The following is a 288,358-nucleotide window of genomic DNA, read 5'->3' as shown; positions in this document are numbered from 1 at the left end:
AAAAAACGTCTTTAAAAACTTGCACTTTGAGCCACTTTATTGTGAGTGCAACCATTTTCAATTACAGTTGCAGCTCGCGAGACTTGAGCTTCTCTGAGATCCGGCTTTATCACTTAAATATATCAAGGGAAATTAATGTAACACAATAAAAAAAAAACTAAAAACTTGCGAAATCAATATACCGTACTAATAATATTATAATCAGATTATTAGTCACCATAGAATTAGTGAAGGGCATTCATGTCTATCCTTGCTGGTCACTAACTTATAAAGCTTCAGATCCGAAGGCTATAGTATCGAGTCGAGCCAATAAAGATATATCGGGTTTTTCTTCGAAACATTTCTGAGCAGCGTTAGAAAGCTAGCTGTGCTTATCCTCTCGTGCCTCAGAGAGCACTTCCTGCCGCTGGTCCAGCGCCATAATCTTCCAAGCACGTCATTGGATTATGAATGTGTCAGCGCATGCACTTACTTCATTAATACATACATACTTCATTAATTGCACAATTTATCATCATCACTATCTAGTGATACTGATGATCACTATACAGTTATAGAGGGAATATATATATATATACATATATATGTTGTATAAATAAACCGACATCAAAGCTACCAAATATGGTCTGAAAAGTGCAAAATAACTCAATTAGATTTTTATCAAAAGGATTTAAATGTAATACTAAACTGAAGTGCCAACTTTAATTTGTTTTAAAAAAGTTTTTCATTTGAAGTCAGCTAATAACCACTTTTTGAACACAATTTGTTTTTTGTATTTATTTTGTTAAATATAAATAAAATAAAAACCGTCTGTTGCTCAAAACATTTGCTAATACTTGGAAGAAGCTTATTTACCAAAAACAAATATTATTCGCTGACGTACTCTTACGTAGTTTTGCTGTTATAGAATAAATAAACTATATCTCTTAAGAGAGATGACATGGTCCAGTAGCTAGACTGCACGTTCAAACCCGAGCAAGCATTAATTTGTGTAATTAAGAAAACATCGAAATGAAACCTGCATGTGTCGCATGTCACTGCAATTCTGCCACGTGTGTTTCGCAAATCATTGGAGCAGCGTGGTGAAATAAGCTCAAAACTTTTTCCTCGAGAGAATTGAAGGACTTTGTTCAGCAGATACTTGAGACAGTTACTATTGTTATATATTTTTGTCGCACGCGGCATCACTCGCATTTTAGGGTTTGGTCGTCAGGTTTTAGGCTTAAAAAAATATGCGTTCCTTCCTTGCGGTGTTAGCTTGGTTGAAACCAAATTTCATCGAATTTGGTTCTGCGGTTAGGCCGTGAAAGAGTGACAGACATACAGACAGAGTTACCTTCTTGTCTATATTATTAGTCTAGATTAACTACCCATCCAAATTTCGCAATGGTATCATGTTTCCGCAATGGTATGGTATGGTATTTTCATACCTTATCATTTTCAAATAAATGGCGCTAAATGTAATAAAATTGTTTAGAATGTATGTGTTGAAAAATTAGAAAATTTTCAAAAAAATATGATACTGATAAGATACATATAAAAATATGGACATACATCATAAAAATATTACCTGTATATTTAAACTATAGATTTTATTTAACATAACATTCAATTAATTTGATAAGATCCTTCCTTGCTAAAATTAAAAAGATAAAATGATCGATACATTTCTTCTTCAGCCAAACCCACAGTGCGTTTGTTGAATCCATAGAATGCTAAGAAGTTCGTCTCAATATATAAAATAATTGTTATTAAAATACTAACAATGACTTCTGGATTTCCTAGTCCTTACTGGTCCTAACGGGTTTTTTTATCACAAATCTTTTGTTCTAATCAAACACTCGTATATTAAAATTTTTAGTAATTATGTATGTGCAGACAAATGTTTTGCATTTGCGCTTTACCCGACTGCCCGTGGCACATTAGAATTGTTAACATTGATAAAAATTATAAAAAATCTAAATCATCTTTCATTACAATATGATAGCTGCACTAACTACTGCAATACTGAATAAACTGCAATAACTACGCTGTTATATGTTTTTTTATAAGTATAAAGCTAACACTTATTTTAAATTCAGTACATTGTTTTATCTTAAAAATGTTACCCTCTTTATATTGGCTTGATATCTTTTTTTAGTTTGCCTCCTATTCTGGTATATCGATTTTAATTTCACCATTGTTTGCTAGAAAATCATACTGGGTGACGATTGTTTTTCCGTCTGTATTGCTATAAAAATACATTAAAAAAGTATACTTCTAAAACGCTTATATTGGCCTAAAAACTAAACTGACCTAATTAAAGTAATGGAATACAAATAACCGAATTTTAGCCCCGATGGCAATTCTTAACGAAGACTAGAAAGACAATTTGAATTCGGAATAATACTACGAAATTTGAGACTTACCTCTATTGACTATAGTCTTTTTTTTAATATTAGAATAAATATAAATAATTACTTCATAGTAAAAAAATATTGATTTCAATCACCTTTTTGTCATTCATGAAATATTTAAGTCTATATACCTCAGGCGTTCGAAGTTATGTCATATGTACCAACTTTGATTGAATTTATAAAACTATTCGACGATTTATTTTAATACAAGTAACATTAACAACATTAAATTCTTGGAGCTTCACATCAAACTTACACATAATATATCTTAACACAAAACTATTGATCGTTTAAATAATAAAACAATGATCACAATATTACATTACTACAGAAACATTTCTCAATCCTGTAATGTTGTATTTGGGAAACCGAATTTAGAGGACCGATTTAAATGAGATGGGATTTCCCGAGGCTTCAGTAAATATAGGGAAAATGGACCAAGCAATAATCGATTGATATATGTGTGATATTTTGTGTGCCGCAAATATTATTATATGCGGGTGGTATCTTATTAAGTAATAATATACGATAGAATCTCTTATAGAATAATTTAATACTAATCCATATAATAGCAACTTTTATTTTCCTAGATTACGTAAATTTTATTATCATCGTCATCATCTCAGCTACGGCTGAGACGTACAAACATACTTTAACCAAGCCTACAGAAGTAGTTCAGCCTGTAATATGTTTATTGAGAAACAATATAATAAATATGCTCATATAATAAAAATTGGTTAAATATTTGTTTTACGGACTCCGACGATCTATTCTGAGAAGTATCCTTTGTATCCTACTTCTTTTCATTGTATATTTTATATTAAGAGAATAAATAAATACAATACAACATAAGAACCCCATGGCAAACTAAATATTTTCTGCGGGCATGAGGTAGTCGTAAACATTTCGGTATCGATACAATCGTAACGGCTGGAAGGCTGACAAACCATACTGAAACTTTGCTGCTTTGCTGAATTTACATTAGGGGCTGTGCAGCAATCTTTGTTGCATATTTTGATATCTGATGTATAAAAATCGAACTTCTATATTTAATGTTTCCATCAGTAGATTCTTTGATAAATGAATTACTATAGAAGTCTAATTATAAATATGAATACTTTTAATCAAAGTAATTTAAAAAAGAAGTATTAATAAGTAAATGTAAAGTCAATTAAATTGAAGAAAAATTTGAAGTCCTCAGGCTCCTGAGACCTGAGTGTATGTGTTTTGGTGACAATTCAAATAATAATCATATACTTATTGATATAAATATCATTGAGACAGCAGTGCTGTACTTTTATCCATAGATCAGATCAGATCAGCCTATATAGGTTCCAGTGGTTTACCACCGTGTCCTGTAGCTCGTTATCTGATCATGATATTAGTGGTAGTTCCATGCTGCATATAGGCGCAAAATAGTGCAGAATTTGGTTTTATTATCCCAGGATAACACCATCGGCAATTGCGGTTAGAATCCCTCTCTGGCCATCCATGCTCAGGTCTTACACCACCTAAAAGGGTTAAAAAAAGGGTTTTTGTCCAGGCTGCTCGCCGAAATTGAGAGGGGGGCAGCTTTCGCCGGCAGTTTTCCCCAAACCGATACGACTTGGGAACCTTTAAAAAAGGAGCGTATAAATTTGTTAAAGGTTGGCGACGCACCTGCAAGCCCTCGGTGCTGCAAATGTCCATGGGCGGTGATAGTAATAAAAAAAGCGAATTTTCGAATTGTGTTCTTAATTTTCTTTCAGAAATTTTCTTGCACATCCATTAGAAGCTTTTCTACGGGCCTACTTACGTTAGTTACTTGTTAGTTACGCGATATGTAACGGTTATCTTGCCACCTCTATGGATTATACCATTATAAAATACCGAGGATCGCTTTTTCCAAAGATATTTAAGCGACCTTGAGCTTGCGAATGAGATTGACAGCAAGAGGCCTTGTCTTGGTTAAAAATATAGTGACTTATCGCTTTTGTATCGTGATTTAGTTCTAGAGTACGGGGCTTCGATCGCGTGAGATCGTAAGATCTTTATTTTGATTAAAATTGTTCGTTTGCGTGAGGCTTACGCCTCCAACACCGTTTATCAAACGATTTTAACTAATGTTATATATATTACGATCTTTAAATATTGCTACAGAAATATTTATTGTTGAATTTGTACCAAATATCTGATAACACTTAAAGTTCAAATAGCAACTGAATAGTGAATTTTTAATGTTAAAAAATGCTCTATTCACTCAGACTCATATTATTTTCTGTTAATGCCAAACTCTATTTCTGCCAGTAAATTGTTTACTAATATTAATTTACAGAATTGTTTTTGATGAGTAAAATGTGATAAGTTTTAATCAAATGAAATTATAAATCAGAGCGCTTAAGCTCTTGCTCTTTTTCAACTAGAGTACAACACTGTTATCCTCCTTGACATCATCAAATATGACAGCATTCAACAGAGTGTTAACTGTTTCGTTTAATTTAATTAAAGTTTCATAATGTTTCATCACTTCACAATTATTATTTTACACTTACTAATTATATGAAACATCAGTCAAACAGTTACAATCGAGTAGCGGACATGACACCGGTCTACCTCGATTGAACATTATTATTTAATATTAACTCTCCCAATAAATTGGTGGAACGCTGAATAGAAGAGGATACCGCGTTCCAGCATTCCGCCATTCGTACCACCAAAGTTTCCGCCACAGAGTACGTTACCACCACGTTACAACTACGTTTTTCCCGCCTAAGCAAGATAAGGTCTCTACCCAGCTCCAAGCATAACCTCTACTTAGATTAATCGTGACATTTGAATACACAACTAAATGAAAAATATTTAATTAAAAAGAAACCATTTAAAACATTAACTCTATTCCGTCACTATCCGACATATATGCATAATATAATAATATATTGCTTTATTTAATTCGTTATGATTTAGTTTTTATTCCTACTTTGCATATGTGTTTTATGTCAAAAAAATGCATTAAATTTATAAAACGTTCACTAATTAATTTAAAGTTTATTCATTAATTGAAATTAAAATTATAATCTGCTATTGAACATGCATGCTATTGAGCATGCATATAGCCTTTGAGAGATTCAGATTTTCGAAAAAAATCATAGTGCCTTATTGTATACTAGCGAGCCGCCCCAGCTTCGCATGGGTGCAATTAAATTATAAAGAAGTGCGTTTAACGAGAAAATATTAAGTTGGTTTTGTGTTGGTTTGGTTTTGTTTAACAGTTATTTACTAATCCCACGAATATTATAATGCGAAAGTTTATGAATATGTAAAATTATGAAACTCTACAATGATATAATTTATACATACATCAGAATAATACATAGGCTATAATTTATAAAGATTTTATGTAAATTGGGCAAAAAGTGTAGTAAGTGTTAAGTAAATCGGAAAAGTGTTTGCCAACTGCGAGCTATTTTGGCGTGCACCGCAAAAACTTTATGAGTAACAAGAATACTAATATTATTATAATGTGGTAAATTTTGTTTTTTTTTACCCAATTATAACTTTTTTTTACTGGTCTAACTAACTTTTTTAAATACTTATATGTTGTGAAATATATTTATAGTATACAAATGTATACTTCGTACGAAGCTGGGGCGTATCACTAGTAAGTTTATATAAGTATGTCATAAATCAGAATAATGAATGATATAAAATTTTATTTTAATCATAATTTTTTTGTAAACAGAACCATTTTTTCCACGGCCTATTGATTAAAATTTGGGTGATTTTAAATGATGAAAATGTTATTGTTACACCCGGTTATCCGACCAGCCGTTTCGCACCGAACGAGTTGCAAGTAATTTGGATGATGATACTTTATAAATTATTCATTCAAATGATATATTTAAAAGACAATTGTAATATATATTAAATTCCCAAGGTAACTAAGATATTTATCTCAATAAGGATTTTTAATAACTCTGAGATAATGGCTTCGCAAACAGCCTATTATTAATACTATTGTACTAATCTGTAATAGCCAAAAAAAAGTTATTATCAGTGAACCTATGAAAAAGACACATTCTAGAAGTTTTCTATAAGCATTTAATGACTTTTGAGAATTTTCTAGAACATTTTTTTGCTAAGCCAACGATAGCCATGTATAATAATCCTCAAAAACGTGTCAATGTTTTATAAATATATGGAGCTAAATCACGAAATAAAAGAAATTTTACATAAAACAGTTTATACACTTCGCGGTAGCCTTTGTGCGAGCTCAACATACCACCAATACCACCCACTCATCAAATCAAACCAAATCAAAATATACTTTATTCAAGTAGGCTTTTACAAGCACTTTTGAATCGTTATTTAACAAACTATATTAAGTAAAGCTACCACCAGACATTCTACCGCCAAACAGCAGTACTCAGTATTATTGTGTTCCGGTTCGAAGGATAAGTGAGCCAGTATAATTACAGGCATAGAGGTCATAATATAACATAACATCGTAAGGAACGGCTACTATATGGCTAAATAATTAAACTATGTTTAACAGTTAAATATCAGAAGAACGATCTTGCAATATTTCGTGACATAAAAATATACAACTTCAAAGCCTCAGGCAATTTTAATGTAGCAAGTCATGTCCTACTCGCTTCAACAGCTTGAATCTCTCAACTGTGACGAAAATTTATTTTCTTTTTTTTTCGTTTATCAGATTTTAAATTATTTAAGGTAAGGTAAGCGATGGTCCCGCGTTAAAAACATGTGAATCTTAGCCGAATATTTTAAATTACTCAATCAAGCACCACTGAATTTTCATGTGCTCAACTTATGTACATAATTCATCTCGAACTTGGCGACGATGAGAAATATCGTGAGAAAACTTGCATGGCTTAGATTAATCTGCTTCACTTATAACCATTAATCCGTATTAGAGATACATGGTAGAACCAACTCTAAACCTATTTTAACGGAAAGATTACACTAGCAATGAGACATTTATATGATGTTGCTTAAGGAAAACCATTGCTTCTTATACCACTACCTCAGACAAAAACAATGAGCCCAACCCTAGAATGTATGTTGTGCCTGCAATTATACTATCTCACCCATTCTTAAAACAAGAAACCTGAAAACTACACCATATGACTGCCTGCACAACGCCCTACGGAAATATCTTTACGGATTACTAAAGAGTTCGAAGTGTCGTGTGATTTCTGCTGTCGTCAAGTCGAATTTTATTAAAACGAGCGCTAAACAGTGTGCCCAATCGATTATTTCTTAACGATTCTTGGTTAGCGACAGAGATCCAAAATGCCTTAAGAAAATATTCATATTTCTTAAAAAACTGTTGTTGTTGTTGGAGCAATTGTATTGACATATTGTTTCTGATGTTTTTATAATAATATTATAGTATATTATTTATTTCCTAATTACGTCTTTGTACCATTTGCAGTTTAAATACTTGGACTCTGGAGTGATAGTGCAAAAAGCTTCTCTAACAGTGTTATACCTCGCCTTATTGCCACTGGTGACAAGAGGGCTGGTTCGTTGTTTGTCCAGAGCTGCAACTTGATATGGACAGTCAGATAATTTGTATACCCACAATTTCTATCGGGTTTTGCAAGTATACATAAAATAAAACTTTTTAAAGTTAAAAATATATTACAAATATATATTATAATTTAAGGTTTTTTTAGCGTATAGTTAATAAGATAAATTTCTTTATTTATATATTTAAAACTAAAACGCCAATCAAAGCACTAATTCAATAAAATTAGGTATTATTTAAAAATATATATGATATAAGTAGGCGCAAGGGCACATAGGCCACCTGATGGTCACCAACGGCCATAGATATTCGCATTGAAATATTAACATGACTCACATTGCCAATGTGACACCAATCTTAAAAAGATTAAAATTTTAAAAAGCCAAGCCTAGCCGCTTGGATCACATCCTATTTATACCAAGTTTTTTGTCAGCGATGCGCAAATTGTTAAGCCGTCTCATGAAATTATATTCTTTTACTTAAATAAATCAAATCACATCGGTTCACCCATAACGTTATATTTTAAAATTGTTCGATATAATTTTTAAAAAGCTGAACTTAAATAAATACTTTCTTTATCGATGTAATGATTACGGTGAAACAGAGCAGAACACACAGCCGGCCTTTTTAAAAACCGTTACACGTATAATGTTATGATACACACACGTGTCTTACAGTATGACAGTACACGCTCCAGTTACGGTAAATCACTTATTATAAGTATAGGTAATGGGATGTTCGAGCCACTCAGTTTCTAATGATAATATAATGTCGTCGAGTACCTAATCTGCTAACTAATCAAACTTTCCAGGAACGTAACTTAAGAGAAACTGAGGATAATAGACAACCCTTATTAAGCATTAAACTTGACGAAAATGCCGTCCTAAGGTCTCGTCGCTTAAGAGACAAAATTATATAAACTGTCTTATGTCATCTGCTATATGCTGATAGTTAATCATAAATAGAAATTAAAAGATATTTTCGTTGTACGGATTTGTTTGTTTTCATGGGAAATATATATTGGTGCTTATGGGGTGCGACCGTCTCATATGCCATAATGGCAAAGGGCTCTCTCTTATGCCGTCATTGCCACTCTCCGCCTCCGCTATCCTCTGCCTTATGTGTGTGGAGCTCGTGTTCCTTACTTCCTTGTGTTGTACACACAAATTAAAAATAATTATTTATTTATTTTACTAATGAGTTGCCTATTTTTATTTATTGGTTCCCTTTGATCATAAGTCCTGTAACTTAATATGTACGACGGAGGAAGACGATGAACAGTCTTGCCGATCGTGCAAGTGGCGGGTCGAACCTCAGACCGCTTTCATTCACGTCATTCGCCGCCACCGCAGTCGGCTAATTTACGTCTTGTCAAGTAAATATATATAATAGTTTTTCGTGGTTTGCCGTTTGTATTGATATAAAAGTAAAAAACCAGGTTCGAACAACGTCTTACATTTATTAATTTTGCGGAGACAGATAAGCATATGGCATCCTCATGACCAACTCATCTACGGTTTATAACATCAATAACTCCATGGAATCTAAAATTCTCTTACACCTGTAATTACACTGGCTCACCCACTCAAAACCTAAAACAGCATGAAAAGAATTGATTTTTTGTGTTACAAAAATGATTAAAAGGAGCAACTCTCCCAAGCAGGCCGGCACAAAGCTCGAAGCTACTTGAAAATAACTAATAAATTAGCAACAATATGTGTTCACATCATCCGTATTTTTATATGGAACATTATCATGTCAAAAGTGTGAAGCGTTTACAGTCAGACATATGATATTTACAAACAAAATACAATAAAATTATATATCTAATAATAAAGAAGTTAATTTATCACATAAGCAGACCCTGCGTTAATAAACCTAACCTACTGTCATTGTGACCACTGGGATGAATAGACTATGGAGGTAGCCCTGACGACATTAGTGCTCCTAAGAAATGCTGACGAAATAATGGCGCAATTAATTTTCTTTTATTCCTTGTTATCTATCTTTGTGACATCTATAGTCTCGACTTTTGTAACGTAGACACACACTTAAATACACTTTAAAGACACTTTATTCCCATTTTGTTTTGTTTCTTTCTTCTCCGTCAGAGAATTTTGGTGCACCGAGTAAATAATATCTTCCACCGACGAGCGCGGTCATGATTTGTAAATAATTATATTAAGTTATTTGGTATACATTCATGACCTCATTAGCTCATTAATCTCGCTTTGTCACTCACCTGTAAACACGTCCGCTTTGCTTCATAAGCAGCCATACATACAAACCCGTACAACCCTCCCACCCAAGTAATTAACGAAATGTTCAAATATTAATTAATATACTCGTAAATTTAGTTAAAATCGTTAAAGGTTAATATTTCAAAAGGAAAATATTTGTATCACCGTCAAGTTAATTTTATATAATATATTTATTTGAATTAGATATATAATGATTTTATTTAAGAATGTTATATGAGATAAATATATATTATATTAGTTATCAAATAACAAGGTATTGTTGAACTTTGCAATTACGTATGAAACATTTTAATCGTCGTAATTTATAACTTTTAATTTACAGCTGTCATTTAAGAAACAAAATTGAAAGTGTGATTTGTTTTTTCATCGAAGAAAAGAAAAGGATGGGGTTCGCAAGTCAACGCCTTTATATATACTATGTATACTAGCCGCCCGTTCCGACTTCGTACGAGTTTAATAAAAAAAAATACTTATAATTCTAAACCATCGGTTCAGCCGCTTAGAGGGAGTTCAGTAATATATGATTCATACACACATATAAAATAATATATATATAGTATATAGATATCGTGTATGACTACGCGTTGGTAAGCTTTTTAAAGGGAATTAGTTTTAATTGTTCATATTATTACCATTACTAAAGTTCATGTTTCATGGTTTTGTTTATCGAATAACGCTCGACAAATCAGGAAGACTACGGTTCCTTCCATAGAGCATCGGACGAGTCGAAATCACGTCGCCGGTTCATGTCCTGCATAAATAACAGACGTGAAAACAGAAACAATTTATAATAATAGCGTTACATGATCGCTACATCTATTCTTTTAAAAATATAAAGTACGTAAATTTATTGGTAGAATATTTTCTTAGATTTTTTTATTATTAGTTAGGCAGTCTGGCAAGTGGGTTACCTAATAGTAAGTATCCACGTCAGACATTTACATTGTTATACATTTAAAACATCCCTAACATTGCCAATGCACCACCTACCTAGGAAATTAACATATTATGTTCTTTGTGCCTGTAGTTACACTGACTCGCTCATCCTTCAAATCAGAACAAAACGATACTAAGTATACGATGCTGCTTGGCGGTAGACTATGGAATGAGTGAGTGTTACCTACCCAGACTGGCTTACATAAAACCCTACCACTAAGTAAAACAGAGTTTAATTAATACATAAAACGTTTTATAAAACTTTAGAATACGTCACAGTTGAATTTTTAACACCCACCCGTAGAGTATAATTAATTTAATGAAACAAACGTGAGTTTTTACTTCTAGTGGTCATAACAATTATTTAAATTAAATAATTATGCTCCTATTTCCGGTATATATGTAATAATGGCTAATAAAACGAAATATGAATAATTCAAAGACATTAAATAATATAGTCATTTCAAGCATTGAAAATTATATTTAAAATGTTATGTACGCAGAGATCGCGTGAGGGGGAAAACTAATTATCTTATTTAAATAATATTATTTAAATAAATTGTGATTGAATAAAAAAAATACTGTCTGTGATTTAAATATATATTAAACTTTTAACTTTAATTTTAACTAAATTAAGTTTACTTTCACTCTTTTTTTCGTATATTGTCATCGTGACGAATTCTGCCAGATTCTGCCCAACCGCGTTCATTCGCATATAAAAAATATATATGTATGTATTAAATAGAAAAAAAAGGTATAAGCTCCTTTAATAATTCTACGTAATTAATAATTAATGATTCAACAAAACCCTCGAATAAAAAGTTCTATAAAAAGGAGTTAATTTGACCTCTGTCTTATTTCCCATTTTTTGAGTGAGCTCTGATGAACTTCTTGGTATGCGTACAAGCTAAACAGAAAACATTTTATTCTTAAAAAAATATTAGGTATATATTTAAATATTTATATTTATAAAATAATTATTCATTTGTTGTCGTCAAAAATCAATATATCCTTGAAATTATACGTTATTAAAGGAGACGTAATTTTTTTAATGATATACTTAGACAGACGGATGCATGGGCTACTTGTTGGTCACCACTCGTAGAAAATTATTTGCGATTTCATTAATGAAACTAAAAAGGTGCACAAATTGTCGCCTGTGCTAAGACTGGAAACAGAACGCTGTGACAAACATGTTGTGTCTTCATTACAATCTACATTTCAAACTCTTCTCGCAAAATGTTAACCGTTTTTACAAGTTTATATTCATAGCGGAATCCCTCTAGGATATTAGTGAAACAGTATTTAAAATCATTAAATACATCTAACCCAAAACTGCTTAAGACAACGTAGCCTAAATGTCATTGTTGTTATCAGTTCTTATATTTAGATTTCATTAATAAGGCTACAATAAAATATTATTAATTACGTACTTGTTTTTCAACATTTCGGATAAGGCAACATTCTATATATTTTTGGGAATTATCCTCTATACATAAACAGTATGCGGTATTCCAATTAGTACCGATTTTTCGTGAATTCCTAAAAACACCTATGGACCTATATAATAGATTGAAAAAAATGAGAGAGAAGAAATCAAGTAAGGCAGTGCTAATATGTGTTAAGGCCGAGCTAACCGCAAGCCTGTCTGATAAGAGTATCCCTGTATTATCCCAAAGGTATTTACTTGCTCGCCCAACACTAACCGCGAACAGACTGAGCGGGTTTTGTAGAATTAGCAGCAAAATACTAAATATAAAGATTCGAATCTTTCGGAAAGACGGGTAATCTTATAGTAAGACCCCGAATGTAAGCCCAAAGATACAAGTTAGTTGGATATTCATGAAAATAAACTGGATTATAGATAAATGAAAAAATATATTATAATTACAAATTAATTATTTCCTTTATAAGACTCAATTAAATGAGTAATAATTTTAAAGTCATAAAATTATTTTTCTCATAAGATATTTTTGTAAGTTTGTAATATTTTATATAAAATACGTTATATATATATATATATATATATATATATATTTAAGTGCAAATGTTTGAAATGTAATTAATTTCATTATTTCTTATTAAATATGAAAGAAAATAACGAAACTGGAAAGTGTCAGATGGATTTCTGCCACGTGTATGTCCAATAACACGCAAAGAAGCTGCGTGTTTAAAATAAGCTCTGAAAGTTCTCCTTATGCGGTGAAAAGGTCTTACCAAGCGGTATACTTGCGGTTACTTTACTTTATTTTCTCAACAAACCTAAGCCCTATTTAATATAGCATGTTTGTTATTTCGATTACGGAGGTTTAAAAAATAATATAAAACTGAGGTTAATTTTCTGGGATTATTGACAGCTCGACGTTTTCGCGGCAAGGCGAGGTAGGAAGACTAACATACAATAAAGTTAAGCCTCTATGCCAAAAATAAAGAGTTTGAGATATTGATATAACAATGGCGAGATGAATATCGCTGAAGTTTTTTATTTTTTATTTATAGCGGTATTAATAAATAAATAAATAAATAAATATTGGACAACATCACATTCATCACTCTGATCCCAATGTAAGTAGCTAAAGCACTTGTGTTATGGAAATCAGAAGTAACGACGGTGCCACAAACACCCAGACCCAAGACAACATAGAAAACTAATGAATTTTTTCTACATCGACTCGGCCGGGAATCGAACCCGGGACCTCGGAGAGGCGTACCCATGAAAACCGGTGTACACACTACTCCTGACCACGGAGGTCGTCAAAAGGTAGAGTAGTCAAGAGGTATTATATATATATGCGGCAATATGTTCAAAACTACTTATAATATGAATATTAAAAGGAATATAATATTTGTATTTATTGATAATAACATTTAGGTCACTTGCTATAAGTAGGCTCGTGCAAGGCGTGATATGGGCGCTCCTCTTCTAAACCACTTGTTGAGTAATTCTCGTCAAGCCACTGCCTGACACTAATGCAGTAATGAGCCGGTCGTCCGTCTTGTTGGATCATAATGTTACGTGTGGTTTTCTTAGGTACATCATGATTTTTGGGTGACAAAGTATGAGTATACGTGACTTACATATCGTTAATAGAAAGGAAGAAACGTTCAAGTGTAAAAATAGTGTATTTCGAAAAAGAGACTTAAAGTAAAAAATTTAAACTTCATTTTGCAAAAGTACCATTTTGGTGCTTAAGCTTTTCTTCCTTTCCACTGACGATAGACTATTAAAAGACAAAGTGTGTATTATTGGACTTCGAGTTCTCAGAATTTTCACCCATTCTTCTTTGATCAGAAATGTAGAACATGTTCATTTAGAAGACTATCTCGATCTATCTATTGAAGATAGTTTATTAATATATTTTTACAAATTTCATATTCACCAGCTCACAAGAACTGTTATGCATACACCGATGCCCAATGGATGGTGCATACTGTCTAAGTGAAGTCTACCGAGGCGAGTATTCATCTACGTCTAAGTCTCTGTACTACTCATATACATGAGCAGAAAATAATCCAATCTGTAGGGATTATTTTCTGCTCAAGGGTATGGCAATGGAAAAGGACCCAACACCCTCACAATCAAATCAAATGAAATCAAATGCCTTTATTCAATATGGAAGCACTACACTTACTTATACACACTACACGACCATCGTTTCGGGAAAGAACCCTGACCTGAGAAGAACCGGCGAAAGGAACTCAGTGGGGTTTTTTTATCAATTTTATTATTTACAAATATTCAATATGGCAGCCATTCAGGAGGCGATCGTTTCATTCCCAAGGTGTGCTATCAACTATAAACTCATTAATTGTATAATAACCTTTCACACACAAGCGTTCTTCAACATTTTTTTTTAATTTGGCAACAAAGACATTTTGGAAACTTGCTGGGATCCTGTTGTAGAACCGTATATATTGACCCACAAAAGAGTTACTGACTCTATGCAGTCGAATAACAGGAGTAACAAGTTTGTGTTTGTTGCTTTTACCAATGCTATGAGTATCACATTTTCTCATAAAATCATTCCTATTTTTCCGTACATATATAACATTACAGAATATGTATTGAGAAACAACGGTTAATATGTTTATTTCTTTAAATGTATATCTCAATGATTCTCTAGCTACTAGGTTATAGATTGCGCCGATAGCCTTTTTGCTGCAGCACAAATACGGTACGGATAACGGCTGCGTTACCCCAAAGCATAATACCGAAAGTCATTATACTGTGAAAGTAACTGAAATATACTAAGTACCGTATCAACATCGGTAAATAATCTATCTTTTTTTACTGCAAATGCCGCAGAGCTCAGTCTACTCGCCAATCCGTTAATATGGTGGACCCATTGCAACTTGGCATCATCAGTAAGGCCAAGAAATTCAGCTGAATCAACTGAATCCATGGATTCTCCATTAATGTACAAATGTGTAATGTGTAATCTGGTTTAAATTGTGCACATCTGGTGTAAAACGTTACAATTTTTGTTTTTTTTATTACTTAGTCTAAGATTATTTAGCTGTACCAGTATGCTATAGTAGAGATAGCATCGTGTACATCGTCATACTATACCTGTTTTTTTTTAATTTTAAAAACTAAGGAAGTATCATCTGCAAACAATAATATATCATGTTTGTTCTCAACAAAAAAAAGCAAGTCATTTATGTATATGAGGAATAGGAAAGGTCCAAAAATTGATCCTTGGGGGACCTCCATACCAACTGAGACCCAAAGAGCCCCTTTTTCCTTTAACGTCAACCCTCTGAATTCTATTGTTAGGATAAGGAGTCAGAAAGTCAAGCGTACATTCTCTAATTCCGTAGTGATAAAGTTATCGGACCAGAGTTTCATGTTGAACACAATCAAAGGCTTCGGATAAGTCACAGAAAATCCCTAAGGCATTCTGTGACTCATCCCAGGCTTCATATATATTCTCCCTTGTAAATCCAAATTGTTTTTTATGACGCAGATTATGTCTGTTAAAGTATGTTAATTGAAATGTGATTTGAAATATTTTTTCAAATGAAAATGTAATTTATCAATACACTGACATATCAACAACGCTTTTATGAACCTATATGAATAAAGTATATTTTTGATTTAAATTTTTATTTTGATATTAAGCCTATACGAATATAATAATCTTTGACTTTCTAAAATCCTAATAATAGTTTTTCAAAGGATCACAGCTGCTTAACCTAAACCTTCAATGAATGAAGTCGAATATGTATTTAAACATTCAATTTACCGGTCACTTGCTCCATACACAATGCTCTTTGATCCGGCCCATTAGATGTTGAAGAAATCGGTAAATAAAATGTCAATCTTTCAATATCGTATTAAAATGAAGTTAATATAAGTAACACATATTTATTATTATATCAATGAAGTAATATACAACAGAGTAATAATAAAGTTACAAGGATACAATGAGTACACGTCGTAGGTGTACTGCTCTCGTAATTGAAAACACACTAGTTTTTAACATCGCGTGAACAAGAAACGTGTTTAAAAGTTAAATTATTACATGAATATAAATTACATTTTAAATTATAGTTTTCAATGATAAAAAATAATAAAAACTTGATCAAGTATAATTTTGTTTTTATAATTAATAAAATAAAATAAACTGTTATAATATAAGAATAATAATTAATTCTTAAGTTTATATCCTGTAACCAAACGATCGGTAGGTTCGTTTTACTTATAAGATGCTGTGCAATGTTTTATTTACAAGTAAACAGCACTGTGTATGAACTATGTAATGAAAATGTAGTTTACAATCTACCAGGATTGAAATTTAATAATAGTAGGCATCAAATACCTAAATTAATAACGTTATAAAGTAGATTATATCCGCAGCTAATTTATAACAAGGCTTAGATGTAGGTATATTATCTAAGCATACTTTATTCTAGATCTGTTCTGTCTCATTGGTATATTTTATTGTTAAATATACAATATAATATATAATATATAATAGTTCATATATATCACAAAATATTCAAATAACACGTCGAATATATATTTTTCAAATCATTTTTAGTGAATACGTGTTTATTTTAATATTAAAATTCAAGGCCAGTTTTGTTACTTAATGAGATAAATGAATACTTTACTTCGTGACGAATAGGATGCATAAACACGTAGGTCAAATAACAATAAATATGTATATACTCATTTTACTCATCTAACTATGATACTTAGATGACAAAAATGATATCTGATATCTGCTCCTCAGGGAAGCATTTATTATATTATATATTGAAAAACGTAGAACGTGAATAAGACGGGCTGAAGATCAGGCTCAGCGGCGCGCCTTGGGGGCGGCAGTTGTCCAACGGTGGACTAATACAGGCTGATCATGATGATGATTATTATTATGATAAATATAAATTTTATACCTATTCATAATCTTTTCAATAAGTATTCATTAAACGTTTCACAAAAACTGAGTAATATACATCTAGTCTTCATAGAATTCGGTGTTTTTAAATTATAATTACCTTTTGAATTAAAGATAATCATCAAAATCAGTTCATGAACGACGAAGCAATGGAATAACAATCATACAATAAAAAATAAACCCAAATTGATAAAGTGTAATTAAAAACCACAATGAAACCAGGTTTTCAATACATAGCGTATAATTTATTTATATTCTTTATGGTTGCTTACGTCGTCGAAATAATAAAACAAACAATCATAATTTAATTTCCAATTTATTGCAATCAGCAGCGTTGAGCAAACAGACCCGAGTCTCGCACGACATATGTCTGACATACAGCGTGGCCGAAAATAATAAATTGGTCGTTTCAATTCTCATGTACTTTGGAACAAATTAGCATAATATTTTAATTGATTAAAATTACTGGTGTCAAATTAATTTGGTAATCTTCGTAACGGAAAACAATAAAGCCTTTAAAGCTCGATTAAGGCAAAGTGAGATAGTTAACATCCTCGCCATGAGTCGTCAATAATTAGTCTCAGCGGCTATTAAACGATTTTATGAGCTCGACCACTTTGGAATAGAGAAAGAAAAGGATTGTTAGAAATTCCAGGCTTCGACACGTTATCAGATTAAGACTAGACGGCACTCGGCTGGCTTAGATTAGTAAAATGTCTCCAAAGTAATATATTTTTTATTTTCTTTTAAAAAAAAAATTTTAGCTAATAAGAGCACAATTACTAGAAGACAACCATGAAAAACTTGAAAAACATCATCTCCCAAACGGTCCTGTGCATCTTGCATCTGTGCAAGGAAGGCAAATGGTAAAAAAACATATAAATAAAAAAAACATCTAAAGAATATACTTATTTAGAGTTCATTTTACATCACTTACATATTGATTTATGTAAATTAATTATAATATAATTTAATCATACTTGCACCCCCTGTATGTATGAATGTTAAATTACATCAAAAGGCTCTCTGTAAAACAAAAGTAAATCAATATGGAATACAATTCGTAACGCTTGGTGAAAAAGTATGCGGTGTTGTTTTAAATTATAATCCATTACGAACGATAACCATATTTTAATTGTTCAATTATTAAATGTAATATTCTTAAACCTAACGGCAGATTTAAGTAACGCTTCTCAAAAAATATCAATTAAAACTTTAACCATATTTAGTTTTTTACAAGAGATTAAAGAACTACTATATGAACACGTGCAAAAATTTTAAATTAAATTCACGACACAATATTAATTGGCTAAAAAATAACAACACGCTGCCGCACTACATTTATAACAAGCATTAGTATTACAATTTATTACGCTTTTGGAAAATTTATAAATTAAGCAAATGCAAATGTTAAATGAGCAAATAGCCAGATATCACAGCAAAACTAATGGCAATTGTGTATAATGAAAACTAAACCCAATATGCTTTTGTCTCCCTCTACTCGTACACATTACCGCGTCAATATTTCGTCTAGACCAATTTATAATAGCATTTAATAAGCAAATAACAGCAGGTAGATTTATAGATAAACTCCTTCCAACAATAACTCTTTCGAGCTATCAAAATTTAAATTTAAAAATTATTACCAAAGATATGCTTTTATAGATAGAATAGGGGTTAATGGTTCGCTTACAAATCGATTTAGAAATATTATTTATAATCAAGATTAATAAATGTAGTATATTATCTAAATACGTCCAAGGTTATATGGAAATATGTAAATACTGATTAATATCCTTCTTTCTAATTAACGTGGAGTATATACTACAGTAATAATATATAGAAATTGAAATATATATCTCATTATTTTGTATTTTCATGATATTATAATTAAGAAAAGATTACCTGTGAGTCTAATTGTACTTTAGATTTAGTAGCATAAAGTACTTTCACGAAATTAATGCTTCTTTTGTGATATAATGAAAGGTTGATTAATATCTGTTAATAAAGAACATCATTGACCTTAATCATAATATGTATCTAACAATCGTTATTTTTTATGACAGTAAATATTACCAAATATTTCTATGTAAGTAATTAAACAAATAATAACGTGTACCATATGTAATTGAATCTAACCGTGAGATTTTTTGCGAGTTACATTTTGATTGTTTTGGCGCGCCTTGGGTACATCCGCCTCGAATGAAATGACGGCAAACAGCATATCGCTTTCTGATGCCCTCGCCTTCAACTCCCTTGTGCTGCATGGATATTATTAAACAAAAAACTATGTGTCGTAGCACACCCGTTTGGCATGAAGTTGCTTTCGCTATGAATTAAATAACAGACACATTCAAATGAATTAACAACGTTTGGTAATAATTAAATCAGAATACCAAAATTGTTATTAAAAATCCCGTGTGGATTAAAACAGCAACAAAAAATAAGATCAAATAATTAAATAAAAAAACCGTATACATCCGCTAGTTCATTTTACTGTAAGCCCCGTAAAAAACTTCGTTCGAATAAGAAAATGTATTAATTTTACTAAAAATTACTTTAAATTTATTTATTGGATAATTTTTTTTTAATATCCATCAATTTCGACGTTTCCGGCGTCATGACTACCGACCTTTTGGAAAGATGTTCTTTTATTGGAACGAATTTCTTTTAGCGACTTACAGTAGAGTGAACTGGCAGAAATCGTCACATAAGAAAATAGCGTTGTGTCTCCTCCCTCTCTTTCTCTTTCACTCTGTCTCTTTCTATTTCATACGGTTTTACATAACATTATTTAAACTAATTTTTTATATTGTTTAAATTCACACGGGATTTTTAATAACAATTTTATTTCTCATCATTTAATTATTCTCCAGCGTTGTTAATTTATTTCATTGTGTCTGTTTTTAAATATAAAGCGAAAGCAACGTTCTAGCCAAGTTTCCTACAGCACATCTCTTTTATTTATTTTTTAAATAGGAATGGTTTTATTAATAGTAGTATTAATTTTAAGTTATAAAACTTAACAACTACATACTAACTACTAGGTACTTCAAACATATGTTCTTTCAAACTGAATTTATTTTTAAATAGGAAATCACTAGACAGTATAGCGTCACATACATATTTCCTCAGTATCGCTATTGATGTTAAACAGCATTTTGAGGACGAATTAATAAATTGGCGAGTGGACACGGCCTTGCAGCACTTGCAGTTAAAAAATTGCACGGATGTTAAAAAGTTACTTCATGTTTAAAAAGTCATTTACTTAATGTCAACCGTCTTTTCTAGCGATAAATTCGCGCTGTAAAAGTTAAAAGCTTATATAAACATGAGCAATTTTTGAATTAATCTTATATTTTAAATACTAGAGTAACGTTGAGATTTAAGTCATCTCTCTTGGTGTTGAGACTTTGCATGCTATAGCTGAAGTTTTATAAATTTCGCGCGGGTAAATCCGAAGAGACAGAAATGACTCATTATCGTTGACGTAAAAATGACGATACGTTTAAATTTAATCATAGATGAAACTACTTAATATATTGTGCCTGTGTATACACCAATTGGTAGCTTAAACGGTATAGAATTTGATGTATTGCAGAGCCCGATGCTAACATGTGCCAAATATCATGGTAATCGGACAATCGGCGTCGAAGTAGTATTAATCACAAACATTTATACCAATATTCTTTTTATATATAGATATCATATTACTGCCGGATATTGTATTTCGTGTATACTCAACAATATCAATTTTATGAAAAAAGCCTTTAACTTAATCCAGTTATAAAATAAAATATAACTTATAATACGTGGTTTCATTGAAACCAGAACAAAAACAAGGTCTTAAATTTCAACTCAATCGGTTAGGAAAACGACTTAAAATTCAGTTGCGATGTTTGACCCTCACATCGTGATATCAGAATTTAAATATAATTGTAAAAATATTGTTACACGGTTGAGCAATAGTTCATTCTGATCCAATTCATGGTACAAAGTTTTGGTAAATTAAAGATGAAGATGGAAGAATATCAGTATATATGTAAATATATGTTTCCATTCCTGTTTTTTTACATATGTAAGTTAATATTTATTTTCTAGCTAATTTAAAAACGAATATTATTTTTAAATAAATCATTAGACTCAACGCGTGATTACAAAATATCATACATGAGTTTTAACAGAATTAAAACAGTACCAAAATCTTTTTGCGTCATATCGAAACTTGATCTAAAATTAAAACAGCGTTATTTTAATAGTTACCCTACTAACCCGAATTATTTTGCACGATTATAATTTGATTGATATGAAATAGGTTAGTTCGGATACACAAATATCGAAAATAATAAATGTTTCGGCGCAAAACAACACGAAATATCTAAGTGGATTAATCCAAAAGGACGCACTTTACACTTGAAGCACACTTTGATCGATCTACCGCACTACATTCGGGCACATGACTGTCAAGCTTACCCGGGTTTGATGACACCTATCATAATAATCCATAAAATATATGTAATTATGTAAAGGTTCTTGAACCCGGGGTAATGGACAAATGTTTTGACGAGCAATGTATGTTGTTGTAATTGATTATCAAATAGTTTAAACACAAACACTCTCGTAGTTTAAAATAATAAATTTGTTTCAGTTAAAGAGCTCCTAAAGCACATTTTTACTACTTGCAATCAATATAAGGAAAACACCATTCTTCCAATTAAATAACACGTAAGATTTTTATCAATTCCGCCGTCTATTAAAAATAAAACTTCCATGTAACCACGGTCGTTAGTACACCCATTTTAATTTATTAGGTCAATCCACTTTTAATTCTAGAAAATAATGTTAGAGGCAATAATAATTACATGAAGGAACAAGGATAGCCGGCTCAGTATTGAGGCTTACCATGGACAGTATTAAATCACTCTCTGTCCAAAGATCATTGACCACCCACCGCCCTTGTATCTAGAACGACGCATATTGTTTTTCGCTTTGAATTTTAACAAAAGTAAATAAAACCAAACCGCACGTCCCATTCATTTAATATATTGGCTGCATTATTTACTTGGCATGCCAACTAAACCAAAGCAAAGCTGTAATTAGAATCCCACATTTTATAGATTATTATAAATTACCTTTAAATTCGAGTTAAATAATTTTACACTGACAAATAATTTATTTATTTAATAACTTATTATATCTACTAGAAAAAAGTACACCAAATGAAAATCACACCAATAAAAAAAGGAATACTAATAATATGCATTAAAAATATTTCGTCCGGTACAGCCAAGAAGGAAATAAATAGATCGATAAATAAGAGACAGACGAACATACAAATCTAAATTACTATTTATAATATTAAACATAAACCTTTAAAAATCAATAATAGATCGGTAGATAAACAATTAAGCTATTAATGGACATATTTCGTTACTGTTCGCGATAACAGACATTAATAGAGACATAAAAATTAATATCAATGCGGATACGTTGTGACAGGATGGATTTAATATTTCAGAGGAAATAGCAGGCTAGTAAAAAATACTCGAAGCAAACCTATTAAAATACGGCACTCTTTATTTCTGCTGTAGTAGTTCTAGCTATTTGCATTTTAAAAAAGAAACGTCTATATGAAATCGACAATCCTATTTTAAGTAGGCGTAAAGTATTATACTTGATCTGTTAGCGTCTGCTGGCTGTAATTCTATCTACGTGTTATATTTCTAATGTAAGTTATTCCTACAAGAATACATTTCACATGACTTCATATAAATAAATAATGTTGTATTTATTTATTGTCTGTAATCTGTAGCAAGCGTGCTTCTTTTTTTTTTCCTTAATTTTAATGTCCTGGAGTCCTGTGAGGACTCTTTCTTCATTTTAATACTCTCATTGATCTTGATGAATATACTATACAGCATTATAAATATGCATCAAATTATATAATTACAATATTTTAGTGTTTTACTTAAAGTAAAAGTATAAGCCTGTACATGATCCACTGCTGGGATAATAAATCATCTCCTTTGGAGGAGAAGGTTCAAAGCTTATGCCACGCTTCTCCAATGCGGGGTGATGGACACATAGAAACGTGACAGAATCTTAAAATGTTTTTCTTGGAGCACGAGATGAATTTTAAACATATATTAAATGGTCAAGGCCACTAATTGTTTTGAAGCTGGAATATCGCTTTCGTGTTCCGGCAACTGAACCATCTAGTCTATGTTAATATCTTACATAAACGCTTCTAAAGAATCAATTTTCAGCATGTTTAAGCCTGTCGAAACTTGTATATATCCTCGAAACTTATTGTTTAAATAAACTTTGTCATAAACCGTTTCAATTTTAAAATCATAATTTAATAATGTTTACATTTTATTAAACTTTAAAAGTTTGCATATTTTATGAAGACTCACTTTCTGTATTAATGAACAAAGGAAAATATAATCGTTTCAATAAAGTGGCGGACTGGCAATAGACCAAGGAAATCAGACGCGGAGTATTGGACGAATACATTTTATACTAAAGACCCGATAGTGCCAAGTTGTAAGTACCGACGTAAAGAACGGAGGAGCTTTGTTCAATTAGTATTATTAATTACTTTAAAGTATTAGTCCGGTTCTTCTAATTTTAATTGAAGTAAAGTATTGTACAAACAGCAATTTTATTGCATTCGATAGTTATGAAAAACTATACACATAACACCTAATCTTATATATTAGCAGTGTAAGCCGATTTTTTCCCCTATTATTATGGGACAGTAGCTGGACATAAGAAATCAGTTATGGTCTCATTTTGAAGAGCTCCGGCCGTAGATGTGCATGAAGCTTGCCGAAGATGATTCTCGATTACAATTTAATATTTTTTTACAATTTAACAAAGAATTAATTTTAGAGAGCTGAAAAAGGTCCTATAAAAAAGAAACGAAAAACGTGAACAAATTAAATTGTTATCGACAAACTCCAATTCTAACTGAACTAATGTATACTGTTGGACATTAAACATTTCATTTAAATAAAATTTCAACTATTTGGCGCCAAATGTAGATGACTGTTTTGTATGAGTTTACAATGAAATGAAATTAATACAAAAGCCTTTATACATTCCGAAATATCTAAAAAATCTTTTAAATAAACGCAAAATGTCGCATGAGACCAGCTAGTGGACAAATAACGAGCAGCCAATATTTTTTGTTCTTTGTATAACGGTAAGGATCCGCTAAATAAGAATTTTTGACAATTTTAACTTTAAGGAGGAAATATGGGAGGGATGTCTGTAAATGAATTTTACCCGTACAACGACGTAACGGCACCTAGTCATTTATTAATTAACTTAATGAGAATGAACAATAATAATTATAGACAACAAATACACGCATTAACCGCTGCAGTTACTATAGCGTTCTAAAGACTAGAATTTGTATTATTGGATATTCTACCATCTGTTGTGATAAAGACAGCCTTTAAATGTCCCACTTCTGGGCTGAACCCTTTCCTCCCTTTGAGAAGGAGGTTTGGAGCTTATTCCAACTGCCTGCTCCAATGTGGGTTGGTGGATACACATGGAAGAATTTCATTAAAATCAAACACCTGCAAGTTACTACACGATATTTTATTTCACTTGGATTATAAGCGCAAATTAAGCACACGAAGATTTAGTGGTTACCTGGGTATGAACCCGCAATAATCGATTAAGATGCACGCTCTAAGCGCTGGGCCGTGTCAGCTCTTTAGAGGTACAAACACTATATTGTTAAAGAAAGTAAACATTTACGCTAAGAGAAAGAGCTAAAAAAAGATAAGGTACAGGATTTTCGTAGCCGAGTTGACCCAGTGGATATAACGCGTGGATTTTTACTTTAGAGCGTTGATTAAAAATCGTGCACCACTGAACCGCCAGTGAAAGTAAATATTTTGAAGATTACATGTGTGTAAGATTAACATATCCAAACCACCAACCAACCAACGCGGACTAAATCAGTGTGGTTTTTAATAACCTCCAAAACCTTCGTAACGCGGGACAAATGTCCCACTGATGGACACAAGCATTCATATTATTTAAAATAAAAAAATATATTGTGTTTTTAATCCAGTTTGGACTATTATTTGGTATTATCGATAACAGTACGTATACACACACGATGCCATCTGACAACATTCAGAACTCAAAATAAACGATTACAAATGAAGAATTTAAAAAGATAATAAATATATTTTAAAAGCTACTAAAGACAAAACCTATTTAGATTGTCGAGACAATTCCAACTTAGCGATGAAACTCGAGCGTAACCGACGAAACCTCCGTTAGTCGTAATTTTTTGTCACAGGCAAGCGAGTTTTGATGAAAGTTTTGTTTTATTAATTCCCATTCAAAATATATCTAAGTAGTTTCCACCCATGGCTTTGTCCGCGTGAGAGGGGTTGGAGGGGGGGGGGGATGTTATTTGTATCCAAGTCCTTTTATGTACTATATACTGAGTAGTCAAGACGTTAATGCGGATGAAAACAAACAAAAAAAATCATTTCTTATTTAAAATATTAGTAAGGATACTAAATAATAATTATACTTTTTGTTTTAAGCAACATTAAATTCCGGTAAATGTTCCGCTCATTTTTTTTTAATTAGCCACTGGCACCGGATACTAAATTTATGTGATTGTAATAGATCCATATATTAATTTATTGAATGTTTTGAAGATATGATTTTAAACAAACATTTCTATAAATTCTACACAGTGAAATCGTAATGACGAACTTTCATTATATTACATGTCATTACAAATATTGAATATATATTTCTAATTATGTGAGTTAACTAATTGTAATCACTAATAATTCTGCGGATCAGTGTTTATTCGACATTCAATTTCTTTACTAAAATGTAATTTTTTCTAATTACTTGAAATTCTTCGTCTAAAAGCAGTCTCTCGCCGGGAGTATTCGCCTGTATAGTAAAAATTCAGATTCAAGAATTACACAAGGAAATGAGAAGAACTGAACATAACAGGAATAATATGTGTTATTGGGCGAATTCTCAAAATCGAATTATATATAGTTACATTACTCCCGGCCAGTAACCGCCTTGAATGGAGTGGAACTTTAACGTTAATAGTAAGAATAATAACGTTAGTGAGAACTTTAACGTTAATTTCCGGTGTTATATCAATATCACTAGCACCTTATACTCCGGGACAATCTCAGAATAACGTATATAGGAAACTTTAAAATCTGTTGAAAACCCTAGACTAAGCTGTTTCGCCTTACCTGAGACAGTAAAATGAGGGATAATATGTATAAATATTTAAATTCTAGTTTTCTTCGGGTAAGTGATCCAGTGTAGTTTTAAACAGACATAACATCTTAGTTATTATTGTTGGCGGCTCATTGGCGGGATATGAAATTAATAAGGTTTCTTACACTGCCGATGTGGTTGTTACCACTTACCATCGAGTAGTCCACAAATCCATCTTCCTTTAATATCAATACTAATATTATAAAAGCGAAAGTAAATCTGTCTGTTACTGCTTCAATCGCTGAACCGATTTAGACCAAATTGACTGTGGAGATAGTTTGAGCCCCGGAGAAGGACATAGGCTATTAGTTCAGATAGTAATATATGAAATTAAATCTTCACTAAATACTATCTGAGTTTAACTATTTTATTTATAAATTATGTTATATACATCGTTTATTATCAAGTTGTTGTCAAATAAGCATTAGAGCTAGACAATAGACGCTGGTAAAAATACGAAAGCTAATAATGGAATCGACCCCTTTGAGCGAGAGTGAATTTCTGTTTGATTACTCTTTCTAAACTAAAAATGAAAATTAATATAATTGATTTGTTATAAAATTGTGCTCTCGTCTTTTCTGTCTCGGACTTAACATTAATTGGTTTCTATCGTTATGTCTAATTGGTAACTCTTTAATTGATCAAACAGAATTGTTTTACAAAAATAACTTTGGAATTATTTTATTATTATTCCAACTTTTTTCCATCTGTGGTTTAACCCGCGTGTGTGAAGAAAGTGTTAGGTACATTTTCCCGGGATAAAAAGTAACCTGTGTTCTATTCCAGACTATAATCCATCTGCGTGTCAAATTACATTAAGATTCGTGCAGCCGTTCTGCCGTGATCGAGTAACTAACATCCATCCATCCAAATTTTCGCATAATAGTAGTAAATTATTTAACTAATTATTTGTATTCTTATTCTTATTATATTATAATATTTAATAAACGCTTATTAATCTTATAATAATTTATTTTACTTAAGCACTTTTTGTAAATATTGACTACTAGATGTGCCCGCAATTTCGTGCGCGTTTGAATTTAACAAAAAAGTTATTGTTATAGCCTGTTCCTTGTTATTCCACCAGCTTTCGGCCAGTGAAAGTCCCGTCAAAATCGGTCCAGCCTTTCCAGAGATTATCCGGAACAAACAGAAAGACAAAAAAAAATAATCTTTAAAAGTATAAATCGGTATATGTACCATGTATAACAGACACTCCAATTTTATTATATGTATATATTGATTTATTAAGCCAATAATTTTGTTCGATCTCGCAGTTTCTTTATCGGCTTCACTTGGGAGATTGATTTGTTTATTTAAGATTAGCAATTGCATGTATCGATATTTAATCCTTGTATTGTAAAAACCAAAGCGAAATTAATAAAACTCATTCGTAAATCTCCAAGTAGCTCTGTTTAGTTAAATTTTATCTCACAATATTTGATCACTTCACGCTTGAAGCACGGTTCTATTGAACCCGTTTAGGGTCCGCCTCTAATAAAAAACAAAATTGAGCGGAAATGAAATAAGACTAACCGGTTTTACTCCGGTACCCTGAAAGGCGATCTCAACATTTTAGAGGTCCATTTATTCAATTTAAAAACTCTGATGGTTTTGGTTTCCTGTATATGCCTCTCAATGTGTCAAAAACAAATACGTTATTCATTTTCAAATCAATTAAAAACCTAATGATTTTATTTCATGTAAAGAAATATTTTTAAAAATTAATAATTACTTAAAATATTTTAATTAAAACATTAAACATGTCGATTTAAAGCTTATAAATTATATTGAATTGTCTCATTCATCGACCATCATTGTCAGACGAATGAATAAATTTATATTGAAATAAAATTGAGCTGTTATCACTTAAACAAAACAACATTTCATAATGATTGAAATCAACTTTTCATTCTGAACTTTAAAATATAATATAGGTATGTTTTGATTGCCTTTTGAATACCATCAAAGAATTTAAAATATAGAAATTATTTTATTTAAATGACCTAATTTGTATATAAAAATCACTGCTAGTTGCGTTTAAAAAAAAACAACTAGCTCGTCTATCTCAAAATAACGGAATACTTAAGACCAACGTGAGGTCCAAGAACATGTGAATGGAGATCAAAGAAAGCGATAAAACTCAGGAACTCTCGAATCATTATCATCATTACACAACTTACTCATTCAGGAAAAGATAAATCTATTTGACGTTGTGGATATTAGAAAAAAAAATTAACGTTTTCCTACTCAGAACGGACGTCTTATCTACCGTTGTTTCCGGTGTCAACGTCTCCATAGATATAAGCGCGAAGCATACCTGACTGCTCAGTGTATTTTATTTACTTTTTCATAAAGATTATAATTTAATGAAACCTTCTAGCTAGCTACTGCCGCTTTACTTGATTAAGAAAGCCTTTTCTAGTTTAATCACTTTCTGGTCATATTAGAAATAAATCTACGTAAAAGTAATAATATATAATATAACAATACTGAACATTAATTCCTCTTATTCTATAAATGTTTGATAGTACGTATATACAGTGTATGTATATTAGTAATGTATATTTTACATACAATAAATAACAGTGAAAAAAATACTAAAACAATATACATAAAAGTTATATAAAGAAATGTAGCGTGTTTTAGAGAAGGCTTTAGTATTCAATATTATTATATAAGAAGCTGATCTTCGCAATATTTTTTTTTAACTTAATCCATTTTGATATAATGAAGGCATTTAATATAATGCCTAGTTTAGGAGATAGAATGAATTTTAAATATTATATGTATATACTATATATTTAAAAAAAGGTCATTGTTAAGAGATACTGCATATAGTTTTTTAAATCGCCTTGTTTATTACACTTCCATTGTTACTTCTAATTTTTTCAACATAAAATATTCACATACATTATCTTACATCAAATAACATTTTCTGTGCATTACAATAACACATAGTAAAATACATTATTGTATTACTATTAGGGAATTTTTCTTTGGATATTTAGGGCTTTTTTATAATACTTACGACGTATTTATTAATAAAGTAACATCTATTTTGGATTTCAACATTCAGGATATATTACATTCAGTTTAATATTAATCATTTGGCGATCTTATGTAATACCGTTCCATATCACGTAATAACTTACTATTACTTCTTCCAACTAATCAGTCGTGGATCCTTCACACGTGGATCCTATGTAACTTTCCACTAATTAAATCTAAATAAATTATATAATACAAAATCTATTACATGACCTGTTACATGTACGGTATATAAGTAATAATATATTTACAATATAAACATTTGGACTTAGTAACGTTCATTATTTTAAACATCAGTAGCACAGCCATCCTGGAAACCTTCCTCAGAGGGCCTTGTGATGGTTAGAACTCGTTTTAGTGCTGACACAGGTGGAAGGACTGGCGGAGCACGCTGCCACACTCTCAAAGTACGTGCTCCGCCCACTGGCAATCCGTAATCGGCCGGATACTGGCCGTCCACTGAACCGGCATTAGCTGCAGCCATTGCGTGTGATCGAGGAAATGTGCGACTCATATATCCCAGTTCTTCGTGAGATCCATTTACACTACTATTTTCTATAATAGGCGTGCGATCATTGTAATAGGCTGGAATTGCTGAACTTATTGCTCGAGCTAAATTATTAGCTTGATTCATTTTAATTTGATCCCAAAGGCCTGATGGATATAAAGAATCGGATGCTTCACGAGCGTATTCTCCACTGCCTGGACGGTTAGCACTCTCTGGCCTTGTATCGTTAATAAGATCAGGGTCTATTCCTCCCGATACAGTAGGAGACACTACAACGGGCCCACCGGCTGTAATTAAGCTTCCACGGCCTTCGTAATGATTTGTAGTATAAGGTATATCATTAGACCTCGGTGGTTTCAAAACTGGATTACATTTGGGATCGTCATAGTTATGCGATTCTTGTCTATTAGTTAAAACGGCCACATGGGGTCTATCTGTTACTGTAGGATGAACTTCGTTGCCGGATACAACTCTATCTAAAGTATTTGGTGTTTTACTTTCACAAGCAGGCGTAGGACGAAATCGTACAAATGTTAACAATAAGCCTAAAGAAATTACAATTATAACCAAGAACAATGCTGCTCCAAGACTTGCTATTTGTGCGCTTCCTAATGAAGCCATTCCAGCTGCCATTTGATTGACATGTAAAGTAAAGTTAGCCTCCGCGCTTCCTCCTTTATTTTCAGCGACACAATAAAATTCAGTTGAACCAGGTTCTTGGGTATTTGTTAATACAAGCGTTGATTTTTTCTTAATATCACCCACTTCAAATGTATAAATTCTTTGATGAGAATTAAAATTTGTCCCATTTTGTAATAATCTACCATTCCAATACCAATTAATGTTCGCACTGGGCATGGCTTCCGCCCTGCAAACAACAGTCGCATTTTGACCCATTGCTGCCTCAACGTGCCGGTTAATTGGTACAATTTCTGGTTTACATGCAAATTCATCGATACTTAACTCAGAAAAAGGCTTATTAGCTAGCCGAGCAGGTAATGCGCAACTGGGAGAGGAAAACAATTTATGATTCGATAACCACATCTTAAGATCGCGAAGACGACAGTCGCAAATCCATGGATTATCCGACAAATCAATAACTCTTAATTTTTCTAATTTTTCCAAGGAACTTAATGGCAGGTCTCGAAGATTATTACCATTTAACTTCAATGATTCTAATGATTTCAAATTTTTAAAGACGTCAGCAGCTATATCTCTTACATCACATCTCGACAAATCAAATTTAACAATGCTAGCGAGATTATTGAGTGCATCCGAGTGTATTTTCAATATAGGATTGTTCGCTAGCGTGAGATCTCTAAGAAATGGCGCGTCTTTGAAGCTATTTGAAGGTATCTGAGTAAGTAAGTTATGCGAGAGATCTAACTCGACTAAATTAGTCAGACCTTTAAATGCCCTGTCATTTATTTGGCCAATATTGCAACTACGAAGATAAACACGCTGCAAGTTAACAAGGCCCGTTCTAGCAAATGCTTCCTGGGGAAGAATTTGTAAATTATTCCCAGAAAGATCAAGCACTTGCGTAGCAGGATCCACGGGTTCTGGTACGGTAATAAGAGCTCGGTCCACACACTCTACAGTCTGTTTTCCGCCTTTCCATTTGCACGCACACACTGCAGGACACGATCCAGGGGGAGCAATTCCAGCCAAAATTGTTTTTGACACCGTCACTAACACTACCACTATGAACCATTTCATTTTGGAAATATTTATTTTTCAAATCAGAATAGTTCATTTCATTTCAACAAAAGTTTATTTTTATTTATTCACTCACTACAACTGTCAAACGAGAAGTGCATTTATACATTATTTTTATATATAACAGTACCGTATCACATCACTACTCGAGAAAGTTGGCGAGGGACACATGACGGCACGGTGTCCGCTCGTACGGCTGTAAGTCAACTGAGAGGGAGGGAATGTCTGAGCGAGAAGTGCTTAACGCATGCGCGTCGACTGTACCCCGCGCCCCGCTCTGCGGCTTATCCGCGGCCGCCGAGTTGAGTAGCCCCACTCGGCGTGTTGAAAGAATTCCAAAAGTATAATTTTCTACCTGGCTGTGACCGCCACCGACAATCCCACTCGCCAGCCCGTCACGTTCATTCATAAATACCTTAGCCCGTATGGCACTAGGAGCGATATTTTTAATACAAGCCGAGAATGTAACAATGCCACGCTCGTCCGCCTCCGGCACGCAAACCGCTTCAATTGTTATACCATACAATTTTTTGTTAAGACTACGTTGGGACAATCTCAGGTATAGGGTACATTAACAATGAAATATCGTAGATAGCGGCAGGTAAAAGCAAGAACGGCACAGGATGTGTGACAAAGCCTTCTTGGAATGAAGTTTCATTCATAGCTGCTTAAACGTTTTTTACCGCATTACTTTACTTTATCTGTATATTGTATATTGCAAAAACTTATTCATTCACAAGTTACTATTTAAATTTTTACAATTGGGAAAAAGCCGTTAACAGGATATTATATTTTCAACTCTATCCTTTCGTAATAAGCTAGCAGTTGTTTTAAACTGTTATGTGAAAGAGAAATTGAAAGAGCCACATATTATATTTAAGAAAAACATATTTGGTTCTATATTAACTATATTTGAGTAGTATATATGTAATACGTTATAATCTAAATATATCCGTCTATATTACATTATTGTATCTTTTAATTTTATTGAAAATATTATTTATATTTATGATACTTATTAAATATCGAACTTTTAGTTCAATACAATAAGAAAATTGACATTGTTGAAAAATATTGGATTCCTTGTGTTTTACTGACATTTTCATATCGATCGACTTTAATGTACGTTAGTTTAATTATCACGAAGATTTAGCGAAGTATGTAAAAAATGCGACATGTGGGCACGCGGCTGGCACGCTCCGGCTCTTCACCAGCTGCCTTCGCACCTGGAACTTGCTCGTGTCTACCGACTGACACCCACATGGCACGATATTATGGCTTCCAAACATTAAAATGCTTTTAAGTTTTCACTAAATAGCAAAAACTAAGTACTTAATAATCATGTTCGCTAATTAGTTGTTCAATCGATACTAGAAAATATATCAAAATAGTACACCTAATATCGTTTCATCTTGTTTTATCGCGAATTCGTTAAAGCAAAGCGTAATTCGCTTACAAACAACACAACGCACTCTATTGAACAAATTTACAAGCGCTTTGACGAACATTTGAACTGATTGTTTTTTATTTTATATTAAAAATAAATACGTAATAGACACATTGAATATATTTTAAAAATAAATATATTTTTTGTGATGTTAAAGATATATTTTTTTTGTAATATTTGACTAATAATAATAATAAGTGAAATCAACAAACAAACGGATAAACAAACTCATTTCCCCATATTAATTTTTATACATATACCTTTTAATACAACACATATTACAAACGAAAAACATAATAAGTATTCAAGGTCGAAAGTACGCTAAGCAAGGCTGAAGCAATGAAACAATAATTAATATCACATACACTGATAAACATTATCAGATTTTTTTCATATATCATTTTGCATTAACAGCCTGTAAATATCACACAGCCGGGCTGAGGCCTCCACTCCCTTTGAGGAGGTTTTTGGAGCTTATTCCACCTCGCTGCTCAAATACGGGTTGGTGGATACACACGTGGCAGAATTTCATAGAAATAAGGTTACCTCACATACAGGTTTCCTTACGATGTTTTCCATCACCACCGAACACGAGATGAAGAAATACATATTAAAACGCTATCATAGGTTAACGGTTCTAAACACTACGGCTCTCCTTTATCCTCTATTAATATTATTTGAAATATGAAAATCCAAACCAAAACCGCACTCGTATAAATAATACATAGAAAAATAAACAAACGTTGAGTTATTGTTATGAATATCTTTCTCCTTTTTTCCGTTCAATTAGTTGCCTTTTCAAAATAAACTAACCTAAATCTAAGTTTAGAGTATTTTTACATCACGAAACAGTTGGATGATCTCACAGTGGATTCAGATTATGCTGCGAAGCGTATGCTACGTTTGTCTTTATTTATTTACGTTGTGATTGCTTGCTTTAAAGACCTTTGTGTTACTGGCTAACCACCCACTCATCACAGATATCTAATAATTGTAGCAATACTAAGAATTGTTGATATCCGGTTTGAAGAGTAAGTAACCCAGTGATAGATACGTGATAGCGCCATTACTTTGTTTAATATTTCTTACAATATCAGGTTTTTTTTTCTATGTTCAATGGTAACCACTTAACAGTAAATGACCCATATAGCAGTCTGCCTATATATGATAAATAGAAGTAATATTGCTGAAGGGAGAGTGAGACACTGCAAAAACAGACATGTTAGTTTACATGTTCTGTGGTGAATTATGTATTTAATGACATGACGTGGCATGTATGTATGGGATATTCTTTCATTAAGCTTACATTCCAGTCCAGTCCAATTCAAAAAATGCTATTGCATTAGTTAGTCAATGTGAAGAAAGTTATACCCTATACAACATAGCGTTACAAACCACAGGAGCGAAAAAGTATAGTTTAACGCGTGTATAACCGCGCTGAAAAGCTAGTGTTAAATAGATAACATTTGTTAAAAGAAATTTATAGAGATATTTTTTCGCCATTTTCATTTGAACACTAACAGCATATTTTTACCAATACTACACACAAATTACTGGAAGTGTGAACGTATTTTGCATTCCTAATTGCATTTAAAAAAGCACCAAATGGCGCTGTCAAGTAAATTTATACCACGCTTTTATTTTTCTCGGGCATTTAAACGAGTGTAACATCAGCAATAATAATTAATACATGGGTCCAGGCGTCCCAATTTAATGTTTATGAACTAGTTCCAGCAAACCAATGTTTGCAACTTCGCGCTACGCTTAATGACGAGTTTAAACAACTTTCCGCTCAATCTATATTATATTCTTCTATAAAATTTATATAGAACGTGCTTAGACTACTTAAACTGACCGAGCTTTCATTTGTTCTATTTTAAATTAGCTAATAATGAAGTAACTCGTGCCGACAGTAAAATTACGATTTAAATTTGTGACTAAACTCTTCATCTACTAATAAAACTTTTATTTAAAAACAATCTAAATAGTTTTATTTTAAGTAATTTGTAACAGGATTATTTAACTGATCGAATGAGAGTTTGGTAATCCATAGAGAAAAGAAATACTTCAATACACCCATGAACTCAATACATCCCTGAACTAAGTCTGGTTTGTTTTGACGAGACTCTGACGCACAATGATAAATTTATGTAATTATTCTAAGTAGGATGAAAAATATATTAAATAACGTCTAGTATAGCAATATCCGTATAACCAAGTAATAATGGTTATTATAATAATGAATATAAATGTAATATATCAACTTAAATACATTATTTAATTGATAGAACCAATTATGACCTTGTGACCTTAACGATTTAATGGAGTACTATTATTTAAATTAGGCTATAATCTATCAATAAAACAATGTGTAGGTTATAGATATATGTAGGTATATGTAATTATACTTTTTTTTTTACATTTATACAATTTCATTTGTCTTTCTTATAAGGTTTTAAGTTAAAGACATTTTTTTAATAATACATCTAAAAAAGAACTAAAGACTGTGTCTTTCTATATATATATTGTATGCTTCAAATAACTCAGCGACTATTTATTAATTACCTATTATTAATAAACGTGTCTAATTGGCGTGGATTCCGCGCGAGCGATTATAACGCTAATGAAGGTACAATAAAAAGTCGCTACCTGGTTTAGATCCTCGGAAACGACAATCTGAATATATTGCCTAAGAACTAAATTAAATACCTTTCCATATAATCATCATGGCAAATACAAATATTTGCCGTACTAGATTGAAATCTGATAAGGATTTCGCACAAACGCAAATTACACGTTTGCTGTTGCACTAGTCGATAGTCGTTTTAAAACAATTACATGTTTTATCAAAATACATATTACTATAAAATGCACTTGGTACATGAACATTACATATAAATTAATTATTAGATATCTACCCATCACTCAATCTATCGATAATTCGTTAGATAAATAAAAATAAACAATTGAAGTTCATGAGAGTTAATGAAAAGTTAATAAACTAATTAATTAATTAATGCTGTCAATAAATATATCATTTCGTGACTTCTTTATCATTAAAAAGAACCTTTAATAAATACTATCAAATAAAAGTGTCTATTTTCGTCCATATAAATATATCACGTAACATCCTCACCTTTAAGTCACATATAATAAAAAAACTAAACTTATCGACCCTAATAAATAACCTGCACTCGAAGCCGCCCAAATTAATTTCTTTGTTTTTAACGACGGGCGACCGCGATAGGGATCTCGACGGCCCGAGACCCGAACCCATTAAAGCTTAATAATGACTGTTCCGAATGTTGGCGCATGCTATGGTAATCGGAAAAGGATCTTTGGAGAACTTACCTATTTTAGATGAGAAGCCGTGCAGATAAGACTCGAAATTATATAATTCCTTGATATCGTTTTTTTTTTTTTTATTTCCAATCTGTAAACCTTATAAATGATAAGCCCCAATGCCGTCTCTCTGTATATACGAGTTTATGAGAATTTTAAAAACGACTGTGATTATTTTAATTTAGTATTCTCCTATGAATTTATGTAATTTTTTTGCAAATATTATGATTTTTCGATGAACACGGAAAAAGGTGAGCCGTCTGAGACTCAAAATTCTGTGGAGATTAAATCGATAACCTTATATGAAAATAATGAATGACGATGAAGTTACATCTAAAAAACTAAATGTGTCTATTTACTCAGCTATTACATCACTTTTTATTCAAAATGCAATACTGGAAATCTAAACTATTCATCATCGCCCAACTAAAGTATTCATCATCGCCCAAATACAAATAAAGACATATCGCCTAGTATTGCAATACGTCTGAATCAGTTCTAACACTTATAATGCTACACTGGTTCAGCGTTAAAACGCAAGCACAGCAATACTTTGTATTTTCTTAACAATTCAACGTATTGCTATATTTTAGCGGAAGAATAAAAATGGTGTGCGAGCGGTACCCAGACGGGTCTTTAAAAAGCTTTACCGTTAGTACGAGTCGTGTACCGCCACTTCGTAAATTAAAATCGATAGATTAGATATGAACATATCGTCTCTAAAATGAGATCGGTCAATAACATTCAATCACTTGAGAATATTATTATGTAATTACAAAGTCAAATCAGTACTTCCAGTAATTATGCATAATTATTTATTACTATGAAATATATTAAAACAAAATTACTTCGGATAAATGTATGCGTCAATGCGCCATGTATTAAAAATATTATGACATTTTCATTCAACGGTTACACCATTAAATGAATGAGTAATCCGAATATACATCCAATGCCGAAGCTGGCTGAGTAACATACGTCCGAATACTAGGGTGGTGACACGTCGATTTATAACCTAAGTGAATTAATATATACAACACTATTTCACTCCATACAAATTTAAAGTCGTAAAAGTATGAAAACTTGCCTTTAAAAATTTAATTTCCTGTTAAATAAAATGTGACCTCAATTCAGTAAAAATTTTAAATACTTTTGTTAATATAGCCTTTCATTAAATGTTAACTTCATATAAAAGTAAAGTAGGTATAATAGATTATTTTTTGTAATAATAACCATAGTAAGCGTTGAATACTTTGAAACTAATAATTACTTACGAGATAATATTTTATCGTTCTCTACTTTGTACTAAAAAAGAAAAGGATTTCCATGCCATTTTATTATGAAAACGAAATAATCGTTTTAAATAGCAAACCCTCAAAACGGGTTATCTTGTTTTATGCTTAATAAAATACACCACGAAGGATTAAACCCTTCCGTCCGTATTGTTTTATTATAATATAAAAGCCTTGAAAACTCTTATCAAAAGAATATAATCATGTGGAAAATTAGTTTCATTCAGAATTTTGAATACAATTTTATCTTTCCTAGTAAATTTTATTTTAATTTACTTGCGTCTACATTGTTAAAATATCTTTTGAGATATTAAATTTTAGATAAATGGCAGTTCTTGTAGTTATATTATTAATAAATAATAAATAAACGATAAATATTAACTTTAAAGGTTTTCTTTAAATCAAAACCGACCATTATACTTCGCTCATTGACCAGTAATTTTATGAATCACTATATCTATTCAAATAAATAAAATGAATGTGTCTTTCTGCTATTTTCAAATAAAAAAAATTTTCAGTATACTGTTTGTTTTTAACTTAAAAGTATACTATATGCATGTCCGTTTGTCCGCTGTACCTTGAAACCGATATAAATTACAAATATTCCAAGGTTAAAACTACATTTCGTCAAAATCGATCATTTTATAATAGTTATTAATAGATCTTAAAATATATATTTAAGTAACCATTAATAATCCTTTACGCATAAGCTACTTTACATTAATTAATGTAAAGTAGCTTATGCGTACAAAAAAACAAATACAGTATAAATTTAACACTGGACTAAGTCCTCCTCTGCCTTCGATGAGGATCTTCCAATGCAAGTCGGTGGATCCGTGAATGCGTAATAAGTAGAAATATAGTTTTTAATTGATATAATATAAAATACAATGTTGATTATTGGGCGGTGTACAATAATAAATATTTCTATTAAATCAAATCCGTATTCAAATAGAAACCCTTACTCATAAATAAAGACAATTAATAATAATAATTGATATTTTTGTATGATAAAAATGTATGTTTTCCGATAATGAAATTTACACCAATGCCGATATAATAATAATATTCTAATATATTTAACATTTACGAATTCATCTTAGTTTAATAAAAAAAACACTAAGATAATCTTATCGCGCTGTCACAATAACATCGTACTTCGTCAATGAAATAAATAATATTAAAGTAGAAAGTTAGGTAACAGCCGAATATCTCACATAAATGCCTCACAGCTGGGGTAATGCTCTTCGTTTGATGAAGATTTGCAGGTTATTCCACGACGCTGTCTAACAAATGTTGGTATTCTGACGATGTTAGCCTTCAAAGCCGAGAAAAAGATAAATAAACACAAATTAAACACGTGCCAATTTAGTAGTTGTTGGAACCCGCAATCGTCAACAACATTCATTTAAAATTTTAAGTAAAAGTTATTAAGTAGATTTTAAATGAACAAGGTTATTTTTATTACAAGTATTTAAAACGAGATATTGACCATGTTTTTTTTTATTTTTATTTAGTGGAACTCGATTTTATCTACGAATGTCTCGTTCACGAGACTCCATCAAATAAAAAAAAAAATGGTAAATATACCGTTTTAAATACTTTTACTTACATAAGCAGCCCGTAAATGTCCCACTGCTGGGATAAAGGCCTCCTCTCCCTTTGAGGAGAAGGTTTGGAGCATATTCCACCACGCTGCTCCAATGCGGGTTGGCGGAATACACATGTGGCTGAATTTCGTTGAAATTAGACACATGCAGGTTTCCTCACGATGTTTTCCTTCACCGCCGAGCACGAGATGAATTATAAACACAAATTAAGCACATGAAATTTCAGTGGTGCCTGCCTGGGTTTGAACCCGAAATCATCGGTTAAGATGCACGCGTTCTAACCACTGGGCCATCTCGGCTCTCTTAATACTTTTACTTATTAAGTAGAATATTGTTTTATAAACTATTATTGTGTAAACAGATGTTTTAGTGCGAAATATATTAGAGCTATTAGCACATCGCATACAATATGTAAATTTATGGTTTGTCTCTTTTTCTTTCTGCCATCGGAATATGCTGTAGATGTTTGCATTCCTTTGCGCGAACAAAAGCGTCACTTTGAGATTCGAACCATTGCAGGGGAACAAAGTCAACATCCTCCACCTCACGTTTTTATAATTCCGATTCGGGCTTCCTGCTTTTTGTTGTTATTCGCTCGGGAATCATAAAAGGGATTAAGCAATTTAAATTACCACCATCGTATTTAAAGTAGACGTTGGATACATTTTTGTAATATTATATATTATTCCTGGAATCGCCTCGAATCTCGAGACTTGAGGTCATGTATCATGCGTACGTAAGTATAATATTGGATTAAAATCTTGCTTCGCATTTTATTGGATTCAATTTATTTTTGTTTTTTTTTTATTTTTTTTTTATACAATTCAATTATCGAATAACATGTAATTCGCTCAGTAAAATAAAATAAAATAAAATACAAAAAAATATATACTAAAAATTTATAATAAATATTTTAAACAACAATGACTATTACGTTATAACTTGTATATATTTATTAAAATATTTTGTTATGCGCTCTAATTTATTTGTAGATAATATTAAAACATTTTCTCCATGACTCCGTCGATGCAAAAACAGCATTATGCAGCACATTTTATGTAAACAAGCATGGTTAGTTTTCACCGCGCTTGAGAATATCCAAATTACTCCCAAACCACATTTATTCTTCTGTATATGGCAACACTACGAAAATGTAAACAACGCGTTTTCCCGCAAAGAAAAAAAACCTTTATTGCGCACTTGTTTTCATATTTACTACATTCAGAAAAAAGGTTTTTTTTTAGTTCAAGCTTTTAGAATATTATAGTAAAAGCTTACCTCGTAGAGATAGACATCTTTATTAGTATCTTGGATACCAGAACCGATCGATATGAATTCATAATTCACTTGGTTCCGCTAGTTTATATCAAACATCAACTAGCTTTCCCGTAAATTAGTTTGTAGAATTAGTTACAGTTACAGCGTAAACAATTTTACGGATCTATATATTAATAACATTTAATTAATTTGATTACCCATATAGTACGTAAATATAAATTGTTAATCATAAAAAAATATCAAGTTCAAATGGGAACACAATATGTTGCTTAAGTGGTTTTAACAGCAAATATATATTGGCACCGTAAGAAATTTCAATTATTCCTCACATCTCCAATGGGCGACCAACCTTTGGGATGCCTTTTTATGTCCGTTGTGTCTATAGTTACACTGACTCACTCAACCTTCAAACCGGAACATAACAAAACAGAGTATTGTTTCTTGGCGGTAGATCAGTGAGTGGTACCTACCCAGACATGCTTGCACAATGCCTTACCACCAAGTAAAAAAAACTTTTGACGTATATCGAAATGAAGCTTCGATCGCAATACCGGGAATTTGCATTCGTGTTCGTTGCGATGTTAATCTTCCGCGCGCTCCGTCCGCCTTTATTTATAAATCTGAGGTAGGTATAGATGTAAAAAAAAACAAACAATTATTTCACAATGTTACTTAATAACTGACATCATTTTACTTCCATAACAGGATTTGCAATTCTATTTTTCACATTCAATTTTTCGTCTTGGATTTGGATAAGAATATATTTAAATATTGAATATCTAATAAACCAGTCCTTCGAATTTGTATAATAAACTCGTAAGAATGACTAATATCGCCAACAAAGCTAGTTTGAGCGATAAACGACACGACAAAGGAACACATTCGAATCGACAGGTTAAAACACGTTTGAACAAGACCTAAATACATAGGGCTGTCACCTTACGAGCTTCGTTTCATTTAATTCCTATTTCTTACTTCGAATGGTAAAAAATAAGAATAAACTATTATTTATTTTCTTGTATCTGTTAAATAATTGCCTTTATTATTAAATTGTTTAATGGTTTAAAATGTAATATTTCGATGAATTTACTATACTAATTAAAATGATTTATGATGTCCCCTCTTTAAAATTTATTGAAATAAGTACAATTCTTTAATGCACATAAATCTCAATTACGTATTATGTAGCAAATGCTTGTGACGTGTAATTGACGTCGATATAATATCTCCCTTAATAAGTACAATGATTTTGACACATCTCTGCGTTTACGGAACCCTACTTATCTATACGTACCATTGACTCACACAGACTTATTGTCCGATATTTATGACAGGATGTCTCGAATACTCGTCTGAATTAAACTATACCTACACTCACTTAAACCAGAGTGGGTCGTAAAACTTTGTACTTGATTTTATGCTGAATCTTACTTACAACCTTATCTCAAATCTCATAAGGTGGAGCACCATTTTAATTGCAACGACTTAATAATAACGTACATCTTTGCCGTAACAATATATAATTCTTTGTAATCTAAATATAGTTAGAGTAAAGAAAGTATGTGTCTTACATTTCGGGGCCAAACCGGTAACATCAATCATTGATTGATCATGCTTCTCCAACGCTGTTTGGTGAATATATACCTATGTGGTAGATTTTAATCCAACATATTTTCAGCAGGTTTCATCATGATGTTTTTCGTCGCCGTAGAACTGATGATCGATTTTAAATACAAATTGAGCACATGAAAATTGCTTGCCCGGGTTTGACCCCGTCATCTTCGTTACGATTGATGATATATACCACCAGCCCACTCAGCTTTGAAACTAAATATAATATTATCGTAACTAGATATAACTATTTAATAAATAGATACATCAAAAATGTTTAATCGACGCTTAATTTTAATTAAAAGTTAATAATTAAATTTAAACTATGTAATTTGTATAGATTTCTATGCATGCCGTACTTATGAGTGGAAAAAACTTGCCATTGACAAAATTAAGCGATGCAATTTGCAAGAAAATAGAGATGCTTTTGGAATGTCACTTGTGACGCGGAGGCTCAATTCAAAAAGTCGTCATTCGCCGGAAATCGGAGCGTGTATTGAGTGGTGAACTAGTGATACTTGTACATGCAGTACCAGCGATGACTCGCATACAAATTATTGCAGTAATGGAACACTACTCGTATTTTTTTGTTATTCGTAACTCTACTACCGAGTTTATTTTTTATTAAATCTACAAAGAACATTGAAAAATGGCAACATTATGAACGTTCTAAAATATTTAAATATTATTTTTATATACACTAATGCTTTTTGTAATCAATACATATAATAAAATTGAAGTGTCTGTTTGTAATATTAAAATAACCCATTTTTACTAAATGCATATGTATGTATACACGGTACATATACCAAAATAACATTTTTTACAATTTTTGTCTGTCTGTCCGTCTGCTTATTCCAGCTAATCTCTGGAATGGCTGAACCGATTTTGACTTTCACTGGCAAATAGCTGATGTAATAAGGAGTAACTAAGGCTACTTTTATTTCAGAATTATATATAGAATAAAAATAAAATCACGCTACAATATACAAATAACTTAAATTCATACAACGCGCACGAAGTCGCGGGCACAGCTTTATAAATAAAATTACAAGTTGTACCGACTGCAATGTTTTATAAGCAACCACCTACCCGGCTTCGCACGGGTACAATGAGGCTCTACTTAGAACGTTTATATTGAAGTACAAACATACAAAGAAAAACCTTTTTTTTAGGTCAGAGTCTTTGTGGCCTTTCGCCGAACATCTCTTCCAAAATTCACCACAATCGTATGAATGGTATGCGTTCTAAGGTTAGCAAAGGATATCATATTTATTTACAAAGAAAAATATAATCAACGAACTGACTTGTCTTCTCGCGTTGAATTATATGAAAATAGCTCAGCCTTCTTTACCTGAATAATTAATTTTGATGCGAAACAACGTCTAGGTACTAAAGCTAAACTGGTATAATCATATATTATGTATTAAGTCTAATTTGACAAATGTCAAGTGTAACAATTTCCCCGTCGAAATACCGGAAATAACTTATTAAACACAGCGCGTATCAATTTACGTCATGCGTTACTAAATTATATTATTCGATGTATTCGGTCAGCGCTTCGTTTGGTCAATAAAAATACTTACAGCTGACTCGACCGGTATCGTTACGAACTATGAGACATTTTCGTATACGACGAACACAAAGACGGACCCGGATTATTCTTTGTTCCTGGATCAGGTAATATTGCCAGTGAAGGCATTCAACGTATTTATGTTATCGATGTATTTATGAAAAAAACTTTTCTATTACACTCAAATTATATTGAAACGTCATGTTAGTTATTTTGTACATTTAAGTCTTTTACTATACAGGTTATTATTATAGGACTACCAGTGATCGAAATTCATTATTGAAAGTTTATAAAACATTATTGTAATATAGATGACATGTTACGAATATTTTTTTTCTACTCTTAATTCCAAAATTGTTAATTCTTCAAACTACACTACCGATAACAAAAACATAAGTTGCAATCAGTCAACGAACAGAGGTGAAAAAGGTACTAGACTAATTCGTGTTTGCCTTTTCATATATAGATATACTATTATGCAATATATGTAGTAAATTGTTAATTCAAATAGAGTAATTAAATTTCAATATTTTACAAAATTATGATAATATTCAATTCACGTATCCAATAACAACATACCGTTTTATCAGGATATGAATTCAAAATAGTTAATTATATGAAATTCGATGTAACGGTAAATTAAATTTTAATAACAAACATAAACTCGTAATATCGATATCGGCATTCATTATTAGAGTCCCTAGTGAGTGAGCAATATCGCGGTGGTATGTGATTGGCTCGTGGAGTGAACGGCTGCATAATGAACCGAGGGAAGGTGGGCGACAGCCGACGGTACGAGGTGGTGAGGGAGGAACTTCTCGGCGTCCGAACACTATGTTAGATTGGAATCCAAGAACATCCTGCCGTTAAGTCTCCATAATTATCAATAGTTGTGTTGGTGTTTCCATAAGTGAAAACGTTGTATTATAGAAAAGATTCTGTTTTTTTGTTGTTATGTAACTAAAATGCAAAGGGAGTCGAATCAAGGTTTTTTTTTTCAATAAGTTTACGATCACTTGGATTAATATTTTGTATGAATTCAACGATGACTAAGTATTTTATATTTCTCAAACAACCATAATACGAGTCTTGGACAACTTTACTACCTACCTTTTGTTTCAAAAACATAGAATTTTTTCACTAGAATATAATAAATTACTGACGAGAAAGTTGTATAAGAGACCGATCGCTAAGACATCTTGATATATATTCTTAATTGGATTTGAAATGTTATCTAATTATGAAACTTATGCTCTAGATTTATTAACTGCTGATGAATACAGGTAATACTCGTGTATCAGTGAATCGTTATAGTTTAATTGCACAATTGTAAAATAAGATCAACTTACATTATTTGAATACAATTGAATCTCAAGAAAACAATTCTTAACCTTAATTGAAATACTTCTTCAATGCCTTCAAAGAGAAATGCTTCAGAAGTTACAGTTGCACGATCGATCAGTCAAAGCTCTTTGAGTTCGAGTCAATTTTCCTCAATTGTGACAATGGCTTGGGCGATTATTTGCAATATTTCAAAATAAATATAAATGTAAAATTATATCAATTAAAATAATAATTTAATTAAAAAAAATGTCATATGTTAACAGACAACCAAATGCCCAAATAATTTGTCCCATTATTATTGGTAAGTTCTCTCCCACCTTTGCCTTTGACATTGGTTAGTTAAGAAGTATAAATCATATCTAACAGCACCAAACCTGTACCTGTAACAACGCTGACACACTCACTATTAACATTGCAACACAGGGATACAATTTTTGTTTGACGCTAGAGTGATTGCTGAGTAAATGAAATCCACTCAGAGGCGCCTGCATATGTAAAGCAATACCAGTCTGAAAATCGATGTAATGTTACCGATCTTATATAATAGTTTTTTATTCGTGACTCTAAATATCAGAAATCAACTTTACTTATCGTATAATTCACGCAAACCGATTCAGAGAAATCGAATCACGGATAATATTTTTTTAAAAGGTACATTTCCGTTTATATTTACTACGAAAATCGACTAAAAATAATAAAACTTGTAGTCTGAATTTCATTTTATATATAGGATAACTTTTTGACTTTCGTTAACGGTGCAATATACTCGTACATCAATTGTATTGTATTTATTAAGATTTTTTTATAGTAACAATTAAAGGAATAAAAATTCAATCAATATAATGTCACATGTCGGTTACAGCAGCTAGAGCAGAATAGCCAGTGTGCGCATGAGATTTTATAGTGTTTGCACATACATGTTTGCACATATATGTGCAAACACAGGTGCTCTCTCTAAACCCTCACTTTTATAATCCGATGGGACTGCAATCGAGCACGATCCACGCGCAGGAGCAGGACAGAAGAAATTACGTGCTTTTCGAAACACGAGATTGTACACATTGCCAATTTTGGTCTACTTTTGAGATTTTTTTAAACAAAAACGCTGTTGCTTTTATTCACCCGACCTCGGGTTCACACTCAGACGTTTCAGTGTCTGCAACTTATAAATGAGCCACTAGATCAATGAGATCAATCAATATATGATTGTATATTTTTAAAATATATTGTGTAGATATTCTTTTTTCAGAAAGCCTTACCGCCGAGTAAAATATTAGTAACGGACACAAAATACAAAAAATCACAGGGAAAAACCAAGGGCGCAAGCGAGTGCAAAATCCATTAATTATTTACAACAATAATACTTAACTTGTGTTTCTACATAGGTGTGGTATTTTTAAACTTCTCAACAACAACAACTTCAAGCCATTACTACAACCTCAATTCACAACAATATATTAAACGCAAAGCCATTAGCATCCAATGTAGGTCTTAAACCTAAGTAAAGTGAGTAACATTTAATTCATATCAACATTTCAACATATACAGGAGAGTAAAAGTATTTTTGTGGAATATTTATTATTAAAATAATACCAAAACTTTGTGGCATTTACACCATGAACTGTTTTTTCAACTTCGTGCTTATAGTCTGTTACAGTTGCTTTCTTTAATCTTATTTTTATATTCCTTTCGGAATGTAAACTGTAAATTTCTACTAAGAGTATTAACTATTATACTAATTATTACACAATATTTGAATAAAACTTAGACAGTTATATACATTTATATAAATATAAAAAATCAAAACACGCATAAAACATAATTCGCAAATAACAAATATTGCAGGAAATTTAATAATATTTCCATAGTTTTTACTCACTCTGTATAACATAATACTTGCGCTTAAACTATTTAACATTTTCAAACAACAACAAACTACTACACAAAACTAGAAAACTTATAATCACGCGTATATAATAAGCGTTACATTTTCAACCAAAAAAAAGTTTACACATATATATTTTCCATCGAATTGATCTACAATTTTCTGACAGCGACAATAGACTGTGAAAGACCTCCATGAGCGACGGTCGAACGGATACGGTACGCCGGTAAGTATAATTGTAAAAATCTAATATTAAACAGTATGATATTTGAAAAAGAACTGCAATGTCGCAATTTTAGGCAAAGTTTGAGAAATAAATGAGACCAACAAAGCAGAAGTGAAACATCGACAGTGATAGTTATTGAAACAAATTATAATTGAGAAAACTTATACTCATTTTGTTTTTATTGTAATTATATCAACAAAGTATATAAACGCGCCACGCAAACATGGGAGTCGAGCGCGTAGACGGACGAAGAAAGCGTCATGCCGAACACTAGCAACGGCATACAATTTGTTCTTACCCCCAAGACGCCAATAATCGGTTTCACATCATAAATTTGATTACTGTTTCCCGCAAACCATTGCAACGGCTACTTTTAATGTTATACTAATATAGAAACATTTTACTTTATAGAACCAAATTAAACAAGCACTCAATAAACCACATAGATTTGGTTGATGGCTTTGATATAAAACACGTACCGAGACGCAGAGATAAATAAAAGATTTAATGTTATTGACAAGGAGACATCAAAGGAAACGACAATATCAAGGTGTCATCAGTAATGATGTTGGTAAAAAACCTGAATTACAAATTCCAAATTGCCTGTTGTACGTTGAACTAATAACGTTATTTTCTCTTCAGATTCAGTATAGGTAGTAATTACAATTTTATCTTAATGCTTATTTCACGCACTTGACGCACAATGGTTTACCTAACTTCTCACAGCATTACCTGTTTTCATAATAAATTGTACCGTTTCTTTTTAATTGTTTCTTAATATAACAAACAAAAAAGGGACATAACTATCAAGGTTGGCGGCGCATTGGCAATCAAAGGAATGTTTAATATTTCTTACAGCACTAATGAAGGTGGTTCACAGTGGTGACCACTTACCACCAGGTGCCCCATTTTCCCACTTTAAAACAATCTCAATCTATTCATCCGTTTAGGAGCTACGATACATAACAAAGATACGTTACTCTTGTAACGCACATAATTTAGCCCAATTTTGCATCGCGGGTAAAAAATATAAAAATGTGTGATATCTATAATGAATTAAATTTTACCCAAAAAATACAGAAATGTTTTAACTAGGCGTATTGTATTCTTCAACTACGAGCAGAAAATTACTTAAAATGCAGTCAAAATATATTTTTATTTGTTCATTGTTCTCCATAGCTGTTAAGAATTAAACTTAACAAAAGCACCACATTTAAACGTCTCTTTAAAAGAACAACTCCGTAATCTTCGGTCTGCAATTGGGTCGTTGGTGGCATTTAGGGTTGTACTTTTAATCCGTTACTTTCTCGACTAAATCCAAAATTGCAGGAATCTGCGCTTTGCGTAATAACATTAAGCCTTCCAAAGCAGCCTCGCGACATTTAAAGAAAGTTTCAGTATATTCTAGCATATTATTCTCAATCTAAAATCAGTCCTGAAAAGAAGTAATCACATTTGGGTTTACGATGCGAACTACATACGTCCGGATTTAGGACAAATTAAAAACGTCGATGTACTGGTAACATTAATTTATTTATTTATAAATATTAGATTTTATCAAATGTTTATTAAATTAATTGTTATAAAATTCGTTTGTCAATCAGTATACTACTAAACTTATCTTAGATCATTTTTCGTCTATGTTTCCAGACGGTAAAACGATCTCGACTATTAAATACACATTTATATATTATGTAAAGGTTTTGTTTTGATACGTATATTTTGTCAATACGGTGAGTCGAGTTTGCCCAGCTAGTATATGACTCTTACCCGAAGAATGCAGATTCAAGCCAGACAAAGCGCTGAGTTTTCATGTACTTCATTTTTTGTTATACATATTTCATCTCTTGCTCGTAGGGGAACCAAAACATCACGAGGAAACCTCCATATGACGTATTGTAATTCTTTCATATGTGTATCCAAATCACTTTGAAGCAGCTTAAAAGAATAACCTCCTCAGGAGTAAGCATCAGCCCACCAGTGGCACATTTACAGGCGGATACTTTACTTTTTACTATTGCACAAACATTTAAGATTCAGAATTAGAAGCTTTAAGTTCGGATAAAACATGTAATTATATAAGTTTTGTGATCTAGGTCACGTTGGGTAACTTTTCATTTAACAAGCTTTTATTTAACTTCACCTTTTAGATCGTCTGGGTCAGACCTTCCAACTGAATTTTAAACTGATTCCAACCAAACGATTGAGCTGAAATTTTACAAATACTTGATGATTTTCTTTCTTTTTAGTATATTTTAATATACTTCACGATAAATATTTTCTTAAAAATTGGATTAATTTATAATCCCATTAACTTTTTGATTAATTAATATAAAAGAGGTAGGACAAAATTATTTTTTTTTCCAAACAGCACAATTATTTATGGAACAAAATCAAACACGACGACCATAGACATTGGGATCAAATAACATTATGCTAAAATATCTAGTAGACAGTATATCTTCGTATGAACTTATGAATGAAAAGAGGACTTTTTAAGTTGTTAAAGGGTCAAATCAAATGGGGGTGTTCAATTTCCCTTTTTATCTTATGAGGAAAAACATCAAATATATGTTAAACATATCTGCAATATCAAACTATTTTTATAATTTTGTGTTTGACAGTGGATATTTAACACTTGGATATTTACTACAAATTATGGGACTTATATGCAAAAAAAACTAATCTCAATACTATCAACATACGAAAACCTGTGAACCTCGCCATTTTAATTTTCCGTAGCTCAGAGTAAATAAACTATATAATGTTTTTAAGGCCAGAATTTCTTGGTTAAATACGCACTGTAATTTTTTTAAGACCAGTATTTCTTGTTTCAATAGAAATTTACCAAAATTTCTATATAAAATACAATCCTAAGCAAAAAACATATCTTAATACATAACTATACTAAACTGTGTGGGACCTAAAAACGACTGTATGAACTAAGATTTTTTTTCGATTTTTCCATGTTCCATTTTGACATCGAGCTGTCATTTCGTATTATCTGTGGAAAACCAGTGAAGTGATGTTCATATACACGTGTATCGATATTACATATCTATAAAAATAATAATTTTATATCCAAAGTTTAAGCTTTTAATCGCTTAGATTCTATCGTACTTATTTACTTTTTTTATCGTACTTATTTAATTATATTTTATTATGGGCATCAATATTGCAAATCCAATCTGGCTCATGTAAAATGATCATTGTCAATATACATATTTTGTAAAATACTGTTAATTTTGTTTAATAAGTCAATAGAGAACAATAGAAATTCCTGGTGAAATAAAAAATTATTTTAAATGAATTTAACAAATATTACTATCAAACTAAAATATAATTATATTACCTAACCTAAACCCCGTCGTTCTACGAGCGTTCAAGGATTAATCATGCCTGATTCATAGTCAAAGTCAAAGTCAAAGTCAAAAATCTTTATTCAATACAGAATTGTTTACAAGTGTAGCTTATTGATTGTCAAAAATCTACCACCGGTTCGGAATTTAGTTCACCGTATTGGTTACCGTTTCTGGTTACTGTTTTGCTCCTTTGAGTAGTGGTAGGAAGTCATAGCTTATAGCATTACTCAATATGTGAATATTATAAAATACTATATCAAGCTGAAATTATAAGCGAAAACGAAACAGTAGTTTCTAAGATCAGCGCTTTCAAACATACATATAAATAAAACAAATTATTAACGGCTTTAACTTATAAATTTTGCTTGGAGTATGATTAGTAAGACTTTTATTTCAAATGACAATTTTATGCAGGCAGAAAAAGAAAAATCTGTGGTGAACTATGTGACTGACCCGCTAGTGATGAGCGACCCCTTCGTATGCATTTTATTAATAAAGAAATTATATTTTACAAATGTAATCCCTATCCTATAGCATTCAGTAATAAATGTAGCTTTCCGCCAGTATTTTTTTTTTATTGGATCATTAATTTCGAAGATTATCCCCTACATCAAACAGACAAATTTTAGCTCTTTATAATATTTGTATAAATTAACAACTAATATAAATAGGTTAAACTTTGAGGGTTAATTTATAATATAATTATAAAATTACCCACAACTATTTAAATAACACAAATTAATTTCAATCATAACTTTGTAATATTTTGACAAACTTTTGCTCGGCAACTATATTCTCAATTGTTAGTATAATTGATCACTTTATTGGGTTTGATAGTCACATTTATAATGTCTTATTATTAAATTGAATATACCTACTATTTATTATTGTGTTATTATCATTTCAAGGTAAAGAACTTTGAGATAATTATTCGGTAACTTTTTCTTGTCTCGGTAGATGAATAGGGTACCTAGTAGCACGGGTCTAAATCTAGTATGTGTTATTGTATATATATACAGAGTTTACAATAAAACAGTTAGTATATAACTGTATAAATTGCAATCTTAATGAGAACGTAGCTATTTGTGTTTTTTTAATTTTAAATACGCAACAAATTGCATGGAAAATAAACGAAAAAGGTACGAACACAGTAGGTAAAGTGGCCCTTGAAACCACATGACAAATGAAACCTACAACTAATAATAATAATAATAATAATAAATTTAAAATATTCTTAAGAAAGCACGTGAATTACTTCTATATAATACTAACTTTATCTCAATATTTTGCCAGAAAAACATATGGAATTTACTGCATTTGTTGCTTATATTCAGCGGCACAATAAGCCCAGGAGACTTATTTGTACCACAATCTCTTCACAAGTGCGATTACCGTAGCTGCCTCTCGTGAAGTTGGATATTTCTTGCTTTGATTATATTCTTCAGCAAGTTTTATGCAAACAAAATAAAGTCTCACACAAAACTAAAATATATAATAGATAATAATATATAATGATAATAGTTTTAGATACTTGTATTATATCATAGTCGGTTGATTATATGTACATTTCTATTATTGAATTAGTGTTTCGTTTAATCTACTAAAATATTTTAAACATTTTCATGATAACTGTATTTTTTTTTTAATTAGAATACTAAAGAATGACTTATGAAGTTTCTCAGTTTATTGAACTGTTAACGGTTAAAATATAAATGCTATTAGAAAATCGAATATATTTAAAAATATATTGAGCGAATGAAAGATCTTATGTATAATATTTAAATTCTTAACAATAAAGATTACTATTGCATACACTGATATAAACGTTTATTGAATGTCATTTTAAAATTATTTAATTGATGACAACAACTTTGTTATGATTAATATTTTTATAAATTTATATTATTTTATTGATAACAATTATAAATGTTTTTATGAGTATAATATTATTTACACGTTTTTTTTTTTCATTTCATTAAATGTTATTAAATTTTGATAATGTATGATCGTAATTTGAAACATCGTGATTTATATATGAAGCACACTCTCGATGACAGTCGATGTGTAAGGCAAGCAAACAGACAATATCGTAATCTTATTAGTTGTCACAATTTGGCGATTAAATACATTATTATATTATTGTATTTAATACAAATATGTACATTTACTTAATACAATTATTATATACACTATTCTATATTTATATAAATAATAATGTACGCAAGATTACGTTAAAAAAAATGGTGTGTATTTGTAGAGTGTATTAAATTCTTATTTTACTTGGACGAAATCGGGACGGGCAACTAGTATATTTATAATATTTATTTTAACGAGGAATATCATTATCTATCTACCGAATTATTAACAAAACTATCATAATACACGTTGAAACGTAGGTAATGTGATATAAGTATAAAATCTCGATGAAAAGTTTACATTTCCATTATAATTTCGGGCACAGTTTGTATATTTCTTTATACAAGATTAACTTAAATTTCATAGAACTATTATTAGTAAAATTTATTTCGTATTTTTTATGTAAGAGAAAAACATGATTCTGTATTTTAATTTGTAATTATTAATTTGAACAGAATTATCTCAGATTACATGTATTATGTAATATTTGTTACCTTAAATTCGTATTCGTTTACGTAGGCTCTGCGTACTTCACTGCTGTACTTAGCTTGGCAATGGCCGTCGTAGCGGGGGTATGGGCGGATGTGACGTAATAGCTTGACATAAAATTTCTTTAAATGAAAGGACACGCGTCATTTAATGACGATAAATAATAAAAACATGAGCATAACCCTCGAAGGTTACTTCGGTTATGTAATACGATATTACTAGATATTTTATCTTCATATGTATAAAATTAAGTACGACTAGAAATTAGTCAAATAATATTATATTTTCATTATTGTTATAGTGAAATGAAAAGTCTAATCAAACAATTTAAATTGAAACAGATTTCTTGTGGAGTAGCATGAAGTACTTTCGAAACTTGTAATAAAAGTTGTTTTGTAGAAAACAGAAGATTTAAGACGTAACCAGCCTTAAAGAATTTCCTTGAGAGTTGCGTTTAATCTCGAATAAACCAAGCTCAGTAGTATCACTTTCATTTTCACTTAGGGCCCCGACTACTCTATAATGATTAAATCCTCTAACTTAATGCTTCGTTGCATTGAGATTCAATTTCTTCTGGCTTTATTTTCGAATAAGCTATGATTTATTATTGACATCAGATTTCTAAGACAAACCAGAAATACAATTCCATGCATTTGAAACTCTTGTCAAATAAAGTTAAAACAAAAAACACAAAACATTATGAAGTAAAAAAGTAAAAAAAATATATTTGAAAATAGAATGTCAAAAGAAAAAAGTCAAAATGTTCACCTGAGAGCTACCTCTCTATATAAGGAAGTTAGACCTGGCAATATCAAGAAGCCGCAAATCAAGCGCTTGCCCGGACTTAAACCCATAATCTTCGGTTCTAACCACTGGGCCATCTCAGCTTTCTATTAAATACAATTACCCTTATTGCAAGACTATTTATGATACCATTATAATGATGACCCACTCAAATATATATTCCTATTACTATGATGATTAATAAAATATTTAGAAAATGATGTTAGAGTATTTGTATTGATCTAAGAACTACATACTCGTCAATTGGTTCTAAAACGAAATGCCAAGTGGCTCTTTTCTTGATCATTAAATGTGAATTTACAAGTAATTAAGTACAATTATACGCCATAAGTATAAAAAGTTAAGCGCAATTTACATTAATTGCCCGTACGGTTTATGCTAGAAGAAAAACTGAAATATGTCTTAAAAAAAAATTCGAGCCTTTCTTACTCTATAATATATTTAGTAATTGTGCCTTTTGTGACAGGAATAAACATAAAATGTTATCCTTATCTCATTCCAAACATCGGGCACGCACCAAAGTCATAATTTCACGATGAAGTACCGCATGGGCAGAAGCGCGCCCTTTGCACTGGTGATTCACTGTAACGGTTATTCGCATGTTTCCTAAAACCTGACACATATTTCACATTGAAACACAGAAGCAGAAAGAGCCCATTCATTAAAAATGTATGAACATCTATAAGAAAAACAAATAAACTATCTACTTTAATCGAGAAAGAATAAACAGCTATGGGAGAAATAATATTATCAGATGAAATATCGACTTTAATGTACAAAGTATGACTGAAATAGAATACAGTTATCGAACAAATATACATTCAATTGTTACCAATGGTTTACTGAATGGGCTATTGTCGTGTCCACTTCTAATACATGTATTAGTAAATTCTTGAAAATAGGCAAGGCTAATTTTTATTTTATGATTATTTTGTGTAATAACATTTTGTTGATATCACGCGGTAGAATATAATTATATTTATATATGAATATATGAAAACCGCAATTGTTTCATAAATGAAAGATAGACAGACCGGTTTTTGAATAATGAGACTCGGAATTTTCACGTAAATTACATAATTTCATTATAACTCTCGACGTTTTATAAAACAAAGTCTGAATGGGTCTGCGGTTAAAATGGAAAAATGTACCAGTGGCGTACTTTTCGCCCTCTTGATTAGAGCCAGCTTTATCAAATTTAATGTTCGGCGTTTTTGCTCTTGTAGAAATCCATTTTGACAAAGTAGGCAAAGAGCAATTCCCAGAAGGAAAGTGTCCATAAATTAAAGCGTCTCTAGAGGCGAGTCTCAGTTTCCCGTCACAGTGTAAATAATTGGCCTGTCGTTAAATTTATTGCAAAGACAATTTTTTAAAAATTACAGCCCTTACGAGAAATAGTACGCCTTTTGCTTACAAAACACATATCGTAATTCGTTTATGATGACCAAGCTAAAAAACGTTAAGTTTTCTTAAAAATTACACTTAAAACAAGGGATTTTAGCTATAGCTATTAAAATTTTGTTTTTTTTTACATAAGCCTGTATATTTCCCACTGCTGGGCTAAGGCCACCACGCTGCTCCAATGCGGGTTGGTAGAATACAAATGTGGCAGAATTTCGTTGAAATTAGACATATGCAGGTTTCCTCACGATGTTTTCCTTCACCGCCGAGCACGAGATGAATTATAAACACAAATAAGGCACATGAAAATTCAATGGTGCCTGCCTGGGTCTGAACCCGAAATCATCGGCTAATATGCACGCGTTCTAACTACTGGGCCACCTCTGGTCGCTTTTAAATAGCAGTGGTCATTATAACCAATAAAAAGTTTATGCATCTATCTGAGTAATAATTTATATAAAAATACTCGTGGTTATAACTTATACAGTCAAATAGAGGAAAACAAAATGAAAGTAAGTAACTTTCATTTTGTTTTGTTTTCATGGGTTTGTTGCTACTTGTTTACAGAGCGATTTAATCAAATATTAAAAACAATCAGTATAGGGTCGAATCTCTCCGCATAAACCTAGCCATAACCGACACTAACACATGAATAGCGCTCGCTTTGATATCCCCAAAGATACTGATCCGAATATCAAAACTTAATGAAGCAACTCGAAATAACTATGTCAGTCATTTCGATTGATGTTTCAAATTAAACGAGCTAAGACCGACATTTTTGATCTTAAACCTTTATCAAACAAATACAGAATCATATTTATAATTTTAATTATTTTAAAATATGTATAACGTAAGATACCTTTAAGTTAATTTAGACATTGATAGTCTATTTTGAGAACTAATATCGAAAACTGATGTACACAATAAAGGGAATATTTGTGATAGTTCACGTTGAACTGGTTTAATTATTCATCTTGCAGTTTCACCACGCAACACGATCGCATATACGAAAATTCCTTTTAAACATCGTTGGAAATATTCTAAAGTACAAATATGTTAAAGAGTTTAAATTTTTATGCTAAGCCGCTTAATAAAATACCTGAAAAATGCTTCTGTTTAATTCTCACAGTAATAAGCTTAAGGCTTGTGTTTAGAGTGGGTATCAAATAACCTAAAAGATCAGCGTCGAAATTGTAACTTTAAAGGTGCGCCTAGTGCCCTAAAGCAAAATTTCATATTTCACCCGAGCGCCCTTTACCTTTCCCTCTCGTAGATCGGGAAACGCAATATAATGCTGTTTCTACCTATTACAATCAATAGTAGTAACAAGTTTTTAGTAATAACAAGTTACCCAACCTAAATAATAAATAAGTATAAAGTAAGTAAAAATAACAGCCTTTAGATGTACCCCTTCTGGGCTAAGGCCTCCAGTCCGACGATGAAGAATGTTAAGAGGTCATTCCAACACGCTATACGAGTGTGCATAAAAAAAATAATTAGAAAACATTTCATGATTTTTCAAAATCGAAACACAGTCCTCGAAAATATAATGTAGTTACATACAATATTTTATTTTTACTTTAAACTGAATTTATCCTTGAAAAATCAATAAAAGATAAACTTTTGCTTTGGAAGTCGCCTCCCCCTGCTTAACTTCGCTAGGTGTTCCTAATACCTATACAAAGAGCTATTGAGGATTAATCGGTTACTCGAGATGATTTCCGGCTTTCGAATAAAGTTTTAGTAAAGGCTATAAACATATTTTTATAAATATAGGTAATGTTCGACAATCTGATTTATAATTTCGTTCAGACAGAAAATATTTAATTAAATTTCAGACATTAAATTCTTAGATGTCAGCGAAGCAAATATCAACGGCAAATAATTTAAAAGTTATATAATCTGAAATCTATTTCCAGTCTAGATTAAATTATTATCAACCCATAGTATATTATGTAAAATATCATAAAACTCGACGTCAGTGCAATACGGCGTTGTAGTTCACACCACAAACAAAAATTAAAATAGACTTATTCAAGCGCGCAAGCACTTTTGAAAGGTTAACAAAAACAATTTAAATGTAAAGCTGATAGCGAATGGTGATTCTATTAAACCTAGTAACAAAAAGTCGTACTTTTCTAAATCAATTAAATCACATATTATACAACTACAAACAATTAAATGCATAATAATGCAACAAAATTAACATATGCTCGCTCAATCTTGTGCGGAATAATATGCCTCTCTAATTTGAATTAAAACTTCCATTACCTACGTATATTGCCAATTTACTTGACACCATTACGGGTTATAAGCTAATACAAGTAAGGAAGACTGTATGAATTCATCCTTGGTCACAATTTTTGATGTGAAACATCTATTGGCGGGCCTTTTGGGAATGACCGACTCATATGCCGTCATGTCTCTTCTTTGCCGTCGCTCTCTTCCCTAGTGATACGAGAGAAAACAACGTTTTCGAGAGAAAATTTTGTCAGCTGTTTATTATATACCTACTAGATAGAAAACCAGCTTCGCTCGGTAAAATAAATGAAACTAAACAAATACGGTTTATCCTTTACTTTTCATATAACACATAACTTTTTCGTTGATCTATAATTTTGTTTATTGTTGTGGATAAGTTTCCATCGCGTCTACCACACACCTGCACGAAATTATTATTTGGAACACACTTTCTGACAGCACTCGTGAACGTCAAACATTGCCCGAAAAATGGCCGCCCGTTGAACTGTCATTGAATTTTATGGATTTAATATCGAAATATCTCAATTATACGAATTTTGCGACTATGTTGACGACTTAAAACCATTGTTTTTTAACGATGTACAATTGTGTATAGCTCGATCGTGTCTTTCGTAGACCTGCACAGAATTATTATTAAATTATTAATACTTCTCTTATTATTGAAGCTTACACGAACACTAGTAGGTCGCCCGCGAAACTTCGCGTTAATTCAACAGATTTGTAGGAATTTTGAAACCTATGACAAGTTTTGTTTTGATTTAATTTGATTGTAAACTGACAACGTCTGTCCGCACGTTTCGTTAGTCACATTTGTTTTTTTTTTATATAGCCATAGCGCCATGCTCTTACCTGGCCAGTAACATTTTTTCGTTCTCTAAATTTTTTTTTAAATCGTAACAATTTTGTTCTGAATACTGTGATCTTATTTTGAACAACGTCGGTCTAATTTTCTTAGATTATATCATAAAATGTGCAACATATTGTTTTCTTTAAGACCTATGAATGTAAAAGTTTAAGCATGAGGTGTAAGATATTAAAATTTTCAGCTTGTAACGTTAAACTAAATGGGTCTTCTTAATACGTATATTAATAATATTCCGGTACAGAAATAATAGCTGACATTTATAAAACATCGTGAGTAAACCTGCCACGTTACAGACGTGTTACTCATCCAACAATGTTATATTCCATTTTACAATTCTAAAAATACTTAATATATAAATTGCTAAATGCTATAATATAATTTAAATTATGTCTGTGTAAAAGAGAGAAAATTTATGACATGCTTTTCCGTATAAGTTAAGTCGGACAAAATTATGTATATTTTATGCAAACTAAATTATGCTAATTATAAAGATGTAAGCTTTATTTGTTTTATCCGGATTCTCGCTAAAATTACCATTTTGTTTGTTATGAAAGTTTCATGTTATAATAGATCGGAAATGTTAACACTCCCGTGCCTCAGAAAGCAAATCAAGCCCTTGGTACTGCTTTTGAATTTTTTCTTGTCGTGTTAGATTTGTCTCTCTATACGATTATGAAAGTAAGGTAATAGTTAGTGCACCTACGTTGTTTAAATCAGTTGGAAGATATCATCATCATTTTTATGATAGCTTACAGTTTTACGACAGATGAAAACAACTGGTCTGATCGACTTTGAATAAAGAGGCCAAAGGCGCAGCAAATGTGTAAATAGCGCAAACACAGGTGGATTTTTAGAATCTGGACTGAAAGATTAGAAACAGCAGCTTTTCCTTTCAGCAGCATGAGAATATAGTCACTGCTAACTTCGTCACTCCGAGTTGCTACTGAGAATTTGGTAAAAAATTGGTAAAACTAAATAAAAGTTAAATTAAATTAAAAGGAGTTAAGGATAGGTATTTATAGTAACAGTAGCATGGCAATAAAACATTATTTAAAAATTTGAAAAATTAAGATTTAAGATCAAGATCATATTCCTTAGCTAACAATTTTATTATTTTTCCTTCCTTAGGTCCTTAACCGGCAATACTGTTTTAATTTATGATCCGGTTTTGAACATTCGCCTGTGGTCGAGACGGACGGAAGAAACGAAATTGGTGGCCCAAGCTACTTCCGAAATCGGCGAAATTTGGGAGACTACGCACTGTAATGCTCGGTTCTTCTCTCTATGTTATTTTCGAATAATAGCTATTACGAATGCTCCAGTGAGCTCACTCTTATAAAAAGTTATGCCCTCACGGACGATCGGCAATTAAAAACTAAGATGACGATAGTTATTGAAAAAAATATAATTACAGAAAACCAATAAATAAATACGAAATAAAGAACAAAAAATATTTTTAACAAAATAGACATAATTCTGCTGCATGTGCAGTACATACACTCACACGGAGCAGATAAGAAGTAATTGCATAAGCGCCAAAGAAGATGAGAACGGCAGCGGTAAAGAGCATGGATGCAGAGCATGTTGGTGACGGCAAAGATATAGGTGTTACCCCTGAGACGCACATAAAAATTAAAAATCATTTAAAAGTTAGATTTTTGTTAAAAATCGTCTCATCTAAGGTTGTCTGGAGGAGATTGCTGGCAACAATAAGACCCCCTTTGCATACTAATCATTAAACTTTGCCATCATTTGAATTGAACTTTCAAATATAATTAACTTCTCTCAAACAACTTGCTTATTATGTTTAGCCATTCTATTCAATTTATTTTGTACATGCATTTGAATCAGTAGTTTAAATAAACGCTTAAGAAAAAACGTAAGGCAAACGTGTAGTAGCAATATTTACGGATAAATCGTACAGAATGCGGACAGACCGCTTGGCTCCATGCTATTTGTATGATAAAGATTATATTATATTATTTATGTAATGTACTCATGGCGCTTATCATTTAAACTACAAATAAATAATGGAATTTGTCCACTCTCGTCTAGAGCTCTCGTGTATTTAACGAGTCCACATCTCCAGTCGTGATAATTCAGACACTGTTATTGTTAAACTTATCAGTTTGTAGGTACGTATTATATAAATATTTGTCAGGTATTACGTTAATTACAATATATTAATAATAAAAAAAGAACAAAGGATAAAACTTTATTTTTTACTCATAATGGTTAACTAGTAAATTATATTTTGAATTATACAATACTCTTATATTGGAGTGCCGCTGCTGGCGCGACGCCCGCTTGGTTGCGGTCGGCGACAGACTCAACACATTTACACCGATTTATTTAACGGCGAAACTACTTTATTTCGACATTCGACCAATGTACGACTACTATCTTCTATAATTTACCTCGAGCGTCTTTATGTATTAAGTACATTTAAAAAATATACGATAAAAATAGTTTACATTGAATAGCAAATACCATAACACAAAATTTTATCTTACTATATATTCATCATTCATCTTCAATCAACAATTTAACGAATATTGCTTCAAATAGAAAACTCATGCTCTTCCCGAACCATTGACGGAAGTTTTCATGCTTTAATATCTTTCTACCTGCCAGCTGTCCCTGCATGTTAAGTTCCAGTTCAAATTTCTTGGAGTTACGCATTGTACGCCCAAAATTTCCTAATGTACTCTTCTTAATATATATAAGTGTCTCTATACCTGTGCCCATTTTCTGTAACACAATGCTGTTCTATATGTGATCAATCCTAAAAATATATTACGAAGGCTTCAAATTTTCGACTTTAAAGCTTTTATGCCATGAAGAAAATACTAGATTCTTCTAAGAGTTAGAGCTCGTTAGGCTAAAGACCTGATCATTTCCATCTCCTCTGATCTAGTATGATCGCGTCTGTTCAACTGCAAACATTGCCATTATCTTTATTACCAAAAAATAATCTCCTAAATAAATTCGTTTATTCAGGCTGTACGTCCGTGATTCATGCCCCGTATCTGAGGTACCTTTATTGACGGCTTATATTCGTTAGCGCTATGGACTGGATAACTTTTCAGTGTGTTTCAGAGTAACGCAATACACGATAGACCTCGTTTAAACATAGGCAAACTAAGCTGAATAGTCGGTTCGATAATTTCATTTGACGTTTCATGATGCAAACTTCATCAACTTTAGTAAAAACTAAATATTAAAATTATATGAAGGACAAAATAAATAGCAGCAATATAATATAAATGTATAGTAAGCCTAAGACTTAAGCTATAGCAAGCAATAGAAGAAGCTATAGCAGAAGCATTGAAACGTTTACGGCTTAAGAATTTGAACTGTGACATAACTTTGATAAGAATATTGTAATATCAATTTGACTCTTTTTTTAAATTTATTGATAACAAGATAATATAAATATTCATACATTGGCTGAAAAACAATTCATAATATATTTATAACCACTATAACACCCTGGGAATCCTTTGCAGTCCGTTAACATTTTTACTTTGACTTTACTCTGGCTTTATCAAGAACTCAAAAAAAGTAGTAACCCAGATGTATTACATGATATCAAATTTGTAATAAAGTATACTTAACAGTGTATTTTTTAAACATAGTTTAAGTATTAGTGCTTGGTGGTAGAATAGATAAAGAATGGGTGCTACCTACTCAACTGCGCTTGCACTCAACCCTGCCACCGAGTTACACCAAGCAACACAACTTGGACAATTTCATGAAAATAAAATATTATCAATTATATGTCTTAAAATATAAGTATCATTTATTGGTTGAAGCTATTTTCTTTTTTCTAGCTATTTATTCTTGTCATCAGCCTCTCAGATCCATTTACATTCCAAAAAATAATAACATGAACATATGTTTATAACCATATAGGTACATAATATATAAGCAAATTGTTTCATTGATCAGGTCAGGATATGTCATTTACTACAATGCTTATTTCATAATTTAAACCGCATATCATTTGCCGTAACAAAGTTTACTCGCATTGACTGATTTTGCTCATTGCATACGTGATCCATTTATGATACGTATTCGTATATCGTAAATAAACAAAATTTGATGAATTAATTCTGTGGCTTGATAAAAGGGCTAATATCATAAACCTTTTTTTAAATAAGAGGTAGATGAACCGGCAAAAGGATCACTCAACGGTAAGAAGTCACTGTCGCCCATAGGGGTAAGAAATATTAACCATTCCTTAAAACACCAATGCTCCATCAATTTTTTTTTTTTATTTCTAGTATTTTTAAGGGGCCTTTATAGGCAGCCTATATGTCGGCCCCATTCCACCAACGTTGGGAACTAAGATGTCATGTCTCTTATACCTGTAGTTACACTGACTCACTCACCCTTATTTTTGGTAATTTAAAGAAAAACAATGAAAAAAAGGTCAATTGTTTTAAATAATATATATCTGTGTTTGCTCCAAATGCTTAAATCACTTTTTTATTTGTTTAGGCTATAAGCTCGACCACGATTATACATAATGATAAGTACTAATACGATCTAAGATGGATAGTGCCTACTTATAACAAGACTAGAGCCCACATCAATTCAATTAAAGTAGTCTTAGCAATACTTTGACTTGATATCTTTGACTTTGGGAGCCGAATATTCAGTGGTTTATGTTCTTGAATATATTCTTAAGTATTTTTAACCTGGTATGGTAACTAAATATAAATAACTAGATTAAAACTATTATAAGTTTGTTTATTTAATAATACGCTATAAATTATTGTCGTATAATATTTGTTTCTATACAACAAGTGAAATAATTAATTTCATAATGAGTATTTCTATTTTTCTAATCTATTATGAATTTTATAATTACAACAATACATAGTCTTTATAAATAAAAATGTACCTGCTTTAATCACATCTTTCATTTTTGATTTAACAGTAATTACTACTTTTTGACACACTTAAACAACGTTTGAAAAACCTTATTAAAATTTTATAATGAATAATATTCAATAATTAAAACTTAATACAGAATAAAATACTTATAAATTATTTTTTCATTAGCAACCCAGATTTTTTGTATAACCATACTGTTCGTATTGCAAGATGTGTGAATAATATTAAATTTACATATACATTTTGTTTAGGGAAAGATTAATTTAAAAATATTTACTTTTTTTCGAATGTTTAATCAACAATGACTGAAAGGGACACATAAGTGCTTAACTAAATATTCACAATGTTTATTAGTATGTCTGTTGGTTATTCTAGTATTACTCACTAAAAAAACGAACAAAACTAAAAAACAAGTTGTTAATTTTACTGCGACAAATTTACTAGAAATAATAATAGGTAAAAAAATTAAAAAAAAATAAACAATCATATTATTTTCTTTCACGTTAATTCCGCCATACATAGCAGTAGTTTCATCTCGAGTTTACACTAAAAAAATAAACAAGATAATATGAAAAGACGTTCTCCAACCAGAAGTTTTCTACATTATTTCCCTTCCGCAAAGATTTTTGCATATCACGATCAAAGTAAATGCGGACGATTTCAGTGAGTTGTCGTTATGTGTCGCTATATTATAAGCGGGCTGGGTAAATATCAACAACTGGCCCTTTGCCAGAGTAAGAAAACTTATTTGTTACAATGGGGACCGCTAACGAAACGAGCACAATGAACGTTCTTACGTAACAAATACCGCGTAATTATGTACATTAAACAATGAGGTACCTAATAATTTTACATTATATACATTTTTAAGAACTTAAATATGTATGTGAATATAGTAATAGTCTGTAATTGTTCCACTGCTGGGCAAAGGTGACTTCTCTAAAAAGAGAGAGAGAAAGGTTGGAGTTCATTCCACTACGCTGCTCCAATAACTGGTTGGTGGATGGAAGAAATATGTATTTTTTAATTAAATATTTTGCGACTTAGTATGATATAACTAATGAGCTCATTGGGTTACTAGGATTTGATTACGTATTTCCTTAATTAACCTGCACATTCAATAGGTGTATTAGTATCTTAAAATAGCTTCACTGCTAACTAATTTACTTTAAGATTAAATACGAAACAAGATTAAAGCAAGGCGAAGTCAGCTTTACAATTTCGCATACACAAAATGTTTTTAACATGAACGATACTTTATTACGAATATCTTGACTTTGAATGCTGCCAAATCCAGCGCAATTATTTCGAATTAAATGTGTCTCTTAATTCCTAACAGTCCCTTTGTTTTCGATTGTTTGTTCTGCTAATTGTGACGAAAGTGGTATTTACGGGACGAATAAACTTCCAGATCGTAACTTTATCAATCGTGGAAGACTTCTTATTACGTTTTATTATTATTGAAGGCTTTAATACTCAACTAAAAGATAAGTCTCATTCTAATTTATGAGAAATATAGGCGTAATAAAATGCTACTTTAAATTATTTTCTATTAAAAATCATATATAATTAGAAAATACGTTTTTCTTTTACCTTGTTCTTATAAAATCATTTAATTATCTGAAATTAAGATAAAAAGTTTCCAAAGACCTTTTTTATTTTTTATATTTTACCATTTTAATGCAGGCAGTAAAACTAATGATATTTAGTATTCTAGATTATAATGTGACCAGTACCAAAAACATCTCAAAAATTTTGACACAAATGGCTGGATAGACATTTTCAATTATTTATTTCTTAGATCTTATTTCGTAATATAATATGCAATAATTATAATTTAACTAGTTAATAACTTAAGGTTGATGAAAATCAGTGACCATGAAATAGAACAGCGTTGTAACTTGTAAGTACCTACTGGTGATATAGCGAGCGCGCAGGCGTAACCGGATGGGCTCTCGTCCGTAACTCATACACAGATCCGGCGCAAAAACGTCGCCGGACAGCGCGATTCACGAGCGATATGATAGCCGTAGCACCATAACTGGTTTCTATGCATTTATAAATGAAGTTTCCGAGTCGCACTTCCCTCTTGAGTGTTGATAACTATAAATTATATCATAAAAATGTTTTCATGCGTTTAATATTTTCTTATATTATTATATTTTATTTCTGTTATTCATTTTTAAATGTAAAGTATTCATTTAATGTTATATACCTCTCGTTGTATGTTTTAACGTAATGTACTTAATACTTATGATATTCATTTAAAATTGTATTAACATCGACCGAGTTGAGAAGTCAGAAGGTTAAGTACCTTCTGAAAGCAATTGCAATAATGTGTAATGTTTTATAGTGACTTCGATATTTCCGAAGCCGATGTAAGTACATGTAGTATATGAGAGCAACGAAATGTATCGTAATTTTCATAAAATTATTATTTATTAAGGAATACAATTAAACAATTCTATTGCTGTAAGAAACGCAATTGTCGTAACTATTTTTTTGGTTTATTTTTAATAGTTCATAAGATGGTAAATGATTATCGCCTAAAGGTTGGCACTATAAAAAATATCAACTATTACTTACACTGTCAATGTGCCGCACACCATGGGACGTAAAGAGGTAAAATCCCAATGTGACACTAAATTGCAATATTTGTACATTAAAGACAACGTAAATAGCTGACAAATTTATTAAACGTATATTTTATTTTGATAATAAGTCTACTAGCACTATTAACACTAGAATTTGTCGTAAAATTGCCAAGATATATATACCTTTCCTCTTTGACTAAGTTGACATGGCGACAATCAAGACAAAATCTTTATTTAACATTGAAGCGTTAAACTTGACCGTCAGCAATGTGACCTGTTGACCTCTGCGTTCTGGAATAATAAAGGAATTATTGATTATACGCCAAGATGGACCGATTACTGCAATCTATTATGCAGATTTAATCCCAAAAGTACGTGAAGCGATTAAAGAAAACCTTGTAGAATATCATTCATGGGCATGTTGTTTAATCAGGAGTAACACCTTATCGATAAGACGTTGTGTTTACTCCAACCACGCTCACCTACCCCATGTGATTTTGATGTATTCCCAAAACGAATGTGGAATATATGTGGTTTAAAATTTAATAACTTAAAGAAAATAAGATTGATTGATATTCAAAACTACCTCCAGTATGAAAAAAGACGTAGGGTATATAATAATAACGGAAAATTTAGCAGGATAATTATTTGTACAGCTTTAATATCATTGCAATAAAATACCGGAATACTTACCTAATCAATGTATCAGTTAATACATTTTTTTTAAATTAAAACAGCGTCAATAAATATTATTACTAATCAAGATAATCCCTTTTTAGGATTTAGGATTGGGTTCCAACACAGGACTGTTTAAGAACGATAACTATGAATACTAATATTTTATTGTAAATCTGCTTTATTAAAAAAAACTCATACGCCAGTATCTTCTCACTAGAGGCTACTTTCCGAAACGGTATTAGAGTTGACGTATTAACGATTCAAGAATGCTTTATTGTAAGTGTACTTGAATAAAAATACATTTGATTGTGATTATTAAAGGAGTACCTATTTAAACATAAACCAATTTTTTAAATTAACTGTTGTTTTTAACATTAATAAAATCGCTTTGTAAATTAGGTGTTGTTCTATAAATGAGCTATTACTTAATGTATGTTATTAATCTTTATGTTAAAATATCGTGACTGCATACCATGCAATTGTACAGAAGAAAACAATTCGAACAAAGTGTTCAAATCCTACCGTGTTCTTAAATAATTATGAAGGTCTCCGTAAGTTTTCATTACCAACAATAAATGGGATTAAACACTTCTGTGTCCTTCTTTGTAAATATGCCTTACTACTAATTACTATAATTTTATAAAACTATATAATTTGTATCATAGTAAAAATCTAAATTAGTATCATAAGGTCCGTTTTATGTAACGACGTTTACTGTTAAACCTCTAAGATTTCATTTCTAGCAACAAACCATTTAATATACTATACTGACACTATTTATAGCTACGCCTTTAAATGCTTATATAAAATGAATCACCGACGTTAATTTAAATATGCAATGTCGATCGCCATCTTCATTCTATTGATTCATTCCTTCTATCTATTATGCCATATCTCTGGGTTCGTCAGTAATTGTTTCTACATTCAAACGATTTCAACTTCAGACTCAACTCCGGGAAGATCTTATGTAAACTTTCTTCGACGAGCCCTCAAATATTATCGAGTAAATATTTTCCGAGAGCGTTTGATTAGTAATATTATTGCTTAATTATTTTAATGAATTTAGCATTAGCAGCCTGTAAATTTCCCACTGCTGGGCTAAAGGCCTCCTCTCCCTTTGGAGCATATTCCACCACGCTGCTCCAATGCGGGTTGGCGGAATACACATGTGGCAGAATTTCGTTGAAATTAGACACATGCAGGTTTCACCGTCGAGCACGAGATGAATTATAAACACAAATTAAACACATGAAAATTCAGTGGTGCCTGCCTGGGTTCGAACCCGAAATCATCGGTTAAGATGTACGCGTTCTAACCACTGGTCCATCTCGGCTCTAACGAATTTACTTTATTCAAATTATTTTTTAACATCGTTTAAAATTATAATATACAGAATTATAATTACGATATTAATTCATAAATAGCTATATAAAAGTATAAAGAGGTATGTTTTGTGTATTTCAATCGACCTCTTTATTTATTTATAGTAACATATTATATATTTTCATTTCAATATTTTGATACAAATATTCGATATAAGATATTAAATGTTTATCATATTTCTTCACGACTTATAAATAGAATGTAACAAAGTAGCTTTCTGCTTCTGTCTATATCACTTCTGTCAGTCTATAACTTCTAAACCAGTCAACAGATTTTGATGCGGCTTCCACTAATAGAAAAGGCGATAAATTTTATACAAAAATTCTGAACTTTTACGGTTTTTAAAATTTGTTATTTCATAACATTAAGACGACGAAAATACAACAATCCAATTTCTCAATCTCCATAAGTAAATTTGCTCATAAAAAGAAGCTTAAGCACCGATATTCAAGTCCTAACCTTCAAAAATTACGAACTCCCATACTAACTTTCATCCTAAGTTTCACCCTCTTAGGTGATGAATTTTCAAACAAAACTTTAACATCAGTCTTAACTCGTGAACATAAGCTTTAAGTACCAATTTCCATGTTTCTAACATAAGGAAAAACAAATTTCCGTACAAATTTTCATCATCCACTTAACCACCATAGGAGACTAATTTTTAAAAATTTCATCCTATTAGACGCACTGGTTTAAGCTGTAGGGACTTTGGTATCAGTCAGTAATTTAAAAAAAATATTAATTACCTATATTGCACTGTCCAAAGGTTAGCGGATCGTTAGTATGTACAACATAAATAACAATAAATATATTTAAACAACAAAATACATGTAATTGTATCCCTGGTATATTTTATTAAGAACAATATTATGAAAAGAGGTTACGATAATTTGCATTCGAACATTTTTTTTAATCTACTAGTCGCTTGTCACCCCAGTTAGCTGTTACAGCTCCGGTCCCGTTGACCGTAGATATTATAAAGCTAATCTAGATAATAAATATAGCCTATAGCCTTATTACTTTCCTCGTAAATTGGATTACATATGCAAAAATATCAGTTAATTTATATATACTCCTTAATGATAATAATAATTAGATCACCAAAGACAAAGTAACACAAATTCCTCAGAACCTGTAATTCACCCGAGTATATCCATCAATCGTTCGACGAGTACGTCCATGACTATTATTTTAATTCAATTTTTACATAATTGGGCTTTTGGGCTTTTTTTAAAATCCCGGTTTGAGTGTTTTAATATCAATGTTTTAATTTTTTCGGTAACATTGCAACAAAATTTAAAAACAGAATTATCAGTTATTTCTTTTATATTTTTATATAACATTGATAGACGGTGTGGCAACTGGGCCAAGTGATGGTAAGTTGTCACCGTCGCCCATAGCTAATAGTTCTTCCAAATCGCACAATGTCATATAAATAGTTCTTGATTAACATACATGTATGTATGTATTAAATTCATATAAATGTTATAATTCAACACTATTTTTAGCTACTTATCCACTTCAATTTTACTTCCAAAGGTCAGATTTCAGCTTCGTCAGCACTTAAATTTTATTGTCAAATCCATGATGAATATCGTAGTTACTAATTGAGCTCTGATATCGCCAATGAAATTGCGTCAATTCGATTGCAAATGTGGTTTGTTTATTATGTTTGTCCTCTTTGCGTTAATGGTTCCTGGTCCTAAGAAATCAATTTTTTTTTTTTTCGTTTGATTTTTTCAATATGCATTATTAACGTTTTATGTAGACCCTCGTAGAATAGCTATCTATTGATATGTAAAACAAATAATTGATTTAAGCGAAAAAGCGAAAATTTGCACAGCTTAATCTAATTATTATTTACAACTCAAACAATACATAAATGCTTTGTAATTATTCATGGTCGTGTTTAAATTTATCTCTTCAAACTTTTGAAACAGAGAATTCCGAATCAGTAAATTTTAATCAAATTCTCAGTAATAATTAAATTAACAAATAAAATATTTACTCTTTCCAAAGTAATATGACGAGCGCTTACAAATATATGTTTAATCGTATTTTTAGTGTTAATAGTCGTATGTTGCTAAAGTTTGTATGTCTGGATATTTGTTTCTGAATCACGCAAAACCAGCTTAGATAGATTTGGATGAAATTTGGAGTAGAGAAAGCTTAAATCTTATCTTAAATCATAAGCCTTTGTGGGCTATGTATGTAGTATAAATATATCTATCATCATATCTATATCCATAACGTCCTTGCATTGATATTTTTTATGGGAATAATTTTTTTGTCGCATGTTGCGTTCCAGACACTTTAGAATGAGAGCTAGACCGAAATAAATGTAATACTTCAACCACCTTTTTTTAGAGAACATTGTGTGTTTATGTATTTACAAGTGTCAATAGGTATATTACTGCATAAAAGACGTGCGGCGTGCGCGTTTGTTTGTCTGTAGTCGTATTTTATAATAATTGATAATATAAAATGTATGTAATATTTGCAAGTTTAATTTTAATTTAAATACTCTCAAACTTTTTTAATTAATTTTGTTATTAATCCGTTCCAAAATCCAACCTGTTGTTCCAAAACATATGTATTGACGCGATTTTCTAACTTTTTGTCGCGAACATAACACAATCAATGTAAGTCAATATTGAATTTAAAATGTTTTTTTATATTTTGAATAATATTTATATAGGATTTAAAAATATATATTTCAATTGAATCAATTTTGGAGGTTGTAGAAATAAAAAGCTTCATTGACTCGATTATAAAGCTTAGACCTTTATCCGATCTTATTAAAGACTCCACAGAACCTCATTCTGATCACGTAGACAATTATTCGAGTAAAGTGTGCGGGCTTGAATCACTAACCTCAGTGAACGACCAACTTTTACAATAAATCCATCCTGCCTTCGACAGTTAATCAGTCCTCCGATAAAAGCTTTAATCAGGAGTTAGGTTAAGGTACCTGGAAGTTGCTACTCATTTTATTCATTTACGTTCTTTTGATAATGACCTCCTGTAGGGCTTCAGTATAACAAATACTACCAGCCCAGTTCACATACCACAAACAAAATCAAAATCATATATTATTCAATCATAAAAAAATGACCTGTGGTTGGGTACAAAGCGCAATTGATGTTAATAATACCTTTCTAAGCAAGTATAATTTACGGGATTATTTGGTCTAATCTGGCTTATAAAACTACAGATCTCGAAACGGGGTGAAATCCCGAGTTAGTCCAATAAACAGTATTAGTTTCATCTTTTGAGAGATTTCAGTATATATGTTGGCAGTGTTAGCAATCCCACGCACGTAAACACGGACAGTCGGCCCCTGAACTTTCTCCGGCAGTTTCTGATTGCTGTCCCATCAGATTATGAGATCGAGGAAGGAGACAACACCTATGTTTGTGCACATATTTGGTTGTTCCGACTATTTGTTACCGAAAACGGCAAGCACAAATGACATAGAATGAGATCCCAGCATCGACCAACGAAAGCCTAAATGAATGAAGGACAGTGACCATTCACCATTAAGTGGACCTTTTGTTTGACTGCGTCTTTGATACGATATCATTTATATAAACGTCAATGAATAAAGTTCATTTTTTGAAATCATGTTAAACCTGCGAGCAAATGATAATTATTTGGAATATTATCATTTAGAATATTAATTATTTATTATTACTTTTTTTACACACCGATGAAGAAAATCATTATGAGGGACGATCGACTCCGATGACACCTTAGGTGAATGTACGTCGTTGTTTATTGATTAGGCGTTAGCGACCAATATAAGACGTCACGATGTCAACCATCACAACGTCACGTCCCACACTAATTTATAAGGCCGCAGAGGGGTTGTTTATCGATTTACGATTACGTAAAAAAACATTTAAAAATATTAATAAAATATTCTATAAAAATAAATCAATGGTTCCCTTATACTCATTTACTCACTCATTCTTATCTTAATATATATATAATAATAATCATATTCAGAGGGTACTTAACATATTAATATATATCACTTAAATAAATTGATTTTAATTGTTTGGAGAAAAGGATTGCTATGTTATATAGGTTAACATATATTTTCTTTAAGTCTTTCATGTAACCATTAACGAGAAAACCTAAATAAATGTTACTCAAATGAAACCATTTCACGTATTTATATCAACGCCATAACAAGACACGTCACAAATCAAAATTAAATTCATTTACCGGAACTAACTGAATTCGGAGTAAAAGTGTCATACTATTATTCAAAGGGCTTGAATTCTGGGGAACATTAATTTGAAAATAATATCTATCAAGTTGAACGAGTTTATATAGAGCAGACGAAATTGTGTTTGAACCATTTTTTTGATAAAAGTTTTATACAGTCTTGTCCATCGCGGATTGTTTGTGAACAATGCAAAATATCTTTTGCTCCCGTTTCGAGTTCGAACGCAGATCGAGTCCGCTATTCGCCTCCAACTTATACGTCTTTGTTCAACAACTATTGACGCTTGATGAAACTTTCTGCGTCTACGTGTTCTTACAATATAGTGTTTTAAACGGGACAAGATTTTATAATACGGTGAGAAACCTTTTTAAGTTTTATCCATTTTTACGAGATTAACTTCATGTAATGTGATAAATCTATACAATAGACCAGCCAAGGTAAACTAAAATTGTAGTACAAATCCCTTTTGTAGGATTACGTCTTATATAAATAATAATACACATTAATACAACTTTTAGACGATTTCAATTAAGGTATTGTGTACGCGCGAGAGAAAAGTGGACTGTATTTTTGGTATAAAAGGGTGTTACCTCAAAACTCTGGGCTCGGTGAAGACACGTTCTTCTTGGGAGCGCTCCCTTGGTCTTCATACACTCGAAGAACACAGCCAAAGGGATGGGTGATATTATAGGAGAAGGATAAGTCCGTTACACAAGCTAATTTCAAAAGCGCGGCGCACTCACATAACACACGTTACCGCAGCTCACACCAGAAGGGAAGAGAGAAAAGGAAGTACGTCATACGTCAAAATCATTCCATAGACAAAACATAGACGTTTCAACGTACGCATACACCTAAATACGCTACATACCGCCCGCCTTAGAGTCACTCACTCTAATATAAACACTCGGACGGCTTCTACACTACACTATAACTAAACTATACTATTATTGACTAAAATACAAAAATATATTATTCACTGTCCGGGAGCGGACACACTTTAACAACTGCACGCTTGCAAACACCTTGTGCAGTGCGCACAGAAACCACTCGAACCACACCATCCTTGCCGGGATGCGTATTCTCAATAACACCGAGACGCCATTGCAAGGGTGGTAAATTGTCCTCTTTGAGGACCACTAATGAGCCTGTAATGTAACATTGGTTCAGTGACTCTATCCACTTGGACCTTTGTTGTAACGTATGGATCTCCATACTCTTGACTCCATCGTTGCCACTAACACTGCACGATATTACAAAAAATATGACAAGACACAAAATTCACACAACATTTTACTCGCTTTCACAAAGTTTTGACCACAATCACAGTACACATCCGTACACACACCTCTACGGTTACAAAATCGTTTTAAAGCAGCAATAAAGGCTTCAGCTGTTAATTCTGACACTAACTATAAGTGGATTGCACGAGTCACCATACACACAAACAAACACACATAGGCCTTATAAAGTTTGGCATTTCTATGAGTTCCTAGTTTTATCATAAAAGGCCCACAATAATCAACACCAACACGTAAAAAAGCACGACACCTATCCACTCGAAAAGAAGGCAAATCGCCCATAAGCGGTTGCACAGCTTTCGGCTTATTCCTAAAACAAGTAATACACTGAAATACTCTTTGTCGAACAATACTACGAGCTGACAGTATCCAATACTTCTGTTGCAATAAATATTGTAATGTTTGTACACCAACATGTAAATAGATTTTATGATAATAATCAATAATTAATTTTGTAAGATGATTTCTTTTAGGTAAGATAATTTGATTTTTTATATCATTATTCAACGAAGAATTAGACAACCGCCCGCCAACACGCAGTATGCCAGACCTATCTATAAAGGGTTTTAGCCTTTGTATACCAGTTGCACACGGTCTATTTTTTGATAAACAATTAAACACATCGCTAAACTCATTTCTTTGAACTAACTTAATCAAATTCAATAACGCTAAATTGTACTCCGACCCAGTAATATAATTACACTTAGTTTTTTCAACATTTAAACAATTAACTTTAAACCGATAACACCACGCCGTAACACACACTAGCTTCGAAAGATCTGAGTACTTATGTAGCAAATCAAAATCAATGTCATTCACACAAACAAAAGCTTTAATAACACGCCTTTCACTATTTATAATATTAACTTCACTATCCCCTATGTCATTAGCCATAGACACAGGCCACTGATCCCGTGACAAACGTAACCAAGGAGGCCCTTGCCACCAAAGGTTGTATGAAAGTAACTCTGAGGGTAACATTCCTCGTGAAGCACCGTCCGCGGGGTTATGAACCGAAGCAATATGAAACCAATTTTCAGGACTAACATTACACTGACACTCACTGGCTCGATTAGCCACAAAAGTTTCATATTGATGAGATGAACTCTTTATCCAGGACAAAGCAATAGCAGAATCAGTCCACGCAAAAACTCTATCGATTTTTATTCTATCTTCGAACACGTTCATAACATATTTTATCAAACGAGATAGAATTACTGCAGCACACAACTCCAACCGTGGTATACTAATCCTTTTAAGAGGTGCAACACGAGATTTCGACATAAGTAAATACGTCTCACTGCGTCCATTAGCAGCAGTAACCCGAAAGTAGACAACAGCAGCGTAACCACGCTCAGAACTATCTGAGAACCCATGAAGCTCAATCGAAGCTGCATTCGTCGATACAAATCGATTTATTCTCACACTCGACAAGACTGAAAACTCATTAGTATATTGTAACCACACTTTTTTAAGATCAACTGGTAAAGGTTCATCCCACGATAAACCACGCACCCACAATTGTTGCATCACACACTTAGCAAACAATGTGACTGGGCTTAACCACCCTAAGGGATCGTAACACTTAGCAATTTGAGATAACACTGCTCGCTTGGTACACTCACACGAATCGAGTCTAACATTAAAGTGGAACACATCACTTTGTGGATTCCATTGCACACCCAACACCTTGATGACACTTTCATCTTCTGCTGCAATAAAATTCACACTAAGTTCCTTATCACATTCAGGAATATTAATCAACACAGAAGGAATAAATGAATGTGGAATGTAGTTAGGCCTAAAACGAACACTCAAATTAATTTTAACCAATTCCATGTGACCCGAATCCAAATAATCCTTCATAAAGTCACTATATGCCCTTTTCAATAATTCATTTTTATTTAACCTTCCTTCCAAAGCTAATAAACGCCGCAAAGCGATATCCCGCGAATTACCTAAGTCCGGTCGATCAGTTTTAAAAGGCAGTCTAATTCTATATCTCCCATTCTTTTCACGAGTGTGAGTTGAAACAAAATGATCTTCACAGCGCCTCTCCTCCAGGCTTAAAAAAGAACCAACAACTGGTTCGGATTCAATCTCCCAGAACCTTTTCAAAATTGAATCGAGGTTTTCATCAGATATAAAATTAGACATAGATATCTTCTGCAGGTCGTTTAGATTTTTATTTCTCACCTCTCCCATAACCAACCAACCAAACACACTGTTGATAGCATAGGGACCTCCACACGCACCTACGACACGACCGTCTCTTATGATAGAGGGAAACACCCCAGCGCCCAACAAAATATCAACCTTAGATGGAATATTAAATTTTGAATCGGCAAGCTTTAATGGTTTTAAATGATCCCACTGTTCAATAGGAACATAAACATTAGGTATAAAGTTCGTAATTTTATTTAACACTAAACATGACACAATCTGAGAATTATCATCACTATTCTCAGGTAGTATCTCACACGACACGACACCATTCGCCTTACACACATTAGACATACTGAGACCACACACTGGCACACACACCTGCCGAATCGGTAAGCCTAATCGACGAATGAAACTAGAGGTTACGAACGACGACTGTGAACCGGGATCCAACAACACGCGAGCCATCTCGCAGGAGCCGTCACGTCGCCTCACTCGAACCACGGCAGTGGACAACAAAACTGTTCCCGAGTTCGCACACACAGAGCCTTTAAGGGACACCACAGCCTGTTCTCCGCTGGCATTCACACACTCGCCAGACACTCGCCGTACACCACTTTCGTTTTCACGAACACGAGAACACTCTTTCTCATTCACACTATCTTGCTTAAAGTGCAAGAGTTTATTATGTGACATTACACACTTGTCACATTTAAAGTTTGATTTACACTCAGAGGCAACATGATTACCTGATAAACACAAAAAACACAATTTATTTCGCTTTACCACTTTCGATCTATTATACGGAGACAGATGCAAAAACTTAGGACATTTATACAACTCATGATTAGAATAACACATTACACACTCATTATTATTTTTAAATCCGGTTGTAAAAGAAGAAACATACTTATTCCCGCTAGCACTCTTAACACTCAACACCCTACGCATCGAACCTTGACTCGACGCTTCACAAGCACGTATTTGCTTATCTAAAAAATCTAGAAGTTGAACATATGTCGGATATTCGCGATCATTTTCTAAGGACAATTCAAAGCGACGTCTCGACTCACTATCTAATTTTTTTAACACTAAATGAAGCAACAAAAAACTCCATTCACCGGTAGGAAAACCTAAAGCCTTCAATGCACTTAAATTTTCTACCAAATTATTTCTTAAACGTTTCATACCTTCGACGTCTATGTCACTACGCAACGAAGTTAAATTCAACAATTCATCCATATATTTATTTGCTATGCGACGTTTATCGGAGTATCTTTCTACAAGGGAATTCCAGGCTACAGAAAAATTATCGGATGTTAATGATAAACATTTAATTAAATTATATGCTTCACCTTTTAAACTTCCACGTAAATATTGAAACTTTTGTATGTCCGATAAACTATTATTACCGATTATGGTTGAATTAAAGAAATCAAAATAACTACACCATTCTGAATACTCACCGGAAAACGTTAACAACGGCAGCTTAGGTAACCTAACACTTGTATTCGGCGCACTACACTTTCCACAATCAGATTTACGCTCAGAATTATTATCACTATCACTACGCTCAATAATTGACTTACGCTTTAAGAATTTATTATATTTCGCACGAATATCGATCACTTTGTCCATAAAATTATCACGGATTTCCTCCTGTTCGGATTCTACAAATAATTTTTGAGATATTAAAGTTGATTCTATTTTAGTCTGTGTTTCTTCAAACTGAGAACGAAGTAAGTCTAAATCACCATAACTCGCGTCGAACTCATCAACTAAATCCGAACTTTCGTAATGCAACATACGGTCTAATTGCTTAACGAGAAATTTTCTATGAAATAATAATTGATTTAAATCCATATTTAACACAATACAATTATTATTTTACAAAACACGAGACTAGCTAAGGAATAAGATTTATATTCAATTCAAACTAAAAAACAAGTTGTCCTAAGTAAAGAAACACAATTATTATGACACTAAATATAATACTAAACTTTTGAACTCGACTGCGTTATAACACGACGCGTCCGGTCTATATTGTGCGGTTGCGCATCGACCGACAATATCACAAAATATGAAGGTACTTCGAAAAATAATCGACTAAATTATTTTTATGTAAAAATACACTTTTCTACAATGCAAATAATACGCAATTAATATAAATTACGTAATGTTGTAAAGCGAAATAAAAAATTAACACTATTTTAAATTACACATTAGCTCCTAACGAAAGTATTATCCGTTTCTCCATGGAATGATTTTGAAGTATTAACACGCGATTTAAAACACACAAAATCGCCGATTTACACTAAATTTTAAATCTCAAATTTGGCTACGAAGGACCAAAATGTACGCGCGAGAGAAAAGTGGACTGTATTTTTGGTATAAAAGGGTGTTACCTCAAAACTCTGGGCTCGGTGAAGACACGTTCTTCTTGGGAGCGCTCCCTTGGTCTTCATACACTCGAAGAACACAGCCAAAGGGATGGGTGATATTATAGGAGAAGGATAAGTCCGTTACACAAGCTAATTTCAAAAGCGCGGCGCACTCACATAACACACGTTACCGCGGCTCACACCAGAAGGGAAGAGAGAAAAGGAAGTACGTCATACGTCAAAATCATTCCATAGACAAAACATAGACGTTTCAACGTACGCATACACCTAAATACGCTACATATTGATTATCCTAAATTGAATAAAAACAAACCTATTTATATAAACTATTATCATTAAGATATTATGTCTCGTAAGCAAATCAAAACATATCTACTTACGTACTTAATGGTCAATAACTAGTCTATATATAAATATGTATATACAATGCCAGCGTAATTAAGAAATCACCTATTTTCTAGTAATCGAATAAAATAAATAAATATTCACTAAATATAATTATGAATATTGATAATTGACATTTTAATTGTTCGAAAAACTCGTAAATCTAGCCGTTCGCGATATATTTCAATGTTAGGCGAGCTAGGAGAGGAAGAACACTCATGTGAACAGATGAGGGACGTGCTTTCATTTGCATGTCGTGATGGACGGATTACCGAACGTGTCCTCGCTCCTTCGCTTTAGCAAATAAAGTTCATTTTGACGTATTTGACTTTATATGGATGTATTTCAAAAATTAAACCGTCCTGATTAAATTTATTCTCTTTCCGGTTAAAATTTAATAAGTAAAAATGAATGTTTTCCTTTATACGTTTCTAGACTATTCATCCGATTATTGTGAAACTCAAGTGTAGTTGTTCTGCGTAGGAAAACACTCCTCGCCCCAACAAAACAAAAAACATAGATTTTTATGTTTGTTCTTCAATACAAACGTTATATGTATAGTCTATTCTATCTATGGTGGGTAGTTTTAAATAAAACTTAAAAGTGGTTGAAAACCCATGATTGGTTTTATTTTAACCACCTTTTTTTTTAATCAATTTAATATTTTATCTTCTAGCCTTTTTAGTGCGATTTCCATTCAACGAATCCTCGCTCATCTTCGTATTCATTCCCTTTTTTCGAACTTTTTGTTCTTCACTGAGTACTGTTTCTGTTTTTGAATATCTATCTTCCATCGTCTGCGAATAATTGACTTCCATTTCTTCTATATTAGTATCGTTTTCGCCGATTGCGTTTCCAGTATTCTTTAGTTTTTGGTAGCATCAACGTATGATCTTGTAAGGTTTTACTCTAAGGTAGATTCTTTAAAACTATTAACTGTAGATGAATCACTAGCATTATAAATTTTTGGAAATAAATGCTGTGAAATAACAGGTGTTGGAGGGGGCTGGGTGGAACACAAATAGTTAGGGCCTTTTTCTACGTACAATTAAATTCCGCCATTAACTCTCGAACTCGTTTTTCTTTTATATAAATAGGCCATATTCTGATCATAGCCATGTTATTACCGCCACAATTATTACAAAAAAAATATGGACCGCTCACAATTTTGATGGTTGTCACATTTCGGGCAAACAATTTTGTTATATGGGCAAGTTTTGTCCATGTCCAGCAATGAGAACATTGGGTAACAGGAAACACACAGCAGCGAGAACATTGGGTAATAGGAAACACACAGCAGCGAGAACATTGGGCAACAAGAAACACGTAACGTTACTGTGGTATCGAACAATTTTTTTTATTTTTGATGGTAACGATGACCCATTTAAACAAATTCTCATAGCCTCGCTATTCTCCTATTTTCTATCGGAGCTATTTCTACGTTTTAACCTCTTTACTCCCAAAATTAGTATGCTATATAAACTTTCTAGAATTTCTTCATCAGTACGGTCCATTCCATTAAAGAAATTGCTATTTATCAATTCCTCAACACTCTCTTCTTTGTCATACTGAATCAGCACTTTAAATGCATTTATATATTTAAAACGAACAACATTTTGTATAATCACTAATTTCAAAATCTTAGCCAGCTTAAATTGTTTTGGAATATCTTCCCCTGAATGCACAAAGTTATCACTTATATCCATTTGCATTTATGTTCTGTCTCACTCTCAGAACCATTAGCAGTCATTATTATCTATTATTTTCGAAAAAGTAGTGAACATTGTAAACAACGTTATGACGCGGTGTCGAGCGCAGTGGTGATCAACCGGTTTTGCAATCCGCCAATAACGCGTCTACAATCAACAAGCGTCTTCGCGCGAATCTCAATCAGCTTAGATGCTGCAAATATTAATTAAGATTATTAATTAAACAACAATTTCCAACTACAAGTAATCAAGGATACTTCTGCTTCTATCCATTTTCACAGCATCTATTAAATACTACAGTTAAAATGAAAATCGCAATCGTCGCGATATAAAAATATTTTTACGGAAACTAAAAGTAGTGAAGGAAATATAATAAAATGAAACTTTTTCTGTAAATTTTACAAAGTTTTTGTACATCAGTTGGAGCTTTGCAAGTTCGGCATAAAAGCGCTCCGATTTTAGATTTTATTTCCTACTACGTTACGATATATAAGTATCGAAGCTAGTCCAGCTAAGATGGCAGCATCTTAAACTAAATGCTATCACGATGTTAAAGATCTTTGATACTCAGATCATTCGCTTATCCGATATGTAATCCGGATAAAATAAACCAACGAAACTTTATTATTTAAGAGCGAGTATTTATTTTTTAAGAATCAAGAATAGGCAAGTATTTTTATGATTATATTGTCTCATGTTTTTAGGATAATGAGGATAATAAGGTCAGTCACGTAGCTCATGAAAATAATGTAATTAAATTCGCTTTCATCGTCATCAATTCGGCCCTTATCCCGAGTAGGTACTTGTCGGTACTTTGTCGGCGCAGTCTGTTGTATAACACTGCAACGAAAATATTTTTCAATTCCTCTATAAATAACGCAAATACTTACTAGTTAGTTACTTTTGTAAATATATACATTTAAAATCAATTTATACTTTTCAGGTCAGTATTTAAATATATAAGTATTTATATGATATAATTATTATTGGAAGTATTTATTATTTTACATTACAATACTACTAAGAATTGAAGAATACTTGTTCGTAGAGTTTTGTGCAAGCCCGTCTAGAAAGTCGTCTACCACCCACTCGTCAGATATTCTACCACCGAATAACAGTATTCAGTGTTTTGTGTTCCGGTTAGAAGGATGAGTGTAACTACAGGCACAATGTACATAACATCTTAGTTCCAAAGATTGGTGGCGCATTGGCGATGTAACGAATGAATAAAAAATATGTCCCGCTGAGTTTCTTTCGCCGGTTCTTCTCAGGTCCGAGGTGCTAAATTCCGAACTGGTGGTAGATTTTTGACTATCAATAAGTAAGTGTAAACACTTCTATATTGAATAAAGATTTTTGACTTTGACTTGACTTTGCTTAATATTTCTTACAGCGCCATTGTCTATTCGCTGTAGTGACCACTTACAATCAGGTGGCCCATTTGCTCGCCCACCCACACGTATACGTAATACTTCGCATCTTCTATATCTCTTAATCTTATTATATTTTAAGTTCGTAGCCTACCCGGCTTAAAGTGAAAAACTCAAATGCAACCGCGTTTGTTCCATTTATACCGACTTGGCTCGCAACTTAAATCTTGTGACAGAAACAGAAAATCGAACAAATCTTAACTCGATCTTTAATCGCGTTAGAAACAGTTACGAGTAATACTCCTAGCGTTTTTGAAGTGCATCAGGCAATATCGGGCTCGTATTCAGACTTCAGACTTATGTTATTAATTAGTGTCTTAAAATTCTAAAAGTTTCATGCTGAAATACAAAAAAGTAAAAGAATAATTTGCTCTTTGATTAAATATAATAAATTGGATCTACTTTAGAATAAGAATTGTGAATTATTGTACTCAAGCTGATCTGAGATTATTGAATGATATTAATTATGATATTTTTTTATGTTTTTGAATAGATACAAATTATATTATTTATCTATCTTAATATATATAAATCTCCTATACGTGTTATGTAACTGAACTTCTCCTAAACGGTTGGGCAGATTTCTATCATTTCTTTTTGTATTTTTAAGTACATACATGGATTGTTTAAATTGGACCCGATAGATGGCGCTGCGATTGGGAAGTAAAAAAAATCTTATTTAAGCGGGAGAAAGACTGGATGAATAGCTAGTTTCATTTACATATTTGTAACAGCTTCCTACATCTACCAGTAACTACCAATACTTAATACAAACAAGGTACTTTATATACTTTGTGATTAGAATTTATGATAATTATTTTAAGCAATCAACTGAATCCATTATCTCTTAATATGATGATATATTCTGTTTGTTTCTTTATTATGTTGTGAACTAAACTTCGTTTCCCCCTGATTACTGTTTTATCTTTTCTCTACTGTCGCTAAATATAAGAATAAACAATACATAACTTATCTCGTCTATCTGACTCGTTTTAAAATCAATAAAATTAAATTTATGTATACATAGTTTTAAATTTATTTCTTAACTAGCGACCCGCACCGACTTCGCACGGGTGCAACGCTGATAAAAATTAAAAGTAAAGGATAAAAAATGGTTATTGTGGGTTATCCCTAAGTGATAGACATATACCATAGCGAACCTTTTTTAAGAACTTTTTAAGGTAAGTATACTGTAGTACATTATTTTGATCTATCTCGTAGGGTTCAGCCAGCGTTTGCAATGTAAGCGCAAAAAAATAGTTTATTTACGACATCACTTCCGAAACCTCTAAAATTATCAATATTTCTCTACTATATTGAGCATGTATTATACATATAAACCTTTCTCTTGAATCAATCTAACTATTAAAAAAACCGCATCTAAATCCGTTGTGTAATTTTCATTTTAAAGATCTAAGCCTACATAGGGACAGACAGCGGTAAGCGACTTCGCTTTATACTATGTATTGATATCGGAACTTCCATTGAAATTGTTCCTTCTCGTGTAAATTAGATACGAGTACGTCTAAAATCAGAACACTTAAAATACCTAAGGACATACAAATAGATTTATAAGTTTAACTTAATCTTAAAAATCAACAAGTTTCTTTGTTGAAAATATTAAAATAAAGAAAGAATTCTTTCTTAAAAATACAATTGCTCCCAAATCTTAGCATTACATAATGTATATAACATTTCCTTTATTTAAAGCAAGAAAAATTGTTCCATAGTTAAAACTCTACCGTCCCCGTTGGTACTAATGAAGGGGCTACTCTACTATACGGCTAGTGTTACATGGAAGAAGATTTATTACAGCAACTAATAATATTATATAATATTTTGTTTCCAAATATTTAAATTATAATTATCCAACCAATAATAATAATTAATAAACACATACTATAATAAATACTTTTTGTATAAATACTTTTATTACTTTTTTATGAAATATTTATATATTATTTTTTATTTAATATTTATATAAAAATAAAATATTCACTATAAACAAATCAACATACGCAAGTCTTAGATATTATTCTTTTATAAATAATTCAAATTCACTTTATTTTCTAACTTTGATGATGATGAGGTCCTACTGACTGATTTCGGCTGCGGCCATTATTGACGGATACTACAAACTTCAAACGAAATTTTGGAGTGCATAAATGCGTGGGTAAAAACAGGCACATTTTTCATTAATCTGAAAAAACTGAACTGCGCACTTCTAAATTCCGAGCTGCTATCAAAATAATATTAACAGAAAAATCCAAAAACATTTTATTTGTGCCGAGGGTTTATTTCTTATTAACAGGCTAAAAATATTACCATTAATGTGATTTCAGATTCAGATCAGATTTTATTATTTATTTATTTTTTTATATTTTTAAAAAAAAATGCTAATGCTAATGTGATTTCAGTTTCAAGTTTTAGTAAAATAGGTTATGAATGGTAAATAATCGTTTATTTATATTTATAGATACCTATTCTTTAAAAAGCATTTTCTGTTATTTTTTTATTTTTCTATGTTCACTTATATGTTGTGCAATAAAGTATTTAAATTAAATAAATAAATTATTTTCACACAGTTAAACGGCCTATTCGCGTATATTGTTAAGGCTTCATTTCATACATATAATATATTCTTAAAATTATTAAATTTTAAACAGTTTGTCAATAATATGTATATCAAACATTATAATTTGAAAATGTTAATTTTTTTTTATTATATAATGAACACCATGTAACCCTTGCATATCTTTCAGGCGCTAATGAACCGCGCGATGAACATTGTAGTAAAGACTTCGGAGTGATCTTGGGGTGGATTTTTTTGAGCGCACCTTCTTCGCTTGTTCATTAGTGTAATTAACTTACGCCGTACTCTTCCACAATTCGTTTCGGTAACCCTCGTTATTAAATTGCTCTTCTCTTGTAAAACGTTAAGCAAAATATATTTTATGATTCTTTTTACACTGTGGATTACGTATACGCGTGCACATTTATTTTTTTTAGTATATTTTATCCCACGCACAAACACGACCTAAATATTTATCGACATACATACATATTGGTTCTATGTATATATTTTCTTAAGTTTATACGTCCTCAAATTAAAACAATTTTTCTAAAATAATTTGAGACCAATTCATAACATTTTAACAGATTAACAAGTGTTTGATTGTATAGAAGGAAAAAAAGGGTGATTAAAAAATATATTTATAAAAAACAAATCAAGTTTAATTGCTGATTATAAAACAGGCACGGTCATTATTACTAGAATTATGTTCAGTTTACTTAATAACGACACATCAAAACAAAGCAATAAGCCAGCGAAACAAGAACTTTTTCATATTGATAACAAATCAAGGTAAAGTAACAACCGACAAAGGTTTTACTACTGAATAAAGGCCTCTAAAATTCTCTCTTTGAGTCAACTTCACTAATCTACACCAACGCGGGATTGACACACACGTGTCAGAATCACTGGCATTCGACATATTATGCAGGTTACTTAATGATGTCCACGGCCGAACTCGAATGAATCGTAAACACAAATTAAGCACATGAAAGCTCAATGGCTTTTCGAATTCGACCGCACGATCTTTCCTTTGATCTACGTGTTCTATCGATTGGGTCTCTCATGAAATTTTCGATTAAAATACTTTTATTTACTTAATATTTAATGAATATACAAGTACGGCCAGACATATATTATCATATAGATATGTGAATGATTCATTATGAATTATTTAAAATAATAATAATAAAATGAAATAAAATATAATTTTTTCATGTAAAATCGTTTCAATAAAAACATGACTCTACTTCACGTCGACGTCACATTCAGTACATTTGTACCCAATCATCAAGCATTAGTCAATAATACGATACAATAAAAAATACTTCGACTTGCATAATTTATGTCTGAATAATTTTATATTGATAATATATGAAGCCCTGGATCACGGAATAGATTGCTAAAAATCCCGTTATCCCTGGATCACAAAATACAGCTGCTTTTGTATTCACTAGGCAAAATGTATTCCCATGGGTAATGTAAGCTGGTTCGGTTTGTACTGCCTGGGCAAGCGTTTAGTGTTGAACTGTTATGATTGATTATAATATTTGTGAGTTGCCAGCATATAAATAAATAGATAATATTTAAAAGATAATTTTAAATTTAAAAATGTACTATTTAGGAGATCGCTTATCTTCTTATATATTATATAATATAATATTATATATATATATATATATATATATATTATATCCGACATACAACTTATGCACATTAAATTAAATAAATTTGGATTTTTCGAAAACGAAACGAAAACGAAATATTAAACGAATAAGCAACAAAAACATATATTACTTCGGATTTAAGAAATAATTGGAACAAGAAAGATTTATTATTTTCCGTCGCGTTTATCCCATCTTGGAGGTCTTTGATTACAAAATTATATTACATTTTAATGTTTTGGAAATTTTTTTTCTAAAATGTAATTATATATTTGCTATATCTGTGTTTTAATGCCGCGTTAGCTAGATTATATGGCTCCAAATCCAAAGACCGTGGTTTCGAATTCCGTGTCGGGCCAATAATAATAATTGTTTTTTTTTTTTTATCGAAATAGTAATAGCAGCCATGAACCAGGAATTAAGGATTTGAACCACCGAGATTGAAATTCAATTTAGTGCAGACGTCAATTCTATTGTATTTAGACATGTTTTGAAATAACTAACTTTATTAGATATAGCTATTAGTCTTAGAGAGTCCAAGAGAGAGTCATCGGCCATAAGTATTTATTTGGAATCTTTAGAAAAACCTATAAAGTAAAAAATATCTTCTAATAGATACAGTAAACATTTAAATAAATTATAAAATAGATATCCCTACTTTAACTTCAGTAATTATAGTAAATAAAAATATGTTCATTGTGCAATTTTCATAAAGTGCTTTCGGTACTCAAATAGCGATCGTATTTTTATTAAGTAACTCCACAACAAAAGTATCTGTAATTGTTGGAATGTCACTAAACCTTTTGTACTTAGTAAACACAACGTAATATAATTGAATTAGTTTAAGTGCGTTGATGTGCCAAAAGGCTCTGAGGAAAACAAAAAACGATACCTCTTGAATATAATTTACAAAAAAACGCCATACCTTGTTTATCGTAGATATAGTAGTTCATTGATTACCCTGTTTTTTATATGATTTTTATAAATAAATATAAAAATATTATTTATTATTATTATTTCTTTCTTCGTATGACTTTTTTTCTATTTACCTGTAAAATATTTGATAAGTGTATGGATATCTGTTCAGGTTGGCTTCCAATTTTAAATATAATTAATAATACAATACCCATAATATATTTTATTTTAAGGTACCAATATCATATAAATTACACAAAACAAATATACTTTTATTAATGGAAACTTCATAAGCCATCTCTCTAATCCTTACGAACTATGAGGGTGTGACGAAACGTAAAATGTACTTTTATAATTCTCCTATTTAGATTATTGTTTATCGTACTATTAATGTACATTTTATCTTAAAATCTATGCAATTGAATTAGTAGTCAGATCGTAATTTTTATAGTCTATCGAGTCCATCATTGCCTAGAAGGAGACAATAAACGGGAACGAAGGTGCACTGATCCTATTCGGCTCGACGAAATCACTCTCTCGGCAGCAGACGCATTATTCGACAAAGAACTATTGTGAACGGCCATCACAGGGGTTTTAAAGGGTACAAAACTCTCATAACTCGAATCCCCTACCACAAAAAAGTCTTTAAGGGCGGGTATCATTTGAGGATTTAGCCTACATCACGTATAAATGAGTTACCATAATATATCTGGCCTTTTTGCTTCTTTTCTTTTAACATTAAAAAAAAACCGAGTTCATCATTACGCGAAAAATTTAAAGAAATAGGCTGCTTCATAATATATTTATGATAATATAATCTTTATACAGAAGAATATACAAAAATATTCCATAAAAGCTGATATACATACTAATAATAAACAACTCCCCAACTATTAACCACTACTTTCCGTTTGCATTCGGTACAAAGAACGTTTTTGAGCAATGGTATACGCATATATAATAAGATACCGAGAAATATAATCAATTTAACATTTACTAAATTTAAAAAGTTTATTATGACTAAATTAATAAATAAATCTTATTATTCATTAAAAAAATACTTTTTAGAAAAAAACTCCTGGATTTAGGCGCGGGTTCCATCACAGGACACTAATTATTGTAAAAAAACAGCATTGTAAATCTGTTTATTTGAAAACTATGCGAGTTTGTTGCCGTTTCTTCTCGCTGGAGGCTGTTTTCCAAAACGATGGTGGCAGTATTTAAATATCGACGATTCAATAATGCTTCATTGTGAAGTTTACTTTAATAAAATTGATTTAATGTGATTAAAGTTTAAAAAATGAATGAAAAGCGTTATAAAATCCTAAAATAAATACGACCATACTACCTATGACGTTAAAATTTAATACGTTGTGACACACGTAAATAAAGTGTATTCATTAAAAAGGTAGATTGATGTGCAATTATATTAAAACATCCCTCTATGTTACTTCTATGAAATAGAGAAATTCTTTACAAATATTTATCGTCAACAATTTGCTTTGCTATTCACATGAATAAGCTATATTTTTAAAATTATAGATGGTTAACATATTATTGGTTTTACTATTGAAAATGTGAAGCATTTCATTTTTTTGCATTTGCTTATTTAATAAAAAAACTTTAAAGTGTTTATTTTGTCAGAAGGACGTCTGCAGTAGGTTTATTAAAATAAGAAAATTTTAATAATTCTTATCTGAAGTATTTAATTTCGAATTTTCTAAACATGTAACACATGAAATTTAAATCGTCAAGCGTTACCACAGATTCAGAGGTGGATTTTACTGAGATGGATATTCAAGAAATTCATTAGTCTTAGGACACCTGGTACGAACGAAGTTGCTTTCTATATATTATGTTTTAAAAAGTTATTTTAAATTTAACAAAGTTTGAGAATAATTAAACTACAACAATAAAATTGTTATTATATACAACTAACTTTATTAAAATTAATAATAATAGACTTTATGAAGATGAAACCTTGGATGTTTAGTTTATTATTATTTCCATTATTGAATTGGTAATCATTCATATTGTTACGTATGTGTTGAATATTAATATAAATATCCTTGATATGATTAGTTATAGATGAACGGATACGGAGGGCTGAATATAGATCAAGGAGAGATGACAGCATCAATTTTATTGAAACTTGTGGAAGATACATCATATTCTAGTTGATAATAAACATAGGACATTCCTAGCAATAAAATAATACAAAATACAAGAAATAAATAAACACGAAAATGGGCCACCTCGTGCCAAGTATCATTTTCGCACGTAGACGTTAGCACTCCACAAGTATAAACTCCTTACACTGTCAATGTGTTGCCAACCATTAGGACTTATATCCCATGGTCGGCATAGCATTATAACTTTCGCCTGACTCATTCGACCACAAAAAAAATTGAATAGGAGGGTGGACGGTGGTATGCACCCAGACGGGCCAGCATAACGACACTCGCATAAATACTTATTATACATGAAAGAGAAAATTATACAAAAATAAATATAAAGGCATATAAAAATACATATTGTAATTTAACATTTGAATTTGTATTGATGAAACGCTATCAGATTTCTAACGTAGAATCATCCTGGCACATATTTCATTTGGCAACACGTCTAGTGTAGGTCATTCCACGCTCCAGAGAGCCGCTCTCTGAGCGCAAAGTGTGCTCCGAGATCGCACCTTCCGCCTGCATGCGTGACCTCGCATTACTTTGTGCAGGTACTTATGAAAAATATACGAGAAAAATCCGCTAAAGATTTTGTGTTAAAAACCTAAAAGGAGTAAAGATACATTTTTGACGTGTGACAGATTATTATATCAACAATATAAAAAAAATAGTTTTTATTCAATTTTTGTACAATAACAAATAAAACTAAATATACTAGACTTTATAGAATCGGGTATACGAGTACTGTATTGTCACCAGAAACAAAAGAGTTTACAGAATTTTAGCTCAATCGACTGTATAGACCCGAATTAAAATCCAGTTGCATTTTTACCCAAACATACAACAGTTTAAGTAAAATAAAAGTATTAACAGCCTAACTGAGATTCATTTATTTTCGTAACATGTACGAGTATTACGTTGAAACAGATTTCTGATAATGACGTCAATGTGACGCACGATTTAAGGAGCATAGACGATTATTTTATTTGACTACTACGAAAATAGTATAATATCTACATTATTATTTTACGAATGCAAATTAATACGTTACGTATTTTTAAGCTTTGTTACCTGTCAGTAATAAATTGATTTTCACGTTCAAGCATTTCTCTTCTTCCTAAAAGAAATATAGGTGTATCAATAGTTCTTAAATAAATAATCACAAACAAGGGTGGAAGGGCCTAAGTGCGGGACATTAACAAGGGTCCAGTCCAATTTTCGTCCTGTCTACGTTGATATATTGAGGGCCGAAGTGAAGCCGCTGCGGACCTCGCCACTGACCGACGACACAACTCATTTAGCTTTTTCTGTAAATGTCATTCTAATACAATTATTATACAAGTAAAATTCGTGCCTTATTTTTATAAGTATTATTCAAAACTATTATTACTGTTCAGACAATTTTGAGGGGTTCATGAACTCCAACTCATAATTACCTCTAGCGACGCTTGGTGGATACACATGCGGAAGAATTTCGTTGAAATTAGACACATGCAGTTACGATGTTTTCCTTCACCACCGAGCACGAGATGAATTTATAAACACAAATTTTCTACTTCGTTCTTGAGTGATCATATTTTTTTATCAATTACTTATTCTATTTTTTTAGAAACGATCCAGTGTGTATTATTCTTTTTGAAAGTAGTAATACTTAAATCTAAAACCGTTGTTAGAATCATTCAAAAAATCTTTATAATCGATTTATCATCGGAACGATCATTTTAATTTGTGAACTTATTTAATTAATAATAATACAAATCTCGTTGCCATAATGAAATAAAATTTGGTATGTTTAATAACTTTTTTTCCGTATCAACGAATATTAAAGAAAACTAATAGAATCATAAAAGTAATTAAGTTTTACATAAACAAGTAATATTCAGGATTCCTTATAAGTAATCAACTAAACTCACCAATTTCATCTATTAAATTAGCTACATTACGTAAGCTCGTATTCATCTCAAATATTTCATTACACTCACATTTATACATAAAGCTTTAGCAATTTTTGCTTTAATTTAAAATCAACTTATCTTAAAATATACCTTCTCGTATTTAATCAAAAATATTTTAGTTTCAACTAATAATTAAAACTGTATTTTTCCTATTACAAGTCCAAATTCCATTTTCTATTTTCACGACATTTCGTTGCTGTTCCCAAGAATAACAAATATAACTGTAATAAGGCTAGGTATCTTTTGCTCTTATAATGATATTCATTTTTAATTAGTTACCTTAATGGCACCTAGCTAAGTTAAAATTTAATACTTGACATATAATATGTACAAATTTGAATTAATTAAAATCATAATTCGATTTTATTAAATAATTAATTGAATATATCTCGTAACTATTACAATTTATAAACGTAATAGCATTATAATTATCTTAAATCATTAATAATTTAAAAAAGCTATTATTTATTTCATTCACCTCACATTTAATTAACAATTATTAAAATTTCACGTAATTATGTATAATTACAAGGATTTGTATTATAAATAAACAAAAGTACTTTTTTCAGATGTATCATTAACCTAAACCAAAACATCACGTCGAAAATATATTATGTTATTTAAATACTTCATATAAATTGTTGGTTAAAAAACGCCCAGTACGTGTTCGTTATAAAACATCTTAAAATTAGTGGAACCTGTTGCCGCAATATATAAATTTTCTAGATATACTGTTCTAAAAATTTTTTTTTTAAGTCGTGTATTTGCTTATATATATTTTGCAATTTCGAGCCTCGGAATGCACATACTGCAAAAGTCCAGTGTTTGATCTTTTATTGTCATAAAAAATAGAATAAATTCAAAGTAAAAATACTTTTTAAAAAAAGCTTTTATTTTAATGCTCTAAAAAGAAGAAAATTTAATTTTCCTTTAAAATTTTAACTATCAATTTTTAACCTCATTATACACAATTTCTTTAATCATAAAAGCTTGTCGCGAAATAACCTTGCTTTTTATAATTAATTTAATTTTAATTTAGTAATTTAATCTGCTATGTTTAATTTTTTTTTAATTTCAGTTTAATTAAATACTTCTATGTATGTGCTTCGCGAAAACATCGCGACAAGCTTTTATGATTAAAGAAATTGTGTATAATGAGGTTATAAATTGATAGTTAAAATTTTAAAGGAAATTTTTATTTTCTTCTTTTTAGATCATTAAAATAAAAGCTTTTTTTAAAAAGTATTTTTACTTTGAATTTATTTTTTACTTTTTAGTTATGACTGTCTAGGTTTCTGAGTTTATTCATACATCGAGCCCTATCATTTCATACCTATATTGCAGATGTGCATAGAAAATAACTATTCTGCCATCTCGAATGTTTCATCATATTGGACTTATAATGACGTCACATTATTTTTCGATCTACTCTCAACAAGCCCTATCATTTGATACCTATATTGTAGAAGTGCATAAAAAATAACTATTCTGCCATCTCGTATGTTCCACCATATTGGACTTATAATGACATCTAGCAGCTTATCATGTATTGTCTTCCAAACTTAACGTGTATACAAAATTTCAGCCAAATCGGTTAAAGATATCTGCTTCAAAATTGAGTAGCAAGATTCCACCCGCACATACATATATTGCAAGTTAAATAAAAGCTTTTAAAAATCTTATTCAAAAAATCTCACATATAGAGGGGGCCGGACATAGATTATAGACAAATGAAAATAAAGCTACTATATACTTTAATTATTAATTGACAATTACTTAATATAAATTAGACTGAATGTACATTCTACGTCCAGTACGTACCTAAACAGAACACATGTTATTAGCGTGTATACAGAATTCATCGTTAATTGACAAATGTATCATTCAAATCGACAAATGTATCGAGTTTAGCATTTAATGAATGATTTTAAGTGACATATTTTGAAAAATACATTTGTTATATTTTATAATGTCCACATTTATAATACAAAATATTTTAACGAAAATCATCCCATTCACAAATTATAACTAAGTAAGTGCTACTTATAAATAAGTCAATATACGTTAATAAAACAACAAGGTATGTAAATGTGGCAAGTAAAAACGTATCGTGTAGCTATTAAGTCGAAGCGAAACGCAATAGCCGGAAACCCCTCCAGAAGCTGACAAGCCACGAAACCAACGCTTTAAAAATTCAATGTGTACCCGACCGACCACTACGCTTGCATTTTTCGAGAGTACTAAAGTCTGCTTCGTTTATATTAAAGACCTCTATCTATTCGTTTTATCCGACGAGAAATATGCTTTCACTCTCATCATGTCTTTATTCTATGTAGAGAGGCGTCTCACAATATTTTGTTGAGAAACTGTGAAAAGAAGTAAAACTCGAAAATATTAGATAGAGCAATTATTTTTGTACCTACATACTGGAACAGATTGTGCCCAGAACATTTTTTGCGTGAAATTTCAACAATAGGATAACTGTTGTCTGTAGAAAATATTTTATGATTTTTCAGTTCGTTTTTCTGTGTTTTATTTTTATTTTTTGTTTTGTTTGTAGACAATAGAAACTTGAATGGAACTCGTGGATCTTAGGTTAAGGTAGTGGTATCAAATCGGGAAAAGCGCCTCGTCCATCTACAATTTCATGTTCCGAGTTAAATTTAAAAGTGAAATCTAATACTCAACCTTCGCCAGTTGATGATGTAATGGTTAGAAGGACTAAAAACAATAATAACCAGGAACATATGATTTAACAGGGATTATTTTTCTAGATTTGTTAGAGATTTAATAATTGTTGTTATGTTTTACTTGGTTTCTTTTTTAAGTAGCTTTTTATATACATACATGCTCTGAAATTGAAATTTTTTTCTTAATTTTTTTGTGTTATACGAAATCTGCTTTTAATAATAGTTCATAGTCCTAGTATCAAATTATTTTTATAACAATAACGTTATACCATTAACACTTCGTCAAATATTTAATGAGTGTTAACAAAGATCAATTTATAATGAAATTATACTAAAAATGTTTCCGAAAGGAAAAAACCACCACAAATAAAAACAGTCATATCGCTGACTGAAAGTCCTTCATAGGACTCAAAAATCTAAAGAAAAACGTTATATTTATAATTTGTATCCATAACTTTGTAGTTATGGTTTAACTTTTAAATAAAATATGCGTAGATACTTAATTCTAGTTATTTAATTATTGGTGAAAACCGTCACTATATTATGCTACAAGTAACCAGAAAGTTGTACTATGCGAAAATAATTCCTTTGAAATTTACTCCGGTAACGTCAACTGCCTCTTGAATGTTATCGCATGGACAATAAGGCCCAGATTTTCAATGTTATTGTTTGTTCTGGTTTTATATAAGCTCTTTCTGAAACAATTTCAGCTTTCAGCGCAAATAAATTGTTGGTATTACATAAAGAACACGATTATTCGATAAATATTTAAATCAGTTTGAATGGATCAATAGTTGTTAGTTATACGATTTAATCGCTTTTCCGATTCCCTTACGTTGGAATTATCTGTTTAGTTATTAAATCTATATAATATATATACATATGTATAGTATTAAACAAAATCGCTTTCCGTTTCTTCGCATATCTTCAAAATAACTCTGCTAAACGCGGTTTTGATACGGGTATGACAGGAAAACAATGTTTCAAAAATTATAGGTCTTAAAAAGATCTACAAAAAAGGCTGAGATAGCAAGTGTCTGTTTTCTAAGATACAATCATAATAACATTTTTTTTCTGTTACATAAAAAACGGAAGGTTTATTGATCCTTATTTTTTTTTAAAATATATCAAAATTGTCATTTACACTATAAAATTCGAGAACATACTTGAGACTCCATTTCTAAATTAATTACGGATCTAAATCGGGTTAATCTGGCTTTAACAATAAAATTTTACTTTGGAGGTTCATATTATAAAAATTTGAATATATAACAATAATAATTTATATCTATAACACATTCATTTACTTGCATTGGTAGAGCTTTGTGAAAACCGTTCTGGGTAGGTACGCCCTACTCATCAGATATTCTTCCGCCAATAAGCAATACTTGGTATTGTTGTGTTTCGTTTTGAAGGGTGAGTGAAACAGTGTAACTACAAGCACAAGAAACATAACATCTTAGTTCATAAGGTTGGTGGCGCATTGACGAAGTAAGGGATGGTTAATATTTTAATGCTAAGCGCAATTCTATTTTTTTCTATTAATCAATTGCACCCGTGCGAAACCGGGGTGGGTCGCTACTTTGGGGTAAAACATTAGTGTAATCACTTTGTAATCATCTGTAGCAATGAGTAGCATCATAACTAATAATGACAATTCATTGAAAAGTCGGCCAAATTATATGTTATCGAGGAAAGAAAGGAAGAGGATATAAATCTTGTTGTATTTTTCTTACATACATATTATGTATAAAAGTATATTGTAAGAAAATCCCACGGACGTTTTTACATTTGCCATTTAATAAGTTTAAAGATTTCATTATAAAAACTTTGTTCGCGTGGGACACTTCTTTAACAGAATTTAGATGACACAAAAGAACCAAGAATGGAGATGGAAAAATCCACCCTAGGGGAAAATTCCATTACTTACTAAAGACGTCATAAAGTAGGCATTTTCGAGTTCAGAGATTCATATCGACGCGGCGAACGACATGCACTGCTTTTTGCAGTTTTTACATCTATAAACGGCTTTTCGCTTACGAAAAACGACATCTCTTAAATCTGGTAACGTCTGCCTTTCTAGATGATTGGTAATTGTAACGGGATACATCATTTGCAACACTGTTTATAATTCCAAGTGGTAAGATAATTATCAGTAAGTATAAAAAATAACACTGTGAACACTTACTGTCACACTTAATGTCATATTGATGTACTCTAGATATGTCTAGTTATATGTAGAACTGTGGTTCTATTCGACGTATAGGCGTCCTTAAAATGTCCTTAACGACCAAACGATGTAATTTAAACCGCGAACGCTAACTCGTAAGGTTAGGCTGAGTTAGGCTGGCTCGAGGTCCCTCTTGCACTACTACCCGTCCGTACTTAGGCATATTACAATGTACATAGCATAGAAGACATAGTCCTCCCCTCCAAGTGTCGATAGCATGCTAAGTTGAGATTCAGCCTTAGGAGACGTGCATACTCTTACTTACATTTTGAACAGAAGAAGAAAATTGTTTTGATAAATCTGTATTCATTAATAAATTATACTTGGAACTATCTCGATGTAATAATTGGAACATCATTCATTTACTATATTCAACGTCAATCCTATCACAGGATCACAAACAGCTATTCCGGTCAAAGAACAAAGATTTTTTTAAAACAAGTTATTTCCTCTATTTTTAAACCAAAATTAAATGAGTTGAAAGGTTAAACTAATATTACGTTACGCTACATTAATTTTAATCAATTTCTTTAAGTTGCAAGCATGATGTAACAAAGGCTACCAAATACATTAGGTACACACTCATGGCATTAATTAAACCAATTTAAAAACATTTACTATCAACATTAATAAGCTTTATTAATTATTTTTTAATGTTTTTACAACACAGAAATTAATTACCTTCTATTTACCTTCTATAATTATCTATATTTTATGATGAATGTAGCCATTATCAAAAAATAATAGTTGTCATTCGACGTTTTCTTAGGATAGTACATTTTTTTTAAATATTAACTAAATAGCTTTTTATAAATAAACAATTAATTTACGTCATCTGCCATTGTTTACCATTCGTGAAAACACGAGTCACTGAGTCTTAGAAGAAAAAAATAAATAGTAAAACAAAATGCAGTAGTGATGGTAGTTAAAATAAAGTATCTTTTTTGTGTATGTCAACATTTTTTAATGTCGTATACTAATAATAAAAAACTTGACTAGTTGATATATCGAAAAACAATTTTAATTACTTTATTAAAATAATTCAGTGACTTTATTTCAAAATTTTCATAAAGTTGGCTAAAGTAGTGAAAAAAGAAAACAAATCGATTGGATCTAAATTGAAATAAGTATTTAAAAATCAGTCAAATGTGAACATTATCGTAAAAGTTTATTATAATCAGATATTCTGGATATTATTTGAATTCATCGAGAGATATAATTAGGTAACTATTAATTAGTAAAACAACTTTAATATACATTTTGATATTCTATGGGACTCTTTTTAGAAAAAACTGAAACATGTCAACCTTATAATATTATAGTCGTCAGTTATACTATGAGTACTTCAAAAGATTGATAAAACTTACATATAAATAAATTACATTTATAAATTTTACATTGCGATTTTAAATCAACATAATTAATAAATACAGGTTCAATTAATAAAATTTTCCCAATTTAGTTTGTGATTACATTTTCTGAAAAATAAGTTTCTTGTTTTCCATTTATATTTTTAAATTCTATCATTATTTTAAAGTGAATTTTAAATAATATCTTATGTTTACAAGTATCATTTTTTATTATATTTATGTATTTTTAGCCTTGGTAACTGCTGTGCGATATCCCTGGGAACAAAAACTAAAATTGTGTTATATTTATAATATTCACAATGCAAGATACTTACCCAACTTTGGTATCCTGTAAACCTTTAAAAGCAGAATTTAACAATGTACAAGAAATTCCAGTAACATCAGAAAATGTGAGTAAACTGCTGGAGAGTTAAAAATTTTAGCTTATTAATATGATTTAATGTTTATAAAATTTATTAGGTATCCGCTATTAAGAAATTAGCATAAAAATATTGTTTGAAACATAATCATCAATTATTTTCTTTTTAGTTTACCATTGGACGTGGCCTGAACAACAATGTAGTCATACCATTTGTAGCCATATCTCGAAACCATTGTAAATTGAAAAAAAATAATGTTGACTGGATAATTGAAGACCACAGTTCATTTGGAATTATAATCAATGGTAATAAAATAGGCAAAGGCAATCAAAAGATAATAAAACACAATGACATCTTAACATTTGAAGCTACACAAGAGTTTATATATAAATTTGTTTGTAATGACAACGAACTAATGCCTTCCTCAAAAAAACGAATCAAATTAGATCCAAATGCAACCAGTACCAGTTTGATAAATGACATGAAAAACAAATTTGAGGAATCACAGAATTATGCAATAAGACATATCGAAGATAAAATACACAATACAAAACAAATAAAAAGCACAAATATTTTACTAAAAGAACAGCTACAACTAGATATGAAACGAAAAATAAACCATCTCGAAAGTAATTTTGCATGTCAAATTGAGAATTTAAAAGGAAAAAAGGATGAAGTCGAAAAACAAAAAGCACTCCTTATAGAAGAGAGAGATGCACAACTGGCAGCTTTAAAAGAGGATATGGAAGGAAAAATATCAGAACTAATGGTACGAACTTAGAGTATATTCTAAACATACATACATAATTCAATTTGAAATGTCTATTGTAATTTAACAACCCATATATATCATATAACTCATTACTCCTCACAGCTTCACTAGGTATGCAAATGTGACAATTTTATATAGTACACCCTGGTCTTAAATCACTTCCAAAAATGTGTGTATTTAAAGAATTTTGACTGTTTTTATATACAACTTATATAGCTATATTAGCTTATAATTTGTATGAGAATATGAAATTCACACTTGTCATCTCAATAATCTCAATTTAAAGTAAACAACTAATTTCAGTTACTTATCTAATTGTTTTATATACTAGTGCTTTCTCTGAAATCTGTATCTACTGGGTTTTTTTACAGTTAGGTATTACAAAAATAATTGTCTCGTTTATGAGTATGAAAATAAAATCACACTAAAAAGTGACTTCTCCTTAATTGTCTCCATTAAGAAATAAGAAAAGAGTTGATGGACGCATTCCTATATTCATAATTCTATTTAGCAATTGAAGTTATAAAAAAATTACTCATTACTAGATTCTCTTATAATGAAGTTCTTATTATTTAAGGACATCAAACAAAAAAAAAATATATTAGTAATATTATTCTTTGATATCATTTTTAATTAAATTTGTAGGAACAGATAAAAAAACACAATGAAATTGAAACTGAACTCATTAAGGAAAATAATTTGTTAAAAGAAAAAATGTTAAAAGAAAGAGAAGACTTTCTTTTAGAATTGAATAGAGAGAGTTCATTAAAACAGGATATGTTAGATAAACTGGAAGCAAAAATGGTTGAACAAGAGGAAGTGAGATTAAAAGAAAAACAAGAATTTGAGGAACTTCTGAAGAATAAAACAGAGTTACTTAAATTAGAAAAAGAAAAGGTAAATTTATAACCTTGTATTTATCTAGGCAAAGCAACTAAGTATGCTCTCAAGTCCCCTTCTGTGTTATGTAGTTTTGAGTTGATTCACTACTTATTTAATAAATACTTTGATTATCATAAGATAATAACTCTTTGGTCTCAATAATACCTTTGTGGAGGTACATATCAAATTGCATTTTCTACTTTTAGAAAATGATTTCAGCATTTTTCATTATTGTACTTACCCTACTTTTAAATTAATGAATAAGTTCACTATAATATAACACATAATCATTAAAAATTTCATTGTAAACTGTGATATTATAGCTTAGTAGAGTGAGATTTACATTCTTTTAGGTTTAGGTTGTATATACTGACAGTATTATTTTCATGAGATATGCATACTGGCATAATATAATATTTTTATACATATTGTGTGTGTGTTGATTGGTAACATGCACCAAACCATGCTATAACTGAACATGTATGGTAAATTTTTAATTATTATAGGAACTACACAAATTATCTGAACAGAAAAAGAAAAGGGAATGTGAATTGATGGAAGAGCTTAACAACATAAAGAAAAACCTTGAGGAACAAGTTGAGCGAACTGAAAAACAGAGATGCGATGCTCAAAAACAACTTAACAATCAAATGGAGGAAATGAAAAAGGCTAAGAATGAGGACAAATTTAAAATGGAAAAGCTGGTATAGTGTTTGGAATAAAATACATTTATGTTTTAATTACAAGGTTTTATTTAACTCGGTCAGTAAAGCGATTTGCATGGATGAAATCTAGAAACATAATTTAAACCCATCGATTTAGTTGAAACTCTGAGCATACTTTTGCAGCTGAAGATGATAAAATCTACTATATTCAATTTTATTAGCTTGACTGCTGCTTATGATTAATCCATGATTAAATAAAAGAAATGTTTTAGTAGTGTTATTTATCACATTTATTTATATTAAGTTGTTTTTAATGAACTTCAATTTTAGATGCACGAACGAGAAGAAATTCAGAAAAGGCTAAATGAGGCACAACAAAATTCTGAAAAATTTATCGAAGAACTGAAGGTTTGTTCTAAATGCATTATTTTTAAAAACAATGACCTTAATGTAAAATTTATTGACTTATCAAGTGACATTGTATTTTTAAGGCAAGAGTCACAGAGAGAGAGGTAGAGCTTGCGGCTCTGGCAGCTGAAAGAATACAAAAACAAGCTGAACAATCAAGTGAAGTTATAAGCTCATTACAGGAACAATTGGAAAAGGTGAGTACTTAAAATAAATAAGTAGCTAACTCCAATGACAGAAAAAGTAAAGATAAATAAACAATGTCTTGAAAGCCAAAACAAAAAAAAAAGAACAATGTGTCCTTGAGCTGTCAAGACTTGTCAATGTTTTGACAGCTCAAGGTCAAGGTACTCGTCAAAAATCTATGTTATTAATTATGAAGAAATGAAGTAGTACGAAATAGTTAAACGGAATAATGTTGCATTATAAATATATATATATATATATATATATTATAAAAAAAAAATATGTGAATGTTTTTGTAAATCTTTACTTCTCCTGCCATTGAAATAGATTAGTATAGCTAAACTTGTGTAGTGGTTAATTTGTCAGAAATATGAACAGTTTTGAACCTAGAACGGATTTGATTGAAATATTATTATTTTTATTATCCTTGTTACAACCCAGAAAATATTGATATAATTTACTTGGTGGTTAGGCTTTGTGCTAGCCTAATTGTATAGTTACCACTCGCTTACTCCATCATATATTCTACCGCTTAACAACAGTACTTACTATAGTTGTGTTCTGATTGAAGGGTGAGTGAGCCAGTGTAACTAAAGGAACAGGGGACACAACATCTAAAATCCTAAGATTGATAATCATGACCCATGTGGCCTTTTTTTTGAAAGTGGGGGGCGTATGTTGGTCACTAAAATTTCTATATTTCGAAATTAATATGCTTTAATTCATGATAAACAGAGGGAAGAGCGACCTCTACTCATCATTTAAAACATTATATATCACTCAATCCAAAATATATATTTTGTGTCAATACAATAAAACTAATTTCATTGCAGGTCCGAAGTCAACTTCAAAATGTCGAAAGTGAAAATAAAAAACTTCTAAAGAACTCTGAACCAGTCGCCAAAGAGGAGAGCTCAAACAGTACACTCGCTGAATTCGGTGAAATAATGGAAAGTGAACTGCAGTGCAGTATATGTGCGGAACTCTTCGTGGCCGCGATCACACTCAACTGCTCTCACACGTTCTGCAAATACTGCATCACTACTTGGAAGAAGAAAAAGATGGATTGTCCGATATGCCGGTAAACATATCAATATCATTTATCGCTAATATACTTAAACTCAATTTTATATATAACTTCATTATCAAATATATATATTTTTTTATTTAAAACTAACCATTTTCCCAGATGAATATCCCGGAAACATTATTCAGAAACCAATCGAAATGTGAATAAAAAACGAAACAAGTACTTATAGTGTTATCTCTATTTCCAGTTCACCCATAACATCGGAGTGCAGAAGCTTAGTACTCGACTCGTTTATAGAAAAAATGGTACAAAATCTAACAGAAGAAATGAAGAAAAAGAGACGAGATATGTTGAAAAGTCGAGAAGGTAATAAATTCATATAAATTTTGAATTATTTTGTGCACAAGGCAGCTTCATAATGTGATATTAAAATGCTTATTATATATGATTGTAATATTAAATTTAACTGTTATTTTAATGTGTGTTACTACGATATGATTATATAATAAAATTAGCTGACTATATTTAGATCTATTTCGAGTTAACTAATATTTATTTTAACATGACTATTATTGTTCTGTAAATTGAACTTTTTAAATTTTAATTACATTTCTTCAAAATGTTTTAATATAATGATGGTGCATATGAATGTCGATAAATAATTAATTTTATAATTTAAATGATTTTAATCAAAATGGCTAACATTATGAAGCTGTGTTGTTCACAGAACTTGAATCCGAACTGACTGAATCCGAACTGACGAGTCAACTGAACACGAGTACGAGTCGGTATGCTTGCTTTTACATATTCTATCCGTAGCCGACCTCAGTGGCAGGAGGTAAAGATAAATAATCTAATTTGTCTATAAATCTCAAATAATCTGTGGCAATTTATGGATTCTCCAAAAAATGGAGTATTGAATGTCACCTAAGTTGCTATCGGAACTTTGAAAGTAAAATTAAAGTGGATAAGAGAAAATAAGTGAAATATTATAAGAAATATTTATATTAATCAAGAACTGTTTGACTAACATAAAAATATATCAAAACAAGCACAATAAGCAAATCACATAGAATATATAAATTAAAGTTTTGTATATTTTTACTCCTGCCATTGGAATATACTGTTATAAAGTTCTCTTAACTCATGTAACGAGTACTCACTCCTCGTAGAATATGAATTATCTAGTTTTAGAGTTCCCATCTATTTTTAAGTATTATATTTTTTAAATATTGCCTAGTTTATGAATAAAATGAAGATACATATTTTTCAAAGTGAAAGGTTGAGGTATGTACATACTTTATGAATATTTCGCCTAAATTACCTGATATTATTATAATTTGACAATTAAGTCGTAGAGCCATCTTTGTGTTCATCGTTAATTATTTTGGCAGTTAGGCAGACTGGCAAATGGGCCACCTCATGTGGCTACCACTAGTAGTAAACTACAAACATATGTATATGCTACTATAGAGTATAAATAATATTTATATCATAACATTTTCTTTATTAATCTAATATTATCGGGTCGGGTCATATACACACTTACACATATAAATTTAAATATCATATCTTGCAAAATGTACGCTACCTATTTATTTATTTTTTACAGACGAAGAGACTCTTTTGAATTCGACGAAGACGAAAGCGCCGAACTATCATTCGAGGAGGAGGAGGAGGGGGAGGGGGAGAACCCGGATTTGTAAGTTTATATATTAACTGTCAATGTGCAAATATCGGACATTTATATTATTCTATTAGTGATTAGATTTGGTTTGATTTTTCGAGTCTAGAACATCCAATCCAACGTCATCCACATAAAAAATATTTTGTCACCAATATAATCCGACATAGTTTCGAATACGATATTGTATGTGTTATTAGATATCACGTCGATAATGATACTTTCGTAGATCAAGAATAAAAGAAAGTCTCAATAATGATTTTTTTTAAACAATAATAGTATTAATATAGTAAAAAATAATTTTAGCGAATACTTCGATTTCTTCGATTACGGGAGTGATGGCGACATCGACGAATCCTACGAATCAGATTCCGACAGTTGATCTGACTGCACTAAGGATAGGATCAACAGCTCCGATATTCCGGCAGGTAATTATTTATATATTGTTTGCAAACTCTTTATTCCTACAGCAAACATGAACACGTCGTTTTTAATGCAAAACTTAGTAAGTAAAAATTGTGTACTAAGTTCTTTATTTATTAATAATTCGTAATGCGTTAATAACGTATAATTTCGTTATAGAATGAATGAATAAAATCATTCATCAAAAACAATACATACAAATTTTGGCAGGTATCGCCAAACAGTAATACTTAATATTGTGTGTGGTCCGGTTTGAAGGCTGAATGAGTGATTAAAATATTTTTATGTCCGAATTATGATCCCGAACGCCTGACGGCGCTATTTTAATGCACGTAGCGAATAATGGAATTCCATTCATTTATTATTGTCAAAGTAGTTTTTTAAACTTTAATTGCAGCGGATTGTTTCGAATGAAGTGATCGTTTTGGGAGACGAAAACCCAGCCGCGCCCTCTACGCGCGCCCGATCCACCTCTCAACGCGACTTGTCTCTTTAGATCTTATTTTATTTTATAAATGTAAAATAAACATTATATTATTTATAACGTGATGTTTTATTTCATAGTAATGACTGTTATTGCTGCGTTTTAACGGACTCGTACATATGTTGACTACCTCGTTGGTCTAGTGGTTGGATATTAGGCCACAAATCCTGAGAACCAGAACGATTCAAACCCCAGGTCGGGTCGATGAAAAGTTAAAACTCAAACACTCGATGTGTTTGAGTTTTATGACCGTAACGTGAAGATATATAAGATTAACTTCCTCAATAAACGGACTGTCTATATCCAAAAAATTAGAAGTTGAACCAGTAGTTCCTAAGCTCAGCATAAGTATTGAAAAAATATTGATTAGTTAGTCGCTATAATTACAATATATTCAAAAAATACTCTGCTGGAAATGTGTTAAATGTCATTGGTTGAAATAATAATAGACACATATTCGAACAACAATTTAATATACATCGCAAACAAGAAATTTAAAAATTAAATTAATTACGAACTATTCAGATATCATTTATAAATACTGTTAAATAATAGGAATAAGAATTGCAAAATGTGTATCCTGAAAATAAAATAATTTATATTAAACTTTAAGTAAAATTGTAATTTAGAATAACATGTTAAATGGTTAACATTTCCATTAGCGGATACTTCACTTCATACAAAAACTGCAAGTCTGCACATCCATTTTCAGTTCTTCAGATTAGTCAAATAGCAAATGTTTCAAGTTTTGAAACGATTCTTATGATATGGAAATTTGCAGTTATTTTTGATTACTTATAATACACATTTGGTTAAAATTTACGTTAATTTCTCAGATTTCTAAAGATATATAATATCAATATGTACATGAAAATTATGTCACAAACAATATACAATTATGAAAACTTTTCAGTAGTATTATAACCAGAAATAGCCTCATTTAAGAGTAGGAATTTCAGACTAGCAGTTTGTTCATAAAAAAAGACTTAACAATAAATTTTGAAAAAATGTTTCAATAAATTTGTGATATAATATTTAGTTAAGTATAATATAAATATACCTACCTGGTGTTTAAGTTGAATTGTTTTTTTTTTTTTTTAAATTTAAAAATCATGATAGAAATCTATGTCAATAGTAATAATCTTAATTAAGAAATGAAATAGATATGTTCTAAATATATTTTAAAAAAAATAAAAAAATATTATTGATTGATAAACTATCTGCTTAAATTGAGAAACTTACAATTTTTCTAAATTAAGACATGAAACTATGAAATTTAATGTAATAAAATTTATATTATCCTAATATTGCTTTATACTATTTGCAAAATATAAAATACTATCAATGGTCTGCTGGCTGCTTTGTACTAAATAATTGTTTTAGTATTTATTCAAGACGATAACTTCTTTTTTTAAATGTAGGACAGAATTTAATATTTTTATTGTGGAAGAAGCCTGAAAAAACTATGAAAAAATTCTCTCTTTATTTGATTTCTACATGCTGCGAAAATTATTTACATAATTTACTGTGTTTAAATGATACCTATTTTCACTTCAGTAAATTATTAATTTCTCATGGAATAAAATAATGCATAAATTACAAAATGATACTAAAATAAATAAATGTCTGAAGTAATACAACAAACAATTTTTATAATAAGTATTCATTCAATTATCACACATCATTAGAAGTAAACCACTATCATTAAACACACAAGATTTGAGCTTATAATTTCTTAACAAATCTCCAGGAGGATATTTCTACATTTTGACAGCATTGTAATAAATAAATTGTAACATTAAGATATAAATAAATAGAAGCTGCATAGTAAAATTTTAAATATAAGTTTTTAAATTCATCCTTCAAATTTTTATTAAAACATTTTATTTAGGATACCTAATGTGGCATGTCTTTTTATATGAATTATACACAGATATATCAATGGTTATGACATGAGAATAAGGAAGAAACTCAATGAAATTATTATATTAAATGCTCGTGTTTTGTACATTTATATTTAACAGACTTATGAAAATCTTGCAAGATCACAAGCCAGCTACAATCCATGAATACTATTTTCACTTTTTATGCAATATATCAATTATACTAGCTAAAAATCACTACTATTTAATCATTTTTCTTATCAGTAGGTTGTTCTCCTTCGGTGATTGCAAGATTTCCATTTTCAGATTGTTTTTGCTGTTCCATCTCCCCAGAGAACCCAAATTCGTTAACTCTCTTGTGATCAACTTTATATATCCAACGCTGGTATAAGAATATAAAGAAGACAATATCTGCAAATAAAAAAATAATTATTATTGATTATTTGAGCAGTTAAAGAAATTCTATCAAAATATTTTTATACATACCATCTCTGAAACATCCAATGCGATACATGGTGGGCATTTTAATAACAAATGCAAAGATGTCATCAATAAATGTATTTAAGAATTTGTATGTCATCATGCGCCACGGTAAGTGAGCAACTGACTTTAATTTGTAATTAATAAATAATTGCGGTGTCATCATTATGAATCCAAAAGTCAATAGATATCCATACATCATATTAAGAACAAATGAGTACCATCCTTTGTGTTCCTGGTAAAGCAATGAGTAAATTCCATAACCTATCAGAAGTGGGAAACAAGCCCAGCTGAGGTACCGGAATGCTAAGGTGTCATACTCTCTAGTACTGGAATGCACGTAGGATCCCTTATCAGTAAATGTCAGCTTTGGTATTCCAAGTATTCTGTCTTCTCTATTTATTTTAACATCCATTACTTTGTTAATTTTCCAAATTTCAATCAATAAGCCTATGAAACATGATATTCTCACCATAACATTTGTTTCATTATCTAATACATAAAGAAGCACAACAGTGGACTGAAAAACATTGAAGAATACAGATCTCACAGAGAGTCCTTCAAGTGACTGCCTATTGTTCCAGAACTGAATATCATTTTTAAAAGCTAACAGCTCAAAAATTGAATGCAAAATTGAAACTGTTATTGTCAAACCCAGCAGGTAGGGTGATGTGTCCAACAGCAATTCTTTTATAGTATCCTGTTCCTCGTCTTGTTCTTCTGCTCCTAATGCTGAGAACATACTTAACTTATCCCGCATGGCCTGAGTCGTATAGAGTTGCCATTTGAAAAGGCTTAATGGTTGAAATGTCAATTGTAATTGAAGATTAGTGACTGTGTTATTTAATGGCATATAATCTCTCATCATATTCCAATAATCATTAACAAATACAGCTGGCTTGTACTGCTTACCATCAGGTAAGAAATAGATGAACTCATCTAGAGGTGGAGGTACACTACCCTGCATCCAACTAGTCTGATCAGTGACTATGTTGATTGTTAAATTTGGATGCCAATGCGATACAATTTCTTCTTTTAATGTTTCTGCTTTTATTATTTCTTCCTCTGATTTTTCAGTTTGACCGGTTAACAAGTTGTGAGTTTTCATATATTTCAACTTTTTGTATTTATTAACCATTTTCTTGCCATATGTAATGTAAGGTCCAGCATAGTTATTACTATCTTTTGGATCTGGGGACTTTCCTGATTGGACTATGTATACATGTAGATATATTGAACCATTATTTTTTAATTCCTCTGAAGGCACAAATTCTGTTGAAAATGTATAAGTGCCATCCTTATTTGGTCCTCCATACCAATCTCCATAAACCAGTCCAGAAAGTTTCCAGATTAATTTACTATCTTCGAGGTTATCCAAGAACTCTTTTTCTGATAAATAAGAATACACATCTAATACTGTACCATTTGCAAACATATTTACGGCTGAAGTACGAGCAACTCCGGCTGGACTATTAGCATCAGTTTTGGGCGCCGATGGTTGACGAAACATTGACGTTATAAAATAAACAACTAAAGCCCTTATTATCAATGATTTAGTTATTGCAAAAAATGATTCCAATTTAGTTGGCTGCATCTGACGACGTTGCTCGTCGATTTGTGCATTGATCTAAAAAATTAAATGACCTAATTTATAGAAATAACTATATCGAGCGGTACATCTATGGAAAATGTTATCATTACTAAATTAAAATACATGGGACATTAATTATTAACTAAACATATTATACATAGTCTTAGTTATTTTCTAGCTTTTACATTGGGAATTTATTAAAATAAAATCGTACTTACATCAACATTATCATCCGCTGTTGCTTCTATTTGCCCCGTATTATTACTAGGCACTAACTTATCAGAACTTTCTTTGGATGTACTTTCTTCACTAACACTGGCCATTTTTTATATTAATTTGTCTTACTACCATGTAAATATAGAATATGTCCCAATTGATTTTACTGCAATGTGATATAGATTTTCAGCAACATCATGGAGCATACGTAGGGTTGCCAAATCGAACAGATTAAAATATATTACCCTTTTTTCCCAAAAAGCTTCAAAGTGCCCTAAATTTGGTATTTAAAAAACATTACTAAAATATGAACTAAGAAATAAAAAATAATCATTTGATAACATTTTAAAGTTATCTAAAGTTTATTTTTTACTTTAATAAATAAGAATTGATTTTGAAATAGTATCATAATTATTAAAAATAAAAAACAGTTAAAATTCACTAATTATTTTAATTTAATTTTGTGATAAAATACCCAATTCTTATCGAATATATAATTTTATACTTTTTGTCGGCTAATACCCTAAATTGGCAACTCAGTACAATAAATGTTAAAACAGAACTAATTTATTACGAAGTAGCTAATACTAATTTATAGTATACGTACTATTTGTACCTACCATATTTCGTATATAATGTAGATTATAAGCAATACAATAAGCTTGAAAAAATTTCACATATTTTTCAGCAAAGCCCATGACCTTGCGAGCCTGTACGTCACCTATGACCCTCCTCTACAGGTTGGCTAGTTATCTAGGACCTTATACCATTATGATTATAACTTTTCTTAGCTTTTTCAAAAATATTAGGTTTTATAAAATTAAAAAGCTCATGTACACAAAAATTCAAGAAAGCAATTTCATATAGAAAAAAAACACCTTAGTATCTAAGCAATAATTTGATCCAATGGCCAATTAACTTAGTAGATGTTTTTACTAATTTAAAATCCTATATATATATAAAACTACAGATTATTCGTGCTAGGCATTCGTAGTCCAAATCAACGAAAATTCGTGACTAAAATATTTTGGTCACGATCATGATCATAATAATAGTGGTAGGTGAATAGGAACGAGGAAGAAGAAAAATGTGGCAAATGCATGTTTTACTAACACAAGCTATGAAAGGAAATATAAACCTAACACTTACTAGCAACTTACTAAACAAGATATGTAATAAATAGAGATGAATAATTTAATTCTCTTTCTCGTTGTAAATTTAGGTTTGTAACTGGGTATAGTATCAGGTATAGCCGCCGTCTTATCCAGCTTAGCGTTAATCAGCTACTATAATTGCTTTTGCCAGTGGATATCCAGTTTCTCGAGGAGTTTCAATCTGTAATCCTTTTATTCTATATTACATTTATATTGTACAAAAATAAACAAGCGACTTCAGGCCCTAGTAATTGCACGAATAGCCCTTTTACGGGAAAAATGAGTATAGTTGGTAGAAATATCGGCTGCATTACTCAGAAATACAATGCGGAAGGACATTTTACTGTTGATATAACACTAATCAATGATTATGATTGTACGTGGTAAAATTTGTATTTCTTTATGTTTAGTGCTATACCAATATTTAAAAAAATAGTTTGGTATCATCAGCATATATCGAAATATTATTTGTTTAAATTAATGACCATTTGGAATTTATGTGGACCAGATATGGGGTTCTGAGATATTATGAAAATTCTGACATGGGTAGTACTGGTACTCAATCTATAAAAACTTTCACATTGATTGCCTGGTTTAGTGGCCACCTGAGGTCGCAAATCCCGGTTTCCATTTTAATCCTGAGGTTTGATCCCATTTTGCGATCAAACCCCAGGTCGGTCAGATAAAAAGTTATAGGGGTTTTGGGTCGAAAAAATCTCAAAAGCTGCCCGAAATCCGGAAGTTGGAAGTGTGTACACTCCCGTGACACAAAAAGTACGTAAAGCAATTCCAGCGCCCCAACTCTTCTCGGTCGTGTTGGATTTACTAAACAATTAGATTACGAAAGTAAGGCGAACAGAGAGTGCACCTGTATTTGCGCGCATACTTGTGTAATACATATGTATGTCCTGGGTGGTTAGCTAGACTCCTTTGATATTGGCGGCCCTGACCTAAATCGGTCAGGAGGACATTATGCGAGCAATATGAAACAATCATCAGAAACTTATATATTATTATTATTATTTGATAGTGCTCGCAAAATATCATCTGAAGAATTCTGTAACCTAAAGTTTTATGAATATTCGTTCATCAGCTTAGGAACTCGGATTGTCGAGCGACCCTTTCCGTTTTATTATAAAGCAAGGGGTCAAAATGGACCTTTAATTTAATTATTTCTTGATTTTACTGAGAGTGGGTACTACTGAGATAGATCGACAATTGGAATTCGAAATACTGATATTATGATTAAAATAACCATAATGTTTCATTTGACGGAGGAAAAAAACGACATGTGTAAATATAGATATAATATCTATATTTTTATATAACTTATATAAATTATAGGAACAGGAAAGGAAGATTTTTTTACTTTTATACCAGCTATGATACATCGTTTATCATTATCAATCTACTTTAAATCATAAGTACTATACTAATATTATAATTTTATTAATGGCACAAAATTTTTCGCTTAATTAAAAATCTAAACCCAAATTAAAGTGATTATTTTCACAGCTCTCGAGATAAAATATCAGAAAGAGCATTAACTACCGTGGCTATACTCTGTTCAATAGGTTAGTCTAATTTGTTTAACAGGTTTCTATTGATCTCGCCTTTAGGATAGTATAAAATTTAGTAACTGTTCACTCATTCCCATTTCTGTTTTATATCAATTTGATAGTTTGCAATCTTATAAAACTGTTAACAATACACCAATATGATACAATGATGGAGGTGATAGGTGGAGGGACTCCCTAAGAGTTTGCAGTCTCTTTGAATATTTAATGTCACGCTGTAGTTAATAAGATTATAACGGAGAACACATATCTTCGTCGTATCGTTTTCACACTTCTTCTGGTATAAACGACTTCCATTACAATTCAAATAGTGATCGAAATGATTTAAGTCAAACACTTGTGATACAATTATCTGTTTATTTCAAACACAAATTGAAAGATTTCGAAACGGACCCAAAACGCTTTCGGAAATCTCGAATGTTTGATTCCCAAATCATTATTAAGTTAGTTTTGACAACATTAAACAAAAAATAAAAAACGTTACTAACAGCAATTCACTTAGTTTTTCCTAGAATCTACTCATAATACTCAGATTCCATTACGCACATGTTGTACATCCGACACTGGAGCCATCACAGAGATTTCATTACCTACATTCTGATGTAATATTGAAAACAGAAATACTTATTTCTGGAATTATTCTTTAGCAATGTAGATTGTTGCATGATTTTACCTATAAATAGAAAAAGGCCTTATACTGCGTCTTATGCTCGTAAAACATACCTTATTTGAGGTTTTTGATGTAACCTTGCAACTTACATTCATCATCTTCCATTGTTTCAGGCGATTCTTTGTACATACTGACATAGCAAGGTATTATTTTAACAAGCACAAGATTTCTGCCTTAATGATAACAGTCCACTCGAATGTGGCAACATTATGGTTATAAATGCAAAGAGTGGTCAACAAAAATAAAAGCAGAAAATTTATAACTAACATAATTACATCTAATGAAATTATTAGAGTTAAATATAATATCTCTTACTTTATCTTAAAAATTTTCAATTTTCAATTATTCTTAAACATTTTTTGGTACACAATTAATTGTATCAATGAATCATGCTTGACAAAGGATAAAAATAGCTTGCCTTCAGACATTAATTAATTATTTCATATTAAGTGAACTGTTACCATTGTTAACCTTCCTTACTTAAATAATATTTAATCTTGCATCTCTTCAGGCAATTCATGAGGGTTAATGATGCCCGGCACTGATAATTGTACCCTCCGCTTCTCTTCCTGCGCTTGACGAAGTGCAAACAATCGCTCTTCTAAATACAAGTCGCTGTCATCTTCACCTGTGTATTCCTGTGAGACAGAAAATAAAACATTTCATTCTAATATCTTTTCGATTCCAATTATAAAGAAAGTATTTATATCAGTTCTTATGTATATAGGCATAATAAAAATACCGAATTTACAATCGAAGTCGATGGAGCGATATTGATCGGCATTTTCTCAATATTTTAATAGCAAGTAAATGAACTTTTGATAAATTTGTATTATTACATATGTAACTGACTAGCTTATTTTTTTACAGATAATTCAGTCATATTTGTATTGTATATATTGTAAATAAAAATATTTTTAGTCAAAGCTTCTTCTGAAAATCCTACAAAAACCAACTATAGATAATTTGCATTTTTTTTTCTAAGATGAACTCGTAATTTTAAATTATTACAATATTTACAAATTATTATATAACTATGATCAACACTTACTCTTATTTGGACTAAGAAATCTCGGAGATGATCTTTGAAAGCAGGTATGTCTTGGTCCAAATTGAATAACCCTTGAACAGTAATCTTCACTTGATTATCTGTCAAATGTGGGAATGCTGTTTTTAGAAGATTTGCCACATATTCCTGTAAAAATAATTACAAAATTTTATATTATTATTTATTCTATAGCAGCACATAATATGAAATAATTAAATATTAGACTATTAATAATTCTGATGAATTTACATAGACATTAAAAATATATCATGTGTAAGGTACATTTTAATGTTATGCTATATATATATACTTTAATGCATTATTAAACTTACCAAGGTTTAAATCTATTCAAACATAATAATAGAAAAATTAGCAAAAAGGTTAACAATAAAATACTTACTTGGATGTAAAGGACATTGTCTGCAGTTCGTCCCAGTGGAACAGAAACCCGGCCAGTTTCCACCAACGAGAAAATATATGCTAAAATTGTAGCATGCATCGTAAGACCTGCACCATGAGAGGTGTCTGTCACAACACTAAATACATGCTCCAATATGTCACATAGGTATGTCTGATAGAAACTTTGTGCTGCTTGTGGATGCTGCTCCACATTCTGTAGCAATCTATATAGTATCTGTAGTCCTGTATCCGCAACATTTCGCATTGTGTGTTTAAATGCCCAAATTATGGAATCCAGCACCAATTTAAATTGAGCTGGAGGTATACTTAGGAATGCTTTAAAACAATGTGTATTGACTGCCTGCAGTAAAAGGAAGAACTCAGTCCTATGCTCTGGATATTCCTCAAAATCTTTGTTAATCATTTCCAAAGTACACTCAAAGACAGCATCAAATATCTTGGGTACTTCAGAAGTAATATGTCCACCAAGTTTATAGACTATGGCTGCCATACATGATAGGACTTCTGGTTCTCTTGCATCTGGAACTGATGTCCTTTGATAATCTAAGAGAACAGCATCCAGTAATGGAGGAATAAAATTTTCCAACACCATACTGTTGTCTGTTGAGCGAGAAACCCAACTAGCTATTAATTTTAGTGTCTCTTTTTTGATGATCCTCATGTTTTTGATTAGCGGTTGTTTAGTCACCACCACACCATTTAATGCTATAGCCTGACTGATATTTTCTGACATAACTTTGTAAACATTTAACATGTCCAAGTAAATTCTGCCCAGTTGCACAACATATGGATGACCTAATGCTCGACAGGCTCGGCCATTGGTTTTAAGTATACTTACAAGCTGTTTAACTGCTTCTGGGTCTTTAAGTATATCAACATTGTGAGAAGCTTGGGAAATTATATCATCCCAGACCTGATTAGGAAGTAACATATACTTTTCAATCAATTGTTCCTGTGCAACTTGATCAACTTGTGCACTAATCATATATCCAACAGCCTCATAAAATGTATGAACTTGTAAGGTTTGCAAGTCACAGATGATAGAACTTATTGTACTTAAAATTTCTTCAATGAATGGACAAGCTTCACAAACTTGTGTAGTGACGAAATGGCGTCGACATTTTAAAGCAATTTTAATAAAAGTATCGCAGGCCATGTCTTGAACACCATCGTGAGTTTCATGCATGAATTCAAAAAGTTTATTTACAACTGTTTTCAAAAACTTCCAGTGCGCTCTTAGAAAACGGGGATATTGCCCAACAACATACATTATGTTACTGGCTATAATAGCCTTGTTATCTTTTCCTTTTTTTTGCTCACACAGACCTAAAAGTTCTTTGATAACAATTACCAAGAATCGCTTTTCATCCTCTTCCAGCATAGCTCCTGATATAGAGCCAATTGCCCAACAAAGTGTGTTGAGGTTTTTCCAAGACCATTCGGTGCCATTGACTTGATTTTGAAGCTTCTCTGTCATTATCCTCTCTGTGTCTGTATAATCTAAATGTGTCAAGTACACTAAGGTTTCCCTCATGTTTTTGTACAAATTAATGGAATCAGTATCTTTCATAAATTCTCTTACCACTTCACCATTTTCATTTTCAACTACTAAAACTTCCTCAGGTTTTGCCATCCGAGATATCATGATGTAACGAACTCCACTTAGTACATCGGCATACAAGGCTTTTCGACCACCAGTTTTTCCCAAACCATATAACCCTGCAGAATGTGCACAGGGAGCAATCTTATACAAATCAGCAGTTAATGCATTCCAAAACTCTAAGCATATTTTAAAAATTTCTACTTCCTCCACTTCTGATATTAATACTAGGTATCGAAGTGCATTCATCAATGTGTTTGTAAGTCCTCTTCTCTCAATTAACTGTCCATGTTCTTTCAGGTATGTACATAGAAATAGTGCAAGGTTTTGAATGAAGACTTGTTCTTGATCTCTACCTGCAGCATAAGCTTCACGTATGTTTGTCGTGAGAGGAAGCATGGCTTCTAATTGCTCCATGGTTTGTACAAGAAGTGCTACAAATTGTTCTTCATAGTTACTTACTGTCACACCAGCAATTTCTGTCAAGCAACTTAATGTTACATTACGGAACATAGGTACATTCAGAAACTTAAATATAAGGGTGCTTATCAATTTCATTTCAAATATGTACCCCAAGGGAATCCAATTTAAGAATCTTAATAATGTGTGCAGGGTAGCATCCACAAGAGGTGCATTTTGTGAATTTTCAAGGACAAATTGACAAAGAGTGAAAATTTGACTGAATTCAGAACACATAGTATCCTTAAGATGTTTGGCTTTTGTCTGTGTAAGTTGCCCTGTACTGAAGACAAACACTTCCTCGCTGAGAAGTTTCAAAATGACCATGTTGTTTTGGCAAAGGCTTTCATTTGTTTTAGATGCCCCAACAATGTCACTTATAAAAGTCTCCCAATTATGAGGCCATTCTCTCTTCAAAACTTGTATTAAAATCATATTAAGTTTTTTTAAGTAAACCTTATTACTCTCCATGGTGACGGGATCTGATGAATTTTTTATAATAAGGCCAACAATGTACTTCTTTATACCTTCACATTGATTTCTTGGTAATACTTTCCACCTTGTCTGTATGACTTGTTCCAATATTTGTAAAGCATAATATTTAGTTTCCTGATTCTGGGAATACTCTAGAATTGTGTCTACACGAGTCCATGCATCTGGGTGTTCTTTTAAGGCTGTTAAAATGTCTTGTGCAACACGCTGTTGGTCGCCTACGGTAGAATAAAGGCATCCAACGATATTATCCAGTAGAGTTATATCCAATTTTTGGTTGAAATCGAGAAGTTTAGAAGCTTGCTGTTCTAAAGTTGCCATTCTGATAGAAGTCGTATCTTATTGGTTATGTTTTCCTTAATTAAAATCCAATCAGTTGTGTATTATTTTCAATCATTCCTCATCACACGCTACTCTGAAAGAAATTAAGTCATAATTAGAAAGGTTTAGGCTCTAACCTCTTCCGTGCGCAAACATAGCTATAGCGCCACTAGTGTCAAATTATGAAATATCTACATATAAAGTACGTTTTAAACAGAAAAATACATTAATTTATCATACAAACCTCATGTTTAGAGTGAGAGAATAAGAGTGCACACACCCGTAAGATTAACAATGACATTTTCGCTAAGTATAGTTCTTTTTAAAATACAAGTACGACTTAATTTTGAATTTCATATTATTCAAATAACACATTTTCTTATTACTTACCCGGTTGTATTAATTGCGGCGCAATCGGTCAAATGCACTTCCATACACACTAGCCCGTTGTTTTCGTCGTTTTCGTGATGCTTGAAAAAGCTAGTGTACATGTCGTTATGTCTATGCCAAAGAGTATACAATAACTATGTAGTCTATGCTTAGAACAAGAAGCTGAATAAAATAACAGACAACTGTAGCAAAAATCAACAGAAATTATTAAAATTCTAAAAACTATTTTTACATCAGAAATATAATAAAAATTGGAGATTAAAAAAAAATCTAAATTATAATTTTAATTTAGTAATTGAAGCTGTCCACCACAGCTGTACACTGTACAGTATAATATCACAGACTACAGTAATATAGCTTACCCTCCCGCTAAACAGTATATTTATTTTAAAATGTTGTCAGTTGTCAGTCTGTATTAAACTGATATTAGATTTTTTATTATTTGTTAACATTGCAGTTAACCAAATATATAAATAAAAAATCATCAGATTTTTATAATTTTGTTTTAGGGTATTGATTATTATTTATACTAATAATCTGATTAAGTGATTACAATATGTATTTTGATAACAGAACTTTTAACGGTAATGGCCTAGTAGCTTAAATTAATAATCTAAACTGAAGATTTCAATTGAAAGCCTGGTCAAGCACAACTGAGAATTAACACGCTTAATCTGTACTTCTATTTCATGATTAAAGAATTTGGAAATCTGCATGTGTCAGATTAAAAAAACTGGTTAATTTTAAATAGAAATGTAAAAGATATATTATTTTATTTCAAAATGAATAAATTGAACCTTAAACAATTCTTATGAAAACAATGATTAAGATAGGATCAGTATTTTCATTACAAATTATCCCATCAACGAAACTCAGTAGATTTTTGATGCGTTTGACCTCTTGTGGAAAGCAATGACGAGAGAGATCGACCACTTAAAACAGGATTAACTCAGATTTAATGAAATGGCATATAATAAATTATCCTTTTTCGTAGATATGACTGCATTGTACCGGTGCCGGTGCAAACGAAAATCGGAGTTAGTGACATCCTCTAATAATAATTATGGACATCAATCGGAGCTAGACATGACTCCATTTCCATGGTAGACTGTTATACTCGTCCCTCGCCGTCACCAGTGACGCTGTAAACTTTTATGTCAAGTATAGCACCCATAAAAAAAACTGGTTGACAGATGACATGCATAAACAATAAAAATATATTAGCTGTCAATATTTTGGCATTTAGTATTGAGTTAATAGTTATAAGTACTTAAAATATAATTTGGTGTTTTTCTATTTCTAAACTAAAGTACTTGTATGAAGTTCCGTCAAATAGTGAACAACACAAACATCGATTGAATACAATTAAACACTAATGTAAGTCATGGTATACAGGACGAAAAATTAATAATTGATCTATTGCATACGAAATAGCGAAAAATATGAATAGAAAGAGAAATATTGCTTATATTAAACCAGAAGATCCACCTTTTTTAAAAGTTCTAAAAAAAGAAGCTGGTTACGATAATGTTAATCATAAATTTGATAAACTTGAAAATTCTGAAGAAGATTTTGTCGATGATGAGGAGAGTGACTTACCACAAGTCGTTGTACTTAAGAAAGGAGATTTAACTGCCGAAGAAGCAGAGGCTGAGAAAGACAAAATCAAGCAAATAGAAGCACAAACGAAAGCAGACCTAAGCCAAAAGGTAATTTTTAAAGGGAAATCGAGTAAGAAATTAAAAGACGATAAAGTGTTATCAAAAAAGTCATCAAGATCAAAAAACAATCAACAACAACTATTGTCTTTTGGAGACAATGATTCTGATAATGATTAATTGTATATAGTTTAGCTTTTTTTTATAAGGAATATTATAATATTATCATGTTTTAAAGTTAACTTCAGCATCAACTTCACATTTGTTGTTTCTTTGTAATAATAAAATATGTATGAAAATAATGAATTTTACTATTACGTCTGTTACTAATATATTAAACAGGTTACATAATGCAAATTTAAATATGTATGAATAAGTGGAAGATTTTTTTAATATCCTTACATTATGAAAAATATAAGTCAAAATTTTTAATAAACAAATTAAATAAAACAGAGAAGGAAGAAATACAAAAGAAATAAAAGTTATCATGTAAATTATACTAAGTGTCAAACTTTTTTTTAATGGCTAATAGCCTTTTTAAAATAAAAAAAACAATCAACAATATTTAACAAGTAAATATTAATTCCTCTTCAGTGTTTTATTTGCAAATATGATTATATCAATAAGATTCAATTTGTTTTCCCTTACCTTAATTAGTTTGTTTAAATCTTACTGTTTTAAACCTAATCATGACCAATGCATGGTAAATATACAACCTTGTATGCTTAACAATATGTGATGCAAAGTTATTGGTATAAAAAAATGTTTTGTGAATAAGATTACTACATAATTCAATTAATCTAACAAACAATAGCCAAATAATTGTTATGTGTAATGCAAACATAATAACAGGAATGTATATAAATTAAATGTAGATGAAAACATTGGGTATAACCATTTTGTTTATTACTACCAATAATTAAGGTTTTGTCTTCATTTTGTTAATTCTATAGTCATATTTAGCTTATTATTAGCATTTATCTAAATAGGTCACTAATATAATAAATAAATACACATAAAACTCATTATTGTCTTAACATCATCCAGTTGGTTCATATATTTTTAGTGGTATCTTCAAGGTTGCCTGTATTTCTTTTTTTTGCTTTGGTTTTTGAGCCATTCGACATGGGTAGCGATTCATGTGTGTAAAAAGTGTGTCCTATGTCTACATCATTTTCATATTCAAGAAGTTTTCGAAGTAGAAATTTTCTTTCGTCTTTTACGATTTGTATGTTTTCTTGAATTTTGGCCACTTCATCACATAACGCAGCGTTTTCCTATGATACAATAAAAATAAACAAGTTAAAAAGATATAATTCAAAATTGCCAAAACATTTTCGAATCAATTATGGGACCTACTATTATTAAACTTTTCACTTGTAATTTCATAAAGTGATACTTTTTGCGATAGCGTTTATTTTGTTTTTCATTTTGATAATTGTTCATTACTACTTATTGAACTCTTTAAGGATTTGCTTATTAAAATAAAATTTAATTCTTAAGTGAAACAATAGTTTTTTTGTAAATATATTAAATTAAAAATATTTTTGTTTTCAGTTTTGCTAATTTGCTTTGCTTTTGCCCTGACATTGACATTTGACATTGACAACAGCATATAAATGACAAAATTGTTTCTTCTTCTCCCGTTTCTATTATTCAAAGGCAAAAGTATTTCTAAATGTGCATATCTGGCAAGTTTGTTAAAAAAAATGTTACTCTAATTACTCTTACTAAAATTTATTGGTGGCAAATAACATAAATAAAAAAAAAAAACTTTTATTTCACGTCATTTAATGATTAGCACTTAATTACCCTAACTAAAACTATAAAAAATCATCCCCATTCTGTAATATATATTTACGAGCTCTGCTCATTAGTACAGTTTAAACATTATTGAATTTTACAAGTAAATGGAACGATTTATTAATAAAGCACATTTTAGAGGATAGTATTTTTCAAATAGCAATATTTATAATAAAAATGTCAACTTCTAACCGGCGTCTGCTGATGTTGTTGTTTATTTCTGAAATTGAAACAATGTGAAGTGAAAAATCATGTCTAGTTTATCAGAATATAAACATATATTTCCTATAGACAGTATTCAAAAAGTTTGTGATCTATTTGAAGAACAATTGCGTAGTAGTAAAGAACCGGATTTGGCATTGTTTTCTATCATTGTAGGCGCAGTTGAAAACAATCTAACAAATGTTAAAAACAGTGATAAAGATGTAAATTTGGCATCAAATAAATTTGTAAAGATGAAATTTCCATCTGTGGAATGGGACGAAGTAAAAACTCTTTATGAGCGATTTGTATCTTTAATGCGTAGCGGCGTTGATGCGAAGTTACTAAGCGGTGACTTAGCCACTCGTGATTTGGTCAAAAGAGTAGCTGATGTCGTTTGGAATTCGTTAACACGAAGCTACTACAAAGACAGAGCCCACCTCCAGTCAATTTACAGCTTTTTGACAGGAAATAAATTGGACTGCTTTGGAGTTGCTTTTGCTGTAACTGCAGGCTGCCAAGTCTTAGGCAAAAATGATGTTCATCTTGCATTATCAGAAGATCATGCTTGGGTAGTCTTTGGAAAGGATGGATTAAATACAGCTGAAGTAAGATACTAATATGTATAAAAACTAATATATGTTTTAAAGAAAAGTGTTTAAAATTTTCTTATGAGAAAGGCCATGTTGATCAACAAAACCTTAATCAATTTGAATGTTGCTTTTCATTTGTTGTATTTTGTAATTTTTTAGGTTACTTGGCATGGCAAAGGTAATGAGGACAAAAGAGGTAGATCAGTAGGAGAAGGGGTGCTTGCACGATCATGGCTATATGTAGCAGGCAAACCAGTTGTGTGCACCAGGATAATGGAGCTGGCTGCATTGGTTTCTTCCATAAACCCTACATTAACCCCCACAATTGATGTTCATGAAGTGGCACTCATGCAGCATAAACTGCTATGGTTACTTTATGATAAAGGTAATATTTCATTAGTACTAATTCAAACAATACTATTTTCTTTGCATTCCATAAGTAAAAATAATAAACGACTGTGACTGGGTGACTATTGGTATTTAAATAGCTTTTTTGATAAGATACCTATAATACTAAAATAACATTATAATTAAAATCATCACCATCAGATGCGGACACGTTAGAAAAGAAAAATGATTCAAATTCAATATTAAATTTTGTTTTGAGCCAATAACTGGCCAAAAACACTACATTATTTGGTATTATGATGACTAATGACAAACATTGTACATACACAAGAATTAACGAAAAACTTATCATGCTGTGTTTTCTTCGCCACAAAGTGAATTCAATCTTTTTTGGACATAGTTTTAACTTCTATAATAAAATTTTTCAAATATTTCTTAAAATATTATAAAGATGATAAAAAAAGTGTAGGGTTAGTGTTCATTGATTTTCACGCGGGATAAGTAATTCAGGTGTTGTATTTAATAATCAATCTAATTCTCTATTCCAATAATCATTGGAAAAGAGTAACTTCTGATTTTTTACCAGCACACTAAAACAATATTCCCAATCATCGGTTTCTTGAAATGTAATTAAATCTTGCACAATGACAATTCAAGCTTAAAGGAATCTATCTGAATAAAGTAATTTGATTTGACTTGATTAAATTATTCATGGAAGATTCATGGGTTAAAGTAGGCATACATTCTTTGTAAATACTCATACCTTTCAGGTCATTTGGAAGCATATCCTATGGCTTTGGGTAATCTTGGAGACTTAGACGAGTATATGAAAATTGCCAATAATACAGAGGCTCCAGAAAGTTCAACAATTAATGATGAAATTGGAGTTATTAAATCAAGTAATTTAAGGCCAGATTCAGCTTCATTGTATATTCAATCAATTCGTTCTTCAAGAACGCATTATGAAGATCGTCATGTGTACCCATATACATTTCAAGGTGGCTATTATCATAGACACAAAATGTACAAGGAAGCCTTTCAAGCCTGGGCATGTGCTGGTGATGTCATAAGGCAGTAAGTGACATAATTTTTTTATATTGATAATATATAAAAAGTCACACATAACAATTTATATATTTCTCCTTCAGTTACAACTACTCTAGAGATGATGAAGAGATTTATAAAGAATTTTCTGAGATTGCAAATGAGCTAATACCTCAACTGATGAAAGCTGAGAGTTCAGGACATTCAGCTAGATCTATTTTAAAAGACCCAGAATGTTTTGCATCTCTTTTAAGGTAAGCCTTTTTTTTCTAAATGATAAATCTTATTACATAAATTATCCTAAATTTTATATAATCTTTCATAAAACTGCTAAAGAATAAGAATCCATTATGACGTCAATTTTTACATTTTTTTAAGGTTTTATGATGGTATTTGCCAATGGGAAGAGGGTAGTCAGACACCAATACTGCATATTGGTTGGGCAAAACCACTGGTGAGCACAATTTCTAAATTTGATGCAGAGGTAAGGGCACAAGTTAACATTATATGTAGTCCAGATAATGGTGAACCCACTGAGACAACCCAAAAGACAGATAAAACAAATGCCAATGATGAGAAGGATGACAGTTGGAATAATAATTCTGAAAATACTGAAATGACAGTAAGAGAACAGCTAACCGCCGCAGTTAATAGTAGACCGCGTGTTACGTTGTACAGCCACAAAATGGCAGCTCTTAAGCCATTATTATTAGCTGAAAGACTAAACACACATGCACTACAACTTCAATTGACAGCTCAAAGTCAATTACAAAGGCCTCATCTACCAGCAAAGCGACGAGATGATGAAGACCATAATCCATCAGCGCCCACAGCACGGGCAAAACGCGCTCGCCGAGAACGCTAAGTTATTTTAATACATATTTTATGTATATATTTGTCTTTACTATAGAATTAGCTATTCTAAATAATGTCATAATCTATTTTCGAATCTTTACTAGAAGCTTTAAAATATTTTATTTTATAGAAACTTTATCATTTCTATAATTGCTATAATGATGAAATTACCTTACTGTAGTTCTACATTGTTAATTTTTTATTTAAAAATGTAGAATATATAATTATATATTACGTATTGAAAATATTTAACCTTTTAACAGTTATTATTGATGTTTGTTTGATGCCTTTTTTATTATTAGGTGTGCAAGCCATAGTGGTGGCTGTTGTATAGAAGCTCATAGAAACTATTTTAAGGTATTCCTTATAACGATAATATGACCTCAAGTTTTTAAAAGTATCTTATGAGACAAATTCAACATTTCTTAAGATAGATTACACTTGTGCTGTTTATAATAATAACTAGTTAATAAAAAATATTATTATTTAATGCTTATAACTAATGCATACATGACACCCTTACAAAGTATTATTTACAAACTTCTACTAAAAGTACCTGTCCTGGATGATATTATAAATTTTTGAATTGCTGTGAGCATGTAAAAAAATTGCAAAAATTAACAAAGGTACATTAGCTTGTAATACAATATTTATCCTGATGGTACAAATCTTTTGTATTAAATATGTACACAAAAATTGGGATTAGGGATATGAGAATGTCTCTAAGAAAAAACGCATTTAAGAGACTCGAGGTATTGTTATGTTATTTAACAATAAAATAATTATAATTTGTTTAGTTATATTCATATATTTGTGCACAATCAACCTATTTAACATTGACATAAAAATGTTACTGAAAGACAATGTGTAGATTATAATTGTACTACTATATTAAACAATAATAATAATAGACTTATATTATATACCTCATTGAATTTGTTTTATAATTTTTTGTAGAGTATTATAGATTTATTGTTTTAAAATGTAATTCCACCAATCATGTAGAGTAAAACTCTTTAGTTGTTAACTTTTGATTGTTTTGTAATTATATTTTGCAATAAGTGATAAGGAAAAACTATAATAAAATTTTATTTTAAATGAAAACCTATTTGGGAAAAATTTCAAAATTTTAATGTGATGACATTTAATTTGGTTGAGAATTATAAAATGACTTTACGACTTGTTGTGATGTACAAAATTTTTTAAGCCCTATGAGGGTCTTAATAATATAGTTATTAAAAGATTGTGTTAGTTATCGCAGCTGTATAATGTTAAAATTATAATTTGAACATATTAAATATAATATATTTTACTTTCGTTTGTTACTTACATTTTGCTAAAAATGCTTTAATAACATGCAATATATTTACAAATTTAAAGCGTTGACTTTTTACAATAAGGTTTATAGTAGTTTCCTTTTAGAAACTTGATTCGGTAGCTAAGTTTCCTCACTTGATATGTTGTGTAAATTAGGTATTTCTGTTTAAAAATAGATTTCGTATTACACGACGTCTATCTCTTGAAATGTAAAAATGGATTAAACTAAACTCAGAATAATAAAGACTAAAAATAGTCTTGCCTAAAATCTAATGGCTTTACAAACAAAAACAAAGGTAAAAACCTATAAACCTATAAACCTATAAACTAAGGGGTGTTTGGTAAATACTGATTTCTTTGTTTCTGTCGTAGTTGATTTGACAATTGAAGAAAGCATTGTGTAATCAAGCCCTGAACAATATTTATGGATGATGCCTTTTATTGCAAAAATCAAACAACTTAATATTGATTTTTTTAAGTCCAAATGATTTTATTTGAGTAAAGTGTAACCAATAAAAGGTTATGTATTTACTTTCTGTTTGTAGTGTGGATTAAATGTATATAAAGTTATTGTTATAAACAAAAATGGATAAGCATGTAAATAAAGTAACATATCTTCGAAAATACGAAGTACAATTCTGTAACGTTTTTTTATTTAATTTTTTTACCACGAAGTAACTGATTTTTTTGAGTGTATTTTATTTAATGCGATAGGCTTTTTATTTCGTATACATATATGATTTCTAATACCATATTTTCCTTAGTATTAAGTATTATAACATAATTTTTGGTCTTCGTAAATTAAAATTACCTTTATAGAAAACATAAATAATATTTTGAATATTAAGTAGTTATTATATTTTTGTATATAATTTAAATATGTCGTAGAATTCTGATTTTCTATATTTACAATGTACATTTATGCTAAAGCTATATATTCCATATTTTATCTGTTTGCTAGGGTTGTGCTGAATTTAACATTACCTATTAAAGTCGATAGTAATGTCTTACCCAAGTCATAGTTTACTTCGAAATATGAAAATATAACATATTATAACTGTTTTAACAATAGTACAAATATTTGGAAATAAATAAGTATACGAAAGTTGAGGGTTTTTAATTACAGTTAAAATAGGCTTTGTTAAATTAATTTAAGAAGTACTATTATTTTTAATTTTGACTGTCTTTTTAGTATAGGGGTTAGATGTAAGGCCACAGAACCCCCAGGATCTGGGTTGAAACTTAAAGTCGGGCCGATATAGGGTATTTGAGTTTTTCTGTTGAATAATGCCCAGAAATTGTCTGGATTCTGAAAGTTAGAAGTGCGTACATTCCCGTGCCTGGGAAAGCTTTGGTCCTGCGTCTCAACTCTCCAATCGTGTCGGATTAGCCGTCCCAACGGATTAAGAGAGTTGGGGAATATAGAGTTTACCTTTCTTTACGCAAACACTTGTGCACTATCATATGTCCTGCGTGGTTGACTGCTCTCCCTTGATATTAGCCGCCGTGACTGAAATCGGTCAAGACGACGTCATCATTTTTAGTTTACAGTAACATGAATTGAAAGTTATATATTGTATTTGTAATTTAATTTCTGCGAAACTGAAATATTCAAAACATTTAGTTTTGAATATTTCTAGTGGCTATGGTAGGCGCTATTAATATACACGGTAGGGCGCGATATTGTTGTGGACATCTACGATATCTACAATAGTATAACAAATAGTATATATTTACATATCGTAGACATCGTACAGTCGTTTTGTGATAGAGTATAGATTTTTTAAAAATATATTGAAATTGCAAATGGTACGGACCTGAGCGTGTCTTCATTCCTTCTTCATCGCAACATGTCTTTAAGATGAAAAAATAGCTTTTTATAAAAAATTCGAAACCAAAATAGATTCCATTTAGATAATTTCTCGGTAAGCCCATAGGAAGAATCCTTCGAAAGAAACGCTTAGTACCTGCTATACGCGATCAAAGCCTTCGCTATGTCCAAACTGGCTGATAATACTTGGCGACTCAACTGTTTCCGCCCATTTATGTGTCAGGTAAACTAGAAGATCATCGATTAAGTGAAACCGACGGAAACTGTACTACTCAGCTGGTGGTCTTCTAGGTACCGCAGGACCCAGCAGATAATAATGGACTTCGTTATCTTGGAGAATAAGGAGGTGATAGCTATAGGCCTATAATTGGACGAGTGGTTGACTTTTTAGGGGTCAGGTGCAACAAATAAGTCTTCCGGAAATTTGGGACGCCTGATGCGTAGTTTTGCCAGGAAAGACGAGTTAAAACTGGTGCCATATCCAGCAGGATTGAAGGGATGTTATCGCAACCAGTTGACTTATGAATATACCAGGAAAAAAGTGCTTTACGAACGGCACATTTCCGGAATTTATCATCCGGCATCATGGTATCACACTTCGGAATTGTTGGTGGTGACTTTCCTTGACCATCCAGAGTCACGCTGGACGCAAAGAGAGAGACTAAAATATCCGTTATTTTCGCAGTATGGGCCAATGACTCGCCGTTCCTGAACAGAGACGGAAAAGACAGACTTAGCGAGATACCACAACGCATGTTCCTGAAAGAAAAACTAGCACATCAAACTATTTAAAAAATAATATTGTATCGTATTTTTATTCTGCAAGCCTGTCAGGGTGGTGACCACCATTTATCATAAAATAGCTAAAGAGCAATACTTTGTATTATGTTCTGGTTCGAAGGGTCGAATGAGTGATCATTCACTAATAAATAATTTAAAAAAACACGACTCACTGAACTTACACTGAAACATAGAATTGATCAAAAGAAAAAGGTAGAATTTTGAATTATATATGTTACGTGCGTGTAGTCATAAAGTTATGTTTAATTATATGTATAATTTTTTTCGGAATGTGTGTTGCTGTTAGAACTTATTGCATCTACTGCGTCACCGGATCGGTAAGTGAGTTAAAATACTCAAGAGCCACCAATTAAGGACTCTGAGTACAAAGGGCGCCTTATTAAGGCCTCGGATTAGGACGTTGTCGACGTCGGAAAGAAATTGAAAATTGAAAAGAATTGTACTTTGTCATTCTATGTCACAGCCTAGCCGTTGACGACTCGTAACTAATAGGGTACTTCGAACCAACTGACTCGGTCGGTGTGATGTGTGTTTCCTCACATGTTACTGCTGTCGGCAGTCATTCTGTTGACGAGACCGATCTGTTTAAGGCTCCTGCGAATCGGGTAAGATAATTCTAATTTGCTCGCTTATATAACCAAAGCTCGGGATTGAGGATTCGATTATATCGAAATTTTAGTTCATAATACACATAAATATAACAAACAATACGTAGTATCGATAGATGTTACTCGACACTTTTACGTATTAAAATAGATAGATATCAATTATTAAAAATACATATTCTAATTACTCGTATAAGATGATAAATGTTTCTTTTCTGTTTCTGATACAAATTTATATTTATTATAAACGTTAACCTGTTAAAAAATTAGTATTTGTGTGTATAAAAAGACTTTTATCCAGGTCTGTAAAAAACATTTTTTATCTGTATGTTTTCTGTTGAGACAGTTATGCAGTGTTGCCACCTTGGTGGTTTTCCCACCAGAACTGGTGTTTTTTCAAGGCTTCTGGTGGTATTTTTTCATTATATAGCGCTTTTATTTTTTTTGGTGGTTTGTAGCGGTTTTTAGATATGTAATCTGGCAACACATTTTTGAGAGGGAAATACCCTACCATTTCGGAATTTCATAATGTTCTATGCTTACTTTATGACCGGGGAATCCCTAGGCGTAGTCGTTGGTTAATGTTTTCTTTTTATCTGTCATTCTATGTTCGGAATTTGGTTCGTGTTGTTGAAAAGTCTAATAAAAAGTTTGATAGAGTCGTGCTTGCAACAGTGCGTGAACTCTTGAAGCTGTAAATAATATCCAATAATGGAAGTTCCACTCAAGAAAAAAAATTACGCACAAAAGTATAGAAAAGAGTGGGAATCGCTAGATGAATTCCAAACCTGGCTTAAACCTTTACCTGGGGATGATACGAAGGCGTTTTGCTCATTTTGTAAAGCAGAATTATTAGCAAAATTAGTAGACTTGAAAAGACATGTTGAAACAAAAAAGCACAAACAAAAAATGCAAATTATATCTGGCAATCAAACGATAAAATTCACGGCCGGTGAAAAGTTTACAAATCCAAAATCTCGCAAAGCTGAAGGAATGCTCGCTCTTTACATTACAGAACACAGTTCAGTTTCCTGTATTGATCATCTAACCGATTTAGTAAAATTGGCTTTCCCTGATTCCAAAGCAACGGATGACTTGAAAATGCATCGTACTAAGTGTACTGAAGTTATCAAAAATGTCTTGGCGCCACATTTCGTTGAAGAACTAATAGAGGACATAGGACAGCAGAAATACAGACAATACAGTCTAATCATTGACGAATCAACTGTACATCATCATCAGTACGAGCAAGCAACTGGGCATTGTAATCAGGTATTTCAGTAGAAAACTAAAAAAAGTCGTTTCTTCGTTTCTGTCTCTAGAACCACTTAAAACCAGCGATGCAGTCGGAATTGTTAAAGCCCTTTTTTCTTGCTTACAAAAATATGGCCTAGATAAAAATAAAATGGTTGGATTGGGAACAGACAATGCGTCAGTCATGACTGGAATTAATAATGGAGTGTTCAGAATACTGAAAAATGATATCCTAAATTTGATTCTTATCAGATGCACTTGCCACTCTTTGCAACTTGCAGTGTCACATGCGTCAGAACAGACGCTACCAAGAAATATTGAATTCTTGATTAGAGAAACCTACAATTGGTTTTCCCACTCTGCAAAACGTAAAAATGAATATCAAGTAATTTACGAAACTATCAATTGCGGAGAATCACCTTTGAAGATTTTGCAGGTATGTGACACGCGCTGGTTGCCCATTGAACCAGCAGTCCAAAGAATTTTGGCACAGTGGGAAGAACTGACTTTACATTTTGGGCTTGTGAGAGATCAATGTTACACTGCAGATCTATTATATTCTATGTACAAGGACAAATCTAATTACTTGTATTTGCTATTTTTGAGAAGTATACTAAACGATGTGCAGATCGCTGTGAAAACGTTTGAAAGCGAAAGTGCAAATCCTCTTCGATTATTAAATGTGCTGATTACACTTTTACGTTCAGTTTGCAACAGGATACTGTTGCCAAATGTAGCCACCACAGATAAGGATTTTTTAAACATTGACATCGACCGAAACCTTAATCCGGTCCCATATATGGGATACCTCTTTGAATCGGAAAGTGAAAGAACATCATTAACATCTGATGCTGTATCAGCCATAAAACGTCGATGTATTGAATTTAATGTGAAGCTAGCAAAGGAAATTCAACAGAGGCTGCCGACCAATTATACTGTGCTGGAGTTGATGTCAAGATTAGCCCCACAAACGATTCTATGCCAAGGTAAGGACAATTCCATTTCGGAACTAGCTAAAGAACTTGGCTATAATGCTTGTGAAATTGACAAGATATTGAACCAGTGGCACAACATCTGTTTTGTTCAGTGGAAAAACACAAATGATGTTATAAAATTTTGGCTTGAGGTAGATGAGCACAGAAACGCAGCTGGAATAAATGTCTTTGGAGAACTAGTTGATCTTGCCATATCTGCGTTAACTTTACCCCATTCTAATGCGGGTATCGAAAGAATTTTCAGTGTAATGAATATTGTGAAAAACAAACTTCGGAACAGGATGGCTGGTCCACTTCTAAATGCCATAATATTTATCAGAAATAGACTAAAAGTTACTGATGCAAAATGTTACAATTATGAATTACCACAACATGTCATTGCAGCTATTGGCAAAAACACAAAGTACTCTTACAAAATTCAACCACATCCAACAACATCTTCAGCATCGGCGTCAGCGTCGTAAGAAGTAGCGTCTGCATCTGTGAATGATGACGAAGTTATAGAAGATATAACATTTGATAATCTTGAATTATAACTTGTAAATTTTTTTTACTTGTTTCTTTTGATTTTTTCTACTGATTAGGTACAAATGAATAACAAATTAACATTATTTATGTGGTTTTATTTTATTGCATATACAATACTACTCATTATGTCAAGTTATGTATACCGAATATAATGTTTATGTTTAGTAAATTGTAAGTTAGTAAAACTCTTTAATGCACTCTGGTAAAAAACACAAAATTTTAAAAATACGTAAAATTATATAATTAATAAGAACGACATACATATTCGTTTGTTTTTAATTTAAATAAGGGTTTCTTTGTCTGAGATTTAAATGCAATTTTAGCGGAATTTGGTGTTTTTTTTTAAATCCAAATTTCTGAAATCTGGCGACTTTTTACTCTTGACCTAGCGCCTTAAAAAATTCAAAGGTGGCAACACTGCAGTTATGTTGACTGTTGTCAGAATCTTGGTAATCGGACTGTCGAACTCATAGATCCTTAATAATAATACGTATAAATACATAATATGTGTTTTAACATAAAACAATAATATAGATTTATTTTGAACATTTGTATTTTGCAAAAAGTTTTATAATGGCACTATTATTATGAGTAATTTTAATAAAGAAGTTGCGGTTAATTGCGTAAAAACTTTAGTTGATAATAATCGATGTGTTACTTGGTGAGATGACGATTTTTGTTTATATACGTTTCACTGTGATAACATAATAAAATAACTATTTAATTTATGTTTTCTTAGCGACCTATTGAATGGACCTATCATAAGATATCCGTGTGGGCATTTCGTCTGTAATAACTGTGCCATAACCGCCGAATATTGTATACGTTGCCTTTCTCCACCTACCACTTCGACTAATTGTATCGATGTGCCTTTCGGGCAACGCATCGAACATGTTTCACATCTTTTAACTACATTTCAAGATTTATTCAACCTCGATGGTATTTTTATTTTTTTTATTTGATATAATTATGTAAATCTTTCGTATTATTGTCACATTGGATTCATATTAATCGTTTAAAATGATATAAAGCTTAGCAGATCCTTAATCTCTATTTTTTGTTTTAGTTTACAAAAGTCTTAGACTTTCGGAACAATTAAAGTTGGAAAAAGAAATATTTCCAAAATGTATACAAGCACCTTCAAAATATTGTAACAAGAGGAAAAGTACAAAATATATAATAAATGATAAAGAAAATTCAAAATTGCCATTTCTAGCTGGTGAATGTATATCTAATGTATTAAATATGGAAAATACTGTAGATTATGTTAAGCAGTGGCTGCAAAACAATGAATCAACCTCAAAGAAGTCCAGTAATCTACCTCGTAAACCATTTGCTGACTTAAATGTGAATGGTCAAAGTGTTGCTAAAGATTCTAGCTTAGTTAAAAACAAAGATGAAAGAGTTACAAATAGAAAAAGAACTCATATAAAAATTATGGATAAGAATAGTAAAAAAAAATTGAGGCTTATACCTAAAAATAAAAATAAAGAGTTAATCACAACACCTCAATCCTTTAGAAATAATGAAAAAAATTATTTGCAAAGAAGTAAATGTGACAATGATGAAAGTGGAATTGTTGTTGATGAGGAATCTATTGTTATAGATAGTACTCAAGAAGAATGTATTGATAAAGATAGACTAGCTATAATTGCTGTACAAGAGGCTGAAAAATTAAACTCCTGCGATCTAACCAGTTCTGGTCAATCACTCAATAAAATCACTTTAACAAAGCCTGCTATACTTACAAAACAAACATTATTCGAAACAGGCTTTTCCAAAATACCATTTTACAAAAAAAGCTTACTACATAAGATCTGTAATGAATGCACAAATGATAAAAATACAACAAATAATCTTAATACTCCAAAAAGTGTGACAGTTATAATTGATAATGACAACTTCATAACCACCATAAAATGTTCACAATGCCCTGTAAGAAATTTAGAATCAAAAAAACAATCGGTCCAAATACAGACTGATATGAATATAGATAGAACAGACTCCAATACCCCCACAATGAGACCCCCCTCTAAAGTCAACATTGAAACTCAAAGTTATAATGAAAAAATATCACCTCTGGAGAATATAAAAAATGCTGATTTTGTTGATAATGATAAAGAAACAGATGAAAAGGATGAAAATATTTCAAAAATTATAAGGGACACTGTTAATATATTACCTCCAAAAAGAAAATGTTTGATAATAGATGATTCAGACACAGACAGTGATATTTATGAAAATGTTTGCACTCTTGAAGCCACTGCAGAAGTTCATAAAGAAATGTATGAGTATTTTAATAAGTAACTTTTTGATTCTGCTAAATAAATGATTTTAATTTATTTCTATTAATTATAAGTAACAAGAACTTCATGTCTTCTAAATTAAAAGCGAGTGAAACTGGGAAGCACAGCTACTTATATAATAATATATATAATATTATCATACTAAACATGCTGCATGCACACTAAAATAAACCTTTCCAATTTGTTCTTTAGCTAAACCCACAAATTAAATGATGGTTTATTTGCAGCAATTTTGGTATACTGTCTTCAATGGAGGCTCACGAGTATGTCAACAGAATGAAGCCTGTAGCCCGTGGACATACCCCACTTAGTACTGATTCATCTGACAAAGAAAATTATGATCCAAACAGAATTAAAAGGCAAAAATTTGGGAAAAAGAAAAACAACAAGAAATATTAGAAGTAAATGTTATTATTTTTGTACATTTTTTGAACTGTGAATAAAGATGTTTTGTATATTTATTTTATATAATTAAATGTAGATTTTTTTTTCACATTTTTACTATATGTTACCTGTGGTCCATATAAAATATAAAAAACTGAAAAAAAAATAAGACACTGCTCAAGCTCAAGATTTGGTATCTATCGTAACTCATCTGATGAGAGATTTCTCATTTTGCGGCAATTTTTTCAATGATGGCGCAGTTGTTCTTTTAAATCATCCAACATTATTCAAATCAGAATTAGACTGTTATCTTCAACGACATTATAAGTGACATCCGGAGCGATATCTATAAAAAAACGAATGCAGGACGGTTATAAAAAACCAACGGTTGATGTGAGACCACACCCTAACAAGCGCTATCTTTGAAAAGTTTTATATTTCACATAATAACATTTTTTGTTTCAAACAATTAAAAATATTAAAATCGACAAAACTCATGTCAGACATGGCGGACTTTTAAACCAAGTAAGTTATTTAATTAATGGGAAATGAAAAAATCTTTTACGAAATATAAGGGTAAATCTAAATTATTTAATCAAATAAAAATCTTCAAAATCAAAGACTAAGTAAATTAATAATAAGTATCTACAGCAAAAATCGGACCAAATCATATGTAGTTAATTTTGAGAACCGAATATTAGTGAGAATTTTACCGCCAAAAAAACACTTTACACACTAGACTTATTCGTCGTATCTCCACGATTCGAGAATATTCCGATAGCCGCCACAGCTAGTATCGGAATACTTGGCGTTGATATTTCGACCCTCGTTCAGTTCTGCGATCAATTGGAAGGCAAAGCCAAATTGGCATCAAAAAAGCTCGGTGTGCTCAGCTAGATAGCATCGATTAAGACTATACAAGGCGCAAATTCGGCCTCACATGGAGTACTGCTCTCGCCTATGGGCGGGTGCTCCCCAGTACCAGCTCCTTCCATTTGACCTTATCCAACGTAGAGCAGCTCGAATTATCGACGATCAAGCTCTTTCTAATCTGCTCGATCCTTTGGCTCTGCGTAGAGATGTTGGATCACTCTGCATCTTCTACCAAATTTTCCACAGGGAATGTTCCGAGGAATTGTTTGGATTAATCCCGGCAGCTGATTTCACCTTTGGACATCTCGTCAATATTCGAAATTTCACCCGCACCATTAAGATGTCCGAAAATCCACAACAGGGCGATTTTTAAGGCATTTTCTGCCTCGCACAACCACTCTGTGGAACCAGCTTTCGCCGGCGGTTTTTTTCGAACCGATACGACTCGGGAACCTTCAAGAAAAGAGCGTACTTATTCCTTAAAGGCCGGCAACGAACCTGCAACGCCCCTGGTGTTGCGGGAATAACCGGCAAGAAACTCAGTAGTTACTCTTTTTCAATATCTAAAAATACAGTCATGTTAGTTAAATACAATTATATATGTACTTTAACTCCATGCTTTTTTATCATCAATACAATATACTAAAAAAAAACGTAGTATCGGCTACATCAAGACGGCCACCATTTAAAGATATATTATAATTTTGCTTTCTAACATTCGGTAGGGTAAAAACTAAACATTTTATTTTTTGAGTATTCAAAACTAAATTATTTACTGTAAGCCAATCGTGTATCTGTGATAATGCACCGTTCACATCGTCAAAGACAGTTTAAAAAATAGAAAGAGTCCCAAAAGTGTTCCTTGTGGAACAACCATTTTTTAACCAATTCGGTTTTACAAGGGGTCTCTCTTGTAAAACCGAATTGGTCACTATGAAAAATAGTATTTGCAACGAAATGGACGAGAAGTTGATTTAAAATATTTTTTTCGAATATGTTAAAGATGGGAGTATTGAAATTATGGGATCGCTTTTGTTTCCAGTCTTAAAAAGTGGTAAAACTTTACTACATTTTATCATACAACTAGCCGTCCGACCCGACTTCGTACGGTTAAAATAAGGAATTTATTTCGAGATGTCTTTAACCAATTAGATTTAAACATACGCCAACCGACCGAAATCCGAATCTATTCGACTATACTGTGCATCTCATTAACATGCCACGCGTATTTTTTCATGCATTATTTATCTCTTACTATTTCTTAAGCTAGGTACTGGTTTAAAATTCCCCACTTCGCATGCAAGGTGAATTTTATGTTTCATAAGGATTAATAATTTTTACAAACTAAATTACAGTTAACGATAAAACTGCTTTCTGTAAATTATCTATACTATAAAAATAAATAAGTATATGCTGTCGCAGATTATTCAATGATCTTTCATATAAAGCTTTTTTGTATTTATTAGATATATAGTTATAGGAAAAAGATAAACAAACCTTAGGTTTAGGCATTTCATGCGATTTGCTAATAATTCAGGTATATTGTGCGCTACTAAGAGTTTGTGATTAATATATCTTTATTTATAATACAACAATATTACACATAACTCTATAATGAATATCATAGTTTAATCCAGCTCTCGACGAATGATATCGTCTCCATTTGCTGTCGAATGTTGTTTATTTGGCTTTTCACCTCTTATGGTCGGAATAGAGTATAAATAGTATTTTTACCGACGTTACCGTATATAAAAATTGTACCGATATTCAACCGGAATGAAATTATAAACTAAAATAATTTGTAGGTACGATTTCTTATGGAAACCTCGTTATAATATTATGATATGTGTTAAGGATGATAATAAAATATCTGACTATTGAAATACAAGACGTTGCACCACTTTGATATTAAGATGTAGACTTTTTTTTATTAAACATGATATATATATCTAACAGACAAGATTGCGTCGTACGTGAGGTTCTACACAACTCACACAAGACGTTCAAAAGTATAATATCTTCTTTTATACACTTCTTCATACTATGTACTGGTTACCTAGCTTATCAAAGTCAAAACAAGCAAAAATTTATTAAATTATATTACATAATTAATTAATAACTGTAATTATTTATATACCATTTATTATTAACTATCTTAACTTATTAATAATTTTAATACTTTGTGTCTTAAATAAGAAAAAAATAAAATATTTCAGACACGTATTCATATATAGTTCTATTTTGATATTTTTTTTTCTTCCGGAGTCTAATATTTTGACAAATATTTCCTCCAGTCAGTCCAATAAAATAATTTGCTTAATTCGAAATCAAGATAAAATATTATTCAGATTTTCAATTGAAGATACAAAAAAGAATTGCTTAATTTTTATGACATAAATATTGTAGTTGAATTAAATTAAGTGATTATTAAAAAAACAACTTTTAGCTACCCGAAGGGCTTAAAGAACATAAATCTTCTCGTATAAATGGTATCTACAGTTTCTTGACTAAATATATACTTATATTGATATAATTATCTCAATATCCTTCTTTTTCTAGCTACACATTCGAAATGCGGTAATTTTAAGTGGACTAAATTAATGTTCTCGAAAACTAAAAACTAAACTCTTTTTAGTGTATAGGTTGAGGTATGTATATTGAAGAAAATAAAAGTTTTTTTTTTTAATTTTAGGTATTGGTATATTGACATTCGTTATTCGGGAGATCACCACCAGCCGGAGGAACCACCGCCGCCGCCAGATTTCCAGCCACCGCCTCCACCACCGCTGGACCAACCGCTGCTTCCACCGCCGGATTTCCAGCCACCACCGCTACCGCCTCCAAAACCGCTACCGCCTCCGAAGCCGCCGGATTTCCAGCCACCACCGCTACCGCCTCCGTAGCCGCCACCGCCGCCGGATTTCCAGCCACCACCGCTGCCGCCTCCGAAGCCGCCACCGCCGCCAGATTTCCAGCCACCACCGCTACCGCCTCCGAAGCCGCCGCCGCCGCCTGAAATATATAGAAAAATCTATCAATACATTTTGTATTATACTGACTACACTAGATTAATCAAGAGACTACTACTCAATATAAGTTACGATTATTATATCAAGATGATTTTGAACGAATTGCATAAATTGCGTAATGCTTTTGACATTTCAGTTATTACCCAACTCTGCTTCACACGGATACAATAAGGATAAGAAAAAAATATTCTTTTGGGCTAGGCACCTCTTCGGGCGAACGCAGAACAATCTAACTTAAGCTTCATGACAATCAGGATCGCATAGCTGACAAACATTCATTTTTATTTATAGTAGTATAGGAGATTAATGACTCTGTACCGATTTTTTCTTAACACTAATTTAGATGCACATGAAATCTGTTAGGACATTAATTGCCACAAAATTACGTCCAAAGCGTTCATCTGTTCATTGTAGCTCTATGATGATTGCGAAAGTAATTTCGTTGAGGCATCGAGTGAATGGATGACCCTCGTGTCTGGTCTTTTGACCTCTTGTAATGTAAGGTAAGGCATTGCACGGAAATAGGTTCCTCTTTCGTTGTTTGTTAAATTATTTATGATGAAGTATTTACCGAGCATTTTTAACAGTTTATATTTTTAATTAAGTATGTACATTGACCTCTTTATATCTTTTTATAATAAAAATTATAGGAGAGTTCGTTATTTTGAAGTAAATAGATATTTTAAGAATTAGTAAGTGTGTTGCATAAACATATATCAAATTTAGTGAAGAATAGTGGAAAATGCTAGAAATTTTCAATTGGGCTAAGGTCGTATCTCCTTTTTTAGAAGATGACTCGGAACCGACTCGGATGCATATGTGATCAATCGACACATGTATTATTTACCGCCGAGCACGAGAGAAAATATAAATAGAAATTAAGCATACATAAATTCAGTGGCGCTCCTGGTTTCGAACCGCAGGACCAACTGGACTGTTACGAATCTATTTCGCATGAAGTGTGCATTATATAACTAGATTATGATATATTTTCTGAAATGTTAAAGCCACTGATGAAACTCACCGTAACCGCCGCCGCCACCGCTGGGAACTATCACTTTGATAACCTTCACTATTTCTGTAAAAAGAAAAAAAAACCCTATAGTCGATATCCTTTGCAGCTGTATACACTATGATCTCAATTCTATTTTATAAATAGTTATAAATATATTTAAAGTTTGTAATTAGAAAATTAATACTTACGGCCGCCGCCTCCGCCACCACCTCCGTGGCCACCTCCAAAGCCACCACCGCCGCCGCCGCCGTAACCACCTCCACCACCACTGGACCAGCCGCCACTGCTACCACCGCCATATCCGCCTCCACCGCCATATCCGCCTCCGCCACCGCCGGACCAGCCACCGCCACCGCCTCCGAGGTAGCCGGCTTGGACGGCAACGGCTAACGCCATCAAACAAACGAATACCTGTTGGGAAAATTATGAGTAAATCAATTTGTTATATATTTAAAAAAAAACAACAAATCTGGAAATTTCAAAATAAAATATGCATAAACTAACATGACGTTACCCTATTATAAATTAGTAGGTACTTAGTTACTTCGCCCTTACTATACTTTTTATTTTAGGTCACAATAAGACAGAGATGTACCGTTATTTTTAATGTTCTAAATAAAATACTTTCTATAGAAATTATTAATTTAACGTTAAAATCTAATATTTTTTTATGATTTGACATTTCTCAAAGTATACAAATATAAAGTAATTTAATTTTGAAATACATAAACAAGTAGTAAGAAAAAGTAATATTAAATTTAAATAAGTATTATCTTATTCAATGGAATTGATATATTTTCAAACAATAAAATTGAATGTATACCATGAAAATATGCTGATATTATTAGTACATGATGTTAAAATGAATATTATAAATAAAGGGGTGATAATGTATTGACGTTTACCTTCATGTTGATGCTATGCGATATCTGTCTGCTGAGGGGTCGACATTGTATTATATATGCAGAGCTGACGCCCCACTCGGGGCTGCGGGAGGGCCGTGAGACGAGCTAGAGAACGGAAGCTCTTCCGCGGCCAACAATGTGACGCAATCCATTGTCCCTGTGGCTCTGGTGAACTCATATTAGACCATCACCGTAATTATGGTAGGGAGATAACAACTCAGAACAGACGTATCTGACTAATGAAATACATTTCTTGTGCGACTGACGTTTGCTTAAAGCAGTATATCTTTTTGGCATTAATAGAATCATAACTCTGATTTATTGAATACGATCTATGTGATTACTAAATTTAATAATAAATCAGTAATATATTCATTCTAAAATAATTGATCCAATGCTGATAAATCATCAGCTTCTGAATTAGAATCTGTGTTTTGAGAAGGCTTTTTGTGCATCTCTCGTCATGTTCGTAAAAATTTCTTTGTCTCGAATGTCGAGAGATCTAACGATAATAATGTCATAAATGAATATTATTTAAACAACGCCATTTTTTTATTACATTTCAAAATTAGAATAGGGTTTTAAATCGTGCGAATATAATCTGTGCATATGTATACTTTTATATATTATGTGTATTATATCATGTCTCATTATTTGTAAGCTCCGACAAAAGCGCCGTGAGTATTTTACGTAATATTGCATTATATTATGTTTGCGCATGATTGTTTGATTTATCGAATAAGGAAAATTTCAAATTTTATCGCTGATAACCCTTTCACTGTTTTGAAAAGATTCAAACTATTATTTATAAGCGTTTACCGTTATTTGTAACTACATATTATTATTTATAAAGTAATGTAAACAATGAAAATTTTACAACTTTTTACTAATTGTTATATTCCTAACAAGCTCCATCCGTCTCTCACTTGGCCCCAGGGTTGAAATCATCCACATAATCATGTAGGAAGGTCGGTCCCGAATAGTGATGCTTCTTCCTAGGCAAGTTGTGAAATGTCCTTCGTACTGTAGCGCTATTCTATTAGAATTCACTTCGTATCTCACTCGTAAAATGTTAACAACCGACGTACGCCATTTTGGTACATGTATCCTATACATTTTTCAATGTCGCATTCGTCTGTCGTTTCATACCTTTGCTGTGCACTGACATTCTCCTTACACAATACGATTTTGCTACAGAATTCCTCTATCTATGAGGGATTTCAAATCCTCATACAAACTTCACTGTATATAACATTATTATTTTTATTTTAATGTGTCCGGTCTAAGCTTGTTAGCTCATTAAAATATTTAACAATAGTTTTACTTATTTAATGTAATTACTCTATGTATATTCAGTTAGTTATTATATTCGTATGGCCAGGTCCTCTCTCTAGAGAAAAGATTACATCAACTGACAATATAATCGTGTAGTACATTATACTGATTTCGCAATTTATACTAAACAATAACTTATAAAAACTGTAGCAATGGTTACGGGATTTATTAAAAAATATAGATCATTTCAAATATAATCCGTTTATTAATAAAAATGTATTACACATTAAATTAATTATGAAAACACATACTTATTTTATATTGAAAATATAAATTAAATAAATCTAAACCAATTTCAGCGAGACTTTTTTTTACTATAAACTTGTATCACAGATTCAGCGAAATAACTAAATATAATGCTATGTCTAATGCTAGTAGTTTATGTATTTTCACAATAATTTGCATTTCTTAGGCAACACAATCTTTAAAATGAGTAGGTACCTACACAAAACATATACCATGATTATTTAGTTAAATTTTAATGCTTATTTTAATATTACGGTAGTTATTGATTAACGAGATACCGAGTAAATCCACTTCTGACAGTTACTAACAAAAACAATGCATAGCTAATATTTATATTACTTTAATAATGTTATATAAGTAGTATTCGTTAGTAATAGTGCTTAAGAAAACCGCAAAACTACTTTTTTAGATATTCTAACATCCTTAGTAGTTTGTAATAAATTACATACTTTTTGATATGATGCACACAAATATTATGTATATTTTGTACATAACATTCATTCGCGAAAACGTCGTGAGCAATTTTCCATTTTGCGGATGAAAATCTGCCTTTTCACCAATCCGCATTGTAGCAGTAGGGCGGAGAAAGCTCCAAACCTTCTTCTCAAAAAGGAGAGGCGGCCTTAACCCAGCTATGGTATATTTACAGGCTGTTATTTTATATTATGTATTATCTAAAATGGCTGGCCAAGGTCGTCTGGTGGGTAACCCACCCATTCATCATTCTTCCGCCAAAAACCATTACTTTGTATTGCTGTATTTGGTTTGAAGGATATTTCACGCTAGAGCTAGAGTAATTACACGCACAAGTGAGATATCATCTTAGTTCCCATGGTTGGCCGAGCATTGACGGTGCGCAGTGTATGGAATAGTTATTATTTCTTAAAGTGATAATGTATATAGGCATTCGCACATTATAATTTTAACAAAAAGCTAGAGAAGTATATGCATTTTAGTATAGATCTAATGTGAACCATCTACGTATAAAATCTTATCGTAGTTACTAAAATAATCCCATAAACAATTATTACATTTATTAACTTATTCGGCATATTCCTAAGAATAAATTCACATTTTGTTTGTATTCAATGAGTTCATCATACATTCACGCATCGTTTATCGGATTAAGCTGAAATTATATTAATATTGTTATTGTTGGCACTCATTGGACATTGTTGAAGGATTTTGTCAATTTATCGAACTATCTTATTTTGCAGGAAAATTATATTATTTTAATAAAGTTCATTCATTGCAACGCAAGCTGGACATTATCTAGGTAATTCACTCCATATTCACAAGTATTTTTTTAAACTTGATACCTACCACTACCACTTATAAAATAAGTGAAACATACGATACGACGATTATCAACATAGCCGGGTAGAAAAGACACGAATCAGATTGATTGTGTCGGTCGAGTTTTCAAAAGTATGAATGATATTGCACTACCTATTAGCATCTTATTTGAAAAAAAATTATTTCGCTTGATATTGTTGAATTATTAAAAGTAGACTTATTTTACGGTATTTGGTTAACATATTGCGCAATTTGGTGCATGAAATAATGACACAAAATTTTGGTCTAAGACGTATAATTAAGAATTTCATCCCAGTGTGAACATTGCGTTCAAATGCGAACATTGCAATATAGCGCGTGATGAAGTAATTGCCGCTATTGCTTGCCACCAACAGCACCAACTAACCGGATCACGTTTTCATACTACGCATACGCCACTCACCAAATGAGACTCTTTTCCTAATGGATGTCGCGAATTGAGAAATTTGTATCGTTCAGTTATATTTGAATAATGTATCTTATGCAATAAATAGAGAAGATTAGTTTATTTTTAAACTATTCTTTGAAGTAACATACTTGTAGGTATCGTTCAAATTCATTTTATGGTGTGACTTTGAATTCTGTAACATTTAGAGAATTAGATAGATTAGGTGCGGATATATTATGATATTTTCATATAATTTTCACCAATGACAGATTGATTAATGAGGAATGTTTATGTTGACAAGTAATTAAGTATTGTTATGATGATTTTCTTCGATGAAGTAAATAAATCGCCTCCATTACGCGCTCAGAATGAATCTATAAAGTTATATCAACTAAGAATTCTAAAAAAAGTCTAGGACACTTTTATAGCTATACATATAGTTATGTAATTACTTATATATAACTCAATACAGTACCTAGTCTTTAATGTCTTTGCATTATAACGATATCCGTGCGAAGTTTAGGCCTGACGTTACTTTTACTTATTTTAAATGTACATTAGGCTAATATTTTTTTATTAAGTTTAATATATAGGACTTATACACTTATTTGGTTCGTAGAACGGAATTATCGTTGAAAAAAAATCAATTAAGTGCGTATCTACTTATTTCATTGATAATAATAAAAAATAAAAAAAGTATTTTCAATTCAAGATTGAACATTTTAATTATTGTAACGTGTATCTATTTAACGCTAACAGATAAGATCAACTAAAATACATAATTTATATAATAAATAATGTATGATCTAATATTTAGGTGTTTATTTTTTTTAATCTGAACCACTTGGAACGTAATTGCAAGCGAATGGCGATGATTATTTAATACGCAGGGAAGGTCACAAAGTCAAGAAAACACTAATTATTATTATGACTTACAAATCAAAAACCACTGACTTCTTCTCATTCAAGGCTGCGTTGGCATTTCGTTTTTTTTTAATTATATACCGAATATCGTGTGTGAAAATGTTATAATAAAAATATTGCATAAGTTCTATTTGTTGAGTTGTTAAAGTCACGATCAAAAACATCACGAATTGATTAGTTTTACAAATTTTGTGGTAGATACATTTTAAGATAGATAAAATGAATATAGGATCTACATAATGCATAGATGCTTTATTGTGTAAGTTCTTACACTACGTGCATTATAACGCGATTAACCTTGTTTCGAGATTTTTATGCAATTTTATTCATAAAGAGTCAGTCAGTTACAGTGTCATACATACATGATGATTAGCAAAATAGCTACAGTTGTACTAATTTATTATCTTCGGTCGAGTGACGAGTTCTGTCTTTCATATTTATTTTAAACACCAAGTAGGTACCCAAGTAGGCTTCTCTTAATTTGAAATATTTACACTGATTTGTACGAAAAATAAAATAGTTACGTTATTTATCTTTCTAAGAATACTGTATAATTGTTTATGACTAAATTTTATTTTAAAAACACGCAAATATCTATTCTATTTTTATTAATGATTACGTACTTAAGTTATTTTAAAATTATTGTTTTATTAATAACTAATTCATCGAAACGGCGCATCATTTCGCTTTCTTTTCAATCCTATGCACTTCGACAGTGACTGCAGAGCTCAGCTGATGGGTCTGTTGATTCGATCCGCAAAACTTTATATCGTTTTTAAACAAAATCAAAATATTAACTCAGTTAGTCCCAGTTATTCTTAACCCCATATCACTTTATCACTTCAATCAGTGCATTTCCTGGAAGCTTTAAGAAGGTACAATTTTAGTTAATTTATTAACAAATGTTATAATGACATTATCAAATTTGCAAAAAAAAAATCAATAATTATATACTACTTCCTCGTGTATTAGTCATAGTGTAAACCCTCCTTGCTCGAAGTAAACATACATACTAACTTTAATTTTTAATAAAGGTATCTAATAGCGAGTAGCGACCTATACAAACCTTCTTGTCAGATATCCATCTGGTTCGCTTTTCTGTACTATGGAACAGCAGATATAGATTAAAAATATTGTTATATCTCATTTTAAACGATGACTATCAAAACTGGGAATCACATGTATAATAAATGAGAAAGTTTATGTATTAGTTACTCAATCATGATATTATAAAAGAATCGAATAAAATATATATTTTTTTAATTTATTAAAGAATGACTAACTACATTTTAATTTACGCTTGGTGCAATAGCTAAGGGTAAACAATGATTTTATCTATCAAGATTATGTACATTTTGCATTACTTCAATTATTGTATTCAATCTTATATTGTCGGTACGTTGATATCCTTCCTCTGCGTTATTACGACATATTTGTTTAATGAAACATTAATAACATAGTTTTGGACTATTTATTTACATAAATAAAATAGTTAGCTACAATATAAAACACAATTGCGTGGAATATTGTTAAAGTATATAAAATAATCTATTAGAATCTAATGAAATTTTATGAAGAATTTAAATAGTTTGTGTTTGGGTTAGAAGGTTTTATGACGAATTTTGCTAGAATTTGAGGATTGAAAATAGAGTATAAATTTATTTTATTTTCGAATTAATTTTTTTCCAATTTTAAATAATAATGTTCAAAATAACAGTCATTTTTTCCTTCCATACATTGTGTTTTGTTAACATTCTTCCGAAATGTAGCAATACAAAGTATTTATTTAAAGTTATGCTTAAATATTTAGTTTTAGTTATTAAACTTCCATTTATATTAAACAACCAAAGTAGGTATTAAATTATTATTATTTAATTATTTTCTATTATAAATTATATCTAAGAAGATAATAGCACTTTTCATTGTTATTTTTGCTTCTCACGAAATAAAATAGTTTTCCAAAAAAATCCATATATATCTTACGCAAGACGTTAAATAAGATGTATAATTTTAGAATCTTTGATTCATGTGATGATTTAACGAATACATTAATTTAGATATTATACAAAATTATGTACTGTAATTTTACACGTAGTTAATTGAAATTTAGATAAAGTTTCTTGAACATAATCTTCGTTAATAATTGTATAAAGTAGTAAATCATGATTGTGTTTTTGTAGGTATTGACAAGAAATAATATACCAATATAGGATTTTTTATCGGCGAATACATACATAATAATATTAGGGTTTATTTTACAGTCTAGTATATATGTTTATATATTTAGTATATAGGTAGTATTTATATATAATATTCAACATTGTATATGTATATAATAAACATTCTCCCGATGAAACTCTATCGCCAAACAACAAAACATTATTTTGTACTGCTGTGTCTGCAATAAATTTATTCAGATTAATTATAATGCAATGTTTGGGGCGCAATAATGGTCTTCCTAGCGGTTTGCACCTCTTACAATGCGTCACTTTGTGACAGAGACATCTTAAAGCAAGGGCGACGTTGATCAGAGCTTACTACCTTGAAGTGAAAGAATGAAAGCTATTCGTTTTGGATTACTTAATCTAAGTTTAGAAAACATTTGCAAATTTTAATAAAACTCGAGAAAAATCACAGATATTTTAAAGTTTTGAAACAAATGTCAATTACACGTAGTATGTAATTATCATAGTGTCAGATGTTAGTTTATATTTTTCATACATAATATTAGAATTAAAACCCATATAAAATACAGTTTTTATAGACCCTACACAACATTTCGTGTCTATGCTGTTCACTGTTGAAAATTTCAATCGTCATGAGCCAATCTGTAGAACCAAAAACCAACGTCATCCGAATTATGACAAAATCAACTAACATGTAAGATTTAAATTCTGTAGGATATGAGAAAGTTGTTTTAATTCAGATTGCAATATTTGATCTAAACAAACAAATATAGAAAATTAAATAAAAGTTTGAAAAACTGGCAGTGTGACGGTAACGATAGTGTCGATTTTTTACATTTTTCTAAGCTCAATTAAAACAAAAAATTTCATAAATATTTATTTGTCACATGACAATGAAACAAAAATTCATGCAAGAAACACCACTAGGCTTTGCAAAATTTATCTTGTCTACGTAAAATGTTTGTCCAACCCATACACTTACGTAAATTATTAAACATTTTTAATTAAGCCGCATCTTACATTTTGAGACAAAGTTCACATGAAGAAAAAAAAAACCAAATTAACTTGTAAATTGTTTCATTGACCATAACGCATATAGATGATTTAATAATACTCCTCTCAAACATTACTCAACCAAGGTAAGAGGTGCACGGTTACGCAAACTGCGAAATCATAGATTCTGATTCGGATTCGGATATGTGTATCAAGATGTTTCGTTGACTTTTAAATGTCGGTAAAAAGGAGTTGTTTGTAATTAGCACTATGAAACATTACGTTTTGTTGATCGTTAAGTCTAAAAGCGAACGTTAAAAAGATAATCATCTGGCTAAATAAATTTCTGGTAGATAATTGAGACAATTGCATTTCGAAAGTTTTCTTAAACATTTAGTAATGTTAGTTGTTATAAATGTAAACATTATGTAGGTATTCATTTATCGCGAGGTTATTGTAATATTATTATTAAGAAAGATATTATTTTTTCACTAGATATATAAACATCGTCTTGTATGGTAAAGCAAGCTCGTAATTAAATTTCCCATTGCACGTCAAAGGCTACCTCTCTTCATAAGGAAACAGATTAGAGTTCCTGTCACCACACTGCCCCAGTCCGAGTTAATGAAATTGAATGTGGCATTATGTCATCCGGGACATGCATGTCCTCACCAAGATTCCTTGACCATTGAACACGAGATGAATTAAAAAAAAAAAAACAAATTAAGCATAGTTCTTTAAAACGCAATTTAAAATCGGCAAATTTTCGACTAAGGTTAACATTTTATATCGGGTGAGTTATGTCGATTCTTTGTTATAATTGGCAACCATTAGATTGAAGGAATCTTTTTATTATAAATTAAAAAAAAAACGATTGAAAATAAACCATTTAAAAACATATTTTTATTTATATTGTTTGTTTGTTCAGTGTAAATTACTTTAAAATATAAGAGTTGTTAAATGACGATGGGAGTGCCGATAATGGTCAAATCGCGCGCGTCCTGAATATTTATTGCAAATGCGACTTAGTGAATACGAGACTTAGTAATGTAGTGCCGGACCCGGGTCATGGATAGATTTTAGATAAATAATTAAGCGGCGGCACCTGTTGCAATACATGGACGTAGTCATTGAGTGTAGTGTGAACTCTTCCCACACTAAAGCAAATATATGTAAGTACTACGAAACAGTTTGCATCAAATGTTTTATGCTTTGATCGATCAAACAAAATAAAAAATAAAACCTTTAATCTATGTTATTTATTTTAAATAATTTCTAAGGATTTGACCATATGATTTGAAAAAGTCTAATCACTAGACTTTTTTTTATTTAGATGAATAGGATACTGCCTGTTGAGAAAAATTACGTGCCTGGTAATTATTACCACAATAATAAAATATATAATCATCTTAGTTCAAATCGTAGGTCCACGTTACAGATAAAATAATATTTAGTAATAAATTATGATAATCTATGTAGCCTTATATTTAATAAACAAATTATATTTTGTATATTAATTTAAGAGTTTTTTTATCCTATTTGTTGTCAATATACAAACCGCAAACAAAATTTAATTTATAAATTCAGGAACTGAATATTAGTATTTCGATGCGGAAAGTAAGTTAGGCTAGTTCAACGATTATGTCATTTTTATATTCAATTATCTTCGTAAGTGTGTAACTTTTGTTTGTGTTGTGATTTGAAACGTGATTTTTTATTAAACATTAACATTTATTTATATGATACATAAAATAAATGAATTACAGATGTGAAGTATAATGACCATGAACGTGTTTTTCAAAAGTAAATTCATATTTTTAACTCTCGTTGTTGGTTGGGAAATACTTATAGGCAGAATAAAGTATTCCATTAGAACAAAGGATCGAGTATACAGAATAGAAAAAAACTTGATTAGGTAGCAACATTTTACATGTTTAATGGCTGAATTAAAGCTTTACTCCATTTTGAAAACAAAAAAGCCCTTCCTTTTTAAGTATTGGAATTATATTAAGTCGGGTTGGTGGATACATATGTGGATTTTTTTTATCCGACGCATGGAGGTTTCAATCACATTTATTTTCTTCACCTCATCGGCATGTGACTCGGATGAATTATAAAATAAATAAGCACATGTAAATTCTGTGGTGCCTTAGATCGCGTTTGAACCCGCAATCTTCGGTTAAGAACCATGTTTCACTGGACCATCTCGGTTTTCGCTGACATGGCTTATATTTATTTACAAACATGAAATTTATCTAGAATCAACTGCGGGCTTAGGTTCAATAATTATAGCAAAACATAATAAGACAGTGAGTGCGTAATATTTAGTGATAGAGTACTTAACGTTATCATTTTCAGGCTATTTGAAAGCATTCGATCCAGATCGATGTTGCAAGTTAGAAGGCGGTTATTTCGATGTAGGGAAAGGATTGTCGACCCACTTGTTACAGCAATGGATATCGTATTAGGTTGCGTTAATTCAATACGAACCGTTCTCGTTTTGTTTTATAATTTTGTTGACATTTAGATGAACTTTAGATTGATGGAGAATATACATAACTACAGGTGAGTACACGAACGTATTTAGAACAAAATATTAAAACTTTTTTACATATCAATATAATAGCAACGCCTAAAGCCATATATACCAAAATTATCTATTTCAATAATTCTTAAAATAAAAAAACTCGTTTTGCTTAGTTTTCCAAAAAAAATATTGAAAAATATTTTTCAAACAGCTAGTTTTATGATTTATGGTTTCGGATACCGCTTTTTCTGCGAACAATAGGCTCTATAGTATACTATAGACTTTTTCAATGGAAGTGGAAATAAAGATAAACCAATACGTAAATCTAACGTTTGTTTATCTTTATTTCTACTTCGATTGGAATAGGCTATACGTAAACTATCTCGTGGTACAGAATTACAGATATAGCGAGGCTAAGATACTTCGATCTGTAGTATTTATTTTAACTTATATATTTAATATATAATGAACTTCAGAAGAAGGAGGATTCAATTATATATTTTAGTTATTTTAACCAACCTTATTTAAATTAAAAAGAAACCTTAGTGTCTTTAATTGTATTTATTTATTAAAACATAATTAAGTTACCATTTATAATTACACTACCAGTGAAGATGAAAGTTTAGGGTAGATAATCTTTTTTTTTTTGTAGAATTTGCGTGTCTTACATTAGTTGGACTTTAAATTTGAAGGCTAAATGTGATGGGTAAATTCAAGAAATTTTAAACACCGTAAAATTTACGGTAACTATGAATATGAGATAATCGATTTTAATATTTTTCTTAAAGTTATTATTTTTTTATATACTTATTAACTGTGTGTATATCCAATATATTATAATTATGTTACTAATTATTATTATTATTATACGTATGTCACTTTATGTTCTATATAATTGAAAATAGAACCTATAGAAATAATATATTAGCACCACGATGCTTTATATCGATTGGCTTGGCTATAGTAGTTTAGTGTAGGCTGATTATACACGCAGACGCAGTTACACGCACTTAAACACAGAAATTGACAAGCGGCGATTCGAATAAGAGCTGATAACCTAAGAGAGAGAGACTAGTGTTGTATAATGAAAAAAACAAATGCAGTAAAATCTTTAATATTTTTATTTAGATTCTAAATGACTACTTACAAAACAATAATAAATAACTTTTAAGTAACTATTTTTTCTTTTTCTTTTCAGGGCGGCTACCTCCCATAACATCTAATTGTTGTTTAAGTTCAATCAATTCATTGTCGGGGACGTATCGTACTTCCTCGTGTTCCGGTGCGTGCTCGTGTACACTTAGCGTACATCCTTCAGGGAGTAAGGCACGTGATACTCGAAGCAGTGTACCGAGCGCCCACGCAGGAACATCTACTACCTGAAAAGTGTATCTATGATTTAATAAAATGATAGAGTATGTTTGATTTGTTAATCAGTAAATAAGTGTAATGCTTGTATATTGAATAAAGGATTTTCATTTGGTTTTATTTGTGCAATTGACTAAATAAATCATTAAGAAAAACTCAGTAGATTTTCTATTTGCGGCGTTTGGTACAGTTGTTTTAGAAATTTTCGAATAATAATGAAAGTAAACAAAACAAACGCCTTTATGAGATATAGATTTACTAGCTTCTTAAGATTATTAAATTTTGATGGTCGGTTTTTACATAACTAGCTACCCGTTCCGACTGTACTGTACTGTCACGTCGTACAGGTATTATAAAACAATAAGTATCAAGTCAAGTGATCTCTCCGCCTGCAATATCCTATACACATATTTTAAAACTACTGGTACATAGGTGCCACAATTACAACATTAACAGCCTGTAAATTTCCCACTGCTGGGCTAAGGCCTACTCTCCCTTTGAGGAAAAGGTTTGGAGCATATTCCACCACGCTGCTCCAATGCGGGTTGGTGGAATACACATGTGGCAGAATTTCGTTGAAATTAGACACATGCAGGTTTCCTCACGATGTTTTCCTTCACCGCCGAGCACGAGATGAATTATAAACACAAATTAAGCACATAAAAATTCAGTGGTGCCTGCCTGGGTTTGAACCCGAAATCATCGGTTAAGATGCACGCGTTCTAACCACTGGGCCATCTCGGCTAAACACCCCCCGCCCCCCCAAAATAACCCCAAATGTCGTAATACAATAGCAATACATTTAAATAACCACAAATGAACTTGGTGTAATTAGACCAATATATGCAAAAATTACCAAAAGTCATATAAAATCTTAGGTTAGTATTCCATCGGGTGGAATGTTATACGAACGTCAAAGTAATAACTACTCTGCGAAATGCTCTGGTTAGAACTCAACTTATGAGTAAAATGCCGTAATAAGGAAGCTGAATATTGTTTATGGTGGAATGTAAACAATATTAATTCGTCCATTACTTAAGTGTCCTGAAAATCGTAGGGATTCTCCAAATAATAAAATAATGATCGTAATCCCTTTCTAGCTAAACCTATCTATATATTAAAACTAGGGGAACATATCATTAGTATATTTGTATGGCTATATTTGTAGTAATGAGACCGAAACTAGAAGCAGAGCCGTCTCAAGCTATGCTGGGGCCCTTGGGCACCCATGAATTATAGGCCCTTTTTGGTAGATATTTGCCAATAATTTGTAAGTATAGTTTCTAATAAACAATCTTATGGCTATTTTATAGCCTTTTTTGATAAATATTTTAGCTATTTCTTACAAATATATCACGTTTGAATACATACATCAACATGATCATAAACATGTGAAAGAAATTGTTGGTTCTTCGGGCCCTCTCAGCATGGGGGCCCTGGGCACGTGCCCTATGGTAGAGACGGTAATGACTAGAAGTTTGACTAAGCTTACTCTTCAATTGTGAAGGTAAAAAATTAGAATGAAATGATGTATAAAATTACTGTAAGAGTTTTTGATAAAAAGATTACTGGCACAGCAGTATGAATAAATGTTTGTTAGAATTAAATGGAATGGAAAATTGCTTATGACATCTTAATGACATGTATGAGTAAATAAGAAAGAAATAAATAAAAAACCTGAAGGTAGGAAAAGATAGAATCTTAGGACTGTTGATGATTATTACAATGAGTGGCAGGAAGTAATTATGCCAACACAAATAGCTGAGCATATTTGAGTGAAAGGATCCCATAGCAATGACCATTTAAAGATTAAGATATATAAATAAAATAGATCGTCACATGAAGGTATTCAAGTGAAGGATAACCAGTTGAAATGTGAAATAGCAATAATTAATTAGTAGTGAAAGAAAAGTTTGTTCTAGCCTGTCCACTGAACAGAGGTCCAAATTCCCAATCGCATCAAATTGTAATTATATAAAAATTACTAAATCTCCGTTCTACGATAGTCAAACAAACTATAAAAAATATTTTCATAATTAAAGAGCAAAAAATGCATTGAATAAATATTAAAATAAATCAGCTTAAACAAAGAAGAAACCACATAATCATGAATGGTTAAATTGATTTTCCCAGTTTTGCTATCTGTTTTTGCTCCCAATGCTTCTTCTAGTCTAAAGTTGTAAATATATTTAAGTTTATATAATTGTTCTCTTTTCATTCTATTCCTCTGTTAAGTAAAATTTTTATAATATATGATTATAGCAATCCTGCGACGCCTTACAAGTTAAATCAAATTTTACAATAAACTTCTGTTATACAGTTGAGTACAAATAAACCATTAAATTTTATATACCTGTACATTTCTTTCATATATCTTGAGGTGATAATCGGATTCAACAGCTGTGCTTCCTGGCTTAAATCTTTGTACATTTAACTGTTGTGCTGGTGTCGCCCAACTATAAAAAAAACCACAGTATTAAGAATCTAGAATCTAAATCTAGTATATGAAACTTCCTTTGCCAATATGCATTATTCATTTGATGACAATTTGTTTTATGTACATTCTATGATATTCTTAACAATAATAAACTTTTAATTTAAAAGACAGTATGGGTTTAGCATAAATTAAGTGCAGGCAGGAATTTACGAAACAAGTATTTACCTCTCTATTAAAAAATTTTTAATTAAATTAATTTGTAGATATTAAGTTTTCTTATGAAAAGTGTATTATATATTATAAAAATATACATAATTTTATAATTTTTACTATGCACCTCCTTCAATTCTTTCCAACAGTCGTTAATAAGTTTCGTTCAATACAATGTGTAATGTGTAGCATTATTTTTAAAGTTAGTTTTACTATACTAAATTAACTTAATTACAAGTCTTTTAATAAAAAAGTACTTTACAGATTCTAGAATAAAATATTTTTAAAATAATAAAAATAACCTTTCCTCAACTTGGATTCCCATCACTTCGGCATATCTGTGTATTTCCTTCTGGCAAGATTCAAGCAATACAAAATCATAGCCTTTTATTTGTAAGTTTAGGCAATCGTAAATAGGTTCATCTGGCTGCATACTCTGAAATTTGTATGAAAATATGTTATGTGTTATATGTTATATTTTAAGTAATTTTTATCCCTTACCAGAACAAATGTACTTACAATTAGATAGTCTGGCTCATATAAATCACCTTTGTATCGTCGCTCTTGTCTTTGTAAGGGAGTAATGGGAAAACTGAGAATTTTCTTTGAGCCTAAGTTACGATTTAATTTGACCTGAAAATTACTGACTTAAATAACTGTTTTTTATTATGAACCTGCATGAATTATTTTAAAAAACATACCAAATTAATAAATTTCCTTGAAAACATTGTGTATTTTTTAAAGTAAGTAATTATATTATTATCTATTTAATAAAATCTAAATATACGTTTTATTTTTGAATATTATATTTATTTAAATAATATGCAACATTTTGGTTATGTTTATGACAGATACTCATATCCTTATTCTCTTAAAACTAAAGACAGTAATAGAGATGTACCATATACGCTCAGAATTATAAGTTTGTAAAATAATTGATAAATTATCGATCAATGAAATCCACAGATGCAATTAATGAAAACTTAATTAACAAGTATCTTGTATTTCTGTAATACACACGTTAACACAATTTATGTTTTTACTTATACATATTACATTACTGGTCAATTGTTTTTTTTATTAAGCTTTATAAACTTTTTCGTTCATTTACTAATGCCTAGTTAATTTTTAAGGAAAGCTCGATTTTTTTTCTATTTTAATTTATACACTAAAAATAATTAAAGTACATATATTGATAGTGTGTAATCTCATATGTCTTATCGGAATTTCGATTGTTTTTTATCTACTGTTAAATGTTAATGTCAGAGCTTCAATAAAAAGGTTATAAAATAGAAACTAGGAAGGAGCTTAGTAAAATCATAGTGTTCAATAGTCATTTAATTTTTCGGAAAAGTAATAAATGGTGAATCCTTAATAAAAGGATTCGATTAAGAGGATGGCGTCGACGGGTAGTACTCCTTTCCCTAAGTGGCAACTGGCCATCCTACTCGGGGCTCCTTTAGCTATCGGTTTAGGTTACCTTTATCTAAGAAATAGATTAGAAGATCCCGAGAAGAAGAAAATTGCCGAGTTAAAAGCAAAGACAACTATTTCGTTAGATAATGAAGACAATGCAAAAGCTACCGAAAGTGCTATTGACCGTGCAATGAAGTTGAAGGGAGCCGGAAATCGAGCTTTTCATGCAGGTGAATACGATAAAGCTATTGCTCTTTATAACGAAGCTATCGAGGCTTGTCCTCCCGACCGCCCCGTTGATTTAGCTACTTTCTATCAAAATCGTTCTGCTTGCTATGAAAAACGAGAAATGTGGGAACAGGTCAAAGAAGATTGTACCTTTGCACTTAAACTGAACGAAAAATATGTCAAAGCCTTTCTTAGACGATCACGAGCGGCTGAGAAGAGTGGCGATCTTGTGCTTGCATTAGAAGACGTAACATCTGCTTGTATATTGGAAAAATTCCAAGTACAGAGTTCTCTGGTTAATGCTGACCGTATACTTAAAGCTCTTGGCAGACAACATGCTCGGGAAGCTCTTGCTAAAAGACGCCCAGTCATGCCATCCAAACATTTCATTAAAACATACTTTTCTGCTTTCTCTGAAGACCCTATCTGCAAAATTAATTTAGATGACAGTGCATTGAATGGCTTTGCAAAGGCAAGGCATGCTCTTGATGGTCAGGATTACGAATCAGTGGTAGCAGCTTGTACTGAGGAACTGGAATCAGATGGGAAGTACACATATGAGGCATTGCTTTTACGAGCAACATTTTACCTTCTGCTTGGTAGACATGATGAAGCTCAGGCTGATCTTGCCAAAGTTATTGATAGTGATGCATCACTAAAAGTTAAAGTTAATGCCCTCATTAAGCGTGCATCTCTATTTACACAATTGGAAAATACAGAGCGTTGCTTGGAAGACTTTGCAAATGCAGCAAAATTAGATCCCAATAACTCGGATATATATCACCATCGTGGTCAAGTATATCTTCTCTTAGAAAGAATGGATGAGGCAACTGCAGAGTTTGCTAAGGCAGTGGAACTGAACCCTGATTTCTCGATTGCTTATATTCAGAAGTGTTATGCCGATTACAGACATGCGCAGTTGCACAAAAACATTGGAGCCTTGACTCAAGTGAGAGCTGATTTTGAAAAAGCACTCGAAAGATTCCCAAGGTGTGCTGAGGTGTACATTTTATATGCTCAAGTGTTGTCAGATCAACAAGAATGGGGACGCGCAGAAGCTCTATTTGAATCTGCACTGGCGGTTGACCCTAATAATGCCACACTTTATGTTCACAAAGGTCTTGTACAATTACAAAAAAGCACAGATTTTGACAAAGCTGTCAAGTTAATTAATAAAGCAATTGAAATAGATGACAAATGTGACTTTGCGTATGAGACACTGGGCACAATTGAAGTTCAAAGGTAAGATATCTTGAAATATACATATCTATATATTTATTATTGATATTTTTATACATTGTTTTAAAAAAAATGTGAGATTCTTTTAACCTTGAGATTTTGGTTGAGGTAATAAGATAAAGGTTATCACATTATGATATTTCTTTCGGCTATCAATTACATGATGACTTTATCTTGTATGGCCTCAATCAATACAAAAATAGTTATCTCTCTACAAATCATGAATGATGTCACTGGTTCTCTAACAATAACTTAGAACCAAAATACAATTACAATTGAAAACAATTACATAACACTAACAGTACAGAAATAAAGTCACTTTTCTCACCTAAAAATATATTAAAAAGAGGTATTTTTAGATCCTAAAATCTATATTTAAAGAAATATAATAAATTTTACTATATATCTGTAAATGAAAGATTTTAGGTTATTTAAATTAATATATTTAATAAATAAGATTGTAAAATTAGGTTATAATTATGTTTGAATTACTGTAATCACTGCTTACTTGCAAGATAAGCAATAAGCATGTCTTTATCTGTTGTATATTTGTGTCATTGTTGTCATCGAGTCAATAAATATGTATCAATGCAACATGAATTTGTATAAAGTACTAAAATTATGTAATTTGAAAAGATTCCTTGCAAGAAAGACAATGATTACAATGAGTGAATGATTAGGAAATTAGGAATATTGAAATTATTCACATTTAGTTACTGTATTTGACATCAACGCCATCTATTGATTAGTATAAAAAAAAAGTTTTAAAAGTATTAAATTAACTTAGATGATATAAAAATGTTCTTAAAAAATTCTATAAATATTATATTATATTTTTTTCTTCTTAATTTATAAAATTTTCTTATAATATATTTCTAAACTTTACTAAGAAACAGTACTTAATACTTCAGTACAATAGAATATACAATACATATGATCTAATAATCACGAATAAAGTATTTAAATTGTGACTTTAAAAACAAGTATTTATTTTTCCAGAGGAAACTTGAGGAGATCTTTGGAGCTTTTCGAAAAGGCAATCGCATTAGCCAAAACTGAACAAGAGATGACTCACTTGTTCTCATTAAAAGATGCTGCAGCTGCACAACTGAAAGTCTCGGAGCGTTGGGGACTTGATTGGACTGTCAGTTAGACCTTACTTTGGTTTCACTTCAATTACACAACGAGAATAAAATCCTGTATAAATATGATACATTAATATGTTTCGAAAATACTTCTTATTTTAAATTTGCATTAAATTTCATATTATATTTAAAGAAATATATTTTTTTGTTTGCAACACAATTAGACTCCACCATATGAAAAATATAAAATGTTTATAAATAAATGTTAACCATTAGCCATGTCTAAATGTACAAACTGCAGTTGAATTTAGTTAATAGTTCAGTATAAGTCATTTACTTATAAATGTTTCGTCGGTATCACTTAATTATATTGGAATCTAAAGTCTCGTTGTGAAATAATTGTGTGCAGTCTTGTTGTAAAGCATTAAGCCGTTGCCAACTCGTCGCTCTGAAATTCCATGCTAAAACACATGCCTCCCCGTACAGATAAACATTATAATTAGTATTTAAGTACATCTGATATTGTGACTTTGCTTATAGCATAGAAATTTTTAGGTGTTTTGTGTACATATTATGAATGTTTGTATCTAATTGTGGTTTTAAAATCTGTTATGAGAGTTCTGATCGTCCTCATACAGACTGAAAATATTTATTTAATAATTGGTCGTTACCTAAATCCTTTTACTATTTTCATTGAATATTTGTAATATTCTATGTGATTTAAATGTATAGTTAGTATACTTGTGTCATTTTATTTTATAAATTAAAAGTACTTATATAATATTGAAAAGGATAAAATGATAAGATACATAAAATAAATATACATAAGTGTTAAATTTCTTTGCAGACTTTGTATTGAAGTCCTGGATCATTTTATCTTCATTATTACCTGAGTAATTGAGGTACTGCTTTTAATAGTCTCTATGCATGTATAGTTTTTTAGCAAGGCAAACAAATATTTATTAACAATTTCCAAGTCTTTGCATTCAAGTATTTTATAGCAAGATAGTCTTGAATTGTTTATATTTGTATATTCTATTGCACAATGCAATAAGCATTTTAATTACAATTTTATAATAAACAGTACACATTTGGCCTAATTCCATTACTTGAGTCTTGCATTTAACACTGCCAATTCATTGTATGCTTGTGAATATCACTTATGATGTCTAATTACCCAAATTTATATTGATTTTTCCATATTCAATGATTGATATTTATCATAAATGAACAAATATAATATTACTTTTAGTATGGATATACTTATTTTATTTTATTTATTGATAAATGCTGCACAGTCCTTAAAGAGTTTCAGTTAGTCTATTTATATATTTCTGGTTTTTATACATTTTCTATAATACACATATAATCATTACAAACTGAAACTTAACTATAATTTAATGATATAAAAAGAAGGTAAATTATATTAAAAAAATACACATTCTAGTTTATTTGTGCGTTGCTAATTATTTCGTAAAAAATTGCAATACTATGTATAGTTTAACACGATGCATTTTGATCTATTCTTACGAATTGTCTGCAACATCACATAAAGTGGCGGTATACGGTATGATATTCATGTCTGCGCATATAGTTTTTACTAATCCGTCGGTAGATAAGACTTGTAAGGTCGACAAAAATTTGTACTAATGTGTGGAGCTGGCTTTATTATTATTTTTAACAAAAGTTATTTAGCATAGTATTCTATTGCCATTGTATTGTGTTAGAAAAAATAAATAAAAAGACGTTTGGATATACGTTCTTTAACATGTATACATAAGAATTATTGCTTTTATCCATTGTGTATATTGTTGAACAATGTTTATGTCAAAATTGTATTTATATTTAGTTATTGGGGCCAAGTCTGAGTAAATCAAACTTAGAGATCTCGAAAATTGCAGTTATTTGTGAGATGTGTTAAAGCGATGAGTTGAGACGAACGGTAGTGCGATTACATGAGCCGGGTGCATCCAGTATTAGCGGTTACTATTGTAAAACAAAATATATCCTAGAGAGTTGGCAAGGAAGCTGTTAGATCACATAGGGACTTGATTTGGATGCATCTTGAATTTATCAGTTAGATTGTGAATTTAGAATGTATAGATTTCAAAAAATGGTTCTACTAAAATTGTTACCTCACCGATAGTGAATAGTTATCAATTTATGAAAACTTCAAAATAAAAAATTAAACAAAACTTGTTTCTTATTATTTAAAAAAGGGGCACTATTCTGACACATGTATGCTCATATTCTGCGTACAAGAATTGTTCATTTGATTGAAACATTGTACAGTGTTGTTCGTGACACTTGGATGTTTTCTCCTTTATTATCAATAATTAACAATAGGTGGCGGGTAAGTCGTATTAGAAATTGCTTACAGAGACATTGAAAAGAGGCAATACAAGAAATGCCAGAATACAGCTGTTATGATAATATAAGTGTATTTGGACATAGACACTTATATTATCTACTTTTTGTGATTCAGTGCGCTAGAAAACTATCTATGTAAGAGTCTCTACATAGTAGTTTACAAGACAATAACCTAATAGTGTTACAAAACAATAGCTATCCCAAATAAAAAATATAGCTTTTTAATGTTTGCCTGACTACCGAATGTCCTTGCATTTAGTATTTCCATCAATGCACTTGCATTTAGCCTTATGTATGAATACTTGCGCTTGCGTACCCGCTTGTACATATTATATTCCCTGAGATAAATATGCCATGGTGGCTGAAATTCCGTCTGATGATTTAGGATTTATTGTTGTTTGGGAAAGTGAACGTGTTTTGTTATATTTAACACAATAAACTACACATATAATACCTATTCGGTCACTGAAGAATATTTATGATAATTTCAATTATTCGTTTAAAAAAAGTATCTAGTAGGTCATGAAATCATGTATTATTTCATTATGTCTTAATTTATTGCTTATTGAAAATAGTTTTGGTTTGTTGTGTTACAATGGTACGTTCAACAATACGATTTACGGCGAGGATCCTCTTCATAGAACTTTATTTAATACGGACATAAAAAGATTAGCGCGATTGCGTTGTTCTTTAACAATTATGTGTAGTGGTAATTAATTTTATTTATAAAACCTATGAGTTTTAAACATTTCTTACTTATTACGAAAGTAGGCCAAAGGAGAAATGTATACTGAGTTGAATAGGAAGTATTCATAGTAATTAGTATTTAGTTGATAATTTTCATTATATTTAGACACTTGTCAAGTTTTGACAAATTCAAATATAAAAAAGTTATTTTATATACACTATATGAATTATACAATTTTTACATTATTGGGCTTATATTCTTCCAACAAAACAAAACACACTTCCAAATGAGTATAAATGTTCTTTACAACGTGCCAAGTTTCCTGATTTTGCTTTATTTCGTGGACATTTCATCTTGTTTTCTTTGTTACAACTGTTCATCCACTCATCGCAGCTGGAATCAATGCGGCGGAGCTTTTGCCAAGCCACCCGTTATATTCAATAACAGCCGTCATTCTCTGATCAACTGCACCGGAGGTTTTGTTTTTTTTTTTAAACATTAGATCACAAAATTTAATTTATATAGCTAAAAATTAATAAGTAAGTACAATAATTAAATTAATAAGTAACTAAATAAAGTATGTCAAAGTTGTTGCACTTATTTTAAATGTTTTTTTTTATTTATATACAAGGCTTCCATTATTGATCGTGTAATAAATTCAGTTTATATCTAGAATCTGATATATTTTGAAACAATAAATATACTTTATAATTCATATAGATCTATGATATATCCCGTAAGCGAATGTAATAATTAAACTTTATTATTTATGTACAAACTTTAGACTGAGAGCCAGTGATCGGTAGACTTACGGTATAGTAGCAAGCTCCATATTTCTGCCAGGTATACTGCTTCACCTGCTGTTGGTGAAATGGAGGTTCACTATTCCCATCGAGGGTTCCTTTGAGCGTGCCATGGAGTCGAAAAGCATAAAAATTGACTTTCAAAACATGATCGCAGCAAGTCTGCCCTTTTGATATCTTAAAATATATAGAAAACTTCAATGGCAGACATTTACTCCGGTTCCTTCTATATTTTTTATAATTTCAAAGCTACTTAAATTTGACAAAAATTTACGTTATTTCAGCAAGGCTATATATTCCGTTTTTGTTTTTTTTTCCATTTTGCATGTACCTACAATAATAATTATATTTTAGTTATTTGAAACAGCCTGGAGGCGATCATTTAATTCCCAAAATAGTTATCAGTAATAGAAAATATCTTATTAAGTATCTGAAATTCTTTGTTCAGAAAATTCGATGTGTTTTGTGCGATCATGGGCAACCCGCGCCAAGCATTACTGGATAGTACAGAGAGGTTGTTATGAAATCGGCTCGGACGATCCTTTTCCAAGAGCAATGACAACACCGACGAGAGCTATGACTTGTAGATACGAACGGTAAGCAAAGTTGTTACATGAACAATACACAATATACAATAAAGTTTGCGTTGTTATAAACTATAGATACATATTTTCGAAATCTTTAGTAATTTTTTTTTTTTGTACGATTGTCATTCATGTATGCGTGATAAATGTTCTTGGCCAATAAAATATTTAATTTTTTCTTTCAATATGTCGGTCTTTAATAAATTACTAGACTAGTAAACTTAGTTTTCATTTTAACTTTACATTTAAAAGTTCATGTAATCGTCCCGATGGGGACAAAAGAAAATAATTTTACTTTTAGGCAAATTATAAAAGTAGATTACCCAAGTAAAGATTTCCAATAGAAAGTTTGGCTAAACTAAATCGTATTAAATGATTAATATAAGAATATTATATAAATATTACGTAGACAAATATTCAGCCACATATTTATTCGAATTTGATGATAATTTTAACAACCCTGTTGGTTTAGTGGCTAACTTATAAGACTTCATACCTAAAGGACATGGATTCAACCAGATTTGATTTGCATTGCAATAAAAAATTACAACTTTTTCTATGGATAAAAAATCTGAATAGCAGTCCGATAATTGGAAGATTGTAATGTATTTCAACTCATGTCGAACTTTTTCCGATGCTGTCAGATTTGATGCCCCATCGGATATGAGAGTGCGGGAAAATAGGTATATTGCACAATGCACAGATTTTTGCGACCACAAATATAAAAAAAAACACAATATAATTATAGTTTTTAAATAATTTATTTATTTTACCATAAAATTATTAAAGTACGAGTACATTTTTTAAATTAATTTCAGACTTCCCGAAGCAGAATATAAAGTGTGTTTTTGTAATGCCAATTGGTGTAATGCAGCATCTTTATACAAAAACCCTTGTAAATACAATACATTTTCGTTATTGTCATTCTTATATGTCTTGTCTCTTGTTTTATGATTGTTTAAAATAGTTTACAATATCATGTTATTTTTTATATAAATATATGCACGCCAGGGCCGGACTTAAGGCTGGATATAGAATAAAGATTTAAAGATAAAGATTTTTTTTTAATTTCGCAATTCAGAGCAGTAAACCATTTTAACATAGCATTATAGTAGAGCTTATCTTGTAGTTTATAAACGAAACAGTTTATTTAAATTGTTTCAATAAATTAATTAAATTAAAAAATAACGCTGATCAATGTAAATTAAATGTTTTTGGCAAACTTATAATCACGTATTCATAAATGAGTTTATTTAAAAAAATAATTAGGGTCTGGGGTCTTCGGAGCTCTAAATCTGGCCCTGGGTGCAAGCGCATAGTATGCATTTACAATCTCGTAAAGGGACTACGGAAGTAATGAACTGTTTGTTATTCTTGATTTTCTATGAGCAGTGTGGATTGCAATAAACGTTGACTTTATAGGTTTATAAACAGCTTTCACTTTATCTTAGTTGCCTGTGTCTTTCTACGAAAAGGATGGTAAGAAATGTGTGTGTTAGTGGGCCGCGTCCGCTGCGCCGCATACATCTTTTTTGTAGACACATGTCAATCTAAACCTACATACTTTTATCGTATTCCAAAACATTATATAATTTTATAATCATATTTTTGAGACTGAAAACTTAGTATATAATGTCGACATTGTTTAATTCGATATAAATTCCAATATTTTCCTAAATATAACTCTTTAAATAAATAGTTATTGTTTTTATTTTTAATCTTCTTATAACGATAAGTGGCGTCGTCTATCGCACCAGAAGTTTCTTTGTTCTACTTTAACATAAAGAAACAAAAAAATGTTTTCTTTTTCTATATTATTAATTAAATAAATATTTAATTAGCAGCCACCTAATTATGTTATCTTCATAGCGGTGGGAGAAAGTGATAAAAAAATTATAACAAAATATTCCCGACAATTGCGTAATTCAAAGAAGAAATTCATAAGTGATAGAAAATGTTTCGTATGTCAATATGGCTATGGAGTCAATGTTTTTCATACTAAATCAATGATCGTCTGAATATAGGTTTTACTAAATTCCAATATTCGGTTTATTATTCGGCGTAAATTTTACTAAAAAATAATTCGATAGGACTTTTTGGTAGCGCAAGCTTGCATAAAAAGTGAACTTGCCGATTACTGAACATAAAACGTATACTCAGCATAATCCTGATTTATTCCAAAATATCTATGGATTGTTTGAGCTAATTATAATTAAACGGACATAATATAATTATAACATAAATAATTACATCTATTAAAGGAAGATTTCCTATTTTTTTAAATCAAGATTAAATTTTGCTTCCTTTTATAGGTTTCAGTTACACAATTTCAGAAGTGCAAGCGTATCGTAATGTATTTGAGGTAACTACATTATTTATTAATAATCAGAAGTAATATTTGGCATGACGCTACACAATGACACTAAAAACTTAGAATTTAGTAATTTTGACCAATAATTGTTTATTAATTCTTCCTTCCTTCCTTCCTTCCTCCTGTTCCTTGTTATGGATGTCATATCAAGATGAGCCCAATTTACTATAATTCGTTATATTTTGTGATATTAATTTAGCATTTCATTTCTACTGTTAAATAATTTATAAGCGACATTTACTAAGTCTTCACCCAAGAAATGCTTCAGACCGATTTCCCTTTTATTTCTCTTTTCTTCTTCTCTTTTACTTGAGTAATTATTTTCATCATTATCTACGATTCCCTTTCTGTATATTTCTATTGGTACGTCACTGCCATCACTTACATCGTATTTTATACCTAAATCCGCTTCCTGAATTTCTATTGAGCCAAATCCAGTATCCACGAGTGACTTTAAATTTTGTGCTCTACTTTCTCTAAGTGTTCGTTTTTCTGTAATCTTTGTGTGTTTTTCTTTAAGGGGATGTAAATGTTTAACTTCATTCGTTTCATTAGGATTCGGTATTTCATTTTTAGCCGCACCATTGTCTGGTTTTGGTTTGGATCCATAAGTTTTAACTTTAGAATGTCCTTGTATAATAAGATACGTAGGTATAGATGGTGTTTCAGTTGTAGATTTTATATCTTGAGATGTCTTCGAGGTAGTCGTAATTGGTGTAGTAAAACGCATATGCAAGTAAGGGTCGTGTGTATGTGTTATCGGTTTTTCATGTAAGAGACTGTTTAAAATATGAGAATTTATTTGAAATTGTTGTCTTGAAGGTGCTGTAGAACTTTCAGGGGTTTTTATTGGTGGAGGAGGTTGCATGGTCTGCATTATTTCTAAACTAACAGAATCTTCAGTTGGTGGCTTTTTAAAAATATGTATAGCATCTGATGCATGAGCGTACAAATTATCTTCAGGTCTATTAGGATCTGTAATCATAGGCATTGATATCATCGAACCTAACATATCAATTATATTGGGTTTTGGTGCTGATAATGGTGCCGGTGTGGACTGAGAAAAACGGGTTATAACATTTTCAGTAGTAGTTTCAAATTCAAGATTTTGAATTTCAGTAGATGTTTCTGTTGTGGTTTCTATAGACGACCATGTATCTTGCGTGTTTTCAACTGTTGATACCGTTACAGGTAAAGCTGTTGGTAAAAAAGTAGGCATATCTGAAGAGTGAAATGATGTTTGTGGTGGCGGAGGTGCCTCGGACAACATTGGCTTATAATAAGAAAGAGGTTGCTTGGTAAATTCATAGTTATGATTATCTGTGTAAGATATAATATTATGAGCTTCATTAAAGTCTTCAAAAGGTGTTGTAGGGCCCCATCCTGCGTAGTCGCTACTAACAGTATTGTTTGGTAAATTTGTAGTCTTATTATAGTTATTGTACCAGTTTTGTTTTGTTGTAGATGATTGGTAAATAAGATTAGATTCCTGAAGGGCAAACGACGTTAAAATCTCAGGTTTTGGAGTAGATTCTCTGGTCGCTGTAAGTCCATCAAGTAGGATCGGTGGACTTGTAGGTATTGATAATTTTTCTTCAACGTAAAGTGGAGGTTGATGGCTAGGAGGTGGAGGAGGTGGTACAAGTATAGTCATCGGGTAATGGTCACTAAATTTGTAAGAGAAGTCTTCGTATTTAGATGGAAATAAAGGTGGCCGTGGAACCCTTCTGATGGGTGAAAGTGGTCTAGACGCAACACTCGGTTTTCGAGAGGAGACACCTAGTACTAAAACTTCAGATTTCCTTTCCGGGTAATTTTCTGGTTGAGCGTGAACTTCGTCAGCCCAATAATGAACTCTTTCGAGTACTGGAGGCTCATAATCATAAGTAGGATCATTACGTAAAGGATCACCACGTCCTGTCAGTGGTTTCCATTGATCAAAGTCCATACGAGGAGAAAATATCGAAGCGATACCGTTTAAATTGTCTATCGGATCTGTAAACAAATTAGATATTTAACAAATTCGTCAAAATAAGTCTAAATATAAAAATATGTAATCGCTTACTTACTAGATGTGTTTGTTGGATGTTTTGATAGTTTCCCAACACGGCCAGATTCAGCATTAGCAGCAATGAAGAACCAAATCAAGATCTTCAACAACATTCTATGAGTTTTCTGAAAATAACAAATTATATGAATATAATATATTATGTATGATTAGATGAGAAGACGTTTTTTTTGGGTTATGCCAAACTGTGAAAATATACACAAAATTTGAAAGATATAGCACGTTTTGGTGAATTTTTAAGTTTATAAAAAGACTAAATAAATCATCTAGGCAAATTTTAAAATAAAACAGTAGCTACTTAATATATACATATATACTCGTCTCGACTTCATTCGAGTTAAACAAGAAATCAGTCGGACAGTACACACGAACAGATAATTTACTTATATACTAAGATAACTAAATTTTATTTATTTTTAAACGTATCTAAATAAAAGAAATATATTGAGATTAAATTAAAAAGGTATATATTCTTTGAATATTATAACATATATACCAAAAACTTTCATTCATTGCTATCCGAAACGTTAAAAACATAATCTTATATTATTGTTAAGCTAAAAAAAATCATGTTGAGCCTATTAGAAAAAAATATCACGTACAAATTTGTTCTATAGCGCATTCGACGGATAGTTTTATACATGATTTGTTGTTGGAATAATAATATCTATAATGCTTCTTTTGTTCAAAAAGGGCTGACATTTTTTACAAAAAATAATTAAATAAAATTACATACAATATACCAAAATTCTTTGATGAAAAGATAAATCTGGAGCTTTACCATGTGTCCACACATTATCTTTTAATTAACTTATTTTATTTACTTCCAAACCATAATTATTCATACTTCTAAATTAATTAGAATATTAGCATTAATTATGAATATCTTAGCATTAATATATAATGTTAGCATTTTGCTTACCATACTGATTACGGACGCAAGTTAAGGCCTTTTAATATTATATATATTTAGAATTTAATTTTTGGTTTCGTTAGATAGATTGGTAAAGAGCATCATGTGTAAATCAAAATCAAAATATTCTTTATTCAAGTAGGCTTTTACAAGCACTTTTGTATCGTCATTTAACAAACTATTTAAAGTAAAACTACCTTACTATGTAATAAACAATACTTTGTATTAATGTGTTACGAATTAAATATTGAACGAGGAGCATTCTTCATGGTTTGTGATTTGATGGTTGGTGAGTCGCAGACAAATGTTTTGTTTTTTTTTATATAAACAATTTCTAAAATAAATAATCTTAACATTTTGCTTTATTTATATGGTTGTAGAAAAAATATAGCTACATATATTAATTAAACGCAGGTTTTTTTTTAATTAAAAACAAAATACTGGCAGGTACAAAATTGTGTCTGTTTCATGCAATCAGAGCGATGGTGGATTGACAACAATTTTTTTGGCACGCAACGCGCTCGTTAAAATACCAGGCGGCATGGCAGGAAGAAAGACGGGCTAATTTAATATTATAACCATCCTCCTTGATTATGTATGCGAAATACGTGACCTCGATCACTTATTATGGAAAAATGTATTTACCGTGTATAATGATTAAAAAATTGTGTTAACTACCAGCGGGTCCAACACAAAGGGTGATTTTTTGCATCATTAACCGCCAATTTAGTTGCTTACTAAATATAGCTATTGTTATTTTTTAAATTAACGTAACTTATACAATTAATTATTTTATATCATGAAACACAACTTTAATTATTATATCTTAATCATTATAAGACAAATAAACAATAATTATAGATGTATATGTCCGAATGCTGGATAAAGGCCACCTCTTGAGCAGAAGATTTGAAACTTATTCCACGATGCCACTACAATGTAGACCGGTGGAAACAAACGTTGCAAATTTCCAACCGATACGAGGTTACCTCACAATGCTTAGCTTTGTATAATTATCACTATTGAATTCTTAGTCTTGTTTAGTTACTATTAACATTTTGTACTAACTATTATTATTGCAGAGTCCCCCCGTCATAGACCCTACTCTAACATAGCCTTATGGCGTACTGACAATTATTATATAGACTATAAATCTTATCAACCTCTAGCCAATACGAAATAAACTTTAAGCATATTAAACACATGGAATGTGGCGCTTGTGCGAAATCGAATCCCGCAATGGTCTGTGAAGATCCACGTCCTTCTAGGCGACAAATTTGATGAAGTAAATACAAATGATTAGTAGGATAAAAAAATATTTAAACGATTGGTACCCGTATTCAATTAAATGTACGTTACGTTACCCTATTATGAAATAGAAGTATGCAACCAAGACTTTGTACGGATAAACTTTAAAAACTATGACACCTCTATAAAATACCAGCAATTAATAGAATCATCGCCTTGCAAAGGCTTACAGAAGTTGGTAGAGACTCTCGGCCTTAGGAAAGCCTCGATATTCTGATCAGTAGCGCTTGTGTCGGATTGCCACCAAATTGAGTTATTAGAAATCAAAAGTGCGTTATACAAACACTTATGCGTTATAACATCTCCCCTTACCTGACTGAGTTAACTCTGTGGCCTGTGGACGAAATCAATCAGGATAGACTTACTAATATAGACTATCAAAAACGAGTGAATCGTGATTTCTACCTTCGACCGATGCCGCTTCGTGTTTGAGGTGTACAGTTAGTGAGTATTTTTTCAAATAATATTCGATGCATCTCTTAAGTTAATATTTTTTCATTAAAATTAACGTTCAATATAAATCTTATATTTATAAACTTATTACGTGTATGAGTATACGCCTATGTTTTGTGTTATTAATTAAATAAGTTTGCTAGTGGAAATTATGCGAAATGCGACTGGAACGCAGATTACCAGGATACATTTGACGCGACCGCAGTGAAAGCCGCGCGTGCACCGCATCACTAACGTTAGGTTACATGACAGGAATAGGGGTATTCGTTTAGCATCTAATTTGTCTTCTACAAATCGTCCTTTCACTCTTTTGTAATGAAGTCTAGCTATTTTAAATATTTTAATGTTCTAACGCACCCAATGAAAATACTATCGATGTGTCTTCATCATTATGTAATAGCAATTATACCTATTGCATAATGTTCATTGAATTCATTTTTAACTAAGAAGAAAAGAAAATCTCTTTTTTTCTGTTATTGCAACACTAGATCCAATTGTAGATAGTTTGTGTCTACAATTACTAGAAAACTATTTATTATCTATAAACATTTTCCTTCATAATCTATAAATAAACATAGGCTTAAAAGTGCTTAATATACCTAAATTTTTATATTAACAAATACAAAAAAAAATTGGAATCAAAAACATATTAAAATAAAGTAGATTCAATAAACGTTTGCAATATAAATTTTCAGCAAGATATAAATGTAAATATGATAATATACTTGTTTGTTAATCATTCAGTTTACAGTTCCGAATGTGTATGTACATTCTAAAGTACCTAGGTACTTAAGGCTTGTAAGTATAACTAACTGGTCTCGCTAAGTGTTTGCGATTTATTCAACACGTTCATTAAACATTTACACGACCCTGACAGTAACTTTCAATTTCTAATTTCATAAGGAATTGTGGTTAACCCGATCCCCTAGTTTTATTAGCGGACGATTGAGCTGATCATGTGTACTGCTCACGTACTCAGGTGAAAACATTAAGAATGGATGTATCAATTTACCATACAAATGTTAGTATTTCTTGCTAGACGTATCAGTTTCATTCAAGCAATCGAGTTTATTCTGACCTGAATTTAATATAATATACTGTACAATAGCTGATATAATTAAAATAAATTAAGAACACTTTGTTGTTAATTATATTATCTCGATCGAATTTTTAAAATGTACACAATCTATATATATAAAAGCGAAATCCCACTCTGTGATTAATCACGAAATCTCAGAAACTATAACACCTACAAACTTGAAATTTGGCGGGTAGGTTTCATATAGAGTGAAGACATACGCTAAGAACGGACTTTACGAAACTCCACCCCAAACGGAGTAAAACGGGGTTTGGAAGTTTGTGTTTTATAAATTTCGTAAAGGTATTAGGTAAAGCTGCGGGTTCAGCTAGTTGTTTTATGTGATCGGTCGATCTGTATTGACGGTTACTATAAACTATTTATAACTTAGGTAAACCAAGATCATTCACTTAATTGAAAAGTACCAAAATATAATTAAAGACATATAAAAATACATACCATGTAATTAAAAAAATATATGGAAACTAAGAAACAAAGAAGTAATTACATTCTTGGTGGTAGCACTTTGTGCAAGCTCGTCTGAGTAGACACACACACACATCAGATATTATAGTTAGTATTAATTTATGGGTATTATTCATTTATTTTCATGCAGGACAAATAATAATTTAATTGTAATTAATTCAAATGTGTAGGTAACGGTGAAAAAGACTGAGTTTGTTGCGGGTTCTCCTCCGATCCGGTTTTTGTTTTGTTTTTTGTAGTTTTAAATTTCAATAGTGCTGATAAGAACTTTGTTACTTGAATAAAGAATATTTTACACACTCACGTACACTTGAATCTTTAAACTAAAAAGGAGGCAGACAGGGCCAGGTTTACAGATATAGCTGCTCTGGGGCAACAAAAGAGTGTAGGTCCCTTATTATTATTTTACAAATTAAGCTATTCCTATTATAAATATATTAACGTTTAATATATCGCACACCTTACTTATGTAGATGTTGGGAATAGGAATAAGTAAATTGTGGTTTCGATATTATTTTAAATCCCATGAAATACGAAACCCCAATTCAACCAACGAACCTCTTTTTTGTCTACCAGTCTGTCGTTCATTTCCTCCGAATCTACTGTTATTTGACAATTAAACAGAGTAAATCAAACGTACAACAAATAAGTAACGTAAATAAAAGTTTTTTTTGTTTAGGTGCCCTAATTGAAAGAGCTTGTTATGAAAAATACAATTACTTTCTTAAATAATATATAAGAAACGAAACTATAAAAAATGCTTTATTCATTGTTTGCAGGAAAACCTATTTTAAAATCGTGAGTGTATAGATTGCTACGGAAAACGGAATAAAGGTGCGCAAATCGCAACACGATTTCGATTCGCAGTTCGTACGTTAGCTAAAACGTGCATAACCGGTACATGTTTATCAATAACAATTTGGTAATGTTTATCTTCCTCAGATCCACCCAATCTTAAAAAGTTATCGTCACAATAATATAATTTTAAATTGCTTATGAGCCGAAGAAAAATGACAATTATTTATTACATGTAGGTACATATTTGTTCGTACCTACCGATAATTATGTCAACGAAATACTTCGTCAGATCCACCAATAATATAAACTTACTTTTGTCTATCACTAAAGATTTTTTTATAAATAATTGAATGCTCGAAAATTCCAATTAAGGTTAAAATCTCGATTCTTTGAAGACTATCTGTCTGACGGAGTATAACTGGTTTCGTACGTAATAAATTAATTATCCACTCAATTCCACAAAAGCTTACACCGATATATTTTTTGTGAAAGTTTTGAGTCATCTATTTATTGATTTTTAAATTGATACGTACGTATACGCTATAGTGAGGGTTACCTCTGAGAGGAGCGTGGGAACCATTCTTTCAGACGGACTGGCGCCACAGGCGATTTGACACCCACGCTCGTTCTCGCTGACGACGTAAGGTAGCGAGGATGATTAAATTGAACAAACTTATTTAAATAAAATTGACACTGTAAATTTGCTTATATGACTTAAGTTTTGTAAACTGTAGTAAGTCAATGTAGTTTTAATACCTATGTAGAAAATAGACTACCTGAAATGCCTTACTAAGATAAAAGTATCTAAATTAGACACCCGAAAGAGCATCCTAATTTATTTTTATTAGTTCTTTGTTTGCACTAGAACTGTTCGTGTGGGTGAAGGAAAAAATATTAACACTTTCACATGTTTTATGTGTCGATGACCAGTCGCACTCCCAAGGTAAAGATGTGCCCACGCGACAATGTCTGTTGCGCCGACACCATTATTTATACGATTTCCCTAGATCTTATAATCATGTCGTCACAACAATATATTGTTTAGAATTAGATGCATGCTATTACTAAGTTAGTATAGTAATATATTTACCAATTACGAGCTTATTTGAAATAGAGATAAAAGTTAAAGTTTATGCTATTTATTTTTCTAATTGGAAAGTTAGTACTAACATGTATTACGTTACACTGCCTACTCTTATTTCGAATGTAATCTACATACGACGCGGTAATTATGATATATGCAAGCGTGAACATAATAGTTATTTCATTTTACTAACGTACCTATTATTTTTAGTAAACGATGACGATTGAATAGATCTCGTAGAAAGCGCCAAAAGTGAAGATTTTAATTGAATTGAGACATGTCGTGCACGAGCGTTTGCAATTGATATTACAAAATGCCTAATGAATTTGGGAACCTTTTTCTCCATTTATTATATGGAAAAGTATTCACTAAAATACAATGTGTGCTTAGGTACTGGACCTTTAAGGATATGATTATGTTATAATTGTTATGAGGGCAACCCATTACCGGAGAGTAAGGTATTAACAATCAAACACGATGTACAAAATTAGGATTATCAAATTTAAAATAATTAATCACATTATACAAAAATAATGTACCAAGATATAAAATAATATATACGTATACACAGCCAGTGTTGTAATTACTATATTTTAACATCAGTATAGTCAATTATAAGATTGTATGTATCAAATATTTATTTAGTTAGGTCACCATTTATCATTGTGATACGAGTACCTACTAAATAAGTAGTAAATAGAATAAGGTAGCACACGCAAGTTATTTAAATTAGCGCAAAAAAAAATTAAACAATAGGTAGCTCAAAATATTTACCATTTAACATTGTAACAGATAAAACTTCATTTAAAGAAATATAAACAAACCGGAAATGACAATTCACAGAACTTTTGCTCAACTAAAACATTCACCAAAAGTCGAGTTTAAATTATAACAAAACCGATGAACTAATAGTGGAGCTTGCGCCACGAGGAATGGTTACTATATAGGTACAGAAGTATTAATAAATTATTATGAACACACAAATGCACTATACCTCAAAAAGACAAGAAAAAACTGTTATACCGCTCATCCAGATTTCATATCGATATCGTTTTTAGCTCGAAATTCGAAACGAATCGAACACAAAATTCACACCATCAGAATCCTTTTTTTACTTGTAGGCACGCATCCTTGAGCATTAAGGCTAAACTTGAACAGGGTTTATATTCTACATTTTTCGAAATAGCTCACGTTAAATATTATTTAAAATAACATAATAATTTGCTCTTTATATTAATATAATATTTGATATAAAATTGAGAGAGATAGCATTAAATATACATTCCTACTTTCCAATGATCGACACACTATAAAAACTGACATGACTACTACCAATTTTTACTGTAATTAAGCGACTAATCTGTCGTATTTAAGTAATGAATAAAAAATATTTAAAGATTGTATATTATATTACGTTCAATTTATAACTATTCATAACTAATAAAAGTACACAATTATTTAATATAATTATTAACATCTGTGTTACCCTAAATACAAGTTCTAATATTAAAAATTATATTTTAATAATATTTTTAATAAATATTGCATAATTTGTTAACCTGAGTTGTAGAGTTTGATAAGTTATAATTGATTGCTTTTATTAAATATTTCGTAGTTTTGTCAAATTTAAATAAAAAAATTGTGTAAATATTTCTTATGAAAAAAAGAATGACTGCTTATATTTTTTTTATAAAATAAAATATAAATATGTGTCTATTACATATCTGTAAATATCACAATTTTATCAATACTTATTAACTATTGTGTAAAATAATAATATAGCCTTTACAACTAAATACATCTTCGAAATAAAATAATATATCTTACCACAAACATTTTGAAGGTAAATCATGTGCACCACTTGTTTTATGAAACACTGATCAAGGTCTAAAGGATGTCACAACACATAGAGCTCGAGTCGCGTTTTCCGTACGGCGTCTGCTACGCGTCTGCCGGCGATCATAAAGCACGGCAAGGGACGAAAGGCGCAAGGTCTCGCCATAGCCCACAATACTATTGTCAAGACCCCGAGCCTGTAGTGTATAAAAACAGCTTTCTCAGTAGTACATTATGTTAGTATTATATGTGTAGAATTGAATTTTGTAGTTAGTTTAATTATGAAAAGGTACATTTATTAGAGTCTTTGTTTGGTTTTTAATCGATTAAATATTAAAACTACTATAAGTTAGAACTTTCTTTTATATATCTGTTAAAGAGATTTTTAAGTTTCACTTCTACCGTGTGTGCACACACTTTATATTTTTATATAGAAATACATTAAGTACACTCTCAAAACCTTATACGCACGCAAGACCATAACCAGGAACTTTCTTATAATAAAGATGATGTAAGAGAAATGATATTGGTATACCATACCACCATAACAGTGCTAATGGTGTAATGATCCATACCGATATTCATCATTGCATAAAATATCGATGAGCGCATTTATTATGTGCTATGTTATGTAACAATCTATTGTTTATTATTAAATTATTATTTAAAAGAAATAACCGAGGCAGTATGTAAAATGTATAACTCACCAATCAACAAAGGTGGGCATTAAATCGTTAATCCGTTAACGAATTAACGAAGTTAACAATCTGCTGAACGGATTAACTTTTAAGTTAACTTCAAAAAATGTTAACGCTCTTGTTAACTTCCGTTAAATTGAACTTCCTTTTAACTTTAATCCGTTACATTAGTCGTTTGTTGACATACTGCCGTTATTTTTTTTGTTTGAATTACGCGCCATGCCACGCTCGTATGTTCGGCGATTGTTGGCAACAGCGGACGCAGCAATAATGAAGAAGAAGGGGATGATTTTTACAGCACTGTAACTCAGTCTGAAGAAAATAGGTCTAGAAGCCAGAAATCTCTGAAAAACAAAGCCCAGAATTTGATAAGAACATGGCTGGACACGAAGTCAAAAGAATCTTTACGGACGCTGCCTTTTTAGGTGAACCAGTGATAATAAATATTTTATATGCTATTTTTTATGAAGGGGAACAAGCATCTAAATTACCTAATGCAAAATAACAATGAATAATATCCTTATTCCTACCTACTGTATTATCGACATAAATAAATTTGTGATTAACTTTTAACGGTTAACTTTAACTTGCGTTACATTTTCGAAGATTTAACGCTCTACCTATTATCGAAGTTAACTTTTTATTTAACGAATTAACGATTAACGAAGTTAACTTTTGTATTAACTGTGCCCACATATGCCAATCATAAACTAATAGTAATCATGCACTATAATTTTGTTTTCATTGGTTTTTATTGGTTGTGAGGCCAAATCATTTTCACAATATATTGTACCTACAATCAATGCATCAGAATGTTAGGTTTATATAAAATTAGTAAAATTATCTATGTCTTAATATCATTTTCAATTGTCTGTGTATTTGGTTAGATAGACGAAACTATTTTTCTGATGGAACGGCAAATCTGACACGACTGGAAAGAGTTCAGGCGCAGGCCTTACGTGCTTTCCAAAGCACGGGAGTGTACCCACTTTCCGGGCTAGAATTATTTTTGGTTGTACCTATAATCTCGTGATCTTTGGCCTTATATGTATCCACTAAAGCAACCAATCAGTGTTAATTAATACAATGAATATAAAAAACTTTATAAAAAATATTTATAAATATTTATAATAAAACCAGCTGTTGCCTTTGGTTTTGCTCGCGTGAAAATTTATTATATTATCTACAGAATAATTTAAAATATTAATAAATTATTGTTAATTTAAGACCTCTTTGTATACCACATTTGAGGCTCGACTTTCGTGGGCTAGATCTACCAGACTGCTCGTAGAACTCATGCTTGAACAGGCTATTTAAACTGTCCATGCGAAAAAAGTCTTCTATTAGGTCTACTCCAACTATTTTAAAGATTTGTACTTTTGCTTTATTAATTGGCATGACAAAGCAGAGTTTATGGGCGAACTGTACGTCTAGACTTAAATGGATATTCTGATGGTATCAAAGATATTCTTCTAAGTATTAAATTCCTCAGTAACATTTTTCTAACTTAAAAAATTACGGAATTCCGTACAAATTTTTAATCCTTACTTCACACCCTTATAGGAAGAATATCCTGAAACGCTTAAATATGTCTCTCCCCAATTTTAATGAGTATCCCAAAAATAAAGTTTCATCTTTCTAACTTAAAAAAACACGGACTGCCATACAAACTATCAACCCCTATTTCTTATATAAATTTTTGTTATAGACTATCATTGTACCAATTTTTATAACGATCGGTTCAACTGTTCTTGAGTTATAGCGGGATATACAGAGAGACGGAATAGACATAAAACGAATACTTATGATGAAATTCGACAAATAAATTGAGTATACAGTGAGTCTGTACTGTACAGATTTATATAGGTGTATAGATATAGATAAAAAAATATTTCTCCATAATAAAATTTGATAACTAATAAGCCAACAATTTGTATATTTCGTTTTCAGGCATGTTTTCACGCAGCTTTTCGAAGCATTCGAAATGTGCAAAAAACACAAGCGGACGCTGCGAATGTCTTAGAAATATCATCTTCGTAAGCTCCCAAGTGGCAGAGCATGGGAAATTGAGAGAAAAGTGGAATATTTCACCCTCATATCGTGTGACCTATTTTTTTCATAAGTATTCGCTGACCGCTGTATACTTCACACTGTGATTCACTCGTGGGTTGTCGGATCTCAACTAAAAAAGTCCTACGTTTTATGTGCTAGCTTCGTATATACTATACGGACAGTAACACGCTTTCTATTTCTTGCACTACAATATGATTCGGGCGGAACATTATACTACTGCACCTTCCTCTAGGTTCTCCTACCGTTTTGCTCTAGCTAAGAGTTTGCTACAGTCGTAGCAGGCATATGGAACGATAATTTTACAAGCCTGTCACCCTTTTTAAAAGTATCAAATATCTTATAATATAGGTAAGTTAGCTACCAGATCATAAATGAGGCAATAATGACAATTAGAGATTTCAGCTTCTAAGGGTTTTATGATAATGTACAATCATCAAATTCTTTTTTACTATATGGAACTCAAATAATTGCAAATTAACAACCCAACTTTAGGGATCGCTGGTTGAGAATAACAAAATACTAAGTTCAAATCTCCGTAATGGTTAACTCTGATAGATGATATTCAAAGAATATGTAGACGTACCTACTTAATCAAAGTCAATAATAAATAATTATAGTGAAGAACAGCAATATCGGTCGTTACATAGTTGTCAATCAGGAAAAACATCACTAGTAGTAAATTAATTATAAATCGCGTATCCATTAATAGTAATATAAATCGAGTATAAAAGTCAATAAAAATTATTTTTCGACTTATCTAAAACAGAAACGAACAATATGTAAAAAATTCTTGCATGAAAGGCTTAAAAAACCGGAAAATTACACTGTAATGATGTACACAAACTAAAAAATGTCAATTTCAAATACTTCCACGAATTTTTTTAAAATATCGTTTGCAATTAGAGATGGTAAAATTATTTTTTTAAACATCAATATTCTTTAATTAAAACGCGCTTAGTATTCAGCAGTATCCTTAAATATATATATATATATATATATTTAAATATACTACAAAAACCGACCTACCCGACAATATCGGTACCAGCGAAACCATTCTGAATCGACAAATCAGAAGCCGGTAGAAATAAACTTTCTCATTCTCATAAATTAAAATTAGTTAAGTTAATAACATGTTTGCTTAAAGTGGAGTAAAGTTTAGTTATAACAATAACTGAATTAAAACAAAAAATAAATCATAGTAAATAACTTGTGTCGATAATATAACGTCTCGGTATAGATTTTATCTTTTGTTGTAATCTTTAAACACGAAAATAAAAGATATTTAAGGGCGACCAATAGTTTTTATTGAGTCTAAAATAACTGATTCATGAATATTGTATCCTCACACTTTTTTTATACCACACCATAAACCTCGTTATTAATATAAGTATTGTATACGCTGGACAGGAATATATAAGTAGATGGAATTTATAAAGATTTTTTTAAAAACCTGTGATATAGTCAATCACAGTGTCATTATTACTAAACTAAAACATCAGGGTTGTATTGGTTGTACATCAGGGTATTCTTGGCCAGAGTTTTGTCATTTCAATATACAAATTACATTTTGCAAATGACTTGAAAATGGTAAGGGTTATTACCAATGTTAGACTCTATTTTATTCCAATAAAATTTTAGTAGAATTTATAATCCCAACTTGTAAAGATTATTATTTTCTTTTAATTGAATTCAAAGGTATCTTTTATATTTAACTCTGGCAATTCTGATCAGAAGAGTTTGAAAATAAATACGTATGCAAGTAACATTAAGGTTTTCAAATAAAAAAAAAACATTAATATAGTACCTACAACTGGTATATATATTTTTTTAGGTCATTGCATTTTGAATACAAAATATATTATAGAAGTAAACAAATCAATTAATATACATTGTACCTATTACTTTTAATATAGTATATTTTGACTTGTTCACTATTTGACACTATTTCTTAAAAAAATTAAATAAAACCAAAAGAATATCTGTATTCCAAAGTACCTATAAAGATAATTCAAACAAACTTGATCTTGTTAAAGTTTATATGAAATATGTTGCATGTACAAATCCAAGGGATCTGTATTACTGTCACTAGATTCAACAGATTTCTTTCTTCCATATTCTTCAATAAGTGTCATATGTTCTTCTAATGTTCTTGCATCATTTTCCTCAGAATCAAAATATTTATCTTCTGCATCTTGCGAAATTTGCTGTAAATCATCATATTCCTCGTCATTATCAACAGAGTTATAATCGAAATTGATGTCTCTGCCTTCAATAAAACTAGTATACATTTCATGTATAAATTCTTCCCTCAAAAGGTTTCTTTCATTTGCATTTATCATTGCTGGTTTTCGTTTATCAGGTACATGGGGAACTTCAGTATCTGGGACATCAAAACTACCCCACTGTTTTTCCTTGCATGCCCCAATCCTCTTACTATTACTTTGAGTGGAAATTCCTCCAGATGAATCCTCTGCTGTCTCTTCAGATAAGTCTCCATCCTCATTTAGCATCTGTTCATACTTAGTCTGCCTCATTTCATTTCTTTCAACTGTATCTAGAATCATACTTAACAAAGTAAGATTTTCTGGGCCAACAGCATCTCTCTCTCTTATTTCATCGTCAGTTAAGTACTGTCCTATTAATTGGTCATATAAAAAAGGGTTACGATACATCATTTGTTTTTCAGTAAAATAATCTGTATCCTCTTGTAATTTTTGCATGGCCTTGTATCGTCTATTTCTGACTCTCTTGTTTCTAGATTCATTTGAGTGATACAATTTTAATTCAGCTAAACATTTTTGATAACTTTTATTATCCAGGTGCTGTTTTTCAAAATATTGTAAATGATTTGCACTGAGATATTTGCCGAATTGCAACAGAAATTTAGTCGGCGATTGCTTATAAAATTCACATGCGTATTGAATTTTTTCATTGTTTCGTACTTCGGGATTATCAACGCTAGCGTTTTTAAAAGAAACATTTGCGCATCTTACCAAATAATCAATAATATCTATGATAGGATCAACTTCATTGTTACTTTCCTCCTTCAGGCTAGAAGAAACAGACGATTCTTCCATATTTATTCTTATTTATAAGAGTAAATAAAATTTCCGTTAGATTAGATGAATAGACAGAAACATTTATTATTTAATAAATTGTTAGTTTCAAGTACTAATTTATAATATTATTGCTCATAGCATTAACAATCAAAACAAATTTGACAGGTGACAGTTGATGTCAAAATAAATTAATATATTTTTATTTTTTGTAGCTTAAGGGGTAATAAAAATTAAAATATAAATGTGTCTTTCTATTGATATCAAATAGAGAATAATAATAAACTTTTTTAAACCCACTAAAGTAAACAAATTTAAAACAGTTAGTTAATTTATTAGCAGCTTAAAAACATATTTTTCCTGATTTTTAAGAAATGTGTACACTCTTTTCTTTAAGGTTCCTAAAATCTTATCAATATCAGTCTTATTGGTTCGGAAAAACCATTGGACTAGGTTTAACCGGCACTAGTCCGAGACTTTGTTTATTAAAGATTCGATTTCAGACATAAGTTTGTTTCGACTTTTGTTGACATGTTACCGAGAAATATTATCCCGACTGATGTATAAGGTGCCTATTGTTTGTATAGCAGTGAATGTTGTTGATTTGAAGCAAGTTATTGATATGCAGAAGAAACAAAGTAAGTAATAATACGCAGCCTTGTTGAACGCAGTTTTTGGGGAAGATGATTAATGGGTAGAATTGCCGGAAAAGAGGCGTTAAAACTGGTGCTAACTCAGGAGCTCCAACCCGTAGCACAATCAGAGGTATGCCATCGAGTCTATTCGACTGATGAATATCCAGGAATCCAGGAAAGAAATGATTTACGAACAGCACCTTGATTTAACCTCTGGCATTGTCATATCACATCGCGGGATTTTTGGTGGTGACTTTCCTTGGCCATCCAGAGTGAGTTGGACGCGAAAAGAGAACCTAAAAGATCAGCTGTTTTCTTCGTGGTATAGGCCAATGACTCACCATCCCTGTGTAGAGATGGAAAAGAAGGCTGACTGGAATTGCCAAAGATACTCTTAGCGAGAGACCAGAATGCACATGTTCCTGAAGGGAGGCGGCTTCCGCCAATTCTGCCAAAGTGCTCCGACTTCGCTTTAGCAATGACGGTTTTGAAGGACCTAGCCTGCCTGAGTTATATTCCTTTCTGATTATGCTGCTATTTACAGCACGAGACTATATTTCAGCCTGGACTTTGTAGCGTTCCCGCTTTCGGCCTCGTTGTAGAAACGACCAAACCAAGGCTGGGACTTATAGAATATGAAATAAATAGTTCTGTACCCTGAAGCACCACATTGGCGACAGAATCAGCAACAACGTTCGGATCACCCAGCCAAAAACAAATTGCTAACCATCTGATGACTTAAAAGTATCAAAAGAAGAAAAAGGTACAAATATACATTTATTTGAACTTACAGTATTTTTATTTTTAATGGCAAAAAAACATTTATTTTTGGCAACACATGTTACTGTTGTCAAATGTCATTTGACATTTATTATGATTTCAGATTTACCTTTTATAGGTATTTATAATATTTGGATTATAATTGTGTTTAAAAAACATACAATTTAAGCTAGTGGTAACTGCTGATAGTTTCGTTCGACAAAATTGAAGATTATCTTTATGAAAATAATGTGTAGTAATAGAATCAGTGTACGATTTATAAAATAAAAATAAAATGTTTGTGAAGAAAGACTAGTAAACTTGTAGTGTTTTTTTTAACAATGACTTCGTTTATTAATTTAACATGGAAATGGGAGTATATATGTGGCCCTTCAGGTCTTCAACCATGGAACGACTCAACAAAAGATATCGGAATGTGTTTTCAAGAATTGTTTTTACAGATACCAATTTACTTTATCCTTGCCATCACGTCAGGATACTACGTTGGATTCCGAAAAGACTGGGTAGTCAGGGAGAAAATTCAAGAACGAGCTATAGCATTACGTAGTTTTGCAATTTTATTACTGGCTTTTATTCCAATAATAGAACTATACATTTTCTTGACTGACGAAGACTTTACTTTACTTCCAATTGATTATTTTACGGCCGGAGCTTCTTGTTTATCGTGGCTAGTTCACTTTGGCTATGTTTTGGCTTTAAAGCATCGCCTCGGACATAGTTCTCGGGGTCCTCTATGTCAACTTATATTGTGGGTTCTACTAGTAATTTTCAATATAATAGCACTACGCAGTTCTATTCTAACTGGAGCTCAAAATAAATTTTACATTGCTTCAATATGTTGTCATGGGTTATATTTCCTTACTTTATTACCTTCGAGTGACTCAAGGCCGACATTTTACTCGCCATGCCTTGTTGGTTCACAACATTCACATGTAAGATCTGTCATTATATAATTTCTAGAATATTTTTTGCAAAGCTTTGTAAATATTAATAAATGAAATGTTTTAGAGTGAATACACACCACTCCTGCCACGAGGTGATGAGGGTATACTTGGCACTGCTATGCAAGGTGCTAGTTACTGGTCCAAACTTACTTTCACATGGGTCAATCCACTTCTCCAAAAAGGTTAGACTTTTGTACTTTTTATATCATAGATTTTGTTTGATTGTGTCAGAATTAGGAAACATTAGTAAAGTAATGCTGTACATTTTAACCTACAAATAGTATAAATAGCCTTCATTTTATATCTTTGATCCATCTGAACATAAACTATCCAGGTTTCTGTTAAGTAATTAAAATATTATTGTAATCAAATAAAAGAAAACAATAATCAAATAACTGTTTGTTTTTTTTTTTTGTTTTATTACAATGACTTATTTACAAACTACTGATGATCTGTTTTAAGGATTTGATAACAAGCTGCAAGATCCAGAAGAACTGTATGATATCCCTGCAAAATATAGATGTTCTTATGTTGGGGCGAGAATGGACAAAGCACTGATCGGAAATGTTGATAATTATCAACAATTTACTGAAGTGCCACATGAACCTTTTATAGGCTCTGGTAAAATATTTTATAATTTTCGATCATTCTTCTTGTCTTTAAACTGAATTAAAAGTTAAACTATATATATAGTTGTTGTAATTTTTTATATTTATTTTCTATTTATTTTGCTCTTAATATATTTGAAAGGTATAGTTTTAAAATCAGTTATTAATAATATAATTAATAGCTTAATATATTTGCATGCGCCATGCAACCTCTTAGTTGCCAATGTTGGTGCTGCATTGGGGATGAGAGAATGGTGACCCGTTTGCCTGTCCGCTTATGTGAAATAATATATAAGAAATTTTAGGCTATGGAGCTACAGGTGAGACACAGCCACAGATATCAACTCCAGTTACACCAACATCCAGAGTACTGTTGCGTCCAGCACGTCGTCAAAACGTGTCCCTGCTACGTGCCTTACATCATTGCTTTGCTGTTCAGTTCTATAGCATTGGAATGTTGAAGCTGGTTGCAGATATGGCTGGCTTTGCCGGACCGATATTACTCAATAAATTAATTACTTTTGTTGAAGATACTAGTATTGACCAACATTATGGGTGAGTACTCTTCAATTTAATCTCTGACCTTAGGCTGTATATAAATAAATTACATTTACTGCGGACACAACAACTTATTCGATCGTCGTAATTTAAGTAAATCTATACAATTTTGAATAAGACGGGTTGCGTCGATTTATTATGTGATTATGGCATATTATGGCATTTCAAAACTTTGGCTATGTTTCTTTCAATCATCTTGTTTGTAAATAATTTAAAATATAAACCATAATTTAAAATACTTTCAGATATATATATGCGGCAACACTTCTCGCAGCGACAGTTATAGGTGCTCTGTTTAATGTTCAATTTAACTGGCTAATGTCGATCATAGGGCTCAAAATGCGCGGAGCGATCGTATCGACGATTCTCAGAAAGACTCTTAGTGTGACGACGACTGAACTCAACAAGGCTTTTAGTGTTGGAGAAATAACGAATTTCATGTCGACTGATACAGACCGCATTGTGAACTCGTGCCCAAGTTTCCATGCATTATGGAGCATACCACTGCAGGTAATTCATTTTTACTTCAAATTGCCTCTTTTAGTAAACGAACAGCCTGTTGGATCCCTTTGCTGATTGAAGGCCTATCCGTTTGAACGGAGTACACACAGAACAGATTTTCATCCAAAACAAAACGCAAATTTCCTCACAATATTTTCCTTCACTGCCGAGCGTAAAGTTAATTATAAAGACAAATGAATACATAAAAGTTCAGTGATGCTTCGGATTTTAAATCACAAACTTCGCTTAAGATTTGGACATTCTAACCACTGGCTATAAATATGAGTGAGTTAATTCATTATATATTATATAATAACGTGACCTTCGATTTCAGTTATTCATCACCCTGTTTCTTCTTTATCAACAAGTCGGCGTCTCATTTTTGGCTGGCGTAGGATTTTCTATAATGTTGATACCAGTTAACAAGTTGATAGCTAATAAAATAGGCGAGCTGAGTACCGAGATGATGAAACATAAAGATTCTCGCGTCAGCTTGATCGGCGACATGCTCCGCGGCATTAGGACTGTGAAAGTACACGTTTGGGAAGACTACTTCATCGACAGAGTATCAGGTAATGACCGTTGCGTCTAAGCACTGTGGACACAATCCATCAAATGTACATGTATTCGTCGTAATTTCCACATGCACTGACTATAGCTCTTTGTCCACGTAAACAGAGCCTTATGTATGTTTCACCATTTAATTCTTGAAACTTTTAACCGTCGTCGCTTCTTTCGTCTTACTACAAAACTAAAACGAATATCTATTATTCGCTGCCCACTTACATAAAAACTAATTACAAAACAACAAGCACATTTGACAAATGATGTCTTTTTTTAAATATTAGTAGACGAACGGGCAAAAAGGCCTCCTGATGGTGAGTGCTCATCACCGCCCATAGACATTAACTATAAGAAATAATAACCATCCCTCACATCGCCCATGCGCCTTCCAAATTGGGCCCTGAGGCTTTGTCTGTTATTGAACTAGCTCACTTAAGCTTCAAATTGGAACAAAACAATACTAAGTATTGGTGCTCGGTGGTCGAAAATATGACTAGTGGTTAGGCGGGTCCGAGTGCCCTAGAGAGCTTGTGTTAAACCCTTCCACAAGTTAGTGTTATCCCTCCTGCGCAGAGGCGCGGCAGGGCGAGCTGCGGCGGCTGCGCGGGCGCAAGTACCTGGACGCCGTGTGCGTGGTGCTGTGGGCCTGCACGCCCGTGCTGCTGGCCGCGCTCACGCTGGGCACGCACGCGCTGCGCGGGCTGCCGCTCGACGCGCCCACCGTGCGTACACTACTCTTATTTATTTTATTTGATTTTAGAAGACAGATCTTATGGGAAATTGTGATTTTCCTCTATACTGTCAGAGTAGGAAGTAAAAAACAACCTTTTTATATCGCTCTGCCTGAAAGTCTTCAATTCAGAATACATCCTCGCAGATTTAGTAAAAGTAGTTATATTTGATGGTAACTAATGGTTAGAAGTGTCATGACCGACGTACAAAACTTATTTTTTTATTTCAGGTTTTTACAACGGTGGCATTAATAAATATGTTAATAGCACCGTTAAACGCATTCCCCTGGGTCTTGAACGGGATCACCGAAGCCTGGGTGTCTATAAAACGGATACAAAAACTACTGGATGTGAGTGTTTGTGATGGAAATTTAGATACTGAAAATAATAACAATATATTGACTAACGAGATCTACTAATGTACAATTGATTTTAGCTGAGAGACATGAACGGTGAACATTACTACGACCGCCTGAATATAAACAGAGACGAAGACAAAATGATTATCCTAAAGAATGCTTCATTCACGTGGGCGCAGCCTTCGGTGCGGAGGAAGCCGATTAATCCAAAGAAAAACAAAGGAAAGTCTAAAAAGAAGTTGACCAAACGCACTGTCAGAAGTGATTCAGTGTCTTCCGGCGAGGCGACAGTGCAAGAGCCCTTTACTTTAAAGAATATTTCATTAGAAATCGGCAAAGATGAGCTAATCGGTATCGCCGGCCCCGTGGGAAGCGGCAAGACGTCCTTGTTGCTGGCTATCGTCGGCGATATGATCAAACAGAGCGGGGACATACAAATACCTGAGTATCTGAACAGTGAGTATTTTAATTTAGTTATATAGGTAGGCAAACTGGCCATTGGGCCATCTGATGGTAAGTGGTCACCACTGCCTGCCCATAGATATTGGTACTGTGCCTTAATTTAGGACCTCACTCATCAATTACACTTGAACACAACTACATTAAGCATTGCTGTTTGGGAGTGGATATACGATGAGGGTGGTAGGCTTACACAAAGCTCTACCAAGTAATATATTTATATTGAACGAAATTATAAAACGTACAAAATCATCACATATACTTATTAAAGAAGACTAGAATCTCTTAAATATCATTTTGAAGATGAAATTATTTTTTTTGTCTAAACCTAACGGCCCGACTCGACGAAGACTATGAAATCATAATACAATATGTATATTTGTGTACAAATATATAAAGCATGATTATGTAATGCTTTTCCTTTTTGAGCATTATGGTCTTTTTTACAGGTTTTGGTTACGTATCTCAGCAGCCTTGGCTCGTGCGTGGAACTATACGCGATAATATACTGTTTGGAAAACCGTACGACGAGGCGAAGTTTAGATCTGTGATCGACGCATGCGCTTTGACGGGTACTTGACTATCAAATATTCATTACAAATTACATAATATCGGTATTGGTGAATTAGTAGTAATAACAAATAATGTTACAAGTCTTACGTTGTTAGGTTATTTTGATGTAAATTTAAATGCTCCTACTGCGTTCCTATAAATGTTTGAATCTCTAGAGGACCTCAACGTGCTGGGCTGGAACGCGTACGTAGGCGAGGGCGGCTGCACGCTGAGCGGCGGCCAGCGCGCACGCGTGGCGCTCGCGCGAGCCGTCTACCAGGACAAGCAAGGTAACGACAGGTCGCATCGCATCAACGAGAACCTTTCACGGATGGTCACCTCCATTCGGAGACGTCGGCGATGTAAACGCGCGTGCCTGTGGCAGTGTACCTGCTGGACGACGTGCTGGCGGGCGTGGACGCGGCGGTGGCGGCGCACATCATGCAGCGCTGCGTGCTGGGCCTGCTGCGCCACACGGCGCGCGTGCTGGTGACGCACTCGCCGCGCCAGCTCGCGCGCACGGCCCGCGCGCTGCTGCTGCGCGACGGCCGGGTCGCCGCGCAGGGCTCCCCCGACACCGTGTTGCACGAAATTGAGGAATTCTTACCGAGCGAGACCGAATCTATCGGCGAAGAAAAACCCTCCGCTCACGAAGCGGAGCCTCGGTCCGACGACCAGGACAACGTCAGTCAAAACAGCTTGAACAACGACGTGAGTTTTGAAACAAACATAGAAGTTGCTATTTTACTCTGTATTGTATGCTAAAATTGTAGCTATTAATAAAATATAGTATTATTATCAGTAGCGATATATATACATGAATACATACAATTTTACAGGAAGCGATGTCAGAAGGTACTGTGGGTTGGTGGGTGATCGGTCTGTACTTGCGCTCCGTGGGGGCATTCCTGACGATGACCATCATCATCTCCCTCGTCCTAATGCAACTCTCGCAGAACTTCACGTTCCTGTGGCTCACGTTTTGGGTTAGAAGCGGGAGCAAGAACACGACAACTTTGCAATCATCGGTTGATTATACACACGAAAATACGACGATTCTCGACCACGGCTTCAACATGGCCGACAGTATCGTTCACATCATCGCCAATAAAACGATGGAACTAATAAACGGATTGAATGCATACAATGTAGCAAGTGACAATACCAGCGGGACCGACACTTATATGGTTCAGGAGCCGCAGCTGAGGAAGACATCGATCACCGACACTTATTACATGGAGGTTTATTTTGGTCTCGCTGGATTGAACTTAGTATTTACTATCATGCGAGCATTTTTGTTTGCATATGGCGGCGTCAAGGCAGCCGAAAAAATACACAAAGTTCTCCTTAGACATGTCGTGAAGGTATGGGTGGTATGTGGTTATAGGCTTAGCTCGTTGCCGGTGATGATTTTTATCTGGATTTCTCTTTAATTTTCAGGCGAATATTAAATTTTTCGATACGACTCCGACCGGTCGCATCATTAACAGGTTTTCGTCGGACACGTACACCGTCGACGACTCCCTGCCGTTCATTTTAAATATCCTCCTTGCACAAGTGTTTTCCTTGATGGGTGAGCATTAAATTATTTATGATATTGTTTATTTCGAATACTACTTAGTACGGGAGGTAGCTTTGTTAATTGATTTATGCAGACTTACTTTTTCTATTTATATTTATAGCGTATTTTGTTTGTGTCTATATATTTTAATAATTAGTTTCGCTTATAACGTATGCCTAATAAGAGAAAGAAGCGACTGTCGCCAGACTAGCGGTGGATTTGGATATGAACAAATCTATAAAAATTTAGTAATATTTCGTTCTAAATATTAATAAATTAATGTTTGAATATTAATAATAATTATGTAATGAAGAATGTAATGTATGTCAATAATTTCCATAAAAACGTCAAAAATATGCTATTTTATATTCCAAATAAATTGCTTCCTCATAAAATAAAAATGATAAAAATTATCATTTATGCCTATAAGTCTTAGACATCTAAGAGATTATAATTCTTATATATAGTTCGGAATGAGAACTAAGTCTGAGCGCTTAACAATTAAATTGATGGTTCTTTTTTGCTGACGACCAGAACCGTCAGACCAGATCAGATTTTTTACTATCCGAGATAAATTACTAGAAATAGCAATAAAACGGCTAATAATTAATCTGTAATTTAATTTCAACTGCCTCCCGGCCTATACACATTTTCTATACTAACATTTATTTTTATTCTTATTATTTACTTCTTCTATGACTCAGGCGCGGTGGCGGTTACTGTCTACGGTCTACCGTGGTTGCTAGTGGGAGTGTTACCTATGACTTTTATTTATTACAGGTGTGACTTTTCTATATAATTTATTTATGGTATATATATTTCTATATAGAATTAGTACTATGTGTCGATGCACTTCTAAAATCGATAAATCAATGTCATTAACCTCCGATTGTTGTACCAAAAATTCGATTCGAACCTCCTAACCTCAATATCTAAAGAATATAAGTCGAAAAGTCGCTCCTAACGCAGATTACAGCGCCGATACCGAGTCACCTCGCGGCAGCTCAAGCGCCTGCAGAGCGTCGCCCTCTCGCCGGTCTACGTACACTTCAACGACACCCTCGAAGGTAGCTACCGGTCACACCCGACGGCCCGACGCTCGTGACGCGGACTCGACTCACCCTCGGCGCTCCCGCAGGGCTCAGCACGGTGCGCGCGCTGGGCGCGGCGGCGCGCTGGGCGGAGCGCGGCGAGGAGGGCGTGGAGCGCTGGCAGCGCGCCGCGCTGTGCGGCGCCGCGGCCGCGCAGTGGCTGGCGCTGCGCCTGCAGGCCGTGGCCGCCGTCGCCGTGGTGGCCGCCGCGCTGCTGGCCGTGCTGCAGCGCGCTACGCACGCCGCCGATCCGGGTGCGTACTGCCCACGTAGGCCGATACGCTGTGTCCGCTGTGGTCCGCGCAATGACGTCCGCTCTCGCCGCAGGTCTCGTGGGCCTCGCGATATCGTATGCGCTGTCGATGACGTCGATGCTGAGCAATGTCCTGAACGCCTTCACCGAGACGGAACGGGAGATGATCGCCGTCGAGCGTGTCGGCGAGTACATCACGCAGGTTTGCGTCTGAATGTTTCCGCTCAGCGAGCTTTTGCGCTAGAGCGATCGACGTGACTTAGTAAAATCATGAAACCCTTCGGCAGATCGAAAGCGAGAAAGTGGAGGGAGTATCGCCACCGTACGGGTGGCCCTCGCACGGTGTTATAAGTTTTGAGGATGTCTATCTTAAATATGGGTAAGTTTTAATCGGTTCAATGGACATTCAATACTAGAGTGATCCGAGGTAATAGACAATTGTCGTAAAGAAGCGGCGAGCAGAGCGAGGCGGCGCTGCGGGGGCTCACGTTCGCCAGCCGGCCGAGCGAGCGGCTGGCCGTAGTGGGCCGGACGGGCGCCGGCAAGAGCTCGCTGCTGCGCGCCGTGCTGCGCCTGGCGCCCTGCAGCGCCGGTCGGGTGCTGGTGGACGGCGTCGACGTGTCCACGCTGCATCTCCACGCGCTCAGGTCCTCACCACGCCGCACGCTCGACGTCCCGTCGACGAGTACTCGCTCACCCCTCGATATTGTAATCCGTCCCTCAGATCGCGGATCGGCATCATACCGCAGGAGCCGTTCATCTTCACGGGCAGCATTCGCGAGAACGTGGACCCGCTGCGGCAGTACCTGGACGCGGAGGTGTGGCGCGCGCTGGAGGCGTGCGGTGCGCGGGACGCGGTGGTGTCGCGCGGCGGGCTGGCGGCGCCCGCGCTCGGCGTGTCGCGCGGACACGCGCAGATGCTGTGCCTCGTCAGGGCATTGCTGCAGAGGGCCAAGGTTCGAACGCGCGGGTCAATGCAGATATTGCTTTTTCGTCAATATAAAGGTCGATCACTATAAAAAAAATCGTTTCGTAGGTATTGCTAGTGGACGAAGCGACGGCCAACCTCGACGCGGAGAGCGAGCGCGTGATCCTGGACACGATCCGCTGCTCGTTCGGCGGCAGCACGGTGGTGTTCGTGGCGCACCGGCTGACGGGCGTGCTGGAGTGCGCGCGCGTGCTGGTGCTGGGGTCGGGCCGCCTGCTGGAGCTGCGGGCGCCGGAGGACGCTCTGGCCGACCCCACGTCGCACCTGTACCGCCTGCTGCATCCCGACCGCTAGGGACGCTAGCGGACGCGGACATTTAGCTTGTGATAATAATTAAGACTATAAGTCAATTATTCTTGAAATAAGAACTATTCATTTTATTTAGAATAGTATTTTAATGATGATTTGATTAGGTAAACTTATCGAGAGCCAAAGTTGAAAGTCAGGCTAACTGTTAATTAGTTTGTTATATTTTGAAATAACTGACGCATATGAGACTAAATTACTGAAAAAACATTATCGTAAACTAAACTGTTGTTCTGATTAAAAAATTAAAGGCTTAGAATAATTTGTTACTATTTTGTTTGAAGGCACTGATATGAATATATAAATATAAAGATAGATGCCACGAGTCCGGCGTAAAATTATGAAAATTAAACGTTCCACTTTATTTTAGTACCTCTATGACGTCACAAGAGCAATTGTGTAACGGAAAACACACGTAAGTCACATATTACTATTTGATTTTTGCTTTTTATATATTTTTTAATAAATACATAATTTATTTCGCTCCATTCGTACTTGTATAAACTTTCGTGTACTACGCAAATAAGATATTATTGTATATTTTCGCTTAACGTTTTACTTCGTATTACACATCAAAAGCTATCTAAATATATATAAAGATATGTGATTGAAGGTAATGTGTTACCGTTACAGTACAGGGTAGTCCAATATAATTCCATTTATTTTTTAACTAAACGTATAGTCATTGCTCACATTATAATTTATTTAGGTTAGTTGAGCACATGCTCTAACTACTTTTTTATATACATCTATATTTCTTTAAAAAATAGATATAATATGTAAATGTTTATATAAGCAATATGTTTACTTTTAACATGTTTTGTATAATTAATTTATATATATTTTTGAAGTTTGCTTTATAATTGTAATGCACTTGTGATAAACAATTGTTAACGTAATAAGTAATTAAATTTAAGATAAATGTTTATTGAAATTACTATTGTAAACCAAAAAATACCAAACTTATTATCTCAAAACCCTTTTTTATAGAGTATAAAATTGTTTAAAATAATAAACTAATCTGTAAGTAAAAATTTTATCAAATACAAAATGTGAAGTTTGCCATTGTTATATGTATATATGGTCATGTTAAATAAGCGAAAAATATTTGAGCTCAGTATTACATCATATATTTATAACAACAATAATTTAGAACATATATTTTACATATTTCTATCTTCTGGCTTCTGGTAAGGGTAGTCAATGTAGTCAAAAATTTCTTCTTCTGATTCTATTTGCACTGGTTCACCTGGAATTCCTTTAAAGAAATATTTTGATATTATTAAGAGTGTACTGATTTAAGATCTCCTTAAAATGAAGTGCTAGATAATTATAATTTTGACTTTTATAATTTATAAAAAAAATTGCATTATTTTTTCGATTGTCTCAATGTAATCTATGTAATTTATTCAACAAGACAATAACAAAATTAGAAAAGTGAATATGAAAAGTTAAAGCCATTACCAGCCATTATATTAGGTTGATAGTTTGCTCAATATTGTCTGATTTAAAATACAAATATTTCCAGTTATGTTTAAATTACATAATTACTATAACCATTTGAATTATGTTATTAAAACAAGAAGATGAAATAGCTAATAATATGATTATGATTTACTTATGATTTGTTTTGTAGAAATATTGTAGTAGAATTCAATGTATTTAAAAAAATATGATTTATAATTTTGTTATAATTTTCTTGAAATAAATTATGATAAATAGGTGAAGAGGTTTTACTTAATTGAATGTGTTAAAACTATAGAAATACAGTTATAGTGTTATATTAATGTATGTGTCTGGCCAAGTAATCTGTTACATATACAAACATTAGTATGGTTGTTCTCACCAGTGACTCCAATGGGCCTTAGTGAATATTCATTTAGAGTGAAAGATTTCTCAAGAGCATGCGACCGCATATTTTTGTTAAAGACATCACTCCCAGTGAAGTATAAAACAGCACAATAATACTGCTCTTTAGGAATAAGACGTATGTCTAAACGACGAAACGGATGGTTGTTGGATAAACGACACACTCCCTGTCAGAAAAATGAAGGCAAAATTAAATATTTTTAAAATGTACATTAATGTGTTATAAAAAGGTATTTTATTTTCCATAAGGATTTCTCTTGAATTTGACTTTCTGTATTAATTTAATTTTTTCCTAGCTTAGTTTTGCAAACTAATTTAAATTTTCATGTGAAACTATTTTTCAAGTATGAAAACTTTTATCTTTGTTTTTTCTCAACATTTTTAAATATACTTATTACACAAAAGGTTCATTTGATACAACAATTTTAACTGATAATAATTGACTGGGCCAGTATACATGCGTACAAAATACATATGGAATACAAACAAAATACATCATACAAATAACATCTGGAGAAGTATCACCCATAAGTAGGTAACTGATAACAGTTGTTGAATTGTATTAGGAATTTAATGATGAACAAGCTAGTGTATTAATGCACAAGAAACATAACTTCTTAGTTTACATGGTGCCCAAACTAACAATGAAAAACTTCTTTTCATAAAAGTTAAAATTCAAAGATATAGAGGATAAAAGGTTATATTATTACATAAAGATAATGTTTACCATAAATTTTGTTTCACCCATTGATATGACATCTGTAATGCATCCCTTTAAAGCCGTTATTATATCCTTTAATAATTTTTCATGACATTTATTTTTATTGCCTCCTAATTTAAGTGAGGGATGAGTAATGAGGGCATCAATATCACCACTTTCAGATCTTCCCCGTCTAAAGAAATAATAAATATTAACCATAAGAACAAAGTTATTTGAGCTAAATTTTTAGTTTCCAATTAAAGGTAACTAAGGAAGGTACTAACTAAGGCAACTACTAAGGCAAGCCAAAGGCCCCATCGGACACTAAAAATTAAATAATTTTATATTTCCTTGAGAGGACTAAAAAAACGTAAGTACCTATAACTGCCACAAATTGTTATAGTAAATTGAGGATCCAAATTTTGAATTTCTTTTGTAATAACATTTTCTAATTCTCGAACCTCTGATCTCGGGATCATCTTTTCAAAGTCTTCAAAGTATCTGAAATAGATTTACATTCAGCTTGTTTCTTAATTGCTTACAAAGATTATTTATATTTAATGTTTAAATTAACAATTTTAATCTTAATACCACAATATTTTTTTCCCCACAACCTTTAAATTAATAGCATATACAATATTTAAAATCCCTATTTTGGTTCTTTTATTTAATGGGTGCTTTAAATTATCAGCACTAATAAACATTTAATACTAGTTTCTACAAATTTGTGTTTTATACTAACTTTAAACCAATAATTTGATGATGGTTAAGTTTATTTTTATTATTTCGTAAATCTTCTATTGATTTTATACCCATATTCAGAAGATCAGCCGCTTTTACCGGTCCAATACCCGATACTCGTGTCAACAAGCTAATAATCTGAGCATTCTCGTCATTATGTATATCATCCAACTTTTTCAGTTTTCCTGTATTCAAAAATTCATCAATTTTTTTGGAAATCTTTTCTCCAATGCCATTTAATTTTTTAGCTTCTTCTCCCGATTGAATTCTTTTACTATGCGAAGCTAAAACACTAGCCGCTTTTTTGTATGCGTTGAATTTATGAATATTACGACTTACATTCTTCTCGTAATCTGCCAATTCCATTAAGAATTCGCAAAAATCTGCGTTGAGATTATCATTATCAGATGGATTTTTACGCTTACTCATATTATTTGAGCCTATATCGTATTTATTATTTTATCTTCCTGGAAAAACATTACATTACATTAAAATTGTCTTTATAGCGGCATTTTTTGAACTTTTACTTTGCGGTTCCCTTACGTTACCTATCAGTTAGCAGTACTTTTTGACATTGCGATTTGCGATCCTCAATCTGTTACCCTTACCGTCATAAACTTGAGACTTTGTTACCAATATTTTAAACATATATATAAAATATCGTAATTTTACTTATATTTTATACTTAAATTATACATTTTAAAAAGCCTTGTATGCAGTTCTGAAGCACGGGCTTACTATTTAAAAAAAAAACTCAATAATATATTTTTTTTCATAATAAAATAAGAAACATATTTACACTTGAATGTAAAATGTTACTTAGAAGTCTTATTTATACACAAGTTATTTCAGTTTACAAAATTTGTTTAAGAACCAGCAGAACGGAACGTAAAAAAATTGGCGCGATTTACTATGTACTGTTAGTATTTCATGCAATTTTGAGTTTTGACGTTCATAACATTTGACAATATAAATCTGTATTGAAAATGTCAATAAGTCATAAGTATTATTTTTATTTCGAGGTTGTTTTAATTATAATATTTCTTTCTTAATAAATATATGGCATTTGAAAATATCTAGTGTAACCTAATGTATTCAATTTAATGAAACATATAATATAACAAATGAACTTACCCGTTTATTCCCAGTGTTATGGAACTTCGTAATGGATAACGTAACAGAAAAATTACTCCAATGTTTTGGTTACAGAAAGTTCAAAAGTGAACTTCAAGAAAGAGCTGTGAGGGCAATTGCAAGAGGTGAATGCATTCATTTACTACTATTGCTTAGCATTAATATACATATGTTATATTTTATTTCAAATCCTTTATTTTAAAAAAATGCACATTTCGTTAAAACAACTAAAATACCGTATAATGTTGTGTTCCATCACAAAGATATATATAAGCAATCAGCGATGAAGATGCTGAAAATAGCTTTTGTATTGAAAATAAAATCGAGACACAAAATAATGCTATATTATAACTTAAAGCAATTATTATAATATGATAAAATTGCTTGTTTACAGGGGTCCATGATGTATATGTTTCAATGCCCACTGGTTCAGGGAAGTCTTTATGCTTCCAATTACCAGCAATGTTGCAGGACAATAAAGTGGCCATTGTATTTTCCCCCCTATTAGCTTTAATTAAAGATCAGATTGATCACTTAACAAGGTTTAAGATCCCAGCTGAATCAATAAACTCTAAAATGACATCAAAAGATAGAGATAGAGTTTTGAATGACTTACACAGCATGAAACCAACCACAAGGTTTTTATATGTAACACCCGAGCAAGCAGCTACTGGCACTTTTAAAGCTCTCATAGAGCATCTAGTCAAGTATAAAAAAGTTTCATATATAGTTGTTGATGAGGCCCACTGTGTCAGTGAATGGGGTCATGATTTCCGACCTGATTATTTAAAATTAGGTAATTTGCGTGAAAAGTTTAAGAGCATTCCATGGGTCGCTCTCACGGCTACTGCGAGTGCTGAAGTCACAAAAGATATAATGGCAAACCTTAAGTTTTTGCAGCCAGTAGCACAATACAAAACACCTAGTTTTAGAAGGAATCTCTACTATGATGTAGTGTATCAAAATTGTATACAGGATGAAATTGGAGATCTGGTAGATTTTCTAAAGAAAAACTTAAAAGATGATGACAATGTGAAATTGGTAAGTCAAGTAAAGAACATTTATTATATTAAATATCAAGTGAAGATTCCCTAAGTGACCTGGAAGTGAGTGGAAGGTCACTCCTGATGGTAATAAACAAAAAGGACCTTAGTTCTAATTTTGTTAAAATATATCTAATCTGGTTATGTTAGAATTTGTTAATAGACATAGAGTACCTGAAACTCTCTCTTGGAATGAGATTCAGATTTTTTATAAATATACACAAAACTGATGAAGCAAATGTCCAAGTCTTTGGTATTCTGAAGGCAGGTTTTAATATTTTGTATTAAAATAAAAATACTACAGCTGTGAAATATCTCGTTTATACAAAAATTATAAAAATTTGGAAACACTCATCATTATGCTTATTTTGTGAAAAATGGCTAAAATACATTGTGAAAATTTCAAAAGAATATTCGTCTCCTTAACTATATTTATCTATGCTTATTTAAGAACACTCTTAAGATCTTTAAATTTACTTTCGGAATCTACATTCCAAAATTCTACCCAGTTTGTGACATGTATATTTTACTTAAAAGAACAAGTTTCTCAGAACTTAAAAGGTGTCAGACGTGATATATATATAACCATAATACTAGCAGAATCTGTGGCTTTGGCCTCGTATTAATGTATAAAACTACCTATATCACACAAACCGTCACCTCCCATTTTAAATATACACAAATAAATTAAGAAGAGTAGTTAAGTATTTCCATCATCACAACTATTTCCATACCAACTTTCATCTAAATCATTTCATTGGTTTAAGCGGAAAGAGGTAACAGCGTTACTTTCGGAATTGTAATATTACGATAGAAGTATTGATAGTACATATAGCAATTTATTTTGAATATAAATATTATCTCGGTTTTAGAAAGACAGAAGTGCAGCTATTGTATATTGTCGAACACGGGAACAAACAGAAGATATATCGAGCATGTTAACAAAAAGAGGTTTTAAGGCATTAGCTTATCATGGAGGTATGTAAATATAATATTTTTTTATAAATAGAGGAGTGTAACCATTACTATTGCTTTTATTTATATTTTTTAGGATTAAAAACGTCAGAACGCGTATCAGTTCAAGAGCAATGGTCAAATGGTGAATGTCCTTGCGTGTGCGCCACTGTATCCTTTGGAATGGGTGTGGATAAGGCAACTGTACGTGTCGTGGTCCATTGGGGTCTGCCGCAGAATGTTGCTGCTTACTATCAAGTTAGTATTTTGTTTCTTATCCATTATGTCTATTGAGTAAAGGCGACCAAGATTGCGACCAAAGTCAATACATCAATTCCTTGGCGCATATTATATAACACAAAATTATAAAAAAGCGTGGAGTCGGTATTTGTTTGCTTTTATGCAAGATCATCAGTCATCATCTCGCCGATACTACTCGGTAGAATCTACATTTGATACCAGTTGAAGTTTTAAATTTAATTTGTCTTGTACCAATAAATACTAATTCAGAAGTTCTCGTAAGAGCCTACTCCAAAAATATAAATTTCGATTTTATTATTACTACATTTCGTCTATAGATTCGAAAATATATTTATAGGAATCAGGAAGAGCGGGACGAGACGGCAAACCGGCATTTTGCCGGATTTACTACTGTCGAAGTGAACGAAATGCCGTAGATTTCTTACTTAAATCCGAGATGGGTCGTTCCAAGACCCCCGAGCAGAAACAAAGATGTAAAAACGCTTACAAGAGTTTCGAAATCATGGTGAAATATTGCGAGGAAGTAAGGTAAGGATTCTCCTCTGACTAAGCAGATTACTTTCGGATTGAATAATTTCGACCTTTTAATCAATTCGAACATGAACCCGACCTCGCCCTCTCGGTACCAATCGCGACCGGGATCCGCAGGTGCCGCCACAAAACATTCGCGGACTACTTCGGCGAGCAGGCGCCCAAGTGCGGCGCGCGCTGCGACGCGTGCGCCGACCCGCGCGCCGTGCAGCGCGCGCTCGACCAGCACCTGCGCCGCGCCATGAGCGCCACGCTCGGCCAGCGGGGCCTCGTCACGCACACCGACTCCTCCGACCTGTACGGGGAGGGCCGGCTGGGGCAGATGAGGTACCGCCCGACGGGAATGATCGTATGAGTCGTCCGGAAGTTAGGCGATTTCTCGTAACTCTCATTCGATGTCTTAGGGAGGCGGAGTCGTACTACGGGGAAAAAAGTGGGGACGACTCGGACGACGAGAGTAGTCGACGTCGCGTCGCGGAAGAGACTAAGTCTCTCATACTGCAAGAGTTTGCCAAGAGAAAAAAGGACCTGGAAAAAAATAAAAATACCGAAACTGAATCCGCAAAATATTCTAAATGCAAAGCGGCTGACAGTACGGTAACGAAAGTAAGTTTTACTTGTATACATACTAAAATATGAAAAACAAAATTGTTTCATTGCGTAAAACATTAAATGATCTAAACATTAGCACTTTTTAGGTTAATGGACTAACAGTGGCAGGACGCGAGAGTTATCTTGCCCTACTTACAGATGCATTAAGAAATAATCTTAAAAATTCAAAAGGTATCGATAAAACGGATAAAAATCTTTCGGGGCGAGATGTTGAACAATGCGCAATAGAAATGGAGTATGAAGCATTTTCAAGTAGTACTGTAGCTAGTCTGTACAGGCGAGCGATGGCAAAAGTGGTAATTATTATTTGATTCATTATTCTGATATGATATTGATATGTTAAATCAATAAATTCTAATATATAATGTAAATAATTTCAGATATCATCTGTTAAATCTTGTAAGGACAGTTTATATCCAGATCTTAAAAATTTTGAACCCAAAAAAAGTCATACGCTGGGCGAATTTATAAAGGACTATGAAAAGAATCGCGCTGATCAAAAATATCACGGTTTTATATCTGCATCAGAATTAGAAAGTCGTACGTATAGAAAGAATATTTCTTTAATTCTCTCTATGAGAAAGCTTATATTTTGCTTTTTATATTGACTTTAAATGTAATTTTTTTTATTTCAGGTGATAAAGAAAGCAAAAATGATCAAAAAACACTGTCTAAAGCTGACAAAGACACTAAAAGAAAAGCAAACTCCTTTAAAAGGGACCCTTTAACACAAACAAAGCTAAAAAACTTCTTTTCTTCAAAAACATCACAAGAATCTCCTAGCCTACCCTCAGATGATAGCGAAGATGAAAGAGGACTTGTTATAGCAGAAAATGAGAGTCCAAAACATTGTGATTCTACATTTAAGTTAGAGGAAATTGACGATACAAATAATGTTGAAGACAATGACAAAACGCTCCAATTAGACACAGTAGCCGAAGATCACAATTCAGATGCAAATATGAAAACTAAAACCTTGTACATAAATATAACTTTACAGGGTATACCTAAAAATGGATCAGATACTAAAAACAAAGTGGATGAAGATATTGATACAAAAATCGAAAAAAAAATTAAACACGTATCTTCTGAAAAACCAACTCCAATAGCTAAAAGAAAAATCAAAGCACTTTTTGGTGAGTCGTCTGACAGTGAAATCGAGCCAAATGATATTAAAAAACGTAAGATTTCTAAAGAAAAATGCGTATCTCATAAGTCAGAGAAGAAGAAAAACGAGAAATCAAAGACTGAAAAGTCTAAGAAGAAACATAAACGTAAAAAGTCTCATCAAAATGACGAAAAAAGCTCTGACAATAACGACAGTACTGGTAAGGATAGTGCTTTTGAAGAGACACTTATTTTAGATGATGCAACAAGTGCAGCGACATGTACAGAATCTCAAAGTAACCAAAATAATGTTAATAATAATATGGAAGAATACCTTGAATCACACAATTCATCTGATTCAATGAATGATGATACCAAATCAACTGATGTAAATAACGTAAAATTTGTTGATGAGAAGTCTATAGTTAAAGCACATAAATTAAGTTTGGAAGCAGATAAGGTATTACAGGAGCTAAAACATTTCTCGGAAATAAAATCTGAACCAGAAGTAGCGGTCCCAATTAATATTGTTGCTGCTGCCGCTAATGATTCTAAAGTATGTGAATCTAAAAATACAGTTGTGATCACAAAATCTCCAACAAAACACGGAACTAAAGAAAAGCATGCACCAAAGTTAACTGATGATTTAAAATATATTAAAATACACAATAAACAAGAGATAAGAGAACATAGTAAAAGTAAGGAAAAAAGGGACAAAGACATATCTAAAAAGATACATTACTCTAAACACAAAGAAAAGAAAGCGGAAAAAGTGGACGTTGCCAGTTTAGTTGTTAAACTGTTGATGCCATATTACAAGAAGAAAAAGATCAGCAATCGCGATTTGTTTAAGATTACTGCCAGGCACATTGTTCACCAATTACTTGCTATACAAGTAACTGGTAAGGATTTGTAAATTGATTATTAACTGAATATGTATTGACTTAAAATATTATGCGTTAAATAATTTTTTCATATATTTTTTCAGAGGAAGCGGCGATTAATATGATATTGAAAAAAACATTCAGCAAAGTGACCATTGAAAAGGAAAGTGATTTAGAAGCAAAGTTAAACTTAAGTAATAACACATAATTTATTCAATGTATCTTGTTTATATTTAATGTTTAAGCACTTTCGTGCGGAATTTAATATTAATTATTCTTGTATGCTGTTCAAATAAAATGAATATTTTTACAATTATTTTTTTGTCGCAGTACACAAATTGGGTTACAAGCAATCAACAAATTTATTTATACTTATTTCATAAGGTAGAATATCTGACTGTTTTCACTAGTTCATTGGTCTAGTGGCTAAGCTGGTCAGCTCATAAGGCTGCAGATCCTGAGACGAAACCCAGGGTCAGGGACAGGTGAGAAATATTTAGTAGTAACGTGAAGTATGGAAGTTCGCAGTGTTTACATTCCCGTCCCTTGGATTGCAGTTATAGTAATTGGTAAAAGACATAGGGGCTTAAAAAGATTGTTCAAAATTAAAATAATTTATCCATATTCAAAATATATAGTTTTAATATTTTTATTTTAATATAAAATTATACTTACATGACCTGTCCGTATTTAAACATATACAGACTTTTATATGATGTGTAATACTTGTATGCTCTTAAGATAGAATAGCGTCTCCATTTGCAGAATCCTGTCGATTTAAATATCTTGATACATTTGAAATTTTATCGTAATCTGAATGTTTGAAGAGTTTCAAATTAACTTGTATTTCAAATGTTATAGCGCTAAATATAACAGGTGGTAGTTTCTATCACATATACATTATAAGTTTGATAACATTTGTTTGTTTTCATTGGTTTATCTCCTCACACTGAAGTAGGATCGCATTTAGTGTAAAGACTTCGTCATCGTCACTGTGAAGATAATATTATCTCTAGCAGTGTAAGGTGAAAGAAAACTTATAGTTTGTCATAATTTTCAAGATTAAAACAGTTAATAGATAAGCTCCAGGTCTGCCATACGTCAGCTGCACGCAGCGCTGTGGCGACTATATGCGCAGCGCCCTCTTCCGCGGCGAGTGCGCGTAGGGCCGCGGGCGCTTGCGGGCGCGCGGCGTGTCGGGCTCGGGCGGCGCGGACGCCGTCACCAGGTTGCGGGTGTTGCCGAACGACGCCTCGAGCCCTATGGTCTCCTGGAACTGCTGTACGCGCTCCACTAGTTCCTCGTCGTTCTCTATTAGCTCCTCGATCTGTTACCGATACATACTGATATGTATTACAAAACTGAACTTTTTTTAAATTGTTTTATTTGTATCATCATAGACACGCTGTCTGTCTCTTTGGTGTATCTTATTTTTAATTTGTGTTGGTGTTTTTTTTTATTACTAGGCATGACATCTTCATTGACTCTAAATCTTTCCTCGAAGGGGTGTTGTATTTATCGTCCTCGAATTTTAGATTTCATAGCCGCTGGGGATGTTATTAAAATGAACGTTTCTTTAGAACATTTTTGCGGTTGCTTTGTAAAGTATTACTACTTTGTAAAGTAAATGTGCTTCTTCTGGTTAGATATTTAATTATTAGTTAAATTACGTCAAAGCACGTGACCAAGACTCTATTCAAATTCCTTTGTAAGAAACGAGCACTGACCTCGTGGCGGTAGTCGTTGAGCAGGTCGGTGGCGATGCGCACGAGGTAGGCGGCCAGCTGCCCGCCGCGCGGCCGCATGTGCGCGTACAGCCGCAGCACGGCCGGCACCAGCACCTCCGCCACCGTGCGCTTCATTTTCTGAGTAGCAGAAAAAAAATTGTAACAACTTGTAATATTTATGAATACATTTATTTTATTATGTATATTTTTACCAGCGTCAGTTTTTCGAGACATAAAAATCCTTACATATATGTTACTTTTAAGTTCGCGTAATAGCTGGTTTTTAGTTGAGCACCAATACATAATAAAGATGAAATATTGTCATTATTAAATTAATAGCCTGAAGTATCGTTGTACAAGCGACTCAATCGTGATAAGAGTAGAATATGGCTAAAACTCAGTATCGCACCATTATACTTTGTCAAGCAGGGAGGACCAGTGCAAACCGTATTGTCAACGTGCTCAAACCATACTGGCGACATTCGGAGACTCGACGGGAAAATATCGTAAACCAGTTACTAGTGGTACGTTTTGAAATTATGCAATGAAAACAAAGATGATGTTTTGAGTCAACCTTCATAATTGTGAACCTGAGTCCAAATAAAACTCCACAATATGAAAATGGCACAGGACCAAGAAGTTCATTGGAACGCAGACGGCCGGAAAATCATGGCTACATTATTTTGGGAGTACGAAGGAATCAGGAAAAAGTATAAATGAACTAATTGAGTGGCTTGAATAATGTAATCGTCTTGCAGATGAATATATTGGAAACGACAAAAAGAAATGTTTCTTTATTTTCATTCTAACCCTTCGATTCCGCGAACTTATGAGCTTTAAAGCGGAGTCTATAATATACATAATATATATATATATAATTTAATCGTAATTTGTCTCAATTAATATATGTTTTTTATTACTTCAACCAAATAATGCAGTTAATTTTAAATTTAAAATGCACGATGGATGGATATACTGAACTTTGACAAAATAATAAATTGGCATGGAGCTAAAAGGACATTTATTAGTAAAATATGAACCAAATTTACTATTTGCCAAAAAATTAAAAAATAAATTTATTAGTGCAAATAATCTATAAGACATTACATAACATAAGTTAACATTACTGATATTATGTAAAAAGGTATGTATATGTAAACCGACCGAGAAAATATTATGTCTATTATTCCGTTTCTGAGTACGAAAAGTAAGGGTTATTGAAATTGGCCCTTTTAGCATCAGGCCACAAATTAAATAAGTAGGTACTTACATTTAAAAATAAACAGAAGTATTCATATATACATCAATTCTATTCGCTATATAATATTTTCTAATTTTACCTGTTCTCTCTCCGTGAAAAACTAGGGCAGGAAGAAAATGTTTATGGATGATAAGATTCCATAAGAAAAAAATAAAAAAATAACCGGTTCAAACATAAACTTTTTTTTTGTAGACTCAAGTCGATTAGTTTTATGTCTACTGATTTATATTTGAATAGTGATGTTAACACGTTAACGATGATCGGTAATTTACCATGATAAAAGATTACGGCCATTGTTGAGCGGATGTTTAGTTAAATAATGATTTGTCTCTATATAATATAATAAAGGCTTTCAATGTTTTTAATGGCTGCTCTCAGTTGTCCAAACTTTGAACCTTGACCGCGCACGCTCAAAATCCACAATTGAATCTAAGTGTACTCGATCTATCCTCAGTTCGATTCACTAGATTTTGGTTCCCAAACCAAAGTCTACATTACATCATCATAACAAATCTATTCAAAAGATCGGAGGATAGTATGGAGCTAGCTTAACTTAAATGAGAAATGCAACTCACATGAGATACGATGTTCGTCGTAACTCGTTCCTGAAGGTCATCTATATCGGCATCCCCGGCTTTTTCCGGTTTTTCTATAAAACATAATAATATTAAGGATAAGCTTATAAGTCAATAAATCCTGCGGCAAGGTAATCTTTTATTTCCGCAGAAATTTTTTACTTTGCTTATTTTAAATTCAAATCGTTTGTTAAATATATATGATGAGAAAAATGCGTGGAGCTAATACTTGTCGTCTTTCAGACATAATAAATTATATTATATTTAATCAATATAACTTTGTATTTAAAAAATTAGAAAGGAGTAACTGCTGAGTCTTTTGCCGACTCTTCTCCGTAGGTTGATACGACCAAGAAGAAATAGATCCAACCTAGCTAGCCATTTTACAAAACTATATGTTTTGTAAAATGGCGGTTCAAAAGTGCTCGCAAAAGCCTACTCGAATAAAGTATATTTTGTTGTGGGTCCCCGCGACTCACTGGGCAGTTTCATGCGCGGGCCGCAGAGCAGCGTGATGGTGTCGAGCAGCGCGGCGTTGAGCGCGGCCGACAGCTCGTCGCCGTCGTCGCACAGCGCGCCCGCGTGCTCCAGCACCTCGCGCGCCAGCCGGCACTGCACGTTCAGCTTCTGCACCAGCGACATGCGCTGCAGCATCACGTCGTAGATCAGCTGCCGCGCGTCGAACGATATGCTCTCTGCGGTGAGGGTCGTATGAAATGAGCTGCACCGCCGACCGACTGCCGAGTAGCACAGCCCACTGACCGCTTTCCTGGTTGTTGTAGTGCAGCACGCAGTCGACGAAGTGATGATAGATGGTGTCGACGGTGAGACAGCACGACACGTAGTACTCGGCCGGCTCGCGCACGTCGTGGTCCTCGTCCGCCAGCAGCGCGCAGTACCTGCTCGACCGACGAGAGAGCGAGATTCAAAATACAATGTTAAATAAAAAACAATACAATTGTATCGACACGGATGTCATACCGATAGTAGAGCGGCGTGCGCAGACGAAGATACCCGGCGAGCAGCAGGCGCGTGAGTGCGCGAGCCGCCGCACGTCGCAGAGGGGGCGCCGCCTGAGGCGCCACACATCCGCACACCGAGTCCAGCTGCGGCTCCACGATGCACGAGTACCTATGTACGACCAGCGTCATGTACCGTCGCGTTTAGCGTCTGAAGTCAAGTGGTGAGCGTCGCGCACCTGGTGCAGATGTCGGTGAGCGCCAGCAGCGCGTTGAGGCGCGCGCAGAGCGGCGCGGCGTCGTCCCGCAGCAGCGCGGCCAGCGACGGCGCCAGCGCGGCCGCCGCGTCCCGCGAGCGCACGCACAGCCGCCCCGCGCCCGCCGCGCACAGGCCGCGCTCCTCGTCGCCCCACTCTGCACGCACACGTTTTGACTATCACTCGGCTTGTCTCTCCATGGAAACCGTTAGTGCCGCGTTTCGTAATATTCGAATGGATAATCGAAAAGTTTCAGATAAAAGAGACTCGAACTAACGCATTAGGCTGCTCCGTTGATGGGGTACAAAAAAGTAAAAATAGTTATAATATGGCGAGGACCGTACCGGGTGGCGGCTGCGCCAGCGCGGCGAGGAAGAGGCGCAGCAGCTGCGGCGAGGGCGGCGCGGGCGCCACCAGCGACACGTCGGCGGCGCGCACCCACTCGCGCACGTCACCCGCGCCGCTCTCCAGCGCGCGCCGCTCCGCTGCCGACACACGGGCCGAGCTCTAATACTTCTATTTTTAGACGCCTTTATAACGCACGAGCGTGTCCAAAACACGCTACATTTAAGTAAGTAATGTAGTGAAATTAAGTTTTCCGTTGTACTGAGTAGGGTCACCTGTTGTCGACTTATTTTAAGCAGAAAATAATTAATATATACATATTTGCATCAACTCCGTTGCCCACTGCAAATTTTCAGGATCCAGTTGAGCCGCGAGAGATGCGCTCGCAGTTCTGCTTCCTAGGAAAATATAATTTAGATTAATGAAATTATTGTTACAATGGAATTCGTATACAATGTAACGTCTTTTAACTGCACTGCACAATATGTTATTTAAATGCGACAAAACGAGCCTTCCTAGATAAGGCTTTAGGAACAGCCTTCCATTAATCAAATACTAAAAATTTTATATTTTTTATGCAATCGTTGAATTGAACTTTGTGTCGAGATACGAGATACAAAACAGTAGTCTTGTACCGTCGTCGACGGCGGCGGCCAGGCGCGTGACGAGATGGTCGCGCAGTGCGGCTCGTGCTTCGCCCCCCACACGTGCCGACCACGTGGCCAGCAGCTCCAGCGTCAGCGGCACCAGCCGCGCGTCCCGTTCCTACCGACGTGCGCAGTCGCATCACTATTTACCCTTCGAGGTATTAAGTGAAATAGTTGATAGTAGTGTTGCATATCGATAGTCCACTATCGTGAAAGAGTCGATTGTCTATCGATAGTTATGGCGTAAGCAATAATATCGTAAGCAATGCGATTATTGATGCTCATATCAATACTATTGCTCATGGAAAGCTATCGATAGTATGGACATTATTGATACAAGACGATATTATCGACAGTATAGTACTATCTGATATCCTGAATAGTTTTCGAAGGCAACATTGTTGGAAAGTTGTAATGCATGCTTAGACTATAACCCTGCATTAAAACAACTATATTATTTTAATCCAGCGGCATATAAATTATTTTCTTTATTTTATTACATTTTTTTAATTTCACGCTTTAATTTACAGTCGAAGTTCTGGCTCAGCTTCTCAGATACTACTATATTTTTTTTCTTCACGACGGTCAGGAGTAGCGACGGGCGAGATTGGTTACGCGGACAGCGTAATGGCGCGGGGCGTACGTACCGGTTTTTCGGTCAGATTGTAATAGTAGTCCAGCAGGAAGCCGACATCTGAGTAATCTACGTGCCGCGAAATGCTCGTCAGAAGCACCAGGCACTGCAGGTCTCGTTCGTCGTTGAGTATCCCCAAGTGGGTGCTTAATAAATCCACTAAACGATGACTGCAAACAAACATAAATAAATATACACGTTTTAAACATAATTATAATTTAAGAACACACGTAATATTTTAAACATGACCAATAAAATATATTAATTTTACCGAGGGGCTTAAAACATTTTCGCTGATAATATTGGTTTTTTTTTTTAAAAAAATTACTTGATGCAATTCGATGACTTGGCCAGCAACGCGCACGCTTTCTGAAGATGTCTCTTCATATTATGACGCGTGATTCCGGCGAGGAACTCCCACGGCAGTGGATCTTCGGTTACGAGAGCGTCGTACTTACGTATGCGCTCTATTAAAAGTTGCTGTATGAGAGCCACGACTTGGTCTTGAATCTGTAATAGATATGCATATCGTTTATCTACTGAACATAATTATTTTACGTAAACAAATGCTGCCAACGTAAAGTTGTTACTACATTTTATTTCTTCTCTTCTTCTTTTAGGTTAAAGAAATTAATAGCTATATCCCTTAACCTGTTCGTACACTTCGAAGACTCTGTTCGACAATGCGCAAATGCCTCGCAACAGTAGCACCTATATGAAGACGCACCTTGGTTTCCGGGTCGGATAGGCGGTGCATGGGCCCGGCGAGGAAGGCATCGAGCGCGGCGCGGTGGGCGGCACTCGCAGCCAGCTCGCCCAGCGCGCCCACCGCACTCACACGCACCACGATGCTGGCGTCGCGGCACAGGCCCACCAGCATCTGCGTTGGCACACGCTATCGTCTCACACATACGATTCATAACTTTAACAAGTAAGCAATTAAGTCTGTGCGATCACGAATCACGAGACCGCTCGAAAATTTTAATGAAACTCGACGACATTACTCAGTGCGTTTTCGAGTGCGTACTGACCGCGTAGTCCGAGTCCTGGGGCATCCGGGCGTCGTGCAGCATGTCGGCGAGCAGGCGGTGCAGCAGCCCCGCGGCCGCCTTGCGCACGACGGCGCGCTCGTCGCACACGCAGCGCGCGCCCACCGCCGCCAGCCGCGACACCGCGCCCGCGCCGTTCAGTTCCTGGTGGGTCGGCCACTTTTGTTTCAATCTCTTCAATCAACTCGAAAGTGTAATAATAGAAAATAACATTCGTAGATTCTCCGATCAAGATTAATTGAAAGGATGATGTTTTGTAATTGCACTTCTCTGAGAGATCGGATTGAGTCATGAAACTGTAGATTTTTTCCGGACAAGTTCGATGGACAGTAAAGCATGTATGTAATTTAATGAATCAATATACATATAATTTCGGCATGGATTTCTATGCTTTCAATCGAATGGAATGAGAGTGTATGAAGTACACGCAAGTCACCTTGATAGCCTCCTTCATGGCAGGATGTTCGGAAGTCAGACAGTCGGCGAGCAGCGCCAGCGCGCGCGTGCGCAGCGTGCTGGACACGTCGTGCACGCGCTCGTACACGGCGCGCAGCACTTCGGCGTGCACGATGGTGTGCGTGCGCTGGCGCAGCAGCCCGGCTACGTCCTCCTCCGTTTCGTCCTGCTGTTACATGCTTTTATTTTATTCTTATTATAGGAAATTATGTATTTGGATTTGTCATTTTTATCAGCACAGACTGATTCTTTTTCTAAAACACCGTCTAAATTTATAAGATTAAGAACAAATTATTTAAACAGACTTATAATTTCTAATTATATTAATTAGTAACATTACATTGTCTGTAGGTAAATTTTGGATGCTTTCAATTTCAGTAGTGATAGACTGTGAAGTTCCTGGTTGTGATTCCAAATTGTTTTCATCTATAGCATTATCTTCTTGCACATTTTGGTTAGGCTCCTCAGTTGTTTCTATAACAAAAGTAAGCCAATAAATTAAATCAGTCAGATATGAGAAACAAATAAATTACAAAAGACCTAAAATAAAAATATATTTTACATAATATTCTATAATTGCCGACGCACCTAACTCGCATAACCCACATTCAGTTCGGAAGGATCAGTTGAAACTTATTGATTTTGTAATTCCAACATTTACTTCATACTATTCCAATAGAGAATTGGATATAAACTACATATATAAAATGTTAATGTATAAACGCATTTAATGTATGAATATAAAAATTTAATTTCAAAGTCAAATGAAATCATTTTTTATATACATGTAGCAAATAGTTTGTTATGATTTACCTCCAATAGTTGTTCCAAGCAAGGAAGGAATATTTTCTTTTTCACTAGAATGATCAGGTGTTGACAAATCAGGATCATTATTTAAAAGCTTAGCCAGCATTTCCTAAAAAAATTAAGGTATAAAGTTATAATATTTGAGACTAAAACACATTGAATATATTATATTTGTGTCATTAATTGTAAGATATTTGTTTATTTAATAAGTATAACATACCAATGCAATCTGTCTATGAGGTACTTTCGCAGTTGTTGATAATTTAAGTAGCCATTTTACATAATTTCCATAAGATTTGCGAGGCAAGAGACTCATAAGGCCCACGACAAGTGATACCCGAGCAGAACGAACCTCAGCTTTTTCCTAAATCAAATTCATACTGTTATTAAATGAAAAAAAATAATATAATGTATTTTTTATATAGAGATTTTATATTTTATTGTGATACTACATGTTATATTACTGGATATAAAAACATTCTGGCACATTAAATTAACAAACATGATCAAAAAAAAAAAGTTACACCACAGCCAAAACCTCTGTTATAAATATAAAGTGTCATAAAACTTACAAGTCCATCTAAAGTGTAGCAAAGATGTTCTAAAAGGACAACATAACCAGGTAAAGCTGCTTTTCCAAATTTTGTTAACAATAATCCTGAATATGTAACATATGATGCTCTGACCACATTCTGAAAAAAAAGTAAGAAAAGAAAAATAAACTTTGAATATATAAGAACTTCTACAATAACTAAATTTGTATTACGATATAATTATAATTTCTTAAGTTAACATAAATATTAAACTAGGCTTTGTGCAAGTGCATCTTGGTAGGTAATACCCAGTCATCATGTATACTAGCACCAAAAAGCAAAGTTTAGTATTGTTGTTCCATTTTAAAGGATAAGTGAACCAGTGTAACTATGCATATGCACTATATCATGCAAAAGGGACATAACATCTTAGCTCCCAAGGATAATGATGCATTGGTGATATGCAGAATGATTAACACTCATAAAAAAGTACCAATGTCTATGGGCAGTGGTGACCACTTATCAGGGTGGCCCATTTACTAGTCAACCTACCAATAAAAACGGTATATTTTACTTAATTAATTACTGTACTCACATTAACATGTCGGCAGTCTACAGATGCGGCAATGAATTTTGGCAGTAGACACTTGAAAAGTAATTGTATGGCTGCAGAATTTGGTTCACCATTGGCCTCACAAACCAGTACATCAATCATTTCATATATTACACCAGAAAGCTTGGCCAGTTCTATTTTATCTAGACAAATGATATTTACATTACAGTAGTATTCTAAGTAAAGTTGACAGTAATTGGTAATATTACAGTTAAATACAATGTATGGGTTTAATATTCAATAAGAATTTTCTCAATTTTTTACATAATTGGAATATTTGGCTCAGTGAAATTTGAAAAAAGTCTTTTAAAAATAAAACCTGTTAGCCATATGCATTTTAAAATTATCTGTGACAAAATTTACTTTGACAAACAAACTAATTTTTCCAGACCCAGATTTATATAACTTTAATTGTAATTTATATTTTATCCATAAATAATATATTATACTGTACCTATGTTTAATTTGTTAACTATGGCTCCTCCTGTTATATCTACTAAATTGCTTACAATGTCTTCAAAATTCATATCATTTGAAGTCAAATGTAAGTTTTGAATAATTTGCCTTAAGTCATTTACGAAGTAACCCAGTTCTTTAATGACAGAATTTACCTCACAAGTAAGCTCTTTTGCATTGAAGTAATTTTCTTCATTGTCACACATAGCTTTAGGATAGTTGAGACAAACCAGTGAGTGCGTGAAAAGTTGTGAGTGATAAATATTGTATGCTTTATATCCAGGAATGCAAAGCAGCTTATAATATAAGCGAGATGCATGTATAGCGTTATTACGGTGTTCTCTTGATACGACATTTTTACCACCAAAGTCTATGTAGTAAGCTAATAGAGCTAATAAGTGTTGGTGTTTAATTTGATGTGACAAAACAGTCCAAGATCTCTCTTCTTCGTTATCTAAATTTGTGTTAAGCCATGCGTCTATTGCATTCATAGCACTGTGAAATACAGATTTTATGTCAACATATTCCACTGAATTTTCATAATCAGCAGGGATTTCGCTAAATTCTAAGAATTCAGATTCATAAATAGCTTGTACCCATTCTTCAATCAAATTATCTAAACGTAGTTTATTTAATTCCCTTAAAACCTCCTCCATTTTTTGAGAAAGCTTGAATTAAGGTTATGAACATAAAAAAGTCATTACAATTGATGCCCAGATTTTATTAATAAAATATTGTAAGAATTCCGGTAATGTAAACAATACAATTTACAACTTCCATAATGACGATTGTTATTGACAGCTGTCAGATCTCATTGACAGCTGTCAATTTGAATTTTCGCTAAGCTTACCATATACTTGAATTAAATAAAAAAAATACTATTTTTTCGAGTAGACTATTTCATAAAAAAAATAATGTTTAATGAAAGATGAATCGGTTAAAAAATATTACTTTTCAAACTACAAAGTATTAAGGAATATTGAGTCAGCGTCTTCGGATATCGTTTTGCACATCGTATTTTTGTATCGTGTTTGTAGTAGTGATTTTAGCCCTACTGGCCTTTATAGCAACACCGGACGTTGGTGCACGTAGCAATTGCCTACCTTTATTTATACACTGCCTCACAATAGGGTTCTATTTTATTTTTTGTTATATTCTCTGATACTTCCCCTAACCTATTTCCCTTATAGTTTATCTTTTTATTTAATTTGATATTTCAAAAATAGCTTTAGTAATTAATCTGTCGATCTTTCGAAACCCTAATTCGTTAACTGATATGAAGATCCTCTAATGTTTTCTGTAAAAACGTGTCCTACAATTCAACGATACTATAAAAAAAGAAACTATTACCGATAAACATTACGATTAAATTTTAAGCCTGATCAATGACATTAGTGGTATGGAATAATATGTCATATGATAGGTATGCATATGTCATATGTCAAAATTGACATTCAATATATTTATAAATTTAAAGGCTCGAATATATCTCTTGATTTTAAGTGGAAATTTATAAATATATAATCTAATATTACATTAAATCAATCAAAAATAATGTCAACCAAAAAGCCTATTTCATGGTTTCTAACAGATAAAGGTCGAAAATTTTCTTTTGCTGTTATAACGGGTACTGGATTGGCTCTTACCGCTGCACGCTTTAGCCCTCATACATTTTTATTAGGAAAATATAAGGATTTTGTACATTATTACAGGTAATGCCGATTAGTATTTACCAACATTTACAATTATTAATTTCTATATATTTCCGAGTCATAAATCTTTTAATATAGAATTTGTCTTGTAACAGTAATGGAAAGCCAGCAGAGCTCCCAAGTGAACTTCATAAGAAATACGAAAAATGTTTAGATATACTAGAAATATCGGAAGTTCATAGAAAATTGTTTCAACCATTTTGCGTTTTTGGGTATGACTTGTTCCATGCAGGTAAATTAAAATTTGTTACAAAATAATTGTTTTATTATTTATTTGTGTTTCATAATCTTTAACAGTGATCTTATGATTACAGGAAGTACTAGTTCGAGGTTTGGTGCTCTTGTTGGTATTCCAATAAACTTTACATATAAATCATTAAATGATGTTGAACAACAAAATATACAGGTTCTTTTCTATTATAAGCTTGTAGTATTAATTTTTGGAATAAATATTAATAATCCTTATTTAATTAACAGGTCAATCAAAAGACATTGGACTTATCTTCTGAAATTGGCAAAAAATTAGGGGAATCACTCATATTACCAGATACAGTTCAAGAATTTGCTATTTGTAGAGAGATGCTAATGACTCAAAATAACAAAATAATGTTTGAATCAACTTATCCATTTGTGTGCATATTCTTAGTATATAATTTGTCTCAGTATATGAATGGAAGACTAAATTTATATGCGGCGCCATTAAATGTTAGAGTTATTTTGTATTCAATAGTTGGATTATTTGGTTTGGGTTCATATTTCCTGATGAAGGATATGACAGAAATTCATTATGAAACAGAGGTTGACAAGAAGTTATGTGAATTGGGCCCCAATTTTATTGAAAGTGGGGTTATATTTTATGAAAAATTATTACAAAGAAATCAAGCTTTAAGAGAATTAATGGGTAAGGAAGGTGAAAAAAAATACACAAAACTAGGCAATGAAAATTATGGTGTTCGGCAACCACATGTAGCACTAATACATAGAAAGCAATTTTTTGATCTTAAATTAAAAGAGTGTAAAGAAAAAGATGATCAAAATTTGGAGAACAATCCATACTCTGCTTAGATATTAAAAAAGATATTGTGAGATACAAAATCAAGGTGGTACTATGAAGTGACTGTATGTATTCTGATTGTAGTTAAAATGTAAATAATAAGTATAAATGATTACTTATCTAATGTAGTAAACCAAGAATGTAGTAATGTTTTAAGAAAACTAATTACTATTTTAATATAAAATGAATACAATTGACCTTTCCTTTACTTCATCTTTTCTTAAGACCTTGTGTTCCCGTAAAAATGAATTAAATAGTATTCTAGATTATGTAATATATTTTAATCTTATTAATTTAAAGGCTAAATCCCATCTAGATAATGTTTATGATAGAGCCTGTATAGTCATTTAAAAAGAATTAAAAAAGAGTTTCAGATTTGGAATGATTATCTAGGTTTTCGTATTTAAGCCTCAAAGGTTGATAAATTATATCGATATATTATGTCGAAATAAGATTATTTCACAATTAATCCAGATGGATTATGTGTGATTCTAATTTGTGCAGTGGAGACTGGCCTACCATATTACTAAGGGTGGAGTGAAACTTACTAATCAAGTAATCAGTAATCGATTTTGTGAATTTTGAGGAATAAAAAAAGAAGCGCGTTTCTGTTTCACGCAAAGCGAATAAAATATACAAGTTCCCTGTGTGATGCTTTTGATTGTATCTGTAAATTTTTAATTAATGTATTAAAAAAGGATCTATCATTTGTTTAGTAAGTGTATCTTATTTTTTAGATTTAACATTTATGATAAATTTTTATTTTTTCTTTGCTGTTGAATGATTTGTAAATCGTTTTTCTTCGAAAGTAGGTATACTTAAATCAGAACAATATAATAGGATAAAAATAAATAAATGAAAAGGACTATATTTTTATATAGCGTGACAATAACGGATATTATATACGTAAATATTTTATAGGTTTAATGACACATACAAAAATATACATACTTTTTATATACAAATATTATTATCGTTATATTGTATTTGGATTTTGGAAATTTACACTTAAACCATCACTGATTTCTGAAAGATATGTAGATAGCCAAACTAGAAACCAAAGTCAGATAAGTGAACTAACAAAAGTAACAAGCAATATTATAAGACGTTCTGTACTAAATAAAAATACATTGATTAATTTTGTTTTCCGACTCAGTTATTTTTCTTCCCTTTTTTTTGTAACTAAAGTATAATGTGTAAAGCTTTCAATAATTATAATGATGTTCTATTTTCAATCTCTAATCTCATGAATATAATTTATTTATTTTTATATTATTTGATTTTATATTCGGGTTTGATCTGAATATATAGACAGAAATTTTATTAATTTGAAAAAAAAATACGTAATGACATTAATTAAAATTTAAAATGAAAATTACTGGATGTTAAATAAAAAACTTAATACGGTTTAATAAAAAATGTGGCATTTTTCATTACCATGGCACATTATGTTTTGCACATACCTCCTGTACATGTATGAAAAACAAATGAAAAAAGTAATTTTAAATTAATGTAAATAATATAATAATAAATCAATTTAAAGTATATTTAATGACAAAGCTATGTTATTCTAATAGATCTTTTTTTTTAATACACAATTTGTAACATTTTTTATCGTATCAAAATAGTTGACGTTTTTTTTATAATTGTCACTTAAGTTACATATGGGTAAGTTCATGTGAAAAATTGTAATGTCAGTGTCACATTTAACATTGATGTTGAATACTGTACTACTATTAATATACGACTATACGTGATGAAAGAAAAGTAAAAGTGTTTTTGATGTTCAATACTTTAATTTATATATTTGTTAAAGATATTTGTGCTTTATCAAGAAAAATCAACTTTAGTTTTTAATATTATTCTTCGGTGTAATCTTTTTTAGTCGGGCCATTATAAATAAATGATTGTTTGTTAAAAATAACACGAACCAAAGGGACACAGCCATTGTGTTGAATCGTATAACTTAGCTACAAAATGTGTGGAGGGTTTACTTGTTCTAAGAACGCTTTGATCGCCCTAAATATTCTCTATGTGGTAAGTGTTACCTTTCGTTTATTCGGTTTAATATAAATATTATCGTGTTTTGATTATTATAAACCCTAACAGGTGGTTGCTTCTATACTCATATCAGTGGCAGTGTATGGGCAGGCGTCGTCACTGGTTACCAATTTACCCATCGTGGGTGGTATTTTAGCATGTGGAGTGTTTCTCATCTTAATATCTCTTTTGGGATTGGCTGGAGCAGTGAAGCATCATCAAGTTATGCTTTTCTTCGTATCCTTTATAAATGAGTTTACAATTTTATATTTAAAGTTAGAAGCTAAATTATAGATGTTTATTGAAACACATTTGTATCTTACCAAAGACTTTTAATTAAACATGAGTTTTTGGTTACGAAAATGAAATAGCAATCAAGAACTAAAGATTTGTGAGTAATGTTATTTATTCTTAATACTTATTATATAATTTATCATAGCTATGCTATAAATTTCCTTAATGTTAGTATAAAGTATATGGTTATTCTTTTCCTGCTGTTTCTGGTGCAGTTTTCAGTGGCTTGTGCTTGCCTCGCTGTTAATTCTGACCAGCAGGAAATGTTAGCTCAACAGGTGAATATGTCTCATTAAAACTAAATCTTATTCTATTAATATTTTTTTGTGTGTTTTGTATTTTATATTTGATTTTTTTATTTATATTTCTTATGAATCAGGGGTGGAACAAAGTTAATCTAGATGTGAAAGAACAAGTTCAGGAAAGGTTCCAGTGTTGCAGCTTCCAAAGCAGGATAATGCCACCTAATACCACAGTAGACTACCCATCTTGCAGTTTAGTGGATGTAAGGAATTAATAATATATTTAATCACCTTATTTTAAATTAAACAGTGCTGACAAGATATGAACATATGTTTGTTTGAAATTATCTCTAACAAATATAATGTTTAAAGGAGATACTGAGTTAAAACAAGTATACAGTTCTATGTAAAATAAGTTAAAATTAATTATTACGATTTTTTTAATAGCATTTATTAGTTATGTATATTGCATTTTAATTAATTATTAATTATTTAGCAAAAGTTACGATAGGTTATGTATGTATACAATGTGATTCACAGAGGATTTGTTGCAATGGCAAGGAAATATCACTCGATTGTCAGTGTCAGCCATGTATGGAAAAATTAAAGGAGACAATAGACAATGCCTTCAAACTTTGCGGTGGTATTGGACTCTTCTTCAGTTTTACAGAGGTATGTAGTTAAATATGTTATGACAGTACCACAGTAACATTACATATATCAATTACACGAGTATAAGATAATACTATGACATAAATAATGCAGAGATCACCAAGTGACATATTTGCCAGTATGTTATCAGCATTAGAGTTTTTTATTTGTAATATTTAATTACGTCATTAACAATTAGTAATGATATAGTTCATTGTAATATAAAATGTTGTTTATATTTTTAAAGTAGATATTTAGCAAGATGCTAGTGATATTTAAATTAACATCCAAATACTGATACAACAATAACTACATTGTTGTAATAAGGAACTCAGAATCTCTAAGAAGATTACTTTAAACTAATCAGTTTTTTTTGGTTAATAGTATGGTAAGCTATATTGAACAGTGTTTTGCCTTGGAGGCCAATCTTAAAATGTAATCGTCAAATGTGTGCTTTTGTCTTTGTATCTAAGTAACGTTTGAAAAGACATTCAATTTTATGTATCTTTGAAAAATATTTGTTCTTATAAATAATAAAATTGAGGTTTAGGGATAAAAAAGGAAATCCTAACTAAAATATTATCAGAGCTCCCATGTAGTTAACATTTTCAATAGCTAGGAACTAAACTCTAGGCAACACATAGTAAAATCTTCTGAAATTTCTTTCAATCTCATTAAATTATGCTCTCAAATTCTATAAAATATATGTATATATATATATATATATGTTTTAAATATTTTAAGCTCAGTTGAGCAATATTCAGAGAGATTTAGTATACGATTTTGTGCACTAATATTAATGAAAATTCTCACAGAGAGTGTTTAAGTAATTTAACTTAGTGATAATGCAATCGTTAATTTGTATGTACAAACAACTGGTGACCTTATAAATTGTTAATGCCAGATATTAAACGAAAATGTTCTAATGTTAAAAGTTCATAGTGTTTATTTCTTTAGCACTGCAATTCATATTTTGATAAGAAACAATCAACCTATCTAATTACATAATCCATATTGTTTTAATGTACAATTAATATTGTGTTATTAATTTTACTAACATCACTAAATGTATGTGCACCTTATTGTGACTAACAAAACGCGCGGTTACTTTACAGTTTCTGGGTGTGTGGTTGACAGTAAGGTATCGTAACCAAAAGGACCCGCGGGCTAACCCCAGTGCATTTCTCTGAATGCTCTAAGGATTAAATGACTAAAGGTGGTTTGGTTCAGTGCATGTATGATTGTTAATAGCATGCGTTTTATATAATATTTAAGCATGTTTGATAGACATGGCTTGTCGATGAGACGCCTGAATGAAAATTTGCATGATTTTGCACTTTCTTTGTTATCATTTGAGTAAATATTTCACTCGACTGATGTATTAATACTACTCAAATATTAAGATTATTATATGTGAAAATAAAATAAAATACAATTTAAATATAATTAGAATTAAAATCGGTTGTTTATAGAAGTTCGGGAAGCATTTATTTTATTGTGATTTATACAAAGTAGTGAGACATTTACAGAACTCTAATTTGAATTATTTTTACCGCAATGTAAGTGCACGCTCTTGTACTACACGCTCGAATTATTTTAGTACGGATTAAAATGGTTGTTGCTGATTTCATAACGCCTCTTATATTCACCTGTAGTTTAATTTAAATATTAACGCAACATGTAACATTGCATGATTAATCGTTTTTTTTGGTGTATTTGTTATTTATCTCTATGTAATAGCTTATATAAATATTTTTAAGTAGTATAGTAAATGGTTATAGAGATCTTTATTTAAATCTATGTCAGTGTTTTTCAATCTACTTGAATACGCGGCCCCTTGACAAGTTATAAAAATCTAGCAACACCACGAGAATATAATAGAAGTATGTCAGTTATTTTAAAAACTATATACGAATTAATGTTTCCTTCTGTTAAGATTTTTATGTATTGATTATTGATAAGTTAACTGTTAAGATTTTGTCGCCTGTTTTAAATGAAGTGAAGAAATGATCAAAGTATTTCAATCTATTAATGATGCCTACGCCTTATATATTTCCCGCGACCCTTCGAGTAACCCACAGGTTGAAAGACACTGATTTATGTTATATAGTGAACCCTGGAAGCCTGGTATAGATTTTAAGCCATCCCACAAAGAGACTTTTATCTATTTAACTAGTGTTTCAATGAGCCATATTTTAAATAATATTTAAATTAATATTTTTTCATTTATAGAAGCCCCATTTATGTATACTTAATGAAACTTGGGGTATCCTATTGCCTTAAGGTGTTTTTCATTGTATTCCTACATTAGAAGCATAAATAATTAATCTATTCATAGTAATATTCAAAATGACGTCATTCGTTTGCCTTTATCCCCTGTAACCTTGGAATCAGCGCAGTGCGTACCGCCCGTTGGATGCGCTTTACAAAAATAAACAAAATGATAAATTATTATTAATCTTAATGCTAACTTATTCCTGATCTCTCGCTAATAATCTCTGATAAATGAGTTTAAATATTCCCATTATTTACGTATTTTTCTTATATATTACAGCGTGTTCATGTTTTACCAGGTTTCACTGTAATTTTAAAGCGTTTCAATTGGTATGTACTGGTTATAAACTTAAAAGTAATAACAAATTGAGTTGCATTTATTTATATATTATAATATAATATATTGCTCATATTATTTGTGCTTTATGTAAGATAATATAACACATTTTCAAAGTCTGATATGTCATTGACGTAAAATATGTGACGTAATATGTTATTATTTCTAAAATATTCATTTTATTTTGTTATTACAGCTATTCGCAGTTTGGCTCGCCCGACGGTACCGCAATCAACCTGATCCCAATTACAAAGAACCTCACGCTATATTTCCGAGAAAGAACTATTTATATTGAATCATTTCTCAATCTTAGATTTAATTTAGTTTTCTTTTTAGTTTCTATTAGTGAATAGTCAAATTTAAAATAATAGCATGATGTTAATTTTAAAACAAAATAGTAGAGTTACTGATTAAATTTTGATGTAAATATCCTATAAAGAATCTAAAGTAAGTATCTTAATCTACAAAAGACATTAATCTTTATTTCAAAACATGAGATACGACCTTGTGTACTATTTCACGTGCTTAGTTACCTCGTAACTTGGTGAAGGCCAAATATTTCTCTAGAAAGTAGATACAGCATATTTTCGCACACTCAGTGCTAATATTATATATTCATACGAGGCTTTATTTTTCAAGTACTAACCTGTACCGATTATCTTTCTATAAATTGCGTATATGGGATTAAAAACCCGCCTCGAAATAAAATATGAAATTTTAAAATATGTCTAGGAAAATCAAGGTGAAATGTCAGTTTCAGAAATGATGCTCAAAATCAGACGACCAATCTTATAGTATTTCGTCAAATTATGATTAAATACTGAAAATTAACTGTGTTTTGCCACCGACCAATGTTAATTCAGATTAAAGTTAAATTAGTTAATCTGATTCTACACAGCGTTTCAGAAACTGGAATTTAGTCTCTAAAAGTATCTATCTATTTTTGAGAAAGTATTTCAGATAAATACAGACTTCATTGTAGTCAAAATATTTTGTGTTCAATTAACGATTAATCTCGCTTTAAATTATTCTGCGATTATGATTTTCAGTTTTGCCAGTGATAATATGGTCCGAAATATATTTTTGGCCAGTTGAATTTACAACTCTATCTTTATATTAATAAGGTGTGTTCTCGTGTAAGGTAAAATGTACTGGAAGTGTGAAATGACCTTAAAATAGTTATTCTTTACGAATTAAGTGGTTTATTGTTTTCATTACCTAGTCAATAATATAATGATTGAATGTTTATATACTCAGTTTTACACTAGGTTCTTACAAAGCGGAGGGTTGCCAATCAAGAAAAGTAGCGTAAAATAAGTATATTCTAAATTTTATTTTAATTAAACTATGTTTTTGGCACTGAAAGCTCAGCCTTTCAAAAGATTTTTTTGATATTAGGCAATACAAAAACATTTTTAATGAATCAAATTATTTAAAATATAGTTGAGATCCATAAAATAAAAAATGATTTGCATGTAAAGAAAAGTATGATTACAAATGGCAACCCAACAAAACAGTGATACTTTTTTTTATTTTATGTTATATTTGATTAGTTAAAAAATCTCGTTTATACATTTTACACTTTTATTATTTGTAGCCTTGCTGGTTCATTAGGATTATGTTTTTTCAACATATCATACTATGTAATTTAGTAGCTAAATTTAGTATAATTTATACAAACTCATTTTTTTTTTCTGTGTGCTTCATTTTTTTTTATAAAAATTTAATTCCAACCCTAAACAGCGAATGATAGTCATAAAGACATATGTGTTTATAATGTTTTTTCCGTTTATATAAATGCACGTTGCTTCCATTATGTGTCTCTTCAGCCGTCTGTTTTGCAGTTGTAGTAGAGTCAAAAATTATGTATACTTTCTGTATAATAATGTTATTCTATTGCATTCATATGTAAAGTTACTTCGAATAAAGAGTGTTAAGCATTACATGATTTGGTATTTTTTATTCTTATTTAAATATATTTTAAATTTACATTTTTGATATAATTAGGTACGTATTATTTTATTATATACTACATGTATACATATTAACTATTCTCGTGTGTAAATATTAATAAAATATATAAAAAAATATTTTTTAGTAATTGTTAATTTTATTAACTTCATATTAAAATACTAAAATAGTGACGCGCTGATACTTTTTATTTGTATGCTAATAGCTGGATCCGTGGATTCGCCTGCGTATAATTTGGTTCATGACAAAAATCCTTGCTCAGCTTTTTTGTTTTGAGAGATCAAAGTAATTTCAAATTATATATAAACATAATTTGATACGAAAAATCAAATCCCTCTGCGTGCACTCCTGACTTTACAAAGATATATCCGCATTTATTTTATATGTAGCCTTTTTGCTGGCTTTAACAGTCACCTAAAATATCAATAGGAATCCTGTATGTTTGAGAGGTTTCGAATAACTAACGCCTAACTCCTAGCAGCTTATAATATTATTATTTTTATTTAGGCAATCGTGTTGATTGCAATTGAAATTAATTAATTGCTCTGATTATTAATGTGAATAATAAATATTCTCCATTAATAAACTATTTTGGTAATTGAATAAAACCGTTTTTTTACCATATTAAATGGATCTACACATTTTTCACAAATTAAGCAATAATTAAAATATAATTTATTAAAATATAGCTTACTCCGTACAAAAAAATAAAAATCAATTCAGTGGTTTAGCTAGTAAATCTGTAACAACAGACAGAATTATTTATATTATTAGTATCTATAGGCTGGATGTATACGATATAATACGAAATAATACGTTTTATACAGATAGTAAATGGATATCGTTCGGTAATTGTGAATCAGACCTTATCTTGTGCTTCTAGGAAAGTTAATCAGTTGACCCATTCGAATGTTTTTTTTTAAATGATCTTTTTAATAATTGTAAAACTATTCTTCCTTCCCCATTGATAAAGTAAAATAAATTTAAATTTAAGTTGAAATATTAATCCTTTGAATTGAAAAGTCATGAGACTAAATGCAACGAAAAGGACAGTCTCCAAAAACGTATCAAAAATTTAAACAATTTAAATTAATGATATTTTTCTATATGTAAATATCATTATTGATTCAATGTATGTAGTAAACAACATCTGTATCAAAAGTCGACTTCGACAATTCTCTGCCCATTTGAAACTTACCTTTTATGTCCTATGTAGAACGTACTATGCCAAAATCTCTTTCTAACAAGATAATTAAAGTAAATTTTATACCAATATTTGTAACTTTAAAGATTCATCTATATGTTTCTCAATAAATACATAAATACAAATATTCTTAGTATTTTACTTCTTCGGAAACAGTAACTATAGTTAAATAAAATGTTTTAATGTAATGGGGAAGGTTGTTGCCATTATTATTATTAGGCATGTAAAATATTTTAACATTATAAATGATAAAATAAAATAAGATAACGATTGTCAATTTATCTGTTAGAATCGTAACGATACGACCGAGGTTTGCTGATTACGTTTTAGTTATACTTATTAGATATCGTCACGTTCTGTACCATAAAAATACATAATCGAATAAAGTAACAAATATTATTTTTATTTCATGTTACGTCGTGGACGTATCGAGTTGTCGTTTTAAAAACCGTAAGCACAACTGCGCAAGCTTCCACGCATCCGCGCCCTAGTGGGTCTGGGCGGAAGACGAGCCCTCTAAACAGTCGCGCAGCATTTGTTCCGATAGCTGCACATCGATCCGCCTACACAACTTTGTTACAGATAATCCAATTATATCTATTTATAGTAGTGCTAGTGTGTGCCAATAACGATGTCCTTCGATAATGATGAACTTCGCGACGAGTGAGTAATCTCTAATATTAACTTTCTTAAGTCTTCTTGTACCAATTCATTGCATTGGTCTTCATATTTAAGTGCCGTAATTTGACTATTTTCTATTACTAAAAGAAAATCGATAAACAAAATGCACCAAGTACTAAGCTGGTAGGATTACGTAAAATATTTTCACTATGGCCTTGAATACTTCTGCAAGGGTGTATTATTACAATCTTTTCAGAATTTTGATTAATATAATGAAATCTTGAACAAAGGTGTTCATTCTGTAAACATAAACAGCTAAGGCACTAGAGAGTGAAAACTAGGTGAACGTTATTCGACCTCTTCTAACCAGTAACCTAGTTTAATTGTAGATATAAAATGTAGGACAATGTTTGCACTTTGTCAAAAATTCTTGACAATTATCAATTATTATACACAGAACGAAATATTTAGATAGGCACTATCAGAGTATGTATTTAATGACACTTGGATTATATAAAAGAGGTCTAAAAAGAAATTTTAAACAATAGAAGTGCGCTTAATGAGCAAAAACATAATATGCCAAAACGTCTTTGTTACTCGAGATACCGAGTTTTTTGTGATTATTAAACTGATATTTTTGGTTATTTTATTTCTTTCTAGGAAGCCTACGTTGTATAACGCAGGTATTATTATTTTTTCTTTGTCATATAAATTACGTACATTTTAATGATATTTGCACGTAGGCAAACGTAATTCTAAACATGACAAACGCTTTAGTGAAGGAGCCCATCTGTTAGAGGGGCAGGCTGTCGCAGGATGTCCGTTCCACTAAAGGGAGATAAAGTTGGGTTTGTTGGATAACTGATTGCTATGTAATTTTTATATGGTTATCAATGTTGGTTTTTATTTCTTGGAAGTTATTGAGAGTGAAATCATTTAGCTACTTGATCTTGAAAATTCAAAATCTGCGAATGCAACGAGCCGAGTCGGTTAGTCAATAGAATGCGGGTTTAATTCGAGCCAAGTACCACTATGTTTTATGAGCTTAATATGTGATGGTAATTTATCTCATTCTCGGTGGTAGAAATCGACATGACGTATCTGATGAATTTCAACCCTGTATTATGAAATTGGTTAAAATGTAAGTACGCTTTATGATAGTGGGACTCTTCCAGAAACACTAATAGTCGGATGATATACCGAAATGTAATATCTGCAACTTTGCTCGGGTTATCGTAAATTCACCGATTTAAGAATCGTTAATTTTTCTTGCTGAATAATCGCCATAACTTAAATAATTTGTGTTCCGTTCGGTGATAAACAAAAACATATAGGTGACGATTTTTTTTAAAATTATTTCATTCTTTCAGTTTCACCGATTTAAGAATCGTTCAAATCGCTGAATAATCGCCATAACTTAAATAATTTGTGTTCCGTTCGGAAATAAACATATTGAAAAAAAAAAACATATAGGTGACGATTTTTTTTTTATTATTTCATTTTTAATTTTTTTAATAATTTCGTTCCGTTCTTAATAATTCTATTTGAATAAAGCCATATGACTATTTATTATACTCAAAAAAAAGTTTTTATTCCAATTCCCATTCTTTAGGAATTATTTAAATATTGCATGTTAGTGCTAATTGCTTCGTCAATTAAAGGTCTGTAACTTGTTTTTATAGCTCTTATTTCGCGTGATAACAATTTAAAATTGTTCATAACATTTATTTTTTCGTTAACAATTATTTTTAAAACAAAGCATTCCTAATCATACTAGTATGATTTTATTTATGTGGTTAAAATCTTGCGATAAAAAATGATTGAACGAATAGCATAAGCGTAATAAAATCATTGCCCTATCAACTCTACCGCTACCTGCGCCCTACATAAAGGAAAAAATGTCATTACATCAAGATAATCCAGCCCAAAGGTCTTCAAAGTTTTTTGCCTGGTGTTTGATTTATATGCCTTGGATAACATTAATTATATATTTATATAATATAACAACACTAATTATATATATTTTTTGCAAATTCATCGACTTACTTTTTAAAGCTGACATCATTCTTACTTTTAGAGTAGAAAAATATACAAAAATAATAACGTTGTACTTGTATAGTTAACGATTAATTCACAAAATTAAGTTTTTTTTTTAAATTATGAGTATATATGAGTTAGTTAGTATAAATATATAAAATAACTATTTTAATTATATGGACAGTTTCAATATAAAAATATATTAAATAATTGGTTCAATTTGGAATTTGGTCATGTTTAACCTGAAAACTCATTAATATGTATGTATCGAGTTATTTTATTCGAACAAGCGGAATATGCGTTGAAACTACTATTTTTTAACCCTTGTCAAAGCTTAACAAAGACCTTTTCATAGGTATCTTGATCGACAAACAAACCAATATATGCCAATAATCGTGCTTCATTACCGGGAAAAGTTGGGTGTTCTGGTATTATAGAGAAATGGGTCGTTTGCAAATAACTAAACAAGAGTCTTTCAATATTATAACTCTTTTTAACAATACTTTTTTGAACTGTGTTGTTACTCAAATATTGAATGATTTAAAAAATGGCTTGAAATTACTATCTAACGGGAAGTCAAATTTGTTGTCTGTGAAATTGACGTCATGAACCTCTTTTTATTAATATATACAATGAAAAGAAACAGAAAAATAAGGATGGTAAATGAAATATGTACGTACGTATCACACTGAGAGTATAATTGAAACGGCTTATAAAACTAATAATACATAAACACAGTTTCATTTAGTAGCGATACATCTGTTTGTCTACTCAGACGCAAGCTTAAACTGACTGTATTTTATTTGCCTTCGGTAAGCTGAACTAGCGCTACGTCGTTACGTGTTATTTTATCGATAGTGAAAATAAATTATTTGTTCGACATAAGGTAAGTTTTAAATGATTTACTAGTTAAGGAAATATTGTGAGTGATTTTCGTTAAATGTTTTATATGTTGTTTGAAAGTTTGACATATATTCATGTTTATAGATTCAATGTAGTAATTTACGCAATAAATTTTCAAATTGCACTTAACAGCTGATCAATATTGTGTGTTTATTTCGTCAGTGATGTGATTCTTTCGTGACACATAATTTTGATGTAATAATATAAATAAAAAGTAATATTTATGAGGATAATATATATTTTTTTAAATAAGCTTTTCAAAATTAATAAAAAGTTGTAGAATATTATTTTTTAATTATATTTTTAAACTAGAATTTAATCTTTGTTTGCAATCGTCTGCCCTACTGTATACTGCCCTTTCATTTCTGCTCAGTATATTGATGAAGTATACACTCGATGACCTTGATAGAATGTTTGCTAACATCAGCAGTATGTATGTATGTACATATTTTTGTTACATAATATATTCTTATCGCATGTTTTGTAAACAGTAATTCATCGCAATTCTTTAATCGATAAAGTAATTTTGTTACGTCATTAATATTTCAAACAAAATATAAACTTTATGCTTACAATTAAATCAAAACATACGAGGATATTTCTTATATACTTAATCTGATAAAAAGCTTCATAAACTGATGTTATCAAGTAATATACGATACTTGTATTTTATTTGGTATTTTATCATAATCGAATACTTTTTTTTATCTAATAGTACAACTTAATTGGTATACTATAGATAAAGTAATTATTGATTTTCAGTACTGATTCTATTCGTAGTTTGTATCACACGAAGTAGAGCTTTTCATATCTTAAGTTTACTTCGATATTGCTATTTAATATGTTATCCAACGTTGTCAGTGGCTATGAAGGATTATTTTTATTTTTATTTCATTATTGCCAGCCAGTCAAACCGGTGTCCACAATGCCTCAGACCCATACATTGAATGGGCGCTCTAATCACAATGGCAGTGTACAGAAGAACGAAGGGCATTCATCGGACCATCAGAACGGTTATCACAGACCTCACAGGAAGATTTTTGATAACGACGACGAATTTCAGGGAAATGGATCAGAAGTTGTTGAAGTAGACGACAATTCTGTTAGGTTGTTAATAAAAATATTATGTTTAAAGTTAAAATAAATTGTTAAAGGAAACGGTAAGACTAACTTAAATCCGTATAAGCTTAAACGCCTCGAAAGCTAACCGGCGTGATAGTACTACATTATCGTCACGATAAATATCGCAAAAACATCGCGATTCACTCCTTACATTGTTCAATCACGCTGACTTATCAGCCTTTTGATTTCATTTAAGATTAAAAGAGATTTGAATATAAAAAAAATAAAAATAATTATAAAGGTATGTACGAAATTAAAATTGTTAATGAATGAATGAAATGTTATGAATGTTAGCTTAGTCATTGGGATTCAGATTACGCAGAATTCAAACCGGAGCATTTGATATGTAATATATTGAAACACAATGGACCTTTAGGGTAAAATAAATGTTAGTGATATCGCGTGGTGTTTTATCGCGAAGTATAATTGTACTTTATTAAAGTCGTTAAATTTTGGCGAAACTTGGGTATTCTAAATATCTATTTTTTATCGCTTTGAAGTCATATGTCTCTGCTTACATGCGATGAACTCGAAGATCTGTTTAAAGCTTAATAAATCTTTTTTATTTATTTATTGTAACAAATTACTTATCTATAATAAGCGTAAAATAAGTTGACGGGTATAGATTTATTCATACATAATATATTTATTTATTATCAGCGCGCATTAGATGAGTGATGAGTGAGTGACGTTTGTACTTTAAAGATGTCTTAGTGTGCGTGAGACGACTAAGAGTCTTGGTGTCTTGCAACATACTAACATGCTAATCTGGTTATAATTGTTAAGTTTAAAAAAATATATGTATACATAAAGATTTTAATATATTAATAAAATAAAAAGAGCTTTCAAATGGTAAACGATTATCAGAGCCATCTCAAGCTATGCTGGGGCCCTTTGGGCACCCATGAATTTGGGGCCCTTTTGGTAGATATTTAGTACCATGTACAAATAATTTTCTTATTCAGGCCAGGCCCTAAGTATAGTTTCAAATAAACAGTGCAGTAATTTTCCTATATTCTTAGGAATCTGATTGGTTGTAGAATATTATGGCTATTTAATAGCCTTTTTTTGATAAATATGTTAGTTATTTCTTACATATATATCACTTTCGAAAATATACATTCAACAGTCAACGTGAGCACAAACGTGTGAAGGAAATTGTTGGTTCTCCGGGTTTCTCCCAGGATGGGGGCCCTGGGCAGGTGCCCCATGTGCCCTATGGTAAAGACGGTAATGACGATTATCTTGAACTAGTTGTTTCCCACGACTCCGTACTTACTATAATTTTTAAAATAAAAAAAGAACAAAGCGAATTGTGGACGGGCAAATGGGCCATCAGATGGTAAATGTTCACTCATGCCCATAGACATTGACGCTGAATATTAACCATTACCACATTAATACGTTATCAACCTAAGATTCTATGTCCTTTGTGTGCACAGGCCCACGTAAAGGCCACAGGCCCCTAGTAACACTGGCCCACGCACCCTTCACGTTCGAACACAACATACTAATCGGGCAGACATTCCCGTAAATCATGTAATTAATTTTTATTCCTGCTAAAATGAGTAGACAAACAGTGTTCGTTTTACATTTATATTATTAATCTGATGTAACATTCAATATTTGTATTGTGAATACTGTGAAATGAAAAAAAGAGGAATTTGTCTGAAATCACCATTTATATTCATTATGTTTGAATAATAATGATCTCCTCTGCTTTTAATGTAAATGTAAAAAAAATGTTATTTTTTTTTGTTTAATAAACAACTTCGATGTAAGAATTTTACTTATAAGGTACTTATTCAAATAAAGATTATTATATAATTATTTTAAATGTTTATGAGATTATTTTTTATTTCAAAGTTTAGACGTTTTGATCAAAGTTTATATTGGTTACATGATTTTCGTACCTTACCATTTAGCGTTGTGTTAATCGGAACTTATCTATAACTTGTTTAATTTTTATTTCTTAGGTATCCCGATGGCACAGTCCGACTTCGTAACCCGAATATTGAACTTATGGACCAAGACATTCTTTATCATCTGGCTCTGGGCAGCGGTTCTCATGACCTGGTGGAAATGTTTGGGGATGTTAAGGTAAGACATTGAATTATTCAAACCGCGCGTACCTATTACGTGGATATAACTATATTATATTTAAATAGTCTCGGTGTTGCAATAAATATATGTATATTTATGGTAGCAAGTTTTATAAGCAGAAATAGAAAACGTTTTATGTACGATAGTCAAATGGTCAAATTTTAGTTTTTTTTTGTTGCTACAAATCTCGTTATTCCAGGTTCGAATTTAAGGAATCGCGGATAATCATATTTTTTACACGACTGTCCAAAAGCTATAATAGTTTATATTACATAAAAACATGTTATAATAAATGCAAAGAAAAAGTCTAAAAGTAATTTATAAGTGTAACATTGTGTTTTAGTTTGTTTGTATGGGCGGCACGCCAAAACGTATGGAGCAGTTCGCATACACAATCATGGCGGAAATTGGACACAAATTACCATGCGGCACCACGCTACAAGACATCAGCCAGTTCTCTTATAGATATTCTATGTATAAAGTCGGACCCGTGCTATCGATCAGCGTAAGTATAAAATAAATATAATGAAACAATATTATGTATTTCACACTTAATAATTTTTAAATTGAACGCAGATTTTTTTGTGAGTTCACGATTTAAGGTTTTTTTCTGGCTTTTATTTGTGCCAAAAAGGCACAGATTATTTCGCCAATGTCACCTGCGAAGGATTTAAGGTTATAACGAGCTTTTTTTGTGACAATTGACAGCAACATTTCACAGATAAAATAACATAGATATTTTATATAACTTTTAAATACGCAGCATACTTAAAAACTTAAAAACGGATTGCCAAAATAACCCGAGGGAACTAAAATGGATTCTCACTCGGCTTGAGTTGAGATTAGCAGAATTCAATTAGGCTTTTAGTAGCAGCTGTGGCTGGCAGGGATTTCATCATCTTCATTCGTTTCATCTTATTTACGGGGACTTATTGTTCAATTTGATATACTTAAGTCTAAAAAAGGTCAGTAGTTTGGAGGTAGGCATTGAGAACTGCAACACAGTTTTGAAATGTATTGGCCAATGGTTACCACTTCCCATAGACATTGGCGCTATAACAAATATTTACTTTTCTTTACATCACCGATGCACCACCGATGCACCACCAACCTTAGTAACTAAGATGTTAGGCCCATGGTGCCTGGAACATAACCATACAAGTATTTCTATTTCGCGGTAGAATATATGAGGATTCACATGCTACCTACCCAGATGGGCTAATGTTGACATATATGTATACGAAATTTATATTATTAACGGCTATAAGATATATATAAAGGTCTATATATTTCTAAACAAATGAAAATTATAGTATTTATTAAATCTGCTCTACATCGGATGTATTGTGATGGATGAATATACTATTAGAGCTGTTAGTACTGTTCCTTTTTTAAAATTTAAAATAGATATATGAATGGTCCATGTGACAGTGCCCGGTACTTTTTCAAAAAATAATTAATGCGTGACTATGCGAAATATCTCTTGTACTTGTGATTAAAAATTGCCCTCAACCAAACAGTTGAATAAGTAACGCGTGGGTGGTACTTACTACCTATCTAGTATTTTTTATTTAATATGCCATTAGTCGATGAGTTAATGCATCGTGCATGATAGACGCAATAAGTAGGTACTCCTGCATTAATGTTGACAATGCGTTTCAATTGAGTTGAAATAATAAATTGTGATCGTACCGGTGTTAACTGAGTTGAACCAGCTTTTATTGAGATATATTGAAACAAATTGAGTAAGGCGTAATTCTACTTAGTTATCAATTCTTGATAGAATTGGAATTGTTCAAGAAGATGAAGATATATAATATAGGTATAATCTGCAAAAGAAAACTGTTTATTTATAATCATGGAATACAGAAAAATCTAAACTAATTAATGATTTTTACAGCAATTTACACCGATATTATATATATTCACGATAAAATTGATTATTTAGATAGAATCAGTGACAATCATTGTATAAACACGAGTTATAAAGATAAACTTATTACATAGAATCCGCAAGGTCAATAAATTCACCCGTAGGTAAATTGTTTCTGTACTAAAATTCTGCAAAAAATACTTGGTGTTAGGGTTTTGTGCAAGCCCGTCTGGGTAGGTACCATCCACTCATCAGATATACCCTCAAACAGCACTATTTAGTATTGTTCAGTTCCAGTTTGAAGGATAGTGAATCAGTATAACTACATCCACAAGGAACATTACATCTTAGCTGCCAAGGCATGTGACCATTGGTGATGTAAGGAATATGTAAGATTTCTTACAGTGATATCTATGGGCGATGGTGACTACTTACCAGCTCATTTGCCGCCCAGTTACAGCCCGCCTACCTATATTATATATAAAGAAAATTTCAAATGGGCTTGAATATATTTCGATTTTTGATTTTGTTTAATTTTACTGATTTAGATCAATGGATTTCTGTGTTCTGTTCATTTAGTCAGTTTGTACTTTTGCATGAAAGAATATATTTTTTACAGCACGGTATGGGCATCCCGTCTGTGGGCATCTTACTTCACGAGGTGATAAAACTTATGTACCACGCGAAGGTCCGAGACCCGGTCTTCTTCAGGATCGGCACGTGTGGAGGCATCGGCTACGAAGGAGGCACAGTAGTTATTTCTGAAGAAGCTGTAGATGGCGCACTTAAAAATGCTCTTGAATTGGTACGTATCTAAGATGTTTTTTTTTATCAAGCATCATCAAAGTAAAAGTTACATGTATACTTTTAAATTAATCCAAACAAAATTAGATAAAAAATTGTAATCGTAATTTATGGCATTGCAAGAAAATTACTTGGTTGGTCACCTGATGCTGATTTTCCTTGGTAATACTTTAGGTAACTTGGTTGGTCATTTCAGCCGTCAGTTATGTATCATAAAAATATATACAAAATCTGTTTCTGTTAACCATACTTTTTATGGGCTACTTGACAGTTGGAGGTCATAGATGTTTCTTTTTTATTTGGATCGCGTTACACGGATTGTGATGGGGTGGTTCCTTTCTACTCTGCCGGAAACCACAACTCTTATTTTTTAAATTCTATAAAATGATACTGTAATAAGGTTTTAATTATTTCAATCAGGCATATGTGGGTATACATAAAAATGATAGAAGCACGCCTATCTGTTGGTCTACCATCCGACGAGTCGAATTGCCGTCGCATCAGATTATGGGGGTGTTCGTGTCTTTGCGGAAACAATAATTATGAACTTTATACTATATCTCAGTTGCATAAACCTCAAGGATTCGAAGCAGAGGATAATATTTATTTCTGTTGTTGAAATTTAGGAGGATATTTTTATTGTGAATTGTAGGCGTACCAATATAGGTATATGCAATTTATAATACTAAGTACTCAATTTTGTGTCAAATGAATATTATATGTGACAAAGTGATTATAAAAATGCATAATTAGGTTAATTGGATAATGTACCGTTCCTAATGGCTTCATATAACTAAAAGCAGTAGGCTTTTATATAACCGACGACCTCGTTAGCTCATTCCAGCGCAGTCAAAGGCCATGTGGAATATGAAAGAATTTAAAAACTTTTGAAATTTCTTTCATAACTCAACGACGGATGAAATTACTAAAATAGATGTTTAAGAGACAAATTAAGCTTTATTCTGTAATTAAATTTTGAATACATAAAACGGGGGTTTCTTTATAAATACATTCAACCGCCATACCGTGTCCGCAATTCATACGCATTATGCATATAACAACATAAAAAGTAACTTAAGTATTTTAAAAACGCATTTATGGACAAAGGCTTACTGCCTTCATAAGGAGAACGTTTGAGGTTTATTCCACCACGCAACTCTTATGTGTGTCGGTGTCTTTTACGATGTTTTGCTTTGAGGCAAGGATTTTCAACAGAATTAAGCAAATAGTTCGACCCGCGGTCATCGGTTAAGTTTTCCACACCTGGACTATATTGGCTCTTATATAGTCTTTGTTTAATCTTATTACTATTAATAATATAAAAGTTTTATTGGAAGGATGTTTGTTGCTCAATCACGAATGGTTGAAAGGATCTGGATGAAATTTAACACAGTGAATATAATCTGCATAGGCTACTGTAGATCCCGGAAAAATGAACGGTTTCCAGAATAGATCTGTTTTAGTTGTTTACAGAGATAGTTTCAGTTTCTTTAGTAGTAGTAGTAGTAGTCAGAGAATGGCAGGCTGCTATTTATCTAGGAATAAATGCACGGCTCCTATGAGTCGATAAAGTCTGACACTGCAGAACCTGTTGAAATAATTCTATCACCACCAGAAAGTTTATAAACCAGCAGTATATATTATTATTTCTGTTATATTAATATTTAGTCCGAAATAATGGTATTAAAGCTTATCTACTCGCTTTGACTAAATACGTTATACAAAAATAACATGTATTCCAAATTAATAGTCTTTGGTAGATCTAAAAAAGTCCGCTGAACCCACAATAACGGATTTCATGTCAAATATAAGTTAATCACAGAAGAAGTGCTTGCTTTGGGTTTGCGTTGCAATCCAAAGTTATTAATAAATGATTGCTGGTTCTTAATAATTTAAATATTTTGTATCTTAAATATCATATAAATTAAATATGCATTATTATTAAAAAAAAAAAAAAAACAAATAATAATAAAATTTTAAATGACAAATGGATGGTAGATTTAGGAGGATTTTCTTCAAAAACTGAATTCTATACGTGCTCAGTTAGCTAAACTAGTATGATATCATGTAGAATAAATATAGATCCATTCACTGACGAAGCCGTATCTCTCCAAGTATGGGCGTTTTTATTAAACGAACTTAAGAAATATAATCTCATTTGTGTTTTCTTTGGCATCTTTACTCTTAGTCGTCTCACGCACACTAAGACATATTGACGTAACGTGGAGGGGCGCGCCTTCGTAAGTGATTAGAGCATAATTCGTTTCGGACGTTCCTACCAGACAATAAAAATAATTTAATGAACTAGTAAATTTTAACTTCTGCTATCGCTACTATTATTACTAATATTTATACTGATGGAATTATGTGGCTTAAAACCGCAGCAGCCAAGCCATTGAAATGCTAGAATATTACTCTAACACATGCAGGTTTTCTCATAAGATAAACACGGATTTAGTTATAGGCTTATATATTTCCTTGTCTTTACTAAATACGTATTACATGGTACATTTTAAGTGTACCATTAAAATTTTAATTTTAATATCTTCTTGATGTCGAATCTTATATAATATCTTCAAATCGCCTACGTTTAGTTGCGGCTCTGTAATCTGTAAGTCTAATTATATTCCATCATTATTTTATAATCCTTATTTATATATAATTTAATAATATATAGGTTCAAATTAAAAATTCCAACTTGTTTTAATAATTTTTGTCTTTTGTATTTAAGTTTACTGTATAAGTACCATTTGGTCCTTCATAAACAACACAAATAATACAATCTTTGAAAGAATATAATTTTATTTATATAATTTTACTTTAAACACCAGACTGTGCTTGGGAAAAATATCCAGCGACCGGCGAAGTTGGATAAAAGATTAGTACGTGAGCTGAAGGCGCTGTCGGACCCTGAGGATCCGTATGATACTGTCACGGGCAAGACCATGTGCACTTACGATTTTTATGAAGGTATTATTACCACATTATTTTCTTTTTTTTTTAAATAACGTATTTTGAATAGGTATTTTATTTTTTAATAAAAGAAAACAAATATCTTTGTCCTTTTTATGCCGGTGATCAAAAGAAAGTGAAAAATATTTGTAATAATTAAAAAGTTACTAATATCTTAACAAAATACTTTATTAGTATTGATGATTTCGTAGAAAATAATGAAATGTCTTAGTGGTGAAAATATTTTTTACATGTTCATATCTAAAGTATATAATATATATCCTTACATATATACTAAAACATTTATTTGTATAAGGCCAAGGACGTTTGGACGGTGCGTTCTGTGACTTCACCGAGACAGACAAGATGGAGTATCTGGAGAGTATCCACAAGGCGGGCGTCGTCAACATCGAGATGGAGTCTCTCGCCTTCGCTGCGCTGACGCACCACGCCGGTATCAAGGCGGCGGTTATCTGCGTCACGCTGCTCGATAGGCTTAAGGGGGATCAGGTACTTAATTATGAGTTTTAATTATTTATTGTAACATTACAGCAATTATTAATGTAAAGAAAAGGTTTTTAATAAAGAAAGCATATTTATTGAACTATAATATTATTTCAAGTAAACACAAGTGTTCACTTGAAATAATATATATAATATAATTTGTCACGACCATAAATAATTCAAGAATTATTTATACCCGTGACAAAGACTCATAAAAAAGCCAGATTGACATCATATCGTATGTGAATGTTTCTTCTGGAGGTTTGGAGCCCTGTGCATTAATCCATTAACTTATGATCTAGTGCACGTTAATGAATAAGTATTCATGTGACATATCTTGTTCCAACACATTTTTTTATGGCATTGGTTGGCGGACGAGCACATGTGCCACCTGATGGTAAGTGGTCACCAGCTCCCATAGACAGAGTCGCTGTAAGAAATATTAACCATTCCTTACATCACCTATGCGCCACCAACCTTGGGAACTAAGATGTAATGTCCCTTGTGTCTGTAATTACACTGGCTTACTCACCCTTCTAACCGGAACACAACAATACAGAGTACTGTTATTTGGCGGTAGAATATCTGATGAGTGGGTGGTATCTACCCAGACGGGCTTGCACAAAGTCCTACCAACATGTAGGTTTCCTCACTATGGTTACCTTACCGCCTATTAGGAATAAAAAAAATAATAAAAATTAAATTTGTCTATGCCTTAAATTTCATTGTCTTTGATTAGTGTCTATAATATTTGACAATACGACAGAGGACTATGTTAGAGTCCATGTCGGAGGATTCAATAGAAATAAACAGTATACAGTGTAATTAGTAGTTAAACAAGAGAAGAACTCAAAAGAGATAATAAAAACGATCACTATCATTAACATGAACGTCGTGAGGCAGTGTGTGTGTATCGAATGACATTTAATACAATATATATTTAACAACTCGCATTGGAACAGCGTCGTGAAAACATCTCGAGGAAGCAGGCTTCGCCCAGCAGTGGGATCTATACAAGCTCTTACTTTACTTTTAGTAAACACCTACGTGTTACAATTCACATACACATATACAAATATAAATCGATTATCGTGAACTTATTATTTAAAATATATTTGCAACAGGTGTTGGCGCCTAAGGAGGTGTTGGACGAATGGCAGCAACGTCCGACGAAACTCGTTTGTCGTTACATCAAAAGGTAAATTCAATGTAGATATTATAATTCGATAGAGGTTTTACAAAATATCTAAGTCTAATAGAGTATCACGTGTAACTCATTTGAAAGATTTGATAAACTTATTATAGTAATTATTGATTGATTATTCCAATACTTTTAACTGCGATTTTTTTATTCCCAAGTGTTTTATTTTCAACTCCCGCTTTGTTGTCACATAACTTTCTTTCATTAACTTAGGTTTTAGGATTTTTTTCTGTAATATACAAATTTATTGCGGGTTAAACCGCAGGGCGCAGCCCTGTTACTGTATCTACACATATAATAAAATTAGAGTGTTTGTTTGTAACATTAAAATAACCGTTTTTTACTAAATGCATATGTATTTATACACGGTACATATACCTAAAAACATTTTTTTTAATTTTCGTCTGTCTGGCAGACTTTCACTGGCAGAAAGCTGATGTAATAAGGAGTAAATTTGCCTACAACAATAACTATTTTTGTTAAATTCAAACGCGCACGATGTCGCGGGCACAGCATGTATATTATAATAATAAGTATTACTAGTGACGGAAAAGTAATATTATATGAATATTTAATTTAAATTTTAAGGTATTTGCAAATGAAGGGACGTTTGTCATTGGACGGCCACGGATCTATTTGCGTCAAGAGCCCCCGACGATTCAAACTAGTGCAGCAAGAATCAGAAACCTACGATTAATGTCATCGATTATTTATTTAAAAGACTGCATGACAAAATGTTCTTATCGAAGCTATTACATATAATTTTGTTGAGCGTAGATCTGAATTTTGACACATTTATTTTTTATGATACTGCCAAGTATATATTTTGTATTAAACATATTGATTTCTTATAATGTATTCGAAAATAACGCTTTACACACTGGTTTTTAATTATATATTTTTTCGAAATGGTTATTTCGTAATTTGTAACTTATCCATATAGTATCCGAACTTGACTCCAAATTTCACACTGTAAAACTCTTCCGGTTTTTGACATATCAATTTGATACTTTTGTTATTTAAAAAAAAAAAAACTTCGATAAATGACCACTACTACTGACATTCCATTAATTATTTGAATAGTTAAAAATTAATTATAATGAAAGGTGATTGCTAATGAATGCGAACTTTCAAAAATCTATGTCCTGTGTGTAATTTCAAGGCAAAAGTACAATGTTAATTTATTACTGTATGTAAAGTATTTACTAATTTTTCTTTATATTCAATATTATAGTTATATTATTGAATGGAATATAATTTCAAATATGATATAGTGCTAAAGGTCACCTTATTTATTTCTGCTATCTTACTAAACTAATAATCATATCGTACTAAATACGTTTACGATTAAAAAACTCCATAACACAGTTATACTACTGCTGTCGCGGTAGGTCAAGGTCATTTCTATAACATAAATTCTATTCTAAAACCTTTCAAAATACTATCTAAGTAAATAGATACAATTAACTCTTTTATGTACTTTGTGTATTACAAAATAAGTACTTTTGACAAGATATCTAAAACTCTTGAAAAATAATATTTATAAAATTATTAGATAATGTTTATAATATGTATCAAACTATATCATTACAAATTAATATATAACCACTGGTGATATATAGTTTAAGTATTTATTTAAATAATTTTAAATATTACTTAAAATATATACCACTGGCATATTTCGACTTAATATTCTTCTATGCACTATTTATTGTAGTAAAAATGTATCCACGAATTGCATATCTTCTTTGTGAACAGATATATAATTTAGTTTTTAGTATAGTTTACTAGTATTATGATAATATTTAGTTTACTAGCTACTACTACTGTTTTATTTTATTTAATATTTTAAGCTTTGTATAAATCTTAATCATATTACACATACAAATTTACGCCCAATGATCGAATCGACCATGATATTTATTGAATTTTTTAGAAAAACATAAATAAAAATATCAATTTGCATGTTTTGAACATATTTTTTTCACTATTACTTATGGTAACACTAAAATCTCATTAACAGAAGAGAAATGGGAATTGAAATGTTTTGTCTTTGCCTATTTATACATTGATATTTATGTGTTGCGCCTGTTTACTGTTATGCCCTTTTTATATTTCAAAACCATTGCCACACTTACATTAGTTTTATTTGATTTTTTTTTAAACTTGTCAGTTAATTTGCCGTTTTATTATAAATATAATAATAAATAAACAAACATCGAAATAAATCATTATTAATATGGCTTCTAAGTTGGCCGTCTATAATAGACAGAGGGATTTGTCTATGCACAATTTTTTTTTTAATTTTACAGCTTTTTGTTTAAATCTTATATAGTTGTTCTTTGGAATAAATGTATTAATGAATGAATGTGTGGTAGCATTCTTATATGATACAAATATGCACAAGCTGTTAGTGATCACTTTAGTGGAAAAGAAAGAAAATTATACATTATTTACCAGATATGAATAACGACCTTATTTATAAACGTTGCTCAGCGGGTGATTAGATAAACATTGATTTATCTCTTTCTGTCCACATTAATTTGACACTCGAAAGAGAAAGATAGCATTGTGTATCTGATCACCCCATAAACAACACTGAAAGGTAAAGTCGTTATATAATTAGAGATTATTAATACTGTCAGCGTTTATCGTTACGAATGTTACACTAAATTAATATGCTGTTTACAAGAAATATAAATATTTATAGAAATTAATTTTAAGTAAATATTTAAGGTTATCCATTGAAGTTGTATCTATGAAAAGCGTTGCTACTTATGTGGCTTTGTCTATGTAACCTGTGTTTATGGCACCAATATATTTTAATGTAGATTTAAGGTATGACAAAAATATTATTAGAAGTAACTACTAAACAAATGCTTCCCTGTTGTAGAAAATAAATAGTTGCTAGTTAATGCTTCGCACGATTAGGTTTTTTTACTTATATAACGATTCTCGGCTTTTTATATTTTTGTTACATGTACGTTATATATTTACTAATTTTATATGCAAGTAGAATTTGTCTAAATAGATACCCATTGGGTATTCTTTGTACTTCTGTATGATTATATAAATATATAATAAAAAACACTGGTTGAATTGTTACAACTACACAAGATGTAGGGTTTTTATAAAATATATCCGTTATCTGCGTGTAAGCTGGACATAAATTATATAAAGTGTTGTGTCCGCGTTAATATGTGTTATATATTGAATAAAGAAGTTTGTTTCCTGGATTTACGTATTTTCTTTTAAAACAAAGACCACTTATAACTTAAAATATAAACCAAAATGCAAATATATACATATATTGTACGAAATTAACTGTTTTCTTTTAACGAATGTACCTACACGTAAAATAGCTTTTCTATAGTTTGTCGTTATGTGATCATGTAACTTTTAAAAGACTCGTCCGATTTATCATTGAAGTCTTGAATCATAAAATATCCACACTATGCTAGGACAGTATAGGTGACGCTGTAGTCGTTTATTAACTAAACATCAAATATACTCCCGATTAATTTATTATTCCATTCTAGAATTATATTCTGTCACTCTGTCATTGTGTGTGTCTGCTAATTAATTTCATAAAAGAATTAGACATTTACAATGCAAACTATAAAATTTTAATTTTATTGTTTTTATTAAATTATTTAAATAATAAATTCGTCTCGCTCTATGAATATCTTTATATTTGTATACCTACCTAAATCAATATTTATTAAAAACAATTATTAATAAAATTAACCATATCTTTGTTATTTATTTTTAATCAAAAATTATATGCATACAATAAAAAAAAAAGAAAATCAGCTTGGGAATAGTTTATTGTTGCATTATAAATCAGGATACACGTAAATACAAAATTGACATTCAGTCTTTTCCGTCTAAATACAGTTGAAGGAAATAAGCATAAGAAGCGAATAAAATCTTATTTTTATATAAATAAAATGAGCAAACGTTTCGATGGCAAATAATGACATTATTCGACAATCATTACCTATTTTAGCTGCAGGAACTTCATAAGCGCGTCATGTATGAGACGTGGACTAGCATCACTGTCTGCTGTGTACCTCACGCCTCGCAATGCACCGTCTTCATTTCTTACTACCCCATATTCCCCAACGATAAAGCCGTCGGAGGTTCTTTCTTCGACTCTGTATTTTCTAAACTGCCTACCTTCTACAACGTAACCCACTTTGCAATTCTCTTGTTTACAATTTTCCGATCCAGATGGTTGTTCACCATGAGTTCTTCCATCTGTCATCACGCTGACCTTTTCATCTACCTCATAATTTTTTTCTGGTTCATGGACTGTTCGTTGTACGTTTACTGTGGGAGGGTTTGTCATAGAGTTGGGCGTTGTACTTATAGCAGTGCTACTATAGGTCGATGTGGCTGATTGCTTTTGCCAACTATTTTGATCTGAAGAAATATCTGGAGACAGATGCAAAGACGCTGGTTCACTATAGAATTTTGCGGGTTCACTATAAATTTTAGCAGGTTCACTGTATATTTTAGCCGGTTCACTATATATTTTCGCAGGTTCACTATAAATCTTAGCCGGTTCACTATAGAATTTTGCAGGTTCACTATAGATTTGCGATGGTTGACTATAAACATTAGAAGGTGAATGATGATTATAAAACTTTTGGAGTTCTTCTATATTTTGATTTGGATTAACATATGTAGTTGGTATTGGATCATCGTTGTAATTTTGTACTTTAGGTGAATCATGTACTATATTAAAATTTACAGTAGTCAACCTTGAATTTCTACGCGATCCTTGTAACGGGTCTTGAATATATGTTTTAGAAGAATAAGATAATGGCACAGACCTTGCTAACGGTACATCATTTATAAGTTCATCATTTTCTAAAACTGAGTGTACAGATGATTCGGCGATAGAATCGTTAGTTTGGTTAGAATCAGACTGGTCATCTTCTAACTGAAAGGGATGTAATCTTTCGTAATAATTAAGACCTCTTGTCTCTTTTTTAGCTTGAAGTTGTTTAATGAATTCTATGTTAGCACCAGCGAGACTTGGAGGTAAATCTGTTATATTATCGACGTCTTCTAAAATTGTCGTCTGAACAGTAGATGTTAAAATGTCAGTCACGGTTGTAGAAGCGAATGTTTTGTACACATCTATTGAAGGAGTAGTTGTATGAAATTCACTCTCGTGGTCTCTATTTTTATCCGATACTTTATAAACTGGTTTCGATTTGGTTCTGCCAACAGCGACAGATGACGTTATTCTTACGGATATTATTTGTTCGTCTTGAATGGAAGTATCCCCTGACTTTGGTATATTTTGAGCATTATGTAGTGGTTGTTGTACATTTGACAAATTTGTTTCATGATTTTCATGTTGACTCTCTTGGTTCCGCACAGGTCCTGAAGTCACCAATGCGTATGGCAAGATCTGTAAATACAACAAATGAATATCATTAGTCATTAATCACAATAAATAAAAATGAGTAAATAGGTTACAATTTTAGAGGTTTGTTTAAATGCTTATATTTGAATCAGTAATCTATATTCTAATTTAAAATATTCTTTTTTTTATATTATTTTCTTTGGTTCTATATACAAAGCAATTAAATATTCATCATTTGGTCACATTTTCTGTTGTCAACTGATTTCACCATTACCAAAAAAGGTACCAATTTTTCTTTTACGGTAACTTAGCTTAAAATAAATTTTGAAAATATTTAATAAGTTTAAAAAAATTTATAAAAACATATATATGTGAGTGTAATATCAATATTAAATTATGTCTGTAAGTCGGGCGCTGTATTATACCTACGACATTTCGCAGGTGTTCATAATAGACTTTCTATTCTGGTATAAATAATAAACTTAAAATTTTGCTATTCAGAATATACTCTTAACTGGTTTACAAAGATTTTATCTCCCCTTTTGTTTAAAAAAAATATCCGATCCTCGACCTAACAATCCTATCGATTACGGCCATTATCATTTAACAATTCATTAAATGAGCTGCTAAATTGCAATTTTTTTTATGGAACATTAAAAAATATTTAATGAAAGATAAGAGACAAAAAAGTGGACCTTAACGAACGTGTCGGAGACCTATCAATTAGGGTCATTTTCATTTCGCAATGCCACATCTCATCTGAGAGGTGCTAAGTTTTTATAGGTCCACAAACCTTTGGAGCTAAGAGTGCACACCTTGGTACAAGGGACTTAACATCATCGCCTTCAAACTAGAACATATTGCTTGGATCTGATTTAAGTTTGCGTCTTTCTCTAAAATAGTTGTACAGATCATCAGTTACTCATCACCTTGATAGTCTTGCTTTAAGCAGTATTGCCAGTTGTATTTTAATTGTTAATTCGATAAAACCCTCAAGTCCTAAACTGATAATTTATATTTAAACATTCTATACATTGCTAATATCAACCACCAACCAACCAACCTTGGGAACTAAGATGTTATGTCTCTTGTGCCTATGAACCGGAAGTAAGTATTGTTGTTTGGCGTTAGGGTATGTGTTGAGTGGGTGGGTATTACGACGATGGGCTTGTACAAAGTGTTGCTCTACTAACAAGACATATTATAATTATTTTTATCTGTACTTTAATTTTTTTTATTATTTTTATAGTCAAGTTTTTCAAAAAATATATTGTCATAACCATTGTCATAACCATTGTCATAACATTTGTTAAATAAAACATACTTTTTTACTTTTTACTTTTACTTTTTTACTTTTATTTTGAACGACGATTCCTAAGAATCAGTCAAGCTGAAATACTTTTCTACTTACTTATCTATTTTTGCAAAAACACAATATGTAGCTGATATTACTTGAACTAATTAAAAGAACCTTCGTGGAATCAATTTTAATGAATTAGAGATATTGATGTAGATTGACGAAACGCTAACAACCGGAGCGGAAATGGTTCTCCGAAAGCCGTAGTAATGGCGGGCGGCTGTCAGTGACCGACGCGGCCTTGTGGCAACGTGAACCAAATGTACAATCAACCACATAGTTTTTAAACTACAATTTATTAAATATTGTATATATATATAATATTAAATTCAATTTACATCTTTAATATTAATATTGTTACATAATTACAGAATTATTTAAACCATTTTATACGATATTTAACATATAATAAATTAAAACAAATAAATTATTGAACGGTCGTCGTATATATTTTACATTGAAACCTAAAATATATAGGTAAGTATTTATATTGTTTTAAGGGATTTCTGTATTATGTTACAACATGAGTAGATTTTTCCTCGTCTATATAGTCGTTAAATTAAAATGGCCTGTATCTCTTTTTCAGTCGCTATCATTAAATTTAATCTTACAAATAGAACAACATATTTTTAGTGACCTTTTAAAAATATAATATTCGTATTTATATTTTTTTAAGTTATTTATTCAATATGAAGTTATTCCTTTTTGCGATAATTGAATCTCAATGATTGACAACGAAGAAAACAAGAATTTTATTGAAGAAAAAAATATAATAAAGCAGTTATAGGATCTAGCCCTAGGACTCGGTAATAAACGACGCCGAAGTAAACGACGGCGAAGCAACAGCCATAAGTGAGTCAAGTATATTATGAGTACAATCCATGCAAAGCACTTCCGCCTTCGGTACCCGACCTGCCACCATTATTACTTGGAAGTTGGAATGCACCTACATATTTTTCATACAGGATGTTTAAGTTTAAGTCTTGAGTGTACTTTTAAGTAAAGTTCAAAGAATGAATAAGCAATCAATTAAGGGAAAATATAAATAAAATATGGCTTATATTAAAAGATTATAACGTTTTAATAATATCATTATAAATATATTTAAAATATTTCCTATCTATAAGCTCATAAAAATCTATATATCTGCACAGGAACTCATCAGTAACTGCATAAATTAAGTATTTAAAAATGTTTGTATGTAACTCTATCCTAAATGCCAATTCGCTAACAAAAAGTTTGCAATGGAATTTCGAGGCAAAAACGTGGGCGCCTCACATACAGTAGGTACATTCGACGAAAAATAAGTACTCAGCTATAAAAATAATTCGGCGACAGATAAAATATATAATAACAATTGGATTTTATTCTCTTAAACCTTTAATTGGGTATTTCCAAAATGTGAGTAATTTTGTCGTAGTAGTTGAAGATACAATATCAGGTGCCAGTATTATAAAATACATTGGCAGTTTTGTTATAAATTTATTTGTCGTGGATGTGTTAAAACAAGCTTTTTTATTTATTTGCTGTGGATGGTGTCTAATAATGGTAACAGTAACTTAGTGGTTAGTCGTGAACTTCACCCCTTATTAATACGTCAATGGTATGGTGGTACAAGTACGACATTTATTTATTATTATATTTAGATGTTACGGTTTCGTGTCTGTAACTCTTCATTTACCCTAACAAATAATAAGTGGTAAGTGTGTGTTATCCACCCAGAAGGAGATATACACCGATCTCTACTGAATATATTTATACATTAGGTAATCTTTTTAAGAGCATGCGTAATATTTTTAATAATAATCTGCGCTATCTATGCCTATGTATCTATGCCTAAAGATCTTTAAAGTACGTGTGCGATTTGAGCACAAGTGTCAAAGTGAAACTATATTATATATATGTATATATTTTTAAACTAAACAGCTAATAGGTATAGTTATCTTGACAATGATCTGTGTATCGATGTGTGATCTGATCTATATATCGAAAGGTCCTTTAACACAAAGGAATTTATACTCTTATTATAAATATCTCATAATCGTCGTTATTATGGCACTTGATGAATTAACTTTGGCGTCTACCTCTAACGGAAAAAGGCAAGGTTACGGGCTTAAATCCATGCTAACAAGCACGCAGCGTGACATATTTTATTGTCATTTCGTTAATATGATCCAATAAAACATAACTCAAACGTTTTTTTAATATTGTAAGTATAATGAGAACTTTTTTATAAAGATAGAGATGAATATATTAAGAGCTTCGATAGCTAACGACTTATGAACTCAATAGTGATGTAAAAGTCTTCTGTTCAATTATTCAATTCTGACATCCAATATGTCAAGACCATTTGTAGCTCAACAGTTACAATTACAAATGGTCTTGCCAAATAACGCTTGTAACGCTTAGTTAAAAAAAATTTGAATAACGAATAGTTATATCATTTTAGTTATATAATTCTATCCATAGACTACTTAGTCTATATTTCGAATAAAGGAAAAAATATTATTTAATAAAAATATAATAATAATAGAAACGGCACCTACTAATTTGGGTGCTTTTTCAATTTCTTAAAAATATTTGCTGTATGCCCGGTTCTCTTACGTGATAAGTAACTAATTGGCTACGGTTGAATTATGGTGGTATAAATTATTATTAATTTTTCTCAACAAATGGGCTATCGAAATCTAAACAATTTTTTTATATCAGATCATTCCATAGTTCCTGAGGTTAGCGCGCTCAAACATTCTAGCCTAGGAATATAGTTATACGCCAGACCAAGGTCTGAGAGATATATGCACAATAAAATAATCCTTGTTCTTTTATTTCATGAAAGTTTTACCGTTTAACCCTAAATTTGAAGTATCTAACTAGTAAATTATTATGATAGTAAGTGGAGTCAGATATCCTTGATAAAAAAATATTTAAGTAGATAATTACTGATAACTACTGCTTATCCGAACTTGCGGTTCCGCTAGAGTTATTCCACAGGCCTTTGAAGTGGTTCTGTGCAATATGGAATGTTGGTGATGTAATTGTAAAAAACTAGCGTGCAAGATTTGAATTTAGCTAATTAACATGAATTTGTATTTAAACTTGAAATAAATTTAATATTAATTGAAGTTACAATGTTTTGATTCTTAAATAACCTATAAATCAAATGTAAAACAATCATTGGACTTTAAATTTACATATACATTTATGTACATTTACCGCTTATGATATTTTAGTTTATGTATTTGTTTTGATTCTACAATCAGAAGGGCTTTTTTTTATGCAACGAATGTAAACAATTGCAGATTTCAAAATGGGTAGTTAGAGTTAGGCGATACACGATAACAGATTATCGTTTTTTTATATTTAAATACATATAAGGTACTTGACATAGATATAGCTTAGGGCCTATGACAAATTTGTATCAAGAATATAGGGTGAAATTTCTCCAAACCTGATTATAATATACTTTGGTATCATCAATGACCCAACTGGCCCCGTTAATATGCACGCCCGGAGTGCTCACGTAAGTATCCTTGTATGTGCCTGTTCCGAAGTGTTCTTTATAGAACTTGCAGTTTCCTTGGTTCATAAATGAATTTTCGTAATTAAAGGTGAATTTTAAGTTACAGGGTTTTTTAAAATTAACAAATACTATTAGAATATTTTATAGACTACATATTTTTAAGTTAAAAAAATTTAATTTCTGTAAGCCTCATAAAATTCATTGGCCCTTATAATAATTCTAGGTCTTAACGTAAGCCTCTATTCTTTCTAATCTTAAGTTAAGGCGTTTTCATATATTGTTTTCGTAAAAATAAATAAGATCTGGTATTAGTATTCTTGTCTTGAAAAACGAGTAGCAGATAATTTTATTGAGACCGTGCCAAGACTGTCATATACCATATATGATAAAAGCGTCAGTTATCAGTGTCGTAGGTAGGTACTTACGACACGTCAGGAGTCAAGAACTTCTATAGATTAGGAAAGAACAAAAAAAGAAGAAAATTACTTACATAGATTAAATAGATTTGCTATTATTTCTATTTATTTACATATTATATGTTCTATTAACTATATTACTTTATAGAAGAAGTAATTGTCGTATTTTGTGAAAATAAAAAAAAAAAATTGGATTTCCGTTTTTTGTTCTTGGGCGAAATATAGTTCACGCGACCGACCTTCAACTTAATAGTGGCACATAATTAATTAGAAAGAAAACCTATTATATAAAATATATATATAAGAAAATAGTTATTCGCGCAATATAATATACGTAGTGTAAACTGCGTACGGTTACTTGAATTGACATTTAATTTAAAAATAGCTCTAAAATAAACAACTCGATAAACTTTGAGTACATTTTTGTATGATTTATTTTTTTATTTTCATATTTTACGTTCATTTAGCAAATATCCTTTATTCAAAATAGGGTAAAACGAGGAAGTACTTTCGAATAGTTTAAGATTAAAGGTAAAGCGAGAATTCGGAAAGAGTTCGGATTCCGTGTTCTTTTCGAATGAAACTGAAAATGTTAGTCTCCTGTGTTATTGATATTAATTATTTCCCATTAAATTTAATGTACATTACATACACACATTAGCAGCCTGTAAATTTCCCTCTGCTGTGTTAAGGCCTCCTTTCCCTATAAAGAGAAGGTTTGGAGCATATTCCAACACGCTGCTCTAATGCAGGTTGGTCGATTACACATGTGGCAGCATTTCGTTGAAATTAGATACATGCAGGTTTCCTCACGATTTTTCCCTTGGCCGCCGAGCACGAGATTCAATAGTGCCTGCCTGGGTTTGAACCCGAAATCATAGGTTAAGATGCATGCGTTCTAACCACTAGGCCACCTCGGCACATGATTCAATACTAACATAACGAATAAAATTCATCAATGTTTGCCGCTTTTTATTGTATTCAGAGAATCATAACTAAATTAAAATGGATGAAAGAACCGCGCGGGATTGCCATAGAAAAGTGCTTTTACGACATTTATATTCTACAATTACTCGTATGTAGTGTTGCACTGCAGAAAGTTGTTTAACGACCTTTTTTAAATCAAGCAATCAAAATTAATTTTGACAGTTGAAGCGGATGGTAATCAAGTATAAAATATATTTTTTGCACAACAATATAATCGAACCAAGTGCTAATTATTTCTAAGTGAAGCAACTAATTGTATATTATTTATATTTTAAAACATACAGTCCCGTGGAAAGGTCTTAAAATATTAAATAAAATCAAATCATCAAAAGATTTTTAAAAATATTATTTAAAACGGCTCATTTATTGTGATCGAAGGAAGAGAAACATACTCAATTAGATTAAAACGTTTTGATTCATAATAGATGTAATTGCTCGTTTAATTAGTTATGTGCAATTTAGTAATAAATAATAAGCGGGGAGTTAAATAATCACGATGCTGTCAGTATCGCGCTGCAAGTAGGCGATCCGTTTTATGTTTTTCTAATATTTAAAATTAAAATAAACATTTAAAAACCAATTTCAGTGGATGTTAGTAGGGATAAAATAGCAGGTTTTCATGGTTTGGTTTTAGTTAACCAAGATTTGATATTCAATGTTCTATGTTTATGTTTCAGAAGCTCTGATGGTATAAGTAAATTTGATGAAACTTTGGTATCCAAGATGTCGGAATGTAAACTATTCGTTATTTTGTTAGTCCGCTGTAATTATTTATTCACTGACATTTTGTAATCGCATCGTAACTAAGACACATCCATCAGATACCTGTTCGCTAGCGCAATTTGATTTGGGACCATAAAGGTTGAAAAGGTTCGATTTTTCTTGTTTCAAATTTTAATTAAATTAAATTTGTGTTGTGACGCTTTAAAACTTATCCAATCTAGTAGTTGATATTTTAGAAACGACTCTTATGCACCCGTTATTTTATAATTATATACTAGCTGCTTTTAGCGGTTTCAATAAATAACCTAGCTGAGATTAGCTCTTTCAAACAAACAAATTCTTCGAATTTATAATAATCAGCAACATTGCCTGCCAATAGAAATATAAATAGTGTTAGAAACACAAATGTTTGAACTATATTATATTAGTCAGAAAATATTTCTGTCTCCTCCTATCGTATCCTTACAGTACCAACTTAATTTTCTACTAAGATTTTATTTATAGTTTAGTTATTAATTGTTGCCATCTATTATTAGATAAATTCTAAGAAAAATAATCGTAAGTAACTAGATATAATTGTCAACCACAGGTGTGATAGGTCGAAGGCAATTGTTTAATTAGTTTGTCAGTATTGTTAGCACACGCACTCGATGGCCTTCGCGCGCCTTTTATGTAACACAAAACCCTTAATAGAAAACTTGGATGCATTTGAATATTTTAAGCACTTTTTATGTTGAACTGGATTCGCGCGTAATAATGATTACATAATACGTTTATATTGAAGGAGTCTGCTCTGGTGTTGGCGAAACAACTCACCAAAATTTTCAACACTGGTGGTACTCATAGCGTTGGTAATTAGTATTTATAGTAATGGTATAATACATTCATTCGTATAAAAGAACCACAAACTTTAGCGGGCCAATGAACCATTTAAAACAATATTCCAGAAAGCATTAAAACTGCCTTAAATGTTAAATAAAAAATAAAAAAAACGAAAGGCTTGTGTGCAATAATTTTTACAAATTAATACAATTACTGAGTTCATGATTGAAAGCACACCTCGGGAATCAAACGATCGTCTCCTAGTATGTCGTAGTTTTATTAAAAGTTGTAAATATGAATTTAAAAATTGGGCAATAAAAACTATCGGGGTTTCTTTCGCCGTTTGTTTGCCAGATAAAAGTATTTCTTTAATTTTACGAACCGATGGTAGTTTTTATTTTGACTACCAATAAGTAAATATTACATCCGCATAAACAGTACCTAGATATTTAAATTGTAGTTATTTTAAAATTAAGAGATCTTTAATTACTTATTTCAAAAAAAGAATAGTACTAATGGACTGGCAAGGCATGACTAGCTATTAAATACGTCATAGAGTAAGGCAGAGTTGAGCAAGCGCAACCTTATACCTGAGCTAGATCACGTTGTTTGAGCAACTTGAATTATATGAACTAAAACTATAATTTTGGTGCATTGTAAGTACAGAACATAAACGATGAGTAGTGTTACGAATAATCAAAGTTATTTTATACATTATTTAATAATAAAACCTTCACAATAAGCGAAATTTAAACCATGTATATATTATTTAAAAGAAACTTTACATTATGAGCTAAAATTAAAAAACCACAACTGTCCTTGGACACCCTTACAATTTTGTCACATTACTCGTGAAACTGCGATATAATCTCAAAGGTCGCGTTAAACTTTGTTTCACTTTATTTAGTTTCAAATAAATAATACATATAAAAGCAAACATGCATCTTAATGTGAAATAAAATTATAAATCAGACCACGGTATTATGATTAATATAGTTATTCATTGTCTCTATTAACTTTATATGGTTCGCTGCGAGCGTGCAGGGTGAGGCGAAGAAACCTGTTCTGATTTACCAGATCGTGAGGTATTTTAAACTCGAATGCAAATAAATTGCGAGATGATAGCGAACTTGAAACCACAAAGGAAATCTTTTTTTAAATAATGTACTTATAGTCTGCTGTTTTGCAAACATGTAAGTATTTTAGTATTCACCAGACTAACATATTATAACTCGTTCGGTAAAAACTTTCGTTAAGTCTGCTCATTTATTTAGGCATATTTTAGTGCTTTTACATATTCATAAGTATTTACAATTTTTAATAATTGATTCTTTATATGAACTACAAATGTTGTTAGAGATAGTAATAATAAAAAAAAAAAACTTTTACTTTAATCAATGAAAAATTAAAAATCTGACGCAATCGCTTGTTCATTTTTCATAAAGAAGGTTTACTTAGTATGAAACACGTTCTTATTTTTTATCAATAAATTATTATTGATAAAAAGAGACCCATCAGAGATACTTTTATAATTATTAGCAGTAATAAAAAAATAATTGCACATACTTAATTGAGGTCATTACACAAAAACACAAGGAAGTAATACCTAGACCTGTATCGCCCTCAACTGGATTAAAATTCGTCAATACCTACTATCATGTTCGTTCTAAATATCACGGTGACATTCATTACCTCACATTTAAAGGTAAGTATGTTATTTTAATTACGAATATATTTATATTACAAATGATTATATTAAGTTATTTAATTACACATCAAACAAATATGTTATTTTTGATTATATGCAGCTCAAAGATCAAAGCACCTCACAGTGTAGCATTTTCAATAACTACCCTAATTTAGGATGTAGAAAATATGGATAGTTGTCGCTCGCTGCTTCGCTCGAGTTTTAAGGGTACGTCACGTGTCAGGTATAAAAGGAGTCCTTCCTTGGAGTTCAAGTTCAGTACATACCGAATTTCATCAAATTCTCTTCAGTGATTTGGTCGTGTAGAACAGACAGATAGACAGAGTTACTTTCGCATTTATAATATTAGTATATTAATACTAATGTATGTACATATGTATTATCCTATATGTATAGTTACTAGCTGTTACCAATCCGCTTCGCTTCAGTATTAAAATAAAAGGGGAAGGACGATTTCGCGTCCATTGGTCCTAGTCTTTTACCGATACGTTCGGTAGTTTTCACGTTTCACGAGAAAATGTTTCATTATACACATAGATTATATCGTAGCATAAACAATTTCTTTTTCTAATACTTTTTATAGCTTTAAACTTGTACGCTGTTATTATTTCTCCGTTGATGTATTTATTTATGGTCAAGTATGCTGAAAATGTCTTCAATGGATAAGTATTATTTTTATACTTAGTCAGTTACTTAATTTTGTAATACTTGTATTATTATATTCATTGGTAGTGCTTTGTACAAGCCTATCTGGGTAGGTATCACCCACTTATCATATATTCCTAGTAGTATTCAGTATAGTTGTGTTCCCATTTGTAGAGTGAGGGAGCCAGTGTAACTACAGGCACTAAAATATGAACCACTTTCTCCACCGTTGATGCTCTTCCAACCATGGCATGTAAGATGTATTATTACTTTTTTTTTTTTTTAATTATATTTTCTAACACAATTCTATTTTATCTTCGACAATTGTGAAATGTTTTTCTGATTCCTTTTTAATGAATCGAAGGAAACTAGATGATTCATGAATTGAGTTTATATGCATCACGATTCATCATAATAGCTCATTATATGAACAAAAATGTTTGTTTGTTTAACTATAAGTGTGTATGCAAACATATTTTAAGCGCCATACATAATTTATTAAAGGATTGTAATATTATTATATGTTTATTCAAATTATTATCTATCCAAAAGTAAATCTATACAAAAATATTATAAATACAAAAGTAACTCTGTGACACCTCTTCACTCTTAAACCGCTGAACTAATTTAAATGAGATTTGGTTTGTAAAAGATTGAATCCCGGGGAAAACCATAGGCAGGTTCGGCTAGTATTCGTAAAGTTACAATAAGTGTTTAATATAAAAAAAACATGTATAATATGTTGCATTACTATCTTCCAAAGAAAATTTATCTGTTACATATATATAAGCAGTTTTAATGTTTGAAAAAATTGTGTATCTAATAATCTGTCATTTTTAAATAAAAAGCCAAGCTATTTCATATTATTATAGATTTAGAGCAACGTAGAGTTAGTCTCAAAGTGTGGTGTTAATCACATGCTTTTAATTTTATCAAAAAATATGTTCATTATGTACCGTTGGTTTCCTAATGAAATAAAAAAGTAATTTGATATTGTTTCCGTAGTTGTAATTTGTATTTTTATATTCATAGTCATTTACTAAGACTACCAAGGACTTATATTGAAATTTATTTGCCATAAAACTCATTTTTCAAAAAAAAAACCTACTCAGTATTACATTTTATCTATCAGAGTATATTATCCGCCAAAAATGCAAATAATAATGTCTGAATCTCGTAATTTTTTTTTAACTAATATGTAGTTTTATATAATCAACGTAAATGCTTACTACAGCTTCAAAAGTACTAATTTTGATTTAGGATCTGTATTACAGTGATTTTTAATTTAAGTGATTGATTTTGTATTCTATTAAGTAAGATTATTAATATAGCGTAATATGTGTAAATTAGTTTATTGAAATACTTTGTAAACATATAATACACATTTTAAAGATCATTTTCTGTTTGTAAAATTTAATATGATTGATATTCAGATTCGTTTCATATTATCAAAGGTTTATTTTAGGTGAAGGACTTCATACCACGACGCAACGAACCAAATCGGAATGTCAGTTACTGTCTGGAATGTATGAGTTCATTTTTTTAAACCAATATTATCTTACGGACCTTATGAATAAAGACCCAATAACTAGTCATTACTTAGAAAGACTCTATTACTGTCTAAACATAAAATGCTTATGTATCTTTCTACCATTCCCTTTTCCTTTTTCAACAAAATCGTTTTAAGCTAAATTTCATAGTTTTCTTATATCTGACTATAAATTATTCTAAATGTTGTGATCGTGAAAAAGCTGGGGGACTTGGCCTAAGTGCGATGCGTGAAGACTGGATTCCTTACACGCCTTCATTTAGCGTCATGCTAGCTCAGGGTCAGGGTCCAAGTTAAATTGCGTTGTAAATTGTAACGACGTTGTTTTAACTCTTTTTATCATTGATTGTAATTTTTAAGCGAAAACAATTATTATTTTCTGCGTAACAACTGAACAAGGCACAATTCCTTTGAGAAAAAATAATGGACGCTCGGACTATATATAATTATTATTAATTAATTCAAAAATATGTGAATTTCGGAGGTATTTCACTTGCTATATTTATGAATACATAGCAATATTATTTAGTAATGTTTAACATTTAAAATGTTTTCTTTTCACAACGTTTAAATTACAGTTTAAGTCATTTTAGAAACGAAATTTCTTGTTTCAAGGTGGATTACATATTTTTAATGACAGCCAATTTTTAAAGTAACTTATGTAGAACACAAATGGTACTATATTGTTTAGCGGACTTTTAAAATCCGCACGCGTTTGACATGAAGGTTAACATGAGGCTGTTACATTGCGAACAATGTGGGCGGAGCTGAGGTACTGCCTTAGACCTTTGGGTATACGTTAAGGCAATGGAATTAATTTAATAAGCGGTTAATTTAATTATAGAACGCAATCGTTACTGCTGTCTTTAAAAATTTTCTTTTGAAATATTGTATATCGATAAACAAATTACATGTTATAATCTATAATAATTTTATTTTATATCAAATAAAGATAATTCATACCAGAAAAATAATCCATGTACAATCGATCCTCATTTCGTTACAGAACAACGATTTCCTCACTTAAACAGCTGATATGTTACTGTATTGATAAGGACATGTCCACTTCTATTTTAATGACTAACAATAACATCATTTCGGGATAATTATAATCGTAATATTTATGCTTTAGCTGTCATTTTATTTTAACACAGTTCCAGGCGGCTTTTAACACAGTGTAAAACTAAGCGAGGCTTCTGTTTCTCTATTCGATATAGGAATCAGAAAAAGCGATTCACTTCTAGTACACGTGTGCCCTGCGCGCGCGCTGCGTTTAACTACACTACTAAACAGTAAACACCAACTGGTGACCTTCCCAATTAAAAATTTAATTTATGTAATGCACTTTCTTAAAGAAGTTGTGACGTATGAGGTCTTAGTTAGACCTCTCTCATATAAATAAAAGTCATGTTCTCTTAATAATTGGTGATGATAATTTATTAAAGCAATCGTAATTTGAATTTAATAATATTATTAAATAATTCTGTTACCAGAATGAAGGTACTTTTAATTATTATTTGTATGCATAGCTTAATATATCTTATTATATGAAGAAGCTAAAGAACGTCCAGCGTATAATTTTTCACATTCGTGGTTCCTTAATGCCCGTAGTAAGGATCGTGACCATGTTGAGGTGCACCATATTGCGGTATTTGCGGCTCATACATTGGATAAGGTTGAGGCTGAAACAGTTTAAAATCATGATTACTTTCAATGTAAATCCTTATTCGGAAAGTTGCTGAGAAGTAGTCTAGTACCTCATCAATTTAATACGGAATGTGCAACGTCAATAACTTGATTACACCTAAATGTCACATATTGTTAAACCTATAGACGTTTTTGTTCATATCTGTATGAAGGTTTTCCGATCAGCCTCTAGTTGCGTGGTAACATAGTGATTTATTTAATGACCTTTTAGTTCTGTATCATAATAATATGTTTACTTTTTATATATTTGTTTAGTAAGAAAAATGCTTAGTATTATACTCACTGAATAAAAATGCTTTTTAGTATTATACTCACTGAAAACCCCATTTAACAATGTAGCCTGTTGATATTATTTTACACATTCAATTATAAAATATGACATCTGTACCATAATAATAATAAATGTGTTTTTTTCAGTCTATGTTTTTAAGTTAGGTATTCTGATTTAAATGTTCTGTTTTTTTTTTTTAATATATTACTTAATCATCTTATCTGGTAAAAAAAGCTTAAAAAATAAAAGTTGTCTTTTAAATAATTTACCTGATAATTATGGATAGGTTTTTTCTTTTCAGGCGTTTCATGTTGATGTTTTTTCATTGTGATTTGGTGGGCTATAAGTTCTTTGACCTTCAATTTTGTTGATAATAAATTCGCTGCCAAAGCTTTGTTAAACATCTTTAGTTCATTTATCTTAGCTTTTATAGCCCACAAGCCATCTTTAAGGAGATCTAATTTGCCGAGTTGCATGTCATTGTCGTCCTCATTTTCATCGTTGTCGTAAGATGGAGTTTCATATGCAGCCCGAAATAACTGTTGCTCGTCTTCATCTAGTTCCACATATCGCGGTTTCGGCATTACTTAAATAAAATAAATATTAGTTGTATTTTAAAATAGTATGTATTTTTTATAACGCACTACTTACTGGCTAACTGTATTTATTAGCCCGTAAAAATATAATTAAGTATATAATTTACTATAGGTTTTATTAATAAAAGTGAATCAGACGAACAGATCGTTCATTTTGTGACACGTGGACAGGCAGGTGCCTACAGGCATGACTTTAAAGGAAATCTTCAATTTTCTATCATCCACGGAATGTGACCTAATTAATGTATAACGATAGAACAAGTCCTATTATATTTTTGGTATCTTCATATACATATATATTTATATTTTGTCATAAAAGCGTATAAATTATACCAGGCACATAGGTACCTGGTATCATTTATTGATGACATTGTCTTATAGAAATTTATAGGACTATGTCATCCATAAATTGAGCCATTAAAATAATAGACAGCTTATTTAGTGACACTTACCAGGGCTAATGAGTAATATAAAAATACTGATGTAGTAAATCATAGTAAAACTTATTAAAACTCAAATGAAGAACGACTTCGCACTGCACACAATCGATGTCAAGTTAGTCTTGTAATAATCGTGTTCTACCGTCAAATGATTTATTATTTTAACCAATGGTTTTATTATCATATTTGTTCGTTTTGATTTGAATTAATCGTCAATAAATATCGTCTGTTCAAATTTGATTATTTTAATTATTTCGTTTATAGTCAAAAATGTTACTTTAGTCTTAAAATTTATGTGTAATGTGTGTATTTACACATATGGTTAAACAATGACAAATATTTTTTTGGAGCAAATAAAAACATATCGTTGAAATGTTTTTTTTTTTTATGTATATTATCAGCACTACTTAAGTAGATCCCATGCAGTACGTAAATTTCACTAAGTACCGGGTTTTTGGTTCAAAACCATAAGCTGGATCCTATGACAGCCTTATATTAAATATATTTAAATCATAAAAATATAGAACACCTAATTATAAGTTATAACAATAATACAAGAAAAAGTATAAGATGTAGTTAGGTTATTAGGAGTGTGGGGGAGATGAGCAAAAGACAACATTTTAAGATGAAGATTTATGGAATTTGTTCAAAACAAATCGTTCCAAAGCGGTCTTAGTCGTTAAGACCTCTTTGGAATGATTCGTTTGATATCTCACTAAGACTTAGTGTGATATTTACCTAAAGTCATTTAAATGCTTTTTACGATGGGAGCGGAAATAAAAAAGACAAAACATTTACAAGTCGTTTATTGTAACCAATATTGCTAACATCGATTTTTATTAATTAGATCGTGCTTTAAACATCTACCTTGCTAAATATTTGCTAAATTTGAACACATCCACACAGTAATTTCATATGTTAACATACTTATTATTATTTTCTAAAAGGCGTAACGCTTACGATTATAAAATAAAACTTAGAATTAAGTGTTTCTTTTATAAAAAATGATCTTAAAAAAATATTATGTAAGTAACGATATTTATATTAAACAAATTCATTTTTTTTATTTCCTTATTAAAAATTAAAAATAAATACCTATGCAAATATATCACTTCCGATACCAACAAATCACATGGATAAAACTATATTATTAATAAGACTAACGTATGTTATACGTAAAAAATGCTTAAACTTGTTTTAGTCCTCAATTAAAAATAACGGTACATTTAAAGCTGATATTTAACACGTTAATGTAAAAAAAAATAAGAATACTACAGAAAACTTTAATAAAATTAAATCTACATACGAACGCTAGTATTACAATACCGGTCAAGCTTAATAAATCTATGTTTAATAATAATAATTTTAAAATATACCATTCCGACTTAAAAATAGTTTGGATTATTAAAGTTCATTTATTGACGACGTAAACTGCCTTATTTGTTTAATAGCTATCTTATAGGCATATCTGCAGATCTCATGGCTCTGTTTTCCTCACATCACAAATTAAATTATAACTTCATGAAAAATCTATATATGATGCACTAAAAAAACATCTGTAAACCCCTATTGGGTACCAGCAGTGAATCGGAGTAAGCAGTGTTACACTCAAGTGCCCCGACAAGAACCAGATACTTGGCTGGTCGAACTTGAGGACGTTACTATAGATATAGAGGAAGATGAACTATAAGATTCTAAGGCGCAGAGGAATAACTATAAACACCCAACAATCTGGTAAGTGTGCGAAGCAAAAACAAAGTAAAACCCTCTTCGCACTTTGTTAGGTATACATCATCATATTAGTCAAAAGTGTAAATTTTGGCTATGTCTAAATCTCTTGTCTTTGATTAATATATGTTAGTATGCCAGAAGGCGTATGTTAGAATAGGGTCCATGCCGGAGGACTCTCCAGTAATAATCAGTTTATAGTGTAAATAGTAATTAAACAAGATCGAGAATTCAGTAGTGATAATTATACACACATCAAATTGAAGACTGTGGTATTAAAAAGTAATGAGCATCTTATCTCATCTCTCTATGTTATGTGCTCGACAGTGTGGCTTAAGCACATATATATTCCAAATGATTATTATGTTTGATTATTATGTTAAATGTGTTTTAAATTAAGCAACAATCAGATACTATTCTAACCGATGTTTTCCTAATATACGGTATTTCATAATGCATATTAAATACTATAAAACAATATATAACATAACGAAAACTTTTTGCTACAAATTTAATTCAAGTAACAGCGTATTACGTTATTATGAAATAGTTGAAACATTACTTAAATTAGTTGAAGACATTGAAAATATATTTTTACATAAATTAACAGTTATACTTGTTAGTGTACTTCGAGTTACGCTTATAACTTATATAACAAAAATAATGTTATTAAATTATGTATATACACTAAATTAGATACAATATTGAAAAAAAATGGTACTGTTACATGGCTAATGAATTAACTAATGGACAAATTACGTAAACCTGCCGAAGAGTATTTGAAGAGTATTCTAAATATCTATATATATTGTATATGGTACCAATTATTGATATTTTGAGTATTTATTCCGTCATTACTTTTAGGATACTATTTAAGTAAAGTCTATACTTTTTTTAAAGTTTCGTATCGCCGAGCCTATTCCGGCTAGAAGCGGGCGCGGCGGCGCGACTGTCACATCGCCGCGCGCCCTTTGTAAAGCTCGTCCTCCAAATCGAACGCCGGGTCGGCGTATCCGGAGTCATCATAGCGTAGGGATCTAGAACAATGCACTTACGACGTGTTAAATACAACTATAAAAACAAGTGACAAGTGATGTGGTAGGACTATTTGTAACTAATTAAGAATTATCATAATGTCTTTGATAAAACGATACAGATACAGTTCTTACAAGAATAAATATGTAAAATATTAAAAGATAGGTGTAGTCTAATAATAATAAGAAATGATAAACCGTATAGCAAATACCTACAATGAAATTGGTCCTACAAATGATGTTGACATCTTCCACGATACATTACCTAAGTTTAAGAAAAAAATTATTTCTGTTATTTAGTCTTAGTCTAATTTAAATTTTATCTTATTTAGTTTTTTTTATTTCAATTGTATGTTTTTTATATTTTCTAAAGTTTATTTTAGTGTGATTAGTTAGTTGTAATTTTCGTTAGAATTTGTGTTTAATTTATGTTTGTTTTCATTTTTGTCAAAATATTGTCTCACATTTTTTTTTTTTTTTTTTAATTTGATATTCTTATTGTAGCAAGTGTCGTACATGCCTGTAATGGTGTACCACACAGAATGAGTCTGATGTTCTTTTATTAACTACAATTTTTTTGTGTATATGCCGATGGTGTGTCTTTTAAATAAATAAATAAATAAATAAATGATAATGTAATGCCTAGTCAGAGGGTAGTGTCTGTAAAATTAAGACAGACTAATTGAAGTAAGAAGGCTATCATCATTGTGCAAATGTCAACCGGATTTCAGTTCTTAATTAATAGTTTATGACAATAATAAATAGTTTATAACTTTTGTTTTTTTACATGTTGAACATTTACCCGCAACCTGTATCATGGCAGCTGACCGATTATAATAAATTAAAATCAAGCGGCGTGAAATGATTTAGTCATCAACATTACCTCCTGGTCTATAATGCAATGGTCGCTAAAATACGTTTGGGATATCAAACAAAATTGAATAGTTATTTTAGGAAGTTACACTAAAGTTCTTAGGTTATATGTTGTGCAGCATATAAATAGTACATATTGTAGTCATAGTGTAATTTAGTTCTCATGTCACTATTTTTTAATTGCTTATTTATAATGATTTGGCATATATTTGGCACTGCAATAAAGCAATGCAATTGATTATATAATTAAGCTAAAGATTATTATATTAATATAATAATAGTATTTATTAAGGGAGTAAAATATCTTTTAGAATGTTCTTATTTACCGATCTGGTGTTCGTGTCCTGCACCGTGAAGGGGGCGGTGATCTGGACGAAGCCCGCAGCAGTGCGGGGTCGTCGTAACGTCGTGACACAATCGTAAAGTCGTGATGGGCATCTATCAACTTCTGAAGTCGCGACACCATTTCGAAGTCGGACACAGACGATGGCACCAATATTCCCAGCAGCTTAGCAATCGAATTCCTGTTGTAATAGCAAGTCGGAAGTCTTAATGTCCGGAAGTATTTCCTCTTGCATTTAAAACGAAAATAAATGTATTTTTACACGACTGTTCGAAAAAGGTGTGTAATATTTTCAGGGTACATTTATTTATTTATTGAAATATATATATATATATATATATTGATAACATTAAGCCAAAATATATAAAAATATGAAATAAAATTAGTTACTGTATAAATCTTGACCGCGTGGAATGTATTTTAGTGATTGAGTTTATGTGAGTTTAATGCTTAGAATATATTTGGATGTATATCATTAGAATCATTCCGAGTGACACTGACTATAAAATCATTAATTTATTAGTATATTTATTAAGACAGACAGGTGGATAATTGTTTCATAAGACTTAATTAAAAAAACCATGGTTTTATCTGAATAAAAATATAAATATTTATACTACGCACTCTAAATTATCAATATACAAAATAAATTTATTTTATTGATAAAAAATTTTTCTCATTGAAATCATGGCCCCATAATGTGTCAATGTAATTCAATTACGTTTTGTAAGAGGCCGTACCAACTCTTGATTTAAAACATCAAGGTTAAGGGTAAACGGTTCTTGTATGTTTTTTCGTGTGAAGGTAATAGCCCTGGGTGGACGAAATTTGCAAGCACAGTTGGCTCGTACATAAAAACATCCCGAATTTTATGACCATTTTTGCATTATATTGAACTTCAGCGAACATAAAATTTCATTCTTATAACGTACACTTGAATTAATATGTAATATATATGAATATTTTTACTATTTAAAGTATAAGAGTTTATTGCCAAATATGAGTAAAATCGCATTTTAAAAGAGTATAATACAAAGTTACGACATATTTTACTCACCTAAAGCTTTGTAACTGTGCTTCTCTCCTTTGACATTCAGCGAGAGCTTCCTTTGTTCTGGAAAGCTCGTCCCTCAGCATATTAATTTGATGTTCCGCAGTTGATCTTTCTTGTTCGAACGTTTCGCCAGTAGATCTGACTTGATCCTTTAAAACGTTGACTTTACGATTGTATCTCGTTCGAAGTAATTCCGCTTCGTCGAGTTTCTTTTGTAGTTCTTCTATTTTGCGTGCTCGTTCTAGTGAAGCTATCTATATCCAGAGTGAAAATAAGATTATATTTGATATTATAAAAGATAAACAATCCATATGGTTATTTATGTATGCATTTACTGATAATTTTAAATTTATAATTGAGATATTTCTAGACCTTGATGCCTTTCTTATGCGTCTTTAAATCATTGTTTATTTGTTCCGTTGGTATACTTGACAGGAATTTGTTTTACAATTATAATATTATATGCATTGTGCGTGGTCGTATATGAATATATTGTTATTGTAGTTATAGATATATGTTATATGTATATTATTCAGGTAAGGAATAAATATTGTAATAAAAAAGGCCCTGGCCTTTACTGCGAAAGACTTCCGTGAAATTTACATAATAGAAACAATATCCTATTATTATTAAATTAAATTATAACTTATAAATAACAACAATTATTAAATATATAAGTCTTTGGTTGTTACCTAGAATTTTAAGGATTTCTTTAATTATACCCAAATAAAACAAATCTCAAACGATGTTTAACGTTTGCAATTAACCTTTTACAAATCCTTTAGATAGTGGTTTTGTATTTATCAGAATAGAAAAAAAACGGTTATACAAAATGTTGGGAACTATTTCAAATATATATTTTTTTTAAAGTTATGAGTTGTATTCACATAAAACAGAAGTCATTTTTTTCCCTTCAAAACGAGAATTGACTAAATTAATGAACACTGAATCTTATTATTTTAGTATTTAGAAGTTATTATCGTATGATTAAGAGAATCTGTATAAAAACTAAACATCGAAGAACAATCGTGCGATTTGAAAGAATATCTTAGAATAAGACCACCTTTGTAACTAGTAAATCACTTTAACCTTGCAGGCAAATTATTCCAGTGAATATAAGTACAATCGATACCGAAGCAGGTCTCTGCTATGCGATTTAATACCAAAGAAGTATATTATGTGTTGTTTTATAAAAAATGATGTTAGGTAGATGAAAGTATTAGCGAGGATCGCCTGCTATTTGTATGTACTACTCTATATGCTGTAAAAAATAGTATACGTCATATGATTGGTTTAATTAAGCCCTTTAATTGTAACTAGATACAACATTAATCTTTTTTAATATAAGATTTACTATCGTATTTTGCTACTTTAAAAATGATCACTGTTAGTAATCAAGTAAAAAAATTAAGACATATGTCATAATAGCCATCAGTTCAATGGAAAAATAAATAATTTTATTTGTGCTCATTTCTAATGTTATAGCATATCTTATTGGTTTTATTAATTGTTACTTATTATGTAATAGTTAAAAAAAGTTTTATAATTCTTATTTCTAATAAATGTGATAGTACCTACATGGTGAGACTACCTGTAAATATTAGAAACTTTGCCAAGATAATTTTAAAATGTATTTTTTCATTTTAATGTGATATTGTATCTACTGTTGGTTATCCTGTTGAAAATAAAATAAAATCTCTTTCGTTGGTAGGCAAAGTGAGGCCGTGACTGATTCCGCGCTTAATATCTTTCCAGTTATGTCGGACTGGTGTTCCTTCAGATTATGGGATAACAGAGAGTGCACAGCGTGTAGGTGTTCACATGGGTCACACTATAATATATTATAATATATTATGCTAGTTGGCTATTGAATCGGATGGAAATGCTAATTAAGACCGAAATCTTAAATAAAAAGTTTCTAGAACCTTACAATATTGGTTTACGTTATTATATACATATATAATACCTTGTATTCTGCGGCGTCGGCGAGCTGTGCGTTTAGATCGCGAACTTGTGCGCGCGCGTCGCTCAGCTGCACGCCCAGTTTGTCGCACTGCCGCGCTAGTTTTTTACTGCGACTCACCGCTTCGTCTCGTTCGGCTTGCAGGACTGCACGTACTCTTGAACTCTCTTCCTGTATTGTATGAATCAATAAATATTATTTCCCATTGTCTTAAAATGCTAAGAAATTTTAATAAAAATCCCTTTACTCAGGCAGGAATATGGTGCATCATAGGGTCACTATTGTATATTTTAAGTAAGTTCAGAATTTAAAATAAAACTTATAATTAATCATTTATATATGTATATAAAACAGTCAGTGTCTTAAAATATTTTCTACGAGGTTTATAGTTACACATGTACAGAGGTTATTTACTATTATCACATTATTACTTTGTATTTTTGTTAGATTTTTGTGTGCCTTGTAACTTGTATAGAGTAGAATGAATTAAAGCTAATTTTCAAAGGCATAATGAAGCCAGACCAGTAGCATAATATCGTCTACCTATATATTTATGTAAATAGGTTAATGATCTATACTTTTTGCGTGTAGCAACGGATAAATATAAATATAAAGGTCACATCATCACATGTTCTGGTCACTTATATAACGAAAATCTGGAGATGTTATAAAGAGTTAAGCAAAGGCAAAAATTAAAAACTATAACAAAAGCTATTCATCGGTTGTTTATCATTATGGAGTATTAAGTTTGTTTACTGCTGCATTGTCAATATTTTACATGAATTACCTGCACGCTAAGCTTACGCCTTAGTAAATCCAAGTGTAAATCTTTTCTTTGCAACTGTTCCCTTAATATCCGTATTCGACGCTGGAGTTGATATACTACGGCTGTCTGGAAATGTCCTTATTAGGTTATTGTACATATTAATTTAACAAATGACATATAAAAATCATTATAGAGTAACATATTCATTCTAAAATACATATTGTTTATTAATATCTATCTACATTTCAGTGAGTTTGATGATGTTTGCTATAATTTTAGGAAAATCTAATAGGCTGTCATGGAGTGTTTTTTGTTACGAATAAATGGTTTGGTGGATATTTCGGCATTGTCTAATTATTTACGGTGTTTTATCGGATATTAATAAGTGTCATCGACGACTGAGCGAAATTACAATTTAGGTGAGCAGGATTAAACCTAGTTTAATAATACCAAGCCAATTTTGAATGGTACAAATCTTACTTCTTTAAGATAAGGTAAATCATGGAAAGATCGTTCTCTTCGCAGCCTCGGGAGTGTGCCATAGTATCCATAATATAGCAGCTACATAAAACACACATTTATTAAATTAACCGCTAGCATTGTATCCTTCTATCCTGACAAATATATTTAAATTACAATTCTTATATATGCCTTTGCGGCCATTGAATTCCAAACTAACTGATTTATAACCCTCTCGTTGTCAGTTACTTCAAGCACAATGTGAAGATAAATGGTAGCGGTTAAATCAATATACGCAAAATACAAAGCGACACAATAAGAAATAATAAAATAAACAAGGATTGCATTGTATTCATTCATTAGTCTTATTTTATTATATCAGAATTTTGGAACTTAAAACGAAATTACCAGGTGAAGATGTCTTGTTTGTAGGTATTCATATTTTATTATACATTTGTAAAAACGCAGAAGACAAATAAAATTGCGTTTCTCATTTAACCGCGTCAAGCCCAGCTTATAAATCTAAATATATTATATAGTACGAAAGGAATGTAAACTGATCTTAATTTTTCCTTTCCCGTGATATGCTATAGTGACTGACCTTGTCTACGATTTTATCGCTCTCGAGTCGTGCGAGTTGCTCTGCTCGGTGTATAATGGATTCAGTGTGTAGTTCTACGCCGATATCCTGGGTCAACTCATCCATATTAAGAGTGCGGCTGAGTCGCTCGAGGAATGCCACGAACTGTAACAGTATTGTAAATAGCTGCATCGGGAAAAAGTTAATTATTATGTTTTATTTATACTTTACTCGTGATTCTTATTCATCTTTGAGAAATGTTATTGTAGTTTAAGAATAAGTGATTGAAAATTGTGGTATTAAACATATAATTAATTTGGATATTAGCATTGAACCAATAAGTGTTTTTGTCTAATTCGGCAGCAATTACCAGTAATTCCGGTTGTCGATCATGCACGTTGTTCATGTATTCAATAATTATTTTAATAATCACGTGTCTTATATAGGTAGGTATGTATTAATGATTGTGTACATATTTTGTTACATTTAAAGTAATTACAGTTATTTGTCGCCTTAAATAACTCGTATATACCAATTACATCAGCTCTTAGAATGTCTACAAAGAGTCTTAAGAGTATATAATTAACTCAATGAATATACTGACGTTTGCTTTATCCTTTCGAAGATTATCTCTGGAAAGTTCCATTGCGTTTAGTTCTGATTCCAATTTGTGAACTTTCGTTTCGAGCATATTCCTTTCGTCTTCGAGGATCCGCACACGGGTAGTGGCTTGATCGTGTAAATGAGCAGTTCTGCCCAATTGCTGAGATTCCATGCCCAATTTTTCTCGTAACGCTTCCAATTGCTATAGAATAAATACATGTTATTAAATTTTTCTTTAGAAACATTTAATAGGTATTTATTAAATTATAATTTATAGTGTTATATTTAAGAGAACTGCGCACCATAAGAAAATATTACTGGGTACTTATATGACTGTAGTGTATTAACATAACTAGGTACGTAAATTATTTTGGAAAAACTAAAGTTTTTGGTTTTATTATAATGTACGATTTTAATAAAGTATAGACTCCTTACGTACCACAGATTTATCCTTATTGTCACTTAATATTTCTCTAATACGATCTTTGATAGTGCTTTCGTGTGCTTCGACAAAACGTGTTGGCAAGCTAAGTAGGATTGCAATGGATTCCATCGTATTTCGAAACTCGGTCTGTAGTCTTTGATATTTTTCGTCACGATGTCGCAAATCCTCTAAAATGGGTAAACACATGTTTATAAACATACATTTTAGAAGTTTTTCATTCTTTTAGTTTATTAAAAGTAGCAAAAGTACTACAAACCTTTTAATTGGATTATCATTGATTCGTTTTGGTTGACGTTATCAGTTACAACATTAAGATTCTTCGAACAGTGAGTTAGTTTTTCCCTGCTTTCATGAAGTTCTCTTTCAAGAACTCGATTAGAAACAGCGAGAGATTCTTTTTCTTGTTTAAGTCTTTCTATATCAAGAAGTTGAGTGGAAAGTTGTCTTTGTAACATGTCTTTATCGGTATTTGCACGTTCTAGAGAATCTCTGCAACTTCTAAGATCCTGCTCGATGGTCGATAAGTTTTCTGTCGTGTTCATACATTTATTTTTAAGTCTTGTGATCTCTTGCACAAGTTCTGAAGCTTTGATAATAAGGCTTTCTGGTGAATGGGTATGATTGGTATCACAAAAATCTGAATCCAAAGCAACAGACAATCGTCTAATTAGGTCATGAAATTGACATCGCGCATTTTCTTTTTGCTGCTCTTCATTATTACATTCCAATTCGAGAGATCTTATTTTTTTTTCTAAATCTTTTATTTTCTCTTCGCAGTAACGGTTATCCCTTTGAAGTGTTTGCACAGTCAAATCACTTCTACCTTGCGCAGCTTGTAAATTACGTTGATATTCTTCGAGGTCTTGAATTTTCTTTTTGAGGGATGATATAATAGCGTTTTGACGTGCATTTTGTTCACGCAGGTGGTCGATTTCCACTTGCTGTTCTAATATTCTTTGATCACGAGACAACATTTGGTTCTTTAAATCGTTATTCTAAAAGTACAAATGTAATTTTTCGTTTTATATTTATGTATTTCAAAGTATTACAAAGATACAACTGACAACTTACTTCAGAGATTAATTTATCACGTTTATATTGTAGTGCGGCTAAGTCGCTTCTTAAAGATGTCACCACATCATTACCAACATCTGCTTCCATCTGTGAACATTGTGTAGAATAAAGATTTTTTCGTAATTAAATGATTGATTCTGTAACAACCACTTACATAATTCCATAGTACAATTACAAGTGGTTCAGAAGGATTGAGGACAACTTCCCGTGGCGTGCAAAAGACGACTAGGCCTTACGTAGGAGCGGGTACTTTTCATTTGTTTGTAGGGTAGCGTGATAGGGGTTGCTATTTCAAGCTTGCAAAGAGTCACGATATTTTCTTATGTACGGATAAATGTACACTACTACACAGTTAAACTTTGCGATTTACATAACAGTCATAATACCCCAAACATTGTATCAGTTGCATGTAAATTGATTGAAATGGGGTAAACTGTATCATCGATACTTTTTTTAAAAAGGTTCTTTTACAGTTTTCCTTCTACAAAAAGGTTGATTTATTTTTTATTTGGCAAACTTTTTAACAACAGAATTTAATAAAATAAGAACATATTAAATTATACGTATACGCAGTTCTTTAATTATGCATATTTAATATATAAAATAGTAGTTACATAAAGTAGTAGTAGGTAGTAGTAATATTTAGTGACAAGAAATTTAGTGGTAACTAGTATCTAAGTAAGTCTTCTTAACAAATTAATATATATTATGAAATAAAATGCAATGTTCAAATGGATGAATAATTGGATATATAATTGGATAAATGGATAAAATGTATCCATTCGATCAGTGTATTCGCTGTTACAAATTTAAATAAATCGCATTGCTTATTTATTTGGTGGTAGGGCTTTTTGCAAATCCTCTTGGGTAGGTTAGGTTAGGGTGGCTCATCAGATATTCTATCGTTAAACAATAATACTTAGTATTGGCACACACTGGCTCATTCACCCTTCAGGCACAATGAACATAACAACTTAGCTACCAATGGTAATTGCGCATTGGTGATGTAAGCTTAATGTCTGAGAAAGAACAAGTTCACTCCATTTTACAGCGCCAATGTCTTTGTACTATGGTGACCTTATTATCAAATGGCCCATTTCCCATTACTTCCCACCTGCTTATGTTATAAAAAATAAATATTTTAGACAAATAAATACGTGATGAATACTAAGGCAGTAGTTAAAAATCTTAAACAACAAAAAATACTCAATAATAAACAAACATAAGACCAAAATAAAATCAAATATTTTTACTTAAAAAGTAAATAACATTAATAATATAATGTCTGCAACAGTGGTATGATCGAAGTAGGTATAGGAATCCATTTGGCAACATTTTTTACGAATTAAGGTACTTATTAACAGTGCAATCATTAATATCCGCTTCGGAGAAATTTGTGCAAGGCACGAACGAACAGTGGAAGATATCACGCTATGTTAGACGGCATGGAAGTAAAGAATGGTAATAATAATAATTCCGAATCGAGGGGAAATTTTATCCAAACGGGATTGCATTTCCTTTTCAGTTAATTTAAATACCTTGTAATACCAATAATAAATTTCACGATTATCATTAACTTTCATTGTGATCACCTATTAAATAATAATTAATCTTTATCGATAGTATTACTTAGTATTGCTGCTAGATAATAAAATATAAGTATGATAAGTAGGTGGTACCCACATAAACGGGCTTGCAAAAAGCTCTACCATCAAGTAAATATCTGCAATTCTCGGGGAAATATAGGTACATAGTTACGGCTGATGTACATAGGTGTCGCATTTTACATTATGCTGAGCTTGTACTGTACACACAATGCAGGGTTGTACTGTTGACATGTTGATGTTTATTTAGGCTCAAAATTCGGTGCTGGCCACCCTTTGTAGCTTTAAGTAGGTCAAGTCACTAGAAGGTCTCCTTATTGAAGAACTAAATTGTTGTAAATTAACCAGCAAGTGACCCGACAATAATGCATTACCTAATTGAAATGAACAGACTTAGAAACATATCCAGTGAAAACTTAAAAACAAATAAATAAATACTTTCTCAAACAAACAAATAAATAAAATCTTTAATTACTTGCTTTCAATTACCCTCAACATCGATTTCTGCCGGGTGGGCCATGGCCATATACTTTTACTCTCTTAATCGTTAGTTTATTTACATAGTCTCGGGGCTTCCATATCCTCGACGCAAGGGGCTTAAAAGATAGCGTGTGATCCTGGGGCCGTGGAATCGTGAGGGCGGCGCCTTACGTGTCCTATTTTAGAGGCTTCTGAGGAGGACGATAGCCGGGATGGCATAGCGCTGCCTTACGCACTACCCGGGTACCTTTCTGAAGAATCCCATAAAGTGTAAAAAAAAATACATGTGTTGTAGAATTACACCTGACAAATGCAGGCTATCTTACGAAACACGATGTTCTTTCACGAATTTCGGTTTTCGGTTATTATAAACGAATTTTATACACTGAGAAACACTGCACTTTAGGGTATTTTAAAACATAAATACCTGATTATACCACCCCAATATTGTTTTAATGAAGTCAATCAATTGGTTTCCCTAAAATTCATTAATAGCGACTTGTATAGAGAACATACAGATAGACCAAAAAATAATGTGTATTGAAAATATATTTTTGACCATAGTCATTGCATCCCAATTAACCCATAATAGATAATACATTAATCAATTTAATATGATTACTAAGAAAAATGTTTGTATGTCAAGCATTCAAATAAAAATTACGAACCAAAAAAAGTGCTAAGTATTTGAAGACACATACATACACTATGTATTTATTAGTATACACTTTGTATCTATTTTACGGGAGTACTTATAACTTATGTTTATTTTGTTATTAGTTGAGTAAAATAAAATAAAAACTGTATTATGTAAAGTAATAACTACACCAAAATTATTCTATGAGTGTTAAATACATTGCAATTTTCAATTGTGCCAAACTTATTAGGGCGCGGATTAGCATTCCTACGATGTGAGGTTGGGATTACTGGTTTTTGTTTAAATACTGAAATATATATAATAAATTTACAACATTTTATTATTGGTGAGCTGCAATTTTAAAGGTCAAATCACACACATCCAATGTTTTTATTTGTGGGTAATTAATACAAGTGTTTTTTACTATTGAAGAAGAAAAAGACAGACCTCGGTTGGGCTTTTACTCCTTAATGCTTCGTAAATTTTCCAGTCCTCTATCTCCTCCTTGCTCTTCTCTTCTTCCATGTCTGATTAAATTGATTGTTATTTAATAACTGACACCAAAGACGTTAAAGTAACTACGACTACTGCGTTGCTATGAAGTTTGAACACGAAAACATGTAAACATAAGAATCGATTTTACCTTTCATATAGAATAAGAAAAGCCTATGTACTGTGTTCGTTTTAGTTTCAATTGAGGCTAAAAATATGCGGTTTAACGCTTATATCATTAAGAGGAAATTTGTTTGTTATATGTTTAGCATTCACATCAAGTAATTTTATCGTTTCATAAAAATACTCAGTGCTTAGAAAATACTAGTAACTATAATTGTTATTTAATATTTGTTTCATGTGTTCTGCAACTGGCTTTTTGTCAATGCACGATCATCTATTTCAATTTATTTTTGGTGAACAATATAAAATTGTGCCTATAGTTTGTTGTTGTTATTTTATCTAGATTTAAATATTTTTTTTTAAATAGCCTCCCTATTTAAAAAAAAATATCGTCCTGTACGCCTAGCTATTTAAAAAAAGTTCAAATGGGCCAGCTGATGGTAAGTGATCACCATAACCCATAGACATTAGCGCTGTAAGAAATAATACCCATTCCTTACATCATCAATGCAGTACAAACCATGCGAGCTAAGATGTTATATCCCTTGTCTGTAGTTACATCGGCTTACTTAACCTTAATATTGTAAAAAAAAATACTAAGTATTGCTCGAATGTGATAAGTAGATGACCAAAACGAGGTAGTAGGTATAGTTATCACAAATAAACGCAATTCACATTCACGCGCTGAACATAATTACCTATCATAGTGAGGGTACAAGTGTGCGCGCAAAGCCGCAGACGCAAGTGCGTTCTCTATTTCCTCAGTTTTATGATGCGATTGAAAGGCAAATCTGATACGTCTGAAAATCATTTAGGTAGAGGGCCAACGACCAGGTTCCGGTCTGCTACTGAGATTTTCTACTGTTTGAATTCAATACAAATTATCCCATACATAATTCTGTAGACTTAATCCGACCATAAGAGAATTTCTTAATAGGTGTAACATATTCAACATGTCAAGTCTCACATCTCTCAACATCTCACCGTCCTCATAATGATCGTTTATTTAATAGTTTTTCCGATAGTTACACCCGAAATAAAACATGGGACGACATTGGAAAATTACAGTCGAGAGCTGTCTCTCTAACTAAAAACTTAATCGAATCTATCATATTTTGTTCATACATTATGTATGTTTCGTCTATACCTAAGTTTGATTCAAAAATACTACCAAAAGCCACATAATACCTTACACGAACGGTCATGACTGCGTAAAAATTATAGAAAGATGAAACTTGAAGAATGAAATCATTATGTTAATTAAAATATTTTAAAATTTTTATTAACATAATGATATTAAAATATTTTAAAAGTGATTTGCTATTAAATGTTTAATTTTCACATCTCGTGTTTTTACAACTGCTTCCATCTGATCAAAGTATCTATATTATTACGGTCAGTCATGATGACTCTGTACAAATTCTTCACTTTTCGTAGGAAGGAAAAAATAAAAAACCAATAAACATGAAAATTAGTTTATTTAAAAAAAAAACTTTGGAAAGGTACCGCCTTATACCAAGACTGCATATTGTGTTTCGGTTGAGGGGATGATTAAGGGACTTAAGTGCTATTTTCCAGGATTGGTGGCCGCATTGGGATTTAAGGAATGGTTCATATTTTCTTCGGCGCCCATGTCTGCGCCTGCTGGCTACCGACAGTGTTAGAATATAAATCACAGTATTTAATCATGCATAATCGCTGTGACAAGTTTTGCTTTGAGGAACAAAATAAAAGACCATTCCATAGATATTAGACTTTATTCAATATAAAGTAACAAAAGTAATCACGTTTTAAAAAATGTTATATATTCTAAAAAAATATAATTAATAATAATCACTGTGACAAGCGATTCTGACTCTTAATACTTTTATAATGGCATTCAAAAACAGATCAAGTCCTTCCTATTAGTCTTTCGCAATTTATACTTTTAGTATAAGTTAACATGTAAAAACGAGGTAGAAAAAAAAATAATTTGAACAATCCAGGTTCATTCTCCTTACACTATGAGATAGTCTTAAACACAACAAACCCGGGTAACAAGCAGTGTTCTGGCGATCTCCCTATTTTAACAAACACGTGTTGTCTAGGATTTTTTGCACTCCCTGCACCCCGGGTTAAGACGGGCCTGCTACGAAATATACTGAATAAAATATTCCTTACCTTATGATTAGTAGTATTTGGAATCGTTTAATTGTCACAAATGTAATAACTGTACTTAGGCCATGTGTAAACTATTTAAAACATTTATTAACAATTAAAAAACACGGTAATTCAAAAGAGTAAATTTTTTATCAAGTCTTATATATTTTCTAAATCTAACACTTAATATGACACTTAAACACAGACAAATTTTAAATTCCTCAAAATGTTCTATATTTTAACAGCCGAATGCAGCTGCATTTTTTTTTTACTTTCGTCTTCAATACGTAAGTATCGAATAATCGAAAAATTACAGTCTTATTAATAACATTGAAACATCAATATATCTTATGAAAAATGTGTAGATAATAAGTGTAATTTATAAATACACATGAACAAAAAAGCAAATTACAACATTTCGTAATTGAAATGTGTAAGCAAAAATCTTATGAACTATTAAGATTGAAACACCAATATATGTTATCCAGAATTACTCCTGTAGTTTATAAGTGACATATGTTTAATAATAAGATTGTTAAATGCTCAACTTGACTACTTCAACAAAAACAACTATATAGGAACTATATCCATCCAAGCACTGAAACTATAAACTAAATTAAATGCAACGTGAGCTGTATAATAGTAATAATAAAAACTTATCAATAGAAATCAGGTGGTTCAACTAAGCGAATTGATTAAAAAAAATAGTAAAAAAAATAAAAAAATTAAAGGAAATAAAGAGTTTCGTTGAGCGAGTAGTGCGGCTGGTTGTGCAGACTGTTGGCGGCCAGGAAGGCCAGCTTGTGCGCGTACTGGCAGACGGCCGGCACGCGCACCTGCGTCGAGCAGTTGAAGTACATGTGCGTCAGCTTGTACGTCAGGCGCTGGATCTGGAAACAGTACTCACGTCATTCGCATCTCCTACTGGAGATTATTTCTAAATATTTATTTGACTATTTTTTATGAATTGTTCTTTCTTGAATCAGGGTAGCAAACACAGATAGGCACTGTCGACTGTGAAAGTTCACATTAGTATTTTCGTCAATAATCTAATCGTAATATAATAATATATTGTAATGTAATGTTGTACTGAGATTTAAATATGATTATCACTATTAGTTTTACAAATATCTCATCCAGTTGAGAACAGCTCAACAAAGTTCATTTTCAAGTTCTTACCAGATCAGATAATTAATATAAGTGGTTTCGGCTACATGAATACTATCCGTTACCTTTTTTGAGATCTAAAATATCTTTATAGTTTGTTAAAACGAAAAATATTTTTCATTTAAGTTATTTTAATAACATCACTTAATTCTGTACTGAAAATTATATCCAGTGACGGGGCCTGTTCGGAGGGTTCCCTATATTTTTTACAAAGCGGATTAAACTTACGCGGTCTGGATCTAAGCTCGAGGTATCTTCGATGACGTTGTAAGAAGTGGGAGCGATAGTTCCTTCGCGCACATTCTGGGATACCAAGAAGAAGTCGTATCTGAAACAAAATAGATTCATGTTAGGTGTAAAGTATACAAACAACGAAAGTAGCATGTATTGATGTTATATTATTTTTGTAAAAGTATTCTACTAATATAACTAGCTGAATTAAATATTATATATTGAAATAAAACAACATATAATATTTCTTTCATATAATTATTAAACTAATGTTATTTGGCACTTCTGACTTGTTCACTGTTATCTGTATGTTTTCACTAATCTCAGAAACGATTAAAAGGATTTCCACTTTTTTTTAACCTTATAAGATTAAATATGTAGTGAAGTTCAGATTAATATATAGGTCAATTAAAAAAAAAAAAAACTGGTGCCTTCTGAGAGTGTCTACAATGTGTTTTATTTAATTGGGTAAAATTATTTCAAAATATTTAATGTGTTATACCTAGTTCTTTTCTCTTTGTCAGTCTAATAAATTTGTGGTTTTAATAACACCATATTTTATTTTTATGTATTATCTTTAATTGTATGCCTACTAAAATTAGCAAGCAACTTAAATATAGACAATAGAAACGAGCTCACCTCTCTGGCAAAGTAACCACGTCGTCTATTACAGTGCCAGGACGAGGATTCTCGCCGGTGCGACCGCGGTCAATGAATACTCTCGTATTAATTCTCTTTGAAACAACGATGAACGCCATTTTGATGTCAGTGTTACCATAGACCTCAGCTAGTTTCTTCTTAATCTCCTCCACCTATAAAACAAAAATAATTTAGTATTATTTAGTTCTTTATTTAAGTGTTTTTTTATTAATGTAACTTACTTCGTGGCTTTTGACGTATGGAATTTGGCCATCGCCTACGCCATCGCGGTAAAAGAAGATGCGTCCAGGCAATACACCTGTAACAGTAACATTAATTTAATTGTGTCTAAAAGGGATGTTATGATTTCAGCATATGTTTATTGTGTTTATATTTGGTGACTTGTTCTGTATACCGGAATTTCTCATTTTCTGTTTCTTGTACAGAATAATATTATATTTATGAATACTAACCATTCCTCTCGCGGTACTTTCGCACAGCGCACAAGATATTGAATCCAATGTGTGCGCTGAGTTCCTCGCCCGACGTGTGCGCGTTGACGCTAGTGTAGTAGTGAGTCATCTGACGGTCCAGGGTCGCCACAAATGCGCCGAAGCTCTTCTCCTTAGAGCGAGTGTCGTGGCACACGTCGTAGCCCACCACCATGAGAGTGGGCAGTGGGATTTCGACGGTCCATGGCGCTCCGCCGAGCTGTCAAAGTGGATAATTTAGTGGATAATTTAGTGTAAATTCGTTTTGGTAATTTTTCTTTTAAATTGTTCGTAATTTAGACTTTGTTATTCCAAATTCCACATATATAAAGAAGAAAAGGGTTAACTATAATACCTTGCAATTGATTTGGATAGCCACTTTAGTAGCTATGGACATGGCAGATTTGCTAGTCATATTTCGGGCGCAAATCACTTGGGTGGGTACAGCGCGATCCACAGTGCATTTTTTCTTGATGGCTTCATACCTAATTGATTTAAATAAAAATTAACAACGTTGCACTATAATAGAATAAAATGGAAACCACTAACAACTGCTTTCAAGTACATAAACATAATATAAGCACTTTTTATGGATATTTAGTGAAATGCAAAAGCTACAATTTACTTTAAATAATTAAGTAATCGCATTTATTTACACCTATATATATTTTAGAGATTTATAAATGTATCAAACAGTTGCCGTGTCTATAACTGTTCTATTTTTAGTAGCATTTGCTGCGGAACTACTTTGATCAACTTTTTCTGTGGCATGGACATATATCTTAAAAAATATAATATGATACGGCTGAATAGAGATCGTGACAGATAACCTCCAATGTCTTTCATCCGCTTTCAACACCGGGCCTCGCAATTGGAGACCTAATAGACTAGAGGCAAGACCAAATATAATAACCTTACATAGAACATAAATACGGCATGAAGCTTTCAATAGCTGCAATGAATTAGTTTCGTTACAATATTAATTAAATCATAAAAAGCAAAGGACTTGCATATATAAATAATTATTGATTAGTTTGGAAGCAGCCAATCGAGAAACAGATTTAGTAATACCTGTCAGCATAATTTCGAGCCAGGACACAAACTATCATTGCAGGATTTTTTCTTGCGATAACATTTTCGCACATTCCAGCATACTCCATCTGACCATCACGCTGGATAGTAACTATAACAATATTGCGAATTTAATAATTTGTAAGATAATATGTAAATTTAATGTAATAAAAAAATGTGTACCTATTTCTGGTCTAGGCATTCTGAAGCCTACGCCATTTCCAGTCTTCATAATCAATTCTACGAAACTTTCTGTATCCCTACGCTGTCGCTCAGGTGTTATGACAACCCAAGAAGGCAAATTCGCGATGGTAAACAAGTTTTTAGATCTAGAAGAGTCAAACAAATTATTTTGAATATTATAAAATATTTTTTATTTATTCATATAGTAAAGGTTTAATAAGTCATTTTTAATTATATTATGTAACTAATTCAATAGATAAATGAAAATAAAAAATATATTTAATTAATTTATTGTGTCAGTGTAGACGTAGGTATTTTCTAATAAGTAGAAAATAGCTACGCCATGTAATCTTGTGGGTGTCATAAAAGTCGACTAAAAATACATTTAAAACCGTCAAATGTCCATGGGAACATTTCCGATGGAGAAGTGGGTGATAGCAAGATTCGCATTACACCACAATTTATAAAGGTTAAGCAGATTACGACATTATTTAAATAATAAAGCAAAATAAGGTATTTAATACCGCATATCTCTAGTCCAGCCATCATTGGTATCACCAGCTGGGTACTTAGCATTGCTACCTTGAACTATGTTTTCAGCCGGAAGTTGGCGACCTTTGAAGCGTACCAATGAGTTCGATAATTTCATATTCCATTTAGCCAGTTCCTGTCAAGAAATTAGATTTTATAAATTCATTTGATTTGGTAAATGTTCAGATAATCACTGCTTAAAATATGGGTCCTCTGACGACTTTTCAAGTGCAAGGAATTACGAGTAAATAACTTACCTCTACGACTTGCTTATTTTGTGTGAGACGGCGATTGAAGTTGAGCAGCCTCTGAATGCGCACGTCCGGTCCGATCTTGGTGTGCACGGCGAGCGAGCGCATCAGCTGGAAGTTGCTGCGCATGTCGTCCGACAGGCCGGTCTGCCGACACAGCTCCGGCACCAGGTACACCAGCTCGGGCATGCCGGCGCGGATGTCGCGGGCCTTCGAGCGAGATATCAGTAGCGGCTGGCCACCGTCTTGAATCTTGATATTGTATTTCTAAAAAGGGGCATCATTTTAAATTTACACAGTGATCATTGTTATTAATATTCATCGAGCATGTGAAGCGGGGCTTGTTATTGTTTACCTTGGTGTAGTAGTCGAGATACGAGACATTTTCATTTTTCATTTTGAAAGTCGATCTCGGCGTCTCGTTCCAAGTTACATCATCGACCCTGTATGTTTTTTTGTTGTAGTCTGTCATGACAATTTTACCAACAATGTCTTCCAAAAATATTTTTTTATAATTTGCACCCTTGGTTGATGCATACTCTTTAAGCATTTGAAGCACTGTGTCCATTCGTAGAACCTAAAAATATCCATACATTACACTCAATCACCCATACCATCAATCATAAATCAAATCACAACTTTTACTTTTTTTTATGCTAAATAACAATTGGTACATTATTACAGAAACTAGTGCAAAGCAATTGGTGTAAATCATGAATCATCTTTATTAATATTTATGACATGGGTAGGTGAACAAATTTGTTGAGTTGATGATGACCACTGCCCATATAGAAATTGGTGCCATACATTTTAACCATTCCTTACATTTCCAAAGCGCCAGAAACGATAGAAACAAGTTGTTATATCCCTGATGCCCGTAGTTACATTGGCTCACTAACCTTTTAAACGAGAACACAACAATACAACATATTGCTGCTTGAGAATTGAATATATTATTAGTGGGTCGTTACCAATCTAATAAATTATGATGATCTAGTTACACTTACTTTGTGTGTGATTTCAGTCACCATTAGAAGGCGATCTTCATATTGATTGATAGTAGTTTTATATCCTGGCCATATTTGAAGCTTATACTCAGGTATATCAATCTGAAATGTTCATGTGAAAATGTGCAAAACGTAATTATTCATTAAATAAAAATAATTATTTAAAAAAAGAAATCTGACAATTTTTTTTAAATTGGTTTATAATGTGAAGTATTTAACTCATATTATGTTACCTTTGCAGCCGGATCAAAGAAATCTCTGTTCATTAGCTGCAGTTGCATTATGCTGAAGCATGTTCTTATAATGATGTTGAATATTTGAATGTAGTGATAGTCACCAGGGCTTACTTGGCAGGTAAGCTGTAAAACAAATATTTTAAGAATATTAATTCTATTACCAACAGAGCGGCCAACCTCAGCCAACTGCACAGGAGATATTGTGGAGGACAAGTTTGTATATGTATACTACCACTGCTGCAATCTCAAAATTCTTACTCTCACTCTCATAGTCTTAGAGGACAGTAATCAGTCAATATATAAGACATATATAATCAGGGACAATACCAAAGGCTTTAGGCAATGTAGTTACACATCTAAATTCCCTAACTCCAGGGCGCCAATTCTATACACTATCATATTACTATTTAGTCGAAACTTTTATCATTGCCGTTCACCTGATTTTTTTTCTTATAATCTGATTTTATTTTTGTGAGGAATAATCGAAGTTCTTTCGGAGTAGAATCGAGAACGTTACAAAACCGTTATATGTTACTAGAATTTGTCACTTGTGTGAGAATTTCTTAAAAGAAAAATTCAAGTTTTGATAGTACAAACTGGGCATCTAAGGGATTCTATAACCTAAGAAGCTGTCCAACAAAACCAAAGAGACAAGTAATCAAAAAATTAGTTTAATAAGATTAAGTAGATAACATAAGCAAACATAATTAACCTTGACTAATAATCTCATGCGGGCACCGTCTGTAGTACGATCAGAGTACAATTCCAATGGCTCTGGATGTAATCGAGATACAGTATACAATGTAGAACCATCAAATATATATCTGAAAATATTGGTATTGTAATGTAAATATATATTTTAGTGATGTAGAACTAAAATAGAATATTATATTCTTGTAAATTAATACTTTTGTTAATCATAAATTAGAGTGCTCTTCATAGTTACCCTCCAAGTGTTTTTGCGTGAATACGTAATAGCGCTTTACGAATTCCAGTGTTATCTTCTTCTGGTGAGAAATCAACATGATATTGATAGAGGGACCAATTTGGAGTTGTTTCAACGGTGAAGTAGTTTGCGGACAAATCCAATGGTGTTCCAGTACTTCCTAAAACAAACACATCTTTGATCATATTTGGATCTAAATTTCATAACAAACTACAAGACTTTAGCTGAAAGACAAACAATGATCGTTGCAACTTTTAAAATTAAAGAATTCTTGCTTACAAAACAATATTATAGCTTTTATAAAACAATAATAACAAGATCTAAAAAGCAATAATAGTTAATAAATAACAGTTTTTTTTAAATAAATTAAAAATTGTATTAAATCTGTATTAATTATAACTTGTTACATTATTTTTGATGTTTTGAGTAAAGAAATCAAATTTCTGGCCTGTATCTACAATGCACAGTGGTTAGTATTACAAATAGGGTTCAGCATTGGTCATGACTATTGCTCAACAACTAACCAAATCTCAAATTTTCAGAATATATTTTATTGCTTTATGTATTTATTGTTTGAAATTCATTCTGTTTTATAAGCAGTTATATTATTTTTAATTTTAGTAGCTTCTTTCAACTTATAAAAATACGTTTTATTGTCTGTCTGACTACATTTATGATTTCTTTTTGTCGTACTGACCACTGATCTGATCTGAAATCTATCCTCTTTTTATTTCGGTATTCGGCGAAAAAAAAAATGTTGAGTATTCGCGACATCTCGACATTAAAAACAACTGCAAGGTGAAAGTTATTGGAATATTAAACGCACATATTATTAGGGTTCTAGGTTATATACAAAGCGAGGCTGAGATTTAACATTCCACCACCAGTTCTACTTGGTTTAGTTGCTGTGCTACTTTGATGTTGATTCTTGCTTTGATACTTCTTCTTACCTCTCACCAGACATTGTTACATTTAGTATTTTTTTTTTATTTATATATGTCACCGTAAGATTACAAAAATCTTTAGATTACAATCTGACGAGACAGATTCTAATTTGACGAAATATTGTGAACTGTGAAATATGATTGCAATGTAACGCATTATTTTTCGCTATATTGTAATCTGTCGAAGTCAAACTGTTAGATTACAATCTGTTACCTGATTGGCTGGTCTTATTGTAAGAGCGACCAATCATACGTCACCGTTATTATTTGGTAGCTTACAATCTATCGAAGTAAATTTCAGTTAAATCATAACAACTCTAACTTAACCTAACCGAAATATTATGAACTATCGAAAATATTTATATTTTATTGCAAATTGAATAAACGTTCACAATCTATTACAATTTCGCGAAATAGATTATAATATAACTGTATTTGCAATTTTACGGTGAAATAATATGGCGGATGCCGTGGAGCACATAATGTTCAACCAATCAGCGCGCGAGATGCATTCCGTTCTACGCCAGTTCACAATTTGCCCGCTTCCCATCGATAGATTACAATATAGCGAAAAATAATGCGTTAAATTGCAATCATGTTTCACGGTTCACAATATTCCGACAGTTTACAATCTGACGAGATAGATTGTAATCTAACGATGTTTGTAATCTTACGGTGATATATAGAAAACATGGTATTTAGCAAACTACAAAACTGATTGTAATGAGTCTGCTATTTTGCTTGAAATTTTTTTTAAACAAAGATTATGCTACTTTTTACAATAGTAGGAAAATACAGGAGGATGCAAAATAGTTTTACATAATACATTATAAAATTAATAAATAAAAGTTATGACATGTTGGGTATTAAGTAGACTGCTTAGGAACAAAAGATTTCAGTTATCCAAACATCTGTGCATGTGTCAAAAGTCAAGAGAATTATTACTGAGTCAGTAAAACTGAATCCTTTTAATTATTTTTGTCAGCTTAACATAGACCACTATATATAAAATAAAGGCTTGTAAAGAATTAGTAACAAGTTCATAGAATTAAGCACAAAGTGATAACAGAGCTAAATTTAAAATATTCTTACATTGCATAAATATTACGGCACAAGCAACATCTACTTAAACTTAAAAATTTTGACCGTTTTACATTTGACAGCAAGTTACCCACTACTCAATACATACAGCAGACTTACTTTAAACTGATATAAAGGACTCTAAAATAGCACCTCAAAAAAACTACAGTATTAGTAGTACTCCAATGTAAGTTTCTATTTTAGGTTCATTTCTAGAAGTCATTATGAGACCTGAAGACCTAATGAAACTTGTGTAAAATATTTAGATTTAAATCTTGATAGAAGATACTCAGACACAACAAAATCAAAAGAAAACTAACCGATAACATCATAGTTTGCATGGGATATGTAAATCATCAATAAGTATTCCATTAATGATTTCTGAAAGTATTCTAAAACCCATTAAGGACTTTCGAAATAGAATAATTTCAAAACATTGTTTAAAAAATATCAGGTGTGCCATGGTTTCCGAGAATATGCTAAAGTTATGAATATCAACAGTGTGAACATTGTCCATTACTTACTATGTAATTACATAGTAATTCATTCATTCATAATATGGTTTTCTAGCATAGAAATACATTAATATTTAGATGTCAGTAAATATTTTTTTACTAATGTTCAATGACGATGATCTATATATAACAATGGATTAAAATATCAATATAAGAAAATATAAAATAAATACTGGCATAGCAAAAAATTAAATTAACAGACACTGGAACTATTTACAATAATTTAATTAATCATCAAAACAAATATTAAAAACTAGTTTTTGGCTGTGTGTTAGAAGGTATTATAATAAAATAAAAAAGAAAGCTTGCTTCATATCAAATTTCATCAAATTAGGTTTAGTGGTTGAGCCATGAAAATGTAACAGATAAACAGACTTACTTTCACATTTATAATATTACTCTAGATTATATTGATTAGTTAAATTTGGTTATTTTTCACTTTTTAATCTTTACACTGAAACAATGCATGGTCTCTTTTGTTATACTAAGTATACACTATATATACTGTTTTAGGAAAGATTCAAAGGGAAAGTCGAGTTTTTAAGATATGAGATATAGAGTTTTTAAGCGATGCATTTGATGGACTGTTCTATTAAGACATGTCAAACTTGATCTGAATTGACTAAAAATATTAAATAAAATATATACATATATATATACAGTCAGGCAAAACCAAGTATTAAAAATATCTGTGCACCTGGCTTAGAAGACATATCATATCTTGTCACCATATATATGGCGATGGAGCAGTCACAGTCAAGTGCCATTCACTTCACTATACCGTGTGAAGCGTGGATGTATGAGAGGGCATTGCATTCCAGCAAGGTGTACAGATATTCTAACCATGTTATAGGTACAATAGTTATAAACATTCGCATTTCTTTATGACAAAATATGTGCTATGTTAGACAGGTTAACATGGGCAAAGTGGAACATATACTCACTAGATGATACATGTAAATTCATGTGACAGATAATTTTTATCTAATATTTCCATTCAATGACTTCAACCAATTTTTAATAGGATGCTATTGTAATTCATTTGAAGAAGGTGGACAAAAAACCAAAGATTCATTTATTGACATGGAATTGGCAATTTACTAATCGCTTTGCAGTATTATGCATTACAACCTGTTTGTAATTATTATTACATCTTTATTTATCATATTAGTGTTGTATTATATTGTTGAAAAATTACCTTTCTTGGAAGTCACTGTTTCAGGACGAGTGCGCATGATCTGCATTTGTTCTGGCAAGACACGTCCACCACCTCTACGTGATCCACGACCGACAACTGCTGACCCTGGCTCTCCACTAGCTGATGGTTGGGCTAAAAATTATTTGTTGTTTTTAATTTATTAATATTAAATAGCTCATGTTTTTTAAGTTTGATAATGTGTTTATGGATATATATATATATATATGCAAAAGGCATTTAAGTTCTTGTTCATGAGTTTACTGTTGAAATGCTCACCAAAGCCACATGCATGATCAGACCCAACTGAATAATAACTTATTTATTTTGAAATAGTACTCTATGTATGTATATACATAAATATCTATATATATCGATCGAGTAATATTTCAAAATAAATAAGTTATTATTCAGTTGGGTCTGATCACGCATGTGGCTTTTTTATTAAGAAACTAATACTAGTTTCTTAGTAAGAGAAATAAATAATAAAAAAAGATAAATAAAAAGAAGAAAAATAAGAAAAAAAAAAAAAAAAAAAAGTATAAATACATATTGCAATTGTTTGCATTCTTTGTTGAATATCGACATCTCCTGGGTGTTCATGAGTTGAAGGAGTAGTTCGATGGGAGGCCCTGCCAACAGACGGCGCAGGCATACCAGCTCTAACTGGAGGAGCAACAGACGGAGGACCCCAAGCCGAGGGTGGTTGCGGTCTGGGCCCCGGTTGACTTGGTTGTTGCTGATAAGGCCCAGGTAGCTCCCCAGGCCTTCTCGGTGGTTGTCCAGTTCCATCACCTCCTCTTCCCGCACGTCCGCGGGCTCTTCCTCGACCACGTTCAGACATGTTTTACTTTAGCTGAATCTGCAAACGCAGTTAGGATTTAAATCGCTTTTAATTATTACGTTAATATAAACTATAACATTTTGTTTAGCGATTGTTGAAACCGCTATGAATATATTGGAGAATATTTACGTTTTGCAAAGTTTAATAAACAAAAAACAAGGTCAAACTGTTTTTAAAAATGGAGGCGTGTTATTATTTTTTTACAATAAGTATGTAGGTAAGTTTAAAATATTATGATTTAAATTACAAATAATTCTTAATAAACATATAAAACGGCTCATTAGAAAATTACTTCTTAAATTTATTTTATTACAAGCAATATATAATACAAGAGTAGAATTTTTTTTCAAAAGAACACTAAAAGTAATTTAATGTCTAGTATGAATTAATAAGAATTATTTGTTTAAATAACTAGATACAAGTTATCTAGGTATCAAATGGCGGGATATGAGAAAAATATTAATTTAAGTTATAAATCAGTTGTTACCTAGATAATCAATAAACGTTCAACCGTAGACAAATTACTAATACTAAAAAGTCAACTAAAATGAAAATGGCAATAAGAATAAATCAATGTCTATCAAGTACCAACCTATAAAAAATATGTATTATTGGAGCTGCCAGTATCAGTTATAATTTTACACTTTAGTATCGTTGAATGTGACAAATATACTAAAATAGGAAAAAAGTGCATTAAATATCATGACTATTATATTTGTTATACTATTCAAGAATTTAAAGTTATATTATGGATATAATATAAATTAAGTTGTTGAAAAATCGGTGCCTTTTGGATTCAGAATGTGTAAAACTTGAATTAACCTTGTTTTATTTCTTTATATTTTTATATTACTTGTTTGTAAATGCCTAAGACCATATTATTTTTACTTTGTGTAAGACAGTTTTCGGTTACTTGATTAGTATAATTGCTACTATAATAAACCTAAATTTTATTCGAACTTGAACTTTCAAGACTCATTTTTGATCTTAATAACTTAATTCAAGATCGAAAATTGAAGTAAATAGGTGCACTATTATCCAAGAGATATGGCAATAATATATGAATATGAAATGCAGCCAACGTAATAGTTACAACACTCCAATAAAATCGTTATTATATTTTGACCAGTGCTGCCATTTTCGAAGAATCAGGCGAAAATTATAACATAGGTGCATCACATTATAAAATGTATGATAGTATATCGAAAGTATTTTTAATTTCATAATACAACCGGGTAATATTTAATAATATAGAATATACCATCAATATCAAATTGATGCTTTTTTGGATAGGCACTAGTTGGTTTGAAACAAAGGTATTTTTTGTTTCATCTAGTTAGTGTCTTTGTTTATTATTTTTTGCATATTATAATATTTTAATATATTCATGAAAATAATTTAAAATGTATCCAGAAACGTATAATTATTTGTTTTTAATTTTAGTACCAAAGACCATTCTTGGCACACTCATTTCATTGTAATAATTTTATACATATTGCTCGATAGATAAATATAATAATATTATGCTTTACTGATTTCTTCAAACATGCAATGTACAAATATTGTTTTAAGTTATAATACACATCGTATGTTTGTATGCTTTTGTTTGTAGAATATGTTTGTTTTATAGCACAATGTTTTTTTTGTATAGATTGGCAACCGAGCAACTAGGCTACCTGATGGTAAGTGGTGCCCACCACCCATAAGCAAGAGCGCTGTAAGAAATATTAATAATTCCTTACATCGCCAATGCGCCGCCAACCTTAAATAAGTTGTTATGGCCTTTATGCCTGGAGTTACACTGGCTCACTCATCCTTCAAGTCGGAACATAACAATACTGAGTACTGCTCTTTGGCAATAGAATATCTGATGAGTGGGTGGTATCTACCCAGACGGGCATGCACTAAGTTCTACCACCAAGTAAAATTAACTTCATATATTCGAACAAAGCATTACATTTATGCGGATATAACATTACATAAAATGGAAACTTTATTTAAATTTGATTCCTTTGTATTCCAATGGTTCACGAAAAACCTTCAAAAAAGTGTAATGCTATTAGCAACGTGATATATAGCATTTCCTCTTTTTATTATAGTCTCCGAAAGTTGAAATCAATACCTATTTTAACCTCGATGAAGAGTTTAAAATTATTAGTGTATTTTTTCATAAGCTTGAAGAAAATTTTAAAAACTTACTTATTAAACAGTGCAGAGACTAACCAACTTATAAAAAGAAGGAGATTATAAAATCGGCTTATTCATGTTTGTATATTATTTATTTAATTATAGTTGTAATGTCGTTTTTTTGTTTGGAAGGATATACTTTCAGCTTGGTCCCATTTAAACTCCAAGAAAAGCATTGAAGTTAATTTTTTATCATTTATCAAAAATCTTTCTGTATTATATTTGAGTAGATAGATACTCGTAATATGTATTTTTTATTTTATATATCTATTTAGTTTTTTAAACAAAATCTATAATCTCGTAATTTAAATATATTCATTTATTTAATATATTTAAAAGGACAGATTATATTCAACCCAGAGAAGTTTTGTCGTATACAATGGTGTTTTTTTATTTAATCTACTTTTGCTGTCCTGTCAACAAAATTACATAAGTTAATTTAAAATGTGATTATATTTATTGAATATTCTTATGAGGGTATTATTGGTAATTAAGTACTATCTACTTATCTGATGACCAATGCTTATAAAACAATTAGTTTTTTAAATGTAGAGTTCGTAGACAATAAAAAAAATCATAAAAAATATATAAACAAACAAAATTAGGCTAAATATTTATAAGGTAAATTCAGCGATTTATTCTTAGTGGTTGGTCCTTTGAAAAATACTTCTCTAATGTAGTTTTGATGTTATCGAAAGTGCTGTAAAAGCGTCCAATGTAGTTTTCTATAGAAATTAATGGTTTTGTGACCCTGTGACGAATCGTCGCTTTCTGACTCTGGCTTGGAATTTCCCGCCCAGACCACAGCCATTGTTGTATTTTATAAAAAACTATGAAACTATTATTGAGTATGCCAATTATTTTTTTATTTGATATGTGTCATACAAATATCTGTATCTGCATAGACACCAGCAGTGCGATTATTTGAGTGTTCACTTCGTATTTCACTCGTAAAATGTTAATAACCGACTTACGGTGATACGAATATACCATAAATTTTATTATAACGTTCTACGTATACATATAACATTCTGGCATTAATTCACGTTCGTGTTCTGCGGTGAGTTTCGAGTTGCTTCTTACAGAATATGTATATCTACAGTTGTCAATCGATTTTAATTCCGAAATGAATTCAATTTTAATAAAATGCAAATGAATAGCGGTAATAGTTGTTGTATTGCAAAAATAAATAATTTATTGTTGTTTGTTTTTGTTCATAAAATAAAACATTATTGCGTATACTTAGAATTAAGTACATGTAGTTGTAATTAAGTAACTTACCTGTTTGCATTTAAATAAATTAAATAAGTGTTTATATAAAAGGATGAGATATATTATATATTCTAACGATGCATCTGACCGCTAGTAAGGAGTTTTTACTGTTAATTTTGTTAAATGGGCAATTTTGTAAACGGAATCAGTACTCCGTCTTAAGCCCAACAAACGACCTTGTTATCAATACTATTCTATAATTAC

The 288,358-nt window shown here is 31.7% G+C and overlaps 23 protein-coding genes across 37 annotated transcripts; 10 read left to right on the top strand and 13 right to left on the bottom strand.

Moving 5' to 3' along the window:
- Positions 1-29,658: 29,658 nt before the first annotated feature.
- Positions 29,659-32,286, bottom strand: LOC125066604 (leucine-rich repeat-containing protein 24). 2 transcript variants are annotated; one of them, XM_047674736.1, is made up of 2 exons: positions 30,298-32,286; positions 29,659-30,252 (listed from the first exon to the last, which is right to left on the bottom strand). In XM_047674736.1, the coding sequence occupies exons 1-2, from the start codon at positions 32,094-32,096 to the stop codon at positions 30,156-30,158; spliced, it is 1,896 nt and encodes a 631-aa protein (XP_047530692.1). In that variant the 5' UTR covers positions 32,097-32,286; the 3' UTR covers positions 29,659-30,155. The 2 variants fall into 2 exon arrangements, with proteins under 2 accessions (XP_047530692.1, XP_047530691.1); XM_047674735.1 differs by having other exon boundaries at positions 29,659-32,286.
- A 65,137-nt stretch (positions 32,287-97,423) lies between these two features.
- On the top strand, positions 97,424-104,745 carry LOC125066226 (E3 ubiquitin-protein ligase RNF8-like). Of its 2 annotated transcripts, XM_047674224.1 has the most exons (13): positions 97,424-97,632; positions 98,010-98,168; positions 98,308-98,907; positions 99,556-99,807; positions 100,299-100,496; positions 100,788-100,865; positions 100,949-101,062; positions 101,885-102,132; positions 102,329-102,447; positions 102,809-102,869; positions 103,694-103,783; positions 104,072-104,193; positions 104,586-104,726. In XM_047674224.1, the coding sequence occupies exons 2-12, from the start codon at positions 98,079-98,081 to the stop codon at positions 104,145-104,147; spliced, it is 1,926 nt and encodes a 641-aa protein (XP_047530180.1). In that variant the 5' UTR covers positions 97,424-97,632; positions 98,010-98,078; the 3' UTR covers positions 104,148-104,193; positions 104,586-104,726. The 2 variants fall into 2 exon arrangements, with proteins under 2 accessions (XP_047530180.1, XP_047530179.1); XM_047674223.1 differs by lacking the exon at positions 102,809-102,869 and having other exon boundaries at positions 104,586-104,745.
- Positions 104,746-105,128: 383 nt separating this feature from the next.
- LOC125066447 (cleft lip and palate transmembrane protein 1 homolog) lies at positions 105,129-109,061 on the bottom strand. Its single transcript, XM_047674519.1, has 3 exons — positions 108,845-109,061; positions 107,042-108,662; positions 105,129-106,966 (listed from the first exon to the last, which is right to left on the bottom strand). Exons 1-3 carry the CDS (start codon positions 108,947-108,949, stop codon positions 106,800-106,802), a joined length of 1,893 nt encoding a protein of 630 aa, XP_047530475.1. The 5' UTR covers positions 108,950-109,061; the 3' UTR covers positions 105,129-106,799.
- Positions 109,062-111,908: 2,847 nt separating this feature from the next.
- On the bottom strand, positions 111,909-117,127 carry LOC125066229 (exportin-1). 2 transcript variants are annotated; one of them, XM_047674228.1, is made up of 4 exons: positions 116,974-117,127; positions 113,692-116,672; positions 113,295-113,438; positions 111,909-112,881 (listed from the first exon to the last, which is right to left on the bottom strand). In XM_047674228.1, exons 2-4 carry the CDS (start codon positions 116,581-116,583, stop codon positions 112,735-112,737), a joined length of 3,183 nt encoding a protein of 1,060 aa, XP_047530184.1. In that variant the 5' UTR covers positions 116,584-116,672; positions 116,974-117,127; the 3' UTR covers positions 111,909-112,734. The 2 variants fall into 2 exon arrangements, with proteins under 2 accessions (XP_047530184.1, XP_047530183.1); XM_047674227.1 differs by having other exon boundaries at positions 113,692-116,677; positions 116,974-117,126.
- Positions 117,128-118,191: 1,064 nt separating this feature from the next.
- Positions 118,192-118,955, top strand: LOC125066417 (uncharacterized protein KIAA1143 homolog). Its single transcript, XM_047674484.1, has one exon. The coding sequence runs from the start codon at positions 118,416-118,418 to the stop codon at positions 118,809-118,811; it is 396 nt and encodes a 131-aa protein (XP_047530440.1). The 5' UTR covers positions 118,192-118,415; the 3' UTR covers positions 118,812-118,955.
- Positions 118,956-120,632: 1,677 nt separating this feature from the next.
- On the top strand, positions 120,633-125,068 carry LOC125066611 (menin). Its single transcript, XM_047674742.1, has 5 exons — positions 120,633-121,243; positions 121,388-121,613; positions 122,347-122,650; positions 122,725-122,874; positions 122,999-125,068. Exons 1-5 carry the CDS (start codon positions 120,686-120,688, stop codon positions 123,483-123,485), a joined length of 1,725 nt encoding a protein of 574 aa, XP_047530698.1. The 5' UTR covers positions 120,633-120,685; the 3' UTR covers positions 123,486-125,068.
- A 6,201-nt stretch (positions 125,069-131,269) lies between these two features.
- LOC125066274 lies at positions 131,270-133,544 on the top strand. The gene is made up of 4 exons (XM_047674294.1): positions 131,270-131,467; positions 131,546-131,745; positions 131,873-133,091; positions 133,340-133,544. Exons 1-4 carry the CDS (start codon positions 131,394-131,396, stop codon positions 133,509-133,511), a joined length of 1,665 nt encoding a protein of 554 aa, XP_047530250.1. The 5' UTR covers positions 131,270-131,393; the 3' UTR covers positions 133,512-133,544.
- A 3,516-nt stretch (positions 133,545-137,060) lies between these two features.
- LOC125066510 (glycine-rich protein 5-like) lies at positions 137,061-139,458 on the bottom strand. 3 transcript variants are annotated; one of them, XM_047674610.1, is made up of 6 exons: positions 139,319-139,458; positions 138,671-138,824; positions 138,602-138,610; positions 138,423-138,476; positions 137,265-137,381; positions 137,061-137,207 (listed from the first exon to the last, which is right to left on the bottom strand). In XM_047674610.1, the coding sequence occupies exons 1-6, from the start codon at positions 139,322-139,324 to the stop codon at positions 137,095-137,097; spliced, it is 453 nt and encodes a 150-aa protein (XP_047530566.1). In that variant the 5' UTR covers positions 139,325-139,458; the 3' UTR covers positions 137,061-137,094. The 3 variants fall into 3 exon arrangements, with proteins under 3 accessions (XP_047530566.1, XP_047530565.1, XP_047530564.1); XM_047674609.1 differs by having other exon boundaries at positions 137,061-137,195; positions 137,253-137,381; positions 138,602-138,824; positions 139,319-139,450; XM_047674608.1 differs by having other exon boundaries at positions 138,602-138,824; positions 139,319-139,442.
- A 10,892-nt stretch (positions 139,459-150,350) lies between these two features.
- LOC125066372 (39S ribosomal protein L48, mitochondrial) lies at positions 150,351-154,045 on the bottom strand. Its single transcript, XM_047674431.1, has 5 exons — positions 153,969-154,045; positions 153,787-153,900; positions 153,570-153,703; positions 152,974-153,076; positions 150,351-150,631 (listed from the first exon to the last, which is right to left on the bottom strand). Exons 1-5 carry the CDS (start codon positions 153,993-153,995, stop codon positions 150,428-150,430), a joined length of 582 nt encoding a protein of 193 aa, XP_047530387.1. The 5' UTR covers positions 153,996-154,045; the 3' UTR covers positions 150,351-150,427.
- Positions 154,046-154,537: 492 nt separating this feature from the next.
- On the top strand, positions 154,538-159,424 carry LOC125066370 (mitochondrial import receptor subunit TOM70). The gene is made up of 2 exons (XM_047674428.1): positions 154,538-156,153; positions 157,150-159,424. Exons 1-2 carry the CDS (start codon positions 154,664-154,666, stop codon positions 157,301-157,303), a joined length of 1,644 nt encoding a protein of 547 aa, XP_047530384.1. The 5' UTR covers positions 154,538-154,663; the 3' UTR covers positions 157,304-159,424.
- A 4,817-nt stretch (positions 159,425-164,241) lies between these two features.
- Positions 164,242-166,214, bottom strand: LOC125066399. Its single transcript, XM_047674463.1, has 2 exons — positions 166,121-166,214; positions 164,242-166,046 (listed from the first exon to the last, which is right to left on the bottom strand). The coding sequence occupies exons 1-2, from the start codon at positions 166,212-166,214 to the stop codon at positions 164,242-164,244; spliced, it is 1,899 nt and encodes a 632-aa protein (XP_047530419.1).
- A 12,529-nt stretch (positions 166,215-178,743) lies between these two features.
- LOC125066294 (coiled-coil domain-containing protein 97) lies at positions 178,744-180,045 on the bottom strand. Its single transcript, XM_047674327.1, has one exon. The coding sequence runs from the start codon at positions 179,921-179,923 to the stop codon at positions 178,874-178,876; it is 1,050 nt and encodes a 349-aa protein (XP_047530283.1). The 5' UTR covers positions 179,924-180,045; the 3' UTR covers positions 178,744-178,873.
- Positions 180,046-181,446: 1,401 nt separating this feature from the next.
- Positions 181,447-192,383, top strand: LOC125066161 (ABC transporter C family member 13). Of its 2 annotated transcripts, none has more exons than XM_047674109.1 (22): positions 181,447-182,249; positions 182,326-182,443; positions 182,724-182,882; positions 183,175-183,424; positions 183,673-183,937; positions 184,263-184,500; positions 185,066-185,214; positions 185,454-185,573; positions 185,660-186,038; positions 186,491-186,613; positions 186,770-186,883; positions 186,979-187,304; positions 187,433-187,957; positions 188,034-188,166; positions 188,859-188,934; positions 189,124-189,221; positions 189,293-189,499; positions 189,573-189,700; positions 189,786-189,877; positions 189,951-190,145; positions 190,223-190,454; positions 190,535-192,383. In XM_047674109.1, exons 1-22 carry the CDS (start codon positions 181,638-181,640, stop codon positions 190,778-190,780), a joined length of 4,785 nt encoding a protein of 1,594 aa, XP_047530065.1. In that variant the 5' UTR covers positions 181,447-181,637; the 3' UTR covers positions 190,781-192,383. The 2 variants fall into 2 exon arrangements, with proteins under 2 accessions (XP_047530065.1, XP_047530064.1); XM_047674108.1 differs by having other exon boundaries at positions 189,948-190,145.
- Positions 191,909-194,673, bottom strand: LOC125066163 (DNA polymerase beta-like). Of its 2 annotated transcripts, XM_047674111.1 has the most exons (6): positions 194,651-194,673; positions 194,104-194,569; positions 193,740-193,862; positions 193,389-193,554; positions 192,639-192,828; positions 191,909-192,050 (listed from the first exon to the last, which is right to left on the bottom strand). In XM_047674111.1, exons 2-6 carry the CDS (start codon positions 194,529-194,531, stop codon positions 191,956-191,958), a joined length of 1,002 nt encoding a protein of 333 aa, XP_047530067.1. In that variant the 5' UTR covers positions 194,532-194,569; positions 194,651-194,673; the 3' UTR covers positions 191,909-191,955. The 2 variants fall into 2 exon arrangements, with proteins under 2 accessions (XP_047530067.1, XP_047530066.1); XM_047674110.1 differs by having other exon boundaries at positions 194,104-194,661.
- Positions 194,674-195,076: 403 nt separating this feature from the next.
- Positions 195,077-200,871, top strand: LOC125066167 (ATP-dependent DNA helicase Q5-like). Its single transcript, XM_047674120.1, has 11 exons — positions 195,077-195,361; positions 195,631-196,277; positions 197,152-197,257; positions 197,331-197,491; positions 197,832-198,022; positions 198,143-198,352; positions 198,430-198,631; positions 198,724-198,933; positions 199,018-199,177; positions 199,273-200,646; positions 200,733-200,871. Exons 1-11 carry the CDS (start codon positions 195,268-195,270, stop codon positions 200,834-200,836), a joined length of 3,459 nt encoding a protein of 1,152 aa, XP_047530076.1. The 5' UTR covers positions 195,077-195,267; the 3' UTR covers positions 200,837-200,871.
- Positions 200,739-211,699, bottom strand: LOC125066166 (condensin-2 complex subunit D3-like). 3 transcript variants are annotated; one of them, XM_047674117.1, is made up of 22 exons: positions 210,946-211,699; positions 210,474-210,634; positions 209,918-210,037; positions 209,566-209,709; positions 209,352-209,454; positions 208,879-209,012; positions 208,519-208,707; positions 208,065-208,226; positions 207,761-207,913; positions 207,362-207,543; positions 207,047-207,203; positions 206,388-206,517; positions 206,070-206,150; positions 205,752-205,892; positions 205,390-205,564; positions 205,173-205,322; positions 204,954-205,090; positions 204,671-204,886; positions 204,192-204,265; positions 203,696-203,716; positions 202,356-202,493; positions 200,739-201,955 (listed from the first exon to the last, which is right to left on the bottom strand). In XM_047674117.1, exons 1-22 carry the CDS (start codon positions 211,601-211,603, stop codon positions 201,755-201,757), a joined length of 3,627 nt encoding a protein of 1,208 aa, XP_047530073.1. In that variant the 5' UTR covers positions 211,604-211,699; the 3' UTR covers positions 200,739-201,754. The 3 variants fall into 3 exon arrangements, with proteins under 3 accessions (XP_047530073.1, XP_047530074.1, XP_047530075.1); XM_047674118.1 differs by lacking the exon at positions 203,696-203,716; XM_047674119.1 differs by lacking the exons at positions 200,739-201,955; positions 203,696-203,716 and having other exon boundaries at positions 202,359-202,493; positions 204,667-204,886.
- A 716-nt stretch (positions 211,700-212,415) lies between these two features.
- On the top strand, positions 212,416-213,906 carry LOC125066332 (transmembrane protein 177). The gene is made up of 4 exons (XM_047674378.1): positions 212,416-212,659; positions 212,755-212,891; positions 212,974-213,065; positions 213,137-213,906. Exons 1-4 carry the CDS (start codon positions 212,502-212,504, stop codon positions 213,722-213,724), a joined length of 975 nt encoding a protein of 324 aa, XP_047530334.1. The 5' UTR covers positions 212,416-212,501; the 3' UTR covers positions 213,725-213,906.
- Positions 213,907-215,425: 1,519 nt separating this feature from the next.
- On the top strand, positions 215,426-221,494 carry LOC125066462 (tetraspanin-13). Of its 2 annotated transcripts, XM_047674537.1 has the most exons (7): positions 215,426-215,750; positions 215,823-215,990; positions 216,227-216,325; positions 216,427-216,552; positions 216,830-216,961; positions 218,056-218,156; positions 219,748-219,856. In XM_047674537.1, exons 1-6 carry the CDS (start codon positions 215,691-215,693, stop codon positions 218,128-218,130), a joined length of 660 nt encoding a protein of 219 aa, XP_047530493.1. In that variant the 5' UTR covers positions 215,426-215,690; the 3' UTR covers positions 218,131-218,156; positions 219,748-219,856. The 2 variants fall into 2 exon arrangements, with proteins under 2 accessions (XP_047530493.1, XP_047530492.1); XM_047674536.1 differs by lacking the exon at positions 218,056-218,156 and having other exon boundaries at positions 219,748-221,494.
- A 1,749-nt stretch (positions 221,495-223,243) lies between these two features.
- Positions 223,244-240,082, top strand: LOC125066180 (uridine phosphorylase 1). 2 transcript variants are annotated; one of them, XM_047674136.1, is made up of 9 exons: positions 226,140-226,270; positions 227,192-227,394; positions 229,386-229,509; positions 229,856-230,017; positions 232,005-232,190; positions 235,021-235,159; positions 235,458-235,651; positions 236,770-236,843; positions 237,435-240,082. In XM_047674136.1, exons 2-9 carry the CDS (start codon positions 227,213-227,215, stop codon positions 237,541-237,543), a joined length of 1,170 nt encoding a protein of 389 aa, XP_047530092.1. In that variant the 5' UTR covers positions 226,140-226,270; positions 227,192-227,212; the 3' UTR covers positions 237,544-240,082. The 2 variants fall into 2 exon arrangements, with proteins under 2 accessions (XP_047530093.1, XP_047530092.1); XM_047674137.1 differs by lacking the exons at positions 226,140-226,270; positions 227,192-227,394 and adding an exon at positions 223,244-223,389.
- A 573-nt stretch (positions 240,083-240,655) lies between these two features.
- On the bottom strand, positions 240,656-255,394 carry LOC125066601. Its single transcript, XM_047674732.1, has 2 exons — positions 254,917-255,394; positions 240,656-242,271 (listed from the first exon to the last, which is right to left on the bottom strand). The coding sequence occupies exons 1-2, from the start codon at positions 254,947-254,949 to the stop codon at positions 240,847-240,849; spliced, it is 1,458 nt and encodes a 485-aa protein (XP_047530688.1). The 5' UTR covers positions 254,950-255,394; the 3' UTR covers positions 240,656-240,846.
- Positions 255,395-255,537: 143 nt separating this feature from the next.
- On the bottom strand, positions 255,538-257,133 carry LOC125066602. Its single transcript, XM_047674733.1, has 3 exons — positions 256,980-257,133; positions 256,201-256,517; positions 255,538-255,635 (listed from the first exon to the last, which is right to left on the bottom strand). The coding sequence occupies exons 1-3, from the start codon at positions 257,020-257,022 to the stop codon at positions 255,552-255,554; spliced, it is 444 nt and encodes a 147-aa protein (XP_047530689.1). The 5' UTR covers positions 257,023-257,133; the 3' UTR covers positions 255,538-255,551.
- A 2,292-nt stretch (positions 257,134-259,425) lies between these two features.
- Positions 259,426-271,135, bottom strand: LOC125066488 (coiled-coil domain-containing protein 170). Its single transcript, XM_047674575.1, has 12 exons — positions 271,058-271,135; positions 267,887-267,976; positions 267,072-267,810; positions 266,810-266,982; positions 266,372-266,572; positions 265,789-265,932; positions 265,209-265,289; positions 264,750-264,854; positions 263,966-264,133; positions 262,003-262,253; positions 260,929-261,126; positions 259,426-259,732 (listed from the first exon to the last, which is right to left on the bottom strand). Exons 1-12 carry the CDS (start codon positions 271,133-271,135, stop codon positions 259,648-259,650), a joined length of 2,313 nt encoding a protein of 770 aa, XP_047530531.1. The 3' UTR covers positions 259,426-259,647.
- Positions 271,136-272,969: 1,834 nt separating this feature from the next.
- LOC125066290 (piwi-like protein Siwi) lies at positions 272,970-285,275 on the bottom strand. Of its 4 annotated transcripts, none has more exons than XM_047674321.1 (18): positions 285,183-285,275; positions 284,397-284,713; positions 283,855-283,986; positions 280,118-280,277; positions 279,884-279,995; positions 279,169-279,294; positions 278,936-279,037; positions 278,284-278,505; positions 277,935-278,195; positions 277,671-277,813; positions 277,147-277,292; positions 276,964-277,075; positions 276,248-276,377; positions 275,875-276,112; positions 275,644-275,720; positions 275,402-275,574; positions 274,760-274,859; positions 272,970-274,254 (listed from the first exon to the last, which is right to left on the bottom strand). In XM_047674321.1, exons 2-18 carry the CDS (start codon positions 284,641-284,643, stop codon positions 274,090-274,092), a joined length of 2,646 nt encoding a protein of 881 aa, XP_047530277.1. In that variant the 5' UTR covers positions 284,644-284,713; positions 285,183-285,275; the 3' UTR covers positions 272,970-274,089. The 4 variants fall into 4 exon arrangements, with proteins under 4 accessions (XP_047530277.1, XP_047530275.1, XP_047530278.1 ...); XM_047674319.1 differs by having other exon boundaries at positions 284,401-284,713; XM_047674322.1 differs by lacking the exon at positions 285,183-285,275 and adding an exon at positions 284,825-284,843.
- Between the last annotated feature and the right edge of the window lie 3,083 nt (positions 285,276-288,358).

Source organism: Vanessa atalanta, chromosome 9 (assembly GCF_905147765.1).
Source record: "Vanessa atalanta chromosome 9, ilVanAtal1.2, whole genome shotgun sequence".
NCBI lineage: Eukaryota > Metazoa > Arthropoda > Insecta > Lepidoptera > Nymphalidae > Vanessa > Vanessa atalanta.
The sequence above is the reverse complement of the archived record's forward strand: the minus strand, read 5'-3'. Positions and strand labels throughout refer to the sequence as shown.

Bases quoted from the DNA above. Each gene is read 5' to 3' on its own strand.
- LOC125066604 (XM_047674735.1), bottom strand. From the start codon at position 32,096: ATGAAATGGTTCATAGTGGTAGTGTTAGTGACGGTGTCAAAAACAATT.
- LOC125066226 (XM_047674223.1), top strand. From the start codon at position 98,079: ATGCAAGATACTTACCCAACTTTGGTATCCTGTAAACCTTTAAAAGCA. The intron at 100,497-100,787 runs GTATAGTGTTTG...CTTCAATTTTAG, and splicing joins AATTTAAAATGGAAAAGCTG to ATGCACGAACGAGAAGAAAT. The intron at 103,784-104,071 runs GTAAGTTTATAT...AAATAATTTTAG, and splicing joins GAGGGGGAGAACCCGGATTT to CGAATACTTCGATTTCTTCG.
- LOC125066447 (XM_047674519.1), bottom strand. From the start codon at position 108,949: ATGGCCAGTGTTAGTGAAGAAAGTACATCCAAAGAAAGTTCTGATAAG. The intron at 108,663-108,844 runs GTAAGTACGATT...TTAATTTTTTAG, and splicing joins CAGCGGATGATAATGTTGAT to ATCAATGCACAAATCGACGA. The intron at 106,967-107,041 runs GTATGTATAAAA...TTTTATTTGCAG, and splicing joins CATTGGATGTTTCAGAGATG to ATATTGTCTTCTTTATATTC.
- LOC125066229 (XM_047674228.1), bottom strand. From the start codon at position 116,583: ATGGCAACTTTAGAACAGCAAGCTTCTAAACTTCTCGATTTCAACCAA. The intron at 113,439-113,691 runs GTAAGTATTTTA...TTATTTTTACAG, and splicing joins ACAATGTCCTTTACATCCAA to GAATATGTGGCAAATCTTCT. The intron at 112,882-113,294 runs GTAAGTGTTGAT...TCTGTCTCACAG, and splicing joins ATTTCTTAGTCCAAATAAGA to GAATACACAGGTGAAGATGA.
- LOC125066417 (XM_047674484.1), top strand. From the start codon at position 118,416: ATGAATAGAAAGAGAAATATTGCTTATATTAAACCAGAAGATCCACCT.
- LOC125066611 (XM_047674742.1), top strand. From the start codon at position 120,686: ATGTCTAGTTTATCAGAATATAAACATATATTTCCTATAGACAGTATT. The intron at 121,244-121,387 runs GTAAGATACTAA...GTAATTTTTTAG, and splicing joins ATGGATTAAATACAGCTGAA to GTTACTTGGCATGGCAAAGG. The intron at 122,875-122,998 runs GTAAGCCTTTTT...CATTTTTTTAAG, and splicing joins TGTTTTGCATCTCTTTTAAG to GTTTTATGATGGTATTTGCC.
- LOC125066274 (XM_047674294.1), top strand. From the start codon at position 131,394: ATGAGTAATTTTAATAAAGAAGTTGCGGTTAATTGCGTAAAAACTTTA. The intron at 131,468-131,545 runs GTGAGATGACGA...ATGTTTTCTTAG, and splicing joins AATAATCGATGTGTTACTTG to CGACCTATTGAATGGACCTA. The intron at 133,092-133,339 runs GTATGAGTATTT...GTTTATTTGCAG, and splicing joins GCAGAAGTTCATAAAGAAAT to CAATTTTGGTATACTGTCTT.
- LOC125066510 (XM_047674609.1), bottom strand. The intron at 138,477-138,601 runs GTAAGTATTAAT...TTCTTTTTACAG, and splicing joins TGGTGGCGGAGGCGGCGGCC to AAATAGTGAAGGTTATCAAA. The intron at 137,382-138,422 runs GTGAGTTTCATC...TATATATTTCAG, and splicing joins CGGTGGCGGCGGCGGTTACG to GCGGCGGCGGCGGCTTCGGA.
- LOC125066372 (XM_047674431.1), bottom strand. From the start codon at position 153,995: ATGTTTTCAAGGAAATTTATTAATTTG. The intron at 153,901-153,968 runs GTATGTTTTTTA...AGTAATTTTCAG, and splicing joins CAAGGAAATTTATTAATTTG to GTCAAATTAAATCGTAACTT. The intron at 150,632-152,973 runs GTATATAAAATT...TACACTTTTCAG, and splicing joins TATATGAAAGAAATGTACAG to GTAGTAGATGTTCCTGCGTG.
- LOC125066370 (XM_047674428.1), top strand. From the start codon at position 154,664: ATGGCGTCGACGGGTAGTACTCCTTTCCCTAAGTGGCAACTGGCCATC. The intron at 156,154-157,149 runs GTAAGATATCTT...TTATTTTTCCAG, and splicing joins GGCACAATTGAAGTTCAAAG to AGGAAACTTGAGGAGATCTT.
- LOC125066399 (XM_047674463.1), bottom strand. From the start codon at position 166,214: ATGTTGTTGAAGATCTTGATTTGGTTCTTCATTGCTGCTAATGCTGAA. The intron at 166,047-166,120 runs GTAAGTAAGCGA...ATTTGTTTACAG, and splicing joins ACATCCAACAAACACATCTA to ATCCGATAGACAATTTAAAC.
- LOC125066294 (XM_047674327.1), bottom strand. From the start codon at position 179,923: ATGGAAGAATCGTCTGTTTCTTCTAGCCTGAAGGAGGAAAGTAACAAT.
- LOC125066161 (XM_047674108.1), top strand. From the start codon at position 181,638: ATGACTTCGTTTATTAATTTAACATGGAAATGGGAGTATATATGTGGC. The intron at 182,250-182,325 runs GTAAGATCTGTC...GAAATGTTTTAG, and splicing joins TTGGTTCACAACATTCACAT to AGTGAATACACACCACTCCT. The intron at 189,500-189,572 runs GTGCGTACTGCC...CTCTCGCCGCAG, and splicing joins TACGCACGCCGCCGATCCGG to GTCTCGTGGGCCTCGCGATA.
- LOC125066163 (XM_047674111.1), bottom strand. From the start codon at position 194,531: ATGAGTAAGCGTAAAAATCCATCTGATAATGATAATCTCAACGCAGAT. The intron at 193,863-194,103 runs GTTAGTATAAAA...AATCTATTTCAG, and splicing joins CATCAAATTATTGGTTTAAA to ATACTTTGAAGACTTTGAAA. The intron at 193,555-193,739 runs GTACTTACGTTT...TTATTTCTTTAG, and splicing joins ACAATTTGTGGCAGTTATAG to ACGGGGAAGATCTGAAAGTG.
- LOC125066167 (XM_047674120.1), top strand. From the start codon at position 195,268: ATGGATAACGTAACAGAAAAATTACTCCAATGTTTTGGTTACAGAAAG. The intron at 196,278-197,151 runs GTAAGTCAAGTA...TCTCGGTTTTAG, and splicing joins ATGATGACAATGTGAAATTG to AAAGACAGAAGTGCAGCTAT. The intron at 198,023-198,142 runs GTAAGGATTCTC...CGGGATCCGCAG, and splicing joins AAATATTGCGAGGAAGTAAG to GTGCCGCCACAAAACATTCG.
- LOC125066166 (XM_047674117.1), bottom strand. From the start codon at position 211,603: ATGGAGGAGGTTTTAAGGGAATTAAATAAACTACGTTTAGATAATTTG. The intron at 208,708-208,878 runs GTAATGTTACTA...AGCATGTAACAG, and splicing joins AAAATTTACCTACAGACAAT to CAGGACGAAACGGAGGAGGA. The intron at 207,914-208,064 runs GTCAGTACGCAC...GTGCCAACGCAG, and splicing joins CCCAGGACTCGGACTACGCG to ATGCTGGTGGGCCTGTGCCG.
- LOC125066332 (XM_047674378.1), top strand. From the start codon at position 212,502: ATGTCAACCAAAAAGCCTATTTCATGGTTTCTAACAGATAAAGGTCGA. The intron at 212,660-212,754 runs GTAATGCCGATT...GTCTTGTAACAG, and splicing joins GATTTTGTACATTATTACAG to TAATGGAAAGCCAGCAGAGC. The intron at 212,892-212,973 runs GTAAATTAAAAT...TTATGATTACAG, and splicing joins GTATGACTTGTTCCATGCAG to GAAGTACTAGTTCGAGGTTT.
- LOC125066462 (XM_047674536.1), top strand. From the start codon at position 215,691: ATGTGTGGAGGGTTTACTTGTTCTAAGAACGCTTTGATCGCCCTAAAT. The intron at 215,991-216,226 runs GTATCCTTTATA...GTTAGTATAAAG, and splicing joins ATCAAGTTATGCTTTTCTTC to TATATGGTTATTCTTTTCCT. The intron at 216,326-216,426 runs GTGAATATGTCT...CTTATGAATCAG, and splicing joins AGGAAATGTTAGCTCAACAG to GGGTGGAACAAAGTTAATCT.
- LOC125066180 (XM_047674136.1), top strand. From the start codon at position 227,213: ATGCCTCAGACCCATACATTGAATGGGCGCTCTAATCACAATGGCAGT. The intron at 229,510-229,855 runs GTAAGACATTGA...ATTGTGTTTTAG, and splicing joins AAATGTTTGGGGATGTTAAG to TTTGTTTGTATGGGCGGCAC. The intron at 236,844-237,434 runs GTAAATTCAATG...TTAAATTTTAAG, and splicing joins GTTTGTCGTTACATCAAAAG to GTATTTGCAAATGAAGGGAC.
- LOC125066601 (XM_047674732.1), bottom strand. From the start codon at position 254,949: ATGAGGATCGATTGTACATGGATTATTTTTCTG. The intron at 242,272-254,916 runs GTATGAATTATC...TTGTATTTACAG, and splicing joins GTACATGGATTATTTTTCTG to ATCTTGCCATACGCATTGGT.
- LOC125066602 (XM_047674733.1), bottom strand. From the start codon at position 257,022: ATGATTTACTACATCAGTATTTTTATATTACTCATTAGCCCTG. The intron at 256,518-256,979 runs GTAAGTGTCACT...ATTTTATTTAAG, and splicing joins TATATTACTCATTAGCCCTG to TAATGCCGAAACCGCGATAT. The intron at 255,636-256,200 runs GTAAATTATTTA...AAACTGTTTCAG, and splicing joins AACCTATCCATAATTATCAG to CCTCAACCTTATCCAATGTA.
- LOC125066488 (XM_047674575.1), bottom strand. From the start codon at position 271,135: ATGGAAGAAGAGAAGAGCAAGGAGGAGATAGAGGACTGGAAAATTTAC. The intron at 266,573-266,809 runs GTACGTAAGGAG...TTTATTCTATAG, and splicing joins ACAATAAGGATAAATCTGTG to CAATTGGAAGCGTTACGAGA. The intron at 264,855-265,208 runs GTAAGATTTGTA...GGACATTTCCAG, and splicing joins ATTTACCTTATCTTAAAGAA to ACAGCCGTAGTATATCAACT.
- LOC125066290 (XM_047674319.1), bottom strand. From the start codon at position 284,695: ATGTCTGAACGTGGTCGAGGAAGAGCCCGCGGACGTGCGGGAAGAGGA. The intron at 280,278-283,854 runs GTAATTTTTCAA...TGTTTGTTTTAG, and splicing joins AACAGTGACTTCCAAGAAAG to GAAGTACTGGAACACCATTG. The intron at 278,196-278,283 runs GTAAACAATAAC...GCCCCTTTTTAG, and splicing joins ATCTCGACTACTACACCAAG to AAATACAATATCAAGATTCA.